Source organism: Notechis scutatus, chromosome 2 (assembly GCF_049901735.1).
Source record: "Notechis scutatus isolate UNSWTSFEM ecotype Mainland chromosome 2, rNotScu1.2, whole genome shotgun sequence".
Taxonomy (NCBI): domain Eukaryota; kingdom Metazoa; phylum Chordata; class Lepidosauria; order Squamata; family Elapidae; genus Notechis; species Notechis scutatus.
The window spans coordinates 82,571,968-82,833,715 of record NC_142010.1 but is presented as its reverse complement, the minus strand read 5'-3'; the positions used below and the strand labels follow the sequence as shown (position 1 = coordinate 82,833,715).

Sequence of the window (261,748 nt, the reverse complement as noted above, 5' to 3'; positions counted from 1 at the left end):
TCAAACATATAAACTCCTTTCATCTTTGAGTCTATAACATCAATACCAGGTTCTAATAAACTGCTGCTCCCAATTAGGAATATGATTTCTTTAAACAGAAGAAAATGAGGCCCACCCTCCCGAACCTTATCAGAGTACCAAAAGCAAAGGAGAATTTATGCTATAAACTTATAACTCAGACAACAGTGGAATCTTACAAAGTGCTCTAAAAACCCCTTGTGAAAAAAAAATATCTGTAAACCTTAAGCCATAAAATATATCTGGATTGTACAACAATGATTGGTTCAGTTAAATAAATAGAACAGCAACAGTCATCAAATGAACATTAAATGTTTTTCTTGAATGAATCAATACAGTTTTTCAAGAAGCACTATGAAATGTATTGTGTAAGTCATCATTCTGGTATCTGAATGTTCAAAGCACAGCATTATACTACAATGATAATTTAAAGCATAGAAATCTAAAGAACAACAGAGAGAAACAGGACATGTTGCCAAAGAATCTTTTGTTCTATAAACCTAGCCTATCTAATCAGTATAAAATTTGTCCTTGAAGAATAGACATTGCTCTTTCTATTTTACATTAAGCATTTTATTATCTCTAAGTATTGAGACATTATCAGGGTTATTTTGGTTTGGATTCTTTTGGAACAACTCCAGGAACAACTTCCTGGAGAAGGCAGAGACTTCTGACATTTTGTAGCATCAGAATTCACTTACCATTGTATAGTGTTGAATATTGGCATAAACAGTTGAATATTTCAACAACACTCAAAACTACTATCTACAGCAGTTCTCCAGCCCTTTCTCTTCTGGCCAAAACCAATTGTCTTCACTAGAACCATTTCAAAATGGCTGCCAGTCATTTGTTTCTTTAGCAATCAATTAAGCTGCATCATATTTAGGAGTTGTGGGAAGACCTGTTTCTTAGCCACTTCAAAATGCAAAATAACTCTATGCAAATGTTTTTGGAAAAACATGTGGGGAAGTATTTAAATTTTATCAAAAATCCCTTTCCAGATCTATACATCTTTACAGTATATGATATTGCACAGATCTGAAGATGGAGATGTATGTTTATTAACCAAGCTGTCCTACAAATCTCCACTCCTCCAGATGGAGACTTAAGACTACTAGCCTAAATCAGTGGGTAAGGAAGTTAGCTGTAGGCAATCCCCTAAGAAGATATCTGATGACTCTGACATTCACCATTTTTATCATAGACATTTTTCCAGTTCTTCTATCTAAACATTGAAAATATGATAACATTGATTGAATTTCTGTAGCTACCCACGTCATTTGAATGAAACCTGATCCATACACATTTAAACAGTAAGGTGGACAGGAATAGGTAGGAAATGACAAGGCAACTTCTTTGAAAATTAAGGAAATCCATTTCAAGTTCCATGTCCACATATGTATAGCTGCAATATATCAGTAATAAAAAGTAATATTTTGATTATCAAAACAGATGTCCACCAGTTGTTTCCTCATAGACAGGGGATTAAGAGGTGCAGTGGCTCAGTGCAGAGGTGGTATTCAGCAGGTTCTGACCAGTTCTGGAGAATGGGTAGCGGAAATTTTGAGTAGTTCAGAGAACCAGCAAATACCACCTCTGACTGGAGATTTTATAGTATCCTTCCCCTGCCACACCCACCAAGCCACGCCCACATAACTGGTAGTAAAAAAAAAATTGAATACCACCACTGGTTCAATGGATTAATAACATTGGAGATAGTCTATGCTCCAGCAGTTCAAGTCCTAGCACACTGTGTGGCAGGGTGAGTTCCCATCACTCACCTCAGTTTCTTTCCACTTAACAGTTTGAAAGCATGTTCTATGCAAGTAGATAAATAAGTACTTCTTCACTGGGGTAGTGCTCCATGAATGCAGTGAGATTCCTGCCAGTTCTGAACCTTCCTGGTTGTAATGCCCATTTGTGAGTTGGCTCTGGGGAAGGGAGAGGACCTTGGATGATGATTCAGGAAGAGCCACTTGTCTTTCTTTCTGATGCAAAGACATCTCGCCCTCCTGTGATGCATCTTGGGAAGCATGTGATTGTGTCCTGTTTATTGGAAGTGAAAGCTACGGACTGGTCAACATCAAAAGAGGGATTTTCCAGGATGATTCTTTGTCACCTCTGCTGTTCATCATCGCCATAACCCTCCATCAACAATTTTACAGAAAACTAACCTGGGTTATCAAACTAAAAATTCACAGAAAATCTCTCACCTGCTGTACATGGATGATCTGAAGTTATACGGAAAATCAGAAATTGAAATCCAGTTGCTGACCAATACAGTTCGAATTTTCAGCACTGACATCAGCATGGAGTTTGGCCTGGACAAATGTGCCATAGTGGCACTGAAGAAAGGGAAGATCGTAAAAAGTGATGGAATTGAAATGCCTAATGGACAAACCATCAAGTGCCACCAACCCGAAGCCTACAAATACCTGGACATACTGCAGCTGGACAATATCAAGCACGGGCAAGTGAAAAATGTGGTCAGCAAAGAATACACACAAAGGGTCAGAAAACTTCTTAAAAAAAACTGAATAGTGGTAACACCATCAAGGCTATAAATACCTGGGCCATACCCGTCATCAGAAATACTGCTGGGATCATAAACTGGACACAGGCAGAGCTGGACAGCCTGGATAGGAAAACAAGAAAACTGATGACCATACACTATGCGTTGCACCCGCGTAGTGACGTCAACAGGCTATATTTGCCCAGAAAAGCAAGCGGCAGAGGACTTTTGCAAGTGAAGACAGACAGGCAGACAGTCGAAGAAGAGAAGCATGCTTTGGCAGATTATGTGAAAGACAGTGTTGAACCAGCTTTGACGGAGGTCAACAAGAGGAAGCTGCTCAAAGTGCAGCAAACCAAGAATCAATATAGGAAAACACTGATGCAAACTCGGGCTGACAGCTGGTGTAAAAAGCACTGGACAGTTCCTTGAAAAGATTCAAGGAAAAGTAGGTAAGGAAAAGACCTGGTTATGGAACCAATGGAACACCGAAGAAAGAAACAGAAGGCCTGATTCTTGCAGCCCAAGAACAAGCCATCAGAACGAATGTAATCAAAGCCAGAATAGAAAAATCTGCTGATGACCCCAAATGCAGACTCTGCAAAGAAGTGGATGAAACCATTGATCACATACTGAGCTGTTGCAAGACAATAGCTCAGACTGACTACAAACAATGTCACAACACAGTCGCTCAGATGGTCCACTGGAATTTCTGTCACTACCATCTGCCTGTAGCAAAGAACTGGTGGGATCATAAGCCTGAAAAAGTGGTCGAAAATGAGCATGCAAAACTGTTGTGGGACTTCCGAATACAGACTGACAAAGTTTTGGAACACAACACCCCGGATAACACGATTGTGGAGAAGAAAAAAGTGTGGATCCTTGACATTGCCATATCTGGTGACAGCAGAATCGATGAGAAACAACTTGATAAAGTCACCAGATATCAGGACTTGAGAATCAAACTGCAGAGACTCTACCATAAACCAGTGCAGGTGGTTCCAGTGGTATTTGGCACACTAAGTACTGTGCCTAAAGACCTAGGCAAGCACTTAAAAACAATTGGCACTGACAAGATCACCATTGGTCAGCTGCAGAAGGCCACCTTACTGGGATCTATCATTGACACCCTCCCTAAGGAGGGAAAGACTCAAAAGGTAATTGCAAAAGAAGTTGGATGTTCCCAAAGTGCTGTATCAAAGCACATTAATAGAAAGTTATGTGGAAGGGAAAAGTATGGAAGAAAAAGGTGCACAAGCAGCAGGGATGACCACAGCCTGGAGAGGATTGTCAGGAAAAGGCCATTCAAAAGTGTTGGGGACTTTCACAAGGAGTGGACTGAGGCTGGAGCCAGTGCATCAAGAGCCACCACACACAGACAGATCCTGGACATAGGCTTCAAATGTCGTATTCCTCGTGTCAAGCCACTCCTGAACAACAAACAACGTCAGCAGCGTCTTACCTGGATGAAAGAAAAACAGAACTGGTCTGTTGCTCAGTGGTCCAAAGTCCTCTTTTCTGATGAGAGCAACTTTTGCATCTCATTTGGAAACCAAGGACCCAGAGTCTGGTGGAAGAATAGAGAGGCACACACTGCAAGATGCTTGAAGTCCAGTGTGAAGTTTCCACAGTCTGTGTTGATTTGGGGAGCCATGTCATCTGCTGGTGTTGGTCCACTGTGCTTCATTAAGTCCAAGGTCAATGCAGCCGTCTACCAGGAGATTTTGGAGCACTTCATGCTTCCTTCTGCAGATGAGCTTTATGGGGATGCTGATTTTCATTTTCCATTAGGACTTGGCACCTGCCCACACTGCCAAAAGCACCAAACCCTGGTTCAATGACCATGGGATTACTGTGCTTGATTGGCCAGCAAACTCACCTGACCTGAACCGCATAGAGAATCTATGGGGCATTGCCAAGAGAAAGATGAGAGACATGAGACCGAACAATGCAGAAGAGCTGAAGACCGCGATTGAAGCATCCTGGTCTTCCATAACACCTCAGCAGTGCCACAGGCTGATAGCTTCCATGCCATGCCTCATTGAGGCAGTAATTGCTGCAAAAGGGGCCCAAACCAAGTACCGAGTACATATGCATGCTTATACTTTTCAGAGGTCCAATATTGTTCTATGTACAATCCTTGTTTTATTGCTTGCATGTAATATTCTAATTTTCTGAGATTGTGGATTTGAGGTTTTCATGAGCTGTAAGCCATAATCATCTCAATTATGACAAATCACGGCTTGAACTATCTTGCTTTGCATGTAATGAGTCTCTCTCATATATTAGTTTCACCTTTGAAGTTGCATTACTGAAATAAATGAACTTTTGCATGATATTTTAATTTTTTGAGTTTCACCTGTACATCAACTAGTTATTTACATTAACAATAAAAGAACAAGAAAAGTAAAAATGAACGAAGCAAAAAAAAAACTTTGCATTTGCAAACAATCCAAGGAAATGGTTGGCACATGAATTAAGAAAAGAAAGTGATACTAAAACAGATGACTATCTATAGAAACAAAATTTGCCAGATACAGAGGAACAGAAATAGATTATGAATGGATCTACAACAATAAGGAAAGTTTTGGAAGCTATAAAGAAAATTAAACCAAGAAAAGTGCCTGAACCTGATGGATTAAGTGGCTCTCATTATAAATGTTTTGAGGATGAACTTTTATAACCTTTACAAAATGTTTTGAGGATGAACTTTTATAACCTTTACAAAATATGATGGATTCTATTTTACAGGGAAGAACATTGCCAGAAAGTTGGAAGGAGACCAACATAGCATTAATACTTAAAGAGGGACAAGATTTGAGTTTAGGAAGAAACTTATTGGCTGATACCATTATTGAGTAATGAATACAAGTTATTTACAGTGATTTTTGCTGATAGGCTAAAAGTAATTTTGAAGAAATTATTCATGAAGAAAAATGTGGATTTTTTAACAAAAGACAATTAAAGCAAAATTTTATAAATGTGATTGACATTTTGCAATATTTGAACCAACATATTCAAAAAAAACCAAGCCATATTGATTTTCTTAGAAGCAGAGAAGGCCTTTGACAATTTGAACTGGGCTTTCTTGTTCAACATTTTGGAACTTTGGGGAAAACTTTACGAAATGGGTAATATTAATTTATACGACACAAAAAGTACAAATAATTATTAATGGACATTTAGCAAAGCCTTGTTAGATACAAAAAGAAACAAGACAAATATACCCCTATTTTCCCTCTTGTTTATTTAGTTCTTGAAATAACTGGTAGAGATATAAACAAGATGAGAAGATTGTGAGAGTAAGCCTTTAAAAAAGAATCTCTAGGTTAAGGGCTTTTGCAGATGAGTTGGTGTTGATTTTGGAAGAACCTGAAAAATTTGTGTGGCAGGAGGAAAAAACATGAGTTGAAGATGTTACAAGATGCAAAAGGAGGATTGGGTTTACCCAATTTGAAACTGTATTTTGCAGCTTCCTGTTTGATTTGGATTAAAGAATGAGTGCTTCTGACAAATAGAAGACTTTTGGAGTTAGAAAGATATAACCTGAAAGTAAAAAAAAACAAACCTCATTATGTTATACATAGTGAGCATATGGAACAAACATAAATTCAGGTTGTGTTTGAACACTCATTGGTGACTCTCAGTACAAGAAGCCAGTGGTGGGATTCCATTTTTTTTACTACCGGTTCTGTGGGTGTGGCTTGGTGGGCGTGGCAGGGAAAGGATACTGTGAAATCTCCAGTCAGAGGTGGTATTTGCTGGTTCTCTGAACTATTCAAAATTTCCGCTATCAATTCTCCAGAATTGGTCAGAATCTGCTGAATACTACCTCTGCAAGAAGCATTTTATAGATAAGAAAGAACAGGCAAACACAAATAGCTAATTTATTGTGAAGTTTTAGCATTTATCAAGGGGAATACTAGATAAAATCAAGAGAACAATCGGTGGCAGAGGTATATATGTAATATACAAATGGGAAAATACTTGGTTAAAAGAATTTGCACTATTGTTATAACTAGGCTTTGTTCTGAAATGTAAAATCTTTGAGGCTTTTAAAATAAAAACTATAGGGTGATCATAAAAGATGAAAGATCTATGGCATTTCATGAAATCTTTACCTGGGGATATTTTCCATTTATTTATTTATTTTTCAGTGTTTTTTGTTTACCCAGAGAGTCCATCTCCCTCTGCTCCCTGACTTGACTTCAGTCTTTTTTTTCCCTCACTTTTATTTTGGGCTTAGAACTGCCTCCCCTATCGCAGGGCTGCCACTTCTCTGATTCAAGTCTTTCCACAAAGTTCAGTTTTCAGGGGACATCTCCAACTCCTTACATGTTATTGTATTTCCATCATTGGGATTGCTTTCAGTGAAAAAATGGGCTAAAATGTACTGTAAAATGAATGAACAGGTGAATATGTACATGATGAGATAAATGAATTATTCATTTTTTCCTGTTCACACTTCTATTTGTCCCATCTTCTAGTTTCATTCTCTATATCTATTTTAAATTGTAAAACCCTTGAGGTTTGTCATAGTCATTCCCGGTAAAATGCCAGGAAGAATGTGTCTGAACCCCATGATTTTCAGAAAATGATCAGACACTCCTATGTAAATACCTACCTATGCTTTTCTTTTTTCTATTTTATTTGTGACATCAGAGATAACCAAACTTCTTAGTTTCATTGGGAGCTACATAAGGCTAATTATGCAGTTATGACAGTGAAACAAACATTTCTTCCCTCATACGCATGGGCCATAAAAGAACAGGGATTCAGCAGTGATTACTTGCACATATACTGGTATTTCTAACTATGTCTTTGCCATAGTTTAAGGGTGGGTGGGTGGGTGTTATTTCTATATTCCCTTACCTCTTAAGAGCTAAGCAAGAAACATGAATTGCACTCAGAGGTGGTATTCAATAGGTTCTTGCCAGTTCTGGAGAACCAGTAGTGGAAATTCTGAGTAGTTCAGAGAACCAGCAAACACCCTTCTGACTGGCCCCACCCCCATCTAATCTCTGCCTCCTGAGTCCCAACTGATTGGCTGGGTCTTCTTTTGTTGCCCTGCACAGGATAACGGAGCTGGAAAGCAGGTTAGTGGGTTGGGGAGGGAATGGGATTTTGCAGTAACCTTCCCCTGCCCACCAAGCCATGCCCACTAAGCCACACCCACAGAACCGGTAGTAAAAAAATTTGAATCCCACCACTGATTACACTTAGTTGGTAATTTCTCAATCTGGAAGAATGGTATGTTCTTTAACAGAGCTGTCAAACTCCTGGTCTGTGGATCAGGTGCATCACATGCCCAGTTTAGCGAGGGGGGGGGGAGTCCCAATACATCATGTGACACCACCATGACGACATGAGTTTGACACTCCTGTCCTTGAATGAGGAAACCATGGCAGATGACTTTCCTTCTCTGGATAGGATCCCATGGTGTCATGATTCCACAGCTTTTTTCAGTGGTCTTCTGTCCACTCTGGAATGAACAACTTTCTTCCAGCTCATTATGGAGCAGACAAGCCTTCAGCCGCCAAAGCTGTCTATTTCTTTATGGTTCACCAATCATCATTTCATTTTTTCCCTGAAATTCCAAGCCTAGCCAGATTTTCTTTCTGCCAACAGCTCAGCTCTTCTTTACTTTTTGTTCTATGTTTATCATGGCAGGAGTGTTCAGCTGCTCCATTCAATCACACTGATTGATCAATTTGTTTCTTTGGGACTCTGTTTGAACTGACTAGCATGTTGGCTTTGAATTCAAGATTCCTTTCTGAAGTGTTCAATCTAAAAGGAAATTATTCCAGAAAGAATACACTGGAACTCCTGGAAGAGGTGCTTGAAGGTGGCTACACCTATTATAGGTTAGCAATGCTAACTACAATGCTACTCTTTTAAGATAAGTTAATTGGGAAAATAAGTCCTTCTCTCCTTGCATCCTGTCAGACTGCATTTATCTTGTTGAATAACTATGAAACATCAAAATAATTAGCAATTATTAAAGCAATATTTTTAACAACAAAATATTGATATGTGCTTCGTATATGACTTCACCCTGATGCATAAAAATTTATGGAGATCCTAAGCTATATTAAATTATAAAACATTCAATTGGATCAGTGTTTCTCAACCTCAGCAAATGGCTGGGGAATTCTGGGAGTTGAGAGCCATACATTTTAAAAGTTGCTGAGGTTGAGAAAGATTGAATTAGATGAAGAAAGACAATTCAAATCATTGTCTACGGCAATTCAGCACTGCAACCTAAACTGCTTGCCTTTCATGTTATCTTCACTTGTTTCTCAAATCAATTTCAGAAATTTCAATCTAAATTCCTGTGAGCGGTTGCTACACAATTCAGACTACATCTACTGAAAAACCTGGTTATTTCCCTGTTTCCTGTTTTTCCCATCAATGAGGGAGAGCAAGTCTCATTTGTGCTGACTGGTGTATCAATATTTGCCTTTTTTTTCTTCAGGAGCAAATATTTGCTTCTTCAGGAGAGTCTTTCCTCACTATCCTACTTGTCTTTATTTATTTATTTATTTATTGTTTTCCCAGATGGTGCCTTCCTATCTCCTTCCCACCTACTTTTTCTGTCACTAACGTAGATCCGTTTTTTTAAAAAAAGAAATCCTTTATGGTACCATCATTGCTCTATTGCAGTAATAATAAATTCTGGACCAATGAAGAATTAATTGTTCAAAAATGAAGTAGTGATGTTCCTACATTGCACGTTTAAAAATTGCTTGCTTAAAAAAGAAGGGAAATTTTGCAGTTGGCAGTTTTGTGGTAATCAAGCATGCTTTAACCAGCCTAGATAGAAACCAAAATGGCACCCCTGGGGAGATGTAAAGGTTGGTTAGTGTATATACTTAAAGGATTGAGGATGGTTTATTGAATTAACACATCATTGTTGAGTCAATGACAAGGTTATAAAAAAAGTAGCACCTGCTGATCACACAAGAACACAGCAGCTTAGAACCCCCTGGAGGGAAAGAAGGTCATGTCAAACACTGCAGCCAACCAGAGATGGTGCTGCTATTGGAATGGAACAAAGTGCAAGAGACAATCCGCTTAGGATTGGAGGGCTCAGATCAGAAAGCAATCATTTTTAATCAAAACTGGAAAACACAGGTGTTCTGTCCATTTGTAATGAATGGGCTTGGAGTGGGAAGACAATAAGCTCATCTATTCCTACACCCAGGAAGGAGTGAATCATCTATACTGGTGATGGCCCAATCCGAAAGTACAGATCTGCCATTACTTTGGTAGATATGGCAATTATATAAAGCCCTTCAGAAAAAAATAGCAGTTGCCTTTCCTTCTTTCCTTTCCTCTGATGCTGAATGAAACATATTTAAGCAAGATAACTCTTTAAAAAAAAACACATAATAACAAATGCTGAACCATTTTCTGTGCTGCACATAAAGTGAGTAGCCCTATGAAATGGTTCAGATTCTTAACCTTTCGATAAATGGAGTACATTTTGAGTTGAAGGAGATGAAAACCAAAAGATAACTCAGCACAATTTGTTCAAATAAACAATTGAAAACTGTGAGTATAATACATCCCTGCAGTTCACACACACACACCCTCAAAAAAAAACCCACCATTCCTTATTCATAATTAGTAAAGAAACCAAACAAACAGCCACAACGGCTGAACTTAACATTCTGGCTCAAAGGCCTGAGGGAACAACTCAACTCAACTCAACTTTAATGCATTTTGAAAAACCAAAAGGTTGGACTCACCCAGATCCCTGCTGGGATGCTGCCCTACAGGGCAGGTGCTGACAAGAGAAGGCATGATCTTGAGTATCACAAGATGGATATTGGTTAATAGAAGGGATCCAGACCAGAGGTGGTATTCAGCAGGTTCTGACCAGTTCTTGCAGAACCGGTAGCACAAATTTTGAATGGTTCGGAGAACTGGTAGCAGAAATTTTGAGTAGTTCAGAGAACCTGCAAATACCACCTCTGACTGACCCCACCCCCATCTATTCTCTGACTCCTGAGTCCCAGCTGATCGGCTGGGTCTTCTTTTGTTGCCCTGCACAGGAGAACGGAGCTGGAAAGCAGATTAGTGGGGTGGGAAGACAATGGGGATTTTACAGTATTATTCCCCTGGAGCAGGACGGAATGGAGATTTTGCAGTATCCTTCCCTAGAGTGATGTGGGAATGGAGATTTTACAGTATCCTTCCCCTGCCACGCCCACCAAGCCACGCCCACAGAACCGGTAGTAAACTTTTGAATCTGATCACTGATCCAGAGTGTACCATCTTTGCTGGGTCTGGCAGGGCAAATTGAAACAGCTGGGAACAGACAGTCCTACAAATACAATAGCCCTATCATGTAGGGTTTTATCAGGGATAATCAGCACTTTGAATTGCTTGCTGCAGTTCAATCAACAATGGTGGTTGAGCTGCAATGCACTGGATGCATTGTGAGACACACATAACTGCTTGCACCACTGCATTCTGAACAAATAGCACTTTCCAGTGCTTATCAAAGGCAGACCCATGTACACTTCAATATGCACTATAGTAAAACAGTAGTACAGCAGGTGAGTAGGGGGCGAATTACTGTGAATAGGGCCTCCTGATGCAGAAAAAGTGTGCACTTGGTACACAGAATACATACTTGAGAAAGAAATAGCAAGTACAATTAATATTTAATATGGATTGATTCTTGTTTTCATTAAATGGCATTTGGGGAAATGCTATCAAAATTCACAGTGGAAGAAATTCTCTTCCGAGGATACATTTTGTCTACTTATGATTATAAATGTGTGCATTTGTATGTGTTTATATACAGTCTTTTTACGCCCCTTGACATTTGCAGAACATTTATAGATATTCTTCGACAGGTAAATAATGACTCTAAAGCTTTTATATGTAGTAGGGTATTAGACTATGCCTCTTGCAAGAATGACAGGGAAAGTTACAAAAGGAGATAAAAGAAGCTTTGAATGTCTATGCCAAAAACTACACTTTGAAGTTATTATGGTTTTAAAACTCATATTGAAACTTGAGCACCTATATGATTTGAAAAGAATATTAAATTGTATAAAGCAGTTGTTTTGGGAGGATAAACCTGATAAATTATTGTAATACTTTGAAGTAATTGAAACATAGTGATAAAACTATTACAATAAGAAGTTATTTGGGGGTATAAATGGATATTCATTTGGGAGGGAAGCCAAATGACAAAACATGCATTAAGAGACAGCCTTTCCTACCCATCCTGTTCCCTCCCTACCCATCTTTTAACTATAGATTTATTGGGATTTCTATTTTTATTCTTTTAAAGATAGTTATTTGTTAGATTTTCATGCTGGAAGCCACCCAGAATCGTTTGTGACAAGATGGCCAGTTAAATTATATTGGTAATGTCATGATGAAAATTCTCCTCTTTATGTACTTATGTGCAATGTTGTGACACAAGTATGAAAGGGTAAAACATACATCATCACAGCTAGTAGTCTGTAGAGGTTGTTAATCATCCAGGTCATGGTTGCCTAAAGGTGCTTTTTAAGGAGGCAAGTGGACTTTCTTGTTTTTTCTTTGAAGACGTTTTGATTCTCATACACTTTTAGCTGTACAGTTTGGGATGAACACCCTTTGAATGGTGTGGGAATAGGAATGGATTTCCAGAGAAAAAAAAAATTGCAGACTACAGGAACCAAGAGCACTACTCAGATGACTCTGAGGACACAGATAAACCTCCAAGTGCTTCACTGACCCTCTAAAAAGATGCAAATGACCAGCTGTCTGCAAAGAATATAAATCCTTCCATTCCCCACTATCCTGTCTGAGCTGAGACAGGTGAGAAGTGAAGTGTCTTTAAAGAAAAACCAGAAAAGTCCAGTTGCCTCCTGAAAAAAGCACCTTTGGGAATCACAGCTAGTGCTTGACAACTCAGAGGATATTTCACAGTAATTGCAATGAAATTAGTTCTCCATTTGTGGAGTTCTATGTGGACTAAATCTTCCATAGATATTGGATGCCCATTCAAGAAATTGAGCCATACATTTAACATTACTAGAATGTTTGAAATTAGTTAAAGTTTGACATACAGAAAGGCTTTGGGGCCACATGGGATACCATACAATAAGACAAATGTTAAAGATAGATAGATAATAAGTAGATAGAATGATAGAATGATAGATAGATAGATAGATAGATAGATAGATAGATAGATAGATAGATAGATAGATAGATAGATAGATAGATGATAAAGACAGCTTGGCTTCTATATAGAAATATAAGGGACCTTTTGGGGGGGGAAAACATACTTTGAAGATCATATTATACAAATATTTTTAAAATAAGATAGAATAAATCATCATCATTATCCTTCTGCTCAGATAATTACCAACAGGATAATCTTCCCCACAATCAAGATGACATGTGAAATATATCAATGATGCCTACACTCTCCTTTAATATTTAATTTTATGTTGGAAACTTTTGTCTGTTTAATAAGACAATTTGGTGATATTCAAGCTGTTTGTAGATCAGAAAGTGAATATAAATTGCTGCTTATTGTTATATGCAGATTGTATTTGGGTCTGTTTAATGATAATCACCAATCTTTACCTTAGTTTGTAGAAATGGCATAGCAATATAATAAATACCCTGGATACACAATAAAATGGAATAAATGGAACACCATGCCAATTGGTAATAAGGGTCCTCATGTAAGTAAGAAAAAAACCCAAAGATTTGCTTATTGCCATGTTTACATTAAATACCTAGGGATAATTATTCTTAGCAAGATATGGTGCTTAATAGATGCGAAGTTTTTGAATTGTATCACTCTGATAAAATAAGATATTACATGATGGATAAGAATATTGATATATTTGATGGACATGAACAAGACTTCAATAACCTTATTTAAAACTTGTGTCTTGATTTAATTTTTGCCAAATAATGATATTCTCTCTCTCTTTTAAGGAGTATGTGCTCCATTTACATTCCATGTTAAGCATTTGCAACCCATAATCAAGCCAAAAATTTAGAAAAATCATGTGTTGGAATGTGGTCTGGATTCCTGGAGGGAAGAGTTGGATTCCAGAGGACCAAGAGGTAGCAAAGCATGGAAAGTTTAATTGAAAAGAAGAGAGTTAAAAAGATTCTTCTCTAGTGATTCTCAGAGTATATCTATAGCAATACAAATAGCTTGGCAAGATTTCTGCGTATAAGTGAGGAACAATAAAGGAAACTATTCAAAAGTAACTCTGTGTGTCTTTCTTGGTTGCTGGGTGTCCTGATGAGTCAATACATTGCTTAACCAGGAAATAAGGAGAAACTTTCTGACAGTGAGAACAATCAACCAATGAAATAGCTTGCCCTTGGAAGTTGTGGGAGTGCCATCACTTGAAACTTTCAAGGAGAGATTGGACTCCCATCTGTCAGAAATGGTGTAGAGTCTCCTGCTTGGGCATGGAGTTGGACAAGATGACCTACAAGGTCCCTTCCAACTCTGATTATCTGTTATCTGTTACTTTTATTCAACTAGTTTATTTATTATTTGATTTGCCAGTATCTGTTTACAACCTAATAAGTATAAGTTTTGGGCAGTCTCATCTGACATCTCCATCACCAATTCTTTCATTTTTTTCTAGAAATTCTCTCTCCTTCTGGACAGTTGAAAGCCCTGCTATTTAAAAGTAAAAAAAAATGGACATAGACCTCTTAGGAAAGGGGTGAGGTCAATAGTAGACAGTCTAAGGTTAAAGTTTTTGGGGTTTGGGGAAGAAACTACAGAGTCGGGAAAAAGTACTTTTTTCTCTTACACAAAATTCTAATTGAAATTTATTTAAGAACAATTAAATTTATACTATCAATTTTGAGTTTGTATCTATTGTGTGCTCTTGTGTTGTTATGGTTGAAGCTGAAGTATTCACTGACAGGTAGGACATTGCAATGTATGATTTTATATACCATGCTTAAGTCAGACCGAAGACTTGATTAAACTAGTTCAGTATTATTCTTTCAGTATCTGGTTGTACCTGTCCAGGTTTTTGGGCAGTCTCATCTGACATCTCCATCACCAATTCTTTCATTTATTTCTAGAAATTCTTCTCTCCTGGACAGTTGAAAGCCCTGCTATTTAAAAGTAAAAAAATCATAGCTTCCAATTTATCCCACTAAAGTGGAATCATTTTCTGTTTTAATCTACAAATAAAAGTACTTTTTTCTCTCTTACACAAAATTCTAATTGAAATTTATTTAAGAACAATTAAATTTATACTATCAATTTTCCGTCTTGTATTAAAATGCTAAATGAAAAGGGAAATTATGGACTTATGCTATTAGCTATTTCAAGACATCTTTTTACTTTTTCCACATTAATAAGGAATGAAGATTTAAAGGTGAGCTAATAGAAGAAGGAATACATTAAGATTGGTATATTGGAGATATATTTAACTGAATTTCTAATAGGAGTAATAGCTGTTAATCTTGACTGACACTGGCTGGGGGTGAAAATGGTTCCTTTTGTGCTATGATTATTTTGAGGGATTTTTTTTCTATACCTTTTAATTGTTTTTCTCTCTCTATTGTATTTTTAAAGATAAAGATAAAGATAAATTTATTGTCATTGTACTCAGAACCTGAGAACAACGAAATAAGGTGCTCTTTCACAACATACAACTGAACAACACCAAAAGACATATACAAATAACAATGTAAAACAAATTAAAACAATTAACAGTTAAAAACTATACAACCAGGATATATATATGTTAAGACAACCAGATTCATAACTCTGCATTTAACCTGATCATAGCACTTGGGTAAAAGCTATGTTTAAATCTACTTGTCCTAGCTTTCAGCACTCTATATCGTCTTCCTGATGGCAGGATCTCAAACAACGAGTGGCCAGGGTGTGAAGGGTCTCTCAAGATCTTTTGTATCTTCCTTCTACATCCCATGTTATACAAATCCTCCAATGAGGGGGAAGAGAACATCCGCTATTGTATTTTTATATTAAGTTCTTGTTTTCATTTTATCTTTTTTAATATAATTTTTAATAAAAGTATTGAATAAAAGGACAGGAGACAGATTTGTTTTTTTTCTTTTTCAAAATAATATTTTCCCTCCTTTCTGATTTCAAAGCAAAGGAAAATGGTTCCACCAGATCCTATTACATATTGCCCCCGAAAACTGGTTTCAATATTTTTTGTTATCTATTATGCTGACATGAGCTTTCTGTATAGATTTGTTTGGAACATAATAAACAACTATTTAGTATTGTGCAAAATTAATTAAAACCAAACCATTCAATAACGATCCAACAATAAATCTTTAAAGTTCAGTGAATTACATACTCAAATTGTCATACAATAAAAATTACATTTGCTAAGAAGAGCCAGCCAATACAGGAGACAAAAACATGATCAGGGCCACAGCAATTCCAACAAGGATATCTTAATTAAACTTTATAATTCTGGAAGGAGACGAATTATATGTGCAGCTGTGAACAGCATTTGGTGTCAGCACAGAAGGCATTCCTTTTATCAGCACATGTGGATATGCTTGCATGTTTGTGGATCTTGTTTGTTTGTTAGGGCCTTTGAATCAGTGTTGACATGAACATTTAACAGAATTTTCTTTCTACCCTACACACACACACACACACACACACACACACACACACAGGGAGGGAGGGAGAGAGAGAGAGAGAGAGACAGACAGAGACAGAGACAGGAACAGAGAGACAGAGAAAGAGTTCTCTACCAATGAGAATCAAGGTGTGGGAAGAAATATCCATCTGGTTCAGTTCCAAGCCTGGAGAAAGACACTGGAAACATGGAAGTTGATTGGAAAGATGGTTTTAAAGAAGAAGCACATGGTTCTGGTGCAGCTGACCATATGGAGTTGGAGGGTGGGGCAGTGTTATACATTCTCTTGGGCTTTGCACTTGAACTTCCTGTCCCTGGGCAAGAACATGTATTATATTGGCTGTTGTAGGGGTTATGTAGGGGTCATAGCTGGCCTTATAGGTTGTCTGACCTCCCAGGTTTGGTTGAAGTTTGCTGAGGGTGATGCAATGAAGAAAATACCCTTAGAAGATTGTGCAATGTAGTGAGCTCTGTGTCTTTTGCTAAATGGTAGTGGGTTAATCCTATTATCTCCTGAAAGATAATGCCATCATCCTGGAGCTGAAGGTCTTTTGTTTTGTAGATACGCTGGCCCAGTCTTTCTTTCTTTTTTTTTAATAAACTTTATTGAATTTTTATTACATTAAAAACATAAAAAATATATCACTCAATAACAGCTATTTGTAGTGCTTATCATATAACAATCATTTGTGCAATATTTACAGGTATTAATTTGTGCATAATTATATTTTTATTCTATCTATATTCTATATTTAATAATTACCTATCCTTAATCTGTCTCCGATCTATCCAGCTATACCATTGTTCCCATGCCTTATAAAATATTGAAGTTTCCTTATCTTTCAAACTCAGCGTTAATTTATCCATTTCAGCACAATTCATAACTTTTTGTATAACCAGTTCCTCTATGGGTGTATATGGCTGTTTCCAACATTGGGCAAAGGCGATCCTGGCAGCAGTCAATATGTATAATAATAAGTATTTTGTACTCTTTATGTATTTTTTTTGAAGATCCCCAATAGGAAGAGTTCTGGCTCTAGGTCTAATTGTTCACTGGTGATTTCCTGTAGCCAATTTTTGATTTTGAGCCAATATTTTCGAGCCTCTTGGCCCAGTCTTAATGGGCACAAAATATCTGTTGGGGGCAGGGAGCTGGGGCTCTGAGTTTCTGTCTCCCTTAAACAATTTTATTTCTCCTTTAGGGAAAATATTTTATCCTGCCTTTTCAATATTCCTCGAAATATATCATTCTTCCAGGAAGGAGGGGGTGGCTTCCCACAAAGGTGAAACAATCTTAAGTTTCTTCCTCATTCCCTCCTCCCTTTCAAGATAGAGTTGGAGTTTACCTCATGGCTGTTAAATAACTTCTTCAAGGGCATTTCTGCATTCCTCTACAGAAACAGAACTTCTGTTCCTGCATTTATACTTATGAAAGAACACAGGGCACTACCCTGAGGAGATTACAAGTTCCCCATTCCTATATTAAATACATGAGCCTCCCAAATAGTAACATTAACATTTTATGGAGTAAAATGGCAAAACCTAGAAAACTTGTAATAAAAAAATAAAACAAAAGCAGGGCTGTCTCAGGTAGCATTTAGAATTAAAACTACTGGAAAATTTCAACATGTAAGGGGAAATGGGGAAAAAAACATTCCAGATGAAAGCAATGAGAAAAGCAAACCATTTCTATATTCTTGCCAAGAAAATTATGAGAAGGTATTAATGAAGTCATATAGAGTACAGGCAAAGTTTAATTACCTTTTAAAATTTTTAGAGAAACTTCTGTCTTCTAATGATGTCCCAAGCACATCTTCTGCATTTTTAAAACAGTTCTGATTCAGTCTGATGGAAAAGTAATGGCCTTTGTTTGCTTGTATTTCCAGAGGAGAAGAATATTTCAATAAATTCACATGGATGTTATCCAGGGTTCATGTACTGACTAGTTACATGGTTGACAAGGATGATATGTACATACCTTGTCTTTCACTGTCAGTTCCCAGCCCTCATTAAATCCCATATATCCTCTGTGAGGGTTTTTCAGATGGAAAAGCAGTGGGAAAAAGAGTGATGGAGAAATATATATATTGCATATTGTATTTTGCAAAGAGCAGAAAACAGCTAGAAAGTCAGGCAACAGAAACAGGATTAATTTCTTCTACTTAAATGGAACCTCTTCTGAATGCAGCCCTCTCGAATTTCCATTTGAAAACAGTCCATCTAAACAAACTTTCCTTATCTACATCTTTTGCATTAAAGAATAGAAAAATCACCAGAGGGATTAAGCTAATTTCCATTTTATTCATATATTTCAAAACAAGGACATGTATCAAAAATCCATCAACAGGAAAATGTTTTTTTAAAGACTCATGAATTATGTTAATTTGGATTGGCCATAAATGAACAACCCTAAAAGTTCCCACAGCACCAACTAGCTATTCACTTTTATTTGTTTATAAACGTAAGTGGGAAAAGGATTAAGAAAAAACAAAAAGTCAGCTGAGAGCAAAGGTATTATTAAATGTTTTTATTTTAAAATTGCTTTCAAAAATAACTGTCACTCCCATGCCTTATTCAATATTGCTCTGGAACTATACATTGCTTTTATTCACTGTTTCAAGCAAGTTAAATAAAATTACAGATTCCTTAGTAGTGATTAAAAAGTGTGGTTCCAAGTCTTGCAAAATTAAAACAAAATAAGAAAATCTCTAGCATAAAATTCCCAAAGATCTTCTGATGAGTAGCTAACAACATACTATAGAAGTGAAAAAAGGACAGAAATGCCTGTGTTATTAAAGTTGTTCTATTTATATGTGTTGCATAAACAGATTTTTGTGACCAGAATCATTAGTAGAATGAAGATGTTAACTTGCACCTATTCTATTCTTTCCAGTACATGTTTCCATCTTACCTGGAGGAAGATTGTTACCTTCCAAGTTATTTTTCCCTATTTCAAAAAAAAAACAAAAAAACCCTTCTAGAGTTTTCTTGCTTCCTTGTTTAATCATGAGCTGCATTTTGGCTCTTTGTTTTCATTTTTCTTCAAAAGTGAGAAAGGTTAATGAGAGACAAACAGAAACCTTTTCCAGCAGCCTTGTGTTTTGATCTGTATGGGTAGGGATGTAACAATACTGTTTATCAAATGGTTGGATTCTTGCCCACGTATGGATACTTTTAACAAACAATAAAAAAACTGCTCTTGCAGAAAAAGATGCTCTTTATTAGTTGCAGACAGCAGCATCAGTTGGTCTCAGAAAATGTGCCACCATTTTTCTTGTTCAAAATCTAAAAAAGAAAACAATAGTTAATATTATTTTTTGAAAAAGAAAAAAAAAAGATTATACAACTTTAATTAAAAAAGGTTATTATTGTTATGTACTGCCCCACTGACAGATATATACAAGTGATGGAACTGTACAGTCTCCATAAATTGGAGATAGATAATCTTCTTCTCCCATGATATATCCAGGGTGCGTGCATTTAGGGAAGTAAGATAATCAGAATTGACCTTATCTTAATCTAAGTCCATTCTGCTAATGCACTAGTTTATATGTAGATGAGCCAAATGTAATTCTGTAAGATTTTCTATTTTGCCCCAGACATCTTCAAAAATATTTCAAAATATACAAGACTTTAATTCTAGAATTCCTTCTTTCCTGTATTGATTGAGTTCTGGAAAAGCAGGATTTCTGATCATAATAAGAAAGCCCTAAGGGATCTCTTCAAGGGTCGCGAGAAAGCAAGGCCAAAGAAGTAATAACAATGGCTAAGGCTAGGTGATTGAAGCCTCACCCTATTTATAATGCTTTTTTTTTTTCATACCTCCATTTGGACACTTCTAAATACCATGGATAATTACATTCTATACAAGCATATGTAAATTTTTCCCTTCAAGAATGATTGATCCCACATATGCACAAATATTTTATTTGCCTGATTCCTATTGTTAGGGATAACATTGTTTACCCTAACTGTTTTGGGTAAAAATAATAAATATGGTATCATGGTTTGTTAGTTAAAGTGTGTGTAACTTTAACTGCAAGAATGTAATTAAGGGTGTGATTGTAAAAGCACAATATAAGAAGCGAGGCAATTGCAGCTCTCTCTCTCTGGCTTACTGATCCCTAATTACTGAATGGATTGATGACTGCGTTCTTGCTGGAACGGGGAGAGATAAAGGAGTGTTTATTTTCTCAACGGAGAGAAGATAAAGATTGGACTGATTTATTGTAAGTGAACTGACATTGGCTACTCAACACGGATTTTGCAAATAGAGTATCCCCGACAAGACTTGACTGAAATTGATATATGACTAATGGACCGTTTATTTGACTAAGCTATCATTCTTAAATGGAATAAACTTTATTTTTGATAGCACAAGCGTATCTGTATTTTTACTGCGTGTTAATTAGAAAACTTATCTCACACATTTACCTGTCTTCCTATCTGATTTAGCTGCACGTTCTGTTTAGTTTGTTTTCCTTAACACCCGTTGGGGAATCCAGGCTTAACACCTATTCTGTTGATTTACCCTGGGAATAAACACATGAGGTTGGGTTGGGAAGAAGCAAAAATAAGAGAATAAATAGTGATGTGACCCCCATTTATGGTGAGTGCACTCTTCACAGATCTCAATATTTACATGTTGGAAGGGAGGAGCAGGTAAGAAATTGTGTGAACTGTAATCTAAAGTCTCTTTATATTAGATATGAGAAGGGAAACTGCAAACATAAGGATCTGCAATATTAAAGGTATGAAAGGTGGAAAACTCATATAGCAAAGCAGCAATAACATAGACTCACCTGTACAACATAATTCCTTTGGTTACAATAGTGGATTCTGCTTTTCCTACTTTAGAATATAAAAATGCCTTTGTCAGTTTAGCCCAAGGATAGACAGATTCAAAGTTGCTAAAGCTATTAAAATTAATTTCTACGGTTTAAGGTTGCTTTCAGTAAAATAACAAAAAAATGAATAAATTATTTGTCAATCCCATTCACAATGGCATTACTAGTTTAAATAGGAATCTATGAACACGACAACCCCATGCATGCTGTATCAGGTAGAGTAAACAACAGCCAATGCAATGAAGCATAGATTCACACACTATGGTAAATCTTTTTTAAAAAAATAATTATTTGTCATACAAGCCACAATTGTCCCAATAAAGCAAATGCTAATCCATAAATTATGGTTTTCAACCCATAATGGCAGGTTTAACAAAACATGTTAAGTCAATACTAAAGAAATGAAATTGTAGTTTAATAAAAGCTATGAACTCAGCTAGAGTGGTAAGTCATGCAATTGGCTTTTCATCACTGACAAATGCAACCATCCCAAGTCAGATGAAAAGAAGCATTTCTTCAAAATAATGCAAATTAATTTCTGGAATTCACTGCCACAGATTATGATTCATTCTATTAACTTCTATCACAAACCCAATATGTAACTCATATGTCATTGTGTTTATATTAAAAATGGTCTTTCAACATCTTTCAGTGATTCATTGACTACTAAGAGCTGTGGTGGTGCAGTGGTTAGAATGAAGTATTGCAGACTAATTCTGCTGACTGCCAATTGCCAGCAGTTGGGCAATTTGAGTCTCACTAGGTCAAGGTTGACTCAGCCTTCCACCATTCTGAGGTCAGTAAAATGAGGACCCAGATTGTTGGGGGCAATATGCTGACTCTGTAAACCACTTAGAGAAGGCTATAAAGCACTGTGAAGTGGTATATAAGTCTAAGTGCTATAATTAAGCTTGCAATTTAGTGTTACTCCCTTAATGTTTTTTTTTTCAGAAGGCTGAAACATATACAGTCAAAGATTACAAGAATTTATGCATCACCCAACCACTATGACCTATAGGTGCATAGCAGGATATGTGTAATATAATAAAATGGCTTTGGCAGTCTAGCGGTTTTACATAATTCAATAAAACACATTAAATCCAATTTTAAACGTGAAAGGAAAAAGGGGATGCAAGGACTACACAGAAAATAGACCTTGCAAAAGACTAGAAAATAAAAAGGTCTTCCAGCACTTTGTCAAATATAGGAAAGGTGGGATAAAGAAAAATATTTGCAAACTCGAAATTCCAGTTTGCTGGACTTCTTAGAGGAAAGACCAGTAAGGTCAGAAATCAAACAGTGGATGATGACAAACTGCAGAATAATATCTCCAAAAGTTTCAGAAAGAAAGTCTATGCAGTAGATGATGTGTCGTCTTCATCATTATCATCATTTTAGCCATTGTCTATCCACTGCAAGATGAAGGCCTCTTCCATATGTTTCCCACCAATAACATCCTGAGCTTTCTTTTGCCAATTGGATCCACAATGCTTGTTGATCTATCTTGTTTTAGGTTTCTTTTGTGGATGCTTTGTATCAAGTGGGATCCATTCTATGACTACGTTAGTTGACCTGCCATCAGTTTTTCTTGCTATATGACGCAGCCCATTTCCATTTCAATTCTTTTACTCTCTTGATATTGTACACTGTCATTTGTTCTCTAATCCAAGTGCAAGTCTTTTTATCTTGTCTTGAAATACCGAGCATGTATCTTTCCATAATTTTTTGTATCGATAGTGAGGTTAGTGTCCATGTTTCACTGGCATATGTTAGAGCAGGTAGCACACACTAATTGAAAACTTTTTTCGTCAGGCATAGGGGGAGGTTGTTCTTGAAAATTGTACCCTGTTTCTCCAACAATATGGCCTCCCCCAATAGGAAGTCCCAGCATGTTTTATAGGCATGAAATGAAATTAAGCCCCTCCCCCCAAATTAAGGCCTATATTAAAACATGCGAAATGGGGGGAATGGTGGGGGGGCTTGCCGTTAGGAAGTACTTTTGTTGCACACCCGGATATGGTGCTGCCTGCGTTGACCCCAATATGAAGTGCCCCACCAACGCCGAGGTCAACATTCAAGCCATCGCCACCCGCCTGCCCGAAGATGCAAGGGGGGGGGGGGAAATTAAGTCACCCCTGAAAAGATGGCCTAGCCATTTTTTCGGGACTCAAAAAAAAATAAGACCCGGCCTTATTATATGAGAAACACGGTACTTAGCTTGCCAAATGCCTGCCAACCACATTTAACATGCTGTTCAATTTTCTTTATCTTATCACCTTCCATTGAGATCCATTAGCCAAGGTATATGTAGTGGTCTACTATGTCTAGTTCTTCTCGAGATATAAAAAAAAATTCTTTCTTTGGTGAATTTATTAAACATAACCTGGCTCTTTTCCAGGTTTCTTTTTAAGCCAGATATGTCATACAAACTGCTGAATGAATCCTCTTCCTAACATTTTATAATTGGCCATATCCACCATGAAACAGACTGAATATGTTGGTAGACTTGAAGAGTGTGTGTGTGTGTGTGTGTGTGTGTGTGTGTGTGTGTGTAAAACCAATCAAGAGGCTCATGCTCAGATTCATATAAGCTTTGGCACCAAATTAAACTTGTAATGTGAGAATTTACTGATCTTGTAATCATCCGTCCTGCTGGTACAATGCATTTGGTACACATTTTATATAGAGTGTATTTAGCTGAAATGTATACACAACCTGTCTACAGGTCTACAATTCCTCCCACGTCAACACTGCTGGAAAAACAATTTCCCTTCTGCTATGTGGAAAACATAGCTTTGTAGGCAAGGAAAGCTTTGAGAAAGCCCTGTAAAATAATGTGATTGAAGGGAGAATGAATCAATACTGTAATTTTAAACATTTGCTGAATTTTAAAAGCTGAGCACTTCAGGCATATGCAGTAATGAAATACTCATTCAAAGGCCTATATGTCTAAATCTGGTCCACTCTAGAACCTAAATACTTTAAGCCACATTTCATACAAAATCATTTGTTTAACTCTGTAATGATAGATCCCTTTAGATAAAAATACTAAAGAATTTTCCCCCCTTAAAATATAGTAGTAAAGAGCCACTGTGGATATAAAATTACATGGTGCCAATACCTTTTATTATACATTGTCTGCTTTTGATTTGGTCCTTCTGCTCTATTTGCTAATTTTGTTCTTGACAGATGTTGGAATTTGCCACTTATTGTAGTATGCCCCTTTTAAAGTAATAGGAACAAAATGTCAATAAAAACTTCTTGGCTAGGAATTCAATATAGCTGGTGATTATTATTAAATGGGCACTCCTTACACTTGTGGTGCACCTGACCCCTGTATAGTAAATTTAGTTTTGCTTCCAAATTTAAATAGGCTCAGAAAAGCACAAAGCACTCTTGTGGTACTAAATGTCTGATTACGATGTCCCATCAAATTATTCCGATCTTAGTTGCAATTTCTTAAAAGGAAAAACAGAAATCTATGACAGAAAGCAGGCTATACAGGTAGTCCTGACTTAACGACCACAGTTGAGCCCAAAATATATGTTGCTAAATGAGAAATTTGTTAAGTGAATTTAGCCCCATTTTACAAGTTTTCTTTTCACAGTTGTTAAGTGAATTGCTGTAGTTAAGTTAGTAACCTGGTTGTTAAATGAATCTGGCATCGCTTGTTAGAAGGTTGCAAAAGGGGATCGTGTAGAATAGAATAACAGAGTTGAAAGGGACCTTGGAAGTCTTCTAGTCCAACCTTCTGCTTAGGCAGGAAACCCTACACCACATGACCCTGGGACACGGCAACCGTCATAAATATGAAATAGTTGTCAAGCATCCAAATGTAAAGCATGTGAACATGAGGATGCAACAGTGGTCATAAGTGTGAAAAATGGTCTTGTTCAGTGGTGGGATTCAAAAAAAATTACTACCGGTTCTGTGGACATGGCTTGGTGGGTGTGTCCGGGGAAGGATACTGTAAAGTCTCCATTCTCTCCCCACTTCTGGGGGAAGGTTACTGCAATATCCCCATTCTCTCCCCACCTCACTAATCTACTTTCCAGCTCCGTTCTCTTGTGCAGGGCAACAAAAGAAGACCCAGCCAATCAGCTGGGACTCGGGAGGCAGAGAATAGATGGGGGCGGGCGCAATCAGAGGTGGTATTTTTCAGTTCTCTGAACTACTCAAAATTTCTGCTACCGGTTCTCCAGAAGTGTTCAGAACCTGCTGAATACCACCTCTGGTCTTGTTGCTTTTTTAAATGCCATTGTAACCTCAAAACGGTCACTAAACAAACTGAGGACTACCTGTATGCCTCAAATTATTTTTTCAGCTTTTGCCAACAGTAAATTTCTAGCACACTGCAGGTTGCCTTGTCACTTTGGAGGCTTGTGAAAAGTCCTCCAAGGTTTTGCTGCTTAGGTCTGGCTGGGGTAGAACTCTCGATCTTCATTCATAGATCACATCCCTTCTTCTCGTGGGATCCAGGCATGAGAGGCAGACACTGTGAAAGGCTGGACCCCAAATCAAGCCTGTTAGAGAAACTGTCTGAGATAGTTGGCTATAGAAATTGGATAAATAAATAATCTCAGAAGGTTACAGCAAGCATAACAGCCAACAAATGTCATTTACTACCCAACTCCTTAGAAGTGGCTGCATTAACTGGCTAATGCCAACTGAAAAGATAATTCAACTGAAGGGCTATAATGATGTGAGCTGTCATATATGTTTTCTGGCTTAGACAATAAAGATTGTCATAGGCAAGCAGAGTGGGGGGAATGGGAATGTTTGGTGAGCTTGCTCCTTTCCCCATTAGTGATATTTACTGTCTTCATAGCCATAGAGTGACTGTGAAGCCTGTCCTTATTACTGTAATTTTGGTTCAGCAATGGATGTCTTCAGAAGTTGCTAGTGGGAAAATACACCTTAAAAAGCTGTTCCATGCTTTAAATGTCTTGTTTTTCAATCACTGCTGTAAGAATTATTATCCTAGTAAACAGCAGTGAACTGAAGCCTGAAAGAGCCTTGCTATGTTTCAGTAACATCAGTAGCAGTTACTAACATTGCTACATTAGGGTCTGAGACACAGGATAAAATATATGTATCAATATCAACTAAATGCACTATATGCATTCCATTATGCCATAGTGAGAGTTTTATAACAGCAGAGTCACTTCTGCCATTTAAGACTACAGTCTCCATTTATATCATAAAACATACACGCTTGCTTAAGGCTACAGCATCATTTTAAGTTAAAACCTTTCATGTATTGCTACAAAGTGCCAGAGAAATGGGCTTTGAAAATAACAGAGAAGACAAAGAACAGGTGTTTTACCAACTTGCGTATCTGCTAACTGATTTTCCAACCAGTTTCTGCCCTCGGTAGTTTCCAGTAACTTCTTTCCGGTAACTTCTTTGAGGCTGTGTTACTTTGAACTTGTGCTGAAGGGCTTTATGTTTTCTTTTATTCCCTAATTTGATGCCCTTCAGATATTTGGGGATGATTATTTGTAGCCAGAAATGGTATCTAAATACCCAAATGGATGCAATTCCATTTGCTAATCAGTAATACAAGTGAAAATTAAGAACAAAACAAACCCTACATTGGAATTAATAATAATGTCAAGAGGCGCAGAAGCTGAGAAAAAAGGAGCTGTATAGATTAAAGAGTAACTCACTTTTGATGACTCTAGTCCTTCAGACCTTCAGCTATAATACTGCTCTGACTTTTAAGTGCCACAAGGCCCTTCTCTTTCTTTTCCTATCAACAGTAATTCTCTTCTAATACCAGGGGGGGGAAGCTAATTCAATAATTCATGTTATCCTTGGAGGATGGAGAAGACTTTTAATGTCTCTTAGAAAAGATCTTACAAAACTGTCTTCCAAGAAGAAAGTTACCCTGTCATTAATTTCTTTTTCCTGGTAAAAGTACCAGTGCAACATTTAAAGCAAATTCACTTCCTGGAAATCCTTGGGATTTCATTGTTCAGCTATGTGATATATTGTAATATATTATCTGTTGTGAGACTTTAAAAACAAAGTTCAGGCTTTCTGTAACTGAAAGTTGTGGATTAGTTTTAATTGTGGATACTACCTTAGGGTTAAAGGGCAACAAATACAGCAGTACCTCAATACTTATTGTTAATTGGTTCCAGGAGGCACAATGAGTACAAAAAATGATGAATACCAAATAAACTCATTTCCCATTTCCCAGGAATAATGCAGCAAATTACAAGGCAGCCAGCACCAACAAATTCAAGTACCAAACAAACTTGAGTACTGGGACAAAATGTTTGCATCAAAATGCTCTGAGTACCTAATTTTAAAGCAGCTAAGCACCACTGTAGAACAAAATCCATTAGCCTTGTGTAAGATTTAATAATGACAAGAGACAAGTGACTGAAATAAGAGTTTTATTTTAGAATAAAAATATTCAACAGATATTTAGATATTTATTTAGATATTTATATTTAGATATTTATAATATTCAACAGATACAGAGCAGTAGGAGGAAGACAATTGTATCCAGAGGAAGAAAGTAGCAGATAGATATAGTTTTTGGTGCATTGAAGGGAGGGGGGAGATAGAGGAGAGTGGGAGAGAGAGGGAGAGGGAGAGAGCACAAAATATAGTAATTTATAAGCTCAGTGAAAATAATATTTACAATAATTATAGTGGCCAAGTGTTTATGTATATAGTGAGCAAGCATTAATATGAGCATATATACTAACAGAATTATATTCTATTCTATTCTTAGCATCAACATTATTTTGGTTTCTGTTTTAGTATGACAACTAATCTTTTATTTTTAAAATCATTAAGACTTTTTTTAAAATCAGGAGGGACCACTTGATCTGTCAGCAGAAGGACTTTAAATTCAACAAAATGCCCTAACATTCTTCTCAAAGCCACAGTATGGCTTACAACATTTAAATTGGATGAAAACATTAAAATTAGATGAAATTCTAATTTCAGACACGTTATAAACATTGAAGCCTCACACTGGCAACAAACTTGGATTCAGTTAAAGTTTTTCATCTTCAAATACAAGCATGCTTCTTTGTCATGGTCTGTGTTTTCAAAATCCAAAATTTCAGTAGATGATAAATACACACACACACACACACACACACACACACACACACACATAAAGTGGGAGGGAGGGAGGGAGGGAGGGAGGAGAGAGAGAGAGAGAGAGAGAGAGAGAATTTTATAAGACACAAAGAAATTGGATTTAGAAAATGTTCATTATACAAGATGGGGAAATGCTCTGAGTACCAAATTTTAAAGCAGCTGAGCACCACTGTAGAACAAAATCCATTAGCCTTGTGTAAGATTTAATAATGACAAGAGACAAGTGACTGAAATAAGAGTTTTATGATAGCTATTACAAGATATTTGACTCACATTCTCTAAGAAAAAAATCAAGCACTACAGACATTTAGAATTCTGCATTCATACTTAAGTCAAAGACAAAACAACCAACATGTGTGTCTTTCTCTTTCTCAAACATACATATATGGCTGTTGTAACAGTTTTATTGTTTTGCTGAGAGTCGTGCTAACTTTCATGAGCTTTTTTCTGTTTCTTTGTAGAAAAGACTTGTGTCTTCAACATCCTTCAGCATTCATTGTTATATTAAATAACCATATAATCCTGAGAAAACAAATAATTTTCTACATAAAAGTTTTTATATCAAAAAAGCTCAGTGTTTTAGGTCCAGTTCAAAGTTCCCTGTATTATTAGAACTTATCCAGCTGGTATTTTCCAGCTGGAAGGCACAACCAGAAATGTATTGGAGAGACAATACATGACCCCGAAGGGCTTTGGAGTTTAATAAAGACTGTTGTGTTCTAGATATCATTGGCAACTAATTACAAATTCAGCAAATGCCAGCTTTTCTAGGGAAGAAACAGAGGGATATACATTTATAAACTGCAATGTTCAGCATGGATGAAAAAGCAGTTTACCTGCTGTGAATTTTGCAATTAGAAGAGTATGTTTCATGGTTATTGAAACAACAGGAATAATGGTAGGCATGGGGCAAAAAAAAAAAAAAAAAACCCACAAGGCAAGGCTACTTACTAGGAGAAGGAACAGATTTATGCAAAGGCAGAATAAAAGAGGGAGAGAAATCTCTTCTATCTCAGTTATTCCATTTAATCACTTCTGACTTGGTGAAATTGCTATCTTGTTAATAGAATGAATGACCGCAATACAGTCACTTCAGCACTTTTTGTACTGTTTGCAAATAACAGCATAATTTCTCAATATCTCCCCAGTTCTTCGGTGCCAAGTAGCTGAGCTGGGAAGGAGGAAGTGACATCTGGCAGGACTCTTCTTCCATTTATTGTCAGCACAATAGTTTTGGTTTGTTTGTTTGTTTGATATGTTTAGGATTTCATGTAAAAGGTAAATTAAGAACTTATATATGAAAAAGAATCCTGTAATTCATCACTCCCTTCCTAGAGCCAAAATAGAATAACTGGCCCATCTAGCTAACATCAGGACTAGAAGTCAGTGTTTCCTGCTGTCTAGTCTGGTGCCTTAACAAAAGCACCAAACTGTCTCCCCATTTTCCTGAATACTTTCTCATAACAGAAAAGGAAAAGTATTGTGAACATGAATTTGGGATACTTCCATACCATTCTTGTTTTAGTCCCTAATCCCTCTAAAGTAACATGAATTTGTTCTGAAGCTGATTTTGTTGCTTCTGGTAGAAGTAAGAATACAGAAAGTGTTTTTTCTAGCTGTCCTACGTGAGCTTCTGTAGGAGGTCTGACTTTTATATCAGATTTTCACTTGATTGCCCTTTATTCAAACAAGTTGCTTCTCATGAGGTTTCCTGTTTATATTGACCTTTAACACTTTTCCTCTCACCTCTATAGTGTCTTTTTTTTCTAATATGTTTTCCTCTTTCATTGATCCTTCCTTACTGAAGCTTGTGGACTATAATAAAATAGTAATAAAGTCTGTCCACAAAGCACAGCATTTGCATCCATGAAATTAATTACCTACTCTTAGGCTTTTTATTTTTACAGATGCATCCTCAGAGTCCATTTGTTAAATTAATTGCTGTCTGGGCTGGCAAAACTTTTCATAATATGATTTTTTTCCAGGTGGGCAGATTTGCTAGAAAGCATTTGGTATGTTGGAAGTTACCATTCCCCCCTCTTCTAGGGAAACAGCCCCCACTCTTTGTCAAGTAGGGCTATTAAAATAGCTGGAGCCAGCTTACTTTTCACAACAAAGGAAGGAGAAAATTACAGGCATGAGATACAGAGAAAAAACCCTACAAACTAGCTAAGATCCTTTCCCATAGAAATCAAATAGATAGCAAGTTATAAAAACTTGTGAAAAGCAAACCAAAAGGCATGGCAGGAAGGAAACACGATAGCAAACAAGCAACTACAAAGGATCAGGACCATAAAACCAAGTTCCCAGGAAAAGAATTCAACACACACACACAAATCAAAGTCTTCAAAGATTCACACCTACAAATCAAAGAACCTGAAGTGTATAAAAGAGAGGTTTTCCTACTCACTTATTAGATTAATCATAGGAACACTGTGAGATTTCTTACCTGCCTTCCTATTAATAAACTGATTCTGACTTTCAACACAGCTGACCAAATCATTTTGCATTTCTCCCAGCCGGGAAATTTGAATCCACAAAAGGAAAGAACTTTGCCTATTCCTTAAAGGGAAAGGCTTTTGTTTCCCTTTCCTCAGGTATATCAAAGCAAGCAGAAGTCATATGAAGAAATTCTCAAGATGTCCACGTAAGAAAGAAAAGGTTAGAAAATATATTCTCTCTTATATAATAGCAAGTTTTTAAAACAATGATAGCAATTACCCATAACAATTAATATTCATAGGAATCTCTGAGAGAGATTGTGTATCTTTATATTTATATGACCATAATTGATATAACGTATAGTATGTTGTTTACATCCCTTCTATGAAAAAATTGCAAATTTTAATGAGTTCTTATCCAGAAATGAACCAAATGAAATTCTCACCCAGTGGCATTGGGCAAATTTAATTATACATAGACATTCCAAGCATGAAGAAGGCCATGTTACATTAATTACTATGTGGCATTAAGACAGCAATATGATGAGAAAAGGGATAAATACGGCTAATATACTATCTCTTTAAAGCAGGAGAGCTGTGCCTGCTGGTCCTCCTTGTAAGATGAACTTATAGAACATAGAATAACAGGGATCTTAGAGGTCATCTAGTCCAATTCCCTGCTCAAGCAAGAGTGTCTATACCATTTCCAACAACTGGCTGTCCAGTCTCTTCTTGAAAACTTCCAGTGATGGAGCATCCACAACTTCTGATAGTAAGGCATTCCACTGGTTTTTTGTTCTTACTATTAGGAAATTTCTTCTTAGTTCTAGGTTGCTTCTCTCCTTGATTGGTTTCCATCCATTGATTATTGTCTTGTAGGAATTGGGTGTGCTTTGGTAAATAGTTTGTCCCCTCACCTTGTGACAGCCTCTCAAATACTGGAGCAGTGCTATCATATCTCCCCTGTCCTTCTTTTCACTAGACTAGACATACCCAATTCCTGCAACCATTCTTTATGGTTCCTTTATCAATGGAACTTTAGCAGACTGAATTCATTGCCTAAAGTTTGAGAAGGACAATGCTAAAAATAAAAGCAAATAAAAATCTGGAAATCTTGGCTCTGCCTCCTCCAGTTACACTAATAAGGGGCTCATTGAGTCCATTCATAATAATAAAAAAGAGTTTCCCTGTTACCACAAAGGTCACTAGTTCTGTCTCAAACAGAAGCTCAGTCAGTCAGATTTCTACAATAAGGCAAACCTGCTTCAGTGGGCTGTCTGACCAATGGTGTTCCCCCCCCCCCCCATACTTCCTGGTTCTGGAGAAGAAAAAGAGGAAGCTCTAGATCAGTGGTGGTATTCAGTCAGTTCACACCAGATCGGGTGAACTGGTAGCAAGGATTTGGCATGGGTCGCCGAACCGGTAGTAAGTTCTGGCTGGCCGCATCCCTGACCCAGTCACCCAGTCACTGCTATCACTTGTCCTGCTCACCCAAGCCTCGCTCACCCCACCCTCCTGATGCTCGCCCCTTAAGGTATTTCTTTTTCCCCCTCCCGAAAATCAGCTGTTCATATGATCAGCTGTGCCGGGATTCCCCTTGCTGAGGCCCAGGAAGGCAAAAAATGGAGGGAGGGGCTCAGCCCCCCCTCCATTTTTTGCCTTCCTGAACCCCAGAGGAGCCTTCTGGGAGCAAAAACGCCCCCCCAGAGGCTCCTCTGAGGCCAGGAAGGTCCCAAAACGGAGCATGGAGGGGTGCTCCATGCACCTCCCATGCTCTGTTCTTTTTCTTCCTGAGCCCCAGAGGAGCCTTCTGGGAGCAAACACCCCCCCCAGAGACTCCTCTGAGGCCCAGAAGGCCCAAAAAATGGGGTGGGGGTGGATGCAAAAAAGAAAAAAAGTCATGCTCACCCAGTCACATGGCCATGCCCACCTAGCCACGGCCACCAAGCTACACCCACAGAACCAATAGTAAAAAAATTTGAATCCCACCACTGCTCTAGATGACACAGCTGTGTAATAGACTGTTAGTTCTGATCTGCACATACAGTTGTGTAAGTCAACTACTTAAAAGAGCCCTAGTGGTGCAGTGGTTAGAATGCAGTATTGCAGGCTAACTCTGCCCACAGCCTGGAGTTCAATCCTGATGGACTTGAGATTGACTCAGCCTTCCATTTTTCTGAGGACACTAAAACGAGGAACCAGATTGTTGGGGGCAAAATCTTGACAGTAAACTGCCTAGAGTGTGCTGTAAAGTGCTTTGAGGATATATAATATAAGTCAAAGTGCTATTGCTATTGCTGTTAAAATAACAGTTGTAAGAGGATGTTTCATTTGGCACACTATTCCAACAATTCATTCATTCATTAAATGTATATAATCTCCCATCTCACATACATGATTTTGAATGTCAAACAAAGTTAAAGAAACACAAAAAGCAATGCAACAAAATAACCAAACAAAAATAATTAAACATAAGTGGTGGGAAAATACACTTGGTTTTCTTAGTAATACTGCCACTTTACAGGCTCTATATCTATTTTCTAGGATCTAGAAGGCCAGCAAGGATGAGGCCAATCTGAACTTGGAGGAATATTTTAACCCTGACTGGAACTGCCTGTCAAGGAAAGAGAACCAGCATAATATAACTTTGGCCAATCCTACCCCATGTCTCTAGAACAGAGGTGTCAAACTCACTTCATCACGGCAGTGTCCCATGATGCATTGGGACTTTTTCCCCCTTTGCTAAACTGAGTGTGGGTGTGGCCAGCACATGAGGCATCCAGCCCACGGGCTGGGAGTTTGGCAACCCTGCTCTAGAATGATATAATGGCATTGAAGGCAACTTTGAGGACAAATAGAGCAAGAATGGATACACTATTCTCATCCCACTTCAGCCAGAAGTCATCTAGAATGCAACCAATGCTGTCCCATGCCTAACTGAAATTTTACTGAAAGGCAAAATCCATTTCATTCAGGATTCTCTGTTCTATGAATCATAAATCAGTATGTTATTCTGACCTTAAATGTGAAGGTGTAATTTCAGCTGAACCAGTGCTTTAGGGTTATCTGTGTCCAGACTCAGTAAGCCAGGATCCAATTGAGCCTAAATAGGCATCTTCTGTTCAGCTGGAGCAATCAGATAATGAGGCATAACCCCCAACCCCAAGTTTCAGGGCTAGATGCATACAAAGGTGGGCAGAGCAACAGTCCTCAATGAGTGATTATAGCCAGCTGTAGGCAGACAGATTTAGGTACCTGTTGTGTTGGCAGTCTTTATTGGAAACAATTGTCTGAAGTCCTTGTTTGTGATTCTTGTTCCTTTGACTCTTGGACTAGCTGGATACTTGATTTGGCTTTCTGTGACACTTGGAACATATTTGTAGTATGCTATTGCTCCTTGGACTGTATTGACATTTTTCAGGCAAGCACTCTCTGCTAGGCATTTGAATTACATTCCTGTCTACTGTTATCTGCTTCAACGTCTGAGTACTGTGTCTGCGTGTGTGTGCTCTCAACCTTGAAAAAGAACACTCTGAAGCTGCTGTGTGACCACCTTCTCAATAACTTCACTAAAAAGGAAAAGTTCTATACTAGATTAAAATTGTCCAATATGGTTGACCACTGTGAAAACTTTCTCCCAGGAAGCTTCACCAGCCAGGAGGGAAATGAGTCTAATAGGCAGTTACCAGACCCCAATTTGTTTCTGAGATTCAACAATTGCCAATTCCTCCCAGTTAGCATGGCATGGGCACCTCCACAAGGCTGACATATAACTGGAAACGAATGAGGAGTTTTTTCTGACAGTGTTCTGCAAAATCTTTCACTAAGTCCTATAGATGCACCCAAACAGGCTATAGTCACTCTAAACAGGGATACTAATAGACATAGTCAGGACAAACAATTATTGACACTTCCTTCCCCCTTACTGTCAAAAGGTAGGCTTTAATAGGCGGGCTTTAATTTACCTCTAAACTTGTTCAGTTGAGTTCATTGTTCTTTGACCTCCAACAGTGCTCCAGCTATCTCTCCATCTTTTTCATCACCCTTAACTTTTCCAGAAAATCACAGAGTGATGGGATCCATAAAAAGTGGTCACATGGATGTGTTTTAGATATTCAAGGGAACATATGTATTCATGGTCAGCCTGGCATGAGACTGAGATCAGGTATATTGGCACCATCATTTTTCTCCCTAACTTCCATATTTTCAGCTGGAAGTTTGAAAGAGAGCTCATAATTGTAGATGCAGTTATTCCATATGATCCAAGATTGTGATTTATTCCTGGATTGTGTGGAAAGTAACCAAGTTCAAATAAACAAAAGACCTTTTGGGAATGCATAAATATTGGAAATAGTACAGAATGAAGCTTCTTGAGTCAGCCCTGTACACGTTCAGCCAAATGTCTGAAAAGTTGATCCTCATATGGCTCTATTCATTTCTGCTGTATGGATAATTGAATACGTAGTGATCCAAACCAATTTTTCAAAATATCTAAGGTAAAGACAAATCCATCATGATCCTGGTCCTGGCAGACAATTCTAGTGCTAAGTATTTGTATGCACAAAAAAACCCTGACTATTGAGCTTAATGTTCCTTAAGTTCACCTTTCATTCCTCAAAGCCTCTGGTCTTCTATAACAGTAGGTGATAAATAAGTCACATGTGTAAGAACTGATTCCTTCCACTCCTGTTAACCTACAACCATTTTGTGAGGTAGTTTGGGCTGGAAAAGATTTTGGGACTACCCCAAATCATTTAATGAACTTTTGTGGTTGACGAAGAACCTGACCTTGGTTCTCCTAGTCTAAGTTCAACACAATCACCCCTACATCACACTACACCACACTCTCTATGAATTGATTTGGGAGGGAAAATATTTCTCCTCTGTGAAATATTTTATTTTATTTTATTAATTTCTTAGATTTATATCTGCTGTTCCTCCAGGAACTAAAGCAACTAGTTAACACTCAATTACATGTAATTATATAATCCTATTAAGGTTATAAGTCTACTTTTTTAATTTTACATTTCTTTCCAATTATCCTTTTTTTAAACAAAAATTCTCCAAAACTATTTTCCTTTTCCAGCTGCCAATGCTGAGTAAGATTATTGTGATGTTATAGCGCATCTATCAAGAATTCAAGTATAAAGCTTGTATCTGTCTGATTGCACTTGTTAGAAAAGTTTGTCTTTAATAGAAAAGTAATAAGTCTTTAATAGTGAATGATCAGATTATAATCACAATAGTCCCACTAACAATTATTATTGCCTTGGTCCCTCTGTCACATTTCAGTGCCTTAACATTTCAGTTATTGAACATGACATGTTTGATTCAAGTAGAACAGATTCAAGAACAAGTCAGGCTACATTCTGCTAACCGAGTGGCTAAAACATAATTAGCAACTAGGCAGCAACACAATACAAGGACACACAAAGGCAAATTATATGTTAACACATTGAATGTTAGGGAAGATAACTGCTACTGTGCTCTTCAAAGGGGAAATGCTAGCTCTAAGGAATTTGGATGCAATTCCTTTATTTTTAAAATGCATTGAACAAAATGAAGACAAACTATTTTTCCACCTTTTTTGTCTATGATTTGCCCTGATCATCAGAACAAATTAACAGGAAACAGGCTTGATTGCTATCATCCTGTCACAAAGACAATCCAGATTCAGTAGCACCAGTACAGGAGAGTGAGGAACAAAGTGGAGTTCATAGCTGGAGTCCCAGATGTTAAGACACTGGAATGGGAGCAGCCCTTGTTCTTAAAAAACATTATGGTTAATTAAACCTAGCAAGCTGAACCCTTCACGCTGACTTGACAGTGTGAGTGCAGAATAACTGTCATCCCATAATAACAAATGTGCAGTTTTCACAGTAGAAATGAACTGGTTTCTGGTTTATTGATTTACCACAGGTTTCTTTGGTGATTAGTGCTGCTTTTGAAAAAGATAGGCTCCCTTAAGTTGTGCATTACTCCTGCTGATCAAATGGATCTGTCTAGATAGTTTTCTTGACAACAATAAGTGAAAGTGATTGGCTCTTGCTTTTGGAGAGATGTCTATCCTAGAGACCTGACATTTCAAGTGCTCTCCCATGCAGGTGCTTTTCTAGATCCAAAGGTACCCACTATTTTTCTAAGATAGGTCAAGGTCAACAAGATTCTTCCAATTGTGACTATTTTGAAAAACTATTAAAGAAGAACATGGTTGAAGTGTTATATGCTTCTGTGTGAGGCTGAAATATATTTTTCTCTTGTTATATGAGGGTTGGGTTTATCCAATGATATTGGTTATAAATTCAAGAAAAATAGAAGAAGTAGTTGCACTGAGTGGAGCAGAATTACTATGCAAAATTCGCTATTATATATTTTGATGCAGTGCGACTAATGAAAAGGAAATTGTGGGTGCCTCTACTTGGATGTATCAAATAGACTCAATAAAATTGAGGTGGCCAACATCCAATTCAGCCTCTGGATCCTCTAGAGGACCACTGTAGGAACCCAATGAAGAGGTACATCATCAGGATGAGGTTGGTCAATGTTTTCCAGGTCTTTTAAGAGAATGATGTTATCTCTGGAGACAAGCTATTCCTGTTTCCACTCCTAGAATTTCTCAACCACCCCAAAGCATCAACACTGCCATTTTTTTTTCAGAGCAATAAGTCTTGTTGTGTGCTAAAGACAGGAATGGGAGAATTTGCCTCACAAAATCCTCTTGTCCCCCTTTCTATCCTCAAAATCCCCATTCCAAACAATTAAAAAACAATCTGCAATTATTTTGAAAAACAGAAGTTTTGGTGAGCTCCTGGTAGACTTTTTAAGGGGGTAATAAGAGCAGGTTTCTTTCTAAATACATCCTGCTCCTATGTGTCCCATTGATTCTGATGAGGATATGACTGCCCACAGCATGACTGAATCTCTGTTTTTTACATGTAAAGGTAAAGGTTCCCTTCACACATATGTGCTAGTTGCTCCTGACTCTAGGGGGTGATGCTCATCTCCGTTACAAAGCCAACATGCCAGTGCTGTTCAAAGACATCTCCATGGTCATGTGGCTGGCATGACTAAATACCACTAAATAAGGTGGTCCCGATTTTTCGACTTGCATTTTTTACATGTTTTCGAACTGCTAGGTTGGCAGAAGCTGGGACACATAATGGGATCTCATCCCATTATACAGCACTAGAGATTCAAACCGCTGAACTGCCGACCTTTCGATCAACAAGCCCAGAGTCTCTGCCACTGAGCCACCGTGTCCTTTTTTTTACATATAACATACTTTAAAAGAAACCAGGTGAAGCTTCAATTGCACTGTCACAGTTACCTTCTTAAGTTTTTTAACTGTATCCTCCAGGCCCACCTCATAGAGAGGATTACATCTGCCAAAACCTTGGCTATGTTGCCCCTGAATGTTGGCAGTGTGTTCTCAGGATAATTGGAAGTTGCATGTGGCCCAAATATAGCAGTAATGTATCTATGCCAAAATTTACAATTGGCAATTAGATACAATAACTATTTAGAGCCTACAGTTTCATAAACAGAGCCATAAAAATCCATTTGTTAGGGAACAGCAGCAATAGAGGGATGTTTTTCCCCCCTACATATCCTGGCATCCAAGTGGTCTCTGTGATATCAGGTTGCTGAATTTATGGAGCTTCTTTGTTCAACTTCTTTATTTTGTCCTCTATTCAGACATGAATTTTATGCTCTGTAAATTTGTCGTCTGAAAGCTCCAACTTGGAAAGTACATTGAAAAGTTTAAAATAGGTCACATTCTTTAAAATAAATAAAACAAACATCCGTACTTAAACTAGAATCCATAAATCAAAGAGATATATAATCCTGATAAAATTAAGTTGCTCTAATTTTAGTTGTCCTAATCTCATTAGTACCAAGACTAGATTTTTAACTCTGTGATAATGGAAAAAATCTGATGTAGGAATTTGGCAAGCAGCTTTATTTTAATAATAACAAAGTTATTAAAAACAAAATTATCATAGTTTCACTGATGTAGAAGCAAACAGATAAAGGTCAGTGCAAATCCAAAACATGTATATATTGATAGCCTTTGATATGGAACAAAAAAAATGGGGCAACTTTTGCAAGATTTGCATTTGCAGTCATGTTTATACCCCAAGTCCCAGCAGATGGTATGATCTGGATGACCTTGTCTGAACCTGCATAATGTGTCCATAAAGTAACCAAGATCTGATTATGATTCAGAGGAGACTTTTATCTTTTCATAGCTCAGATCTGGTGCTTATACTCTGAAAATAATGAACAGAAAGGGGGAAAGAGGGCCAGTGAAAGAAGGTCTAGCACCCCAAATTAATTGCAGAAATACACTGATCAATATGTCTATGGAGATTCTCAGTCATCCTGGTCATGGTTGTCCCAAAGGTGCTTTTTTCAAGAGGCAACTGGACTTTCTACTTTTTCTTTGAAGACTTTTTGCTTCTCATCCAAGAAGCTTCTTCAGCTCTGACTGGATGGCAGGGAAATGGAAGGATTTATACTCCTTGAAGACAGCTGGTCATTTGCATTCTTTCAGCAGGTTACCTGTGTAGTGCAAATGGGTGTGGAGGTGTCTTGCCTGCCCTGTGACCCTTCCCTGTTGAAGACAGGCATAGGCTGTTGGGGATGAGTCTGTGTTGTCTGCATCTCAAACTGAAGTGCAATTGGTTCCTGTAGTCTAGCAAAAAGAAGGACCAGATGATAGCAGTCTTCCAATACCTGAAGGGCTGCCACAAGGAAAAGGAGGCCAATTTATTTACCAAAGCATCTGTAGGCAGGACAAAAAACAATGGATGGAAACTAGCCAAGAAGAGAAGCAACCTAGAACTAAGGAGAAAATTCCTACCTGTGATAACAACTAACCAATGGAGCAAATTGTCTTCGGAAATTGTGGGTGCTCCATCTCTGGGGGCTTTTATCTATCAGGAACAGTATCGGTCTTCTGTGAGAGCAGGGGGTTGTACTAGATAACCTCCAAGATCCCTTCAAACTCTATTACTGTTACTGTTTAATGCCCCCATAACCTACCATTCATTCATTCATTTGATTGCCTTTTACATTTACAGAATAACTCTCTTCTGTGTACAGTCTATTCTGTCTAATAATCATAATCATCTGAGGGATTTTTGGGGGATGGATATGACAAACTGTCTTCTTTCCCTGCAATTCCTCACATCTACTGTAGAATACCCACATTAAGGATTGAGGTCTCTGTCGACTAGAAGAATTGGTAGTGGGGCAGAGATGGAGATTTAAAAGAAAGGAAGATTCAACAGATGTTACCTCCCAGCCTAACAGAAGCATTCTGAGCTGTCAGGACCATCCAGTTAACAGGATAAAAATTCTGTATCCAATCTTGATTTTGGAAAGATGCTGATGAGCTGACTATGCTGATGGAAAAGATTGGCATCAAAGAAAATATGGATTTTGTGCCAAGCTAATTACCTCTTTTTATATTGTACAAAGTTAATTATTTCCACTACAAACATTTTTCCTAATAATGATTCTTCACAGGACTGTGCACATGAATCATCTCACGCCCTACTATAATGCCTTGAGCATTATTTTTCTACTGCCATTAGAAACGATTAAATGCAACCTTAATGCAAGACCTACTAATAGTCCTCTTTTCCTAAGGGTAGGCTGTTAGTTGTTGACATTTTGGAAGCTTAATTTAAAATGGCATTTTCCCAAAAAGAGGCAAAACAAGGAATAATAACATTGCCCACAATTTCCTTTTAGTGTTGTATAAGAGTTTCTGTCAAGTGTCCTTAGATCAAAAAACAGCCAGCTACTTACTTCTATGGATAGCAAGGTTATCATTAACCTAGTGTAAGAAATTATTCTCTTCTGATTTTAGTAATGGCAAAATGGCCATTGCATGATATGGCAAAATGACCTAAGCATGATATTTATCTGGATAAACAGTTTTAGAAAAATGTGCTGCACCAATACATCTGATATATGAAATGAAGAAAATAATAGCATAATAGAAAAGTAGGTATCGACCATTTAGGGCATCCTCTTCCTACAATAAAATTCAAATAAAGTTTCTTTGCACTTATATTTCTCATGGGACTAATGGAAGGATCAGCAAAATATGCTTTTTTAAAATTTATCTTCCTTATGAAACCAAGCTGTTTTTAAAGGTATTATTTCAACACTTCATTCCAACACCAGGCTAAGTGTTCAACAGCAGTTCTTTAACTCAAATATATTTTGCAATATGACAGCTGCTTTGCAAGTTAAAGGAAGCATTACGAATGTATAAATTGTATGCATGTACAAATTGGAATGAGACAGGACACAGAAGTATAGATAGCCAAACAAATATAATAATAAGTCAGAATCAAGTTTGAAACTCTAGCAAATACTGGAATCAACAAATTCTGCAATCATTTATGTTGGATGGAGAAGTAATGTTCTTCTATTTCTTTCCAGTAGAGAAATTGTGCTGTGCTGTGAGTCCTTTATGGATCACAACACTGAAGACCTGGAGCTCCAGGCACCTTCAAAAAGAATCTTTAGACTTCCAGAGATACGAACATTGGAATTTTCCAATCATCTTAGAGTCTTATATTCACCTACCCAATTGTCAGCAGCCTGACAATATAATAAGAGCACACCTGGAATACTGCATCCAGTTTTGGACACCATATTACAAAAAAGATGTTGAGACTTTGGTAAAAATGTAGAGAAGAGCAACTAAGATGATCAAAGGCTTGGAGATTAAAACATATGAAGAACAGTTGCAGGAATTGGGTATGATAAGATAAGAAGGGGTATGATAAGAGTATTCCAGTATTTGTGGGGCTTCCACAAAGAAGAGGGAGCCAACTTATTTTCAAAGCACCAAAAGGTAAGACAAGAAACAATGGATAGAAACTAATCAAGGGGGAGAAGCAACCTGGAATTAAGGAGAAACAGTGAGGACAATTAACCAATGGAACAACTTGCCTTCATAAGTTGTGGTTGCTTCATCACTAGGGGGTGATAAGAAGAGACTAGACATCCACCTCTCTGAAATGGTACAGGTCTCCTGTTTGACTAGGGGTTGGAGTAGAAGACCTCCATGTTCCCTTCCAGCTCTATTCTGATTAATATTTAATAAAATGCCTTGTTTCCAGACAGTAGAACATGCATGTCTTTTCCTTACAAAACCAGCAGGAAAAAAATAAATTTAGAACTCTGTAGAGTTGCAAATTCTTATGTATATACAAACATCTTAAAGAAATGAGGAGGGAGGGAAAGAGAGAGAGAGAAAGAGACCAAGAGAGAGAGAGAGAGAGAGAGATGACACAGGTGATCCCATTACTTCTCTGGAATAATATTCAGATATGTGCTTGAATATCTATAGGCTCCATCTGCTTCTACAATTCAGGCAAAGGCAACTCTTCATATCACATTCTTCAGAGAAGGAACAGAAGGAACACACAGAGATTTCTCTAGATCATTGCCAAGTGGTTTTTAAATGCCACTTCTACTGCAACACCTCTTTCACTTAAGCCAGGTGAAGGTATCAAAATTTCCAGTTCCCACTAAATGTTAAATTATTTATTTTCTTATGTAATTCTGCTTAGTAGATCTTAAACCTCACATGGATTGTCAAATCTTATTATTTTATACGATATGTTAATATAGCTATTTAAACTCACTAATTGTAGAATGACAAAATTAATTATAATCAACTAATATTGCATATTTTCTGCCAGTTTTATTAAAAGTGCTTGGAAAGAAGTAAGAGCAGTTTGTGATCAGACTCATATCTTTTTTTTTCTAGACCAATTCTACAGAAAATAATGTTTGGGCATTGATTCATACAATTATCAAATTAATTACATATGAACTTAAATAGCAATATATTTCATACATTTTATTTCAATGCCTTTAGGTTGGATGCACATTTTCACATTTCACATTCTAAGGCATCCAACAGTTTATCTGTGCACTATTTTATTAGAAAGTGTTTCTATTATTAGTATTATGGATACTTAATAGAATATTTGTGCTACAGTATAACATCTTAACATGAAAGATTGAGATATTAACAAAGACAAGATTCTGACATCCAAAAATATTTTGCAACCTTCCACCTCCTTAAAACATTTTATACTTAAATTTGATTTTTTTTTTTTCATTTTATTGGCATACCAAAATCACTCGTATTCCTTTCATCTATCATTCATATAAAGCCTTATTCTTCTCAAGAGGCTCAGCTACTTGTTCCACAATTATATCATTTCAGATTGTAGGCTGATGTGACTAAATATTTCTCCATATAATGAGGAAATGCCAGGAAAAAAACTAGATCTAGAACTGTTCTCCCTGACATCTAGTGGTTGATTTTAAGATGGAGAAACATTTCATCAAATAAATCTGATCAAAGCTAAAATGGTACATTTCAAATGCAGCTTTATCATTATCAGTCAGAATCTGGTTTAAGGATGCTCTGCTTTTTTTTTCATTTCAAAAATTGGCATTTTAATGCTAAGTTTCTTTACACAACGATACAATGGAGTAGCAACTAACAGTTTGTACTATGGAAATAATAATTTATTAAATACATATCCCAACTGACTCCCAGAAACGCTCCATGTAGATCTCCTTGTGGTGGCTACACTTCAAAAACACTTTGAAGGAAACATGGTCGTGATAACAGATAACAGATAATCAGAGTTGGCAGGGACCTTGTAGGTCATCTATTCCAACCCCCCTGCCCAAGCGGGAGACCCTACACTATTTCTGACAGATGGCAGTGACTGTTCCCTAGTAAGATTTGATTGTTGACTGTACCCTATGACTATCATTAAGTGTTGTACATTATGATTCTTGATTCTTAACAAATGTACCTTTTCTTTATGTGTACTGAGAGTATTTACACCAAGACAAATTCCTTGTGTGTCCAATCACACTTGGCCAATAAAGTATTCTATTCTATGCTATTCTATGCTATTCTATGCTATGCTATTCTATTCTATTCTATTCTATTCTATTCTATTCTATTCTATTCTATTCTATTCTGTTCTGTTCTGTTCTGTTCTGTTCTGTTCTGTTCTATTCTATTCTATTCTATTCTATTCTATTCTTCTTGAATGTCTCAAGTGATGGCGCTCCCACAGCTTCTGAGGGCAAGCTGTTCCATTGGTTGATTGTTCTCACTGTCAGAAAGTTTCTCCTTATTTCCAGGTTAAATCTCACCTTGTTCAGTTTCCATCTATTATTCCTTGTCTGGCCTACAGGCCCTTTAGAAGATAGCTTGGCCCCTTCCTCCCTGTGGCAGCCCCTCAAATATTGGAAGTCCGCTATCATGTCTCCCCTGGTCCTTCCCTTTATGAGACTAGCCAAGCCCAGTTCCTGCAACCGTTCATTGTATGTTTTAGCCTCCAGTCCCCTAATCATCCTGGTTGCTCTTCTCTGTACTTTTTCTTGTCTCAACATCTTTTTTATAATGTGGTGAACAAAACTGGATGCAGTACTCCAGGTGTGGTCTTACTAAGGCTTTATAGAGTGGTATTAGTACTTCCCTTGATCTTGATTGTATCCCTCTGTTAATACAACTTAGGATTGCATTAGCCTTTTTGGCTGCTGCTGCATACTGCTGGCTCATATTTAGCTAGTTGTCCACTAAGACTCCAAGATCCCTCTCACAGTTACTGCTATTGAGCCTGGTTTCACCCAGTCCATATGTGTACTTTTGGTTTTTCTTGCCTAAGTGCAGGACTTTACTTTTCTCTACATTGAATTTCATTTTGTTAGATATGGCCCAGTGTTCTAGTCTGTCAAGATCCATCTGGATCTTGAGCCTATCTTCTTGGGTGTTAGCTATTCCTGCCAGCTTAGTATCATCTGCAAATTTGGTAAGTTCCCCTTCTATTCCCTCATCTAAGTTGTTAATGAAGATATTGAAGAGCACTGGGCCTAAAATGGAACCTTGTGTGGCACCCCACTGCTTACTTCCCTCCATGTAGACTTAGACCCATTAAGGACTACTCGTTGAATACGGTTTGCCAGCCAGTTGCGAGTCCATCTAGTGGTGGTGCTATCTATTCCACTTTTTTCTAGCTTACTAAGAAGTAGGTTGTGGTCTACTTTGTTGAATGTCTTGCTGAAATCTAAATATATTATGTCTACAGTATTTTGCTGGTCTACTAATTTAGTCACTGTGTTGAAGAATGAAATAAGATTGGTTTGGCATGATCTGTTCTTAACAAACCTGTGCTGACTGCTAGTTATTACTTTACTTGTTTCTAGATGTTGGCAGATCTGTTTTTTTAAAATTATATTTTCCAGTATCTTCCCAGGTATTGATATCAGGCTGATTGGTCTATATAGAAATTATGCATCCTACAAACCATGATGCTAATGCCCAAAAAGTGTTCTGCTCTTTGGAGAAAATGTAAAATGCTCACAATGGAATATGCCAACATAAATGTAATATCTGTACACAGATAGTCCTGATTGGAAGATACCAGCAAATATACTAAGTTCAGTATATATTTAAAAGAAGCTATGTAAAACATTTTATGCATATGCGTCTTAATACAAAAGTTTCCAAATTTGTAAAATATTATGCAAAACACAGCTTACCTTTGGTCAATCATACATCTTAGCATATTGTAATAAAATACTCAAAAAATAAGCTAGCAGGTGCAAAATAGCATATGCTGCAGAAAAGGGCATAGCTATATGTGTCTATCTATTTTTAAAAATACTAAAAATATGCCAAATAACTAAGCATACATATGAGAGGAAACTGTCACATTTGTATATTAGGAAAAGTTTTAATTCAGGCTTTTGGCTTCTTTAAATTACAAAATTATATTAAAATAAATCACAACAAGTGGAAAAGGGAAGAAAAACAGAAATGGGCAGACAACTCCATAACTTCTAACATTAAGCAACGACAAATTGTGCCACATGCAGTTTTTGATGGATGTCCTGTGAGACAGCAAAGCAAGAGAAAAGCTTCCTTGGAGGGAAAAAAAATACAATCATATTTCAGCTGGCGAGTTTTACCATTGTCACTTTTGACTGGGGGGAGCAACAACCAGGAAGCAGAAGCAGTGTATTTAATGGTAAATACAGAATCCAATCACAAGCATCACATTTTTCACTGCCTTACCTCAGGGGGTACCAGGTGTTTCAGAGCAAAGCCTGCACTTGGTTTCTGGGTGTTAACGATATGTCCTATGGCATTTTCAACTTCAGTATCAGTGTTTTAGAATAATGGGATTTTGAAAGTGGTTATTATATTGTGGATTAAGCCTTGGACTTAAGGCTGTTTCAATTTCCCTTCTTTCCTTGGTATTCCACCTCATGTTAAGGATGTGATGGGAAATGTGTGGCCTACAGATGCTATTGAATTCTAATTCCTATCATACCTAGCCAGTGGTCAGCAATGGAATTGTAAATCAGCAACCTACATTCGCCACTCTGAATTAAAGACTAGAGTAACCATGGTTACACAATATATTTGTGGCTATGGATACATACAGAAGGACTGGGATAGCCAATATTTTTCTGTTTTCCCCCCCAGAATGCCCAAATGGATACTGTCCCCTATATAAAGAGCAAATGTGATTTGGTGGCTAAAATGTTGAGACCCACATTAAAGTCTACTTTCAGTTATGCATAGAGTGGGTTTGTCCCAGTCATTTTCAGCCCAACCTACTTCAGAGAGTTGTTGTTATTACAGGAACAAAAATAGAAGAACAGAGTACAAGGTAACCTGCTCTAATTCAAGGAGAGAAGATAGGATATAAATAAAATTAATATTTCTGATTGCAGTTTTTTCTTCATCCTTTACTTCTAGATTAAATTAAATCTTTGTAACTCAAAATTATGACTCTGCATACTCCAATACAGTACAATGTGGAAGAGAGTAGCCCAATAAGACAATAATGCAGAACTATTTTAGTTTCAAGTCTTAATCTTTACATCCCTTAATCTTTATGTAGCTGAAGAATCTGACATTTGTAATTGCTTCAAGAATCTTGGAAAATTCTGTTAAAGTTAAAGTTAAGCATTTTGATCATTCAAAAGAATTTTCAACAAACTGGTTAGCTGAATCTTCCTGCATTGCATCAAGATTATTAATGCTTCGGTTTCTTATATTTATTAATTATATCAAGTTATTTGAACACCCAAATCCCACCTCTGACTCCAGGGGGCTAACATAGGATAAAAAAAACCCCTCCCAAACAATACATCAATTTAATCATAGAAAAGAATGTAAATATAAATCATGACTAAGACCCATAACCTACTCCAACACAAAGTGTTCTTAATATGTCACCAAAAGCCAGGTAAGCTTCCTCCCCATCAAAAAGGCTACATTTGTTTGGAGCATTTTTTTCCTAATGTCTGAAACATGCAGTTATTTCACAGCAACATACATGCAAAATGAATATAAGAGTCATTCTCTCTATCTCTTAAGAAATCACAGTATTTCAAACCTCACAAATCTAGTCTCACATTGAAAGGAACTCTTGTTTTGCAGATTGATTTACTAGCTCAGATGGGTTTGGATCTGATTCAAAATACCTTTTCTTTTAAGCAAGAGCCTGGTGGCACATTTACAGTGCTAAAAGCATGGTCTAAAACTTTGGTCCATTGGTCATAATGTCTTCATTCAATCTCCATTCTGTCTGGTTCACACCATTACATTGTGTTGTTCTACATCTGTAGTAAATACTGCTGGTCAGGATAGTCACATTTATGCCCTGATAATGGCATGAATGTAGGCAAGCTATAACAATTCTGATCATAGATTTTGCAAGCATTGTAGCAGTAAGAAAGCTTTAAAAATTGTTTGGTGGAAGATGCTGAAACACAACAGAAAAGAGTTTGTAGAACATGAGATAATTCTTTCTCTCTCTTATTACCTTCAACTCTGTTAAAAACTATCATCTATCTCTAGCCTTTGAAACAACTACAAAGAAATGTGTAAACGGAAATGCTGACAGCCTCTTTATACAAGCTGTATGAATAGTGCTGCAACGGTGATAGAAAACTATTGATTGTTGCCACTGTCCTCTCCAATTGACCAGTTCCTGAAAATCTCTGATAACACTCATCATTAGTTGTCAGTATTGGGTACTTTGGGAGAATATAAATGAGCACAGAACCACTATACCCGTTCCAATTGTCAGACAGAACAAATACTGGGAATCTTGCCTATTGATTTGTAGATAATATTTTCTGTATCTTGAAAACTGTCAAGAACTTGAAATTCTTGAGTACAGCAAAGAGTGCTTCTCTTATAAGGTTCTAAATGCAGAAAGCAAACAGGTTGGAAAAGTCTTCAGATTACTCTACCAACTTTTCTTTAATCAGAGACAGATAACAAACAGGATTTGATGCTTTGTTTAATAAGCTAAGAAATTATTCCTTGCCTGCAGCTATTTCTGACAAGTATGGTATTTCTTCTTGCCAACTACATCCCAGTACATTTTAATCATCTAACACGCTGGGGTGGGATTCTACCAGTTCTCTATCTGCTAGAACCGGTTATTAACATTCTAAGCAGTTTGGAGAACTGGTTGTTAGAAGGAATTACTGGCCTAATCCTGTAAGGAAGGCAGGAAGGAAACATTCTGGTGTTGCTTACAGAAACTGCCTCTCCATTAACCCTTATTACATTCTTGGCAGGACTAGAGTTCCTGTCTCAGGAACCTCTCTGGAGTTTTTTTCCCCTCCTTTGCTGGTACTTTGCTTGTGTGGAGTGATCATTCAGAGTTACAATGGCACTGAAAAAAGTGACTTATGACCATTTTTCACACTTGTTGCAGCCTCCCCACGGTCATGAGAGGCTAGGCGAGGAGATGCGTGCCTCAATGTGAGTGATATTGAGTTGGCCACACCCAGCCAATAACATGACCACCAAGCCACGTCCACCCAGTCACATGACCACCAAGCCACACCCCACAGAACTGGCTGTTAAAAAATTTGAATCCCACCCCTGTAACATGCCATGCATAGGAGGCAAAGAGCATCCCTTGACAATGTATCATGGAGACTGCTGGGACATAATTTTCAATTCACACACATTTTTGACATTTAAGAGATCCTAGAATAATAATTAGAATAATTAGAGGACGTATGGAGATGTCAAGCTGTTTAGGAGAAATTATAATGTAGTGGTTAAGAGGCTTAATGGTGTTGAATGTCTTGAAGAATCTCAGGTTCAAGTCCTTGTTCAATCAAAGCCAAAGCCCTCTGAGTGATTTTGACAAGATGGCAACTCTCTGACCAAGCTGCCTCATACAATTTTTGTTCTGAGGGTCAAGTTTGGGGAAACTGACAGAGAACCCATCTTGAGCTCTGAGGAGAAAGGCAGGATAGAAACAGAATACTAAACAAGCAAATAGTAGTATGAAGTCATGACTTACATAGTTCCAGACATACACGAGGCATTTGTAGTATCCCACTGATCAACCCAATCCACCAATGATTCTCTTCTGGCTACAGAAAAACATGGAGATTAAATTGGTAGTCATTAGGCTGCCAAGAACTAAATACAGGGGCAGGGTTCAGGGGAAAGGTCCTAGACAAGCATTAGTGATGTTGTCTAGCTATTTAGAGCTTATCTTCTGTCAGATAGGAGGAATATATTGTACTTTGCAAAGCAGGTATCATCCTCTGCTTCAAGGGCTGCTAGTTAATGATCCTCTAATTGAGGATATCCACTGTTTCAAAGACTGCCCAGTCCCAGTTCAATTTAAACATAAATGCATTAACCACTGGAAAGCAGTCAGATCAAATAATGCAGGTTACCTATTTACAATATTATAAAGCTGTTATTGAAACCTGCGGTCTTAATCATAGGGCTGGATCCAATGCTAGAAGTGTTTGTGATAAGATCTGCAGAGGTACCCTGTTGTTATCTGCACTGGTTTGCATCAGAATAGCCAGTTTTGTAAATTACTTGACTTTAACCTTGTAAGGATTTGTGTACTGAGTAAGTTTTGAATGGGATTCAGAAAGCAAACTTCAACAGAAGATAATATCTTCTGGGGAAACTACAATTCAGGGCTGTCATTCAGGAATACTCCACCAACAATTAATTATAATAATCCAAACTTGACGTTATCAAACATGCATAACCAATGCCAACTCTCTCTCATCCAAATAAAGATGCTCTGGTTTATGAGCCAAATCTGATAAATTCCCTATCACAGATGCTACCTAGTTTGTCTAATATCAAAGCTAGATATTGCAAGACCACCTAGGCCAGGGGTGTCAAACTCATGTTGTCATGGCAGCATCACATGGCGTATTGGGATTTTTTTCCCCTTTGCTAAACTGGACATGAGCTTGGCCAGCATGTGATGTATCCAGCTCACAGCCCACAAGTTTGACAGCCCTGACCTAGGCCATGAACATGCTCCTTAAAGGAAGATATAGCTCCATTCAGAAAAGTCTCACTTTTCCTGAATACTGAAGGCCATCTCTTAGAATCAAAAGCATCATCATCCAAATTTAGTTTGAATCATCCAAATTTAGTTTCAGTTTGTTCCAACATACACTTGGTTACTCTGGAGGCAGGCAAAGACTGAATGATTAATTATAATTAATGTAATATTTTTACCAAGTTTATCAAGTTTGGATCAAGTGATTGATTTAAAACAATTAATGACATGTTTTCAAACTCATGTTGGAATTTAGTTTAATCCCAGAAACTTTTCATACTTGGGAAAAACAAAATATGTTTGTGTCTAGCCAATCTGGCAGCTGACAAAGAAAATGAAACATCATTTTCTGTGATATTCCCAACAAGTGCTTTTATATGAAGCTCTTCATAACTTAACTTTACATGATCAATATTTCAGAAATCAGGATTCCGGTAGCACTTTTTCAAAATAATGAATTTTATTAAAGTACATAAGCTTTCCTAAATTGCAGCTCACTTCATTGAATGTTTAGTGTTAACCTGAATTTATCTCATACTTCATTATTTACTCTTGATCTAAGTTTCACAAGTAATACTGTTTCAAATTAACTCCTTAAGAAACATCAGAGTAATTTCCCAGGTCTATGGTATTTATAGACTTTATAGGGCTATAGTCATATTTTTGGCATGGGAATTACATTTCAGATTCCGTAGCTTATTTGACAATAATGGAGAAACTAAGGAGAATTTATGCGAGTATCAGTGAAATAAATATATGTTTACTTCAACGGACTGACATTTTGCTGACAGTAGCTGTGGGTGATAAAAGGATGATGTCACTAAATATTTTTCTTTATTGCTGCACTGACTATGTGTCATAACAGTTCTCTAATACTGTGATGTTCTTACAGTTAAATGGGGGCATTAATTAGGTTTAGGTGGCAACTCCTCCAGCTGGCAGCATGTAATCTTTATAGATCTATATCTGGAACTGTCTCAAGTCGGATGATCTGTTCCCTCTCTACAAAAGGTCCCATAATATGATGGACTTCATTCAGGACTATTGACTAGACAGTGATGGCTAACCTTTTCGGTACACATTGCCAAAATGCAATGCATGCATGCCCAATGCATGTGCATGTGACACCCTCATGACCCCCACGCCTGCACATGTGACCCATGCATGTGCGCCCCACCCCCCACAAATGTGCATAAAACCCCTGAGTAGTGTGCACCTCCCACACACACAAACCCCCCGTGCGCCTCGCACCTCCACGCATGCATGGCATAGACTTGAGGACCAGCTGGCCATGGGAAACATGTGCACACAAGCATGGCAGAGCTGAGCTGGGGTGATGTACCATGTGATTTAGATGATTTTCTGCTTTCTAGTTAACCTAAATCATGCAGCACAGCTGATCGTCACCCAGCTGATTGTCGGAAATACCAGTTTGGCCAAACCGGTAGCATTTTTTACTACCAGTTCAACTCAACCGGGCTGAACCGGTAGAATACCACCACTGAATACATGTATAAAAGGGGTAGGGATTGGATTGTGATGCCATGACTATTATATTGTCTGGTTTGACACACACACCCCAACAATGAATAAACAGCAGCCCTTCCACATCATCTCTGCAACTGGTTGTGCCATAATGGACCTTCAGAGGGTTACTGTCAGGCATAGCCCAAGAATAAAATGCAACAATTCAGCCAGAGTTTGGTTTTTCTATTTGCTTAGATGTGGCAGACAGAATCTTGCCAGACTAAAGCTTTACTATTCCTAGCCTAACAGATATACCCAGGGAGATTCTAAGGATTCTTATTTGCTTCCTCTGTTTCTTATCCAGCTCTGGGCTGGACTTCCTCTTGTCTCTTTCCTCTTTGTGGAATGTGCTCCCTCCTTCCTGGGAAACTGACACTTCATCCGGGTCCCCCTCCATGGGCACTATCTCTCACAGTTAGAGGTTGAAGGGGTCAATGTGTGCATATGAACATCACTCAGAATAGGAATCTAACCTGAGCAGTGTTTGATGGAACAAGTTTTATAAGGATTTCTTTTTTAAAGGGGGAGATTTATTTTCTGGAATTATGTTAACAGAGTGTTTAGGTCTGGGTGTACTACTTCAGTCAGGACACTTTCCTGTCAGGATGATTCTTCAAATATGGCTAATATTTTATTCTTTATTTACCAACATGAAGAAAGAGGATATGACATCATATCATAGAGACCTAAACACAGAATATATCTAAACACCATCGCCTACTAACAAAGCCAAACAACACACTATGGAATACAGTATTTTTGAAATGTTCTTCATTGCTTATATGATACACACTAATCTTACAAAATACTTTATGGGGTTAAGCAAAGTCTAACTCCTAACTAGAAACCTTCTATTAGGAGGAGGCTAAAAAAAGCATGCTTCCCATGTGGGCCTGGTAAAAAAAGGCAGAAACTGAAATCAGCAAACAACAGCAACAATAGACAATGAGAAGACACAGAGTAATTTCATAACTCTCCTTAGAGAGTTACAATCATAATTAAGCCTAGAATTATGGTTGAATATTGTTGTGGTTTTAAATTAAGGCATCACATGACCAGATCCAATTTTTCACCATTTTTGCAGCAGTGGTTAATTGAACACCATGGTCATAAAGCGAAACCATTTTACCTAAGTGGGTATTTGTTACCCCAAACCGAATATATCATAAACCAGAAATTGGCAAAAAAATGTCAAAAATAATGGTCATGTGACTGCAGGATGCTGCAAACAACTAAAAAAGTAATCCAGTTGCCAAGCATCTAAAATGTGATCATATGACTGCAGGGGAAGTGCAGCCATCAAAGCTTTAAAAATAGATTGTAAGTAGCTTTAGAGGGGCAGGGTCCATCATAACTTTGAACAATGGTAAAGCAACCAGTCATAAGTCAAGGACTGCCTGTATCTATCTACCTCCCATTGTCCCTTTGTGAAAACTAAGTAGTAATGTGCTGAAGATTCAATGCCATTGGGTTTGGGTCTGCAATGCAAAAAGGGTTTTAACTCACCTTACCTTGAGGCCAAGTTACTAAGGCTTTCAAATTCAAGGGTAACATTATTTATATGGCAAACTGGCAGTCTAATCTGTATTCCAGTTTTTAAATTATCATCAAATATTTTAAAACTTAATTCTACAACTGTGATACAAATTGAGTGTTAGATTTATTATAATCCTCAATACTGAAAAGTAGTGCTTCCTCTTTTTTTCCTCCAAAAAGTAAGCAGCATTCAGTATTAGTCATCCTTTCAAGTTCAGCAAGATCAAATGTTTCTTTAATGTAATGAGAATGTTTTTCTATAATGCGATGTTAACACTTTGCAGAATCTTCAAACTTCGGGCCTACGTTCTGCATGCTGTAGCTTTGACAAATATAGAAGAAATGGCAATAAATCCCTACATCTGATGGATATATTATGGACAGATATTTGGGGTTCAACTGATTTATGCAGTTGACAAAAGATGCTGGGATTCACTACCTCAGCCTTATCCTCATGAGATTAAAAAGAGCTGCTTGCCAGCAAGGCTGCTTAAATGGAAACGATTTGGATATGCATATTGGTTGGTTACATACTCTTCACCAAACATGAATTATTGACTTTGCTGACTGGTGAAAAGGCTGAGTTAGGTGGTACAGGAAAAGGGACCGAATTAGGATTAAGAAAACAAATGCAAATATCAGGACCAGAGGTGGTATTCAGCAGGTTCTGACCGGTTCTGGAGAACCAGTAACGGAAATTTTGAGTAATTTGGAGAACCAGCAAATATCACCTCTGACTGGAGATTTTACAGTATCCTTCCCCTGCCACGCCCACCAAGCCACACCCACAGAACCGGTAGTAAAAAATATTGAATCCTACCACTGATCAGGACGTATGAAACCTCAAGGAATCTGTTGAGAAGAAGCTGGTGTTGCCTCAATTAGGAGCGATAAACCAAGAGTTTACAGCTTCCTGTCTTTGCCAGGAGAGTAATCAAAGCTAATGGCTGAACCACATTATAAGCTTCAGCTTCTGGCAGGAAGGAAATCAAGGACAGGAAGGAATAATAGAGTTTTTTAAAAAAGGAATCCATTTATGGTCTGTGTTTACTATATTTATTAATATCTAGAAGCCTTAGAAATTGGTGAGGCTTTCATGAATCCTCTTAACTTTATGGAGTCAAAACTATGAACGATGTCTTTTTCAACATCTCATTGTAAAGGAGAACTTAACATTCAAAGTTTGTGTCTTCTACAAAAAACTACTTTTAACACTTTGGGGTAAAGTTGTAAGTAGAGTTAGCCAAGAAGATATTTGACATTCTTTTTCTACCTTTACCCCCATGGAAAGAAAGATAGGAATCATAGAAGTAAAAAAGGGGGAAACCTGTTTTAAATGCAAACACACAAATCATTTACAAACTGGGTCATATTCTTGCTTTTTAATCCCACTCAGTTCCTTAATCCAGGGGTGTCAATCTCATCACATGATGTATCACAACTTTTCCCCCTTCACTAAACCAGGGGTGGGCGTGGCAGCGTGTGACGCATCTGGCCTGCAGCCTGCGAGTGTGACACCCCTACCTTAATCTCTCCATCCCTTCCTTCTTCTCTTTAACAGTGTCACTGCTGTATGTTGTTCCTTAACATTTCTTTGGAAGGCATCTCTTCACCCTTCCCCTCATTTTTTTTTTAATTTTGTTATTCCCAGTTATAATATGACCATATGAATGCACATTCCAAGTTGACCTTATATGATTCAGTCTTATAGTGAAATCATCTGTTAAGACAGCTGATCAGATTGTCCAGGTCATGTGTTGTCAGTCTGAATATTTACATAAATGCACAACAGACATCTCCTAAAAAAGAAGCATAGCCAAGCTTTTAAATGTTCATACATCCAGATATCTGATAATTCTTTGTTTCATTTTGGTTTTAAAAGCAAATTATAATTGGGCAGCCACCAGGAGTTGTAATGAAATTGGCAACATGCACACTTGATAAATTAATAAATAAAGACTGGTCACTTTCTGCTTCATTAGAAATAGAATTGCCACAGATCTTGTTTGAAGTTCTGTAAAGAAACATAATGACTTCACATAATGTTAAGTGTTTCCCATGAAAACTCAGGTCAGCAGCTATATTAAGAATTGTGACAAATGGTGTTATGATTTTAGTTATGTATTCATTCCTCATATTTAGATAGCCATCGATCTCACAGACATGACAAAAAAACCTCACAGACCTCACTTCCCAGTTATTACGTGCATGCTGCAAGCCATTCATGCCTATATACAAATGGAAAAAGGAAAAAAAATGAAAGGAGCAAAAGAACTAGACAGAAGAAAGAGTGTAGAAAGACTGGAAGGGAGCAGTTGGATATGCACATAGGTCTATTCTATTGCCTCCTATTTAATTATATTATATTAATTATCAATTTTTTAATCAGAATCTATTAATCTCAAAATAAAAATACCAAAAATGCTGAATGCAAAAATGCTGCTGAATTGAAGAGGTGAACCCAGTGGTGGGATCAAAAAATTTGAATGGTCAAACATCTGGTAACTCCAAATCTCGACCACCAAATGTTTTGTTCTACACATTGGTAAAAAAAATCAGTACACAAAATACAAACTAGGCGGATATGACCTCATTGATGACCCTCGCACTGTCAAGGACCTAGGAGTACTCATATCTAATGACCTAAGCACCAGAGCTCTCTGTAACAGCATTGCCAAAAAGGCATTAACAGTTGTAAATCTAATCTTACAAAGCTTCTCCTCTGGAAATATTGAATTGCTAACTAGGGCATACAAAACCTTTGCTAGACCAATACTCGAATACAGCTCATCTGTCTGGAATCCGCACTGTATATCAGACATTAATACAATTGAGCAAGTCCAGAAGTATTTCACGAGAAGACTACTACACTCCTCTGCTCGCAACAGAATACCCTATATCACCAGACTTGAAATTTTGGGCTTGGACAATCTTGAACTATGCTGCCTACAGTTGGACTTAAGCGTAGGACACAAAATTATCTGCTACAATGTCCTACCAGTCAATGACTACTTCAGCTTCAACTGCAACAATACAAGAGCACACAACATACAAACTCAATGTTAACTGCTCCAAATTTGATTGGAGAAAGTACGACTTCAGCAACAGAGTGGTCAATGCCTGGAATGCACTACCTGGCTCTGTAGTTACATCCTCAAACCCCCACTCCTTTAACCTCAAACTATCCACTATTGACCTCACCCCATTCCTAAGAGGTCTGTAAGGGGCGTGCATAAGTGCACCATCATGCCTCCCATCCCTGTCCTATTGTCCCCATTTAATCATACCTATTTTCTGTATTCTTACTCATGTTTATACTTATACCTATTATGTTGTAAGTGATTGACAAATCAAATAAATAAATAATTTTTTACTACCAGTTCTGTGGGTGTGGCTTGGTGGGTATGGCAGGGAAAGGATACTGTAAAATCTCCAGTTAGAGGTGGTATTTGCCGGTTCTCTGAACTGCTCAAAATTTCCACTACTGGTTCTCCAGAACTGGTCAGAACCTGCTGAATACCACCTCTGTGAAAGATTTATCATGAATTCCTTTTCTGAAAGAAAAAGACTTGTGTCCTTTGCCCAAAAGAGCATTAACTCTCTCCCTGGCCTGCAAGCATGAAATCCAAAACATCCAGTCCCTTGGATTGCAGGCTTTGGAAAAATGTTGTCTAGTTTGGCCCAGAGTGAATGAACAAAATTGAGTGAATTTTAAATAAGAAGATCCCGAATAACCTGCAGGGATATTCTGCAAGATTATCAGAAGTGAAGTCTGTCACATCAATAGCTTCTGGGTGGATTGTAGTAAGGAATTTTGACTCAAAAGGATGGACCTGTGGTTTTAAAACTTGGAGGAGAACACGGAAAGAATACATACATGAAAAGAATTATCAACATAAACATATTAACATAAACATTTGCTAGACCAATACTCGAATACAGCTCATCAGTCTGGAACCCACATTACGTATCTGATATTAGCACAGTTGAGAAAGTCCAGAAATATTTCACAAGAAGAATTCTCCACTCCTCTACTTGTTGTAGAATACCTTATGCCACCAGACTTGAAATTCTAGAACTAGAAAACCTTGAATTACACCGTCTTCAGCCTGATCTAAGTATGGTATATAAAATCATACATTGCAATGTCCTACCTGTCAATTAATACTTCAGCTTCAACCATAACAACACAAGAGCACACAATAGATACAAACTCAAGGTTAACCACACCAAACTTGATTGCAGGAAATACGACTTCAGCAACAGAGTGGTTAATGTCTGGAATACTCTACCTGGCTCTGTGGTTTCTTCCCCAAACCCCAAAAACTTTAACCTTAGACTGTCTACTATTGACCTTACTCCTTTCCTAAGAGGTCTGTAGGGGGCGTGGATAAGTGCACCAACGTGCCTACCGTCCCTGTCCTATTGTTTCTTTTATTTTTTCTTATATGTACCCATTTCATGTATTCATAGCTATGTATATACTTATACCTATTATCTTGTAAGCAATTGACAAATCAAATCAAATAAATAAATAAATAAAATAAATATTATTTGCCATTTAAAAGCATGCACTAAAATTTCAGGTGCCCTGCTATGACTGTGTGTTTCCTAATGGATTACAGTTTTCACATTAGTTCGGCTGCAGAAGTAACAAAAACACTCAAGAGCTGTCAACTCATCATTGTGGAGGGAGCATTCTTATAATGGAGTTTGTGTGACAAGGGCCATTCAAAAGAATTGGAAAAGCTGGTCTCCACTCCAGGTGAATTATTTAATCTAAACCAGTTTTAAAATGGTGAGATCACCTAGTGAATTAGGTAGGAGAAATTAATAGGTTGAAGCACAATAAATTGGCCCAGCTATGTATCAACCCTGTGGCAAATCTTCTAATTTTACCTATATATTCATAGAACAATGCTTCCTGAAACTTAGCAATAGATTTTCTTTGAATATTGAGCTAAATCAGTACTGGTGCATGTATAGTATCCAGAAAACAAAGTATCAGATGCAGCATATAGTACTACACTGAGTTTTTCTTTTATTTTCAAACATTATCATGTGCGTACCTTAAAACAATCATTAAAATGTTAGTTCAGAAGAGACTTCCACTTGTTGGCATTAGATCATTTAGAAGAGTCACAAGTGTTTTGTAGGTCTCCTTGTCCCAAGCTGCCAGAGAGCTCAGAATTCTTTTTATTGAAGACATAACTCAAGCTATAAAAATGAAATACACACAGGCAAATAGGTAGGAAAATATAACAACTGCTTTAGTATTATTACCAGAGCACAAAAAATGACTTTGTGAACTGATGGACAGTTTCTTTCCTGCTTGTATCATTATAAAATGTGTTCAACCTTCAGTATGGCCAAAACTTAATCTGTAGCATGACACATCTAATCTTCTTACCAAGGCCATTTTCGAACCTCCTTAAACAGTGCTGCGTTTGGCATTTTCTGAAATAATCTTGTATGATTAGTCAGTCAACCATACAACATTATCATTTCATTATTACTGCCCACTGCAGAAAAGTAGCAGATGTTTGGCCACAATATGTTGATCTTGTTAGAAAGGAAGAAAGGAGGCCAAGTTAGCATTTTATTTTTTTTCTACATGAATATAACACATATATACACTAAAGGGAAACATTTTGAAGTGTAAAGGAGAAAAAAAGATGATGAGCCGCTGTGACTTGTTTTAATTGAGTTACCCTATGCTTATCTAGTCTCAGATGACTGTACACCATATAGAAATCACCCCACTACAATGTCAGTCTCCACATCTTTTGAAATCATGATCTAGAAGTTTATAGAGTCTCAAAAGTTTTGCACAGAGATATCTCTTCAGAGGTGGTGTTCAGCAGGTTCTGACCAGTTCTAGAGAACCGGTAGTGGAAATTTTGAGTAGTTCAGAGAACCGGCAAATTCCGCCTCTGACTGGAGATTTTACAGTATCCTTTCCCTGCCATGCCCACCAAGCCATGCCCACAGAACCGGTAGTAAAAAAAATTGAATCCTACCACTGCATCTCTTATATTATCATATATGATGTTCTCTCTCTCTCTCTCTCTCTCTCTCTCTGTGTGTGTGTGTGTGTGTGTGTATTATTGCAAGGATGGACACTCATAAGGTACTTTATACCAATTTGAAGTTTTTTCTCAAAGCACCCGCAGATCAAATTGCATTACAATATCACAGCTAAATATCTGAACAGTAATTCATAATCATTCCCATTCAACTTTAGATTTGGCATATAGTTTTAGGTTAACCATGTAAACGAATGTGACTTTTTTCACCTTGCTTTGAAAATTGTAAGCCATGTTTTCCATTACTTAGCATCCTTGTCAATTGGATCATTACAAAATCAAATAATAAACGTCATGAGGAATCACTCTGAAATATCCCCTTTTTATTTTTACTTCATGTAACCCATCATCCTTAAGCATTGTATTTGTCTGTCATGTTTTCATGGCCATTTCTACAAAACCTTGGATATTTTGATTGACCCCAAACATTTCTATACTTTTCATAATCCTATTAGTGGAAGGAAACCAAATACATTCTTGTACTCAATCCAAGCCATACTTAAATTCACTCAATCTTACTTTGATTTTATTACGATTGCTTCATCAATAAGTATTGATCTTTAACTCCTCATACATTTTTGTCATTACCCTTTTGCTCAACTGAAGATTTTTTTTTTCTTCAGACAGATGTATTATTCCAGTAAGAATTTTGAACAAACGAGGTATTTATCTTAAGTTTTGAGATGTGACTCCTTAAGTACAGATAGTTAGGACTGCAGAAAAAAAAAATTGCAACCAGCCTTCCTTCCATTGAGGACATGTATACTGCATGAGCCAAAAAGAGGGCTGAGAAAATATCTATAGACTCCTCACAACCTGGTCATAAACTGTTTCAACTCCTCCCCCCAGGACACTGTTATAGGGCATTGAATGCCAAAACAAGTAGACACAAAGACAGCTTTCCCCACCATGCCATCACTCTGCTAAACACATAATTCTCACAGCACTGCTTTATGCCTAAAAATAGCTAATCATGTAGTAGGACTGTATTTCTAATATCTTTCTCGCCTTTCCTATTACTTACTCCTATTGGTATCTTATGATTATCACTTGTTGGTTGTATCTTAGAATTTATGATCGTATCTTATGATTTATTATTGTATCTTATGATTTATGATTTATTACTTTATTGCTTGTATGTATACTGAGAGCTTATGCACCAGAGACAAATTCCTTGTGTGTCCAATCACACTTGGCCAAAAAAGAATATTCTATTCTATTCTATTCTATTCTATTCTAATTCCATTCCAATTCCATTCCACTCCACTTCACTCCACTTTATTCCATTCTTTTACTATTATCTTTCATTATTAAGAAGAATCTCTCTATTGTCATTCAGTTCTCATTTGTTCTTTTCTTTAGTGCAATCTTAAACTGACCAGCTAACCATGCAAGTAGGTGGTCATTTTTTCATCCAAATGCATGCAATTCATCAGTTTCAAGTTCACCTGATTTTTTTTACTACTGTATTTTTCCCCTTTTAATTTATTTTTGTTGTGTAAACCCACAGTACTCTCTTAGTTGTGTTTGATGGCCAATCTGCCAGTTCTCTCTGGAACGTAAAATTTCTTTATGTTTCTTTTTTTTTTTTTCATTTTGATGAGGCTTGGAGCCAATTGTAGAACTGATCCAGATTTGTTCTAAGTTGTCCATTTTGCCTCTATGGTCTTACATGAGCTTCATACTAATTGCTTTTTCCTGATAATGCTTCATTCCTCAGTTATTTCTTAAATATCAGATATGATTTTGGATTGAATGTTGTATATTTTATAATACACAACTTAAGTTTTTAAGCTTTCAGAGTTTTTTCATTTTATTAAAATTGTTCACATCTCCCCAAAGTTCTTTCACATTCAATTCTAAACTAATTTCCGATTTAGGTTTACCACTTTTCTTTACTTCTGCTTATTAATAACATGATTGTAAGTAGTGACACAATGTATCAGAAAATGTGCCTTTTTTTTTTAAACTACAGATTGATTTTAAATTATTTCCAGTGCTTGATTTATGTATCTCAGCCAAAAGCCTTGTTTTTGTTTGTTTTACAACGGTCTCATTCTTCTTGTTAATTTTGAAAATCTTTTAATGACTCTTTCAGCTAATTCTTCTTGACTATTGGTTAGGTTTAATTGCATGTTTTCTACAAATTGCTACATTTTCTTACCTAAGAAAACATTGTCTTGTGAATTTTGATTCTCCTTTCCTGTTTCCACTGATAGATTGAAAAATCCTCTGCCATGCATTTCCAAATGCTCACTTTTTTCAATTGTCCATTTGATTTGCCTTCCAATTCAACTCAATTTTTCTGAAGATGTTGGGTTTTGAGTCTTCATTGATCCACAAGACTTTGTACAGTAATGGCTGAATCCTGGATCATTTCAAATGAGATGCATTTTTAAATCTACTTGCTGAGAGATTGGATTCAAAATAGCATTTTAAGACATCCTACTACACATGACTGCATTTTGTCTGTCTTCCAGTTGCCTTGCAATTTCATACTGGATCACCCAGCAAAAGGGCTGCTGCATTGTCCATGGTTGCAGGGCTGGCTTGCCTTTACTCTCCTATGTTTTATAGTTGCCACTGACTAAGGAATTGTCACCTCCTTTTCATTTTTTTTTTAGATTTGAAGTTATAGATGGTAACTATGCCTAGTTTAATCAACTCTTGTCTTAACCAGGACAATTTAGCTATTTTGTTCCACAGGGGCAAAAGTTACCATTGCTTTTGCTGTCATATCATTGTAATACAATGTTCTACCTTTAAAATATCATCTTGAAGAATTCTAATGAGAGTGAAAATATGAAATAGATGCACCAGATGCTCATTTCATCTATGAAACCAAACTTCTAGATTTTTTTGGGGGGGGGGGAATAAATGCCAGCTTAGCTGATCCTTGTGTAATGACCATGTATCCTGTTCAAATTTTTGATGGCACTGAATGAGTGGATCCACAAACTTTTGGCCATTGTAGCATGTTCACAGTCACACCATCATAATTTAATATTTTACCTGATGGCTTCTCACAAGTCCTTGCCTTACAACAGCAAGTGCCAGAACTGCCATTGCTAAATGGCACAGTTACATGGTTTTTCAACTTACAACCATGTCGTTTAAAATAGAGTTTCTTATCTCTGTTAGCATTGTTAAGCAAGGACTAGCTGCACCCCCATCTGCATGGAACTCGTCTCTGAGCCAGCAGAAGAACAGAGTTTGTTGGACTATTTGCTAGATGGTTTTGCTTAATTATAAAGTCATCTGCAGTGGTTGGACATAGCTATATTAGAAGACCTATATTTCAACTTTATTATTGGTCTTACTTCTTTCATTTTGTTATTTGCTTCCAACTTCTTCCTAGGTGGCTTTTTAGTTAGTCTGTTGTTTCTTTGATCAATTGTTCCCCAAAATTTAAAAGGATTGTTATCAGTGGTAGGATTCATATTTTTTTACTACCAGTTCTGTGAGCGTGGCTTGATGGGCGTGGCAGGGGAAGGATACTGTAAAATCTCCAGTCAGAGGTGGTATTTGTTGGTTCTCCGAACTACTCAAAATTTCTGCTACTGGTTCTTCAGAATTTATTTTTATTTATTTTATTTATTTATTTGATTTGCCAATTGTTTACAAGATAATAAGTATAAGTGTATACATAGTTGTGAATACATGAAATGGGTACATATAAGAAAAATAAAAGAAGAATAAGAGAAACAATAGGACAGGGACGGTAGGCACGTTGGTGCGCTTATGCACGCCCCCTACAGACCTCTTAGGAAAGGGGTGAGGTCAATAGTAGACAGTCTAAGGTTAAAGTTTTTGGGGTTTGGGGAAGAAACTACAGAGTCGGGTAGAGTATTCCAGACATTGACCACTCTATTGCTGAAGTCGTATTTCCTGCAATCAAGTTTGGTGCGGTTAACTTTGAGTTTGTATCTATTGTGTGCTCTTGTGTTGTTATGGTTGAAGCTGAAGTATTCATTGACAGGTAGGACATTGCAATGTATGATTTTATATACCATGCTTAAATCAGACCGAAGACGGCGTAATTCAAGGTTTTCTAGTTCTAGAATTTCAAGTCTGGTGGCAGACTTGTATTCTACAACGAGTAGAGGAGTGGAGAACTCTTCTTGTGAGATATTTCTGGACTTTCTCAATTGTGCTAATATCAGATACGTAATGTGGGTTCCAGACTGATGAACTGTATTCGAGTATTGGTCTAGCAAATGTTTTGTATGCTCTGGGTAGTAAGGTGATATTACCAGAGAAAAAGCTATGTAGGATTAGGTTAACAACTCTTAATGCCTTTTTGGCTATGTAGTTGCAGTGGGCTCTAGCACTTAGATCATTAGAGGTGAGTATTCCAAGGTCCTTTACAGAGCTTGGGTCATCAACAAGATCTTGACTATTCAGCTTGTATTTTATTTTCTGATTTTTTTTGCCAATATGTAAGACAGAGCATTTATTTGTTGAGATTTGAAGTTGCCATTTGTTTGACCATTCTGATACATAGTCAAGATCTTTTTGTAGGGTAGCAGTATTGTCTGTGGTATTGAACAGCTTTACATCATCAGCGAAGAGAACGCAATTGCTCTTAATATGATCACAGAGGTCATTTATGTAGAGTATGAAGAGAGTTGGTCCTAGAACACTGCCTTGGGGGACACCACTATTGACAGGTACAGAATTTGATAGGACGCTCCCAATTTTGACCATTTGTTGTCTGTTTGCCAGGAATGCTTCTATCCAGTTATTCAGTTGTCCAGAGATACCATAGGATTTTATTTTTAGGAGTAGTTTGTCGTGTACCACTGAATCAAAGGCTTTACAGAAGTCTATGTAGATTGCGTCTATTGCTTTGCCCTGGTCGAGTTGTGTCGTCCATATGTTTTTGCAGTGTAAGAGTTGCAGATTACAGGATAGTTTTTTTCTGAAACCAAATTGTTTATTGGAGAGTAGGTTGTTTGTCTCTAAATGGAGGATGATGGATTGGTCAGAACCTGCTGAATACCACCTCTGATTGTTATAGTTTAGGTGCCTCTTTGGGAACAGAAGTGCTCTTCCAATTCTTACTTTTCCATAGTTGATTTTCCACCTCTGTCTTTTTTCTTCTTTTGGCTTTCACTTGGGGCTTTGTTTATCTTTTTCTCCTATTTACAAATGGATTTGGAAATGGCTGTCTGTAGTGTATTATCATCAAGTACTGCATCTTTCTGTAGTCTGATCTAATTTGAAAATAATTTGGTAAGGGGTATCAGTAGATCATTTAGATCAGTAGATCATTTAAAATAGATAGAAATTCTTTCAGTTGTAATATATCTGATGACCATTTCATGGAAAACTTGTTAAAAGCCTCATATTGTTCTCCCAAACTTGTATAATCTTTTGCAGACAGGAATCCCATGAACACCTCAAATCATTTGTCTCATTTGCTAGTAAGAAACCCTAAGCCATATAAGTGGAAGGGTTTGAAGTTGCCTTGTGGTATGGGGCTTTGTTGTTATAGATTGAATTCTGATGCTGTGTGGCTGTAACAGAAATATGCTATTATTATCCATATTATTATCTAGTTTTAGAGTTAGGTTTATTTGAAGGGATTTCAGCTTGCAATTTGTGAGGCTTTCTATTTCTATTACTCTGTTCTCCCCCTAAGCAACCCAAGATAAAGTTTCATAAATGTAGGCATACCTTGGAGATACCAAGGGTTTGGTTCCAGACTACTGCAATAAACTGAATATTGCGATACTTGTCACACAATATTACATGAATCACACAATTTTTTTTGTTTCCCAGTGCATATAAAAGTAATGTTTACATTATACTGTAGTCTATTAAGTGTGCAATAGCATTATGTCCAAAAAAAGTACATACCTTAATTAAAAATACTTTATTGCTAAAAAATGCTAATCATCTTCTCAGCTCTCAGCAAAGTATGCCTGTAATTAGCATTAGAGCTTACTCCATAAGAAGTTAAATGTAATTTAAGACTCAACAGCTCACATAAATTGTGGCTGTCTCTTCCTCCATCTCCCAACCTGGCAAAGGCAACCAAGCTGGATAATTCATTTGACATCTGATGCCCAGGACTCACAGTTTCAAATGTGATCCTTGTTGACCCAAGCAATAACTGATCTGATATGAAAATAGATTTTTTTTTAATATTCAACACTGCAATGGATTATGGAATGCACATATTCCAGGACATCTCTTAAAATCCTTTTGGTTCACATACCACTCAACACCATACAAGCTCAGTCACCAAAGAAAGCTTCCAAACCAAGGATGTTGATGATGATCATAATGATCATGATGATGGTGATAAACACAATGTTATTAGATTGTATGATCCTTATGATAGGCTTTTGTCAGCATATCACTCAACATCATTGGATCACACAAGCCCAGCCACCAAGGAAAACTGCCATTGGGAGGAGGAGGAGGAGGAGGAGGAGGAGGAGGAGGAGGAGGAGGAGGAGGAGGAGGAGGAGGAGGAGGAGGAGGAGGAGGAGGAGGAGGAGGAGGAGGAGGAGGAGGAGGAGGTCATCCAGTGGAACAGATAGCTCCAAGGTCATCTGTAGATATGTCTACAGACATAATGACAATTATTGGCACCACATTTCCCTAATCTTTCCCCTCTGCTGGAAGAGACAGCAATGTATACCTCAGTTATAGTAAAGATAGAGTTACTATTAAAGTAAGATGATGGAGAAGAAAAATGTTGTTGTTCTCCTCATACAATAAAATATCTTGAGCTGGTCCTCCTCATTCTCAGTGCTACCCAACTTCTGGAGGAACTTACAGGAAACTAAGGAAAGCCCCTATGGTTTATTCACACAAAGAAAACTTAGTATTCCGTCATTATTCTAGCACAGCAGTGATAGACATCTCTAGGACAAAAATGTTGTACTGATCAATTCTATTCTGTTTCAAAGAGTATGAAAGACTTCAAACCTAATGTCTCACTGGAGTTTTGATCTCTCGCAATTCTAAGTCAAATGGTTCTCCAAAGGTATTAGATAAAGGTTTTCAATAAATCTTTAAATTGCGTTTTCCTTCAAGTTTTTTAACAGGGGTTTTATATATATAGCAGGCTAATTATAATATGTTGCAAATTCTTTTTATATCTTCCAAGCTAGAAGTAAAAACTTTTTATTGCTCATTCATGCAGCTGTTTCCCCATTCCTTTCACTGTTGATACAATAACTCTCCATTGTAATGTTCACTAATCTTTCTTTTTTATTGTTCTTTGTTGCTAAAACAGGCTCTAGAAAGCATACGTAGACATATATTAGTTGTTGGTTTTCAAAAGCAGGTGAGGAAAGCTGTTGCTTTATACCTTCCACCCTCATATAGTATGCATTAAAAAGCAAGAAAATAGCTGAAGGTGAAAGGGAATGCTATAAGAAATCTTTGAACATAAAGCAGACAAAAAATGCACAACTGCAAGTCATTGAAATGGCTAGAAAACACAGAACAGATTCATCAGGGAAGCTTTACATAAAAATCCACTTTAATGGTGTCCATCCACCTTGCTGCTACTCATTGTCTTCTTCTCAAGCTTCTTAAAAGACCTGGGTCTTTGCATCATCTATCCAAAATATGATAATTTGAGTCTGGTTATTTCTGCCTTGAATGAAATATCTGAGTCGATTCACTCCATGTTTCATTTGTTCTTTTTCTTGGTTGTCCACAGTATTCTCAGAAAAGTTCAAAAATGTGAATATTGTTTTTCTATTCTGCTTCTTCTGAACTTCTTCTGAAAGTTCAACTTTTGCTTCCATAGAAAGTCACAAGGAAAAACAATTACCATGTAAAATTTTGTACATATACACACATCGCAACAGCTGAATCTCTTTTACAATTGCTATTCTTCCGATGTGTATTTCTGAACTGTTGGCTTCTTTATTGTTGGTGGTCAATCCTAAATGTCATAAGCTATCCACTATTTTAGTCTCTTAATTAACAATTTTAAGGTTAAGTTGCTGTACCTTTTGCCACATAGCCTTCTTCATATTTAATCTTCATCTATTTTTTCACTGTGCTCCTTGATTTTCATTACCAAAATTTGCAGCTCATTTTTTAGTTTCAGCTATCAGAGTAGTGTCATTGGCATTGCATGATTATTGATGTTTTGCTTCCAGTTTTAAAGCCATGCTGATCTTCTATCAATCTAACCTCCTTCATACTGTGGGTTATAATTAATAAATGGAGAGAGAGTATACAGCATTATCTCATTCCTTTGCAGAGCCGCAGCCAGTTTGTTTCACCATGCTGTGTTTGGACTATGGCTTCCTGACTTATGTATAGATTTTGCATCAAAACAATGAGAAATTCCTATTTTCCTAAGAAAAATCCCATAGTTTGGTGTGATCAACAGAATTGAATGTCTTTCTGTCATCAATGAAGCACATCATAACTTCTTGTTGGTATACTTTGGCTTTCTCAGTTATCCAACATGCATCTGCAATAAAGTTTCTTCTTCCATTTTTTCTAAAGCCACTTTGCATATCTGGCATTTTACTTCCCATGCATCAATGGTATGAACTATATAATTCTTGGATCAATTATGATTCATACTGTAAACAAAAGTCCTTGCAGAAGCCAACTTGGAAGGTGAATTAAATGGATAATTTAAAAAATGTGCAGTTGAAACAAATGCAGAATGTATTGTTATTATATGTTTTTATTTATCAAAGAGCAACACAGTACAAATCAAAATCCCTACTTTGATTGGAGTTCTTAGCTAAGAACCTAGAAATTATCCAAGTAATATCATAAAATACATCATGTGCCCAGCAAAGTGGGGGCTTTGTAAATCCATGGTTGACATAACACACACACACACACACACACACACACACACACACAAACAAAACATCGATGTCTAGTAAGACTCACCAAGACGAAGATTAAAATTTTCTTAATGGACTTAGAGTTAGGTTGACATGGGCACAACTATAAAAGATGGATGAACCCATGGGAGTTTGAGGGATTTATAAGCAACTTCGTTCTAATGAAAAGGTTTTTACTAAACAGACTTCATTAGTAGGATGCAAACAGTTGCAATGCTGTGAAATAGATATGCCACTATTAGACACATGTGCAAAGGTTTTAGGACTTTCCCATTTATTGAGAATTGTGTAAATGGCCAAATATGGATTACCCAGTGTTACTGTGCAATTTTAAAGGCCTTGTGTGAAACTAAATTTGCTTGTATATTTATGGGGTCCTTTATCTGGGAACATTACTGAACATTATCTTGCATGTCTGACAAAGACTGCAGACTCTTAGTAAAGTTTTGGAGATTTTAATCTAATCTTGATAGTGGTAGAGAAAAAAAGGGATGCTAGGTTTTTTCCTCCTGGTATTGATAAGTGTAGATTTGGCCTTGGTTTCCTCCTTTTTCTCTTCCTGATATTTCTTTTCCTTCTCTTTGTCCTATTTTCTCCTGCTAGCCCTTCTTTTCTTTTGGTGTCTTTCTTTTTCTCTTTCTGGGATTTTGAAAGTCAACTGAGGGCCATACAAAACCAGGCCAAAGGCCTCCTTCCTTCCTTCCTTCCTTCCTTCCTTATTATTACTTATTTACCTTACTTATAACTTCTTTCTGAAGACTAATTTCTGTCATGATGGCAAGATATACATACCATTATATAGCAGCAATGGTTGTTGCTTCGCCACATTGCTCCCACCTTGTTTCCTCCCATATTATGTTAAATTTCTCAATTTCTAGGAAACATTGCTTCAAAAAGCCATTGTACTGCACCCCAAAATAGCTGTAAATTAGCATGTTACCATTAGCAAATTACCATGTCAGGTTAGTATATTATTTAAAATATATGTTTTACCACTTGATGAACATCTCTCTTAATTGTTTTCAAGACTGTTAAGACTATTGTTCTTATATAAAATATTATTTGAGCAATAAAAATTAACTAATTATCATGCACAGCATTTTAGCAGCTACACATGTTCAAGTAACCTTTAGCTGAGTGGTAATTATAAATAGCCTACTGGGGGGAAATGGAACCAAATTAACCAGCTTTTTAGTGTCTATCAGGAATTGAAGCAGGCATAAACAATAGGAAAGAATAAAGACATATTTTGAATATTAAAAACTTTTTTGACAAGCAGTAAAGCTACAATAATAAAAACAAGCATGGACCAAATTCCATCCCATTTCTGTATAATCTAGTTTCACAGATTTATAGTAGAGCATAAAATTGTACAGAGCTAGTGTCCCTTCACAGTAAGGTCTCTCATCAACTGTCACAAACATCTGCATTGCAGATTACTGATCAAGATATCCTTGCAATGAACTCTCTCTCTCTCTCTCTCTCTCTCTCTCTCTCTCTCTCTCTCTCTTTCTTTCTTTCCATGAAAAGTACTGAAAATATTTAATTTTTAATTGAGAATACATACGGCTTCAAACATTCATTGCTCAACCATGCAGCATCACCAGTAGAATTTTTTTAAATTGGATCGTACTACAAGGAATATAATTAAAGCATAACATAATAATATGATCCATTGATATGTCTAATGGGCAATTAAATTTTATTTTATTTTATTACATTTAGAAAGCCACCCCACTCCCAATTGATTCAGAGTGGCTTACATGATAAAACGAAGGAAAATTTTAAAAGAAGAATAATACATAAAATGTATACGACATCATTAAAAAAAAATCAGCCATAGAATGAACAACCAACCTAACCATGGCCTGGGAAAATAGTCATGTTGTCTAAGACTTGCAGAAGTTGGAAAAATTATTTAAACTCTCAAAGCTACCTGGGAAACAGTATATAGTGGATGGCTAATGGTTTTTCTGCATTGTATTTTTCAGTCTATAGGTGTGTGAAGACAAAAAGAACCCTAAAAAATACCAGTTAATGCCGAACTTTATTATTAAAAAATGCATGCATTATAAAATCACTTTCTCGCTGACTTTATTGTTTTAAAAAAGTCTAGAGTTCAAATCTTACATAAATGGATATATTTTTTTAATTCCACAGGGTAAGTACCAAGACAAGATCAATTGATTATTGATTTATTGTATTGGTTTATTGATTCATAGTACTGTGTTTTGATTTTAATTGCACACAAGAAGTCCAACTTCCTCTAGAAGACCATGAAAGTACAATAAAGATGGACAGATGTCCTATGCATTTTATTCTGAGTATTTAGACCAGCAATAGCAGTTATGATGATGAATGCTTGATCAAGATGTTGTACAATTCAGAAAAAAAAACAGTAATTGCAAAATCAATCCAGCAAAATTAGGTCACAACTTAATAGGTAAAGCAGATATTAACATTAAGACAAATTACACAAAACCATGCTTACTTAAAGAAATGCCCAAGTTAAAATAAACCAAATACTGAGGAGGTAGAAAGGGGTGGATAATCAGACCCTACTTAAGCCAGCTAACAAATAAAGTCTTTAACCCATTTTAAAGTCCATTAAACTTTGACAGAAATGAAGAGGACAAGGGAGCTGATTCTAGAGTTAATTTTGATTCTGAGACAAGGTAGAGAAGGCAGGCCCTAGTCAGATAAATATTAGAGCCTATTTGGATTGTTGAAAGAAAAAAACATCAGAGAAATATCAGTGGAGGGGGACCCCAAACATAACCACCAGTATTTTAAACTGGATACTTGACTCTGCTTTGAATCTGTATCTTGTATCTGATTTGATGAGTAGAGTAGAGTAGAGTAGAATAGAATAGTAAAGCAGAAAGGTACCCCTATTATATTTTCCTATATACCAATTTATTGCTTGCAGAATGGATGGAAATAGATACTTAGGTATTTTAGCACCATAGCATGATGGAAAGAATAATTTGGGAGCCACATAGCTAAACAAATAGTCCAACACAAGTATAACATGACAAAGTATGCTTTCATAATCAAAAGCCTGGCTTCAAATGAATATGCATTTAGGTGGAATTGAAATTTTATGTATTGTTTCTATATTTTGTCAAACATATCAGACCCTGTTCTGTCAAATGAACTGGAATGTCACTTGCTTTAGTTAGTTAGCTCTCAATTATTCAATAATACTTATAAGTGATCCCGTAGGTGGGCTTCTAGACACTGGTATCCTCAAAGTTTATTACATAAGTTGAAGTATTCTTGCCAGTGTCCACTACCAGCAATACTCTCTTTGCACACAATGCCCAGGAGATTTTGGGGACTGACATAATTCCATTAAATTAACTTCAAAATTCATCATTATCACATATTTCAGTTCAGCATGATCAATACACATTTTAGACTATTTCTGCTGGGAGATCATAAAGTTATGTCAGAGATGCTTGAACATGAATGTCACTGGATTTCGATCTTCACACTTGAACTGTTCTTCAGGGCATGAGCTTGCTAGTTGGCCTCTAGTCCAAGTCCTCCGACACATGGAAGTTGGATTTTAATATCTTGTTTTGTTTGTTTTTAATTATAGAGGTTGTTTAATGAAAGTATAAACCAATGATGCATAGATTCACCTGATTGCCTTGGATAAGTTAAGTGCTGAATAATGCGTGTCCATAGCCAAGGTCAAACCTTCTTATCGAGAAGCTATAATTTATTTCAAAAAGTCAACAATATAAACTTGGAGGTCAAAAAACATTGAAAACATTTAACCAGCAATCATTTATTATCCATAGATCAGCATTTGATAATCCCAGATCAAGGTTCATGAATACTGTATATTTTGGCATTTATTAATAACAAGAACAGTAAGAGAACATTTGTGCATAATGCTACCATTTTAAGAGTGGGGGACTTGGTGTTCACCCATTTTCAGTAGAACATAAATAATATTTAGTTCCAGTATAGTCACAATCGGCAGTGCCTGACAGCATGGCTCTCCTTTATCTACTTAAAGTATAAACACTATATTTTTTCTGTTCCCCACCAACCTGTAAAGGAAATGTAAAGAAATGTAATTCTTAGAAAGCACAGCTTTAGTCGTCACATCTATCACTCTGAATGAGATCAATATTATCCAAATTACCTACTCATGATTTAATGAGACACAGACTTGATGGAAAAAGAAATGGGTATTATTGAAAACGCACTCTTTAGCATTAGCTGAAAATTAGTGATGCTTCTGTTTAATTGTATTATCCATATATGCATCCTCATAAGCCGTGCTAAGAAATTAAGTAATATCTAAATGAAAATACTGAAAGTGCTAATTTTGTCACTACGAACAGAATTTATAGCAGCCTGATAGACTTTTTCTTTTCCATAGCATCTAGCTTGAAAACCTAATGAACTATGAATTATGCATACTTTCCACTGAATGAAAGGTATTTTAAAAATGTGATATCAAGAGTAAATCAGAAGGTGCACATTTAAAAATTGGAGAGTATCATGTGAATATTTATTTGAAAGTTTTATTTTTCAGATACCTTGTCATTAAACTACCAGTATTTATTTATTTCTTTTTTACTTCAGGATTCAGGAAGACTTAAGACAGCTGCCTGAAAAGTAAGATGTAATTTTTTTTGCAGTAAGCAACAGAAGAATAAGGGTCAAAAATATGTTGAAAATTAAGAGCTTGTAACACACAATTTGAAATACAATAGTGTTCTGTCTTGCCTTTCCTCTTTCCCAAAATATGAAAGAGTACAAACTCACACCAACACAGGCAGGCAAGCTGGCTCAGACTTCACAGAGTTAATTCTTTGGAACTGATAATATTCTTGGCATTCCCACATGTCCTGCCTGCCAAGTCTGAACTGATAAAGTCTTACTCACAGAAAATCACAAGGCAGCCCACAAAAATAGTCATTCACGAAGAAAAGCTGAAGTCAGGTTAAACTTTGTCCCGTAGAAAGTTTCAGGAGAAAACACACCCACTTTTATCCCCTGTGGGGTGTGGCTCAATGACTCAGCTCACTCTCTGACCCTCCCACGCCTCCTACGTTGCTGCTCCCGTTTCTCCCTATGATGCTGCTTAGGATCGAGCCAACACTCTTCCTCTTTACTCCCTGTCAGGGGCTGCTCCGATATGCCTTCCTCCTGATTAATCTCAGGCTGTTCCTCTCGGTTGTCTGATGGAACCTGAGGCATTATCAGGGAGGAAGGTCCTGGGGAGGAAGGCATTGCCAGAGAGGAAGGTCCTGGAGAGGAAGGCATTCCCAGTTCCTCCTCCTCATCTTTCTAGGTCTTCTTCCTCTGACAGCATAGGCTCGGGAATCGGGGCCACAATGCAATAGTATCTACAGTACTCAATGGGCATTGATTTTCAAATCTCAACCTTCAATTTTATATTTATGACTGAATGTAACAATCCAATTCTGAGTCAAAAGCTTGAATAAGCATAATTCTATGCCTCAAAAAAAGCTTACAGAGGAAATAACCCGATAGCTGGGTTTTTCTACTCTAAATTTTAAGAAGTCTTAAAAGGGTCAAATAAATTTCCTTTTGTTTTTAGGATCCCTCTAACTCATCATTTTAAATTCCGCAGACCACTAATATGAATTTTGGCTTGCTGACGTTTTCCCAGGATCTCTGCAGAAAGCAGAGACCCTGGGAAAATCCCCAAAAAAGTCTGCAGGAAAATTCCCCACCCCATTTTCCTACCAATCAATCATTCTTTATTTGGGATCGCAGGATACCATCTCCAGGAGAGAGAGAGAGACTTTTGGCTTCATGCAAGGAAAGCAGCAGAAGCAGCAGAAATCTTTCTTTCTCTCCCCCAAACTCCACCAGAAATGAGTCTTTGTGAGACTTGTTGTGCCAGCACAGCTTCTTGCAATAGGATGCTTGCAGGGTCCCAAAGAATCATTTCTGGCAGAGTTTGGGGGAGAGAAAGAAAGATTTCTTCTGCTTTCCTTGCATGCAGCCAAAAGCAGAAGAAGAAAAAAGCAGAAAGAAGCAGCCCGGTGGCCAGGCCAGGTGCATGGGGTGAGTGGGGCAAGTTCCCCCGCTCCGCCGTTTCCCTCCTCCTCTCACTACCTCATGTTGTTCACAATGCAAGCAATGCAAGCCTTGCGTTCCCGTGGACCATGTGGGCGGTGCAAGTCTTGTGTTCCTACGCAGCCTGGATTAATTATTTGGGGGGGGGTGCTTTCTCTGCAGACCACCAAAATTTTCTCATGGACCACCAGTGGTCCTCGGCCCACTGGTTGATGACCACTATTCTGGATGGTGGGACTCATCCAGTTCGCACCAGTTCAGGAGAACCGGTTGTTAACTTTTTGAGCAGTTTGGTGAACTGGTTGTTGGAAGAAATCATTAGAGCAGCGAACCAGTTGTTAAATTATTTGAATCCCACCACTGCCTCTAAACCAGTGTTTCTCAACTGTAGCCACTTTAAGAGGTGTGGACTTCAACTAGAATTCCCCTGCCACTCTGGCTGGGGAATTCTGGAAGCTGAAGTTCACACATCTTGAAATAGCCAAGCTTCAGAAATACTGCTCTAAACCTTTAAGTTGGCTACATGCCTGAGAGGAAGAGGCCACCCAATAACACTCTGAACCCCTCTCTGACATAGTTATTCATTTTTCAGAGATAAAAAATCTAAAAAAATAGTAGAAAATGGTTTGCTCAGGCTTTCAGTGCCACAAAGTCAAGTAACCCAATTGGGCCAAACTATTATGTATTCTTTTCAACACTAATAGTGAGAAATCGTAGAAGGCCGGGACTTTGAAGAAGTCAGGGGACTGGATTAATTGTGAAGAACTGTTTGACCTGATCCTGGAAGTTATAGATTTTCTTGTATTATAGAATGAATTATTGTAACATTAATCATGGAAGTGATGTTGTATGCTTTTTACTGGTATTGAGCTGAAATATTCCTAAATATTTTGGAGGTTTACTGGAAAACAAAGTCACTTATAGCTGCTCTGATTTGGATTCCAGTCGGACAAAATCCATTATGGCAAGTCTCATATCAAGGATTCATTTGATTTAACAGAGTCAGAAGTTAAAGGTCTTCTGTAGTCTGAATTCTGGTTCAATTGTCATTGTTTACCTCCTATATCACCCATCCAATATGTTGTAAGATTTATTACATACTGATTTGAAGAGATGTTATTACAAACAAAGCATTCAAATTAGGATGTGGCTCTCAGGACTATTTTACATATGCTTATCACAAATGTACCTTGCATTTTTTGGTGTGATAATGCTTTTTTCCTCTTAATTCTAATTTATGTTAAATAAGTTTTAAATTAACACTCATTTCTACTGCATATTAATAGTAACTGTAAAAATGGTAGGTGTATTATGGCAGTCTGCTAAATACATACATTATTTCTAGTACTTGGGTTAGAACGTTCCTTCAAAATTATTCAAAAGCAATTATCTAATGTAATATAATCTAATATAATGTATAATAATTATGCTGTGTGTGATATATCATCATTCATCATCATTATCATTTTAGCCATTGTCTCTCCAATGCAGGATGAAGGCTTCTTCTGCATGTCTCCAACCAATATGGTCCTGAGCTTTCTTTTGCCAATTGGGCCCACAATACTTGGGGATGTCATCAATTAATCTTGTCTTAGGTCTTTTTTGCGGATACTTGTTATTAAATGGGATTCATTCTATGACCACCTTGATCCACCTGCCATCAGTTCTTCTTGCTCTGTGACCAGACCATTTCCATTACAATTCTTTTACTCTCTTGATGATATTGTATTGTTGCAGCAGATCCTGTTTCCAAATCAGGACACAAGACCACGAAAGGTTGGAGAATACAGGTTTTTATTTGTGCACAGAGCATTAGCATGGCAAATTCTGAACTCCTGGCTCTTCCTGAGGCGTCACTTTTATACATTTCATAACCTCAGCCTAGCCCGGGGCGTTTCTTATGTTAAACTATACCAAAAAGGAGAAGTACATTTCTGCTATTTTCCAGACCCATCCTTATTCACTGAAACATGCTTACTTCCAGTTCCTTAGTTCAGCAATTTCATGGTTTTGCACAATATTTCTATAAGAAGCAAGGTAAGGGGTCAGAGGATTTCTGGTAAATGCATATTTTGTTCTTGACCTTCCAGGTTGCTTCAGTATACTTTTGTTTGTTCTCTATCCACGTGCAAGTCTTTCTATCTTGTCTTGTAATGCCAAGCATGTATCTTTCCACGGCTCTTTGTGGCACTCATAGATTTTGTATCAATTGTAAGGTTAATATCCATGTTGAGCTCTATGTTAGAGCAGGTAGCACAAAATTATTGAAAATTACACTTAGCTTACCCAATGCCTGCAATCAAATTTAACACAGTGGTCTAGTTCTTCAGATTTATTTTTAAGCAAATGGTTTTCCTACTTTGTGCAGGTCTTGTATGTGTCTTTGTAGCTCTTCTGGGTCTTATGAGAAGAGAACAACATCATCTGCAAATCTTAAGTGATTTGAATAGGTGCCATTGATTTTTATTCCATCTTTTGCCCAGTCTAGTTTGTGAAATATTTCTTCAAGGAGAAAAAGACTGAGAAAAGGATATGTGATATTGTGTCACCTTGTCGTACACCTCACTCTATGATGATTTCTACTTTAGATCATTAAGGCAAAACCATTGTTTTTTCATACATTGATTGTAGTAAGTTTATGTAAGCAGTGTTTATGCATTGGTTGAGCAATGCATTAATTACTGCTTGCTGGGATATTGAGACAAATGCCTTTTCATAGTCAATGAAGGCTATGCCCAGAGGCATGGTGTATTTGTTGTGCACTTCAATGACTTGCTGAACAACCTGGATGTGATCCATTGTTTATTTTATTTATTTATTTATTTTATTTTATTTATTTATTTATTTGATTTGCCAATTGTTTACAAGATAATAAGTATAAGTGTATACATAGTTGTGAATACATGAAATGGGTACATATAAGAAAAATAGAAGAAGAATAAGAGAAACAATAGGACAGGGATGGTAGGCACGTTGGTGCGCTTATGCACGCCCCTACAGACCTCTTAGGAAAGGGGTGAGGTCAATAGTAGACAGTCTAAGGTTAAAGTTTTTGGGGTTTGGGGAAGAGACTACAGAGTCGGGTAGAGTATTCCAGACATTGACCACTCTATTGCTGAAGTCGTATTTCCTGCAATCAAGTTTGGTGCGGTTAACTTTGAGTTTGTATCTATTGTGTGCTCTTGTGTTGTTATGGTTGAAGCTGAAGTATTCATTGACAGGTAGGACATTGCAATGTATGATTTTATATACCATGCTTAAATCAGACCGAAGACGGCGTAATTCAAGGTTTTCTAGTTCTAGAATTTCAAGTCTGGTGGCATAAGGTATTCTACAACGAGTAGAGGAGTGGAGAACTCTTCTTGTGAAATATTTCTGGACTTTCTCAATTGTGCTAATATCAGATATGTAATGTGGGTTCCAGACTGATGAACTGTATTCGAGTATTGGTCTAGCAATGTTTTGTATGCTCTGGTTAGTAGTGTGATATTACCAGAGAAAAAGCTACGAGGATTAGGTTAACAACTCTTAATGCCTTTTTGGCTATGTAGTTGCAGTGGGCTCTAGCACTTAGATCATTAGAGGTGAGTATTCCAAGGTCCTTTACAGAGCTTGGGTCATCAACAAGATCTTGACTATTCAGCTTGTATTTTATTTTCTGATTTTTTTTGCCAATATGTAAGATTGATTTATTGATTTATTTAAAGATTTATTTGTTGAGATTTGAAGTTGCCATTTGTTTGACCATTCTGATACATAGTCAAGATCTTTTTGTAGGGTAGCAGTATTGTCTGTGGTATTGAACAGCTTTACATCATCAGCGAAAAGAACGCAATTGCTCTTAATATGATCACAGAGGTCATTTATGTAGAGTATGAAGAGAGTTGGTCCTAGAACACTGCCTTGGGGACACCACTATTGACAGGTACAGAATTTGATAGGACGCTCCCAATTTTGACCATTTGTTGTCTGTTTGCCAGGAATGCTTCTATCCAGTTATTCAGTTGTCCAGAGATACCATAGGATTTTATTTTTAGGAGTAGTTTGTCGTGTACCACTGAATCAAAGGCTTTACAGAAGTCTATGTAGATTGCGTCTATTGCTTTGCCCTGGTCAAGTTGTGTCGTCCATATGTTTTTGCAGTGTAAGAGTTGCAGATTACAGGATAGTTTTTTTCTGAAACCAAATTGTTTATTGGAGAGTAGGTTGTTTGTCTCTAAGTGGAGGATGATGGATTGGTTAATAATTGATTCCATGACTTTACAGGTGACGCAGCATAAGGATATTGGTCTGTAATTTTCAACTAGGCTTGGGTCTCCCTTTTTGAAGATGGGGATGACTGTGGCTTGTGACTATAGGTTAGGCAAGGAGCTGGTCCTGAAAGATTTTTCAAAGATTATGCTTAGAGGTTTGGCTATGGCAGTGGATAGCTTTTTAAGAAGTAGGCACATATTCCATCCGGTCCAATAGATAAAGATGGTTTTAGATTGCGTAGTGCTTTTTCAACATTGTCTTCTGTGAAATCGATATGTATTAATCTGTGGTACGGCTAGGAAATATTGGGCATGATCCATTGCTGTTTACAAATACTGAGCCGAAGAATGTGTTAAAGAGGTTGGCTTTAATGGTGTCGTCGTTGCAGTCTTTACCATCAGGTCCTATCAAGGGTGGGATGGACCTTGAGTCTTTTAGTTTGTTGTTTACAAAATTGTAAAAAAGCACGGGTGGAATTGGTGTGCTATAGCCACTTCTGAACCCTGCCTGCTCCTTTGGCTGTGCATCATTAATGTTATCAATATTCTTTTTGCTATTTTCTTGGTGAAAAACTTATAGATGAGTGAAAGTAGGCTTATTGGACATTGGTTCTTTCAATCATCTTGAGCCCCCCCCCCCTTTCTTGTGTATAAGAATCACTTCAGCATTTTCCCATGCATTGGTTATTCTTTTCTTCTCTGAGGCATCTTCCAAATATTGCAATAGAGCAAAGCAATTTGATAGATTAAGCTTAAAATCACTGTTTTCCTTTAACAGCTTATCACACTTTATTTTTGTTTTTCGTGATGTCTTTATTATTTTTATATGCTCTTTTTGGCAGTTTATCTACAATTTAGCTTGTACCATTCTATGGTCACTTCCAATGTTAAAACAATTGATGACAGTACAATTGGCAGAATATGGTTTTATCATTGACATGATGTAGTCAGTTTCGCTTGTTTACCCAGATGGAGTATTCTGTGTCCTTTTCCTGCTAGCCTTTTTCTTGTAAAATGAGTTGATGATGTAAAGTTCCTCTCCTTCAGCAAATCTATTACTCTGTCATCTCTATTATCTCATTCTCCACTTCCATAGGGCCAGTCCTTTTTCTCCAGGTATTGTTCTTCCTATTCATGCATTAAAGTCACCCATTGGCATTTTTTGTTGTCTTGAAGGCAAGCCACATCACTGTAAAACTCTTCAACTTCATCATCGCTATACCTTATTTTGGGCACATAAGCTTGGATGATTTGAAGTTTGTATTGTTTGTTCAATTGAATGATGCATTGAGTTACTCTGTCTGATATAGTTTCAAACTTTACTACAAAGTCTTTCAGCTTTTGGTTGATGAGAAAACCAACTTCGCCACATCATCCATCTTTGGTACCTCCAGGGTAGAGCCCAGTCATATCAAGTTTTACCTTTTCATCATGTTTCACATAATCCAATGATATCCCAATGTATATTTTTGAGTTCAATCAGCAGTTTTTCTAATTGAGCATCTGTTTTCATTGTTCAAATGTTGATCATTCCTATGTGCAAAGTCCAAAGGCAATCTGATTTAACCCAGTGATTCTTAGCATCCTCTGCCTTTGGGCAAGTCTTCCCACTGCCATGGATAGTTGCCCTAGGGCCTTCTGGGAATGAGGGCCATTTTTGAGGTTATATTGGCATGTGGAAGGAATAGACCATAATCTGCTATGCTGGTCCAATGCGGATTGGTAGATGTGATCATTGTTAGTTTGGGGTATCCTTCATGGCCTGTTCACCATGGGAGTCCCTTCTGGACACATAAATGTCCAATAACATAGTCCATGATTTCATTTACTCACACAAACCTCTTTGCCTCATCAAGGCTCCAAACATAGAAAGAAATATATAATGTTATCTAATGTGAATGAGGGCAAGAACAGTTTAGAAAGAGTTGTCAGAATTGGTTGCCTAGGTGATTTGCAATAACTGTCAGCCACAAATCTTTTTAAACTCAGAAACCAAATTATTAAGTAGTTTTGTGGTTCTTGAGCTCCATTTTATTATTGAGCCTTTACACTATAATTCAATCAGAAGTAGCAGGGGAAAAAATCCCACTTTTGAGAACACATACTTTATTCCATCTCTGCTAAAATATCTTAAAGAGTTTTTGCCAAGTGCTTTCCAAAATAATCAACCCTTACAGTTTAAACTACTACTGCAACTACTTTTTCTTTTTCAAGAAATATATTAAAAAGCTTATAATTCTCTGAAGATTTATTTGATTTCATGAAGTGGTGGAGATTTATTTTTATTTTTCTTTAACCAGCAGTTTGTTTTCATTTGTTTCACCTTCTATCAATGGAAGGTTGAATCCAAACATATTCAGTATTCAGTGAATTCTTCTTTTGTATCTAAATATATTGACATCTTGTGATCATTTTGTTCTGTTGCCAAACATAGGCAACGCCCAAACTTGACTGGTGGTTCAATACTTGTAATTGCCTTCTTTTGTTTTATTTATTTATTTTATTTTATTTGGTTTGTCAATTGCTTACAAGATAATAGGTATAAGTAAAAACATAGTTATGAATACATGGATACATATAAGAAAAATAAAAGAAACAATAGGACAGGGACGGTAGGCACGTTGGTGCACTTATGCACACCCCCTACAGACCTCTTAGGAAAGGAGTGAGGTCAATAGTAGAAAGTCTAAGGGGTTTGGGGAAGAAACCACAGAGTCAGATAGAGTATTCCAGACATTGATCACTCTGTTGCTGAAGTCGTATTTCCTGCAATCAAGTTTGGTGCGATTAACCTTGAGTTTGTATCTATTGTGTGCTCTTGTATTGTTATGGTTGAAGCTGAAGTATTCATTGACAGGTAGGACATTGCAATGTATGATTTTATATACTATACTTAGATCGGACCAAAGGTGGCGTAGTTCTAGGTTTTCTAGGTCTAGAATTTCAAGTCTGCTGGCATAAGGTATTCTGCAACGAGTAGAGGAGTAGAGAACTCTTCTTGTGAAATATTTCTAGACTTTCTCAACTGTGTTAATATCAGATACATAATGTGGGTTCCAGACTGATGAGCTGTATTCAAGTATTGGTCTAGCAAATGTTTTTATGCTCCAGTTAGTAGTATGATATTACCAGAGAAGAAGCTACGTAAGATTAGGTTAATAACTCTTAATGCCTTTTTGGCTATGTAGTTACAGTGGGCTCTAGTACTTAGATCATTAGAGATGAGTACTCCAAGATCCTTGACAGAGTTTGAATCATCAACAAGGTCTTGACTATTCAGCCTGTATTTTATTTTCTGATATATATATTTTTTGCCAATATGTAAGACAGAGCATTTATTTGTTGAGATTTGAAGTTGCCATTTGTTTGACCATAGTCGAGGTCTTTTTGAAGGGCAGCAGTATTGTCTGTGGTGTTGAATAGCTTTATATTACAGTACAGTACACAGCCTGCCTGTGTACTGAAATTGCTTAAAGGCTATCACATCAGCCATATTTACAAATACCAGCAAAATAACTATCATATAGTGTGATTTATTTGAAATTTAGAAATAGACCTCTTCTATTTGGTCCAAAATTACAGACTGCTATTATGCCTTCTGTGCATGAGTCCATAGCAGGCATTAAACATAGCCTTTTCCTGCAGAAGTATACAAAAACACAATGCATTATTCTTTGTAGCTTGCTTTGTAGATTTTTAACAGTGTAGACAACTATTCCCTAACAAACCCTTCCCAAAGGCAGATAACAATATCCTTTCATTAGATGGCAATTTGCTGTCACACTTCATGCTTTTCCTAAAATATACTTTAACCATCATAAGGTCTCTGGTCAAATAGAATTAAAAGAGGCAGAAGATAACTCTCATTTCACTTTCCTCCAAAAAATGCAGAATTATATAACCCAGGAATGAAAAGAACACCTTCTCCAGTGTTAAAATAGCTATGAAGAAGTACTCAAATGTCATTTGAGTAGCAGAGTGGCAATTGGAAGGGACTAGACAAGTGTGAACTTTTAACAACGAGCATATATATTAGCAACTGAGGTTCTCCACCAAAAGAATCCTCTGCAGCTGGGAAGTTCTAACATGGATTCTGTATGGTGTATGATTCATATGTGTAATGAATGCATAGAGATCATAAAGGCAAAGAAAATAAAATGGGAGAAAACTGGGTCTTATTTTAGCATAATTTTCAGCTGAAGATGAATATCCAGACTGTATTAACAAATGTTTAGCAGCTCCTCTTCCCACTAAAATGTCCAGAAATCTGAAATACTCATAAAATGTATTCAGGAAAAATGGAAAGGCAGTTATCCTTGTTTATTTAGCAGAATATGTGTGATTATAATACACATATTTCAAGGAACGTATTCCCTCACTCTGATTTAATGCTAAATATATGCAAAAATAGAGCTTCAAACATCAAGTGAATCATCTTCTCCCTTTAAAAACTTGAAATTGTGCCCTGAGGCTCAGATTAAAATAGCCCCTGGGGAGCTTTCAGGGTTTTTTTTTGTATTTGGGTAAGTCTCTGTGTGTGTTTACATGCCATTGCTTAGCCTAGCAGCAGTTTTATTAACTACAGTACAAAAACCTTGCCTCTACTAGCACTTGTATAAAGAACAGATACTCATAAACCATAAATTAGCCAATAGCAATTTAAAAGGATAATGCATCTCAATGTGAGATGAACTAGACAATTAGATATATTTAAGGATCACAAGGACATCTTAAAGCCCTTATCTGCTCCTTTCATGACTGTTCTGCTCTTTGTCAAAAAAAATTGTCCTTGCAAGTTTTGTTTCAACCAATTATCCAAGATTAAACAAAGAGATAAGATGTAAAATCATATCCCCTGTTAAAACCAAGTTCTTCACTAATAAAATATGATTTTGCACAAGGGATAAGTAAACTGTTTTATTTTCAGGCACTCACCCACTTTCCATCATTCATGCTTATTCATAATTGTTGTCAATATACCATTCCCTGACAGCTGTTAAAACTGATCAATGGCATTTCTAATAAAAATGTGACCTTATGTGCAAAAAGTACTTTTAAAGCTATATGACTTGCAGAATAGATATAATGTAAATCACCATCTCCCACCTATGTCTTCCAGTGTTTTAGACTATAATTCCCATCATCTCCTCCTAGTACATACAGATCAGCTGAGTTAGACTATAATTCCAGGTCTTGACAACATAAAGGTATCAAATTATCCTAACACTGTCATACGGAAAATATATAAATATCCATCCTTTGGGGATAGAAAGCCCTTGAAACTATACTTTGCATGCATAAAAGACTGTGGAGTTCTAAGATAACTTTTTTCTCATTATCTTAGAATATGGGACTGCAGAACACTTTGTTCTTTGTTGGTTGGGGATTTTGACATGTGAAAATCCTGGTGGGTAATCCTAGTCTAACCTCCCTTGATATTCAGAGTGGACTCTCCAACAATGTTCACATCAAAGAAGTAGAAGCAGACTTGGCAAGGAGTTTCCAGTTATAGCCATATCATAAATACCAGCACTCTGAATTAAGCCATAACACTACTTTTCAAAGAAAGTCCTGACATTAGTGGACATTCCTTTAAAATATATCTTTGAGACTGCAGTCTCTCACTTTATTTTATAATTTGATAGTATTTGCATTTAAATAAAGAAATAAATATGCTATGCCCATATCATACAATTCCCTAACACTGGTGGAATATTTATTTTCCTTGACCAAAACAAGATGAACAATTACCAGAACATATTATCTATTGGAGATGAATTAAACTAATTATGAAAAAAAATTAAGATCTCTCTATGAGAGCCTGACAGGAAGAACTATAGGATTTTCTCTGTAATTAATGATTGCATGAACTCATGAACTCATCTTCATTTAGAAGACTTTCACTGACATAAGATGAGGGATGATAATCGCCTCATTATCTAATAATTTCACAGTTCTTTAAACTCACATTTGACCATATATTTTAGAAAGCCTTTATTTATATATTTAAATAAAAGGATCTTGCAAAGGAAACAGACAACCAGAACAAAACATTTTAATTTACTGGGCAATCTGAACCAGGCGAAGATGTAAACCAGTTCTTATAATACATTGGGGGACTAGGACCCAATTAACTGAAGCTGGGGCAATCAGAGGGAGGTGCTGAGTGAGTGAACCCTGCATTCAAGAACATGAAAGGGAAAATGTTCCAGTAGGAATAGTTCTTCTAGTTTCCTCAAAGGCAGATGGGTGAATTTCTGCGACTCACAGACGAACACAATACAGAAGCCTGATGATGGCAGATGAGATTCTGCCGAAACGTTGCTACAACTTTAAAAGCACAACTATAATGACGTGGGAAAATACCCGAACAAAGCTGAATACCGTGTGTGTGTGTGTGTGTGTGTGTGTGTGTGTCACGTATTATCACAAACTCTCCAGAACCATAAAGCCTACAAACTTGAAATTTGGCACGTACATTCCTCTTGGCTTCTAGGTGCTAAGAAAGGATTTTTTTTTTAATGACCATCAGAGCATTAGTATTTCCTACATTATTATTAACATGCTCTGATGCTAAGGAGTTCTATTCCCCTTCCCCACCTGAAAATAAATCTGTTCCAAATGTAAAACACAAGCAGAGGAGAGGAGTTTCCATTTCAGTTTTAGTTTCACAGCAGCAACCAGTTTTAGTACAGAACAGTTGAGCTAAACCACACCCAGGCTCCTTGCTGTCTCCTTCTTGCTCACACAGCAAATACTGTTTCAGTTTCCATGTTTCAGTTTCCAAACAGCCGTCAACTCTCTCACACTCTGACAGGATGCTAGCCAGATGAATACCAATGGATGCTAGTAGGCAGAGGCACACATTTTTCCCCTTCTTTTCCTCTCCCAAAACTAAGCCCGATCACACAGTTTCATAGTGAAGCACATGTATAGAAGTAGTATAATTATGTTGTATCTTGAAAGAATTTGGTTGGTTCAAGTGAGGTATGTTTTGGCCATTGCAGGGGCTGTGTTACAGCCTACATCATATGAAAAATTGCAATAAGTTTTCTTTAACAAGAGAGTGACTCCCAATGAATTTGGCACAACTTCTAAATAAAAAATTTAGGGGCACATGGTTAATATTTCAGAGCCATAATATGCTCATGTTGGACATCAGTCTTTACTTTTACTGTATTTAGCTAATTAAGAGAAAGGAAAATAAATGAGAATGCTTTATTCATTTGTTATTGAGCTGTTCTTTAAAAAAAAAAACCAGCATGTGCCTGTATCGGAGGCAAGGAGAACAAATTTAGCCATTTAAAATGCCATTTAGTTCACTTATCCCCTATTTTTAGGCATCATTTCTCATATAAATGAGAACCTAAAAGACTCAGAGAATGTTAATGACCCTCAGCACCATAGTAATGGAACACGGTTTCCCATTTCTCTGTGCAAAAGAATATGCCAGCCTTATGGGAGGCTGAAAGAGCTGAACAAATAAAAAGTAATGAAGAAAGGGTCCTGATCTAGGAGCAATGTGCCACTATGGAAGAATAAAAAGAATTAATTAACCCTCAGTTGCCAGAACTATGAACCCCCTTTAGGTGTTCTATCAAATAAAGTGAATCAAGAAGATAGTGTACAAGGAAAAAAATGTCTTGATCTGAGATCCTGTGAAAAGTAAATCTCTTTGGAGACTGACATATGTTCCTCTTCCCAGATTTTTGTATAGTTCTAAACCCCTCTTGCTTTGCACCAGTTTCTGTTCAATAAGAAAGAAAGAAAGAAAGAAAGAAAGAAAGAAAGAAAGAAAGAAAGAAAGAAAGAAAGAAAGAAAGAAAGAAAGAAAGAAAGAAAGAAAGAAAGAAAGAATAGATATAGGGTTTTCTACCAGGAAGCCTGTATAATTAGACATCCAAAATAAGAGAGAGATCTTTGCTGAATATTATTAAAATAGGGAGAAGGCTGCATGCACAATTCTCTTCCTTGCATTAATTTTACCATGCAGAATATATAATAGAGTTTTGAAACTTTTTTACTTGATTAGATAATATCATAAAAGTTTAGATGATGCCCCTCTGGGAAAAGAGAAATTATTATTCAGCTAAATTATTACAAAATGCATTACTTCAAATGACCTTTCATTATATCTTTATATAGAGATTTTGCTTAGGAGCACAAATATTTAACCGGGGAAAAAAACCTTTTCCCCAAAAAAAACACCAACCCAAAGAGGGGTATCCCCAAACCCGGCCCCCCCCCCAAAAAAAAAAAAAAAAAAAAAACGCAAAGCTGGCTGAGGAACTCTGGGAGTTGAAGTCCACAAGTCTTAAAGTTGCCAAGGTTGGAGACCCCTGTTAGAGGACATAGAAATTTCTCTTCCAATGACAAATACAACATAGAACATAGAATAATAGAGTTGGAAGGGACCTCTAAGGTCTTCTAGTCCAACTCCCTGCTTGAGCAGGAGTCCCTATATAATTTCAGACAAATAGTTTTCCAGTCTCTTTTTGAAAGCCTTCAGTGATAGAACACCCACAACTTCTGAAGGCAAGTCATACCATTGGTTACTTGCTCTGACCATTAGGAAATTTCTCCTTAGTTGTAGATTGCTTCTCTCCTTGGTTAGTTTCCAGCCATTGTTTCTTGTCTTGCCTATTGGTGCTTTGGAAAATAGTTTGACATGATTTGAATGTGGGTGTAATAATTTATAGGATTTGGTTTGTGGGGGTTTCTTCCAAGTGATCATGTTAGAATTGTTTCAAACACTTCGTTAGACGTTATCTTTTCACTTATTCATTATGCTTTGTTACAAACTTTTTTTCATAATAGTCATAAACTTAGAATTAGGGTTTCCAGAATCTACAAACGGCACTTAGATTAACCTTTGAAACATGGAGCAATATACTTGACCAGAAATGGAAAATGCAACCCTTTTGAACGACAAGTTAAATGTGAAAGTCTTAAGTACAACGTTCAAAAAATAGGAAATTAACTTTGTAATTTCAACTTTGCTTGTCTTAATGACTGTCATTCCATGAAAAATATTAAATTTAAAAATGTTAATTGAACATTGGAGAGTAAGAAAAGGAGGATTAAAAGAAAAACAAGCTTTCCCCAACTTTTTAAAACAATCAAGCACTAAGCTATTTCCAGGTGGTGGTGGTGGATTTTAGTCTGAACCACGTTATCTGGGGAATCATTGGCTTTTCATTTTGGTCTGGATGTCCAGCTGGTGGTGTTAATTTGGTCACAGTGCAGAAGGCAGCATTCTTATTAGTACAACTCATCTTGTGGACAAAAAATTTCCAGTGGTAATTAGGTGGGCTTCTACTGTGGTGTATTTCCCTATAAATTTACATCTTATCTTTTCTTGATTTTCCTATCTTCTTTTTCCTGCCTACTGTTCCAATGATTGTTATTTATTACTTATTTGAACAGCAGTGTTTTAAATGTTTCTACCTATTTTAACATCTTCCTATTTTTACTGCATTCATTGTAATTTTTATATAAAAGGCTTTGGATATGGAGGGAGGATTACTGTAAAAACAGCACTGAAATATTTGGAATAAATGTCTTTTTCACCCATCTATTAATATGGCACAAAGTTGCATGCCTTCTAGCTCTTTTGCTTTCACGGGATTTCTATTTTCAGACCACTATCTCAGTAAATAATTTTCTGGTGTGCTGCTTTTTTTTTTAACGTGATAGAATCCATTCTTTTGGAAAGAGAATAAATATATTCTGGGCTGTACATGTGAATATAGAAAAATAATTACTTATTCATGTTTGTTTGTTTATTCAATTCCTAAGGCTGCCCATGTCAGACAATGACTCTGGGTGGCTTACAATGAAAAAAAACAACATATTACAATTAAACATGTTACACTAAAACATCCAGATTAAATATACATAGCAGCAAGGTATCAATATTTGGCCAGTTAACAATACAGCTATACAATGAAGCCTTAATACATTCTGCATCCCAGGCCCATAAATATAGCCAGATTTTTAGGGCCTCATGAAAGATTAACGGAATTGGGGCCATTCTAATCACTGAGGGAAAGATGTCATATAGAGCAGGAGCCATTGCAGAAAAAGTTTGTCTTCTGGTGCCCGCCCAGCAACATTCTGTGGTTGACGGGATCTGTAGCATGACCATTCTGCTTGATCTGGAAAGCCAAGTGGAGACTCTTGGGAAAAGGTGATCCTTTGGCTATGTTAAGGTCAGCTGCCAAAATAATAATGCTGTTGAAACTGCTTATGTTTTTGTAGGATCTAACACAGAGGTGGTATTCAGCAGATTTTGACCAGTTCTGGAGAACCAGTAGCGGAAATTTTGAGCACTTCAGACAACTGGCAAATACCACCTCTGACTGGAGATTTTACAGTATCCTTCCCCTGCCACACCCACCAAGCCACGCTCACAGAACTGGTCGTAAAAAAATTTGAATCCCACCACTGATCTAACAAGAGGAAATTTTTATCAAGTGAAACCAGATGCAAAAGCTTCATGTTTTTCTTCTCAATGTGAGATGAACAGAATCAGAGGGGACACACATTGCATGAACTGGAAATCTACAAAGTACTTTAAGCTGTTTGCAGCACAAGATTCTCCAGTGGGTCAAATTATCTTGGAAAGATAAGTTAGAGAAAAGAAACTCTAGGGATGACATGATAGCAGTATTCCAGTAACTGAGATGTTTCCATAAAGAGAAGGGGGGTCAACTTATGTTCCCAAGCATCTTTAGGCAAGACAAGAAACAATCGATGGAAACTAATCAAGGAGAGAAGCATCCTGGAACTAAGGAGAAACTTCCTGATAGTGAGGACAATTACTGTAAACAGCTTGCCTTCAGAAGTTGTGGGTGCTTCATCACTGGAGGTTTTTAAGAAGAGACTGGACAGTCACTTATCTGAAATGGTATAGGGCCAGGAGGGCGAACCTATGGCACGTGTGCCACAGGTGGCACACAGAGCCATTTATGCCAGCACACGAGCTGCAGGAAAACTTATCTCACTGCGCATGTACGGGCCTCACAGCTGATTTTTGGCAGGTTTGAGGCCTTTTTCGGCCTCCCAAAGGCTTGAGGAAGGCTTCTGCAGGCTTTGCAGGCCAAAAACTAGCCCTGTTTGTCACTTCCTGTTTTTCCGAAAATACTGGAAGTGACAAAACAGGGTTAGTTTTCGGCCTGCTAAGCCTGCAGAAGCCTTCCTCAAGCCTTTGGGAGGCTGAAAAAGGCCTCAAACCAGCCAAAAATCAGCTGTGAGGTGCAGTGCAAGTAAGGGGGCAGCAGCAACAAGTGGGTGGGCATTGCGCGCACATGCATAGGGGACGTGGGGGGGCACGCATTGCCTTCTGGGTGCTGGCATGCAAGCGTGCAAGCGTGCAAGCGCATGCACAATTTTTGGCACAGGAGTCCAAAAAGGTTAGCCACCACTGGTATAGGGTCTCCTGCTTGAGCAGGGGGTTGGACTAGAAGACCTCCAAGGTCCCTTCCAGCTGTATTCTGATTGATATTGATTGAGTTCAAAACAATGGGATCACTGACATTAATTGGTTGCACATATCATAGGAGGGAGATATGAGAGAGACAGAGATTCTAAGTTCATGGTGGATGAAATTGATTTCATTTTGTCAGTCAGGAATGTTTAACTTCATGGGTTTTTTTCCTCTCCCACTTCTTTTTAGTGGGTCTTTATCTCAACTACTTTCTCACTGTGCAGCACAATGGTACTTCTTTATTTATTTTGCAAAGGAGCTAAAATGTATATAAAGCACAATTGTACTTAACCACATGGAAGGTCAAGTTACATTCATTAAATATTCAGGGATGTCAGGAAACCTGCAAAACTCCGCGTTTCAGCTAAAAACTTAAACGATTTTTGTTATACAACACAGAAATTTAATATATAGACTAAGTGAAGGTTATTTCTTCTTTCACAATTTTACAGGGGGGGGGGATAACTTCCAGTGCAAGATAGAAGTGTGTTTGTTATCGGAATTACATAGAACATCTGCCTCTGTGCCCCAGCCAATTTTGGGATTTTGAAAAACCAAGTCAATGCACAGAAAATGCATGTATTCATTTTCTTTTTCACAATTTTACAGTCTTATCTGAAATAGTTTCTACTATTTAAACCAACAAAATTGGATTGTATTTCAGAATGTATCACTAGATCTCTTTAGATATTTCAAAGCAGCCTAACTTACATTATTGTTTATAGGGCAATGTTATCCTATAATAATTAAGATTTTTGGTGAAGCTATTTTTCCAATCTTAATGCCCTTATTATTTCTCCACCATTATTCTAGCTGCCAATAGCTATCATAGCCATATTTAAGATGACTAAGTCTCTCCTGGGGAAGAAAAAGCCAGAGGAACATTTCTCGTACCATTGCAAGGACTATTCTTCTATCTTCCAGATGAAGTCTCATGAATTCATTCAGTGTTGGACAGATCCAATGGAGGTGCCTGGGGCTGAGTTTTTTAGAGCAAATTTGCAGCTGTGACTCCTGAGGAAGTAGACAGGAACTTCCAGACTGTGATCTCAGTGATCTGTTGGATTCAAATTACTCCAAATAGAATAGAATAGAATAGAATAGAATAGAATAGAATAGAATAGAATAGAATAGAATAGAATAGAATAGAATAGAATAGAATAGAATAGAATAGAATAGAATAGAATAGAATACTTTATTGGCCAAGTGTGATTGGACACACAAGGAATTTGTCTTGGTGTAAATACTCTCAGTATACATAAAGAAAAGGTACATTCAAGAATCATAACAATCAAGAATCATCACGTACAACACTTAATGATAGTCATAGGGTACAATCAACAATCAAATCATACTAGGAAACAGACAAGTGGGAGGGGATGGGTGATAAGGAGTGGTGAGAAGATTAACAGTAACAGTAGTGTATACTTTGTAAATAGTTGAACAATGTTGAGGGAATTATTTGTTTAGCAGAGTGATGGCTTTCAGGAAAAAAACTGCTCTATAGCGTTGTTTTGAGGGAAGGAGTTGAAACAGTTTATGTCCGGGATGTGAGGGGTAAATAAATAAATAAATAGATGATAGATAGATAGATAGATAGATAGATAGATAGATAGATAGATAGATAGATAGATAGATAGATAGATAGATAGATGGCCCGAGATTGGATCCCCAAATCTGTTTCTTTGAGCAAGAAGTTTGTCTCATCAGGCTTGAAGCTATTGCTGAACCCAACAATTCTGAACAATTTCCATTTATTATTTAACCTTCCCTTTTAAGGGAACACTGTGGAGAAGGTGGCTGAGCTTCACTTTGGAGGAGATGGATTATTTGGATTTGTTTCAGTTGGGTTTCAGACCAGGTTACAATAAAGAGACAGCCATGGTCATGCTACAGCTGGTCTAGGATGAAATGGTGCAGACAATGATGGATGTGTCTTATTATGCCCATGTGACCCTGCATTGATTACCATTATGGGTTCTATTCATACTGCCTGATTTTTGAGAGAACATTTATCTCCAGTTGTTTCTGTCTGTGTAGTATGACTGGGCAGAATGGGTGGGCTTTGGGTCAATCAATCAAGCAATGTTATCAAGTGTGATGCAAGAAACACATCTTCTCTGTTGGGGCATCTGCCCTTTGGAACTACAACTTTCTCCCTGATGATGTTCAGGAAGCTATTAAGGAACTGGCTATTGTCCCAGGCATTAGTGCAGATGATGTTAAATAATGATGAGTTGTGATATTAGGTATTAAAATAATGAAAGCAGGAGTGGGATTCATATTTTTTAACAACCAGTTATGTGGGCATGGCTAAATGAGTGTGGCCATGTGACTGGGTGAGAGTGGCTTCTTCTTCTTCTTCTTCTTCTTCTTCTTCTTCTTCTTCTTCTTCTTCTTCTTCTTCTTCTTCTTCTTCTTCTTCTTCTTCTTCTCCTTCTCCTTCTCCTTCTCCTTCTCCTTCTCCTTCTCCTTCTCCTTCTCCTTCTCCTTCTCCTTCTCCTTCTCCTTCTTCTTTGCAGCAACACCCCCCCCAATTTTTTGCCTCCTGGGCCTCAAGGAAGCCTCCTGGGGGAGGCATTTTTGGCTCCCTGGAGCCCAGGAAGGCAAAAAATGGAGCCGGGTGGGGCCACACAACACCCCCCATGCTCCATTTTTGGGCCTCCTGGGCCTCAGGGAAGCCTCTTGGGGGGGGGGCATTTTTACTCACAGAAGGCTTCCCTGGGGCACAGGAAGGCAAAAAATGGAATGTGAGGGGGCGCATCTCCCCCCCCCTCCCTACACCCCTTTTTGCCTCCTGGGCCTCAGGGAAGCCTCCTGGGTGAAGCAGTAAGACAGTGAGGGGGATCTCGGCACAGCTGATCATTGGAACAGCTGATCATTGGGAGGGGAAAAAAAGAAATACCTTGAGACTGGGTGGGGGAGAATGCAGTCAATGTAAACCGCTTCAAACTTGATTGCAGAAAGTTCGACTTCAGCAGCAGAGTGGTCAATGCCTGGAATGCACTACCGGACTCTGTTGTTACATCCTCTAACCCTCCCACTCCTTTAACCTTAAACTATCCACTATTGACCTCACCCCATTCCTAAAAGGTCTATAAAGGGCGTGCATAAGTGCACCATCGTGCCTACTGTCCCTGTCCTATTGTCCCCGTTTATTCTTACCTATTTCCTGTATTCTTACTCATGTTTATACTTATATCTATTAACTTGCAAGCGATTAACAAATCAAAGAAAAAAATAAATAAAATGTGTGTGATGTTGCACATGCACAATAAGAACTGACTAGGTGGGGAGGGGAGGGCGGAGAGGGGTGGGGCCAACCAGGGGCACAATTTGCCAGTTCTCTGAACTGCACAGAATCATAACAACCGGTTCTATAGAACTGGTCCGAACCGGTAGAATCCCACCCTGAATGAAAGAACTATAGACTCAAGTGAGCCCTCAAAATGAAGTCTAGTCAAGTCATTTTGCAGGAGAACCACTTCAATCTTCATATCAAAAAGCAAAGGCATATGTGTATATAATACCTGCTCAGATATCATTTTTTCTGTACTGTTCTCTTCCTTTTCTATATTTGATATACTGTATAATATTTGTTTTGTAATGGAAAGATGCACATATGAAAATATCAAACAAGTGTAGAATCAGGACAGACACAGAAAAGAGAAAAACAGAAAAACGTTGATTTCACAGATTTAGCCAGATTGCCAAAGTAGTTTTAGGACTGTGATCAAGTCTTACATAAATTTCTGTCCCAACTTCAAATTAGCATTTGCCTTCCATTCTATATTGCAGAAAAGAAAACATAAATTATATTAATAGAAATATTAGCAAAGTACAATCTATTATACTATCTCACTGTAACTGCATTACATTGTCTGAATACTCTCTGTTCTATCCCTGAGCTCAAAAAGAAAGAAATATCTTGCTGAACTCTAAATTATAAAATTCCATTTTATGCAATACTGCAGAAAAAAGTGGACATTGAAAAATTATCTGACTGGGAGCTTAGCAAGATAAAGCTATAAATCTTCCTGGCAGTTATTCACTTTTATTGTGAGGTGGTGCTTATGGGAGCTGCTGTTAACTAACAGATGTTGGAGTTTGGCATGGTAGCTCTGAGATTCCTAAGTCCATAGATGTGCTGTGATTCTGCAGCATTCAGACTCTGGTGTAGCAAAAAGTATGAGATTTAAAAACATTGCCAAAGTCAATTGAGGACTCAGTCAAGAATTTAAGAGATGGGTCCCAGTCGCTCAAGAAGAGGCATTGGCAAGAATTACTAGTAGGATTTATAGTGGACTGAAACAGCAGGGATTGCACTGCTGTAGAAATCAGAGGCCAGATGGTGAATTCTGTCCAGCGTGATCATTCCAGATAAAGAAGAGATTGCAAGATCACCCACTTGCACTCCAGACAGCTGTTTCTCATGAGTCGACTGCACAAGCTGAGGTTTTCATGGTCAGCTCATAGACGAGTTAGATTATAGAAAGAAGGGCTATGTTGTAACTTTAGAGCTAGAGGTAACTTTATAATTGAACTCATAACTTCTGTACAGAAGATCAGATGCCACTTCTTTGTATCTTTTTGCATTGTTTAACATTTTTCTTTTCTTTTCTCTCCATTCTTGCATTTCTAGCTTTTAGCTTTCTGTCTCCCTTCTTTCTTTTTCTTCTTTGTATTAGTTTGCATCAGTTTTTATCTTCCTTTTCTAAACTTTTAATACATTAAAAGAAAAATAAAAGAAATTAATTAATTCAAAGACCTTCACTTCACCGAAATCTAACAGGTGATTTTTTTCCCCACCTAAAATTTTATGAAGCAGGAAATGAGAACATCTTCCATGTTCCTCCATTAAGCTGAACATTTTTTTAATGTTAAAAGAAAACAGTTTTGGTCATGCTGTACCTTTGGTTTGCTTATCCAGGCCCCATGAAAAATCTGTATTTTTCAAAGAAGATGCTGTTCATATGTACTTCTGAACACATCCATCATAACAAATGAGCACAGTTCCAAACAATAATATTTAAATTCACTAAAGGAATTAAATATAGGGTTCCAACCTAAAAAGTCTAAAATAACCTATCTTAAAACTAAATCTTTTACAGAATTCAATTTAAACTGGGAACCTAAACTACAATTTAGTATGCGGATCTGTACCAATAAAACAAATCAAAACCCAAAATGGGTGTTTTTATGGGAGAATTAGTTTGGCGCAGGGATGGGATTCTACCAGTTCAGACTGGTTCTATAGAACCAGTTGTTATGATTCTGCACAGTTCGGAGAACTGACAAATCGTGCCCTTGGCTGGCCCTGCCCCTCTCCACCCACCCCTCCCCTCCCACCCAGTCAGTCCTTATTGCGCATGCACGACATCACGTGCATGCCCGACATTGCTGACTGCATTCTCCCCTGCCCAGTTTCAAGGTATTTCTTTTTTTCCCCTTCCAACGATCAGCTGTTCCAATGATCATCTGTGCCAGGATCCCCCTCGCTGTCTTACTGCTTCGCCCAGGAGGCTTCCCTGAGGCCCTCCCATGCTCCATTTGTTTTGCCTTCCTGGGCCCCATGGAAGACTTGTGGGAGCAAGCTCCCCCAAAATGGAGGCCCAAATAGAGCCAGGTACGCCCCCCCGGCTCTGTTTTTTGTCTTCCTTGGCCCCAGGGAAGCCTCCTAGGAGAAAAAATGTCCTCCAGGAGGCTTCCCTGAGGCCCAGGAGGCCCAAAAACTGAGGGGAAGGATAGGACATTGGGCGCACACGGGGGAAGCATAGGGGAAGGGATAATCATGGGGCACTTATTGCGGGAGGAGAAAACACAATATATGTACCAAATGACTTACGTGCAACTGTATTAACATGCTGCCATGACATTAAACAAGCAGGTCATTATGGATTCTTAAAAATGTTACACTTAGCAAAAATTTTGGTGGCCATCCATGGGGACCGATATTGAAGTATATGTAAAATCATGTCCTATATGTAGGGTGAATAAAATGAAAATCAGGAAACCAACGGGATTGCTACAAAAGGTATCGGAGACAACAAAACCATGGCAAGACATTGGAATTTATTTTATAGTTGAACTACCTGATAACCATGGATACAATGTCATATAGACAGTAATTGACTTGTTCTCCAAAGAGGCTCATTTTATTCCTTGTAAAGGATTACCATCAGCCAGAATGTTAGCAACTCTATTTGTGAAGCACATTTATTGACTACATGGAGTTCCTCATCGAATCATATCAGATAGAGGAGTACAGTTCACTGCCAAATTCTGGTGCGAGTTTATACATCTAATTGGATCTGATCAAGGGCTAAGTATGGCTTACCACCCATCTACAAAGGGAGCAGCTGAAAGAACTAATGCAGCCATTGAACAGTATTTAAGATGTTATACCACATACCAACAAAGCGATTGGGTAGACCTGTTACCTTATGCAGAAGTAGCATATAACAACACGGTGCACAGCAGTATTGGGTACTCACCATTCCACATCATACATGGAACCGACTTTGTCCCAATAACTGAATGGCCACACGAAATCGAAGAATCTACTACTTTTAGCACATGGATGAATAATATACAGAATAAATGGAAAGCAGTACAAACAGCATTAATAAAAGCACAAGAAGCATATAAGAAGCAAGCAGATAAAAAGAGGTCCCAGCCCGTTCCTTTCGAAGCTGGAGACTGGGTGTATCTGTCAACTAAGTTAATAAACTTAGGGTTAGCTAGTAAGAAACTAGGCCCAAAATACATTGGTCTTTTTCAAGTAGTTCGAGTAATAAATCCTATAACCATTGGTCTTAAACTACCCTCTCGTTTTCAACAAATCCACCCCATTTTTCATATTAATTTATTGAAACATGCTGACTTGATGAGATTGGAACCTAGACTAACAACCCTGGGACCAATACAGGACGATCATTATAAAATCGATGAGATTCTCAACTCTAGATGGAGACATGGAGTATTACAATATCTAGTTCGTTGGAAGGGGTATCCTATGACCGATGCTGCATGGGTACCACATACCGATGTGTCTGCTCCTCGATTGAGAAGACTCTTTCACCAGACACATCCCACAAAGGCGGGTGGGAGAGACAAATAATAATAATGCTCTGTAACTAACCCTGTGATCTATGTTTCAGGTGGAGCCATGGTAGAGGGGGGCCACCTGTCGGGCTTCAATGTTCCAGTTGTCATCCAGGAAGTCCAACACAAAACTGCCACAGGAGAACTGCAGCAGACGCCTCAGAGCTGTAGCGGCGGACAGCTTGAACGTTCTAACTTATCTAACCGATCAATTAACATTTATTAATTACCAACATTTATTAAGTAACTGTCTACCTATAACATTAATTACCTATCACATTAATTACCTATTGTAATTGTTTAGTGTACTATTGTCATTGACCATGCCAGCCAGAAACTCCAGAAACTCCAAATCCTCCACTACTAAACAACAACAACAACAAAAATATCTCTACCAATGACCTCCCAGACTCCTGTACATGCTTCAGATGTCTTAAAACCATCAATGAAAGCGAAAATAACATCAAATGCTACCTATGTGACAATCAAGCCCACCTTGCCTGCTTAAACTTAAACAAAGACCTAGCTGATCTCCTAAAAGCATCAGGTACTTTCTCTTGTCTATGTCCATCATGTTTTCCTAAGCTAAACAAACCAAGTACCCTGCCTGACAGTGTTGATAGCATAGAATCACTCATGCACTCAATAGAAAAATGCTTAGCAACATGTTTTGAAACAATTATACAAGAAAGCCTAATTTATCTTGAAAAAAAAACTGATAAGCAACTACCTATCAGCTCAAAATCAAAATCAAATCCCAACCCAACAACCACTACCACAACTACTACCTCAACTACAATCACAACCACAACCAAAAATAAACACCAAACCACAACCACAAATAATTACTATCCCATCAAATAATTCCACAAATGATATCTCCTTACTCATCAGAGACACCATTGAATGTGATTAGAAATGTCCAAATGCCATCTTATTTGGTCTTGAAGACACCAACGAATCAGATGACATTGCCAAAGTTTGTAATATCATAAGCAACTCAAATACAACAAACATCTCTCCTGAAGATATCATTGAAGTAACCAGAGATAGCCCTGAGTCCAAATACAATGATGGCTCGGTGGCCCCAAAATTTTGTAGAGTTGTTTGCAAAAATGAGTCCAGCAAGCGCATATTCATTCATACAATAAACGCCATTGCAAAAACCAATCCCAACCACAAAAAACTTCACTCAAGACCAGATTATCCATACTGCAAAGAATCTGCTCCCATGAACTCCGCAAGGACAATGCTCTGCTAGACAATGGAGAGAAGGATCTCTACATTGACTACTGCGCTGATTGTATCAAAAGTCACACAACCCACACTCCACATCCAACTCTACCTCATCCAACCCACCATCACTCAAAACTAGGCATGCATGCCCCTAACTACCTCAATTCCCAACTACAACTGGCCTTAGATGGAAGCTACTCAATGCAAGAAGCGTTGTGAATAAAATACCTGAATTTCTTCTCTTACTAAATATGGCTAAATTTGACATTATATTTGCCTGTGAAACATGGCTCAACACATCTCTCCCTGACTCCATTACCACACTAAGAGACTATCATGTTTACTGATCAGATCGTGAAATCCATAGAGGAGGTGGTGTTGCTATCTTCTATAAAAAGTCCTTTCATCTAAAGAACATCCAAGTTACCCAAGAGCTTACTCTTCCTGAGACCATCATCTGTGAACTGTCCTTAAATATCACATTTCGATTCTTACTACGTTACAGAGCCCCTGATTATGACATTGAACATGTAAACAAGCTAAATTCACTACTAACATGGGCAACATGGGCCACACACTTTTATCTTTCTTGGTGACTTCAATCTACCTCACATTAACTGGACCCTAAACGAATGGAGAGCTGAACCCATACATGCAACTTTCTACAATGCTGTAACAAACCTGGGACTGGAACAACTAGTAACCAACGATACTAGACTTAACAACTGCCTCGCTCTCATCTTCTGCAATAGTTTGAATTCAATTTATGGAATACAAATTAAAGAACCCTTTTCCAACAGTGACCACAGCATGATTGACTTTTGTCTCAACATACGACCACACAAAAATCAACACAATGATGTGATCCCCAATTATAACTTCAAAAAAGGCAACTATGATCTTATAGACAACAATCTCTCATCCCTTGATTGGCAATTTCTATTCACTGGATGCAGTACTGTTCAAGACCATTGCAACATATTTTTACTTGAAGCCAAAAGAGTCATCAAACTATATGTACCAATAAAAACTCCAAAAACCAGAAGAAAAAAAAAACAGATTACCCATAACAATAAGGAAGCTTCAATCCAAAAAGAGATCACTTTGGCGGAAAAACAAATCTGGTCACGTTGCCAACTTCAAAAGCCGATACAAAAATTTATGCCACCAGATAAAGACTGAATGCACAAATTATCACATTAAACAAGAGGAAAACCTTCTATGCACCAATTCCACCCGCGCTTTCTACAATTTTTTAAACAACAAACTAAAAAGCTCAAGTTCCATCCCACCCCTGAAAGGACCTAATGGTAAAGACTGCAATGATGACACTATAAAAGCCAACCTCTTTAACACATTCTTTGGCTCAGTATTTGTAAACAGCAATGGATCATGCCCAGTATTTCCTAGTCGAACCACAGACAACTACAATGATCTAATACATATCGATTTTACAGTAGAGAATGTTGAAAAAGCACTACGCAATCTAAAACCATCTCTATCTATTGGACCAGATGGAATATGTGCCTACTTCTTAAAAAAGCTATCCACTGCCATAGCTGAACCTCTAAGCATAATATTCGAAAAATCTTTCAGGACCAGCTCCTTGCCAAAACTATGGTCACAAGCCACGGTCATCCCCATCTTCAAAAAGGGAGACCCCAGCCTATTTGAAAATTACAGACCAATCTCTTTATGCTGCATCACCTGTAAAGTCATGGAATCAATTATTAACCAATCCATTATCCTCCACTTAGAGACAAACAACCTACTCTGTAATAAACAATTTGGTTTCAGAAAAAAACTATCCTGCAATCTGCAACTCTTACACTGCAAAAATATATGGACTACACAACTCAATCAGAGCAAAGCAATAGACACAATCTACATAGACTTCTGTAAAGCCTTTGATTCAATGGTACATGACAAACTACTCCTAAAACTAAAATCTTATGGTATCTCTGGATACCTGCATAACTGGATAGAAGCATTCCTGTCAAACAGATAACAAATGGTCAAAATTGGGAGTGCCTTATCAAATTCTGTACCTGTCAACAGTGGTGTCCCCAAGGCAGTGGTCTAGGACCAAGTCTCTTCATACTCTACATAAATGACCTCTGTGATCATATTAAGGGCAACTGCATTCTCTTTGCTGACGATATAAAGCTATTCAACACCACAGACAATACTGCTACCCTTCAAAAAGACCTTGACTATGTATCAGAATGGTCAAACAAATGGCAACTTCAAATCTCAAAAAATAAATGCTCTGTCTTACATATTGGCAAAAAAAATCAGAAAATAAAATACAGGCTGAATAGTCAAGACCTTGTTGATGATCCAAACTCTGTCAAGGATCTTGGAGTGCTCATCTCTAATGATCTAAGTGCTAGAGCCCACTGCAACTACATAGCCAAAAAGGCATTAAGAGTTGTTAACCTAATCTTATGTAGCTTTTTCTCTGGTAATATTACACTAATAACTAGAGCATACAAAACATTTGCTAGACCAATACTCGAATACAGCTCATCAGTCTGGAACCCACATTACCTATCTGATATTAACACAGTTAAGAAAGTCCAGAAATATTTCACAAGAAGAGTTCTCCACTCCTCTACTCGTTGCAGAATACCTTATGCCAGCAGACTTGAAATTCTAGACCTAGAAAACCTAGAACCATGCCACCTTTGGTCTGATCTAAGTATAGTATATAAAATCATACATTGCAATGTCCTACTTGTCAATGAATACTTCAGCTTCAACCATAACAACACAAGAGCACACAATAGATACAAACTCAAGGTTAACCTCGCCAAACTTGATTGCAGGAAATATGACTTCAGCAACAGAGTGGTCAATGTCTGGAATACTCTACCTGACTCTGTGGTTTCTTCCCCAAACCCCAAAAACTTTAACCTTAGACTTTCTACTATTGACCTCACCCCTTTCCTAAGAGGTCTGTAGGGGGCGTGCATAAGCGCACCAACATGCCTACCGTCCCTGTCCTATTGTTTCTTTTATTTTTCTTATATGTATCCATGTATTCATAACTATGTTTTTACTTATACCTATTATCTTGTAAGCAATTGACAAACCAAATAAAATAAATAAAGTATGGATTTGCGGCACCGGAGAACGTTTTGCTATCGGCTGCTGATGTGGTTTCCCAGCCAACCACCTTTGTTATTTTTGCTGCTTTGTTACTGTTGCCGTTTAAACCAGACTGGGAGGGGATTGCTGGCACAGCCTTCCAGGTGACTGAGGTTTGGCTCGGACTCCAAGGGGAGGGCCCGGGGAAGGATAGGGCTTCGGGCGCACGCGGGGGAAGCGTAGGGGAAGGAATAATCATGGGACACTTATTGCAGGGAGGAGGAGAGAGACTTTAATTGCCTGAACGGATGGTGGCTTGTTATAAGGATGGGATTAAAGACACAAAAAGCACTGAGAGGCAGCTGCTCTCAGTGTTGGCTTTAACCCGAATCACTGTTTGTTGCCTATCTGGAAGGAACATGCTATAATAAACAAGTTTACTGCTTCTGAGTTATGTGAGTAGTGTTGTTTGTCAGACAAGAGTTCCAATCACTTCAAGTGAGGCTAACAGAGCTGCAAATGAAAAGAAGCCATGCCCACCCAGCCATGCCCACCTAGCCACGCCCACAGAATCAGTTGTTTAAAAATTTTAATCCCACCCCTGGTTTGGTGTAGTGGTTAGATGGACTTTAAAGAAGTGGATAGAAAGATTCTTTTGAATTTGGGGATTGAGAAAGATTCTAAAATGGATAATTAAGAAAACAAACAAATGGATCATTGAAGAAAATGTGCTAACCCAGAATTGTCCTTTGAGGCAGAAAAGAAAAGGATCAAAATATCAAATATCAAAATATCCTACTTTGGACACATGATGCAAAGATCTAGCTCTCTGGAGAAGTCTATAATGCTGGGAATAGTGGAAGGAAAGAGGAAGAGGATGATCAACATCTGGCCAACTGCATTGTAAGATCTGAAGGATCAGTTTGGGAACAGATAGCGACAGAGAAAATCTATCTATATGGCCAACAAGTCTCAACATTGATTTGATGGCAAATTATTATTATTATTATGTTATACTGCAAAATTATAACCTCTGTGACATTTCTAAATCCTTTGTTCATTCATTTGTATTTTATTTTTTATCCCCCTTTCTTATCTTCTTTTTATATTTGATGATATAGTTCTCATATGTCGTCATTTTGGCATCATGACAGTTGTAATGAATGCCTCTAGACCAAGGCTGTTAAATTTGCAGCCCACAGGCTGGATGCGTCACATGCTGCCCAGACCTATACCCAGTTTAGTGCAGGGGGAAAAAGTTGTGATACATCATGTGACATCGCTGTGACGACACAAGTTTGACACCCCTGTTCTAGACCTACTGCATAGCTCATTAGTAGAATAAGTGTATGAGCTCAAGCCAAATAGATAGAGAATGAAAGTATATGCACTTTGTTAATAAAATGTAGAGTTTAAAATGAGCCACTGCTGCAACCACTTGCTCAAATGAATTTGCATTACTTGAGTTAAAGTGCTTTTCACTCACATACAAACCAAACTGCTAATCCACACACCAGAGAAAGCCTTGAGGATTCTGTTCTCTGGATAGGCTTCTAAAAGAAAGTATGGCTCTTTCTTATTTTGCAGAATTCTTAGATGTTGATTTCTGCCACATGTCTGACATGACTCACACCCATTACCAGCTTTGGTTGTAGGTGAAGACATCAAATTACAGACCATTCAACACAACGTTGACAAAAGTGCAGTGCATTTTTTAAGATAAATACAATGCTTTCAGGCTGTCATTGACCTCTCAAAGAATGTGACTAGAATGATAGCTTATGTAATGTTTCAACAGACATGTTTATTCTAAAGCAGGTGATTTAACTTTTCATTTTATTTACTCAAGGTTATATATTCATGCATGATCCTCCATTTTTATTAGCTTCTGTGTGCACTGCATATAAATATTTGTTGGTTTTCAAACATATTTGCCAAATGCCGCATGTACACTTAGGAAAAAAGTTTGGTAAGGAATACATTCTTGCTAGTATTTCCATGCAAAATATTCTTAAGTTTGCCCTTACTCAGAGCTAAAAGTCTATTGTAGAATATTTTCCTATGATTCTAACATTCAGATCTTACTGTTTTAGACTAGTGCATAACCATAGGAAAGCTAGTCAATACTTTCCCAAAATATTCTCAAATATGATATCTGCATGCTCTGATCATACAACATCTCATTTCTGCATGTAACTCTGCATTGTGATAACCGAAATGATAATAATAGCTTAATAATAAATAATAAAAGGAAAGGAAAAGGAAAGGAAACAAAGAAAAGAGAGGAGAGAGGAGAGGAGGAGACCTCTAATTTCTGAAAAAAGAACTTTTTCCTCATCTTGGTCATCATCCTTGACCATCACTGCAGGATAAGGGAGAATATTATTCCAGCACATTTTTCCTGTTTGTTTGATCATTGTTCAGTTGGTCAAAGCTCTGATGAATGGTAGGCAGTAGTGTCCTGGAGCCAGCATAAACTGACTTATAAGGGCCAATTGTTAAATTTTCCAGAATTTTGCAAGCCATTTGACAGCAGAGCTCAGCCACAATGCCTATCATGCCAATCAGCTGTTTGGCAGCTCCTGGCTTAGCAATGACAAAGGAGATGGCAGAGCTGGTTATTATACATTTTATTAGCGTATCTTGCAAATAGAGTTCATTATTTATGGGCCTTTCCAGTAACAACAATGGGCAACTCGGTTACAAGTTGTAAATTGCAATTTGAAATGTTAGAAGGGTAAAAAGCATGAATTTAATAAGTAAAAGAAAACATAACTTGTGTGACAAAAAATAAAAGAGAAATCTGTAAGAAATTGGAATGAAGTTGGTCTTATCTTGTGGAATGGAAGGTATAAATACATGTAGGGATGTAGAGTTAAGATATACTGAAAGAGCTAAATCTTTCTCAGAACACATGAAATGGTATAATCTAGTACAGGTGTCTCCTATCTTGGCAACTCTAAGACAAGTAGACTTCAACTCCCGGAGTTCCTTAGCTAGCATGGGAAATTATGGGATTTGAAGTCCATGCACCTTAAAGTTGTCAAGATTGAGAACCCACTTAGAATGTTGCAGGTGTAAATAAGAGCAGGAATTCCTACATTAGTGGATGGTGACAATGTAAGGATGGATTTGGGAGAAATTGAGCAATTCTCTAAAGACTTTGATTTGGGTGTGTGGAGTTGTTATACAAAGTTATACAAGTACATCAATGGTGAAAAACTAAAGCAAGTAGATAAATGGAATAGAATAACAGTTGGAAAGGATCTTGGCGGTCTTCTAGTCCAACCCCCTGCCTAAGGCAGGAAACCCTACACTACTTCAGACTGGTTATCCAACATCTTTTGCAAGTTGTTCCACTGATTAATTGTTCTGTCAAGAAATTTCTTCTTAGTTCTAAGTTGCTTCTCTCCTTGATTAGTTTCAGCTCATTGCTTCTTGTCCTGCCCTTATATACTTTAGAGAATAGCTTGAATCCCTCTTCTTTGTGGCAATCCCTGAGATATTGGAACACTGCTATTATGTCTCCCCTAGTCCTTCTTTTCATTAGACTAGACATACCCAGTTCCTGCAACTGTTCTTCATATGTTTTAGCTTCCAGTCCCCTAATCATCTTTGTTGCTCTTCTCTGTACTCTTTCTAGAGTCTCAACATCTTTTTTACATCGTGAATTTGGTGCCATCTTGGTAGCATAGCATAAACATTCATACATTCCCCAAAATTACAAGTAAAAAATGAGCATTTAAAAATTACTTCATCAACTCTCTTGTGTAAATGTGTGGCTGAAGTTTATTTTTATCTTATTGTTCTGTGGTAGACCTGAGAGAAGCAATGGTCTCCCTTCTTTGTGCATTTCTTCTTTAAAATAAATAAATCTATCAAATCTTCTCTCTCAGGATGAAGAGGGGGAAATGCAAGCATTAATCATTTCTTTCAGTGGTTTTTTTTTCCTGGTTACCTGTTTCTGTCAAATTATAAGACCTCACCTTCAGGTGTTCCACATTTATAGCCAGGAGGTCCACTTGAGCAAGTTCAAAGTACGCTGGCCAAGTGTTTCCTATTCATCATGCTTTGACATGAAATCTCCTGATAGTATCTGCTCATTTGTCTGTGGGCTTTGAAGACGTTATGAGTCTGAAAGGCAGAGGGAAAAAGGTTAATTGGTTTTGCTGACCATCTGTTTGTCTTGGGAATGAATGCCGAGCTTAATATGTAAGAAGTGGCATCTGCAAGAATTAAGTAAAACATTTCCACAGAGTTTAACTTATGGAGCGTGTGCTCAGAGGAAGAGTTGTGTAACAGGAAAAAAAATCATTTTTACTTAGTTTTAAAGGTTTTGACCCTAGGGAGAGATAGCCAGTAAGACTTTTTCCTAGGAGAATCAAGAAGAAATGCAAACTTTTCCAGTCAATTAAAAAAAATACTTTATGCCTATCATTTTATACTTCTTTTAATGAGAAAGAGGGCATCACCCAACTCTACAACTAATAGCAACATCCAGGAATTGAAGCACTCAATCTCCATGAAAAAAAGCTTTTTCTGTATAAAGCAACTACAGCATTCTTTGCCTTCATTGTTGCAAATCATTTTCACAATACTAGGAAGTTTCAAAACCAGTTTGCAGTTTGTTACATTAGGGGAAAAGTCCACTTCATATAACGTCTGGGGGTAGGAGGGCATACAAGATGTGTGAAATATTTAATATATTCAAGGAGTGCTATCTGTGTCTACCTAATTATGGAAGAGGAACAGGGAGGATTGAATGGTACCTATTCCCAAACAATAATATGATTGTCTCAGGGAAGGCCATATAAGTTTACAATTATGTACCTGCAGAACAGCAATTGGCAATATTGTCTGTGTGTCAAATTAGCTTCACACAGATATCTGTACCTTGCAGATATAACAATACAGAAAATCCATTTTCTCTCAAGAACTTGCAACCATGCGAAGTTTAAAAGGTTACAGCTTTGAGCCCAGGATGTCCATAAAAGGACAGGATGAAACTTCATGGTGTCTAGAAAGAGACACCATTTCAACTATTGCACCACTGACCTTTTTTAAGTGTCAGCAATAGGTCAACACTCCAGTCAGGCTAGAACATCTTCAGAGGTTTTCTCAGTGATTGTGCTTAATGGTAATTAACATATAAGAAGAAAACAACAAAGTTGACAGTTGTTATATAGTTCACAATTATTAGTTGTTTATACACTTTCAGTTAAAGAACAAAAATTCAGACAAACCCTCTTAACCTCTCCTTTAAAATCCAGAAATGCTATTTTTTTGTTATATTGTCAAAGATGAATTGTGAGGACCTGAAAACAAATCTAATAATAGTAATTCTACATTCTAGCAAAAACATATATTAATAATATATAAATTTTAAAATCCTAACATATAATCCTAAAATTACACAGTGGTAGTATTAAAAGGGAATCCATCTTCATAAGCAAAATTACAAACTTTGGTACAAGAATACAGCTTAAATAAAATTGTTAGTACTGCAAACACAGCTGTCAAGTATTGTCATACATCAGTGTTTGAGGAACAATGAAATCCAAATTCATCAACTGCCAAGTATCTTAATATTAAACATTCAGGTATTCAAAAATATAATGTAAATGTGAAATATCAACAAACTGAAAGTAATTTGTTAAGATTATTAATAAGTAAAATTTATTATTTTACCTGCTCTACTTTATAGAAAGTTAATATATTAATATTGACACCTTATTGCTTTGTTTCAGGAAAAAGATCAGCTGTTAATTTGCTAAGTGCCAGTACTTTATTACTCTTTTTTGGTACCTTCAAGTCAGTTTTATCTCCAGCAGACTAGTCTCTGCAGCAAGAGTTTCAAAAGTGGTTTGCTATTGCTCCTTCCTAGGAAGGAGAATGATTGAATGAAGAGAATGACTGGGCCAAAGTCATCCAGTTGGCCTCATGCCTAAGGTGGCACTAGCACTCATGGTCTCTAACCTGGTACCTTGATCACTTCACCAAACAGGGTCTCACCCAGATGTGATATTCAGCAGATTCTGACCAGTTCTGGAGAACCGGTAGCAGAAATTTTGAGTAGTTCGGAGAACCGGCAAATATCACCTCTGACTGGTCCCGCCCCATCTATTCTCTGCCTCCCGAGTCCCAGCTGATCGGCTGAGTCTTCTTTTGTTGCCCTACACAGGAGAATGGATCTGGAAAGCAGGTTAGTGGAGTGGGGAGGAAATGGGATTTTGCAATAACCTTCCCCCAGGAGTGGGGAGGGAATGGAGATTTTGCAGTATCCTTCCCCTGCTACACCCACAAAGCCATGCCCACAAAGCCATGCCACGCCCACAGAACCGGTAGTAAATAATTTGAATCCCACCACTGGTCTCACCTGTTTACTGCTCATACAGTCATTTCACTGAGTATGTTGGTATCATAATCAAACCACTGCTTGGTAAATATAGATGACCATCAAGATGAAAGTACCACCAGTCTGCCTTCCATGACCCCAAGTCTGCATCATTCAAAGTAGAAAATATAGGTCCCTTGAGGAGTATTGGCAGTTCTTATTATTGTTTGCATTATATTTCTAATGTATTACCAGTTCCTACAGGGAAAGTACAATCACTCAGTGGTTAACTCACCAGGTGAGTTTGTCACCTGGAAAAGCCGGCAGCTCAGGTTCAAGACCCAGGTGCCATGTGATGGGTGAGCTTCCATCCTTACTCCAGCTGCTGCCAACTTAGCACTTCAAAAGCATGTTAATGTGAGATAGGTACCACTTTGATGGGAAGGTAACAGTGATCTGTGATGTCATTCAGGCAACATGACCATGGAAATGTGTTCAGAAAATGCTGGCTCAATGTTCTTGAAACAGAGATGAGCACTGCCCCTTATAGTTGACAGTGACTAGCGGAGTAAATCCACAGGGACTCCTACCTTACCAACAAGTCTTAGAAAAAGTTTTTATTACTTTCATGATTAACCACACTTTACCATTTAATTTACTATGGATAATAGCATGTAGCCATGGTAGATGAATTGTCTCCACTATATATTTCACTGCTCCTGAAAAACTAAACAGCTGTTCATGAATTTCATATTACATATGATAAAAGAGTTTTTGAAAAAAAATCATTTTTGAGCCCTGTTCAGTTAATTGAATTGCTAGCCATACTTGTAAACATGTTAATGTACATGACATTGTAGGCAGGTCTATTGAAAATGGCTGTCAGGTTAAATCCTGGCTCAGTGAAAAAAGGAAAGGAAAGAATATAATCAGATTTGAAAAGATTTTCCTAGAGACTTGACAAACATAAAGAATTATTGGAAATATCAACTATCTGTAAATGCAGAACTCATGTTGCAAATTAATGTGATTAATTTTCAGATAAAAGTATATTTTGATTAAAGAGATAGCTGCACCACTCATTTGAAAATCACTAGGTTTTTCACCCCCTGAATTATTCTTAGTCACATTCTAATCAAATTCTGTGATTCAATGTGAAATACATATTGAACATATTTTGAACCTCTACACATTATTTTCATAATTGTAGACTTCTGAAGTTCCAGACATTTTGCACTTAGTTTTTAACTGCAATATAAATAAATATTATTACTCAAATCTCTTCCGATTTAACCGTATTTGTGTGTAGACAAACATCTGAATAGTGGTGTTTTTTGGTGAGGTTTTTTGTTGTTGTTGTTAAATTCTAGAACATTTAAATTTAGCAAAGATGTGGATCAAAAGCTGTCAACTATTTTACTCCTCAACTTAGTCATTTATTTAGGGACTGTTCCAAGTTACAATGGCACTGAAAAAGGGGACTTACCACCAGTCCTTGCACTTACGACCATTGTGGCATCCCTTTGGTCACATGATCAAAATCTTGTATTTATGATGGTTGCAGCATCTCAGAGTCTGTAATCACCATTTGTGACTTTCCCAGCCAATTTCTGACAAGCAAAGTCAATGGAGGAAGTCAGATTTGCATAATGACCACACAATCATTTAACAACAGCAATAATTTCATTTTATAGCCATGGCAAAACTGGTTGTACAATCAGGCATGACTCACTTAACATTGGCTTAGCAGTGGACATTCTGGTACCTGGTTGTAGTCATAAGTCAAGGAACTACTTGTATGTACTTTCCCATTCGTATGCATACAGCATATTTTCATTTCATGGTGCTAATGAACCTTTTGTTAAGATTGCTTCTTAACAGATTATTGGGAGGAAAGTGAAAGAAAAAATAGTAATAATCTACCAACCACCATCATAAAACTTCCTTGGCAAAAAACTGTGAAAAACTACTGATTTGTAACTAGTTCAGGGAAAAGAAGAACCCTTATTTCTCCTTCTAACTAATCTTGCTTGAGATCACTTGCCCCTGATGCAATTAATAAAGGGAAAATGGCAATCTTCTCTCCATAAGCTAGTTGACTTAATGATGTAATGGCCAGTGAGAAAAATAGGGCAAAATTCCCCTACGGGCCATAATTTTTTGTGGACAAGGACAGTGCACATCTCCTGGCTTTCATGTTTCCTAATCCACTGCAGTACTCACACACTAAAGTGTGACAAAATACTTCACAGGATAGAGCTGTGAAAAGGTTGGTTTCTTTGAAGGCAGAAATTTTTTACAGACCCAAGCAAGGGGTACCATTTTCTATTATAGTTACAGCACATACATACATTCAGGAAGTGCTGTTGTGTTTTTACGTGACATGGTGACAGGAACTATATGTACTTACAATATCTTTAGCTTCACAATATTTTAACTGAGTACACCAATTTATTTCATGTTTCGTCATGGTGCTAATGAAGCATTCACAAAGAACCACATCACAAAATCTCAGATGCTGTACTGTTGCCATGAATGGCATATTGCACATGAGACTTCTCAAGAGCTTCAGGTGGGTGATCTTCAACAAGTACCCTTTCCTATTGTTTTTTTTAACAAAGTTATAATTTTAGCTTCCTGAATTGACCAATACAGAGCCAGACAGTAACACTTCGGTTTGGTGTATTTGTGAATCTTTAGTCTTCTCTGATTATCCAGAAGACATTTTCAAACCAATTTTAGATTGGGAAGAGCATACCAGGAGCCACCATCCAAAAGTTCAGCCAGTTAAAGAAACCAATGAGTTAGTCAGGGAAAAGCTTAACTCGTCTTGATTTGAAAGTATAATTAAAATGAATCCATCATATATAAAGTTCAATATAGCTAAAGTGGCTATTTTCCATAGATGTAATCACTTTTACCTTATGTTACCTAAAAATTGAAGTCGTAATTATTCCAGTATTTGAGAGGCTACCACAAAGAGGAGGGGAGTCAACTTATTTTCTAAAGCACCTAAGGGCAGGACAAGAAACAATGAATGGAAACTAAGGAGAGAAGCAACGTGGAACTAAGGAGAAGCTGCCTGACAATGAGGACAATTAATCAATGGAACAGCTTGCCTTCAGAAGTTGTAGGTGCTTCATCACTGGAGGCTTTTAAAAAGAGACTGGACAGCTGCTTGTCTGAAATGATATAGAGTCTCCTGCTTCAGAGGGGTGGGTGAACTAGAAGATCTTGAAGGTGCCTTCCAGCTCTATTCTGATTGATTAATTAGCAGTTAACTTTTCAAAGGATCTGAATCTGAAAACACACTTTATGGCAGGGATCTTCAAACTTGACAGCTTGAAAACTTGTGGACTTCAACCCCCCGAATTCCTCCTCTGGTCATGTTAGCTCAGGAATTCTGGGAGTTGAAGTCCACAAGTCGAACTTGCCAAGTTTGAAGACCCTTGCTTTAAGGATTAGAGAGGTAACATGCTGCCCCGAGTCTGTAAGTCATTCAGTCTGTTTATATTTTCAAAAATATAGCTGTACTTTTATTGTAAGCCCTTGTTGGGGGATTCCATTCAAAATTGTATTAATTCTGGGTAAACATTAAATACAAAGGCTTCGAATAAATGCTGGAAAATACCTGTGACTTATACAAGAATCTAGGTTTAGTGCTAAGTAGATAAAACTGTTGTAGTACTTTTTGAGGCATGTTTCCTGTGTCTTCAGAGCAGAATCCATTTTGTTTAGGAAGCTGGTTAAACTAAGAAAATAATTATTTATGTTTACTGGCCTCTATGCTAATTGAATCATCCAATGAATAATCAAGCATGGGGACTCTGAAATCTGCAAATGACAGCCTGATTACTAAATTACAACTCTCGGTCAAGATAAATTTTGTATAGGCAAATCCAGAGCTCTGGTTGAGCAAAGGCTTCCTTTGCCAAACAGCCGAGAAACACATTAACAGTAATTTCCAGGTATTAAAGTCAGATTTCTCACATCAATGTGTTTCAATAGTGCCAATTATGATTTAGAAGTCCTATAATATTTAGCACACATAACTATCTGTGTTTCCGCAATAATGGGCTAAAGTTGCTTAGCTTGCTATTTTGTAAGGCATGCTGCACAATGAGAAAAATCACCCATACATTCTTTTTGTTCTCTTGCTGTTAAGTTAAAATTCATCCACCACAACCAAGAATTTTAAACAATTGTTAAACAGGGATTGAAGAGATTTGCCTGACTTCTTTCAAGGCAGTTACAGAATTCAGCCAGGTAGCATCACTTGAATAACACTGTGAGTAGAAAGTAGCAAATAGGAAATACTTTTATCCAGCAACTTAGAAATGTGAAATTCTCTGCTGTTCCTTTTTCTCTTTGAGAATTACAATGGTCTCTTATATTTTGCTGACTTAAGATTCTGGCAATCAAATTACCCATCACAGTGGCTGAACTTTCTCTTCTGGTTGGTTGTCTCCTCTTGTTAATCCCTGTTCAGAGGCACACAAATTCTGCCATTTTGTGAGAAAAGATGTGCCGCTTGAACTCTTTTACATTTGATATATCTGAGTTAATCAAATCACTGCCAGCCTTTTCTGCTTCTTCTGAAAGTGTCTGCCTTTGCTATTCATCACAAAGTCCAGCTAATTTAGGCAATCATCCTGATCCGTGGTCTTGAACACCCAACTGTGACATATTTCAATAATTAGAGGCACCCTCATTCCATCAAAATTCTTTCCGTTCCAGAAATGAATTGTAGTGATTTTTGTGATGCCTCTCTTCCAACTTGTACTTCATGAAACAGCTGGATTCTTAACTATAAAAGCTTTATCATCTTTCAATGAAGATAAAATTACAAGCAGCATATTTCCTCTACTTTTACTGGATCAGTAAAAATAGGATCAGTATTACTCTTATGTTTACAAAATATCAATAACCCTTTAGGATCCCCTGTACTAGGATGATATTCTTTATCCTTTATTCTTGTTGCCTGTTCTTGCCCATTTCAAGTTTGTGATTTCTATGCACTATATTCTATTATAAAATGAAAATGATGGTTCATACTTTCATTCTGATCCTCATTCCTGACACTTTTTTCCTTCTATTATCTGCTCACTTTCTTTCTTTGGTTTTCTATTCATCAATTTACTTTCTCTACAGAAAATTAATGGAATTGGGTGGCTTATTTATTATAATGATTATGACTATACCTTTCTTTTGACCTTTTATTTTTTGTAAAACATTGCTCTAACTTCTTTTTCTGTCTTAATGTATTTGTATATTTTTGTCTTTGCTTATGCAAAATGTTACTTTCATCATGTCACATTCCCATATCTGCTTGGATCTACTCACATTTTGTAATTTTGTCAATCTAAAGTTTCTTCATCCCACCTTCATTCCTTTTCTCATTCAATTAGTTCAATTATTTTTCTTTGGAATGCTTGTTCTTCTAATATGTGACTTCCAAATCATAGTATTTAAAAAGCCCTTTATGTATATTTTCTCCCTTATTTGTTTAAGATTATGAGACTGTGGGAAGGCTTTTAGTCTCATTTTTCCTTCTGCCCAATGCTTGAAAAAATTGTGAGGTACTAGGTGCCATTATAATTGTTCATTTTAATCGCTTTAAAATTAAACAGTAAAAAAGAGATCTTTGTGAAAGTGATTACACAAGACAGATGTTTGTATGCTTATACACAACTTCCAAAGCGATGTTAAGTATTCATTTGAATAAATAAGTAAGATGCAAATTGGTTAACTAAGAATGCCGTATGCTTTTCAATTTTGCTATAGTGTGGAAGAAGAGCTCTTCTACTGAATAAACTGACAGTGATATCAAGCAACATTCATTCCTCTCCCTTCATACTCCAAGGCTTTAAGATTTTTTAACTCTACCAGCTCAGTTCTGTCCTAAGGCAAACTGAAGAAAATAGTCATGAAGTACTGAAAGTTTGGGAATTAAGGCAGGAGAGTGAAGAATATAGTTGTGCTTCATCTTTTTGGGCCAGAGGGCAGCAGAGATCCTGGGAGGGCACCAGACAGAGAGAACTTCCATGTTGTGGAAAGAGAAGGAGGCAGAGATAATTGACCAGAGATGGCAAGAATTTTGGTGGCATGTTGTACAAAGTATACTTGGTAGGTGTTCGTCTGAAAACATACTCAGTATTTAAGGAACACAAACGACCTGTTTCTGAGATTTAAAAGATTTGTTTGGCTGCCTTCTTAGAAAAACAATTCTGGGTGGCTCACAACAACAATAAAAGCAAGAAACAATAAAAAACACAAAACACAAGATTGATACCTCAGCTTACATTCCTTACAAATATTACATTAATTACAAATTACAAATATTATATTTACATATTAAATTACAAATATTACAAATATTACATTCCTTACATTCCTTACAAATACAATCATGGGCTCCCATCTCACCATTTCCCAGAACTTGGATGAAGAGCCAGCCAAGGCAAAAGGGTTGGGGACTATGAAGTCCAACAGTCAGGGGCCATTATGGAAAAAGCCCCATTTTCTAGATTCCACTAGGTCATTTAAGGGAAAGGGGCATGATGAAGTCCACCCATTTTATCCAAGTTCAGATAACAGTGGTCATTACTGACAGATTGCCACATCCTGGACCAGTGATACCTTCTGGGTGGTCTTCAAGGACAACTCCATGTGGAGAGCACATTATAATTGCCCAATTTAGGAGAAAGTCACTTGGAAGTGACTAAGCTTTGAATGACTATGAACAAGACTTCCATATCAGGAATGGGCAGAGTAAATCTATGCAACAGTTCCTCTGGCCATAACTGCCATCTGTTTCTTGAGCTGCAAGTCCAGGAAGATTCCCAGATTACATACTGACTCTACCTAGAGAAGTGCAATCCTGTTGATGCATCACAGAAACCAAAACCATTCCTTCCTAGGGATGAGTCAGAGCAGATTCCTTTCCATCCAGATTCACCCAGCCTCCAGCCTCCTTTAGCACCTTAGCATCATCACCTGATCAGCTACAGTGGAGTTGTATAATTTGATATCATCAGCATATTGATGGTACCACAACCCTGTCCTATCCAATGACTCCAATCTTCCATAAAACCCCTTATTGAAATAATATTGGCACTGTATATTTTTGTTTTGCTAGTCCAGTTAGGTTACTTTTTCTAAGAGGACATCTTACCTTAAAATCACATTCCCTCTCTCAAGCCAAGCATTAGCACGTGGTATTTTCAAGCAGCTGCTATGGTAGCATCCTGTCCAGGTCTATCATCACCTGCCCCAACCCTATCATTGCTAAGGAATGGAATTATATTGCTTCCATCTCATTCATAAACTCAAAGTACTTATTGTTGTATGAAGAATATAAACCTAACAGTACTGATATACATATTTTTCAAGTTACAATAAATTATACACAATGGGAACAATCACTAAACTGTTTTCAGTACATGTTCTGATGCTTCTTTTAAGATTTTTTTTTCTCTTGCAAAGGCTGAAAAACACTGATTGTGTTATAGTATTTCCATGGTGACCATGACAACATTGATTTCTACCCTTATATGCTTGGGAGTAGGGGGATTATGACCCACATCTCCTTTATGATTACCTCTTGGCAGATTCTACATCCTGATGAACTGTGGCTTCATCTGGAGGATCCGGTTGCTGTATAGACTTCTTAAAAGTCTCTCAAAAGCCATGAATTAAATTAAAAAAAAAATTTCTCTCTTTAGTCTACAAATGGACTAAATCCCAATCCCTTCCTAATGACATTGTTGTGGGTTGTTGTTTTCTGGTGGTGGTTTTGAATTATAAACACAAATATCTTTTCAAATCCCCATTAAAGGTTTATCTGACTGTTTTGCACCTGTGTTCTGATGTTATAATTAAGTGGTCATATCTGTCTCCACAATTTATTTCTGCTTCCCCTGAATATGCTTCCCTATTGGAGTCACTAAATTATCCTTACACAGTAACTGCTCATTATTTCAAATCTATGGTCTTCTGCTTTGCATTTCTCCACCCTGACAATATGCATTCCTGGGAGCCATAACTTCTGCTCATAGGACTATGAGCTTGTCCTTGGAAGTTGTGGGAGCACCATCACTTGAGACCTTCAAGAAGAGGTTGGATTGCCATTTGTCAGAAATGGTGTAGGGTCTCCTGCTTGGGCGGGGAGTTGGACTAGATGACCTATAAGGTCCCTTCCAACTCTGATTATCTGTTATCTGTTATCTGACTAGTGAATTTTGCAGCTTTGCAGATAGATCATCCTTACCTTATCTGACCTATGGACAAAGTTGTCATCTATCCTGATTTTACATTTCTATCTAAGGTCATTGTTGCTTTTTCCAAGGTTTCTGCCCAATGAAACTAACCCCTAGCATTCTCTCAACATTCATCTTCTATAAGACTTGTGGACTCAAGCCACTTTGGCCAGCATCCTGCAATCCTTCCAATGTTTTGCTACTGGGTTTTATCTCATTCATCTCACTTAGTGGCTTGCAGACCTGAGTGAGGGTCCTCTCTTCAATCCTTGCAGATGCTTTAGGACATCAGTAAAGCTACATCACAGTCTATTGCTTGCATGTCTATGAAACAAAATGTCTCCTCTAGGTTAGAGAGTGAGCTCATAGATCATTCAGCAGATTGTGTAATTTCATCCATCTTATCTTAAGGCTGATCTATCTACCACTGTCAGATAAATTTACCTTGTGAGGAAGAACCACAAAGAATGACAAGTTGCTTACCTGTAATTGTGAGAGAGATCATCTTTGCGTTCGCACAACCTTCTACCATTCTCTCTCCAGACATTTTTTCTGCATCACAGGTAACATATTGTGATGAAGAAGTGAGACTTCTTGGTTGCTTATAGGCATGTGGAAAAGGGACACTTTCTCCTTTTCAGCTCAGCTAAAGAAATATTGAAAAACATGAATCTGTATGGCATTATGTCTATCAGTCCAAACATACAGATGATCACTTGAGCAGCTATAATTACAGTTAAACAATCTGTCATAATATGCTACACTGCTATTTTATGGTTTTACACTTTATTTTCATATCTTGATGAAATAATAATGTGAGAGTCCCTTTGGGGATGCTTATCCTAGAGCAAGCAAATGTTTTACAATATGTAAACAGATTCAGAAAGAAATGAAATGCTGAATTTTTCTATTTACCTTAAGTAAAATTGCCTGCCCAAGCTCCACCCCAAAACTCAATAGTTGCCAACTGATTGTCTTTGAAGGGTTACAAATAATTTAGGTAATTATAAAATAGCCAAAGGAAGGATTGCTTTAAGATATCAATGGAGTATTATGTCCATCTAAGATATTACTTATTGCTAAGAAATTACTATGTTACTATGTTATTGATCATGATATTGAACGTATAAACAAGCTAAATTCACTACTAACACGGGCAATATCCTGCCCACACACTTTTATCTTTCTTGGTGACTTCAATCTACCTCATATTAACTGGACCCTAAACGAATGTACAACTGAACCCATACATGCAACCTTTTACAATGCTGTAACAAACCTGGGAACTGCAATGATGACACATTAAAGCCAACATATCTAAACAGCAAACCATCTTTATGCAATCTAAAGATTATGCAATCTAAAACCATCTCTATCTATTGGACCGGGTGGAATATGTGCCTACTTCTTAAAAAATGCTTTCCACTGCCATAGCTGAACCTCTAAGCATAATCTTTGAAAAATCTTTCAGGACCAGCTCCATGCCAAAACTATGGTCACAAGCCACAGTGATCCCCATCTTCAGAAAGGGAGACCCCAGCCTAGTTGAAAATTACAGACCAATCTCCTTATGCTGCATCACCTGTAAAGTCATGGAATCAATTATTAACCAGTCCATTATCCTCCACTTAGAGACAAACAACCTACTCTCTAATAAACAATTTGGTTTCAGAAAAAACTATCCTGTAATCTGCAACTCTTACACTGCAAAAACATGAGGACTACAAAACTCGATCAGGACAAAGCAATAGACGCAATCTACATAGACTTCTGTTGAGCCTTTGATTCAGTGGTACATGACAAACTACTCCTAAAACTAAAGTCTTATGGTATCCCTGGACACCTGCATAACTGGATAGAAGCATTCCTGTCAAACAGACAACAAATGGTCAAAATTGGGAGTGTCCTATCAAATTCTGTACCTGTCAACAGTGGTGTCCCCCAAGGCAGTGTTCTAGGACCAAGTCTCTTCATACTCTACATAAATGACCTCTGTGATCATATTAAGAGCAACTGCATTCTCTTCGCTGACGATGTAAAGCTATTCAACACCATAGAGAATACTGCTACCCTTCAAAAAGACCTCGACTATGTATCAGAATGGTCAAACAAATGGCAACTTCAAATCTCAACAAATAAATGCTCTGTCTTACATATTGGCAAAAAAAATCAGAAAGTAAAATACAGGCTGAATGGTCAAGACCTTGTTGATGATCCAAACTCTGTCAAGGATCTTGGAGTACTCATCTCTAATGATCTAAGTGCTAGTGCTCACTGTAACTACATAGCCAAAAAGGCATTAACAGTTGTTAACCTAATCTTACGTAGCTTTTTCTCTGGTAATATTACACTATTAACTAGAGCATACAAAACATTTGCTAGACCAATACTCGAATACAGCTCATCAGTCTGGAACCCACATTATGTATCTGATATTAACACAATTGAGAAAGTCCAGAAATATTTCACAAGAAGAGTTCTCCACTCCTCTACTCGTTGCAGAATACCTTATGCCACCAGACTTGAAATTCTAGACCTAGAAAACCTAGAACTATGCCCCCTTCAGTCCAATCTAAGTATAGTATATAAAATCATACATTGCAATGTCCTACCTGTCAATGAATACTTCAGCTTCAACCATAACAATACAAGAGCAAACAATAGATACAAACTCAAGGTTAATCGCACCAAACTTGATTGCAGGAAATACGACTTCAGCAACAGAGTGGTCAATGTCTGGAATACTCTGCCTGACTCTGTGGTTTCTTCCCCAAACCCCAAAAACTTTAACCTTAGACTTTCTACTATTGACCTCACCCCTTTCCTAAGAAGTCTGTAGGGGGTGTGCATAAGCGCACCAACGTGCCTACCATCCCTGTCCTATTGTTTGTTTTATTTTTCTTATATGTATCCATGTATTCATAACTATGTTTTTACTTATACCTATTATCTTGTAAGCAATTGACAAACAAAATAAAATAAAAATAAAATAATCACCAAATACAACGTATAAATATGATACAAATATATTTCCCAAAATGTTAGTGTGTATAGAAACTTTCCATTTATTTGTTGGGAAAAAGGGAGGAGAAGGAGGGTATCAAATAGAGTAATAACATAAAATGCTAGCAGTGCGTATTCTTTCATATATTAATGTATTTAGTGTTGCTTGTCAAATTGTTTACATCAGAGTAGGAAAATGGGAAAAACATTCCATCTTTTTATGGTAATGTAAATCACAATATTTGGTGTGGAATGTTAGGTTGGAAATTTTCGCCATGCCAATGAATCATAGCCCTTCATTTTAATTTATTTCAAATCAAATTGAGATGATAAATGAGCTAGTAGGAATAATAAATGAGTTGTAAATAATGGTCTTCCTCTTCTTTTTCTTTTTTGCTACACTCTGTCTTTAATTTATGTTATTTATACATTTTGATTTTAATATGAAATTAAGGTCCATTCAGCCTAGCAGTCCTCCGTAATTGTTGCCTATTTATATTTGCACGCATTTGGGGCTCCCTTTATTTACCATTTCCATTTAAACTCAGAACGTATCTTTCTATTAGATATTTACTTAGGCCATTCAGGAAATTGATTTCTTTTGTTCCTTTCCACAATTCACCAAATAAACAAATTAATTAGATTGAATCTTTCTATCTCCATTCATGTTATTTCACATCAGATGTGTGAAACTCTCTGTGTATTATCAAACAATTTTAAATTCAATTCATTAAATAGTGGGTAGCTTTGGATCTAGAATAACTACTGTTCCGTTTTGATCCACTTTTATTAAATATTGATTAGCTGTTCATTTGACCAAAAAACAATATGAGTTTTTTTTATGAAGATTATATTTGATGAAGAAATTCTACCTGATGGGGAAGCAATGTTTGTTTTTTTCATCTCATGCTTCTGAAAATCAGATATGAGAATTATTTCCCTCTCTCTCACAAAAAATGGAATATCTGTTCAGTCCTTAAATCTGTTGCATTACAACTGTCAATATTTTTTCTGGTTGACTCAGTTTAAAAACAATCTGAAAAACTATCTGAAGTTGCATAGCACTGCATGATAAGACAGAAGTAGCAGGAAACTCATCATTCAGAAAACATTATTATAGTTGTAGTTGTAGTTTCTAAATTAAACATGAATAGAGAAGGAAGGAAGGAAGGAAGGAAGGAAGGAAGGAAGGAAGGAAGGAAGGAAGGAAGGAAGGAAGGAAGGAAGGAAGGAAGGAAGATTGGAGAATAGAAAATCTATATCTATATACCCTCATTTCAAATGAAGGTCTGCTTTTTTATGTTTCTGTACAATTCCTTCATTTTACCAAGTTTACCCTCATACACGCATACATAACTTGCTGAACTGTATGAATTTAAACCTTCAATTTTCCCAGCTTGACCTAGATAGGAGGATATTAAGGTTTTATGTCTAGAAATGAAAAGGCTTAACATTTTCAGAAACCTGGTAAGTTGCCTGAACTGACAAAGAAAACATCAAGGTTTTAGATGAACATTTGCTGAAGCTGTCTTTCTGATTCTTAAAGGCTACTGTTGAGGTAATTCCCCGTTAGGAGAATGAGAGCACACAGGAAGACGTAGTGAGAGTGGTAAAGAATAACATACACACAGCACACAGCTACACTGAATAGTAAAATGTAGGTTTTTACTTCCAGTAAATGGTTAAGCAAACTCCAACAAGCAGTCCAAGTCATTCATGGTTAAAGCAGTCAGTTTTCAGTCCAATAACAAAGTCCGGTATCATAAACAGTTTAATAACAGACTTACATCAAATCCAAGAATAACAATGATCAGTAAACAGTCAATGCAGGAACTGCAACACTCTCCAGAAAAGGACAGAACAACCCAGGTTTCTAGCTCCATCTTATGGCCATTTGAGGAACCACACCCAATTACCATTTTAGCATTCCCTTAAAGAGACAGTATTAAAATGTCTATCCTGGTTTATATATTGTCCAACCCAATTGTTAGGTGACTTACATTCCTAAGAGCTACCAATAAATTTGCAGATGTTTCAGCCTGTTTTTGAGCAGAGACTCATTCTCCTCAGTGGGGGTGTGGGTGGGTGTCAGGACTTGTCTATGGAACTGAGGCGAGAAAGGCAAGGAGAGGCATTCTTAAACGGTGATATAAAATAACACTGAAATGAGGCAAATGCATTTTAGATGTAAAACATTTTCACATGGTTTGCTGTGTGCTGCATCACAGCGGTTTAACCAGCTTCAGCCAGGTGCTATATTTGTGCTCCTGCATGCTCTGAGGATGTTATTTTGAATCAAATCCAACCTGCTACCCAGCCTTATTTTATTTTAAACACAGGCAGTGCAATGAGTACTGTAGCATGCACAGTCACCCTATTAGTAACATTATTTTTATCTGTTATTTATCATTGTGGAACTACTGTGTGGCACTAGCAAATTGAGGGGGAAACTGCCTGTGGAGAAGACGGAGAAAGGATAAGCTGCATTGTTGAATATCTCTGCGCCAAATGAATCCTTACTCCAAAAGGGAAACGAAAAGTCAAACAAACACCATTTCTAGGCAACAGTATGATCTGGAGCAACTGTATCCTGGTTATAAAGCTGCTATGAAGAAATTGATTATTTTATTGTTATCATTGTTTTCTTTTTATAGGAAAAGCAACAAGACTGCCTTCTTGATAATGATGAAGGCAAGAGAAGGCATTTAGATTTTCAGGGAGCTCTGTTTGCTTATCTCACTGATGAGGGATGTGGATCTTGGGTTGCCCATTTCAAGGGGAGGCTGGGCTTGGAGTTATTTTTGATTTATAAACCAGAGAGAGATAAAAATTGTCTCACGAGTGACATAATATGCCATTTTTTTCCTGTAGGAAAAATCCAGTACAACTTTAAGGAGATATGAAATTGAAAGCTCCCTTTTCTCATTATTACTATTTTAACCTTAAATATGTGTTCAATTATGTGAAGTAGTCTCCATTAAATTTCAACAGTATCTTCTCACTAAAAAGAATGATTCTAAAATATAATCAGGTAATCACTGAAAGGAAGGAATAAATGAGAAATAACGTCCAGTAACCTTCTTTCTGATTTTTTCTTTATTTTTTTAACAGCATTTGGTTTTTTTAAAACCTCTGCTTCTTTTCAAGGGGAGTTTAAAAAGAAACACCTTGAAAGTGCAGGATTTAAATTTGATTCAGAATTAATCTACAGTCTTCCCATGTTCAACTAAATCCTAAGGGAAAATAAGGTTGGGAGACTTCTTCATAAGACTTTTTCCAATTAGGAAACATGAAAGTGAAGAGATGTACAACTCGAGAAGCAAACAGCTCTCCCCGTCATATCACAACAATGAAGGTAAGCTCAAGACAACAGCACAATGTCAACAGTACTTCATGAATGAGGGAGAGAAATATCAACTTCTTTTATAGGAGAAGAAAATTTTCAGGAAATTGAAAAACAGAATTTGGCACCGAGTTCATCGCAATTTTGCCCCTGGGAATTGAAGCTCAGAGGGCATAATAATTAAATATTTTATTAATTATTAACTAATTCAATTTCCCCCCTCCCTTAAAAATATTTGAGTTCTCTTATTATTCAGAGATTTATGTAGCTTACCCTCTGGCACATGAGCCAAAATGGTGTAAGTGAAAGTCACTCGGGTGTAATTCAGCCAGTTTTTAAATGGGCTGACTTTCGAGATGAGCTTGGAGGACCAATATCCAAAGCTCATTAAATAAATGTACCAGAAGATATGATATATTTCCCACAGCCATCACTCATCAAACAAACTCTACATCAGTAGAGTAGCCTCCCACTAGATTTGTGAAGGTCAATAAAAGATGACCTTCAACAAAATAGATGAAACAAATATCAGAGTCGTACAGTCTTACACAAGAAACTTATTTTGCTGTCTGGCCTACCTCAAAGAAGAAGCAAACTTCTGATTTTAATTAGTGCAAAAGGTAGCAGTGGCAAAGGGAAACCATAGTTTAATTCCCATGGCTTAACTAGTCTAAAAATTGTAGGGAAGTAGACCAGTGGTGGGATTCAAATATTTTTATTATCGGTTCTGTGGGCATGGCTTGGTGGGCATGGCAGGGGAAGGATGCTGTAAAATCTCCAGTCAGAGACAGTATTTGCTGGTTCTCAAACTGTTCAAAATTTCTGCTACCAGTTCTCCGGAACTGGTAAGATCCTACTGAATACCACCTCTGCAGTAGACATCTTGACATGTTTTGTTTCAAAAGAAGCATCTCCAGATCTCACCCAAACACACACTCCACTCTGCTATTCATTAATAAAACTTGGCTTTGCAGGTTTCTGTCTCATCCCAAAAGAAAAGAGCTGTTGCTTTCATCTATTTCCTTTAAGCTCTATTATACTGAAACTGGCTTGTAAAGTGATTTGAGCAATAGGGATTTCCCTAAACATTTTCAGGGCTTTCCTCAAAGAACCTGAAAATCTAGGATCATAAAACTGTTGTATATTTTAGCTAGAGGACTAAAAGCCTTAAGGCAGGGGTCCCCAACCGCCGGTCACGGACGGTACCGAACCACGGAACAAGCCTTACCGGGCCGCTGGTTGCTGGCGCCGCCATCTTTTTGGTAAAAAAGCAATTTTTAAATCAAAAGATGGCGGCGCCAGTGCTCGTGAGCTTTTCCGGGTAGAAAGCCATTTCTACCCGAAAAAGCTCACCAGAAGCGCTGGCGCCGCCATTTTTTGAAAAAATCACTCGTGACGTCACCGGAAGTGATTTTTCATCCAAAAAGATGGCGGCGCCCAGCTGACGCCGGAACTGGGCCGCGGCGCCAGCTGACGCCCGGAACCGGGCCAGCGGCGTCGAAAAGGTTGGGGATCCCTGCCTTAAGGAACAAATTGCCAGTAAATTTTGAAAACAATCTTTATTAAGAGTTCTTTTTTTCCTATAAACATTCATTTTGTTAACATTATATAGCAATACAATATAATACAATACAATAAGGACTGGAAAATTAAGATGTGTGGTCATCAAGCAAGGCATCACATGACTACACTTGTTTTTGACCATTTTTGATATGACCATTAAGCAAATCTCCCACAGTCATTAAGTGAAACCTACATAACCATGCCCGATGGCCTCCTGATAGTATCCCCATTGACTTTGCTTGTTGGAAGCTGGCTAGGAAGGTCACAAATGATGATTACATGACTGAAGGATGTTGTAAATGTGTGCGGGTTGCCAAAAACCCAAACTACAATCCCAAAACTGCAATGATGCTACAACAGTCATAAGTGTGAGGACCAGTTGGAAGTCACTTTTTTCAAAGCTGTCATAACTTTGAATGGTCACTAAACAATTGGGCATTAAGTATGGACTATTTGTATAACAATCAAAAATATACTTAGAAGACCATAATTGCACAAGAACGTATAATCTACATATTTATAATGAAACCTAGTAATAAAATTAATAAGGAAAAAAAGATGAAATCATAGCCATGAAGCCTATTACAAGAATAAGGTTTAAAGTCTGATTTTTTAATAGCAGATAAACAAAGAAGAAGGATAACAGTCAATATCAAGGCTGGTTTATATCTTATAGTAATATCTAATTTGTTTTAACACTGGTAGAATGAATAAAACCTCGCTTTCGCATTCATTATTCTAAACCAGGTGTCAAACTCAAGGCCCAGGGGCCGGATCTGGCCCACGGGGTGCTTAGATCTGGTCCACGGGGCCGCCCTGAAAACAGCAAAGGATTGGCCCATGGTGCCTCTGCAAGCAAAAACAGAGCCCTCCTAGGCCCTGTTTTTTGCTGCAACAGCCTCCTGCAGCCCTCTACCAGCGAAAACAGAACTCTGTTTTCGCTGGCAGAGGGCTGCAGGAGATCATTGCAGCCAAAAATGGAGATCGAGAGCCCATTTTCACTGGAGAGTGCTCAGACCACCAAGGCAACCCCAACACGAGATGTCAAGCTGGCCATGCCCACCCTGGCCATATCCACCCCAGCCCCCAAAATATAGCACCCAAGTACCACCCAAAATATATTTTTTCTTTGTAGTTTGCATTTTGTGCTCAATTACAGCACCATTAAGATCTGAAAGACAAATGGAGGAATAGATCATTGTGAAGAAAATCTATGCAATCATTAAGAGTTAACATCCACCTAATGGCATTTAGTCAATCAATTGCTTACATTAGTATTGGTACAGAATCAATATATTGTAATACTTTTGCTGATATTTGAAAGGGACAACATTAAATTGAAGCCTTTTAATCCAGTGGTCCCCAACCTTTTTTGTACCAGGGACCAGTTTCACAATTATTCATTCTTTGCGGCCCGGTACAAAATGATCCATGGACCGGTACCGGCATCAGCACGCACGACCAAGGCAAGGCGAGCCAAGCGACTGGCCAGCCAGCCATCCCCTGCTTCTCCCCGCCACCTTCAACTCCTCCTTTGTACCTTCTCGCAGTCTATGGGCTTTTCGGGCTCTTTCTTAATCTCCTCCTGTGTAACGCGAGACTCCACCGCCATTGGGACGGCTCTTCGTTCAAAGCCGCCCCCCCTCTTCGACGAAACTAAGGTTCGTCGCGAGGATTCCTTCAGCACCCAAACGCCGCTTTCCAACCGACGACAGACAAGCTCACCCACAAGCACTTTCTCAAGCGCCATCGAAACAAGATGGTGGCGCCCAAGCAAAGTAGGCCCTACTTGCATTCTTTGCAGCCCGGTACAAAATGATCCACGGACCAGTACCGGTCCAGGGCCCGGTGGTTGGGGACCCCTGTTTTAATCCATGCCACTATTGTGTCCTATGATCGTAGGAAAAGCAGATGAGGTATTAGTGTAAATAATACTAATTGGTGGCATAGAGGTTGGAATGCAGCATTGAAGACTAACTCTTCCCACAGCCTGGAGTTCGATCCAAGAGTGACTCAATCTTCCATCCTTAAAAAGTTGGTAAAATGAGGACCCAGATTGTTGAGGGCAAAATTTTGACATTGTAAACTGCCTCCAAGCACTATGGGGCACTATATCAGTCTAAGTGCTATTGCTATTGCTAATAAAAATGGAAAAAAGCACCACTGTAAAAAAAAAGTAATAAATTTAATTAAATTAATTGTGTATATTTTATTAGTAGTACATAATCACTTTTAAATGTACATAATATGTGACTTTTTAAAACCATGGATTCTTTGACTATAAGAGAGATGCCAAAGTGTTGGAAGAATCCTGCTGAACCAACATATGCATTTTAATTCCAGCAGCAGAACATAAAAATCATCATTAAAAGACTATGTTGAAATCTTGTGCCACAAAAAGACCTAACATGAAAAATTACATTAGAATAGCATAAATCAAGCAGAGAGAGGACTATATACAATAAGAATAATCAATAATTCAACTTTAGATTCCAGTCTGCAGATCTTGGGAAAGCCAACTATGTACCTTTCACATAATGTACCCTGGATTGTAGGGTAGTTGTCAAACTTAGCTAAAGGATAAACAGAGTCCATTAAGGATGATAATACCTTCTACAGCAGGGGTCACTAACCTTTTGGACCTCAGGGACCACCAAACTCATAATTTTAAATCCCAGGGACTGCTAACCGGTTCTGTGGGCGTGGCCTAATTTGTGGGTGTCATGTGACTTGCTGGGCATGGCTTGTATGTAAATGTTATAAATATTTATATAAATATTGAATTCTTTTATTTAAAAAAGAGCAACTTTTACCCAAAATCAGGCAAAGCATGCAGGCAGATTGAGTTGCTCACAGAATAATTCAGTGATCTATCTATCTGCCATCGGCTAGCTCAGTCTGTCACATCAAATTTGCTTGCCGTGAGTCTGCACTGAATAATAGAACCTTCAGTCCTAAGGGAGGTTCGGCTGTGCTTAAAATCAGAGCCGAAGCTCTAAAGACTAGCTAGAAAGCAAGAAATCCAACCATTTCCTGCTTCCTAGCTAATCTAAATCTCCCACAGCTGATAGTCAGAAAAAGGAAAAATAGTAATTTAGCAGACAAGTTTGCCGGGTAAGGAGTGAGTGGGTGGAGAGGGTTCCCGCGGGCCATGTGGGCAGCAAAGCCTTGTGTTTCTGCACAGCCTGGATTAATTGCTTTAGGGGGGTGCTCTGGGTGTGAGATTTCTCTGCAGCCCACCAAAATATTCTCACGACCCACCAGTGGGCTGTGGCCCACTGGTTGGCGACCGCTGTTCTACAGGTATAGCATAGAAGAGTTGAGCATTCTAGAAAAGAATCCATTAAATTGTCTGCTTACAAGGGCAAGGAAAGCTATTAGCCAAATATTCAAGAGTTCTTTGATGAAAAAAAAACACCCATGGTTTTTCTTAAATTCTCAAAGGGGAAATAAAAATAGATTATTATTATTTATTTGTATCTCTATCTCTTATGTCTAAAATACATGGTTATATTAGTTGTATATATAACTGTATGTATGTATGCATGTGTAGTGATATTCCTCATGTAAATGTGATATCCCTTTGAGCTGTAAGGTCTTCTCAAAATTTTACTTTGGCTTACTTGATAAATTCTTGTCATATTCCCATCAGTTTAAAAGGCAAAAATTTGATATTACTTCTATCAAAAAGAAATTAGTTTTTCCAAATTATTTCCTTTATAATTTTGATACTAATTTGATTGTCAGATTAGCCCATTTTTCATAAAAGCTATGAAAAGGTTAGCTATGCTGTCCCCATATTTGTATAGCAGAAGGAAGAGAAAGATGCAGGAAAACAGCCTGCTCAGATTTAGAACAGAACCCATATATGGCATTTTCCCCATTTTTATCTGTTTATCATATGAATACAAGACACTAAAAAACTAAATGAGCATTCAGAGCTTAAAACCTCAAACAGAGCAAGCAATCATGAACTACAATTTGCTTAACAAATGGGACCATCTGGAATTTACTTTTTAAATTACACAAGCAAGTTACACGAAGGCAGAGCTGGTTAGTTGCATTTTCAGAAGAGTAATTTTTTCTTACCTGCATTCTGCAATGTAGATATAATAGCTATGCTACATTACTTAAGATTGCTGCATTGGTTGTTAATTCCATCTGGATTATATTCTTTAAATTTACACTAATGGATCCTATTTGCTTTCCATAGGTGATAAAAGAATCTTAACATTTACATATTCTTCTGACAAGCATTTTAAAACTCTATTGTTTGCCTTCATCTTAAAGCCTATTTTGACAGTTCAGTCTCTTTAATTCTACGTAGTAAATCACAGCAATGTATAATAAATTCTAGGAAATGAAAGCAGAAGATTTCAGGCCTAATTACAGATATGCAGCATTCAGAGTTTGGTTAAGGAATCTATTTTTCAAGCTTCAGTCAATCTGAAGTTGGGCTTTTCTTAATATACATAAGTTGATAGAGACTTTATATTTCTTAACTTTTATCTGTATCATTGGACAAATGTTTGACTTTAATTGTTCTATGAGACACACATGACCAAATAAAAATATGAAAATCAACCTCCTTGCTCTATGAATTTAATAGGAAGATTTTTCCTCTTTTACACTGTCCCCATGCAATATAGAGCCCTATAAGACAAAAAATTAATTTTTGCATAGAATTTTCTTGAGTAGTGAAGAAGCAGAGCTAATATATTTATCCTCATCTATTTCATGCTTTGCTGACTTTGCATTACCAACATCTGTCAGCTAAATACCAATTTCTGTTAACACATGTGAGGGTTGTTAATTCACTCTATTAAAATGGGTCAATCATTTTGTCTGTCTCCATCAATTGGTGTCATGACATCAGTAGACTACATCCCTATTTCTCTTGTAAGCTAAAATATTTTTCTCTGAGAATTAGTTTGTGCAAAAGACATATGCAGGTGAGTTAAGTGTGCCATGTTATACAGAAAACACTGTATATGTTCCCAGAGTTTGTATTATAGTTGTTAGGGATACAACACCCTAGCAGAACGTGCAACGGCAGTCTGGCAGACAGAGAGTGTGTGTGAGATAAAGCGTTGTTGTAGCTTTACAATCAGTAAGACAGATACACTGTGCAATTAAATAGTTTTTATTCCAGCAAGAGTTATAGCATAGTCAAAGCAGTCCATATGTCATACACTAAGTTCAGACAGTCCAAGGGTTTATTCAGTTTGCAAAGTCCAGTGTAGAAAATAGGTCGTTCAACTCACAAACAATCAGTCCAATGATGTATCTCTTTTTCAGTCAGAGATATGAAGCAAAATCAAACCTTCTTTTCTTCTCTCAGCAAACGCACGCAGTAATCACCATCAATCCTTCTCTGTCAGCATTCCAGTAAAAGCCGGAGAACAGTGAGCTCTCTTGCTCCCTCTTATGGCGATTTACAACCGCACCCAAAATACTTGGCTTACAGTTTAAAGTGACACACACATTTAAACTAACTAACATATATTATATTTAACCAAACTAAGTTAGGTAACCAATGTTATCCCTAACAATAGTTCTTACTTTAATCTCATGGATATATTATTACCAGGCTAGATAATGCATCACCTTTTGTAAGGAAATATATTTCATCTTTTTAATAGGTACATTGAATTCCTAGAAAACAGAAAATGATGTATATGTGATACCTGGCACAAAGATAGTAGTAACAATAAGAAGGATCTTGGAGCTAGTGGACAATCATTTATATATGAGCCAGAAATGCATTGCAACCACCAAAAAAGCCAATGCATTAACAGAAGGAAAGAATCAAGAACACATAGAATGCTAATACCATTTTATAATGCCTTGGTAAAAATCAAATTCCTTGTGTGTCCAATCACACTTGGCCAATAATTTCTATTCTATTCTATTCTATTCTATTCTATTCTATTCTATTCTATTCTATTCTATTCTATTCTATTCTATTCTATTCTATTCTATTCTACTTGGAATACCACATCCAGTTTTGATTGCCACAATATAAAAAAGATGTTGAGACTCTAGAAAGAGTGCAGGGAAGAGCAACAGAAAAGATTAGGAGACTGGAAGCTAAAACATATGTAGAATGGTTGCGGGAATGTCTAGTTCAGGGGTGTCAAACTCGATTTCATTGAGAGCCACATCAGGGTTGTATTTGACCTTGGAAGGCCAGGGTGGGCGTCGCCAGGGTAGACACGGTTAACTCAATGTGTTGGGGATGCCTATGGTAACCTAGGTGCTCAGCCAGCAAAAACGGGCTCTTGAGCTCTGTTTTCTACTCTGCCAGTGAAAACAGAGCACTGGAGGGCTGCATGTGGCCTTCCCTCACGCCGAGCATTTTAACCAAGTGCGTGCTGCCACTGTGCAAATTCCATGAACTGGAAGATCTTCTCTCGTGAGGCTTGACTCGCATCATTCTCACAGCGGTGGCCCGCATTCAGCCTAAGTGTGCAGGCCTGTGGGCAGCAGAGGGATGGGGCGGCAGGCAAGAGGTGATGCGGGTGGCATAGCATTGTGCTTCCTGGTTGCTTTCCCATTCCTGCCCCTAGCAGGCAAGGCCCAGCAGCTGCGAAGAATCCAGGTGTCACCCAAGCGGCAACAGGTCAGCCCTGGCTTGCCTTTCTCTCGGCCACCAGAAATCCAGGCAAGTGGGGTGGGGGGAAAGCTTGCTAGGCTGCAAGTGTGAGGACAGTGATGGCATGGCGGTGGCAGCCTAGGCTGGCCCGGGAGTCAGGACTCAACCGGGGGTTGTGGCAGCAGTGGTGGCAAAAGCAAGGGCAGTGGTGGTGGCAGTGGTACGGCAATGGTGGCCTAGGCTGGTCCAGGAGTCAGGACTTAACTGGGGCTAGTGGCAGCAGCAACATGTAGGTGACCAGGGCTTGCAGAGCCTCACTCACCTAGGGAGATCAGATGGTGGAAGGCAGGCAGTGATGGCTGGCTGGCTGGCTGGCTGCTGCTGCTGGAAGCAATGGCGGCAGGCGGCAAAATGTAGCACACATGCGCTATAAGGAGTGACTGGGCGGGGTGGGTGGGGAGAGAATGCCATCAGAGATTGTCACACATGCGCACAATGTTGTGCATGCACAATAAGGACTGACTGGGCAGGGAACAGAGGAGTTGGCAGAGAGGAGTGGGGCCAGCCAGAGGCCCATTTTACAGGTTCTCCAAACTACCGGGAATCGTAACAACCAGTTCTACCAAACCGGTGCGAACCAGTAGAATCCTTCCCCTGTATAGGGTCTCTTGCTTGAGCAGGGGATTGGACTAGAAGACCTCCAAGTTCCCTTCCAAATCTGTTCTGTATTTATTCTTTGCCATCTTTTAAGATAGTAACCATTACTATCAATAATGCTAAAGCAACCAAGCTGTTCATTAAAAAGAAGTTGTTCTTTTCATTGTAGTGATCAAATTAAGCCTTGTTGCATTTTTTCATTTTATTTTATTATTCATAAAAACACTTTCTTAAATTGTTGTATATTTTAGCAACATCTACATAACCTTCTGTAAAATATGGAAATAACATGATTAATATTTTCTATAATCTTACTGCAGCCATTTTTCTTCAAGAATATATTTTCAACTAACATAGTTTACACCAAAAGCACATTTACTTTTTATTATCCCTAAATGCTTAACTACCATAACTAATGCTTGATTAATAAATAGCTATATCAGGCTTCTACTTTAAAATTCACAATTTATATGCAATTCTTTCTTGATGCTGACCACAGCCACTTTAAAATAGTTGCATGGAATAACAAAAGGTCAAAATAAGTAAAATGGATTTAATTCACGTTGTCCCATAAGCTACAATTTACTGTTCTCCCAAACTTAATTAAATCCTGAATAAAGTCAAGCAGTTTATAGACCCTATTAAAAACTAGAATTGGAATACAAGATCTTAATGTGTTGTGGACAATCATCTCACTTGCAAATCTCTGCTGGACATGCCTTATTTTGTAGGTGTCTAACAAAAATGAATAAATTGTTCATTTACACATTGCATGCTGTAATCCATTCTAAATTTAGCCAACTTTATGCCAGACTTGAAATACTGCCTTTTATTATTTTTATTAATCTTTTGTTTTCACAAGCTCTTCACTTGTTACTACAAGTTATACAATGTTTTGAATTAAAGAGAAAGATGGATAGCAGACCTGCTACCAGAGAATCAAAATACTGGAAGACTAAAATCGACCTTCAGAGTATTAAAGAACAAATTGCTCATTCAATTGGGAACTCTTAATATTTTTAAAGCTAGAATATTGTTTCCAAATACTACTTGCAGTAGATTCCAGCAGTGGTTATACTTGCAAAAACTTAAACATCAAAGCTCATAGAAAACATCCCCAAAACTGTTTAAATCAAGAAGCAAAACTGCCCATTTTTGCACCCTAAGTATAAGGCTTATTCATTTGTTATGTTGTGCACCCCCCCATCCCCCCCAGCAAAGAAAGAAAAGAGGCTCAATTATTCTGGCACAATAATGTAAATTGTTATCTTTCAGTGAGTATACAAAGTTGCAAAAAGTTAGCCAGTCCTGAGTTTTAGTTTGAAATATCTACACGATGGGAGCAAGTGTTTATGATTTCGGTTTGTTTGTTTATTAATCTCAATTTAAAGTATTTTTTCACCAAGTAATAATTTTTGGTGTTTATTTACTTAGGATGGGCATTTGATCTTACTGAATAATTACCTGTTCTTATTGAATAGACTCTATAGAAGTGTCTCCCAGAGCAACACTGAAATTAGAAAACTCTCAGGACAGAAATTTAAGGACACAACTCCTAAGAAAAAAAGATTTGTTACAGATACTTGAACTGCACTGAAAATGTAGCAGACAAGCCACATACAGGTGAAACTTGAAAAATTAGAATATCGTGCAAAAGTTCATTTATTTCAGTAATGCAACTTAAAAGGTGAAACTAATATATGAGATAGACTCATTACATGCAAAGCAAGATAGTTCAAGCTGTGATGTGTCATAATTGAGATGACTATAGCTTACAGCTCATGAAAACCCCAAATCCACAATCTCAGAAAATTAGAATATTGTGAAAAGGTTCAATATGCTAGGCTCAAAGTGTCCCACTCTAATCAGCTAATTAAGCCATAACATCTGCAAAGGGTTCCTGAGCCTTTAAATGGTCTCTCAGTCTGGTTCAGTAGGAATTACAATCATGGGAAAGACTGCTGACCTGACAGTTGTGCAGAAAACCATCATTGACACCCTTCCATAAGGAGGGAAAGCCTCAAAAGGAAATTGCAAAAGAAGTTGGATGTTCCCAAAGTGCTGTATCAAAGCACATTAATAGAAAGTTATGTGGAAGGGAAAAGTGTGAAAGAAAAAGGTGCACAAGCAGCAGGGATGACTGCAGCCTGGAGAGGATTGTCAGGAAAAGGCCATTCAAAAGTGTTGGGGACTTTCACAAGGAGTGGGCTGAGGCTGGAGTCAGTGCATCAAGAGCCACCACACACAGACGGATCCTGGACATGGGCTTCAAATGTCGTATTCCTCTTGTCAAGCCACTCCTGAACAACAAACAACATCAGAAGCATCTTACCTGGGCTAAAGAACAGAACTGGTCTGTTGCTCAGTGGTCCAAAGTCCTCTTTTCTGATGAGAGCAACTTTTGCATCTCATTTGGAAACCAAGGACCCAGAGTCTGGAGGAAGAATGGAGAGGCACACACTGCAAGATGCTTGAAGTCCAGTGTGAAGTTTCCACAGTCTGTGTTGATTTGGGGAGCCATGTCATCTGCTGGTGTTGGTCCACTGTGCTTCATTAAGTCCAGGGTCAATGCAGCCATCTACCAGGAGATTTTGGAGCACTTCATGCTTCCTTCTGCAGACGAGCTTTATGGGGATGCTGATTTTCATTTTCCAGCAGGACTTGGCACCTGCCCACACTGCCAAAAGCACCAAAACCTGGTTCAATGACCGTGGGATTACTGTGCTTCATTGGCCAGCAAACTCACCTGATCTGAACCCCATAGAGAATCTATGGGGCATTGCCAAGGGGAAGATGAGAGACATGAGACCGAATAATGCAGATGAGCTGAAGGTTGCTATTGAAGCATCCTGGTCTTCCATAACACCTCAGCAGTGCCACAGGCTGATAGCTTCCATGCCACGCCGCATTGAGGCAGTACTTGCTGCAAAAGGAACCCAAACCAAGTACTGAGTACACATGCATGCTTCTACTTTTCAGAGGTCCGATATTGTTCTATGTACAATCCTTGTTTTATTGATTGCATGTAATATTCTAATTTTCCGAGATTGTGGATTTGAGGTTTTCATGAGCTGTAAGCCATAATCATCTCAACTATGACAAATCACAGCTTGAACTATCTTGCTTTGCATGCAATGAGTCTATCTCGTATATTAGTTTCACCTTTTAAGTTGCATTACTGTAATAAATGAACTTTTGCATGATATTCTAATTTTTTGAGTTTCACCGGTACAGAGCAGACCCAAGGTTCAAACTTCATACAACTCTTTATGCTGTTCGTGGTTTCCAATGGACTGAAAGAAGCTCACTTTTCTGCAGAAGGAGTTAATGGACCCTGTATATCACCCAACAGCAGTGCTCTTTTCCCTTTGCCTGATCTAGTTTTATAAATATTCCTAAGTAGAGGACAAACAGTATTCTCAGAGCATTAGCTGCTATTTATGCATAAATAATAGATGACTATTTAAAGGTTAACTGCTGAGTTTAGTAAAGTAATTGATAAAAGGCACCTTCCAAGGTTCAAAGGGCACCTTGTCCCACCATGTGCATCCTGCATAATTTCAATAATCATTGTAGTAATAATAATATAGATCATCCATTTGCCATTAGACAGGTGTCCAAAGCCAAGGTGTCTAGCCATGTAATTGAAATTAAACTAGAAATTAATTATACAATTAACAGCCCCCTAAAGTGACATGATGCATCAGTATATACCACTGCAACAGAAGTTCAACAATAGGACTTAAAGGTCATAAAGATGGATGGGGATATAAGTGTGAATCCAAAAAGTATAAGAGGAGTTTCTTTAATTCAAAAAGATTAAATTCATGGTGTGCACATGTCGAGGACTGAGTTGATTGAGCTTTCTGGGAAATGCTAGGAAACGCTACTGAAAAATCGCTAACCCGTTTCATTGAAAGTGATATGATAGTTGTATTATTTTTTCTTCAGAACAATTGAAATGTTTAGGAAGAATTTGGAGATGAATAAATAAAATAATAAAGATTCATAGACTATTGTTAAGGTCACATATGCAATACCTTTGTGTATCAATTTAAGGAGAAATATATTATAAAAGATAAACCTATTAAATAATTTGCCATACTGGTATCATAAATAATTTCTATAATTATGATCTGAATGTGTAAAATTTCTTTAGTGTTTTTTTCAAAATAAAATTCAGGAATAAGGATTACTACCTGAGTATATAATATGTCTCAGTCTGATGATAGCCATGTAAGCAATGCATGTATATTTAATCAAAATAATGCTTTAGTTATATACTAAATTATTAGTGGATAAGATACCCTCTACAAAGAATTAATTTAAATAAAATTTCTTTAAGAAAGGAATTTTGGAGTTTCGGTTTGTCGGTTCCAGGCGGTAGGGATTCGCGAAGCTGCGCGATCCTGCCGCGCTAGCCGTTTTGGGGCTCCGACCCGGACGGGTGCGGAGCAAGGCTGCCCTGCAGGGGTAGCTGAAGGTAAGGGGGATCCGGAGGAAGGGTTGGGGGTGTTGCAGACCCCTCCCTGGCCGGCAGAACCCCCTTTACCAGGACGGTGCAGCGGCGGTCCGTAATGGCCGCCACAAAGAAGTTGACAGCCGGGCAAGTATGCGCAGGAGGAAGAAGAGAAAGTTATTGAAAGTGAAAGTTCTTCTTGGTTGACCCAGGGCTTTGAGATTTATTTAATTTAATTTAATTCCTGGAAAAGAGGGTTTTTTGATGATTTTTCCACAAGAGAAAAAAAAAAGCGGCTATTTTGAGGTGCTGAAGGGAAAGTTTACTCTCCCTCCCGACGGAATTAAGCCGGAAGGGAGAGGATAAAGAAAATATATAAATTTGGATCTTGTTGGAGGAGATGCCTTGAAGACTTGAGGACAGAAATATAATCTTAATAAGGCTTTAAAATATAGATTTGGACTCTTTTTTTTTTATTTGTTTGATACCACCCTGGAAGAGGAAGGGGGAATTTTGGCTTGCTTGGATTTATTGAGGATTGTGGATTTTGGGATTGTTTTGCCTTTCTCTCGGAATATTTGGTTGGTGTAAGAAGGAAGAGGAACAAAGAAAAGAAAAGATTTATTTATAATGGCTTTCCTTTTTGAAGACCTGAGGGATGAATATGAGCAAACAAAAGCAGCCTGCAAAGATGGCATGGAAAAAGCTTTTCTATTTCTAGAAATGGCGCTGGTCAATTACCAACAGACAATGGAACAGATGGAAACGGAAGAAGAACAACAAGGAAGAGCGAAGACGCCATCTTCATTGAATCCCAAAACTTATCTAAGGAAGAAGGAAGGAAGAGAGCAAGGAAAATGAAGGACTTAAGATCTAAAAAACATTTGAGAAAGAGAAAATATGATGCAAAATAAATATAATGATAACAAACAAGAGAAAAAGGGAACACAACAGAGAAGGGATCCCAGCAAGGCAGAGGTTAGAAGAAGAAGGGGGGTAGGAAGATTTGGTGGGGGAAGAAAGAAAGGGGAAAGGCGGAAAAAAGCCTCAAAGCTTTAAAACTGGATGGGAGAAGAGGGATTTTTTTTAGAGACAAAGGATGAAATATAAATTTCTGTAAGAAAGATTCTGCTAAGGTACAGAAGATGGTATTGTAACATTTATATTTGAAATAGTAAATTAGAATGGTTTAAGATTTAATAAGAAATTAAAATGTTGAAGTTTTTAATAATGATTGATTTTTGAAATGTAATAAAATATCGAAGGAAAGGAGGATACAATGTATTTAAACATTTTTGGTGGATAGAATGTACCAAGCAGAACCAAATTGGGTATTTGTTATGTTGAATGTTAATTTTACTAACTTAGGGGGAGGATAGAAAGGCATCATACTCTGATTAGTGATTTCAGGAGAAATTCTTTTTATTATAAGAAGAGATAGAGGGATAATGAATGGGCAAAAGATACAAATTTAATGATTTAATTAAGATGGATTAAATAAGATAGAATTGTGAAGAGTGATATGCGCTATTATTTTAGCCCATGCAAAGAGAGGTAACTGGGCCAAGGTACTTTACTAAAAGATTTTTTTATGTTTGTTTGTGTTTGTTTGTGTTTTATGAGAATATTGGGGAAATTATTGTAGAAAGACAGGGAAAGATTTAATATGTAATGATTTGTTTGTTGTTGAAACTTTTAATAAAACTTGTTTTAAAAAAAAAAAAAAAGGAATTTTGAAGAGCTATCAAAGACCATCAAGCTTACATTATAAGTCTGTTGCATCAACCAATGTGAAACTGGGCAAGAAAGCTTGAGAAATACATGATAGAGGTCTCAGCAATTTATCTCAAATACAGGGTGAGAGAGTGTTCTGGTCTCCTTTTCCTATTTAACTGTATTAGAAAAATCTATATATAATCTATGCATTAGAAAAACCTATGTATTTAAAAAAAATCTATATTTTTTGAATATATATATATGTGTGTGTGTGTGTGTGTGTGTTTTCTTAAGTTTTCGCGGGTACTTACATGTATGGTATTCAGCTTTGTTAGGGTATTTTCCCACGTCATTATAGTTGTGCTTTTAAAGTTGTAGCAACGTTTCGGCAGAATCTCATCTGCCATCATCAGGCTTCTGTATTGTGTTCGTCTGTGAGTCAGACTTTTACAGTTGTTTTAGTTTTAAATTTGGGGCTAGTCTACTGCTGTGCCAGAATGGTTTTTTCTGATATAACATGTTTTACAAATGGTATACAACTTAGTCAATGATTTCCAAGACAGAAAAAATAACACAGGAACAAATGTTGGGAATGCCATGAAACAGAAGGAACATATGACCTCTGGTGGACTTGTAAAAACCTTCTAAGGTAATGGAAAGACACACAGAACATAGCACCCTGCAGAGAATTTTAAAATGAAATCATATTGTTTTATATATAAGCCTAGAATACATTAACAAGAACCACCATAATTTCCAGATATAATGTGCTATACTATACCACATCTCCAGAAGCAGCTGCATAAAGGACACCTTGCCTTTAGCTAAGCAATGGGACAACTACAATGAAGAGTTGCCAGATTTTCATATTTGCTTCAGTGAAAGTGATCTTCAAGCCATCGCCTTGTAATGTAAGCCTAAGAACACAATTAAATTGCTAATGATTTTCAAGCTGTTAAGACAAACAAACCAACACATATGGAAAATCCTTACAGCCAACAGAAATGTAAAAGTTTCTCAAAACAAAACAAAAAACCCAGGGGTGGGATTCTACCAGTTTTGTCTGGCTCTACAGAACTGGTAGCTCTTAAGAGCAGCAAACACAGAATCGGTACTGTGTCTGCTGATGTTTTGGCCCACCCGCCTGCCCGGGCTGTTACTTGTTCTTTATTTCCTGCTTTTTCAACTGCAGCTGCTTTGCGCGGCACAGTGGAAGTTGAAAAGGCAGGAAAAAGGGGCTTTTCCAACCGCTGCGCACCTGCACGTAGCACTGCTCAGCTGTCCAGGCAGCTCAGCAGGTCGTAAATTGCACTCGCGCGACTCACGCATGCGCGCGTGACACAGAGCAACAGAACCAGTGGTTATGCCGGTCGGATCCCATCCCTGAAAAAACCCCTCTTATAAAGCACTTAAATACATAAAATAGCATCCTGAAATGTGAGCTGGATAATCTCCCATAAATTCATTCAATCGTTAATATAGATACATAAGTAATTTCATATCTGAAGCACTGAGCTCTACTATCCTTCCCCTCTTTCTCCATTAAAGCTATTAAATTCTGAAATGCCCCCGTCTTTAGTTGTTAGGTCACCTGAGCTTACATTAGCATAATTTCTATTAAATCAGCATTAGCTGGTTGAAATATGATTCATTGTTAAGACTATAACGATGTTTTATTTCTGGTTAGTCTAAAATAGACAGGCATTTTAGAGATGGGATTCATAGGAAATTTTGTTTAACTCCAATAAGCAGACAAATAAGCATATCTCTTGAACTTTACCCATATTTAGCTAACTTGAATGAAATAGGCATCATTTCATTGGGGTGGGAGAAATATATTTGACATAATCTTTTGCAACCTATGCATCATAATATAAATAGAAATGCGTTTGAAAAACCTTCAAAATGTCTACTCCTCCATGAAATAAGATTAACTGATTAATTGATATTGTGTTTATTTGAAGCATTGGTCTCCCTTCTACATTCTACAATTCTAGATGGCTTAAAAATAATAAAACCAGCCTCCTAAAATGCACAAACATAAACTAGGAAGCAGCAACTGAAAAGCAGAAGAGCAGTAATATTGAAATCACGAGGGATAATCACAGCAAGCTAAATACCCTAAAGCTTCAATGTTTTTTTTTAAAGAAAAGGAACTCATTTTTTTTAAAAAAAGGAAAATTTTCATCAACTGTTGTGAGTGACAAAACATGAGAAGATCTTCCCTGAAAATGCCAATCCCAAGTGTGCTCACCCAGACAGGGACTCTCTAATCTTAACCAAAGGAATCTTAGTGATTTGGGACAATGGCAGGGGCTCCAAAGTTTATCTCAGCAAATTATCGGATTTATCCAGGAGAAAATCTTCCATCAAATATTCGGGTTGTAAACTTTCCACAGTTGCCAAGGTCATTCCCCAACATATTAAATTATGCACAGAAATAAAAGTGAAACTCGGACACTTCTTTAAAAAAAATAGAAGCATGTGTTTCTCCGCGTAGCTTCTGGGGGCTTTTTAAGCTCCCTTCCTATGTATGAATATCTAGTCAGGCTATAAACTTGCTATAATCCAATTTGAAATAACTTGCTATAAGCAGAACTTTAGTCACATCAGTTACAGCTTCACTGAATGTTGACAAGTTGTTCACAGTGAGCTTCAGTCGCAAGGAAAATATCTCTTAGCAGAAGGTAACTTTTTTTCCCTTTTTCCCTTTCACAGTTTACAATCTTAATAATATTCTGTGTTGCACAATATACCCTATTTGTAACTGTACACATTTTAATAACTATCTAAAAATCCTCTTTCAGTAATAGGGTAGGAAAAAATGAGTGGTGTAGAATTGTGCATGCTTTAAAAAATAATTTTAAAGTTCTACTGATCTTGCAAATGAAGGCATCTATGCATGTCCCAGGATAATGCTGTAGAATCCTATCTGAGTGAATCACCGAGACCAAAGGTTTATTCTTCCAAGCTTTCAGGCTCATGCTGGAGCCCATCACTGGGGAACTTGTCTTTCTCCCAAAAATGCACACTGGGTGTTGTATTTATATGGTCCTTGATTGTGTGTAGTTTTTAGTTTTTGAGTGGGATTTTTATGACTGCCAATTAATTGATTGTTGCTTCTTTGCCCTTGACTCCTAAGAATCTGATAAGCTGGTAGTAAATCGGGCACTCCTGTTGACTGACAGGGGTCCCATTTCCCAGGCTTCAATCATTTTTCTGGCTGTTTTTGTTGCTGCTCAGCAACAATCATAGTAGCTTTGAAATTGAATGCATATCCTTTTTCATTGCAATGTGAGACTATCAATGACTTTGGGTCTCTTCATTTAACTGCTCCCTTGTGCTCTTGCAACCTGGTGGTTAGCTTCCTCTCCATCTGTCCTACATGGTCACAGGAGCAATCCATGCAGAGAATCCAGGAGATTACATCAGAAGTTTCTCCCATTTCCAAACAATCTTTGTATTGCATGATTTGTCCTTTGTCCTATTATGGCAGGGTGATCCATATAGCAGATCTTGTATTTTCTTTGTTCCTTTCTCTCCTCTGCATGTTGCACAGGCATCTTGAGATGAACACTTGTGGGTATTTCTGATCTTGCACAAGTACTATTCCTACCCCCCATTTATTGAAGCAACTACAACTTTTTTCAGTATTAGCCAACTCGACAAAAGATGCATTTTTAAAGAGGGGCATTAGCAATGCTTTGAAACAATAGTAATAATAAAATGCTAATAATAATATTGGAAGGAAAAAGTGAAGCAAATGAGATACATTGAAGCTAGTACACCATGAAGGCTTACTGAACATTGGAGAAACCAAACTGGTGTATATGAAAGACCAAAGAAAGAATGTGTTAGATCGGGTAGATCGGGTTCATTGAGACGCGAGACCAAAGTGAACAGTCAGCTCTTTATTCGATATACAGTTCTGTCCAGGACCTGCGAGCCGCTTGGCTTTATTCAGCCGGCCGGCGGCTCGGCGGCCAATGACAACGCTTTGAATTTCGCGCGATCGGCTCGGCCAATCGCGGTAGATTCTTAGCGCGCCAATCACAGTAGTTTAGTTAACCAATCGGGTTGCGGTCCGCGTGGACCAATCAGAACTTAGGATTTGGAGAATGTTAATATAGAACAGAATGGAAAGGCAAAGTATCACATGTCCGGTACATTAAAAAACAACAGGTAAAGCAGATAATAACAAGACCTGGCAATGACTAAGAGCAAGAAAGTTGAAGAAAGAAACAGAGAAGCCAGTTCTGGCTGCACAAGACCAAGCTTTAAGGACAAATGAATACAAAGTCAGAATTGAGAAGTCAGTAACAGATAGCAAATATTACCTCTACAAAGAATCTAAAGTTTGCACAGACTGACTGCAAACAACAGCATGACAAAGTCGTAACAGTGGGTGCATTGGAATATCTGCAAGAAACAACAGTTGCAAACAAGAATGGGTAGGACCATAAAATAAATAAAGTAATAGAAAACAAAGAAGCTAAAATGCCCTGGGACTTTAGAATTCAAACAGACAAGCACCTGCCACATAACACCTCAGACTTAACAAATTGTCAGATGGAAAAACAAAAAAGTCCAGATAGTGAATGTGGCAGCACCTGGAGACAGAAGAATAGAAGAAAAAGAACTGGAGAAAATCACAAAACACAAAGACCTACAAATTGAAATAAAATAATTGTTGCAAAAGAAAACAAAGATAATACCAATTGTAACAGGCGCCTTGGGTGCAATTCCGAAACATCTAATACACCACTTGAATACCATTAGCATTGATAAAATCACTATGATTCAATTACAAAAGACAGCTTTACTCAAAACAGTTGACATCCTGCAATGATACCTTTAAAACCAGCAAACAACATCTGTCTATCCCAGTTCCTTGGGAAGGATTTGAACTCTCCTCACAGGGCTATTAGTATGGGAAAAATAACAGAAGGAAGACATATTAATATGTTCATTGCCTTGAGTTGTTGATAAAAATTAATAAAGGTGGGATAAAATCAAATAAATAAAGCAGCCACATGTTTTTCAGGCTCTTGCAGAAGTCTAGAAAAAATGGATTAACTAATGATTAATCTTAGCTACTGAGCACATGATCAAACTTGATTTTAAGCATTGTTTCCAAATTATTTTCAAAGCATGAACATTGCTATGGTGTGGTACATATTTTGATATTATTTTCACTAAATTATTATTTGTTATTTATTATTATTTTATTTTCACTAAAACTTAGGTCTCTTTCCTCAATGTGTGAATGAACTAGACCGGTGAAAAAAGTCTTCTGGGGATTAATGTTTATTCCAAATGTTTGGCTTCCTTGTTATTACTGAATTCATAATACTAAATCAGTTTATTTGGGAACATGCTAAATTCAGTGTCTACTCCTTGGGATAAAAATGCTTGCTGAGTAATAGAAATAGATACAATGTATTTAATTTAGCAATGTGCATATGCACACAATGTGTCTTATTAAGGAGTAGGTGGAAAATAGCTAGGTTCAGTTTGTTTCTTCTGTATTGTTTCTCCTTCTAACAGACTCCCTAAATAATACCACTTTGTTTATGAATCTTCCCCATTTCCAAAAACATATCTCCAATCAGTCTGCTTTTGACAAGTAAGCAAAAAAGCTCCAGCCATTTTGTCCAGAGGATTTTGTGACATTTGCAAAGATCCATGTTTCTTTCAGAATTAATGCACGGAATACAAACAATGAATACATTCCTTAGAAAAAAAAATCCAAGCAGTCCAATTTGTTTATCATCACCTACCAACATATTCGTTATGCTTAGGATAATGAGGTTGGTTTTTTTTCCAAAGCCAAACAGAAAACCGTTAATGTAATTCCATGAACAAAACCTAAGAACACTGTAAATTACTCTGCTTAATGGACTTTGGAATTTATTTAGCTATCCATTTGAAAGCTTCATTGCTTCAAGAGGATAGTGACTCAGAGGGTTTATTTCTGAAGATGCAAATACCCAAATGCACAGTTTAAAATGTTTACAATTTTTAATGGGCATGAAATATATTTAAAAAAATGTCCTCCAGAAAAAAGGCATCCATTTACAGTAATGTGGACTTATTCTGAAAAATTGCCACTATACACAACTTAGCCAGCTTCCATAACACTAGTCCACCATCCCAAAAATAATTATTGGAAATCTCTATAGGAGTATGATTGTAGAGGGTATTAAAATTTAATTAATTAAACTAAATTAAAAATTCAAAAGTGCTTTGCTGATGTTATTGGCTATTCTGCAGTTCCAGAAACTAGTAACAAAGGTGAAACACACACCAGAACTCCTATGTTCTTACTGGTTCTTCTAAACCTTGTTGGGAAGGTAAAAGTTGTTTGTCTTCTGTACAGATTCTAAACAGGATTGTATTCAAGCACAAATGAGAAAAACTCAAATTATTAGTAGCAGTAGTATAAACAAAAAGAATATAAATAAATAAATACAGTATATAAAACATGTAAGAAAGAATACAAATACAAATGCAAGTGGAGAAGTCACAGACCTAAAGTACATAAAATACTATTATGTTCAAGTACTTCATTAAGGGTGTAGAATATTATAGAATATTTCATATTCTTTCTCTAAACAAAATAGAAACATACTTACTGAATTTTAAGCTAAATGCACTTGTTTAACACAGTATAAATCACTGATAAAACTGTAAGCAATAACCAACAAGCAACATATTAAATCAATATTAGAATTTATAGATTAAATTAAGACAATTCAATGGATAAGAAAACTCATTTATGTATGTGAAATAACCCATACATAACATTATAGTGCAAGGATGGTTTTTCAGTTAGAATTAAATTCTTCAATATTTTTATTTTTGAAGTAGGAAATTATTCTGGAATTCAAAACCTACCCACCCACCCCCAATTTAGTTAGCCATTCTTTTGAAAAAAGAGTAAAATATATTTTCCAGTAAAGCTCATATACAATTCTTGTGTTCATTAACACATGCAATCCTAATTCTTTATAATTTGAGTACATAGTTTAGTGAAATGTAAGAAGAAAATTTCAGATTGAACTAGAATTACAATTTTTAAAATTTCTTTCATTTTATTATGAATTATTTTTTTATGACAGTATTGTTGAATTTTACAGTATTACCACCACATCTGAAAGAATGATATGACCTGTTTGTTGCATATGCAGAATTTGGGGAAAGGAATATTTATTTTAGCAATAAGGCTGGAATAATACCAAATCTCCTTAAATATAACATTCAGAGGAAATTTGATATTTTTCTCCCATGACATCCCAGACTTGCATCTTTAATGACAATATTCAAATTTGTTATCCATTTATTCATATATTCTCAACATACATCATTCAGTTTCTCAATCATATAAATATTTAGTATTACTATACTTAATATAATATTTTCAAATTCAGATAATCCCCCAGCATTTCTGTAGTTCTTTTGTTATTTATTATTCTTTATTTACTTATTAAATTTGTTTGCCATCCATCTTATCAGAAGGTGACTTATTTGAATTACTGAAACCAGTCCAAACTGGAATGTAAATTATTGACAAGCATGGATTGGGAAGAATTGTAAATACAATTAAAAAGTAAATGATTGGTGCTATAAATGATGAATAGCCATCCAGTTGTTGGAAGAAATGTGGGTTCAGTTCCAAGTGGGGGAAAGACATTGGAAACATGGAAGCTATTTGGAAAGATGGTTTAATGGTGGACAGGGTCACAGGGTTTGAGGCAATTGAGCACATGGGAGAGAGAGAGAGAGAGAGAGATCCTCTCTTGGGCTTTGAATTTGCTTCCTGTTCCTGTGAAAGAAATGTATTCTGATTGGTTGTTAGACTCCCATGGGGCCATGCAGGGGTAACTTTGTAGGTTGTCTTGAGTCCCAGGCTTGGTTGAATCTTGCTGGGTATGTAATTTTCCCAGGGGCCATGTGGTGAGATAGATAGAGGGCTAATCCTATTATGTCCTGAGGGTGAAGGTGTTTTGTGTTATAGATAAGCTGCCCCAGCCTTTTGTCTTGTAGATAGGATGGCCCAGTCTTTCTGGGGCTATTAACAAAGGTAGGGGCTGCTTTCCAAGAGCATGTTTCTCCTTTTCTCATCCAAGGAGGTATAATATTCTGCCTTTTTAATATTTCCTAGAATATGTCATTCTTCTAGGAGAAGGGTGGGTGATAACTTTCTACACAGTCGTGTGTGATCTGTAACTACATTCTGTAACTACAACATGTTCCCTGTATAAAAATTGCATCTTTCAAATAATCAAGAATTTAACTAAAAGATAGGAAGTCATGACTATCCTGTAGAGGATAAATTCCTTGAGGGAGAACATCTGAATAGTACCAATATCCAAAAGTAACAACCATTTATTCAAAATGATGAACTGAAAAGATTCTGATAATTGGCAATTTTAAATGTCAGATTCCTGGGCATAATATATATTGTCAGTTTTTTCAATATACTTATTTTTAAATTAAAATTAACTGAAGCATAACTAAACACTGTAGTTTAACAAATTATGATCTAATTGTTAAAACATAGTACAAATACTACTTGTTGGTTTTTTCCTGTCAACAATAACAATTATGAAATCGTAATGAAAATTCATAGAAACAGAATTACACTGAAATAACCATACTGGAATCTGCTGACAATTTTGGACTGAGATCTTGCATTTTTTTTAAGGACAGTGAATGTTCAGAAGTTATGGGGTGAAAAGGGTCTTCTCACATGTACTCCCATATATCCTGTCTTGAAGTCCATAATGCCACTTTATGGGGAAGCTGAAATGGCACATTTTAGAGAGAGTGGTTTTGACATATGGCTTGTTTAATGCAGTTTTGCTTAAAGCCTAAAAGCCTTCATTGCTATCATCTTTGTGTTCTTACATTTAGTCATGTTTAAAGCAATTAGGAGAGAGAGGGGGAGACAGAGAGAAAGAAAGCACATTCTAGTGCCATAGAGATGTAGATGAGATAATGGCCAAACAGATAATACCATGGGGAGAAATTGTCCCTATCTCTGAAACAGAAGCAACTTAGTGATTTTTTTTCTTATTGCCAGCAGTAATTTTAAAAAATTGCTCAGGTGAGCAATTTTTCAGGTGAGACTCTTCTGAGTAATTTTTCAGCTTGCAATCTTCATGCCTGCCCAGACATTCTGTCTTTATAGGAGCATTACAAGCTTAATTGAACAATAGCTAAACTCTAACAGCAAGTCAAAAAGCAAGATAGTCAATTGGCCATATATGTTGCTGTGGACTTGCTCCAAGGGATTTTATTCTCTTGTTTGAAGAGTGACATTTCTGGACTGGGCTGGGATTTTCGCTATTAATTTTCCCTGTGCTTTGTTCTCCCTGGAGTATTTATTTATTTGCACCTTGTTATCCTCTATTGGATTTCCTACAACTCAGCATCAATGTTTGTCCTGCATTACTAAGCCACAAATCATCTGTGTGTTTCATTGTTCAATCCTCAGAGACACAAGCATCTTCACACTCATTGATGCATCATTACTGGCAAAGCAGAACAAAAGCATGTTGGAATTGACTACATTCATATCAGATCTCCCAGGAGGGTGTAGTATTGGGGATCAAGCTGAATTAACACAAATTGAATAGGAATGCCCTTTGTACTGTGTTACTTTGGCACACACTGCTGTCCTATTTATCAAGGTAAACACATTCAAGAGACCAGCATTCCAAAATATATAACAATCAAGAAACCATCTAATTTGCAATTCCCTAGTTCATTACCAGGATAATCTGATCTTTTTTCTGTCACACCATCAGTGCACTTCATAATGTAAATATTTCAATTCCTACTTTTCCCATTATGACAAGCAAGCACAAGCCAAGGGTGGGCAATCTCATTTCTATGAGGCAAGCTCTGTACCACTTTTGCTAAGCCTTTTTGACATTCTCCCAAGTTGCTTTCAGCATTGACATCCAATCGGTCAGGCTGACTGAGGAGGGAGATCCTTTAGATACTCAGGTATTGGGATGAAGTCCATGCCCCTCACTACTGGGGGGTTAGTCCCGTGCTACTATGAACAACATTATTGTATGCAACCTCTGCAATTTAACTTGAGGTTAAGGCTCCCTAGTAAGATGTTGGGGCCAAAGTTCATGGGACCTTTCCCCATAGTAAAGGTCATCAACCCAGTCACGGTGCAACTGAAGTTACCCTGACTGTTAGGGAAAATACACCCAGTATTCCATAGTAGCCTCTTAAAACCCATGGTGGGATCGACCTTGAGGCCACCACTTCGTGAACCCCCAGACCCCGTGGTCATAGGGGGCCAAACCCATTATGAGGTGCAGTGAATCTTCAATTCAAGGTAGTACAGGAGACAATATTTAATCAAGTGGAAGGGCTACCCTTTATCAGAGGCATCTTGGGTAAAGAGTAGGAACGTCCAAGCTGATTAAAGGAATAAATATGTGCTGTGAAGTAGATCTATAGGCATCAAGGTTGACTCAGCCTTCCATCTGTCAGGGCTCCAATAAATCCACCCCCTCAAAAGTCTCTAGCCACATCTCAGAGAAAAGAAAATTGGCCATGCTGGTGTTAGCTGGGTGCAGCCGATACTAAATTACATAATACATTTCCCCCTTGACCCTGGTTTCCCCCCCCCCCCTGGATGTGACTTCTCCAATGGGACACATCCATCTCCAAGAGTCATCCATCATGCTCTCCAATAACCTTCTTACGCTCCGACAACTTTGGGCTGCTGGATGATTATCTAGGCATTTAAGGAACGCCTTGTTTTCCCCCACTCCCTTTTTCTGGCAGCTAAAAAGACTAAAGGAGTGTCTTTTTAGTTGACACCATCAGGGGTGGGATTCAAATTTTTTAACAACTGGTTCTGTGGACATGGCTAAATTGGTGGGCATGGCTTGGTGGTCATGTTATTGGCTGGGTGTGGCCAACTCAATATCACTCACATCGAGGCACGCATCTCCTCGCCTGGCCCCTCATGACTATGGGGATGCTGCAACAGTCGTAAGTGTGAAAAATGGTCATAAGTCACTATTTCAGTGCCATTCTAACTTTGAATGGTCACTCCACACAAGCAAAGTACCAGCAAAGGAGGGGAAAAAAAACTCCAGAGAAGTTCCTGAGACAGGAAGTCTGGTCCTGCCAAGAATTTAATAAGGGTTAACGGAGAGGCAGTTTCTGTAAGCAACACCAGAATGTTTCCTTCCTGCCTTCCTTACAGGATTAGGCCAGTAATTTCTTCTAACAACCGGTTCTCTGAACTGCTTAGAATGTTAACAACCGGTTCTAGCAAATAGCTGCGAACTGGTAGAATCCCACCCCTGGACACCATCCTTCCAAGGTGGGTAAAATGAGAACCCAAATTGTTGGGAGCAATATGCTGACTCTGTAAACTGCTTAGAAAAGGCTGTAAAGCACTGTAAAGTGGCATATAAGTCTAAGTGCTATTGCTATTAATAAAAAATAAAATAAAATAGTTGTTACTTAATGCTTAACCCAAAACTTTTGTTAAATATGAGCCAGCAGTGTGTGGAAGTAGCCAAAAAAGCTAATACAATCCTTAGTTGTATAAATAGAGGCTCAGAATCAAAATCACATCAAGTACTACCGGTAATACCACTTTATAAAGACTTAGTAAGCCCAAACTTGAAATACTACATCCTGTGATGACCCGGAGCATGGCACAAGGCAACACAGTCAGATAAGCAATAAAATCCCTTTATTATCTCCAACTTTGTCCCCAATGTCCAGGTTATCTTCAGGCTGAAGAAAAACTCCCCCAGGAACAGCCTTTGTAGAAAATTCAGTCCAAAACAAGGTACATACAAACTGTAACTTAAAATCCAAACAAACCAAACTGAAGTAATTAGTGTGCTAGGGCAGGAGCAGGAATTTCAAACTTGAAAGCATGGCAAAACTCACACAGTTGGGAAGACACCAGGAACACAGATAAGCCACAACGATACAAGATAAAGTCTTGTTTGCTCCCAACAGTGTGTTCCCAGCTGCAGCTAATGAAGAGAATCAGGGCCCTTTCCTCCCCTATAAGCCATGCAACCCAAGTTGCTCTCTTCTCTGTTGCTCCCTGCATGCCCTAGGATGAAGAGGAGTGGGCCTGGGTCTTCCTCTGAATTCCCTCTCCCTTGTTCTACCTCCCCCTGCTCTGCCCAGCTGGACTTTGTCCATCCCCAGTTTTTTCCACAGCCAATGGAACCACACTCCCACTCCCTGTCAGCTGTTCAGCTTCCTCCTCCAAGTCAGATTCTGATAGGGGCATGACACATTCAGTTTTGGTCACCACATTACAAAAAGAATGTTGAGACATTGGGGAAAAATGCAAAGAAGAGCAACTAAGATTATTAAAGATCTGGAGCCTAAAACATATGAAGAACTGTTGCAGGATTTAGGTTTGACTAGTCTAGAGAAAAGAAGAATGGGGGGGAGGACATGATAGCAGTATTCCAGTATTTCAGAGGCTGACACAAAGAGGAGGAGGTCAACATATTTTCCAAAGCACCAGAGGGCAGGACAAGAAACAGTGAATGGAAACTAATAAAGGAGAGAAGCAACCTAGAATGAAGGAGAAACTTTCTAGCAGTGAGGATAATTAACCAATGGAACAGCTTGCCTTCAGATGTTGCGGGTGCTTCATCACTGGAGACTTTTAAGAAGAGACTGAACATCCACTTGTCTGAAATGGTATAGAGCCTCCTGCTTGAGCAAGGGGTTGGATTAGAAGACCTCCATGGTCACTTCCAGTTCTATTCTGATTGATTGATTGATTGATTGATTGAAAACTGTAGAGACTGATCCAGCAATCACCAAGAGTCAACAAAGAGTTGAAGGGACCCATTTTTTTAAGAAAAGTTCCTTAAACTGAAGGATTATGTAACCAGTGTTCTATGGGTAAATAAATCTGTTGTCTGCATTTTCCACAGACATCAATATCCAAGAACATCCCAATTTCATCCTGAAAAAATGGCAGCACAATGGGCCTACAAAATGAGAGAATCACATTCTTATGTTCCCATCCATTCCTGTTTCTTAGGCTGCCTAGAAAGAGCCAAATTAACACCAATAAGAATCATGATGTGCTGAGACAAACTTGGAGGACATACGTCATATTAAAAAAAAATGAGAAGGATACAATTAAGACTTCAAAACAAGGTTTTTGTCTCAAATATGATCAGTGCTTCTTCATTTAATTTAAATCCCTACAAATGATTTATCTCATTTTTAAACTACATGTTTATTTTGAAAATGCATCTTTTTATGCCCTGAAGCCATTTTATTCATTAATTCTTCAGAATACATGTCCCTTGTCATTTTGTTTTAATTCTCAGAGCTGTTGATTTGCATTTCATTTCCTGCAACAGTACAAACTTAAGTTGAAAAATGTTATTGTAAATATTAATAGAAAAATTATAATAATGCAAAGAAGAAGGTTTTTAAAGTAATGATTATATTTACCCATAATGGAAGATAGATAATTATAAATAGGAAGTAGACTAAAGTTAGAAATCATATTCCTTTAGGAATATAGTATCTGTAGGGAATATAATTCAAAGGTATAAACTGTATCTATTGTTTAACCTGAATTATATGAAAAACCTACTAAACTATTAGAACTATGAACAATCAGCAATGCTACCCTTTAGTTCCGGTATCTGAGAAATGCCATAGAGATATAGTTGTGAAAGTAGTATGCTGCATGACAAAATGATATAGAATGTGTATGCCATCCAAGTCTTCCAATATTTATTATTGCCAGATGGCACATAATAAAACAGGAAAGCTCTTACTGCCTCTCTGGAAGGACTGATAGCAATACATAATCACATGCTTCAGCTAAGGGAAGATAAACAAAACTATACAGTTAAGTAGAGTTTCTCAATATAGTACAAATGTGACATGATTCTCCATGAGGAAGGGAGGGAGGGAGGGAAAGGAAGGTTACTGATGGACAGGAGACAACTTGGTAATTTCTACAAATAGATTTCATAGACAATCAGTAACATTAACTACCTCTCCCTTTCCTTCCATTTTTTTTCTAAAAGCAATATCATCCATTGATTCTACTTCTAGAACACCTATATAAGCATTTTAATCAATAGGAATACTATCATTCCTCCACTAGAGTCAAGGATAACACTTTGAACTACAGTACATATATAAAAAGTTAAATAATAGCAATAGCACGTAGATTTATATACTACTTCACAGTGCTTTACAGGCCTCTCTAAGCAGTTTATAGAGTCAGCATATTTTCCCCAACAATCTGGGTCCTCATTTTACTGACGTTGCAAGGATGGAAGGCCAAGTCAATCTTGAGCCTGGTGAGATTCGAACTGCCAAATTGCAGTCAGCCAGCAACAACTCACCATAATTCTGGGCCTTCTGCATGGTTTCCAAAGCTGGCCTGGCTTTAGGGAAGTAAAAGTTCCTGCAAACCCACACTTCTTCTCCAAGAGATTCCTTGCCTAGCTTACTAGAGCCCCCCTCCGCCTGGGTTCAGTTAAGGGTTAAGCAGCAGTCATTGTTGGATGCGCGCGCACACTGACACACAAACAGAAAGAGAGGGAGAGAGAGACAGTGACAGAGAGAGAGAGACAGAGACAGAGAAAGAGAAAGAGAAAGAGAAAGATACCATTCCATGCTTGGGGACTTTTATTCGCATCTTAGCTGGCAAGCTACCAGTTGCACCCAGGCTTGGAGAGAAGGACCTCTCCTCCAGCATACTGTGCTGCACCCTGCACTCCTGGGTTGGGAGAGGTGCAAGCACGCATGGTGACAGGGCAACTTGCTCCCAAGGCTCTTTCTGCTGAAGCCTCCAGCCCAGAACAATGACTCTCATTACCCCATTTTTTGCCATCGGGAGCGAGTCACCCAGTCACTTTTCCTACTTTCCCCTCTCCCTGCCCAGGAGCTGTCAGGGACCAGTGCAGCATGCTGAAGGAGAGGTCCTTCTTCCCAAGCCTGGCATGATTGGCAGCTCACATGCAGATAAAAATCCCCAGGCTCAGAATTGTGTCTCTCTCTCTTTCTCTCTGTGTATGTGTGCATGCTTATGTGTGCATGGAACAATGCCTCCTGCTTAGCCCTTAACTAGTAGGGTAAGCAAGGCAAGGAACCTTCAGGAACTTTTGCCTCCTTTAAACCGGGCCTGGCTTTGAAAACCAGAGTGGAAAGCCAGGCCCAGTTTAGAGTGGTCAAGCTCCTGGTGATTTGTCGCCATGGTAAGTGACTGGGGCAAGGTGGTCACAGTGAGTTGTCCCTTTCTGCTGCTATCTGCCTCTTCCCACCACCACAAAATATTTGGTTTGCTTTTGCTGCAACTTTCTTCTGCTTCGTTCAAAAAATCGGTCTTGAAGATCCCAAAGTTCATTTAAAATTATAAAATAAATACTGTCAAAAACATCCATCAGGAGAGTAGGGGAGAAACACACAACAATCATTGCTGTAAAAGGAGAACCTTTATTTGATGCAGTACAGACAGTGGAAGACAGAAGGAACAACAAAGCATGATAAATCTGCACCCGTGGTATCATTGGAGCTATATCAAAAGAAAATTTTTTAAAGTAATTTTTTTCCTAGGATTCCCTGATTATTTACTCTCCCTTATATTAATCGTACTGAACATACGAATATGTTCTGCTTGTGAGTTTTTATTTACCTAACTGGTTCACCAAAAGTCGATTAGGGATTAAGATACTTCAGGAATGCAGATCTTGCTTATAATGTACTCTGTAATAACACAACTTTAATTCTAAATAAACAAGGAATGTAATGCATAAATGTATAAATGCAGATCCCTATAATCTTTCACAGTATTCTACAATCATAATGATTTTAAAATGACTGAGCTGAAATTTGAGTATTTGAACTTACTTCTTTTGCAGTTGACATCTGAGATTTTTTGGGAGGATGTGGGGGAGGAGAGTACAGTATATGATGTTGTGAGTTCCTTAGTTCCTTCCATCAGTTCTCTAGTCAGCCTTCCCCTCCTGGTAGCTTGGTCTACAATGAGTTAGTTATGAAACCACTCTTCCCAGTTTTCTCTGCCCATCCTAGTTGATCCAGTGGGTGTAGGTGCCATCAGCCAAGCCTGTTGGCTGGCAGGGCCCCATAGGGTAACTTCTTCTGCTATGGCATCCACTTTCTGGATCATCATCCCTGCAGAGCTTAGGATGGCCCCATCCCAGCTGGCTTTCTGCAGAGCACTGGTTCTGTGCCTAAGGTTGGAACTCTGGTTGTGTGATGGAACTAGTTTCCAAGCGGTCTTGAGGCAGAAATGGTATTTTTTTTATTTATTTATTTGATTTGCCAATTGTTTACAAGATAATAAGTATAAATGTATACATAGTTGTGAATACATGAAATGGGTACATATAAGAAAAATAAAAGAATAAGAGAAACAATAGGACAGGGACGGTAGGCACGTTGGTGCGCTTATGCACGCCCCCTACAGGCCTCTTAGGAAAGGGGTGAGGTCAATAGTAGACAGTCTAAGGTTAAAGTTTTTGGGGTTTGGGGAAGAAACTACAGAGTCGGGTAGAGTATTCCAGACATTGACCACTCTATTGCTGAAGTCGTATTTCCTGCAATCAAGTTTGGTGCGGTTTACTTTGAGTTTGTATCTATTGTGTGCTCTTGTGTTGTTATGGTTGAAGCTGAAGTATTCATTGACAGGTAGGACATTGCAATGTATGATTTTATATACCATGCTTAAGTCAGACCGAAGGCAGGCGTAATTCAAGGTTTTCAAGTTCTAGAATTTCAAGTCTGGTGGCATAAGGTATTCTACAACGAGTAGAGGAGTGGAGAACTCTTCTTGTGAAATATTTCTGGACTTTCTCAATTGTGCTAATATCAGATACGTAGTGTGGGTTCCAGACTGATGAACTGTATTCGAGTATTGGTCTAGCAAATGTTTTGTATGCTCTGGTTAGTAGTGTGATATTACCAGAGAAAAAGCTACGTAGGATTAGGTTAACAACTCTTAATGCCTTTTTGGCTATGTAGTTGCAGTGGGCTCTAGCACTTAGATCATTAGAGGTGAGTATTCCAAGGTCCTTTACAGAGCTTGAGTCATCAACAAGATCTTGACTATTCAGCTTGTATTTTATTTTCTGATTTTTTTTGCCAATATGTAAGACAGAGCATTTATTTGTTGAGATTTGAAGTTGCCATTTGTTTGACCACTCTGATACATAGTCAAGATCTTTTTGTAGGGTAGCAGTATTGTCTGTGGTATTGAACAGCTTTACATCATCAGCGAAAGAGAACGCAATTGCTCTTAATATGATCACAGAGGTGGTTTATGTAGAGTATGAAGAGAGTTGGTCCTAGAACACTGCCTTGGGAACACCACTATTGACAGGTACTGGATTTGATAGTACGCTCCCGATTTTGACCATTTGTTGTCTGTTTGACAGGAATGCTTCTATCCAGTTATTCAGTTGTCCAGAGATACCATAGGATTTTATTTTTAGGAGTAGTTTGTCGTGTACCACTGAATCAAAGGCTTTACAGAAGTCTATGTAGATTGCGTCTATTGCTTTGCCCTGGTCGAGTTGTGTCGTCCATATGTTTTTGCAGTGTAAGAGTTGCAGATTACAGGATAGTTTTTCTGAAACCAAATTGTTTATTGGAGAGTAGGTTATTTGTCTCTAAGTGAAGGATGATGGATTGGTTAATAATTGATTCCATGACTTTACAGGTGACGCAGCATAAGGAGATTGGCCTGTAATTTTCAACTAGGCTTGGGTCTCCCTTTTGAAGATGGGGATGACTGTGGCTTGTGACCATAGGTTAGGCAAGGAGCTGGTTCTGAAAGATTTTTCAAAGATTATGCTTAGAGGTTTGGCTATGGCAGTGGATAGCTTTCTTAGAAGTAGGCACATATTCCATCCGGTCCAATAGATAGAGATGGTTTTAGGTTGCGTAGTGCTTTTTCAACATTGTCTTCTGTGAAATCGATATGTATTAGATCATTGTTGTTATCTGTGGTACGGCTAGGAAATACTGGGCATGATTCATTGCTGTTTACAAATACTGAGCCGAAGAATGTGTTAAAGATGTTGGCTTTAATGGTGTCATCGTTGCAGTCTTTACCATCAGGTCCTATCAGGGAGGGATGGACCTTGAGTCTTTTAGTTTGTTGTTTACAAAATTGTAAAAAGCACGGGTGGAATTGGTGCTTAGAAGATTTTCCTCTTGTTTAATGTGATAATTGGTGCATTCGGTCTTTATCTGGTGGCATAAATTTTTGTATCGGTTTTTGAAATTGGCAACGTGACCAGATTTGTTTTTCCGCCAGAGTGATCTCTTTTTGGATTGAAGTTTCCTTATTGATATGGGTAATCTGCTTTTTGTTTTGTTTTGGGAGTTGTTGTTGGTACATATAGTTTGATGACTCTTTTGACTTCAAGTAAAAATATGTTGTAATGGTCTTCAACAGTATTGCATCCAGTGAATAGAGATTGCCAATCAAGGGATGAGAGATCGTTGTGTATAAGATCATAGTTGCCTTTTTGAAGTTACAATTGGGAATTACATCATTGTGGTGATTTTTGTGTGGACGTATGTTGAGACAAAAGTCAATCATATTGTGGTCACTACTGGAAAAGGGTTCTTTAGTTTGTATTCGTAAATTAAATTCAAACTATTGCAGAAGATGAGATCGAGGCAGTTGTTTAGTCTAGTGTTGTTGGTTACTAGTTGTTCCAGTCCCAGATTTGTAATAGCATTGTAGAAGGTTGTGTGTATGATTTCAGTTGTACAATCATTTAGGGTCCAGTCAATATGAGGTAGATTGAAATCACCAAGAAAGATAAAAGGGTATGGGCAGGATGCAGCCCATGTTAGTAATGTATTTAGCTTGTTTGCATGTTCGATGTCATAATCAGGTGCTCTGTAACATAGTAAGAATCGAATTGTGATATTTAAGGATAGTTCACAGATGATGGTCTCAGGAAGAGCAAGCTCCTGGGTAACTTGGATATTTTTTAGATGTAAGGATTTTTTATAGAAGATAGCAACACCACCTCCTCGACGATTTTCACGATCTGATCGGTAAACATGATAGTCTCTTACTGTGGTAATGGAGTCGGGAGAGATGCATTGAGCCATGTTTCACAGACAAATATAATGTCAAAGTTAGCCATATTTAGGAGGATGAGAAATTCAGGTATTTTATTCACGAGGCTTCTTGCATTGAGTAGTTTGCATTTAAGGCCGGCAGTAGTTGGAATTGAGGTAGTTGGGGCGTGCGTGCCTAGTCTTGGGTGATGGTGGATCGGTTGAGGTAGGGTTGTGGTTGAGGGTAAAAGCTGAGTATTGGGTTGCGTGGCTTACTTTTGATACAGTCAGCATGGTAGTCAATGTACAGGTCCTTCTCTCCATTGTCTAGACGGTTTTTGAGTTCAATGCGGAGTACACGGGAGCGGGCACGTTGCTGTATGGTTAGGTCAGGGCGGCAACGGAGGTTCTTATGGTTGGTGTTGGTTTTGGCGAGTGAGTTTATAGTATAAATTAATTTACGTTTGCTTGTTTCATTTTTGCAAATGACTCTGCACAGGCGTGGGGCTACAGAGCCGTCACTGTTATTGAGCTCTCGGCCAATGCGTGAAATGTCAAGTATTTCATCAGCGGAGATGGTTGATGCTTGATAATCCCTGATGATGTTTTGGACAGTTGTGATGTCATCATTGTTATTGGTGACCTCTAGACCAAATAAGATGGCGTTTGGACGTTTCCGTTCACGCTCAACAGCTTCTCTGATGAGGATTGGGATATCAATATTTGTCTGGGTTGTGTTTATTTGTGGATTGGGTTTTGGATTGGGTTGTGGTTGTTGGGTAGAGATGTGGTTTGTAGCTATTGGAAGTTCAGGTTTTTGCGTTGTTTCTTTTTTTTCAAGGTTGGATATTCTTTCTTTTACGGCGTCCAGGGATGCTACTATGGTTTCAATGGTATCAATTCTTTCCAACAGATCCAGTTTGGGTTTGCATGCGTCCAGGGATGCTACTATGGTTTCAATGGTATCAATTCTTTCCAACAGATCCAGTTTGGGTTTGCATGAATTGCAGTAATATGGAAACTCATTGGATGATTCCAGGTATTGAATAAATTGCTCGGTTAATCCCAAGCAGTCATGATGAGTGTATTTCTTACACAGAGAACATTTGATGGAGTTTTCATTATCCTTTAGATTTTTGTAGCATTTAAGGCATGTGCAGGAGTTAATCAGTGTTTGATTAAAGTAATGAGGTAGTATTAAGAGTCTGCAAGGAAAGGGTTAATGCTGTTGTTGACTGAGAGGAAATTGTTGCTCAGGTTCTGACCAGTTCTGACCAGTTCTGGAGAACCAGGAGTGGGAATCTTGAGTAGTTTGGAGAACCAGCAAATACCACTTCTGACTGGAGATTTTACAGTATCTTTCCCCTGCCACACCCACCAAGCCACGCCCACAGAATTTGAATCCCACCACTGTCTTAATGGCTATTTTGTAATTCACTGCCTGCTGGATGTTTGACTTCTTGTTCATGTTATATGTGTATTTGTAGATCTTTTTTGTGAGCTGCCCTGAGTCATGTATAGATATGGGCACTCACTGTCAGCTATATAAATCAAGTGAATAAATAAACTCTTTTCATATCCTATTCAGCAGAATCTTCGGTGATTGATATGGTGGCAATGTACAGCTCAAAATATCCAGAAGCTACCAGGCTCTAGTAACTGTTAATATCAAGTGTTAATATATTATTAAATGAAGTGCATTGGAAACTAATCCAATTATCTGAATGTTTTGCCTCCATTTGTGGAGTTTGATTAAGAATAGAATAGTAAGTGGTATGCAAATTTACTCACCACTTACCACTCATCAGTCAGTTCTGTTTCAGTTTAATCTGCTGCAATATTTTATACCAAGCCTAAGCCTTTCATAAACCAAATAAATAGAACCCTGTGACTTTGGTCATCTCTTTCTGCAAAATATTTGCCCACAATAGCAATAAAATTGTGCCGTAGATTGATTCTGATATTTCCATGTTTCTTTACAATTCTTTTTCCACTGCTGTTTTATGACATAATATAATCAGGTTCCAATTTAATCAATTTTGTGTATATAGGCCTTGAAAAAAGCAATAATACCTTATTCTCTTTCAGCTACATTAGGATCTCTAGGGAATACAACCTAAACATCTATGTGAAGGATTTTCTTCCTTGGTGTTGTGGTTTTCCCGTCTCTCATAACACGACAATAACTCAATCCTTTGGTGTCAGAATAAACTAGGCAGTTTAGAAGGCTAACAACAATAAAAAAGAGATGGAGAATAAAATTTTTGTCTTTTCTAGTTTTCCCTTGTAGTTCATAACCTATACATTCCCACCTGAGTTTAGTCCTTGCTGTCTATTGTGTATATTGTCTTTCTTGGTCTTGCTTCATTGCCACCTGTATCATAAATGGAGGACAGGACAATAACATTTTGGAATGATTTAAAACATTTTATTATTATTTTCTAACCCTGAGGGCATCTTGGAAGAAATATGCACTAAGCAAATTAAAACACTTCCTGTTATATTCTGGCATGGGTGCAAGTAATTGAGACGAGTCAGTGACTTAGTGAACTTCAACTCTTTATTAAGAATCAGAACAAGAGAGAGAGCAAACTCTTGGACAGCAGTAGCCCTTTTATAGAGCTAGCTACTGACCTGTTAACCAATGACCTGTGTCCACATGCTTAACTTTTGCCCAATGAAAAGATGTTAACTAATAGCCAATCAGGTTGCTCCGTGATGACCAATCCCAGTTCGCTATTCGTGGGCCAATCCAAAGTGCAGGATTTCAAGCCTGCTTAACATAATGTTAATAAGTTTTATTAAATGGTTTTTGTTAGTTCATAACACCCCTCCCCTAGGTTCCGTTTGAAGGGTGCGGTAACATATTCGTGTAGATATGCAGGTCGTTTCACCTGCCTGTTTGATTTTCGCAGTTCCACCGGTTTTTGTCTGCAGTCCGATTCCGGTGGAACGCTATTAAGGGTTTCTGGTGCGGCTAGTTCCGTTTCTGCATGGGGGACTCGCACGGCTCTCGTTGTTGTTATCCCAGTCTCCTAGGCTTGCTTCCAGGTCCCGTGGGCTTGCCTCCCTCATGCTATTTCTGGGCAGAGATAACACCCCGTTCCCTGATTCTTCTTCAGGTTGCGCGTTTCGTTTGTTAGGTTGCTGGGTCCCGTGATTATGTCGTCATCTAGCCCTTTTCGGCCTCCCGATATCTCCTCCCCTTAGTTTGTGAATTATGGAAGTCACGGGAGGTGGGTGCCATTCTGGATCGGAGTTGATCTATGTGGCGTTTCCAAAATCTCCGTCATTAGTCTGTAGGCGGTAGGATCTGGGGCCGGTGGGTTGGGTAATAGTTGCAGGGACCCATAACGGGTCGCCGGAAAAGTTTTTAGCAAACACCAAGTCGCCTACCTTGAATTCGCGGCACTTCCCACTGGATCCACAGAGTTTTTCTGGTGAATAAGAGGGATGGAGGCGGTCGAGGTGAGAGCGAAGTCTCCGCCCCATTAGCAGTTCGGCAGGCATCTTATTCATGATGCTGTGGGGTGATGTGTTGGAGCAGGAGTATTCGGTTGAGCTTGTCGTCGATGTCCCCATAGTCCATTTTATGTAGGGTTTTCTTGACGAACTGTACCATTCGCTCCGCCCTTCCGTTAGCCGCAGGGTGCTCTGGCGAGGTGAGCGCGTGGCGGATGCCCTGGTCCGCTAGATACTGTTCAAAAGCTAGGGCCGTGAACTGGGGCCCGTTATCAGAAACTAAAACGTCTGGTAACCCATGCGTTGCGAATAATTTATTCAGTTTATTAATGACTGAGTCTGTAGTGGTTGTCTTCATCTTTTGGATTTCCAGCCAGTTTGAATAGGCGTCAACTGTTAATAAAAATGTGTGTCCTTTGGTGGGTCCCGCAAAATCAACGTGGATACGGGACCACGGACCTCGAGGGTTTCCATTCGGTTGGCGTCGCTTTAGGTGGGGCGTTGCTAACGTCCTGGCACTTCTGGCACGTGGTTACCCAGGCTGCAATCTGTTTATCAATGCCCGGCCACCATGCGTAGCTTCGTGCGAGCACCTTCATGCGCACGATGCCCGGATGTCCCTCATGTAATTCTTTCAAAACAGTCTGTTGTAGCCTCTCTGGGACGACTACTCTATCCCCCAGAGAACGCAACCTCTCTGGGAGAAAAGCTCTGTCTGCCGATTCTTGAATGGTGCGAAATCGTCGTGGATTTGGTGGCTGGCCATCCTCGTTCGACCCAGCTGAGGACTCGTGCTAGGACAGGATCCCGTTTTGTCTCGATCGCGATGTCTCTCGCTGTTAGCGGTGGCGCAGTGCAGCATCTCGATTTGTAGTGTCGTGAGGGTTGGAGCTGGGTCGTCGACGGCTTCCGGAAGTGGAGAACGACTCAATGCATCAGTGTGGGGAATGGCTTTCCTCGGGGCGATGTTGCAACATGTAATTGTAGGCAGCTAGGAACTCAGACCATCGAGTCATTCTTGGTGATAATATATAGGGGTTGGCTTGTCTCCCGCTATAATACCAAGCAATGGTTTGTGATCTGTAACTATCAAATGTCGCCCATACACTACCGGAAAACGCTACAGCAGACACAACAGCAAGGGCCCCTTAGAGTGGCTAAGTCCTTCGCCTTAAAGTTCGTGAGAAAACGCAATGGTGCCTGCTCCGCTTGGGAGTACATGGCAAGATTGCCCCACCCAAAAGGCCAAGAAAGTAAAGGTAAAGTCGTTGTACGCATCAAAACAGCCGGAGGTTGAGTTCACGTTGAAGCACCACGCCCCAGACCCAGGTAGCCTTTTATCAAGAAGTGTGAGGGCCCACAGTCGCCGGGGCAGAAACGGAAGAAGAGCCCAGAGGCTTGGAGGCGTCATTCTTTGGGCTTTAACCTTTAGCTGTTACAGGGGTGGTCTGACACAGGGTACCCAGGACCCCCCGGCACAGTTGACATTTTTTTAACCTTCACCGTCTTTAATCTTAGACCATTCTGAGCCTTTTCTAATGTCTCTAGAAACCACAAAAAGGTCCCCTTAGCCTTTGTAAGCTCCAAACTTTGAATGAGCAGCCACATGGTCTGCAAAACCCTCTACGCGATGTTTGGCCCGCATCACGGGCCTGTTGGCCTGCCAACCAATTTACACCCCACCACCCAGGACTGGAAAGGTGTGACCACGGGGCCTTTGCTGGCGGGTTCAGTCGAAACAAACCATCTGGTTTGAGGGGTTGGGGTTTCGGGGTCGGTTGGCCTGGCTAGTCGAGTGCCCCTTTGGTTTTAGAGGCACAGGGGCAGGGGGACGGGCCCGCGCGAGACCCGATGAGCGACCCAGCAGCCGAGACGGGGGACAGGCCGCGGCGCCGTCGTGGGAGCTTGAAGGCTTGGCCGCCCGGCCTTGGTAGACCTGGGGCCGCGACGAGGCTCTAGTAACTGTTAATATCAAGTGTTAATATATTATTAAATGAAGTGCATTGGAAACTAATCCAATTATCTGAATGTTTTGCCTCCATTTGTGGAGTTTGATTAAGAATAGAATAGTAAGTGGTATGCAAATTTACTCACCACTTACCACTCATCAGTCAGTTCTGTTTCAGTTTAATCTGCTGCAATATTTTATACCAAGCCTAAGCTTTTCATAAACCAAATAAATAGAACCCTGTGACTTTAGCCATCTCTTTCTGCAAAACATTTGCCCACAATAGCAATAAAATTGTACCATAGATTGATTCTGATATTTCCATGTTTCTTTACAATTCTTTTTCCACTGCTGTTTTATGACATAATATAATCAGGTTCCAATTTAATCAATTTTGTGTATATAGGCCTTGAAAAAGCAATAATACCTTATTCTCTTTCAGCTACATTAGGATCTCTAGGGAATACAACCTAAACATCTATGTGAAGGATTTTCTTCCTTGGTGTTGTGGTTTTCCGTCTCTCATAACACGACAATAACTCAATCCTTTGGTGTCAGAATAAACTAGGCAGTTTAGAAGGCTAACAACAATAAAAAAGAGATGGAGAATAAAATTTTTGTCTTTTCTAGTTTTCCCTTGTAGTTCATAACCTATACATTCCCACCTGAGTTTAGTCCTTGCTGTCTATTGTGTCTATTGTCTTTCTTGGTCTTGCTTCATTGCCACCTGTATCATAAATGGAGGACAGGACAATAACATTTTGGAATGATTTAAAACATTTTATTATTATTTTCTAACCCTGAGGGCATCTTGGAAGAAATATGCACTAAGCAAATTAAAACACTTCCTGTTATATTCTGGGCATGGGTGCAAGTAATTGAGACGAGTCAGTGACTTAGTGAACTTCAACTCTTTATTAAGAATCAGAACAAGAGAGAGAGCAAACTCTTGGACAGCAGTAGCCCTTTTATAGAGCTAGCTACTGACCTGTTAACCAATGACCTGTGTCCACATGCTTAACTTTTGCCCAATGAAAAGATGTTAACTAATAGCCAATCAGGTTGCTCCGTGATGACCAATCCCAGTTCGCTATTCGTGGGCCAATCCAAAGTGCAGGATTTCAAGCCTGCTTAACATAATGTTAATAAGTTTTATTAAATGGTTTTTTGTTAGTTCATAACACCCCTCCCCCCTAGGTTCCGTTTGAAGGGTGCGGTAACATATTCGTGTAGATATGCAGGTCGTTTCACCTGCCTGTTTGATTTTCGCAGTTCCACCGGTTTTTGTCTGCAGTCCGATTCCGGTGGAACGCTATTAAGGGTTTCTGGTGCGGCTAGTTCCGTTTCTGCGCGGGGGGACTCGGCACGGCTCTCGTTGTTGTTATCCCAGTCTCCTAGGCTTGCTTCCGGGTCCCATGGGCTTGCCTCCCTCATGCTATTTCTGGGCAGAGATAACACCCGTTCCCTGATTCTTCTTCAGGTTGCGCGTTTCGTTTGTTAGGTTGCTGGGTCCCCATGATTATGTCGTCATCTAGCCCATTTTCGGCCTCCTCGATATCTCCTCCCCCCTTAGTTTGTGAATTATGGAAGTCACGGGAGGTGGGTGCCATTCTGGATCGGAGTTGATCTATGTGGCGTTTCCAAAATCTCCCGTCATTAGTCTGTAGGCAGTAGGATCTGGGGCCGGTGGGTTGGGTAATAGTTGCAGGGACCCATAACGGGTCACCGGAAAAGTTTTTAGCAAACACCAAGTCGCCTACCTTGAATTCGCGGCACTTCCTGCTGGATCCACAGGGTTTTTCTGGTGAATAAGAGGGATGGAGGCGGTCGAGGTGAGAGCGAAGTCTCCGCCCCATTAGCAGTTCGGCAGGCGTCTTATTCATGATGCTGTGTGGGGTGATGTGTTGGAGCAGGAGTATTCGGTTGAGCTTGTCGTCGATGTCCCCATAGTCCATTTTATGTAGGGTTTTCTTGACGAACTGTACCATTCGCTCCGCCCTTCCGTTAGCCGCAGGGTGCTCTGGCGAGGTGAGCGCGTGGCGGATGCCCCAGTCCGCTAGATACTGTTCAAAAGCTAGGGCCGTGAACTGGCGCCCATTATCAGAAACTAAAACGTCTGGTAACCCATGCGTTGCGAATAATTTATTCAGTTTATTAATGACTGAGTCTGTAGTGGTTGTCTTCATCTTTTGGATTTCCAGCCAGTTTGAATAGGCGTCAACTGTTAATAAAAACGTGTGTCCTTTGGTGGGTCCCGCAAAATCAACGTGGATACGGGACCACGGACCTCGAGGGGTTTCCCATTCGGTTGGCGTCGCTTTAGGTGGGGCGTTGCTAACGTCCTGGCACTTCTGGCACGTGGTTACCCAGGCTGCAATCTGTTTATCAATGCCCGGCCACCATGCGTAGCTTCGTGCGAGCACCTTCATGCGCATGATGCCCGGATGTCCCTCATGTAATACTTTCAAAACAGTCTGTTGTAGCCTCTCTGGGACGACTACTCTATCCCCCCAGAGAACGCAACCTCTCTGGGAGAAAAGCTCTGTCTGCCGATTCTTGAATGGTGCGAAATCGTCGTGGATTTGGTCGGCTGGCCATCCTCGTTCGACCCAGCTGAGGACTCGTGCTAGGACAGGATCCCATTTTGTCTCGATCGCGATGTCTCTCGCTGTTAGCGGTGGCGAGTGCAGCATCTCGATTTGTAGTGTCGTGAGGGTTGGAGCTGGGTCGTCGACGGCTTCCGGAAGTGGAGAACGACTCAATGCATCAGCGTGGGGAATGGCTTTCCCCGGGCGATGTTTCAACACGTAATTGTAGGCAGCTAGGAACTCAGACCATCGAGTCATTCTTGGTGATAATATATAGGGGGTTGGCTTGTCTCCCGCTATAATATCAAGCAATGGTTTGTGATCTGTAACTATCGTAAATGCTCGTCCATACACATACTCATGAAAACGTTTCACAGCAGACACAACAGCAAGGGCCTCCTTATCGAGTTGGCTATAGTTCCTTTCGGCCTTCAATAATGTTCGTGAGAAAAACGCAATAGGTGCCTCGTTTCCGTTTGGGAGTACATGGCTTAAGATTGCTCCCACTCCAAATGGTGAAGCGTCACAAGTAATAGTTAAAAGTAAAGTCTCGTTGTACTGCATCAAAACAGCGTCAGAGGTTAGCAAGTCTTTCACTTGTTGGAAGGCACGTTCCTCTCGACGTCCCCAGACCCAGGTAGCTCTTTTATCAAGAAGTCTGTGTAAGGGCTCCGCTACAGTCGCCTTCTGGGGCAAGAAAACGTTGTAGAAGTTAATGAGCCCCAGAAAGGCTTGGAGGTCTGTTCTATTCTTGGGCGTTGGGGCGTTTTTAATCGCTTTTAGCTTGTTATCAGTGGGGTGGATTCCTTGACTATCGAGAAGGTATCCCAGGAACTCTACCCTCTCGGTACACAGTTGACATTTATTTTTTTTAACCTTTAGGCCGGCGTCTTTAAATTTCTTTAGAACCATTCTGAGACACTTTTCTAAGATGTCTCTACTTGGGGCGGCGACTAATACATCATCAAAATATGGTACGACCCCTTTTATGCCTTGTAAGAGTCTCTCCATTAAACTTTGAAAAATTCCCGGAGCTACGCTCACTCCGAACTGGAGTCTATTGCATTTAAAAGCGCCTCTATGCGTAACGATAGTTTGTGCTTCCGCAGTTTCCGCATCAACGGGCAACTGTTGGTACGCTTGTGCCAAATCCAATTTAGCAAATATCTTCCCACCACCCAGGGACTGGAGAAGGTGTTGAACCACCGGTACCGGGTAAGCACTTTGCTGAAGTCCGTGGTTCAAAGTGGCCCGATAATCCCCACAAATTCTTAACAATCCATCTGGTTTGATGGGGGTTACAATTGGGGTTTCCCGACGGGCGTGGTCGGTTGGTTCTAAAACGCCCTGGGCTATTAGTTTATCGAGTTGCTCGTCGATCTTTGGTTTTAGTGCAAAAGGCACCCGACGAGGCTTAAGGTGGATGGAAGCTACTTCAGGGTTGAGGTTAAACGATATTGGGGTCCCCTTGTACTTGCCTAGTCTGTCTGAGAAAACGTCCTGGAATTCTTGGATGAGCGACTCCTCCCAGTCGTTGCTCTCAGCTCGGTGGACGCCGGCTACCATGATCCCGGCGGGGTGAACCATTGTAGGCCTAATAAGCTAGGCCGATCACGATCGACGACAGTCTGTGGTAATGATGCGATACGGTTCTTGAATGAGACTTGGACTTGGCTGGAACCGACGACCGGGATTCTGTTGCCCTGGTAGTCCTTGAGTATGATCTTCTGGGGGCTGAGGTCCTGTCGACGGATGGCCGGGATTAGTTGCTTGAAAGTTTTCCAGGAAACCATTGAGAGGGACGACCCCGAGTCGACTTCCATCACGCAAGGTTGGTTCTCGATGGCGACCTTCACTCGGATCTTCCTTGCGTCTAAGGATGTAGCGTGGCCGATGGTAATGGTTTGGTGTGCTTCTTCCCGTCTCGAGGAAGAGGCAGGTGCTTTATTTCTGTAGGAGTGGTTGTTCCATTGGTGGTTCAGGTGGTTCCGATTCGTGGTTTCGAATCCTGAAGACTGGCTGCAGTTATTCTCCCTGCGCTTGGGACTGGACCCTCGCTTGCTTCTGCAGACCTTTGCAATGTGGCCTCTTTTTCCACAGGAACGGCAGAGTGCGTCGAGGAATTTGCACTCGGATCGTGGGTGGTTTGCCTCACAACCCACACATTGTCGCGGGAATCGTTGGGTTTGTTGGTCTCGTTCAGACCAGAGTCGGTTGACCTCTTCCTCATCACTTTCTGATGGGGATTCCAGGTCTTCATGATGCGCCGTTGTTGAGTGCCTCTCGGGGCGAGGCGAGGTGTCATTCGCGAGTTGACGGAGCGGTGCGTTGTTGCGGCGCATTCGAGCGGCCGACTTCCTGGTTGCTTCTGCTGCAGTAGCGTCTGCGATGGCATCGGCAAGATCGATGTCCCCTTTTGCCATGATCTTGCTTTGCACCGTCTGGTCATCTAATCCCAGAACTATGCGGTCTCGCAAAGCTTCTTCGAGGTTGGAAAACCCACAGAGGCCTCCCAAATTCCGGAGATCAGCGATGTAGTCTGCGAGACTTTCGCTTTTCCGTTGGTCCCTCTGGTAAAATTCATGTCTTCGAACAAGTGTGGGCACCGCGGGTGCATAGTGGGCCTTTAGGAGGGGAGCGAGGGCGTCCCAGTCCATTGATTTTACTTCAGCCGGTTTTGCGAGTGATTTTGCCATTTTAAATACGGCCAGCCTGCAATGGGTCAGGAATATTGCTCGTTTCTTGCCGGTTGTCGCGTCCTTTAAGTTATTGGTCTCCAAAAACATTTGGAACCAATCCATATATGAGTCCCAGTCTTCGTTTGCCGGGTCGAATGGAGCGGGTGGTATAGCACCGCTGGCCATGTTGCTGTCGTTGGTGCATGTTCAGCCACGTGCTCTGCTTGGCGCTCTTTAGTGTTCAGTCAGCTCTATCGTCTCTTGCATCCCATCCTCGTTGCCAGTGTTATATTCTGGGCATAGGTGCAAGTAATTGAGACGAGTCAGTGACTTAGTGAACTTCAACTCTTTATTAAGAATCAGAACAAGAGAGAGAGCAAACTCTTGGACAGCAGTAGCCCTTTTATAGAGCTAGCTACTGACCTGTTAACCAATGACCTGTGTCCACATGCTTAACTTTTGCCCAATGAAAAGATGTTAACTAATAGCCAATCAGGTTGCTCCGTGATGACCAATCCCAGTTCGCTATTCGTGGGCCAATCCAAAGTGCAGGATTTCAAGCCTGCTTAACATAATGTTAATAAGTTTTATTAAATGGTTTTTTGTTAGTTCATAACACTTCCAATCATTGTTTAGCACTTGAAAATATTAACAATTCCCACCACTAGTCAAATTTTGGAAGTCAAAACTCCTGAACTGAATTCAGATTTTCTGGTCTTTAACTTCATCATCTCTATGTGTAGACAGATTAGACAGATTAGATCTATTCCTGTACTAGCTATTTGTGTGATGCCTTTACACATTGTAAGGTGCTTTGTAGTCTACTGTACAGTTTTACCCAGTGATCTCCATCAAGCCATAGAGAAGGATGTTACTCACTTCATGTGGAACTCCTAATTTTCCCAGTTTTCAGTTCTCCTGAGACTAGCCAAACTTAGGCAAGTTGCAAATGAGGACTTTTGACTCTGCCACAGATAGATAATCAAAAGACAATTACATTCTTCTTAAAGGCATCACACAGATAGGCTAGTATTTATACATCTTAAATTAATCAGAGGTTAGAACTTCCTTAAACCTGGTGGGTCATAACTAATTCCTTAAGTTTACTTACAATATTTAGAATAGCACTGAAATGTGCAGAAAGTAAGAGAACAGACAAGGTAAAGGAAGTAAAGCACCAACCAGTTCTTGTTGTTGTGAGCTCCTCTAGTTGAAAATACATATATTTATATGACTTACCTAAAGCATGACCGCTACTCATGTCTTTTAAATGTATTTGTAAACTTGAAAGGTCTTCTGATGACCTTGCCTTCATTAAAGAAACCTTGCACTTCTTGGACTTATTGCCATGGCAATTGATATTATGGCCTGCTACCTATTTCGCTAAAACTCAGATCGACAATCGAACATCATCTAGGCCACTGTCAGTCTCACAACTATAAAACATGTAGCCCTTTCTAAAGATTTATATTACAGTTTATAATTATTAGTCCATAAGCTGATGCTCAAAAGAATATTCCTTATTAAATAATATGCAGAAAGTAGATCTACTTATACAAAAAGTAAAGAATTGTGAAATACAACTTATCTTGAAAAATGTGTAAATGCTATTGCACCAACTGATCATATTAATGCCTATAAAGAACAGTAGTCCTATTACTAGGCAGATTAGTAACTACATAGAATAGTTGGTTTTATAAGCTGTGTTTTATTTAAAAAAATTACTTGCTGATTTCCATAGAATAAGGTTGAAAGAAATCAGCATATGCTCTTACTGCAACTTATCATCATGTTTAATTTGCAAAGTTCTTTATGTTCTTGTTTATACTTTTCTCTGAATAACCAACTTATAAACATCACTTGAACCCAGGTCTCTTTGAACTACATTGACATCTAAAGCATTGGGTTTTTTGGCTGCTGCAGTACACTGGTGACTTATACGTGTTAAACTTCAGTCTGAAACAAAGCCATAGAATGGCACCCATCCTTGAGGCAAAGCATCTGTTTCATAAACTTCTTTGAATTTGTTCCCCATCTTACAGTTGCAGCTGGATAGATTCCTATTCACATTTACTTTATATTGCAGTCCTTTATCTAAAATGGCCATCCTATTCTGTTGTAATTGAAAAAAGGTTGTATATAGCTTCCATGGAATATTTTGATTTGACAAATAAGATATCATCCAGTAATTCCACGATTTCACAGATTAACCCAAGCTGCCTCTCTTGTGGGATAGGATCACAGAATAGAGCTGGAATAAACCTTAGAGGTCTTCTAGACCAACCCCTTGCTCAAGCAGGAGACCCTGTACCATTCCAGACAAATTGCTGTCCAGTCTCTTCTTAAAAACCTCCAATGATGAAGCACCCACAACTTCTGAAGTCAAGCTGCTCCACTGGTTAATAGTTTTCACTGTTAGCAAGTTTTCTCCTTAATTCTAGGTAGCTTCTCTCCTTGGTTAGTTTCCATCCATTGTTTCTTGTCTTACCTTCTTGCACTTTGGAAAATAAATTGACCCTGTCTTCTTTGTGGAAACCCCTCAAATACTGGAATACTGGTTATCATGTCATCCCTAGTCCTTTTTTCTCTAGATTAGTCGTACCCACTTCCTGAAATCATTCTTCATATGTTTTAGTCTCCATGCCCCTAATCCTCTTAGTTGCTTTTCTCTGCACTTTTCCCAAAGTCTCAATATCTATTTTGTAATGTGGTGACCAAAACTTGTATTATTCCAAGTTGGCCTTACTAAGGCTTTATAAAGCAGTACTAATACTTCACATGGTATTGATTGCATTAGGATTGCATTAGCTTTAATTCATTAATTCATTATCTAATGCATTAATTTGTGGTTTGGTACCATTACAGTGCTGATGATACTCAGCTTTACATCACTTTCTCAGACTGTTGATTCTGCTGAGGTCTGATTCCAGTGTCTGAAAACTGTAAATGTCTAGATAGACAGAAAAGGTTTAATTTGAACCTAGCAATATGGAATTACTACTTGTCAATTCGGATTCCATGGTACTACCAGCAGTACCTCTATTTCAGGAAGCATAGCCCTGAGATAGAGGATCTATGACCTGGATTCACAATTCCTGACTGAATATGGTTTGAAACGATGATTAAGAAAGCCTTTATACTGTTTTTATTTAATTTTTTTAAAGTTTTCTAAAATAGTCTTTAAATCATTGTTCGCAGTCAGATCCAAGAAGGAGCATCCATGATGTATCTCAAATAATTTATTCTTCATTTGTATTTCTGTTATAATATTATGAAATTGTAGTCAATCATAATTGTAAGGATCATTTTATTAATGTTTCATATGTTTAAGGATGGAGTTCATTTTTAAAAAAACAGAACTTCCTATTTTCAAATATTCTAGAAAAGTTCTCTTTGTTAGAAAGAGAACTATGTATCCCATTCATTTGGAACTTTGTTATTTCAATAGGTGAAAGAAACTTTTCCAGCGAGAGGAAGATTACATTTGAACTACACTGAAGAATTTTTTTAAAGATGGGCACTGCTTGAATCTCAATGAATCTAAACTATTCCACTTGCGTATTATTAAACTAACAGCTGGAAGAAAGCTCCCAAAAGTTTGTAACCATCTAGTCCAATGGGATTCATAGTTTGGAGACAATGGTCTGTTTCAGGCTATTAAAGTAAGGATAGAGTAGGCCAGAACATGGCAAATGGGGGTCCCTTAATACTTGAATACATGGTCTATTTTATTTTTTTTAATAGCTTTTTCAAGTCCAAGCTGATAACTTCCTGAATAGATTCTTGCTGTTTTCTTGGCAACAACATGGAAATGGTTTGCTACTGACTTCATCCATGATGGTTCTTGACTTCCTAGTTTAGCCTCAGATCCTGAAGCCTTCCAGCACAAACAAGATCCAATATGGTGAAATAGATGCTGCTAGTTTATGAATAAAGAATGAATAGAGGAAAGAATATATTGCAATGCACACAAAGTATTTATTTATATATTCAAGTTGCATGCTGCCAAATCCTTCAAGGTCCTGAAAGCTTATATGAAGCATACACTGAAAAATACTAAAACATCTGCAGTGAACCTCCCAAATCCCTCCTACTGCAAAAGAATGAGCAAACAAAAATCCACTTGAATAATAACCACAGCGACAATCATTTTCCAAAGAGCATCTAGAAAACCTCTGTTTACACCAGTTTCTAGAAGGCTATGATATGAACAGCCTATCTCAATTTTGGAAGAACTGTTCCATAGGGTTGGTACCATTACTGAAAAGGCCAGTAGATGAAGAATACCTGAAAAACTAGCCCTATGTTTCAAAAACCATGGGAATACTTGACCTGAATAGGAATGCACTACCAAAAAATATTCTCATATAAGCACCTGACCAAAATTCTGTTACAGATCTTGAAAGATAAAGGAATTTGACACCATGAGAGATAGCTATGAACCCGGATATAGTATCTAATCTAAAATTTGGATGAATGCATGAAAATAGGTTTAGAAAAAGTTTGGAAGTATAGATACTCTTCAGTAACTGTTGTATGTCCGGGGGATCCCATGAAGGAATACACAAAAAAGCTTTCTATAAGTTAAATAGAGATAGTTGATATTGGAATGCCATTTGTGATAGTGCTTCTCAGATTATAAATATATTAACTTGGTGAAGGTCGTAAACTTTGCTGAGGTAAATTGCATCAACAGCTTATCTGCTGACACAAATATTCGACTTACCATTTAGTGGTCAGAAAAACCTGGTAAGCAAGAATGAAGCCATCTTTGCCAGTGGCTAGCATCAGCGTTTCCATCATCAATGCTGAGACTCCTCTTGGGAGAGTTTCAGGGGTTTTATATAATATAGTGTTTTTCAAAGTTGTCAACTTTAAGATGTGTGGACTCCAACTCTCACAATTCCCCAGCCAGTTTTGGGAGTCAGAGATCTTAAGGTTGGCAAGTTTGAAAAACACCGAACTAAAGCTTCCTGCTACATGTGGTATTAATGATATGCAAACCTCTGTTAGGCTGTTTATATATTCTTTCAATGCCAGGAGATAAATTCTGGCAAATAACTAGTGCCCGGTACTGATAAGTGAATGCCCATCCCCACACTGTACTGTGTTAGAAAGAGATAAGCCTGTTGTGTGTTTGGAGGTGACACAGCAGGTGGGAGATTTAAAGAGCAAATTCCAAATAATGAAACTGGCATAAAATTGAAGCACAAAGAGATATAACAGTGTCATGCCGTTGTCATCCTCTGCAAAATACACAGATCAACTGACATTTCCAATATACAAACACTCCAACTTACCATAACATAAAATAACATATTTACATAATAAAAAGAGGTTTCACCATCACCACCACTACGATGTAGAAATCAATACTCATAAATCAAGAGCATCTTCCTATATTTGCGAACAAAACTAGAAGAAGCTGAAAGCAAAGGAACAGTTATGAGAGACAAATGACTAGAAACTTCAATGCTGGAAAATCTGAATACCTTTAAAAATTAACCTTGCCTGACAGGAACTGTTAAATTGTAATTTCTCTGTTGTCTTTTTCCCCCACTTCCCTGACTTTCTTCTTCCCCTTGCCTTATTGCCATCCTGTTTTATCCTCCTCCCCACTTCAGTGCAGAGATCCACTATAGAGTAGTGTATCCCTGGTTTCTATCTTATCTATTTTTCTATTTGCTGTTTCTAGCAGAAAAAGAGAAGGCATGTGCTTCTGCATATCAAAAACGTCATCAAAAAAGCACAACAAAGAATGTTCTTTGTGCACCAACTCAGAAAGCTCAAATTGCCCAAGGAGCTGCTGATCCAGTTCTACAGAGGAATTATTGAGTTTGTCATCTGCACCTCTATAACTGTCTGTTGGGTCTGGTTCTGCAACCCAACAGGACAGACACAGACTTCAGAGGATAATTAGGACTGCAGAAAAAACAATTACTACCCACCTGCCTTCAATTGAGGACCTGTATACTGCACGAGTCAAAAAAAAGGCTGTGAAAATATTTACAGACCCCTCACATCCCGAACACAAACTGTTTCAACTCCTTCCCTCAAAACAATGCTATAGAGCACTGCACACCAGAACAACTAGATACAAGAACAGTTTTTTCCCCGAAAGCCATCACTCTGCTAAACAAATAATTCCCTCAACACTGTCCAACTATTACAAAGTCTGCACTACTATTACTGTTAATCTTCTCATCACTCCTTATCACCCATCCCCTCCCACTTGTGACTGTATGACTGTAAGTTTGTCGCTTGTATCTTTACGATTTATATTGACTGTTTCCTAGTATGATTTGATTGCTTATTTGCTTATTTGATTGCTTATACCCTATGACTATTATTAAGTGTTGTACCTTATGATTCTTGACTCTTGACGAATGTATGTACACTGAGAGCATTTGCACCAAGACAAATTCCTTGTGTATCCAATCACACTTGGCCAATAAATTATTCTATTCTATTCTATTCTATTCTATTCTATTCTATTCTATTCTATTCTATTCTATTCTATTCTATTCTATTCTATTCTATTCTATTCTATTCTATTCTATTCTACTGTACGTATGCAAAAGAGAGAACAGCTGCCATAAGCAAATGAAAGAGCACTTGCGTTTATAAATAGTGTGTTTCTTATTGTACAGGCAATTGATCTAAATAAGTAGTTTGCTTGTTTTTTAAATCTGGTCATGCCTTGCTTTTGAGCATGACTTCTGGCAGACATATATAAAGATAGAAAGTCAGAAAGTCACAACAAAAAAGGATTACGTGACCCCAGAATAGTGCATCCGTCATAAATATAAGTCAGTTGCCAAGTGTCTGGATTTTGATCATGTGACCCTCAGGATTCTGCAATGGTCGTTAGTGTGAAAAATAGTCCTAAGTCACTTTTTTCAGTGCCATTGTAACTTTGAATGGTCACTAATGAACGGCTGTAAGTCGAGGAGTACCTGTACTTATCTACCACTTATGTAAGCCCTATGCTTAAAGCTCTGCTGGATGTTTGAAACTGGAAGCACTGAAACAGTGCTTTCCTGGCTAAGTGGAAGAGACTATAGCTCAGCAGCTCTTTTATGATGAAATTCTTCATTCAGCATTCAGTTCAGGTCAGCATTTTAAAGAGTAGTTCATCCCTGATCAGAAGCCTGAGACAGTTGGGTTTAATCATGCCTTTATAAAAGCTTTCCAGCTCATCCTTTAAAAGCAAGAACAGGTGCAATTATCAAATGCAAAGGGCTTATCATACCAGAGGATTTCCAACTCAATCCTTCTGTTGATGGCAACCTTTTTCGTGAACTCTCTCAGCATTGCCTCTTCCAAAGTAGAATTGTGAAGGAAAAGGAAAGTCTGGAGAAGTGTAGGTTGCTCTTGAGTCTCAGTCAATCTCAGTGGCTGTGATTTTTTTAAAAAAGACCCACAACAATGTTATAGAGAAACATTTTAAATATATCAGTTGGCTTTAAATAAAAGCCTATTTTTCAACTTGACAGGGAATTGTTTGCTATTCTTTTCCAAGTATTGTGATTTTAAAAGAACATAAGCAATTGGCTTTTATGTTCTCTTTGCTGAACAGTTCTGAAAAGTATTTACATAGAATGTTAAAACCACAGAGGGTGGAATTTTTTTCTGAGCAAATTCCCCACCCTACCCCCCAAAAATGGAATCTATCACATTCTAATTCTTGGTTCAAAGGAGGAGGAGGAGGAGGAACAGACCAAAGATACAACAATTGCAGATAGTTGGATGATGCATGCAATTCACTTGGAAAGACTGCATACAAATGTATGTATATTTTGGAGATTGGGAAAGAAAATCAAACTTTATCAACACTACACACAAAAATGGCATAGATTAGTAATCATTGCATAACAATAAAAGTTTGTGTAAATATGCATTTATTAGAAAAATCTGTTAAAAAGGCATATTTTACCATTGGGGGGGGGATGTGCCCTCAGTTTTTTCTGAAATGTTTTTATGTAACTGATTTAATAGTTTTTGCCATATTGAGAGCTAAAATGAATGTTTGATTTTGTTAAGTTTCCATAACACTGGAGAACCATAACTCAGGAGATGGATGGTTGAATGAAAAATGAAATGCTGACATAAATAGGACTGAGACCTGATCCACATTAATGCTAGACAATGAGAGTACTCATAAAAATAAATAAATAAACGGAATCCTTGACATTGGCAGCAGAAACAGAAAGAGATTAGTGTGGCTGCTGAAGTACTATAATAGGAAGTCCTAAATTTGCAGGGATACATTATTAACAGTAAAGGTCAACAATAGAAAATAAAAATAAAGATGCCTATTATGTATGAGCTTGAAGCTGCAGATTCATCTAATCCTAAATGAAATGCCATGTATGTGTTCTTCTCAAAGCCTATTCACAAGAAATACTTAGAAAAGCAGAAATAAAAATAATAGATGTGTTTCTCTCTGCTTTGGTGTTGCAGTATATACTCCTCTTGGGACTCTTTCCACCTCTGTCTCAAACTTGTTTTCAGAACTCATTCTCTCTATAAACCTTTGATACTACTTCCATAAAAACTACTAAGCTAGATACGTATAAGTAGTGTAACACATGATCTGCTCACCACCGTCTTCTCATATCTCAGTTCCTTATATCTTCTCTCATAGTTGGTTCACCATCAGAAGGTGCTTATGATGTATTGAAGAATGTGTTGAAGGAGTTTTCTTCAGCCAAATCTTGCTAAATTTAAATATCCTCCCTTGAGCTTTTAAACCTCCTCAATCCTTTTCTCCCCAGACATATTTATTGGATACTGAAGCCTAAGGACAATTCTCTCCCGATAACAATGGGCATAAAATTTTCATTAATGCCACTCTACAGTTAGAGCAACTCATTACTCACCTACCATTTCCAAACAGTCTATACGTCCTGTTGGGACTGGTCCCTGCTTCTTGTGGCTCTTCTCAGCAGTTAATCTAGATTTTGTCTGACCAGGCTAAACTTGGTTTAAGACCAGAAACCTTGAAGTCTTATCTATCTGCCTCGCTCAATTACAGACAATTGAAGTCCTCTCAAGAACACAGAAGTCTGATTATATCAAACAAGAGGGGTTAATTTTTCCCAAATGTACCCTTACTACTTAACAGATAACAGATAATCAGAGTTGGAAGGGATCTTGTAGGTCATCTAGTCCAGGGATCCCCAACCTTTTCGACGCCGCGGCCTGGTTCCGACATCAGCTGGGCGCCGCGCCCGGTGATCCGGCGTCACTGGGCGCCGCCATCTTTTATGACGAAAAGGCGCTTCCGGTGACGCCACGGAAGCGCTCTTTGTCATAAAAGATGGTGGCGCCAGCGCTTCTGGTGAGCTTTTTGGGTAGAAATGGCTTTCTACCCGGAAAAGCTCACCGAGCGCTGGCGCCGCCATCTTTTATGACGAAACAGCGCCCGGTGAGCTTTCTACCCGAAAAGCTCACCAGAAGCTTTTACCAAAAAAGATGGCGGCGCCCAGCAACCAGCGGCCCGGTAAGGCTTGTTCCGTCGGCCCGCCGGTCCGCGGACCGCGGTTGGGGACCCCTGATCTAGTCCAACCCCCCACCCAAGTGGGAGACCCTACATGATTTCTGACAAATGGCAGTCCAATCTCTTCTTGAAGGTCTCAAGTGATGGTGCTCCCACAACTTCCAAGGGCAAGCTTTTCCATTGGTTGATTGTTCTCACTGTCAGAAGGTTTCTCCTTATTTTCTCTTTAAATCTCTCCTTGTTCAGTTTCCATCTATTATTCGTTGTCTGGCCTTTGGATACTGTTACGAACTAAGCAAACTCATTCATCAATAACCATACTAGCTTTACTTCAGCAGCAGGCTCGTAATCCTGCACTTCTGATTGGCCCGCGGATAAGCAAATCGTGATTGGCCGCCTCTGGCTGACCTGATTGGCTGACAGCGGGCCGTCTCTGATTGGACGCTTTTAGAGCGATTAATTCAATTTCATTGGTTGTTGTGACAGCAGCCAGCTCTATAAAAGAGCTGCTGCTGCCCTAGTTGTTGTTCTGTTCTGAAGTCACTATTAAAGAGTTGAGTTGAGTCACTATAGATGTCTCGTCTCCGTTATTGCGCCCACTCCTCCAGATCTAACAGATACTTTAGAAAATAGCTAGACCCCTTCCTCTCTGTGGCAGCCCCTCAAATATTGGAAGACTGCTATCATGTCTCCCCTGGTCCTTCTCTTCACTAGACCAGCCATGCCCAGTTCCTGTAACCAATCTTCATATGTTTTAGTCTTCAGTCCCCTAATCATCCTGGTTGCTCTTCTCTGTACTTTTTCTAGAGTCTCAACATCTTTTTTGTAATGTGGTGACCAAAACTGGATGCAGTATTTTAGGTGTGGTCTTACTAAGGCTTTATAGAGTGATGTTAGTACCTCATTTGACTTCGATTGTATCCCTCTGTTAATACAATTTAGGATTGCATTAGCTTTTTTGGCTGCTGATGCACACTGCTGGCTCATATTTAGCTGATTGTCCACTAAGACTCCAAGATCCCTCTCACAGTTACTGCTATAAAGCTTGGTTTCGCCCAGTCTATATGTGTATTTTTGGTTTTTCTTGCCTAAGTGTAGGACTTTACTTTTCTCTACTTGATTCCATATCATTGGTCAAACAAGAGACAGCCAGAGGTGCATATCTGTATCAGGCATTGGAAACCTGACATGGGATTAGTTTGGGAGTTATCCATCTTATACCCTAGCAATCTTCTTATTGTGCTGACAGAGATAATCTAAATTGATAGATGCTATCAGTTTAAATTAAATTCTTGGTAGATATCCAAATATACTATTGAAGAATTGGATAAATGTTTGTGGCTACACCAAAAATATATTGAGCCTACAGAAGAAACATCTCAGAAAACTAAAGGTCAGAAATAGCCTACATGAGAAATCTCTTTTCAATTTTTTTTTAAAAAGGAGGATGAGCAAGGTTGAAAATTTGCAACCCAATAATTGAATTCAGGTGGGAAAAAGTAGAAGTGAATCTCTAAATTCAAGTGCAGTTATTATCTTTATCTACTGATATATACTTAGTTTCCTTCTTTTGATTGCCCTTTTAATTTCTCTCCAGTTTTCCAGGCTAGATGTTTGGTGATGGACGATTACATGACACAGCAGAAACAAAAACTTGCAAAACAGTTTTTCCATTATTTCCAAAGGCTGACAAGCTTGCAACTTATAAAAATACAAAGCAACATTCCAGGTTCTCAGTTATACTAAGTAGTAATCCAATAGTGGCTCATCTCACTTTTATTGTTCCTGGTCTGGCCAAATGTTGCTAGAAAATTATGTTGCTGGTATTTATTTGTTGCTTTGTTATTTTGGTTTGATTTTATTTGTTTTGTTGGTTTGCATTCCAGGCACTGAGAATTTTCCACCATCTGCCTTCAAAAGAAATGCTGTTGATCAAATTTTTACACTCAGTTTCATAACCTTTTGTAAGCCGTTGGTCTCCAACATCAGAATACTAAAATGTGATCCGAATAATACCTTGTAGGATGTGCAGTTTGCAAACAAAAACTGTAATTATTTGTCCTTGCCTGTAAAAATCTAAAAAATGCTACAGAGAAGAAATGGAAATAGATTATCCTTTCAAATCCAAAATCTTTATAAAGCCCACACAAAGAGACTGTGTTTCAAAGTAGAATTAATGCTTAGCAACGGCTTATTTTCTGAGGTCATGTTACTTTGCTACACAGATGACTATGAATCAGTCTCATTATATACTGCCAGATATTAAAAGGACAAAGCAAACTGATAACCTTAATTAGTCATAAAGCCTGAAAAAGAGCTAAAGGGATTTCTTTGCTAGTTTGAAGAGAAAACATATTCTTCTCAGCTCTGAGATAGTTCTTGAACAATCACTATTTTTTAAAACAAAGACCTCTAACATTTATAAAGCCATTTTAAAGAGAAGCAAATATAATGTGGAAGAATAGCACAACTCCAGACATACTAATCATAGTACCTTCTGAGAACATGTCTATGTTTCTTATTTTGGCCAACAAGAAAGTAATTTAACTCTTGCAACCATCCCATGGATGAGGGTAACCTTGGTTGGCAGAGACAACCAGCAGAGAAGGGCTCCAGGGCTCCATCAGAGATGTTCTACCTGCCCCTTTCCATCTAAGAAAAGCTTCCTAGTGTTCAGAGAGGGGGCACTTCAGGACTTCCAGTGGGGATTCATGGTGAACCAAATGCCTAAAAGACCAGGGACGGCACTGCAGCAGAAATTGGCAACCAGCAAAATCTCTCCAGAAAAAGGAGAGATCATGAGATCACTCACAGATACTTTGGACAGCTGCTTCTCATGAACAGACTGCAGGAATGTTTTTGTGGTTGACCTGTAAGTCAAAAAGTTGAAAGTTCAAGGATTTCAATCAAACTCACAGCCATAATGTTGCCTATATGGACACAAGGTTTGCCAAGCCTCATTTCTTAATCACTTTTGGAACTACTTTTTAATAGGTTTTCAACTATTAGAAACCTTTGGATCTGTTAGGAATATAAGTCACCGGACAGGTATTTGGGTTAGAAATATATAAACCAGGATAAACATTTTAGTACCATATCTTTAAGAGATTGCAAAAACTGCAATTGGGTGTGGTTTTTCAAACGGCCATAAGATGGAGCCAGAAGCCTGGATTGTCTTAGTCTGAGTCTCAGAAGAGAGCGTGAGTGTATCTCTGTTTCCTTCTGTTGGAAAGTATTGTCGTTCCTCCATTTCTTCTAATTGACTGATATTACTGGATTTAATGTAAGTCTGTTACTGAACTGTTTTTTGACACTGGACTTTGATATTGGATTATCCCTGGATTGGAAACTGACTGATTTAACTTGTGAATGATTTTGGATTGCTTGTTTGGACTTTGCTTAACGTTTCTGGAAGTAAAAACCTACATTTACTGTACAGTGTATCTGTGTGTTGTATGTGTATTATTCAAACACTACTCTCAAATACGTCTCCCTGTATGCGCTCATTCTCCTAACAGGGAATTACCTCAACAGGATCCACACATTTTATACCATTCACTGAGTGAGTTTCCCTTATTCCTTAAAATAAGTTTTAAATATCAATTTGAGGATTAAAAAAAAATCCTTTGGGGCGGGGGATAAATACCAAAAGGATGATTAGAATGTTGATTACAAGTGAACTAAAAGCCCATATGGATTTGAATAATATTTTGAAATTAATTATAAGATTCTGTCCCTTGAAAAAAATGTTGTTGTTCTGAATTCCTTTTTAAAAACAGGATAGGGTGAGACTTTGAAGATTTGACACTAGAAGAACTAAAAGGAACTAAAGATTACAATTAAAGGATAAGGATATTTACATTTACTTACTAATACAGTACAAAATATTTTAACATTGAAGGATATATGGACTCAGAAGTTCATTTTAAGAATATCTATTATTAGATATAGATTTTGTTTAAATGATAATTATGGAAGAGAAATAGGTTTTACCAGACAAAACTAAGACTGCTCTGAAAGTGAATCTAAAAATAATAGGCTTCTATAATAATATGGGGGGAAATACTTCAAAGAACATACAAATGGATCCAGTTGATGTTTTAACAAATAAAATAAAATTAATAGTAATTAAAAGAACAAACCAGAAATAACCTGGATAATTTTCCTATAGTGGATTTACAAAAGATATCTCTTAGTGTTTTGAAAGGTTTTATGAAAAGGAACAAAGAAAAAATGAAAATCAATCAAGTTCTAAGAAACTATTTGAAGAGATTAAAGATTAAGATTGTTAAAAGTAAAAGGAAGAACTATATAGTTGGTTTATCTGATCAAGATGACAATAGATATGTGGTTGTCTGTGGTAACACTTAATGTACATTTGCTGACCAGTACTGAATGACGAGGCTTTAAAAATTTGTTTATAGATAAGAGATGAGATATGAGAAAAATATATGCTTTGTTTTATTTTAAGAAAAGATTATTACTTACTAAAAAATGTATACTTGTTGTGAAATCATTTATATTTTTCTGTTCTTTTTAATTTACTATATCCTTATTTTTTATTACTTTTCTAGTTTGCTTCCTATTGTTTTCTTTTCTGTGCTATTTTTTTATTCTTTTCTTTTTTAGTTTTTATCTTTAAAATTGTTATGTTTAATAACACTATTGTTAAAAAAATATATTAAAAGGCTACGTAAAAATGGAATTCATCAGTTTAGGATTTCCTGGGTCCAAAGCATGACGTATCCCTTCAAGTGCCCCAAAATCTAGACTAAGTAAATGAAACTAATATTATTCCTCCCCCCTGCCCCCCCCCAAAATTAAATGCTTCTCAACACTATCCCATCACCCCACCTATTTATGTGTAGAATCTGGAATACAGAAGGAGATCTATCATGCCAATTCCCATTTGGATTGCTCTCAAAGTTATACACAAAGTGAATTGTGTTCTCCCCCACCTCCTCCAATTAACTTGCTTTAATTACCCATTCATTAGCTGCATAGTATCAATGTATTTGGGCTATAAATGATAGTTAGTAACGAGGCATCCGAAGACTTTTGATGAGTGAACCTTAAAAATAATCATGGCACAATAATAATTAGGATTTATTTATCATGATGATAAAACACTAGTCTTGTCATATTTACAAAGTGACTTTGAGGGAACTTTTAAAGAGGATATAGAGAACATTTTCCTTTTGCTTGCAATAATCGTAACCATTATTGATAGTGCTCTTAAAATGGCAGGTACACAGAAGCAGAGGCTCTTGTTTCATGCCAGATTTGTTTTATGGTGTCATCTATTTCTGATATTTAAGAGGGCGCTGCTCATTTGCAACATTAACCAATGTGATTTATGTACATTTTAAAAGATTACTACATTTAAATGTTTTCAGCAGTTCATTTTAACTATGTACTTTGTTCCAGTGTAATCAATGTAGTCCCTTTTCTGCAGCCTCAGGCTGCAGCACAAACACAGTTTGCTTTTTATAGCAAAATCAATATCAGAATTAATGGATGTCAAAGAAAGCAAACTGTTCGGAATACAGAAAGGTCAAAAGCTCCCCCCCCACACACTGTATTGATTTCACAAGCATTAGTTTGCCTACCTGCATATACTGTTTTTATCTGATAAGTGAGAGACAAACACGTTTTGCTCAATGGATCTTAAGTGATTATCATCCTAATCCCAGTACACTGTAGTGCATCCCAAAAATATCCAGAAGAAAGGAGTTGGAGGCCACAAAACCAAGTCGTTGGCCTTCCCCATTAAAAGCCTGGACAGTAATATCATCAATTGCAGCCTGTACTGCAATTTGCAGATTGAAGGCTTTCTCTGTGTTGGCACCGCTTTGCTGAAATGCTGTAACTCCTTTCAAGAATTTATTGACAAAGACTGTAGAAAATAAAGGCAGCCAGCCAGCCAACCAATCACCAGGCCACCATAAGATTTTCCACGAGCTTAAATAGCTATATTCCAAGTGCATACCACATATGCACATTAATCTCGTACAGGTCATTGGGCTATGGGCATTAGCATGTTACTATTGAAGGATAGCATGTGAAGGTAATCTCTAGATTAGCTAGCTAAACTAGCTAGCATGCAATAGGGTAATAAGGTAATGTGACATATTGACCAAAATGTCTAAAATCTAGCTGCATTTTCCTTACCGCTGGCAGGGAATCAGACATACTTAGCCAGTTCTGACAGGTTCTGAAGCGGTAATGGAAATTTTGAGTAGTTTGGACAACCAGCAAATACCACCTCTGACTGGCACTGCCCCCATCTATTCTCTGCCTCCTGAGTCCCAGCTGATCGGCTGGGTCTTCTTTTGTTGCCCTGCACAGGAGAATGGAGCTGGAAAGCAGGTGGGGAGGGAATGGGATTTTGCAGTAACCTTCCCCTGGAGTGGGGAAGGAAAGGGATTTGCAGTATCCTTCCCTTGGAGTGGGGTGGGAATGGAGATTTTGCAGTAACCTTCCCCTGCCACACCCACCAAGCCATGCCCACCTAGCCATGCCCACAGAATCAGTAGTAAAAAAAAATATTGAATCCCACCACTGCAAGGATTGCTGATATGACTAAGAATGATAACTTTCCCTTCCTTTTAGCTGCATTCGTGTACATTCCTTCATTCTTGAATTGGCAAAAAAAATATGCCAACATAAATCTAGTCACTGTGCTGTAATCAGCCTCAAAATATCCTCCATTCCGATAGCCTATCACTTATCTATGGAGATTCTCAGGTCATGGTTGTCCCAAAGGTGCTTTTTTTTCAAGTTTTTTCAACTGGACTTTCTGGTTTTTCTTTGAAGAGGTTTCGCTTCTCATCCAAGAAGCTTCTTCAGCTCTGACTGGATTGTGGGGAATGGAAGGATTTATACTCCTTGTAGATAGCTGAACATTTGCATTCTTTTAGCGAGTCGTTAAGGTCACCTGGCGGTTTATCTATGTCATCACCTGAGTGGCGCAAATGGGTGTGGAGCCTCCTTGGAACTTTTGAAAGGACCGGAGATAGAAAATGCCGTATTCTTCCCCCTCTGTTGAGAGAGGGCTGGTCAATGTTGACATAGATGGATTCTTTGACTCCTCTTTCAAACCAGTGATCCTCTCTGTCCAAAAAGTCCATATTTTGGACATAGAGGATCACTGGTTTGAAAGAGGGGGAGGGATATGAAATCATCTATCTCCACTCAACAACACAGTCCATTCAACAGTTCCAAGAAGGCTCCACACTCATTTGCACCACTCAGGTGACTCTGATGACACAGATAAACCTCCAGGTGACCTTAACGACCTGCTAAAAGGATGCAAATGTCCAGCTGTCTGCAAGTTGTATAAATCCTTCCATTCCCCACTATCCAGGCAAGCTAAAGAAGCTTCTTGAATGAGAAGTGAAATGTATTCAATGAAACGCCAGAAAGTCCACTTGTTTTGGAAGACCAATAGACCCCTACAAAAATGGACCAGCTGATACATTGGTGGGCAGAGAAGGGGTGCCAGGTTAAATATGAATGAGTTCCTCTGGCATAATGAGAGTGCTGACTTGCGTCATTTCAGGAATATCTTCTATCCCAACAATTTGTCAGATAAGCTTTTTTTTTTTTTTACATAGATTTACTAGTCTTCCTGTCACTCAAGCTAGAAAAGGAAATTGACAGGAATTTTAGCTCCCAAATCAGAAAGCCTTTCAGGAGGACAGTAGTGCTGGAAATTGGTGGTAGTACAACATGCAATATGCAAAATGTATTCAAAATTGCATGACAGCACACTTTTGATACCATAAGTACATAGTAAAACAAAAAGAGAAAGTCATGATTCAATAGTTCTGAATGAACATGGATTGAATACAAAAGTTAGTGACCAACACACACAAACACATCCATTGGTTTAGTAGAGATAACAAATTGGATTGAATAGCAAAACAAACATAAGAAAAAATGAACAGCTTGGCAGGAGGTGGAAGGCAGGAAATGTTTGGCTAAATGAAGTTGATGTGATCCTGGGAATGAGAGAATTTTAAAATTGTAAAGATCACAAGGCAAAGTATAAAGCAATGTGTAGATCTGATGAAAGCAAGGGCAGTTTGCAAGAAAATATAGGAGTGGTGAACAACATTGCTACAAAGCTGTTTCAGTTACATCTGTTTTATTTATCTGGTTTATTGAATTTCATTGTTTATTTATTGCTTTATTTCTGCAGTTTAAATAAACCTGTTTAAGGAATAGTATGATTTGGCAAGTAATATAGTTTTAACTATCACAACTAGTTATTGGTTTGCTTTGAGTATATCTTTAGAATATTGTAAATCCAAACAAACAGGAAGTTAAAAAAGGGAAAAGCAGAATAATGGTATATGGAAAATGAGAAAGATGGCTTTTTAATTCCTTACCTTGGTTCCAAAGAAAATGCCCTCTAAGTGATTGAAACAAGAAATGGTAATGATAATCATGAAATCATTAAAAAACATTAAAAAATTTCTAGAGATATCCCTGATTTTTTCTGCCACTTGGGCACAGCCAACATAAACTATTTTTGCTGAGAACGGTGATAAGAAGCAATTTTACAAGTGGGCCTTGATATCATTTTGAATAAATTATATTAACATCTTGCCCTTTCTCCTGTGGCAAAATACATTAATGATGTTATTCAACACAAGATTGATATGGAGTCTGAGTACCCATAATTAGATAATAATTTCACAGCATACATTCTATTATTGTTATATTGCTTAATGGTTGCTTATTTCAAGAGCTTTTCTAGCTCATTATTTGCTTCAACTGTAAATAATGGTGACAGAATATGATTGGTATGGCTGACTGTATGTATAGAGGTTTGACCTTATATTTGAAAGTTTTACTTTAAAATAGAAGGTGGCAAATTTCAGTATAAGGCACGAATCAGTCAAAATTAAGCAGACTGGCCAATTTCATTTTCCAGAAGGGTAGCCATGCTAGCCTTTTGCAACAGAATCAACAAAATGTCTTTTGAAGCACATTCTTAAATTTTTCTTATAAATGGAATTCAAAAGTAATCAGTGCCAAATAGATTAAATTCTAAATGTTTAATAAATCAGTGTTCTGTTTTTCTGCATCGCTTATAATGTTAAGCACCCTAGAAGCTTTTCCCTCTGTTACCCTCCTTCCTTCCAGACCTAAAGAATGGCTCACAGACACATTTCAGACAGCAGGATGGTTTTTAAATAGCCTCAGGATTGGAGGCCAAAAAAGAAATGTCCAACTTCCCTGAAGGCATAAATAGGCAGTACAAGCAGTCCTCACTTATTGATGATAGTTAGAACCAAAAAGCCCATCACTAAGCAGCACAGTCTTAAAGAGTGACATTATGTGACCATGTTGACTTTTGATGGCAATTGTGGCAATCCCAATCATTAAGTGAATCCTGCATGGGCATTTATCAGGTACAGATAGTCTTCATTCAGTGACTGTTTGAAGTTCTGATGGTAATGAACAAGAGGACTATTTCTCATAGTTGCGGGGATCACATTATCTCCAGTTATATTATTGTAATTTGAGCGCTTGGCACTTGGCTCACAATTATGATGTTATGATATCCCCCAGTCACAAGATTGCCATTTACAACCTCCAGATGTCTTCCCCGTTGACTTTGCTATGTGGAAATCCAGCAGTGAAAATCACAAATGGCAATCACATGACGGTGGGATATCATGACATCATAATTGTAAGCCGAGTGCCAAACACTTTGTTCATTATCATCATAATTTCAAACAGTCGCTGAATGAAGACTACCTGTTTCTGATAAATGCTCATGGTCATTGCCAAGTAAAATTACAATGTGGGTAGAATGAGGGAAAAATTTTGTCTGTTTGTTGTTTGTTTGCTTTCTATAGAAATACAGTCCTAAGGAAAGGTGACAAGGATAGGATCATTACCTTTAAAATTAGGACTCCATCATGAGATGGTGACTTTCTGTCAACATTTCTGCTACTTCCATTTCCTCAGTTTAGTTTTCTGTAGTAATAATGGGATAACAAATTTTATTTAGTACTCTTTTTCCTGAACTGTACATGAATAGATATGCAATAAGATAATGAGGTCCTATTACCACTCTAAGCCTGGGCATCTTACCAAATGTTGAACCAGATACAGAAAGTTTCCATTTTTACTTGTTATGACATGCTAAGCAAAATATTGTGCTGCTTTGAAGGTTAAGACTACCTAATTGCTCCTCTCCATTGTTATCTGAATTTTTCCCTAAAACACTAGTAGATTCTGTTCAGATATTCAAATGCCACCCACTTTGTTGAAAGGTTACCAATGACGAAAAAAGGAGACTCGGCCCTTTGAACTAACTTGGGTTAATCTTCCCATTGATAAAATCAATGCAACTTCTAATTCAGTTGGTTTTTGTACTCAGAATGAGAGGGAAAATTTCAGCAGCAACAAGATTGCTGTGAAATCAAGGCAACTAAAAAGACTTACTTTCTCAATCTTTCCTAAAACCCAGTCTTGTATAAGTACATCCTCAGAGAACAGGATTAGAAAATAAAAGAAGATTGCAATGACAGCAGTTTAGTGTCAGGGGCCAAGTCTGAACTACAATAATACCTCTTCCCCAAAAAGGTACCTAAACCAAGTATTTTATATCTTTTTATCCTATAGAAATCTTTACAATAAATTGGCTGGGTTCATATTCTGAATACATGATAAGAATATATAGTCCTATGCCTAAGTCTAAATTAGCCTGATCTTATTTCAGATATTACACTCTTAAAGTACAGGCAGTCTACATATGCTTTACATTAAGGGCAACTGGACTGGAACTGACGGAGGCAAGAACAAAAAATGCTTACCCAGAGGAAAATTTATGCAGATACAGCAAGCCATGTGGATTATGGAGGCCTTTTCACTGTGAACAATAAAAGCAGTTCAAAAGTAATTATTAAGTGCATATATATTCCTATTTACCATATTATTTGTTTTTGGGAATATGCAATGTTATCTGAAGCTCAGAAAAAGAGTAGGAAGCTGTAAATAAAATATCATTAGGCAGACAAAATAAGAAGAGGAAAGGGAAACTGACTTAAATGAGGTAATACTCAAACGATTCACCCTATTCCTTTCTATCTTTACATACCATCCTTGTTTCTACTGCATCTATACATAGTTGTCCAGCTTTGGGTAGTTCACCAACTGAAGCCTTAGCTAGACTTAGAGAACTGAGGATGACCCCACAAACCCTTGCCATCTCACATAACATGAGGCTGCCCTCGAAGATGGCCTAGAAACAAGGACAGCTGATTGCATGCTCACTTTTTTACTGCCTAGGTAAACTCACAAAAGCAGCCAATAAAACATAAAGATTGTTTGATCTGGTGGGTAAGACATCAAGCTGGAAAGTGAAAGCCCATGAGTTATACAGTCCCATCTTAGTCATGAAAGCCAGCTGGGTAACCTTGGACCAGTCATTCTCTTTCAACCCAAGCCCCACCTCACAGGGTTGCTATTGTGGGGAAAATAGGAAGAAGAAGGCATATCAGATATGTTTGCCGTCTTGAGTTATTTACAGAAATAATAAAGATGGGGTACAAATACAATTAAAAATAAAGATAAAACAGTCCCATCCTTTGACAATAACTACAACCATCATTCATCCAATATGACATCACCATAGCAGCAGCACATTTTCAGAGCTCACTTCCATCCTAGCCCAAAACATGCAGGAAAAGCTTTCACTGCCTTCTGGAATGCTAAGAGGGTAGTAGGCCACTGGATCTCTGGAGGGAGGCTACGCAGTTCAGTATGCCAATTATCCTTTATAAAACCCTATATGTCTCAAGAGTTGCTTATCTCAAGACCATTGTCCCCTTAGAGATCCTGAAACACATTCCAAGAACATGCTGAAGGTAAATTATAGCTAGACTTTACACAAATATCCAGTAATCCTAGATGATATTTGACAGAGCTAAGACTGGTTCCATTTGGATCTTCAAGGCAATAAAAGTATTTGTGGAAACCTAAAACTATTACCTATAAATTTTCTATTGACAAGAGTATCAACATTTTTATATTTGGTTTCATACTATTATTCCTTTTGCTGCTCTTCCCTCAGTGTCATTTTCCCTGTTTGTATATTTTTCTTGGTTGAGTCATATATGGAGCCATCATAATGCCATATGGAATGACATATGTAAGGCATAACAATGTACATGAGTGAATATTTCTACAGGCATTCCTTTCATACAAATGCCATATTGGCGAATAAGACGCACCCCCACCACCACGCGCCCTCCAGAAATCCCGGGGCATCAGCGCAATGGACAGGCTGCAGCCTCGGGGGGCGGCGCGGGATGAAGGGGAGGGTTCCGAAGCCAGGCTCGGCCCAACAAGCATCCGGGGTTTCAAATTATGTTTGGGGCAAAAGTCGCCTTTCGCATGGAAATTAGTTTTTTTTAAATGCCAGGAGCATTTTCGGCTCATCCAGACTTTAAGAAACTCATTGGGATGCAGACTTACAAATATTTACATGTTGTCCTAACAATCTTTTTTGTAAAAAAAAAAAACTACAACTATTTCCAATTTGTTAACAAAATTAGTCACAGTACAATCTAATTGGTTTAGCAATCAAATAGCCTATTATGCACCTTGGAGAAATTATATTCCTTGTATGCCCATACAAAAAACTGATTTCTCCTCTAATTGCTGAACATCAGGCTTTCTGTGTTCCTGGGTACGTCTTCAAAATGCTTCTTTTATAAGACGTGACACCACTATGATCTCTGAATTATAAAAGAAAGAGTTTTTAATTGACCAAGAACAAACATGGGCTGGACTACACATCATCTCATTTTAGAATCATTTTGTTTCCTACCCCTGCCCGACCCTTCCTTAGGAATACCTGCTCAAACTTGCATGTAAAATCCAAAGAGACATTAAATGGAATAAATCAAGGTTAAGATGCAGTTACACCTTCTGAAAATTAATAATTGAGAATGAATTCTATTCCATGGTTCCTCTTGGACTATTTTTGCTGAGTCATACACATGATCTTAGAGTATTGCCAATCTTCAAAAAGCTACATCGTAGAACTGGATTACACTGAATATTATTAACCCAACAAGTGGACCAAATAAAGTAAAAATTACATAAAATTTCACCAATGAAAACCCTTATTCCATTTATTGACTAAAGTAGCAGAAATGAAACAGAAGAAAGCATCATGAAAAGTCTTTAGTCCCTACAGGTAATTCAACATAAAATGACACTTTTCTTTCCATAAATCTAAAGACCTGCTATAAAGAAGCTATACTTTAAAGCAGACTTAAAGATGCTTTTAGATAAAAAGTATATTTTTCCTACAAAGAGAACTTGCATTTTCTATGCTAAACAAATTATCTCTGAGGAGTACAACAATCATCCTTACCTTCAAGATCTGTTCTTTAGAAACTGTATCACAAAATGACAGTTTATGTGCGATATATTGTCCCATAAATATAGAAATTTTTCTAGCGTTCATCCATTTTGGCTAAAAGTCATATAGTATAGTGCCGAAATCCTGACAAAATGTACATTTAAAATTATCTTTAGAAAGAAATGAAAACTGTATATATATCAATATATATGTGTGTATTGGTGCAGTAAATCAAATTGTTAGTAAATACTGGAGAAATTAAATATTTTGGCTAAACTATAATAATCTAAAATCTATAATGGCTAATTATAGTTTGCCCAACATTAAATTTCAGCAAAAGAAAGAATTTGCACAATGTAGGATGCAAGACAAAAATATCCACATCCGTTCATTCTAGGAATAACTTAAAGTAAAAAAAATGTCTTTTAATCTCTGCAAAACAAACTATTTTACAATGTTCTCTTTCCTAACTTGCAGAATTAAATTTGTAACTTTTTCCAGAGTACTTCCACCTTGAACTTTGTTCCTTTCATTCTTTTGTCAAGACTACCAGCAGCACTTCCTTTTCAGCAGAAGCCACATAAGCAGCAACTGAAGGCAAAGTTCAACCCTGGGATGAGAAGGACTGGGGAAAGAAAATGAATTACACCACTTGCAAGCAAAGCATAAGAGAACAAAAAAAAAAAAGGAAATGGAGAAACAAATTAACTTGAGATAAAAGCATTAGTAAATGATGTGTAAAAACTAAATCAGCCCAAGTCTGAAAATTAGCAGCACTTACTAATCCAACAAGCCATTGACTCATAAATGGCATGGCTATTAATGCCTTTGATGACAATAATAAATCTGTTCCACTACTATTTTTCTGTCGTTAATTAGATTGTAAGACCATACAAGTAGCTCCTCAACCTCATCCAGCCAAGAGGAAATATTTCATTTAGCTTAGGAGAGAAAAATCACCTTTCTAATTGTGCATCAAGGTCGCAACATGTGGGCAGCTTCCTCTCCATTAAGTCATTTTAATTCATTGCACTGAAACTTCTGTTTTCCCTCTGCATATAAACAAGAAAAAATATCCTTAACAAGAATATACTCGAAAGAAACTGAAGATTAAGAATTTTTGCTTTATCACCAAGGTACTTTAGAAGTCCAGCTCTAGATAGTATGAGCATTAATTTGGCTGATAGCCTATCCCCAACATTTTAATTGTATAATTTGCTGGAATATCATCACATCTAGAGAAATGGCCTAGCATAGCACAGCACAATATGTCTTAAACATTAATTTGCCATGCAACAATTCTCATTACTGTTCTGTAAGTTGGAGAAATCAAGATTCCTTCATGCATGTTATCTTGCACATTACCTCTTGAGTTTATTTAAGATATCACATAGAAAGGGCATAAATCACAAGTCATAACAGTTAAAATGCTACTTTTTAGTAGAACTAACTTGCACATTCTTTCCTAGTGGGTATAAATCAAATTAGATAGATGAATATGAAATAGGTCTTGTGTTCAAGCCATAATCCTGCATTATACAATATACAGCTTGTGCTAAAGATTTTCTGTTGGAGTTGCTTCACAAGCATTGCTCCTATGCATTATTAATGTCAGTAACTGAACTGATGAGCAAGTTCTCATATAGCAATATATCTAGGTTTATTGTCAGTTTTATAATCGGCACAGAGGACATCCCATGACATGATATGTTTTCACATTTATTTTATATAGTTTATCATATTCATAATGAAATTCCAGAATGAATACTAAGACAGACCCGCTCCCCTTATCCAATGTCATTCTGTCGTTTACATTTTGTTTTTCAGTAGGTTTTTTGTTTTTTTGCTTTCCAAATTCTAACTATAAGAGCTTTACCATATTAGCTGTGTCTTTCTCTGGCAATTATTCTTTTAGATTCAAGTGCTTGGTACTGTTGATTTAATCCCAAAGGTGTTTTTTTCAAGAGGAAACTGGAGTTTCTGTTTTTTCTTTGAAGATGTTTCACTTCTCATTTCTTCTGATGTTTCTTCAGCTCTGAAGCTCTGTTGATTTAATGTTTCTTCTTTCTTAATATTGTAAGTCCCTTAAAATATTTTATGAAAAGTGTGGTAAATATTTGGATCAAAGACGTCAGCAAGTATTGCAGTGCAATTGGCAAAAGAAAGCTCAGGACCATATTGGTTGGAAACATGCAGAAGAGGCCTTCATCCTGCAGTGGATAGACAATGGCTAAAATGATGGTGATAATATTGTGTATTATATTTGTTTGTTTGTTTATATCCCACAATTATTTTTACAAAAATAACTCAAGGTGGTGAACACATTCAGTACATCTTCCTCCTCCTATTTTCCCTAAAACAACAACCCTGTGAGATGAGTTGGGCTGAGAGAGAGAGTGACTGACTCAGTCACTCAACTGGCTTTCATGGCTTTCAAGCCTAGTGCCTTAACTACTAGACCAGACTGGCTCTGTGTGTGTGTATGTGTATGTGTGTGTGTTGTGTATACTGGTGAAGTGAATTCTCATGACCAGAGTATATCATCAAAACTTGATTCTGATTTTATAAAGAAACTAGGAATACATTTAGAACATCAAAACTATAGCTAACAAGTACAAAATGTTTGTGTGTTTGTGACTTTTGTGTGTATGTGTGCGTGTATGTGTATCTTAATAAAAGTCTCTTTCCAAAATATTATAGGAAATATAAGAGTAATCTTAACATTCATTTTTGAGTCATACACAAATGTACATGAATTCCATTAGTCAGTCAATGAAGGCAGAGGTGGGCATTGAAGGGATCTGGATATGATTAGCATTCAAGTAGCCATCACTGTCAAGGTTCAATCCCTTCAGAACAGTGACTTGGGGAATTCTTGTTCTCCTTTTCTATTTTGTTATTGCTTCATTTGGCCACAACACATTGTCTGTATGGAAGCAGTAAAAAAAAAAAGATGACTTTTTGTCACATACTTTCCTTGGGTAGCTGAATCTAATATAGTCCAGTTGAAAGTGAATTATGAATGGAAAGAATTGAAAAAGGTCCATCATAGACATTTTGCTTAAGAATTAACTCTATTAAACTGATGAATATGTTCTCTTTCTAGCACAATAATTGTTCCCTTCCATTATGCAATTAGCTGAAAATTAAATTACCTGAAAGAAAAGGACTGATGACAACACAGAATAACAAATAAATCCATAACTAATGAAAATAATTGTGACAAGTAAGCTCTTGAATATATTAAAAACTCTGGTGTATTTACATACAATTTCCTATCCTTATTTTACAATAGTATTTTTATTGCCTAGTTATGATGCATTTACTTGAAAAATACATAAGAAGACATATCATTCACATCATCTGCCTTTTGAAAAAGAGCTAATTTCACACTAAAATGCATAAATAGAAGGGATGATTTGTGTTTGTATTGGTGAACAGAGAGTTCCAAGAAATCAACATTCTTGTTATAGTTAATTGAAAGCTGAAGTATTTTCTAGTTGTTCTTAAAATACAACAAAAATCAAATAAAAGGCCTGTGAGAATCAATGCTGACCTGATTTGAATTAGAGAATGATGTTTGAAGAAAATGTCTTACTTGATTCAAGGTTGCCATTTGAGATCTGAAACAAAACTGATTCCATTTAAATCAATTTGAAAGGAGGTGTATTTATATATATATAAAGGTATAATGGGTGAGCACCAAAATGTCTTCAAAATTGCTTTATGTTTTTGCCAAAATGAACTGAAACCAGCAGCAATAATTAAGTCTAAGTGATTCTTCTAAACTCTGTGCTGGATATCTGCAAGGGTTCAATGGCAATAACTTTTGAATCATTCTATCTATACCATTTTTTTAAGCAGAAATGCAGAAAGAACAGCAAAGCAGAAGCCACATTTTTTCAGCAATGACCCAATAGAGAAGTCTTGCTGAACCATGACAGAAAATGTCCTTCTCTAACTTAAACATAGAATTTCAAAGATTTTTAAATAATTCAGCTCTGTGTTATTTTCTTTCATTCTGGAGCATGATACCACGGAGCAATGAAAAGGTCCACTGACTTGCCCTTGTGTAAATTTTATGCCCCCATCGCTGATTTTTTATGAAGTGCAGAGAAAGTTGGAATAAGCTTGGTCTTCCCAATAAAAATAAAACACTTATTCCAGTAATTGAGATAGAGTGTAAAGGTGGCAGGGCAGGGCAAGTTAAATGCATCTCTTCTGATCAGATCATCATTCTGTCACGGTTATGATCCTTTAGCAACACTCCTGCATCTATTCACACATTGCTGAGAGATGTAAACTATCTACAATATGCAGAATGTAAATATGAATATTAGAGTTGTTCAGTATTTCTCAATCTTAGCAGTGTTAAACTGTGCAGACTTCAACTCCCACAATTCCTCTGCCAGCATTAAGAACTGTAGGAGCAGAAGTCCAAATAGCGTAAAGTTGCTCAAGTTGAGAAAAACTTGGCTAATTGATGATGAGTGCATTATGAAATATTGTGAACTAATTTGAAGCCCCAGAATCAGCACAGCAGTGTAGCATCCCATTAGCACAAAGGGAAAGTGAATTTAAGGCATATGGTGGGTCACATGAAACAAGCTGAGAGCTGAGAAAGTAGAAAAACCCTAAAGCAACGTTAAGCTAAATGGGTTCTGATTATCAGAGAGTATATTAAGGTGGTAAAATTCATATTTATATTGCTCATGTCAGAATCAGGGTGGTGCAGTGGCTCAGCAGTTAAGACACTGAGCTTGCTGACTGGAAAGCCATCAGCCAAAGTTCGAGAGCTGAGCTCTATGCAACAGGGTGAGCTCCCATCCTTGCCTCAGATCCTGCCAACCTAGCAGTTCGAAAGCATGCAAACATGAGCAGATAAATAGGTAACATTTCAGTGGGAAAGTAACAGCACTCCATGACATCATGCTGGCCATATGAACACTGATATATCTTTCGACTAGTGCTGGCTCAATGGCCTTGAAACAGAGATGAGCACTGCCCCCTATAGTCAGCAACAACTAGTGGAGTAAAGTCCATAGGACTCCATGTCAGTATCAAGGACTCTATCACAATATTCATCCCCATAGCACAGCACAGGATTCTTATATGAAGAAATATTTTTTTAGTATTTGCATATTCTCTGTGGCTATCCAAAAGATAACAGGAAAAAAAAATCAACTCTGCCAAATGTTCTGCAAAATTGTAAAGCATTTTACAGGTAGAATTCATTGAACTTTTCTGAAGCAGGTTTGCAGTTGGGTTTGGAAATCTGCTTTGAGGGGGTCATTCTATCAAAGCTTTGTTGAATCAAAGCACCCTTCAAAGCTTTGCACAGCCCTGTTCATAATTGAATGCACAAGGTGAGGATGCTCTTTTTTTCAAATCAATAATTGATTATGACAAGTCCCCAAATACAGTCTGTCCTTGACAGCCAGCTGATTGCAGCTAAAACGATGAAAAGTAAGGTAAAATGAAAATGTGAGAACAAATTGGAGGTGAGCTGATATTGCTTAGCATGAAAAGCATTAAAGCGTCTACCCAGAACCCCAATACTCAAACATCTGCCTTTTCTTTTCTTCTTCTGGTATAATAGATCCTACCATCAGTGGTGGGATTCAAATTTTTTTACTACCGGTTCTGTGGGCGTGGCTTGGTGGGCGTGGCTTGGTGGGCATGGCAGGGGAAGGATACTATAAAATCTCCAGTCAGAGGTAGGATTTGCCGGTTCTCCGAACTACCCAATTTTTCTGCTACCAGTTCTCCAAAACTAGTCAGAACCTGTTGAATACCACCTCTCCCTACCATGATATTCTAGGGTCACAACCAGGGATGGACAGTAGATCTATCTGTTATCTAGAGTACTTCAGACTAAGTGCAATGTTGGGCTCATGGTTTTTTTATAGGACATTAAATTTAAAATGGTTTTTCCATTATTCTGTTGAGTATATGCATTTAAATATAAATAATCCCTGAAACAAAACACAACTAAGAGAACAGAACTGCTTAAAAGTTATTATTTCTTCCTGATGCATTTATCAGACACAAAATTGGGTCTGATTCAAAAACCTACTTACACTTCTTTTCTTTTCTTTTTTTTTTATATTTTTTATTTTAAGACAAACAAACACAGACAATACATAAAAAAAAACATAAAACCATCTTCCATTTTGTACATACAGTGTGTCAGTTGGTTTAGAATCTTTTGTGCAATCCTTTCATAATCATTGTTCACAATTTGTATCAATCTCACATTGTCAAACTAACATGCTTATCTATTTATCAATTATTAATTATCCTGCTATTTATTCCATCAATATTATATTATGCTGTCATCATCATATATTATATATATATATATATTATATATTTCTACATTACATTTTGTATCAGTCTATTAAACTTCTATAACAAAATTATCTATTCTGTTACCTTACCATGTCTTTTTATCCAACCACTGATAAAACAAATCCTATATCATATAAAATTGCTTGTCTTCTTGTTCTCTAATTTCAAATGTCAATTTACTCATTTCGGCACAGTCCATAATTTTTTAATAACTTCCTCCTGCATAGGTATTTTGTCATTTTTCCAGTTCTTCGCAAACACAATTCTAGCCGCTGTTAAAACATTTACAATCAAATATTTCAATTATTTATTGTGTATGTCCAGTATGACTCCCAATAAAAAGATCTCTGGTTTAAAGTCTATATGTTGTTTTATCATTTTTTCCAACCATGTGTGGATATTAGTCCAATATTTCTTTGCGTTCGAACATATCCACCACATATGGTAATATGAACCAGGTATCTGATGACATTTCCAGCATTTATCCGATTTATTCTTAAACATTCTCGCAAGTCTCGTCAAGGGTAGATGCCACCTGTAAAACATCTTATACAAATTTTCTTTATAAGCAGTTGACATTGTCATTTTATAATTTTGAGACCACAATTTTTGCCATTTTTCTAAATCAATCCCATATCCAAAAATTTTCCCCCAAGCAATCATCGTTTCTTTAACTTGTTCCTCCTCCAATTTAAATTCTAATAAATGTCCATAAAGTATTTTAATTACCTTGTCATCAGTACCCACCAAAATTTATCTAAATCAGTCAACTTATCATAAATACCTTCTGTTTAGGGTCTTTATCAAACCTAGATTGTATTTGCAAGTATGAAAACCAATTCATTTTTACACCTTGTTCTTCCAACGCTTGCATAGATTTAAGTTCACCCTTTTCATTCAATATCTCACCATATCTAACTGTTTGTTCCTTTTTATATATTATTGGATAAGAAAAAGCTTCAATAGTTGATATCCATATTGGAATTTTTAAGTAATATTGTCTTTTTATCTTCTCCCAGTTCAAAAACAATGCCTCTCAAATATAATGTCTTCTAAAATATCCCTGTGTTTTAGTTCCCTTATACCAGAGAAAGGCATGCCATCCAAACAACAAGTCATGGCCTTCTAAAGTCAATAATCTACTGTTCCTTAGTGTTATCCATTCCTTTGCCCACATCAAACTTGACACCTGGTAATATAGCTCCCAATTGGGCAAGGCAAACCTTCCTCTTATTCTTGCATCTTGTAACAGTTTTAATTTTATTCTTGCTTTTTTACCCTGCCAAATATATTTCAACACATTTAAATCTTCAAAAAACTCTTTCCCTAATCGAATAGGAATTGTCTGGAATAAATATAAAACTCTAGGCAATATATTCATCTTAATTATAGATATTCTCCCAATCAATGATAGTTGCAGTTTTTCCCATTTTATCAAATCTGTCGCAATCTGCTGTTTGAGTTTAACATAGTTATCTTCCTTCAGTGTACTACATCTTGGTGTAATATGTATCCCTAAATATTTAACCTTGTTCGTGACCTGTATTTTTAAATTTTCTTCCAACTCTTTCATCTTGCTAACATATTCTTTGTTAATATCTTTGTTGTGTCTTTATTTATTCTCAAACCTGCTACTTTTCCATATTCTTCTATTTTTTTTTTTATTAATTTGGGTGGTGTTTCCAATGGGTCTTCTAATACAGGGGTCCCCAACCGCCGGTCCGCGGACCAGTGCCGGTCCGCGGAACAAGTCTTACCGGGCCACTGGTTGCTGGGCGCCGCCATCTTTTTTTGGTAAAAGTGCTTCCGGTGAGCTTTTCCGGGTAGAAAGCTCACCGGAAGCACTTTTTCATCAAAAAGATGGTGGCACAGCGCTCCGTGAGCTTTACAGGTAGAAAGCCATTTCTACCCGAAAAAGCTCACCGGATATGCCGCCATCTTTTTGACGAAAAAGTGCTTCCGGTGAGGTCACCAGAAGCACTTTTTCGTCAAAAAAAGATGGCGGCGCCCAGTTGATGCCGGTGCCGGGCCGCGGCACCCAGCTGATGCCGGTACCGGGCCGCAGCGTCAAAAAGGTTGGGGATCACTGGTATATTGTATCAATGGCTTGGATAAATTTTTTACCAAAGCCCATTTGTATCAATTGCAGTAAAATAAATCGCCAACTCACATTGTCAAAGGCTTTTTGTGCATCTAGAAACATCAAGGCCATTTGCTTCCCAGGGTGTGCTTCATAATATTCCAGAGAATTCAAAATAATTCTCACATTGTCTTTGATTTGTCTCCTTGGCAGAAATCCATTTTGATCAGTATGAATAAAATTATTTAAGTATCTTTTTAGTCTTTCTGCCAAAATTGAAGCAAATATTTTATAGTCTGAGTTCAATAGAGATAGGGGTCTATAATTTTTAACTTGCTGCAAGTCTGCACCTTCCTTCAGTATAAGTGTAATGTATGCTTCTGACCATGTTTTTGATATTCTTTTCTTCAACATAACTTCATTCATAACTTCTAAAAGATGAAGATTCAATATTTCCTGAAAAGTCTTATAAAATTCAAACCATCTGGACCTGGTGCTTTCCCAACATTCTGTTTTTTTAAGGCTTCTGTTAATTCCATCATTGTTATATTTCCTTCTAACATTGTTTCAATATTTTTAGGTATCTGAGGTAGCTTCGCTTTCTGTAGATATTGCTTAATTTTTTCTTCTTGAATATTCTCTTGAAAGTACAGTTTTCCATAGTAGTCCTGTATAATTTTTTTCTTCTCCTCATTTCCATAGCAAACCTGTCCTTCTTTATTTATTAATTGACTAATCTTCTTGCTTCTCTTTCCTTTCTCAGTTTATAAGATAGCCATCTGCCTGGTTTGTTTGCAGATGCAAAGTAATCCTGATCAAAGTAATCCTGTTTGGCATTTTTAATTTTTTGTGCTAATTCTTCTTTTTCCATTAGTCCCATTTTATGCTTAATTATATCCATTTTATTTTTAATATCTTTTTTTTTGTGGGGACTTCTGTAAGTCTTTTTCCAATCTTTTATAGTCATTCTCTAATGTCTCAAATGTCTTTTTCTGTTTTCTGTTTCTTCTCCTAGCATAATCTATTATCAAGCCTCTTGTGTAGGCCTTCATCGTGTCGCAGAGATTCTGTAAAGATGTATCCTCTTTTCTATTTTCTTTGAAGAAGAAAACAAGTCCTTTCTCTATTTTCTGTTTAAAGTCTTTTTCTTTCAGTATCATATTATTTAGAGTCCATCTAGATCTCCTCTTGTATCATTTCCAAATAACTGACACTGGATTATGATCTGCCCAAGTGCTTGTTTCTATTTCAATCTGTCGTAGTTAGTCAATAATTCTGCTGACATCCATATCATATCTATTCTAGACCAGGATGTATGCTTGTTTGAATAAAAAGTATATTGCTTACTTTCTGCATTTCTCTCTCTCCATGCATCTTTTAAATTAAATTCTTCTATTATTCGAAGGAAGGATTTTGGTAGTATCTTTCTAACTTTCTTTGTTGTTTTCTGTGTTTTATAATCCAACCGGTCATTAATTATTCCATTAAAATCTCCCATCATACAAATATTAACACAGTCCAATTCAATTATTTTCGTATGTAATTTTCTGTAAAATTTTTCTTGTTTATCATTCGGGGCATAAATTGCAATTAGAAGTGTTTTAACACTGTTATCCATTATTTCCACCATCAGAATCCTTCCATCATCATCTGTGTAGATTAGTTCTGCCAAAATTGTTTCTTTAATATATAATACCACACCTCATTTTTTTCCTTGTTTTAGTTCATGTTGTTTTTTAATATGTACCTCTTGCAAGCAGATTATGTCAAATTTTAATTTTTCTAATTTGTGAAATACTTTCCTTCTTTTTGTAGCCAAATTAAGTCCATTTATGTTAATTGAAATCAATTTTCTTTCATCCATATTGAGCTTTATAAGAGGGTTTTATTGCTCTAATAGATCTCAATTCTCATTCTCTGGGTTCACCGCCTACTGCATCTTCTTCTTATACACCCCTCTTGAAATTCAATTAGTGACTCTTCCTTTCTTTTTTCTACCTCCTTTCCTCTAAAGTATTCTAAGTAGAATAGCTCAGCTTTTTCAACTGTGTCAATTCTATGTCTTTGTTCCTGCCAAGTGAACAAGAGGCCTTCTGGCATCAACCATCTGTAGTTTACTCCTCTTTTAAGTAACTCTTTAGTCAAGAATAAATATTCTCTTCTCATCTCTCTTACTCTTCTTGGTATCTGTTTCAGCACCACAATTTCTTTGTCTTTATATTTTAGTGTTTTCTCTCTCACCACCTGGAGTATCTGTGTCTTAATAATCTTCTTAGTAAATCTAATGTAAACTTCTCTTGATAGTCTATTCCTTGTTGCATATCTTGTATAGACATGAAACACTTCATCCATTCCATCCATCATCTTTTCTTTGATTATTTCCAGTGCTTCTGCCAATATTTCTGCCATTATTTCAGCAAGGTTTTCATCTTTTCCTTCTTTTATATTTTGAAATCTTAGATAAAATTCTGATTTACCTATTTCCCATCCTAATGGTTCACATCTGTCCTTCTCGACATCGCTCAATCGAATATCAATGTCTCCCATTTTCTTATCTCTTGGTATATCTTCTTCTTCAATTTTTTTAAATTCATATTTCAAAATCAGCTGTTGAATATTTTCTACTTTCTCATTTGTCTTTTCTATTTTTTGCTCAGACTTCTGGATTCCTTGCATAATCATCTGTAATGTCACTTCCTTCTCTTTCTCTTTTTCCTGTTGTAATATTGTCTGTATAGATCATTGTCCTCCAGATGGTGAGGGGGTTGGTATCGAAGGAGCTGGAGCTGTTGTCTTTCTACTCATCTTATAATGCTTATCTGTAAAGAAAGAGAGAGATAAAAAAGGAAAAAAGAGGAAAAAAGGAAAAAAGAGGAAAAAAGGAAAAAAAGGGGGGAAAGGACGAAGGCAAACAGTTGCCACACCAAAGGAAAAAAGGAAAAAGAAAGTCTTCAGGCACTTGTACACCTTAATCCAATTAGTTACAATGGTAAAAGTAAAAAAATCAACGATAAAAAAGGGAAAAAAGAGAAAGAGAAATATTCTATATGTTACTCTTAATAAACAAAAAGAAAACAAAAATAAAAGATTTACATTCTGGTTCCTGGTTTAAAAAGTCAAAATCCAATTAAAGAGAAAAAAAGCCCAACTAGTGGGGGGCGGAGGCAAAAAGTAAGAAGCAATTCTAATATAAAACAAGCCTCTGCCACCAAATATCCAAGGCTCTTTGATAAATCAAGCTCAGGGTTTTTCAAGGTCACTGTTAGGAATATAAGTCACCTAACAGTTATTTGGGTTGGAAATATATAAACCAGGATAGACATTTTAATACTGTATCTTTAAGAGAATCCTAAAAATGTAATTGGGTGTGGTTCCACAAATGGCCATAAGATGGAGCCAGAAACCTGGGTTGTTTAATCTCAGAAGAAGTCTCAGTGAGTCTCTGTTTCTTCTGTTGGAGAGAGTTGCCTTTCCCTCCTAATGTTTGTTACTGATTGTTGATGTAAGTCTGTTACTAAACTGTTTTTTGATACTGGACTTTGATATTTGGATTATCCCTGAACTGAAAACTGACTGCTTTACCTGTGAATGACTTGGACTGCTTATCTTGGACTGTGCTTAAACGTTTATTGAAAAGTAAAAACCTACATTTACTGTATAGTGTATCTGTGTGCTGTGTGTGTGTTATTCTTCACTTCTCTCACTACATCTCCCTGTATGTGCTCATTCTCCTAATGGGGAATTACCTCAACAGTCACTTCAATCTTCTTTCTTTCAACTTCAACTCCAGACTCCAGCTATCTGTTCACAAATGAGCCCCTGAATAAACAAACTGCCATGCTCATCTCTATCTTTTCCAATACACAGCTCGGAGTCCTTGATTGTAACACAAACTAGTGAAAGAAAAAAGAAACAATGTATCCAAGACTCTGGGTGGCAGTGCTACTTACTTTCTTTCACTTTCACTTCCCCCTCCTCAATCTACAGCCAGAAACTAAAAGAAAAAAAAGTAAAATATTTTCCCTCTTTTTTTTTAAAGGGAGAAAACTAAATCTTAAATTAAGCAGAAGAGTCTTAATCAAAAAAGAATTTTCAAAAGGATTGTTAAAAAAGTAGAAAGAAATACAAACAGAAATAGAAAAGATTAAAAAGTACCAGTCCAGCTTAAAGTTAAACAGCTTTGCCAAGTTCAAAATTCCAATAAAAAGGGAAAAAAAGAAAAAAAAATTCACTTTGACAATTAATCATGCCGCTTAAACTCTTTCCTCTTCACTTTTAGTCCATTTTAATTTTTTCAGGATGTTGTCTCCAATAAATAATAAGTAAAAGTTCAACTCACCAAACTGACATACTTTCTTCCAATTTTTTCCGTTCCAGAGCTGTCCCAGCTTCAGCATCTTGGGAGGTGCTGGCCAAAAGGACTTTCCCTGGCTGCTGGCAAAAAGGGCTTTCCCTGGATCAACCAGGGACTTTGCAATGTCCCTGGGATCAACAGGACGTGCCCTTGTCAATCACCGTCTCTACAGGACAGTTTAGGTCCGTGGGGACCGACCAGCAGCTGAGATATCGATGGTGATCGATATCGAGGATCAAGATCACCCGTCCAACCGCCGCGATGCCAGCTCCGGCCCCCTCCACACTTCTTTTCTTATCTGCCTCAAGAAGTATCTTCTTTTCATACACCAACAAGCTTCCTCAAATTAGATCAGGAAAAGAAATTCACATATCAGTTATATAAAATGCTTCTACTAATATTTTAATTAAAGCAATCATGTCATTTTAATAGTACCCAATCCATAGCTTTAATGGAGTGATACACATTACACATGTGAATATGAATATGATGATCCATATTAGATGGCATATCAAACAATCAGAGTGTTTGATAGACAATCGCTACTTTCTATAATGTTGTTAGGTATTAAATTGACCAAATATATTTTTTTATCAGAATGTACAGGGTCTCCTGCTTGAGTAGGGGGTTGGAGTGGAAGACCTCCAAGGTATTTTCCAAACTTATTATTCTTTGTTTTAACTCCTGGCTGTATGTATTTACATCAGTTACTATCTTGGTCTACCCTCCGATACTTCTCATCAACTGGTTTAATGGGAAACTAAAGATGAGGGAGACCATATCCTGACAGCCCAGGAAAGAATGTTAGTCAACATAATTACCTCTTAACTCTAAGTAGGAATCTAGAGATAGTAGTGCACCCATGTAGTCTCTTCGATGCACCCATATCCAGTAAAGAGATAGTTAACTTTAAGATGCATGGCCAGCTGCATACAAATAAGGGCTGTGGTTTATGGCTTTGCTCATCCTTTCCTCAGAGAGGAAAGAGAGAAGTAAAATTGCTATAATAAAATGTATGCATCAAAGCAGAACTAGACACTTCCCTCGATTTGTTGAATACTGAACTCAAAAGCCATTACTAGAACTTTGCTTTCAAAAGAATTGTATTTATTTTATCATCATCCTTCTTCTCCCAAAAAATCCCCAGCATAATTTTCTGACTAAATAAATGGAAACTAAATACATATCAGCCTTATAACTGTAATTCCCTTTCTGTCAAATATAATTTATCCAGCAGCATCATAACACAAAAAACTACATTTTATTGATTGTGCTTACAATTCTACTTTGTAATGGAACTGGGGATAAAGCTAGATTCTTGGGGACTGTCTTCCAGTCAAGATATTGACTAAACTGGACTTGCTTAGCTCCAGCCAAGTTCCTACATCACATTCCCTCTGCCCTTGTCTGCATCAGCCATTTATGTCAATTCAAAGCAAAGAAACTAGTCAATCAGGATATGTCATCTAGATATAGAATATCTGATTCAGTTTCATGTGTATGAGTTCGGCCTTTACATCAATATTAAGATGAAGGCTGATTGACAGGTATCTGGGTTAAGCTGCTTTGAAATCTAACAGCAAGTTTAGCCAACTTCGTTATATTTTATCTGTTAAACAAGAGGAAGATATTGTTGGATTTCTTTAATGGCAAAAAAATTGCAGAAGTTATATATGCAAAAAAAAAACTAGATGTCAAATTCTATGATGGATTGGTTATGTTTTTTCTAATTTTGCCTAGATGTTAAAGCACCAGGCTAGCAACCAGGAGACTTCAGTGAGTTCTAGTCATGCTTTTGGCATGAAAGCCAACCGGGTGACTTTGAACCAGTTGTTCTCTCTCAGGCCAACCTACTTCACAGGGTTGTTGTTGTGAAGAAACTAGCAACAGAAAGGAGTATTGGGTATATTTACTGCCTTGGGTTATTTATAAAATCAAAAAAAACAGGGTAAAAGATTAAATAAAGAAATAAAGCTAATTTTCTTGCCAGACCAGGACATTTTACAGAGTTTATCAGATTGCAACAGCAAAAATAATCATTCTAATTTCTTATATGGGTTACTTATAGGCCAAACCATCATGTTGCTGTAGAGTAAAACTGAAACTTACTTGGTTTTTATTGTAATAGCCATATTTTTATTTATTTATTAAATTTGTCTGCTACCAATCTGACTGCAAGGCAACTCTGGGGGGCTTTTACCTTACATATATTCTATCTCTCCCTGCCAAGCAGAAATGGCTTTGTTGTATACTTAACTCATCCATTAACAATAGAAAACAAAGTCTAATTTTATCACGAGGGTAAGTTACTGCAGGAAAAATATCCCAAAGGTCTTCAGCTCTGACAGGATAGTGGAGAAGGGAAGGATTTGAAGCTAAAGAAGCTTCTTGGAAGAGAAGCAAAACATCTTCAGAAGAAAAAAAACAAAAAAAGTCCAGTTGCCTCCTGAAAAAGCACCTTTGGGACAACCAAGACCTGGATGATTGAGAATCTCTACAGACTTTCAGGAAAAATAGTTATTTTCCGTCAAATAAAGACTGAATTGTTCCTCTCATTAGGAACCTTACAAAATATTCGTGCTGCTTCAGATGAAGGATGAAATGGTGATCTTTTGTGCATCCCACATGGAGAAGCCAGCTGAAAAGTTAGTTTATTTCAACACTGTTGGTCAGATTACCATATATAGGAAGAGCAAGGTGGTTTAGGAAAGGCAGGGCAGATTGCATTGCTGCTGCCCAGTACCTATCACTTGACATACAATCAACTTTGCTTAATAGTAGAACAGCCTTATCCCTACACATAGCCTAAAAACAAGGTCGGATTAACCACTAAATTGATCCATGGGTATGCATGAAAGCAATTCATACAGAAGACAGAAAATGACTCTGAATGGCAGAGCCAGAGACAACTATAGCACACAAGTTGATTTGATTATAATAATGCCATTACAATTTCCCAAAGGCCATTTTCTTCCAGAAATTGTGGATAGCATTTTCTTTTCTCAAATGCAATGGGTGTCATTGGACGAATATTTATCAGATAGAAAATTTTGCATTTGTATGCCTTGAACTAAGCCACCTGCTCTCCCAGCACCCTTCCCAAATCTATGCATTATTAATGAGGAACATTAATTTCCAGTTTTCAGTTAGCTAATTTGTTCTCACAATCATAATTTCAAATATCACATGAATAATTCAGTAAGTTATTTTAACTGCAGATAGATAAGTCTGTTAACCCTCATATATTTCAATAAATTATTGCTCAGTTCCATGTAAAGATGCCAAAGCTAAACACCTTGACAGGAGGTATTTTATGCTAAGTGTTATATGTGGCACTCACATAACAAAATCAGCTGGAAATCCTTTAGAAGGGAAATTACTTGCTTTAAAAGGTAGAGAGGAAATGTAAAGTTCTTTCCAGTTGCATGTAACATGTTTTTATTTGTTTGACTGCAATCAAACATTATTGTTGCCCTATATGCATTCTTTTCTCTGTAAAGCAGCAAAAAATATATGTTTAAATGTAGAAAGGCAGGTCAAATGAAAAGACTACAGTGGGAGTTGAAACATGCCTTCAAAGAGCTAAAGAATGTTTGTATCAACCTGGCATGAATGCTTAGATTAAAACTATTTGGAACAACATGAGACCTGGAACTCATGCAGAGAAAGATGACGAAAGAAAGAGCTACACTAAAATGCAATAGCAAGTATTATGGCTGAGTAGACAATCAGATCAAAGGGCAAACATGTTTTTTCCTGAAATCATGAGGTATCTGTGGAGAGGACCTACTCAATCAAGGAGAAAAGAATGGCTGTTCTAAGATATTCCCAACAAATGTGACAAGTTTTTTTTCTCAGATTCACAGACTGGATCCTGTAAGATTCATGTCTAAAATATTGTATTCTGTGTTTAAAGTAATTTAATCCATACTCATCTCTGCTTCTTTCTGAAAAATGAAACAGGTCCATATAGGCAGGTGTGTGTGTGTGTGTGTGTGTGTGTAGAGAGAGAGAGAGAGAGAGAGAGAGAGAGAGAGAGAGAGAGAGAGAGAGAGAGCAGGGAGGGAGGAAAAGAGGGAGGGAGGAAAAAGAGAGGGAGGGAGGGAGGGAGAGAGAGAGGGGGGGAATTGATGAAGGGATGGATTCTCCAAAGTAGCTTATATGTATTTGTCAGGCACAAGTAAACAAATAAATTTGCTGAGTACAAAGCACAGAAAAGTTTATCACTGCTACCTCTGTATATAAATCTGGTCAGCTAATGGTCAAAGCTAAATTGGTGCTAGAAAGGGGTCAACAGAATTCATGGGGAGCTGGACTTGGATCTATTGTGGCAACACAATGGTTCCAAACTGATGACACGTTTAACTCCACCGTCCAGCTCAGTTTGTTCTTCTACATCATTCTGCAAATTCATCCATATTATTTCAGTTGCCATTTTTTGATTTCCCAGCTATTGTTGGCTAGTTGCAGCAGTGTTAATTGATTGCTTCATGTCTTATGCAGTCCAGTAATGTGATGCCAAGATTCCTAAATAGACAAAATATTTGGAAGCTTTTGCAGTTTTTGGATCTCATAGTTAGAGCCATGATTCAGCCCTATATAGCAGCACTAACAACATCAGTGACTGAATGTTAGCTTTCTGTCATAAACATCAGATGAATGAACCAAGATCAGTGCTGTGGCACCAATTCATGTTTTCCCACTTTTTTGAGATAACCTACTTTTCCTGTATTGTAGCAAAGAGGCATCTGAATTCTTGTACTCATTCTAAATGTATTCCATATAGCTATATCACTACTGATAAACCAACAGTGGTTTCCACATTGATCATTAGTCCAGATGGCCATGCTTCATCCCTGATATCATAGAGCCTGGTTGTGGCTTCTAGTTTGTCATCAGCAAATACTTATCATTTACATAAAGTTGTGATGAACTATGGCCTGTCCAAATTCAAATCTGCTCTAATATGTAAAATCTTTTCTCACGATGGTGTCTGTTGCTGCATTGAACAGTAGCTGGGAAAGGACACATCCCTGGCATATAACAGTGAAGTCTGGAAATTCTCTCATAGTTCACCTTCAGTGTGAACCTGCTGCTTAAGCTACCATAAACCATATGATCTTACTTGGAATTCCCTTAGCAGCAATTGCTTTCTAAATCAATGGGTCAATGAACACTGTCAAAGGCAGCCACAAAGTCAGTGAATACTATGATGAGTCACTTGCTGCATCAAATTCATTCTTCCATGAATTGCAATGGTGTAAATATCTGGTCACAGCAATCCCAGTTTGGATGATAAGCAGCATGTTCTTCACAGGCCACTTGTTCCCTTTTTTTATATTTGGAGTTGAATTATCTCCATCAGCATTTTAACAACTATGGAAAGTAGAGTGATTTCAGGGTACTTTTTGCCTTTGTACTGGTCTCCTTTAAAAAAAAGAAAAAAGATGGGAGCTATGATGGCTTGCGTCCAAGTGCTTGACACTTGCTTTGATGTCCAGATTGAATTAAGCAGCAGGGTTATTGTAGCAAAAGAACACCTCCTGGTTTCAGTGTTTCTGCTGTGACCTTATTGCATTCAGCTGCTTTGCCTTGTTTTAGTTGCTTCATGTTGTTTTAGTTGCTTCATGTTGTTTTAGTTGCTTTAGTTGTTTTAGTTGCTCTTTGATGTCTCCAGTGCTTGACATCTCATCAGGTATTGGTTCATCAGAAAGGCCCAAGATGTTAGATGCTGCATTTTTATTGCACAATCCAAAACAAAAAGAAACAAGATGTAATTTAAAAAAGCAAATGGTAAGACTACAATTGGGGTAGCAGGACTGTGTGGGGTGCTTTAAAGAAGCACATTTTTTCTCAGAGCCGTTTCACAAAATAACATGGGCCTGTGCTGTACACACACACACACACACACACACACACACACACACACACCACAGGTGTTAGGAATCTTTATTAAGGCTTCTAAGCCTGAATTATTATTCCCCAGTTAACACGAGGGCACCCTCAATGAATTCAACAGGTTACTCAAGAGAAGCCAGTTCTAGTCCATAGTGCAAAAGCCAGGCAAGTCTACTAGGTAAAGGCAAGTCCATGAGGCAAAGGCAAATCCAGAATTCAAGAAGCATGGTCTGACTTCTGGTTTGAAGGGCTTCGGCGACAGACAGAAATCCGCGATCGTGAGCGATTTCTGTCTGGGCTCGCCGCTGGAGCGCCCCGAGTCAGCTGGTTTTGGGGCTAAGCCACCCCGTAGAGGTGGTGAAGAGGGGGGAGACCGCCAGCAGGGTCAAGGAGAGACGCATCTCTCCTCCTCAGCTTGCCATTACTCCCTTTCCTGAAGGCGTTTGCAGCGGTGGTCAGAAATGGCCACCACAAAGAAGAACTCGACCGGAAAAGAATGTGCAGGAGGAAGATAAGAAGTGAAAGTTTTGGCTGACCGGGTTAAATTGTAAAAGCAACAACGAAGGTACCCTGGAATTTAAACTTACAAAAAATAACATCGTTCCCAAAGAAGAGTTGGAAGCAGCGAAGGAAAGTGAAAAGGGAAAGGTTTGGCTTTTTTTTTCTTCTCTCTCCTTCCCTACACTGACAACTAAGAGGCTTAAATAAGAAATCAGAAAAATCCTCTTTGACATCAATAGGCAATTAAGCTGAAAAAAAACAAAATGCCAAAGGGATAATAAAAATTTCTGAACATTAAAAACTTTCTTTGTCATAAGCAGGAAGGGAGAGAAAAAGAATAAGGGCAGGATCTGGAAGAGGGAGGAGACTGCCTGGAATTAAAAAGAATCTAAAGTAAAACTTCAACAAGACTTCTAAAAGATACATTTTAACTGAAACTTTGCAACTAAATAGTAACCCCAGGAAGAGAAAGTGAAAAAAAGAGCAAAAAACAAACAGCTTGCGTGTATTTGGATTATTTGGTGATCTTTGGATTTTTGGTTATTATATTTGAATGACTAAAATCAATCGGGTGATTGTTTAAAAATTAATACAATGGCACCACTTCTGGATGAATTGAAAATGGAACTTAAAAAGTACAAAGAAGATGCACAAGAAGGGAAGGGTTCTTTTGGCTTTGTTTTTCAATTCTTAGAAATGGAGATTTGGAACTATGAGAAACAACAAGAAAAGACTGCAAAACAAGAAGACTGGGACAAAGAAGAAGCCATCTTTAATGAACAAGTAATTCTATGTGGGGAAGAAAAAAGGAAAGGGGGGAAAGAGAATGGAGAATTTAAGACTTAAAAAAACAACCAAAGAAAAGAAAAATAATTCGAAAAATAAGTATAATACTGGAAAGCAACAGAAAAGGGGAATACAGAAGAGAGAAATAGAGGTAGAGAGACAAGGGGGTAAAAAGGGGAGAGAGAAGAAGAGAGGGAAGAAGGAAAGGAAAAGAAGTTACAAAGGACTGGAGCAAGATATAGAGAAACAGGACTATTTAGAGATAATGGGTGAAAATCTAACTGAAAAAGGGATTCTGTAAAGGTACATAAGATTGTATTGTTATATTAGTAATAGAAATAACTTTAGAAAATTGGAAACAACGTATGATTAAAATGAGGGATAAAATAGTTAGTGTAATTTAGTGAAATGTTTCTGAATAAAATAAGTGAAATAAAATAAATGAGAAAATTGAATTAGGAAGGAACGGGAACATTTTAATTAGTTAATGTTTTATAAAATATAAGTGAAGGGGGGGGATTAACTATGGAAAGCTTATAATTGTTCCCATAGAAGTATGATATTTAATTGAAAAGTAATGTTAAAGATGTTAAGACTTTAATGAATATTAATATTAATGATAGAATTGAATTGGAATGGAATGTTGTTTTAATTATATACATTTATATTTTTTTTCTTTTTAAGAATATAGTGTGTATTTTAAGAATGTACCAAGCAGAATCCGAATGGAAGTTATGTATTATATTGAATGTTATAACTTTAGGGAAAAGATATAAAGGCGTCATACTCCAATCAGTAACTACAGGAGAAATTTTGTTAATGAGAAAAGATAATATATAATTGAAACAGGACAGACAAAAAATATAAATACAATGATTTGAATTGAGATGAGATAATTAAAATAAAATTTAGAAAATTAAAAGAGGGGAGAAGCTATGCAGAAAATGTAAAATAGTAATAAGATATGGAATAGAATATAAAAATGAGCATGAACCTGAATTTGTGTCTGTACGAAGAAATGTAACCCGGGATTATGCTGCTTTCAAAAAAGATGTTTTATTTGTAGTTTTTTTTCTCTTTGTGAAAACTCAAATAAAATTTACAAAAAAAAAAGAAGAAGCATGGTCTAATGTTCAAGGTTCAGATTCCAGTGTGAAAATCAAGGCAAGAATCACATCAGCTGAAGAACACATTACAAGGAAATGGACATGTTCCCAGCATCATGTCACTCCATTTACTGAGCTAAATAACTTCTTCCTTGTGTGCCCCATCAAGAGGGGCGAGGCTACTGCCTCACAAATAGCCTGGCTGACCTTTGCTATGCCTGCCTCCTATCAGCCCTACAGGCTCTCGCATGTGGAGGAGGAAGCAATTCTTCCACACCTCCACTGACCACCTGCAGCTATGTGCCCTCTCCTATCCCTAGCTCAGTTGTCTGCTTCTCCAGTTGCTCTATTATGCTCAGCCCCTCTGCTCCTGGACTCTGGCAAACTCTGGATATTCATCCATATCTCCCCCACTCCTACCTTTGACATCCCCGAGTCCAGCCCTTCTTCATCCAAACTCAAGTCCAGGGAAGTATCCAGGGAAGTCATCACAGAGGCCTTTGCTTTTATGACCTAAAAGAAGTCCTCTTTAGTTTTGTATTCTTTGCAACCTCTTCTCAGCATCTTCTGGCAATTGCAAAAACCAGATGCAGCTTCCACACACATATGCTACTTCTGCTTTTCTGGATGCTGGAGGCTTTGGCTGCTGCTGGAGAATGTTTAAAGAGGAATCCTCTGGCACTTCACAAGACTCTTTTGGAGGCGTGAAACATCTGTACACTCATCCCTTTCAGCTTTTGCTGGTAATGGAGGTAAACTTTGAGGCAAAGTCAAGTGCATTATCAAGGGAAACCCCACAGCCTTTTTGGCCCACAAAGAGAATCATATTGCCTCCACAGCATGAAGGACTTTATCAAAGCAACTCTAAGTTATTTTGTGTAAAATTTGCAAGAAAACAAATGTTCTAACGAGGAGAAAATACTATTTGCACTTTCCAAAAATGGAAGTTATTTTTTATATTTGCTATTTTGGGAATTCTTTTATAATACTGTCATTAAGCAAAGCTTGATTGGGATGAGGTTTCTTACAATAAGCCTCAAAGGGATTTTTAACTAGTATCCTTCTCACTTTCTTCCTATGTTTCATAAGCAAAAAAAAGACAACTATATTACACAGGAATGCACTCCTGAAAGACCAAAACTGAGGAATATGTGGCAATTAATTTTTTTTATTAAATTTATATGCCACCCCAATCATTTTAACTGTATATATTCACAACAGAATTTTAACCAAATTCAATCAGGAATAACTCCTTTAACATATAGCATATTACACAGCAAGGCAAGTTAAGACACTTAGAAAACAACTTTTGAAGAAAAGATTTTAAAAACTACTGAAACGAATGACTCAAATAGACATAAGCAATATCTTAAAGCAAAGATAAATATCTAAGTAGTTGTTAGCAGTTGGAGAAGAAAGGAAGGAAAAGAGTGTATTATTGAACATTTCTTTTTATAATGTATTTTCACTGCATTACATTTTACTTCTTGCATTTCTATTTGAGATCTCCTGTTTTGTACAATGGTTATAGACTAAGAAAACTAAACAAAGCTTTTTTTAAAAAAATGAAGGCACCTCTGGAGAACCTAAACTTTTTGGCTAGATTGTAGCAGTTGCTAGCTGACAATTAGCTATTGGTTCTTTCTTAAACTAGATTGGTCATCTGTAAACAACTCTAACTTTTTGTTCTACCTTCCAGCAGCTATATTAATACAGAATGGAACCAGAAAAAGGTAATGGGATCAGCCATCTTGCTTGCAACCATGGTGGAGCTGTTTGGAGGCTGGTGGAGTTTGAAAAGTTCAACTTCTAATCACTTCCAGAAATTGTCTATTAACCATCTTACAGCTATAGGAGACTTTCCTAATGACATGTTTGAAAAGACTTCATTGGGTACCTTTATCTTCAACTCTCAACAAAAACAAAAATAATTATAAGTTTAAGAACTTAAAGAATCTGGAATAAACAGCAAAAAGCTAAACAAAATTAAATGGGTTAAAGGTCCAAATAAATTTGGAATATTGACTTTTACTATAAGGTTTTTGAATTAATTATAAAAAATAAGCAGCTTCTCAAGGAAAAAAAAACCTTGTTATTGCAAGACATAACAAAGATAAGTAATTGTATTATTTTAAAAACTGGACACTAGAAGGAACTAAAGTTCCCAAGGAGGGGGGGGAGTACAAGCTTGCTTTTGTTTACTTTGGCTTACAAATTGATGCAAAGTGTCATCCTCATTCACAGACTCTGAGAAGTCCTGTTGAATCTGTTGAAGAATGTCTATGTAACCCATAGTATTTACACAATGGATTCTACAGGGTTCTAGCTTATCCCTTGTGATATTTAACAATCAACATGTAGCCTCTGAGTGAGGTCATTCAGAGATTTAGAATTCAATTCAATCATTTTGCTGATGACACAAATCATATCTGCCTTTTTCATCAGCTCCAAGTAAGATAGTGTAAGTGCTTAATCAATGCCTGGTTATTGCAATAGATTGGAGAAAGGCCAATAAATTGAAGGTCAATCCAGACAAAACATTACCTATCTGATTTAACTGTGTTCAACTTATTGTGGCAAGGATTACAGTCCTCCAATAGATCAAGTTTATACTGGAAATACTGATAAACCTATGTCAGTCAGTAGAGGAACAAGTAATTGTCATTTCTGACATTAAGCGCCTTTTGCCAGGTTCATATGGTGCACAAGTTACATTGCTGCCCCAATATGTGCCCAGACAACTTTTCAGTTAGATTCTAGTATTGAGTGCTAGGATGAACCTGATCTTGTAAATGATCTAGAGATTTCAGTTCTTATGAATAAAGCATTAGAAAACTGATAAGAATATAGTGTTCCAGATTTTATTACCTCAATATTGTATCAACTTTGTTGTTTGTAAGGAAATTTCTAGGCGCAGTTCAAACAGTGGTGGGATTCAAAAAAATTTACTACCGGTTCTGTGGGTGTGACTTGATGGGTGTGGCAGGGAAGGATACTGTAAAATCTGCAGTCAGAGGTGGGATTTGCTGGTTGTCCGAACTACTCAAAATTTCCACTACCGGTTCTCCATAACTGGTTAGAACCTGCTGAATACCACCTCTAAGTTCAAAGCACTAATATTAACCAACAAATCTCTGCATGATTGGATATTAGAAGCTAAAAGAATGTTTCCCCTTGTGTATTTTTATCTAAGTCCTATAACTATATTTGGAAACTCTGACCTGGATGCCCTCACACTCAAAGTAGAATGGGCAGACTCCATGGAGATACATGGGGGCAGCCAGCTGGTTGCCTTTAGTCATATTACTTAATTTTAATTTTAAAAATGGCTTAGCAATCAATTTTATATCTGGTATTTAGCAGCTGTCAATTTATTTTTTTAATAGATAGATAAATGAGAGATAGAGATAGAAGAGAAAAATATAGGGGAAGAGGGAGGAAGGGGGGAGGGGGAGGAAGGGGGGAGGGGGAGGAATGGGGAGGGAAAGAGAGAGATATATTTTCAAGTTAGACTTGATTCTTATCGATTACCTGCAATTTTCTTGGCAACATTTCAAAAGAGGCTTGCCATTGTCTTCTTCCTAGGCTGAAATAGTGTGATGGGTCCAAGTTGTCTAGCTGGTTTCATCATTAAGGCTGAAGTAGAGGTCACAATTTCTTAGCTTCTCGTTCTGTACCTTTAACAACTATACCAGTGTTGCGGAAAGCTAGCAAATTTTATATAGTTCTCACAATTGTGCAAAAATAATTGTGGGGGGAGGGGGAGGGTGCCTCCTGATCACCAGGACATGTAGCCACCAGATTTTAGTGCAGCAGTCCCTACCTTCAGATTACAGATTCTTTCTTGTAGTCTACTAGATTTCTCCTCATGGCTTACTAAATTGATACACAAGTCACAGCAAGAGAGATGGTTCATGTAATACTTGTAGATCCATCAGTTGCCACTGCCTATTTATCATATATTCATTGCGCTTTCTGTGTTGCTTTTCATCTTGTCCTATTCTGGTCAACTATGCGGGTTTTAGAGGGGCATAAAGGGTATAATATATTTGGGTATTAGTTGATTTTTTCATCTCACAATATTCCCATTATTTTTTACCATTATATATGAATTTTCGTGAATGACTTGTATACTACCTTGTCCCAAAGAAAGTTATTTAAGTTGTCCCTTATTTTTAGCTTTGCTTAATATCCTGCAGAATCAAAATAACATGCTATCAGAACTTGTTAACAAATTCCATGGTGAATTTGGTTTCATTAAATGGAAATGTTACGATGCAAACACACTAATAGCATATGCATGAAGGATAAAATTCTATTCCACATTTGCTGTTTATTTTACAAATCAAAAATCTGAAAGATTGACTTGCTTTTTCAAAGACTGTTATATATAAAAACGAAACTGTTATTTTATTCCATATTTTTAAAGAAGCAAGCAAATTTTGTGATTTCTTTAGTCATTATTAAAATGTAGAACCATCCTAGAAACAGAAAACTTATGCAATTACCAACATTTTTGTTAATAACTCACATGATTGTCACATTAATAAACTAAGTTCAAATACTTACTTTTTCAGTCTACAGTTTTGAACTACTGGCTTGCAACATTTTAAAGAAAGATTACATTTGTGAGAGGAACTCTCTTCAGATTTTCTGAATCCAGCTCAAGGATATTAGGATCACCTCTTACTCTCTGCTTTGTTTTCATTTTGTAAAACTCCAAAAGCTTGAAGCCTTATGCATTTGTAGATTGTTGGATCTTCAGAACTTTGTAAAGGTATTGTGGGTATCAAGGTTGCTGTTCCACCTTGTTAACAGAGAGTTTTCTTAAGGGAATACTGGGGAAGATTGTCAAGTACTTTGTATGATATCATATGTTGTCATACAATAGCATGCAAGACTGACATGCAAGAAAAACCCTGAAGACTTATTTGTGGTTTTTTCCCTGCACGCCATTTTGAGTACAATTTTGGACAACGGACCACAGAAATAAAATGAGTTAAACCATTGCACTCTTTGTACAGGCTGACTGATGGAGACAGGATGGAATTTTTTTCCCCAGCTCTATCTGATGTATGAAAATATTTCACTTGATTATTGAGCCACAATATACCTTTCCCCAAATGTTAGGAATTTCATACTTTCTGAAACTTCTGAAAAATGTCCACTTTTGACCTGAACTAGAACCCACAAATGTTTGGGTTGAATCAAAAGGTAGTAAGGGATCTGAAATTGTTGGTATTCACATTTATAAATGTTGTCGATCACAAATTCAGCTCTGATAATTTATTATTATTGAAATGCTGAATAGCCAGTGATCTCTTGAGACTTACAGGACATCGTTCTTGGTTTTGCTGTTGGTACTTTTGAAATTACTATTTGCTGCCTCACTTGCTCACTCTTTGGTCCCAAATGAACAAATAAGTAGTTGAGTTGCAGGAAATATTAAAAGGATTTTCTTATTGACTTATGTCAGTCAATGCTGGGGTTGTAACAATGAAGTTGATCTGTAAGAATATTTGGTTCCTTTACAAAAGAGAAAACTTACATGATCTGAAAATTCTAGAAAATATAGGATGAGTTGTTAAGGCAGCAATGAAAAACAACTTAGAAAACAACCTCAAGCTGCCTGGCTGCAAGGATGAGCACCATATATCTGCACTAAGAAGACATTTTCTTCTTACAGTATTTTCTTGTATGCACTTTTAATATGGTTTGATTTAGAGTCTTTCTGTCCTAGGGGAAAACATAATGTAAAGCTCCTCTAATGTTATTAGGAAGCAAGAATTATCAGAAAGGTCAAAACATCTATAAATCTAGCTATAAAAAGTCAAGCAAAAAACCAAGGTAGAGCTGAGCTAAGACCCTTGGTTACCTGTCCTTGGCCAGATTATCCACTGCTATGAGATTTGATAACTATCCAAATGAAGAATTGGAGATTTAAGGAGACTGATAATACCATGAATGTATCTTTGAAACAAGTCAGTAAATCAAATATAGTTTTAAAAGGATTTTGAAATTGCCTCATCAGAACTAAGCTAGTCCAAAATAAATGATATTTGAAGATGCTCAATTTACCCTTTAACTCTCTGTTGGCCACTTCTTTCAAAAAAAAGGAGAGAAGAAAATCACACTTTATTTTCTGCAAAGGAAAGTTTCCTAATCTTTTATGCTCAAATCTAGAGCATCCAACAGAAGATGACATATGTTCCTACTTGAATCCATCTTGCACAATAAAAATTATAATAAAATCTAACATTTCATGAATATAATGTAGAATATTCAAGATGATGCTTCTAAGTGACTCTGAGTTGTTTTTAATTTGCTTAAAAGCATGCAGCCGAAGGGTGGGGGAAATTACATATATTCTGCTTAGCTCAACAGCTGAAACTTCACAAAGAAGATGCTATTTTCACCATGATTAAGCTGTGAAAGGTATCTGAAATGAGGCATTGTAATTATAGCTGGCACTTTTCATCAGTTTATCAATAGAGTGGCCCAAAGTAACTCATGTCTTTGAAACAAATATGACGAGACTGAGAAATATGGTTTGTCAGAAATCCAAAGATACTTTTTTCTGCAGTCTACAATGCTTAGTTTACAACATTATAAAGCTATAAGTCACTTCTCAGAATGAGAAGAGTGACATATAAATTTAATGAATAAAATACATAAATGAATACATTTAACATTTTAAGACCAGAAATACAAGCAGCCAAATGATATTTTACATATTCTATAAGACATTTCAATATTTGATATGTAAAATTAAAGTATACTTCTTGAATCAATGTGAACACTTTCTCTATTCTAATTTGCTTAATGGCTTTGGTATGCCATAGCATTAGTTGTTACTGATAGTTAAAATAAGAATGTTTTGCTTTTAGGAAAACCAAAGCAGCATTAAAACATATGTCATGGTTCCTTGCCTACATTGCTAAACTTTCCAAATGACAATAGCAATACGGCTAAAACTCAGCTGAAAACTCTGAAGTGTCACTGTAGTTTAAGCATTCTTACAGAACTTGTTTGTTTTATTGCATTTTCTCTATTGCCTAAGATCGCCTTGACAACCACACCATTTACATATAACGCTGAACAAATCCATTTACAAATGGTCTGAACATTACACAAAGGTTTGGCTCCAGGTGTCATCCACAGCAGTTTACTAAGAAACAAGGATTCCACACTAAGTCCCTTTTTTTGAAGTATCTAGAACTCTACTGTCTAGAATCATTTAGCGGTGACCCAATAACCTCATTTTTCCACGTTTATCACAGCAAAATAGCATGACTGTAACAGCATTTTAACACCGCTTTATTCTGTTAATTGAATAATCCTCTAGGCAAAAATGGGTTCATGCTAATTAAACAAATCAATAAAATAATAGTGTTAGTCACATTATGAACTCTAAATAGAAAACCTATAAATACATCTATGAGAGCATTACAGAACATAAGATTTGGACACTAATTTTCTTTTAACTCAGCACTGAAATCTGGCAAGATATCTCCTATATTAATAAGTGAGAGTTTAAATATGCAAAAGATTTTAAAACATAAAAAACATGACTATGCTTTTAGTACCTTTAGTACCTTAGCTGATCCATTGGGAATAGGAAACAATCAAAAATGTTGATCTGTTCCACTTGAAATAGAATTAACCGCAATCTATAAAATGAATTGGGGATTCCTAATATCCAACAGGCATGTCCATGTCTGGGAAACTGCAATTGATAGTTTGCTAAACAATGCTTACAACAAGAACATGGAGAACTGATTTAGGCCCTTTAAAATGCAAACTATTTTGAAATGTGTTTGGAATAGGCTTTTGAGTTATTCTTTTAGAAAACCTTTAAAAATAACTGAATTATTTAGAATACACTGTCTACAAACTCTTTTGTTTCACAGTGACCCTTCTCACATGCCAGAGGAGAAGGCAACTTTACTCTCTCTCAGATTTATCTATACTTCTGGAATCTCCATAGAAGACCATCATTTAAACTATTTTAAACTCACAGCCCGCAGGCCGGATGCATCATGTGCTGGCCACGCCAACACCCGATTTAGCAAAGGGGGGAAAGTCTTGATACGTCATGTGACGCGAGTTTGACGCCCCTGTTCTAGAAGCCTGAAAAATGGCTTTCTCAGAGGTGACAACCTGCCTCCCAGTTTTAAGATGTGTGTGGATTTTCTAGAATTGCAAAGAGCCAAGATTTTAACATCACTTGTGGCAAGAGAGAAAAACACATCTTTGATGGGAACAAGAGATTACTTTAATTCTTGTTTCTTTTTAATGTGCAGCTTTTGTATCTCTTTCATAATGACTCTTGTTCACTTTAGTGGAAGCTTTTAAGAGATTCCTAGTTCCAATTTCACACACAAAAAGCATTGTAGTTTTCATTGTGAAAGAAAGGTCACCTCCAACAAAAAAGACATTTCTTTCTATGAGTTTCCTAATTAATTTAACACTTTCTTTGGAAGCTTGAAGAACACATCTACTACCCCAATTCTTTTCTGAAACACCAGAGTTGACCCTAATATTAAAGAAGAAGGATGCTGGTTGAAGGGATAGATCAAAAGCCCTCTATTTCTGAATGCCACATTCATTTCCCATCATTTGAAAGCTAGCTGTATATTGCATATAACTCCCCCTTAAACAATCTTGCTCTCCTGAGATCTGCTTGAAGCTTGAAAGAAGCTTGAAAGAGAAAAGAGAGAAACCAACTTGTTTACTTGGCCATTATGAGACCATAGATCTGGGAAAATGGTATTATCTCTCAAGACATATATACATTTCTGGCATGTATGAATTAAGGAAAGTGTGATCCACCTGCTAACTTCCCCAAATTTTAGCCAAACTTTCTTTCCTAGTACACTTCTAAAAACAACAGTAGACGAGTTATCATGGCTAGTAACAAGCTATTCTTGGGAGTCTTGTAGCAGTGGCACTGATTCCAAGCCTTCCAAGTTATATTCCATGTAATTCCCCCTTAAACTATCTTGCTCTTCTGAGATCTATATGGAAGTTCTATTGGAAGATCTACTTTGTTTTATATTTGACAGTTTACTGAGCAACATAATGAATACATTTCAGTGGGAACATCCCCTTTTACAAAATATATTTACATCCCAAAAAATCAGCAGATTTATTCTCATTAATGAGGGAAGAATGTCAGAGTATTAGCTAATTCTGTTTTAGAAATCACTTCAAAAAAAAAAAAATCAAAACCCTTTGACATATTTTGGGCAAGCTTTTTCTCCTCAGAATTATCTACAGTATCTTTTACACTGAAAGGAGAATAACCCAGAATTTAAACATTTTCACCACCCCACCTTTCACATATACATAAAAGAAAGATAAGGAAAAACCTGTTTGTTTGGTTTTTTAATCACAGTCATACTAAATCTATTTTAAAAATAAATTGATTGGAAAAAGTGATCTGTATTTACAATACTGTCAATCTACAGCATTTGAATTAGTAAATTAAATAGTCATCAGTTTGCAAACAATCACAATAGGTTATCTTTATGGATACCAGTTTGTCACATTATGTTTATTGCAAGTAGATAGTTGTTTTTCATTTGGCTATCAGAAAAGTTTGTCTCTTGCCTGCTTGACAGTTCTGGCCCCATTTCCTTCCTGCAAGGAGACAGCTACAAGAGACTACAAAAGAATGCTAGATATATTTAGGTGATGTGTGAGGTTATAAAAGTTATTAATACTCGGTCAAATGGGTTTCCGGTTTGCAACGCTTTGCGGCGGTAGGAATCCGCGATCATGTGTGGTCCCTGCTGCGCTCGCCACCGAAGTGCCTCCCGATCCAGCTGGATCTGGAGGATATGGTTGCCCCATAGAGGCAACCGAAGAGAGAGGAGATCCGGGCAGGGGCTTGGGGGTATTGCAAACCCCTCCTCAGCCAGCTAAACTCCTTTTTCCCAAGGCGGTGGAGTGGCGGTCAGTAATGGCCGCCACAAAGAAGCCTGCAGCCGGGTAAGATTGTGCAGGAGGAAATCGGAGAAAGTGAAAGTTTTTTGGCTGAACCGGGACAATAAGGAACCTTTAAACACCCTGGAAATTTAATCGTTTGAAAGATACATTGTTTCCCAAGGAGACTGTGAAAGCGGCGGAAGAAGATTCAAAGGGAAAGTTATTTTCTCTCACTCTCCCTCCCCATGGAAAGAGCTGATGGAAATTGGAAAAACCTGCTTGGGCACAGAAGGTAACTAAACCTGAAATTTAAAGCCAAGGGGATAAAAGATTTCTGAACATTGGAATTAAAAACTAAAATCTTTTTGCTATAAGTGGGAGGGAAGAGGTAAAGAACTTATTTTAAGATTGTATTGAAGGAGACTGCTTGGAGTTTATAAGACCAGAAATAAGTGGCAATTAGACTTCTAAAAAATTACTTTGGAACTGTGTAACTGAATTCTACCCCAAGAAGAAAAAATATAAAAAGAAGAAAGTGCTAAATGAAACAATTTGTTCTGATTTGGATTGCTTTGTGACTTTGGGATTTTGGGGAACTATTTCTTGAAAGACTAAAAACATTTGGGTTGTTCTTAAGAAAAAAAATGGCATTATCAGTTGAAGAATTACAAATGGAATTTCAAAAGCTAAAAGAAGAGGAACAAGAAGGCAAGGGCTCTTCTGGATCTATTTTTCATTTTTTAGAAATGGCGATTTCTACCTACAACAACGAGAAGGCTGGGATGAAGAAGAAGAAGCCATCTTTAATGGACAGACAATCTTAGTTGAGGAAGAAAAGAGAAAGAGGGGAAATAAAATGGAGAATTCAGAACCTAAAAAAGCAACCAAGAAAGGGAAAAATAAGATGAAAAATCGATACAATGTCGGAAAGCAACAGAAAAGAGAAATACAACAGAGAGGGAAGATCAAGAGAGTGGAGTTTGAGAGATGGGGGGGGCAAAAAGGCTAGAATTGATAAGAAAGGAAGGGAAAAAGGAAAGAGAAGTCATAAAGGTTTAAAACAAGATGTTAAAAAACTGGTTTTTTTCAGAGACAAAGGGTAAAATATAACTTAAAATATGATTCTGCAAAAGTAAATAAGATTGTATTGTAGTTATTAGTATTTGAAATTGAGTTAGAAAACTGAAATATTATATGAGTTAATAATGCATTAAAGGGAATGTATAAAATGTTTAAGATTTAACAATAGAGTTTAGCTTCCTATGGAATATTGTTTTTATTATATTATAAACTTAATTCTCTTTTTTTTTTTTTTTTTATTATTCTAAAACGTAGTACTTAGAATGTACTAAGCAGAATCAGTATGGAAAGTATGTATTATTTTAAGTGTTAAATTTAGGGGAAAGATAAAAAGTTGTCATACTTCAACCAGTGATTACAGGAGAAATATTGTATTAGAAAGAAAAGATAAATAGATAATTGAAAGAGAACGGACAAAAGATGCAAGTATAATTATTTAAACTGAGATGAAATAAATAAAATAGAATTAAGAGAGTGAATGAAGAGAGAAAATATATAGAAAATATAGAATGTTAAATAAGATATGAAATAGTATATCAAGTGAGCATGAATTTGATTTATGTCTGTATAAAAAGATGTAACCGGGTAAGCCGCTTTCCAAAAAGAAGTTTTATGTATTTATGTTTTGTGTTTTGTTTGTCTATGTTTGAATTAATAAAACGCTAGAAGAATGCTGGAAGAGAATAACGAAATTGTAAATAAGACAGATGGATATAATGAATATATACAATCCAAGGCAAAAGAAATATAATTGAATAGAAGGAAAGGGAAAAATAAAGAGAAGGTGGGAAAAGATATGAAATTGAACAGATAAGATAAATATACATATGGAAATGTGATAATTTGGAATTATCCTGTCTTTAAATAAGATGTTTTATTTGTTTTTTCAGAAAAGATGCCTTATGTTATTATATTCTACGTTTTGTTTGTTTGTGTATTGTTTTTAAAAATTAATAAAATTTGTTCAAAAAAAAAGTTATTAATACTATTGCACTATAAACACCACCTTGGAAATGGCTAAGAGTAGGCTCTCTCAATTGGAAGATCATGTAGAATCTATTGCTACAACTATCGCTGATATATTGAAGGTCATCACGATAAGTAATGGATACATAATGTGCTTAGAATCAACCTTGCTAATTTACAAGTGGCCAAATTTGCAGAACAAATGAAGACAAGCTATTCTATTATCTTTAAGGAAATTTTAGTATGTATTGTATTCATTACAAGATATTAATAGAGATCCAGAGGACTTATTTTTCTATCTCTTATTCATAGTGCTGATAAATCTCAACCATTTACCATGAGATTGCTCAGATTTGCCACAGAAAATGATTTGCTGAAAAGATTGCATTTCATTCAAATGAAGGGTAGGTGGGTAGAGAAATAAATCCTCAAAAAAAAATGCTAGGTGTTGCAAGAATCATGTCCTTATTAGTTTTACCATATTTTGGTATCATTTTTGATCAGGTTTCCAGATCATTATATACTGTCCAGAAGTCCTTTTACAGCTACGTGAAGGCTGAAAATTTCCTTTGTGCTTTATCTTTTAGCTAAACTTCTTGGGGATAATTGAAATGGAATGGATGACTGTTATGCCTATTTGCTGCCAATTTTTTGAATTTTAAGTTTGAATCTCAATATTTTCCTGTTTCATGAATCACTCTAGGAACTATCTGAAAAAAATTATAAATTGCAGTGTTTAAAGTAGCTAAGATTTGTCTTTTTTTCTGCACTCCCTTCTTTCTATCCTTTTCACTGCTAGTTTTATCTGTGTGTTTAGGGTGAGTGAGTAAATGGATGACTGGGTGGGTGAGCATGCCACTTCTTTCTGTGAATCCTATCCCCCATTTTTTTTTGGCTCAGGAAGTAACAACTACCAGTTTGTGAATAGGGTAAATATTAGTGATTTATGCAATAATTACCACAAATGTGAAAGTACATGTTTTATTTCAGTTGTTATCACTTGCTATACTTCTCTTCCACATTTTTAAATTTTTCACATTCGGAAACTTGGGGTATCTGTCTATCTATCTATCTAATTAAAATAGGAATTGATTATATGTCATATATATGATTATATGTCATCAAATCAGTATCAAGAGTGACATGCTTTTCTCCTTGTTCTCTGTTGCAAATATTTATTCATTCCCATAGCAGTTTCTTTTGTAACAAGGAATGTTAAGGAACTGGGATCTTCTTTCATGTGTAAGCAAGTGTTATTTAACTTTTAAAATGGAAAATTAAATTGCTTTTAGGAAGACAAGGTACGTGAGTTGTATATTATTGGTACTGTGATTTTAAACATGCAGGAGGATTTGCAGTTTTAGTCTGCAGGTTTAAAATCTCCTTTTAAATTGAAGCTGCTGGTCCTTGTCTTGATTTCAATTTTAGTACAGACCTGCTCCATTTCCTTTTCCATATGATAGCCTTCTAGATTTTTGCTATTGTATTTCCCTCTCAATTTCTCCCTTACAAGCTAGCATGCTGACTTCCTTTTAACAGGTCTTGGTTTTCACACCTTTAGGGTCCTGGGTGTTCTTCTCTGAACTCATTCCAGTTTTAGCATATACCTTTTAAAGGGTGATAACTCAAAATTGGGTACAATATTCCTGATCAATGGTGAGGAAAATAGAACCATTACTTCCTGTGGCTGTGATTGAATGCTTCTATTAATGCCGCCCCAAATCACACTGAATCCCACTACTTTCTTATGTTTAACTTGTAGTCCACCATAGCCTAAATCTTTCTCATATGCACTGACACCCAACAAAATCTGACTGCCATATCCATGCATTTGATTTTTCTTACCCAGATGCAATTTATATTTGTCAGAGCACAACATGATCCTGTTGGATTTGGCTCCATGTTCAAGCCTGCCAAGGTCATTTCAAATGTACATTTATATTTTCTAAGATATTAACCAGCTCCTGGGCTTGGTGTCATCTGCACACTTGATAAGCATCTCATTCATTCCATTTTCTAAGGTATTTGCAGTATAAGATGTTGATTAGACTGAAACAGAGGCTTAGAGCAGCTCAGTCAATGCTTCTTTCCTGGACAATGGGAAACAATTTGTAAACACCTTTTGGTTGGATGCAGTTGTTCCACCCTTTGCAAATCCACTACAGTGCAATCCAATGCACATATATGCAAAAGTATGAGATGAAGTCTGGTATTTTAATACTTATTGTTAGATTGGCAGATTAACAGAAAGAAAGAAAGAAAGAAAGAAAGAAAGAAAGAAAGAAAGAAAGAAAGAAAGAAAGAAAGAAAGAAAGAAAGAAAGAAAGAAAGAGAGAGAAAGAGAGATTGTAGGTGCAAATTTAATTTAGTGTTTATCTGATGCTCTACCATTCCTTCCCAAAATGAACAGAGGTTTTGTTATTTCTGTCCACAGCTGTCATTTTGTCTGAATTATTTCATGGTACTTCAGTCTAAAGATCACATTCACATGCACACAGATATATGATGTATGTAAGTGTGATATAGATGCAAGAACACTGTCCTATAAAGCCAGACTTTAACCAAGCACAATAATAAACTTCATTTCTCCATATTCAGGAACTTGCTTACAGCAAAATTGGCATGGCTATCTGGCACAAAATACAACAATCATATGGGTTGGCCAGACAAAAGATCTGTCCCCTGCAGAGCCGGGAAATTTAGCCGTGGTACAGAACAGAACAGAATAACAGAGTTGGAAGGGACCATGCAGGTCTTCTAGTCCACCCCCTGCACAAACAGGAGATCCTATATAGACAGTGGCTGTCTAATCTCTTTTTAAAAGCCTTCAATGATGGAGCACTCACAACTTTTGAAAGCAAGCCATTCCACTGGTTTATAGTAGATGGCTGGCTGGCTGGCTGGCAGGACAGACAAGCAGTCAAGACAGACAGACAAATAGATTGTATTCCCCTTCATTTTTTGAGTAAGTGAAAATTTGACTATTTTATTTGTGGTCTTCTCTTGGGACACATCAGTGTTTTCATAATTATTCTACCTAGCCCAAGAAGTGCTGGTTTCTACTTCACCAGCTTTAGCCCTTACACTGTGAAGTTTATACAATACAGACCAAAAAAAAAGTTAAATGCATATTTTAAATGGTCTCTGAATTACCTTTGTTGAGTAATAAAGATTTTATTAAGATAGAACACCAAGTAATTGAATTTTCTCATGTGAACAGGAAATTGATTGCATCACCACTTTTGATTCAGAACACCGAGGAAGCATTTATCCAAGGCCATATTATTATATATACTCCATACAAAAAGAAGCAGCAGTTAATTAAAATAAAATCTCTTAGAAGAAGCTTACATATCCCATTCATCTCTTGAGTAATACAGATTTCTGGCTTCAACTAAATATGGATTCAAACAAGTTTTAGGCTTCTAAAAAGGTTTTTTATTATTATTATTATATTATATCAGACCAAGATATTGGCAGGGGAGAGTGAAGTCTATTAAACTATTAGTTTTTAGACTTAAACAAATTAAGTGACGATTCCTTTTTACAGTGGCTATCCATAAGATCAGGTTACTATCCTTATTTTACCTCTTTTTCTTTTTATTACTACTACAATAAATTTTGACCTTAGGGAAAGTTTCTGTCCTGGGGTTCCAATTTATTAGTACCAAAAGTATTCGGGGGGAGTTTTATTTCCTGCTTATTTTAGGTTAAAAAAACTGATTAATATATTAACTAATTAAATTTTAAGATAATCCAGAAACTGTTGCAGCTTTTTGCTTTGTTTGGGAGCTTTTATTATGCTAAAAGAGCTTTCATATGTGTTGTTTGTAAACATTTGAATTAGTTTTTCAGTGAAGGAATGAGGAAATGGTTCTTAGAGGACACTGGTCAACTCTTTGGAATTGTTTTTTCTGTTTTGAGTGTGTGTCAGTACTATGCATACATCTCCTAATTAAGGGGACTTAACTACAATTGCAAGATAGTCTAAGGTACAGATCACACAGAGACCCATCAGTATAGTTGGTGTTTAGATTTTACTTGTGCTTTTGTTGTATTTGTTTAGATGTGCTATCCTTATCGTTAGCAGGGGATGCTGCTTGTGGGATGGGGAGACTAAATCTGGTAACTTAATTCTCTATATTACTAAAATATAAAACATAACTAGGACTTGGTTATCTGAGGGACCACCTATCTTCAATTATTTCTGCCCACCCAGGTCATTCACAAATAGTCTGCTCCAGGTTCCCTCAATTAAATATTGCCATCTGGTGGCAGATCTTCTCTGTTGGTGCCCCCACCCCTAGCTGCTCCCCAGAGATATAAATGGTGCCCACTTTCCTGGGATTTCAAAAAGCCCTTAAAATCTTCACAATTTTGTGAAGCGTCTGTTATACCTGTATGGTTTACTGTTTGGTTGTTTTTGATCAGGCTGACTATATGTGTGTGCTTAGGTGTATTTAATTATTTTATTGTTTCTGGATTTTGTAAGCTGCCCAGAGTCTATTAGAATGGGTAGCTATAGCAAATACTAAATTAAATTTAAAAATTAAATTATGATTTATGCTTGCATTTTATTATGATCATGATGTATCACTTGTTGCTTGTGTGTACACTGAGAGCTTATGCATTGAAGACAAATCTCTTGTGTGTCCAATCACACTTGGCCAATAAAGAATTCTATTCTACTCTACTTACTCTACTCTTACGTTCTACCCAACTGTACCATTTCTCCCAAACCAGGTAATATTCTGATTCTTCCTTCTCATTTAATTTAAGTGTGAGACCTAAACATAAATCTATTAGTGCAGTGGCCCCAAACTTTTGGGGACCAGGAACCAGTTCCATGGAGAGAGTTTTTTCCGCAGACTGGAGGCGGCGTGATTTCATATGCTGCCTTGATTCCATGTATGGGGCTTCGCTTGTTTGTGCAGCCCTGTTTCTTGCTGTAGACCAGTTCCATCCACAGACCAGGGGATTGTGGACCCCTGTGCATACATTATAGCAAAGAAATGGATATAAAGTTGAAAGTATAATTGATTTGGCAACCTGGTTGGAAAAATACCATAAGTATTCCACTAATGCAAGAAGGAGTTGTTTGTTGTGTGTACCTGGTTTGTTGCGTGTACCTATCTAAGAATTCTCATCAAAAAGGTAGAACAAATGATAATAAGCAAAGAGGGAAGAACAGTTTGCCCTTAATCAGAGTAGGGGGATCAACCCAGATTACATTTCTCCAGTAGGTTTAATGAGAAATGTACCAATGTGACAATGTTTATTGTATATTTATTGATGTACAGACAGTATATGGTAAAGTGAATATACTTCAAATGTTTGACATACAGTATGAAGCTGGTAACTGAAGTAAGTATGATGTGTGAAAAAATATGGGAAAAATTGTGGTTCAATACTGAATAGGGAATAAGACAAACATAAAATGATGCTCCCTTGTATTGATATATAAGGAAAGATTGTGGTGACCTTAGAGACCTTATTGATTGGGAATGTATATATATATATGTATATTTTTGTATGTAGATTATGTGCTGCTATTGTCTGAAAACCAAATTATTTGCATCAAATGTTATACAGATTGTATGATTTAATCAAGAGTTTGATTGGTCTGTGATAGGAGTGAACCATTGAAAATTATACATAAGTAGTGAAAAACTAGTGCAGGTAGAAGAATTTGTATATCTTAGTATAGAAGTGAATGATGTTACTGCAAACTAATTTCAACTGTTTCATTTTTTTTTATTTCTACCTGCATTTTCTTTGGTGTATTATTTCTAACTCCTTTCTCATAGAATCATAGGTCTAGAAGGGCCTTAAAGGTCTTCTAGTCCAATCCCCTGCCCAAGGCAGAAGTCATTACACCATCCTGGTCAAATGGTTGTCCTTTTTTTCATGGAAACCTCTAGCAATAGAGCATCCACAACTCCAGTAGGCAAGCTGTTCCACTCATTAATTGTCCTCATTGTCAGGAAATTCATTCTTATTTCCAGATTGAATCTCTTTCTGATGAGCTTCCACCCATTGCTTCTTGTCCTGCCCTTGGGTGCAATGGAGAATACTACATTGTCTCTTTTATCAGCTATAGCACACACATACTTAAGTGGTGGTCCACAAAGACTCCTAGATCCCTCTCACAGATATGGTTGAGTCAGGTACCGCCTATTCTGTACCTGTGTGTTTGGTTTTCCTAAGTGCAGGACTTTGCTTTTCTCACCATCAAACTGCACCTTGTTGTTTTGCATAAACTAGTTTACTGTGAAAAGGAAAAAAAACATAAAGAGTGTGTATGTATATGTATATGCATGCTTGTACTCATTTCTCCCTTCTCATTTAATTTTAAAGTTATAGCTTATTGTTAATTCATGCGTGTGAATCCTTTCTTTTCTTTTCTTTTCCTAATATTCTTTGAAATAACAAAGAATTAATTTATAAGGACTGTAAATGTCATGCAAAGATATTTTAAAGTGTTGTCTGGTTGGTTTGTTCCTTAAGTAAAACTAACGTTGAATTTCCTATAGATTAGATTAAACTACGGATTTTTAAATTCTGCCATAGATTTGTCCTAGCTTGTCAAAGTCAGATTTTGAAACCCAAACATTGTAGTCAGTGCACAGCTGTAAATAGTGGACAGAGTGAATAGAGTGGAAAAGTACATTTTACAGCTCTAAAAATTAATATATATATAGGGTGGATGAGGAAGTTTACAGATCTACTTTGAAGAAATCCTTTGTATCAGCTAAAGAACCAATGTATGTCCAGCATCCACTGCAATGGATTCTGGGTGCATTAGAGAAGTATTTTTCAACCTTAACAACTTTAAAAAGTTTAAACTTTCAACTACCAGAATTCCCCAGCCAGTTTACTGGCTGGGGAATTCTGCAAGTTGAAGTTCACATCTTAAAGTTGCCAAGGTTGAGAAATGCTGCATTAAAGCTGTTAATTCAAACAAGCAAGATTGAATATCCCACAGTCAATTGTTCCCTAAGGTCAATATTCCCTTAAAGCTGCACTCTGAGTAGAAGAAAGGTTTTCCTTAAAGCTGTCTTTCAATATTTGCACTGACAAACCTTTAAGAGGCTCTCAACAATTCAGAAGAAATATTGGAAAGCCCTGGCTATATTATGTTATCTATAATATGACATGGTATTTAAATTATGTAATGGCTGCTGGACAATGAAATCCTACAGTCTAGATAGTGCTTTTAAAAGCCCCATTTGTCCCCAATGATGGAACTGCATCTCTGCATTGCTCTACCAGTGCCATTTGCTCTCAAAGTGCCATTGGTGCTTGTAATGGTGCAAATATCAATCAATCAAATTATGAAATATATATTATGAGTGAGATTTTTCCTCACCCTTCTAAAATGCACTTGGATATTAGCACAGATTCTAAGTAGATGCTACACTTAAAATCCAGTAATGTCTAATTGACAATTAACAATAATAACAATAATTAGCATTATTATATTATAATGTAGTACAAGAATACCTTAGGAACCAGATATATAAAGTGCCAGAGGCACCTGTCAGAATGAACAAAAGAGGTATGGAAAATTAATGGAACTATGTTCATCATTAGTGATAATATGACCTTAAATTGCCTGAGGCTCCTTGGGCAGGAAAGTTGCAAGCTTATTACAGCTGAGACTGTAACAACCAATACATGCAAGGACATCCGTTGGGTATTTCTATCCCCAAGCAGAGATGTGAGCTTCTCTATGGAAGTGAAAAGTAGACATTTCATATCCATTTTAAGAGCAATGCTTAAGAGTTGTAATTCCCCTTCCTTTTACTAAATACATGATTTGCAAATGATCTGATTGATCTATAGGTGTGTGTTATACATCTATACACAGAGATATATTTCCAAAGATGTATTGTTTTGCAATGTTCCTTTCTGCTCAGCCTAGAATGCAATTTAAAGTTTATTTGCAATCTGAACCATTCCTCCCAGAAGAAATCCATTTCTCATTATGATTTCATCGTATTTTCTATATTAATATCAACAATAGGTAGTTCTTTTTCTTTACTACAGAGATGGATGGACGCTTTTTTTTACAACTCTTTGCTATCATTTCCATTTCCTATTCAGCTATTAGAAGAAAACCTCATTTATCAAAACTATGGCTTATGCTTTGAAAACCTTTATTGTTTAAGACTTCTGACTGGAAAATAACATATTAATAGGAGCAACGATTGCAAAGACCTCTCCTGACCTTTCCTAGGAAAAAATGCTTATTTTGCTAATTTTATAAGCTAGTCAAAAAAATCTAAAGTAGCTCTAAAGGTTATAAACCAAAAAGTATAATATGATGCTGAGAATATGGAAATCATCAAGTCACAATGTTATTCCTTGGGGTGACTTGGCAGATGATTTTTGGGTGAGACCTAGAAACTTGATTAATATTCTGTCCATTTTGGGACCCAGTGAACATCAGACAGATCCTTTGTTGACTAGCCAAGGTGAACTATAGGTAGCACCAAGTTTCAACAAAAAGCATTGCACTTTATTGATTACCAGTCCACATGTCCAATGAGCAGTTGGAATTATGCCATCAGCATTACAATTAGTTGTTCTTTGGGGCTTTTATTACAAAACAATAGCCTACACAAAGGCAGGGCTCTTTCAATACGCATGTCTCCAATTACTTTCCATTGCAGGACCAAAACCTAGTTGATAGTCCTTGATCTATTTTATACCTTTCTTGTTTCTGGAAAGTCTTAAAATCTCACAAAAGTTCAGAGTTAAAGATAATGCTGAGACAGACATGCATGTGACTTTCAATTGTTCCAAATATAAGGGTTTTTATTATTGGCCGGCAGTGTTTTTCTAACTGCTTCCTAACTCAGGAAGTTAAGTATTTGGAATTGGTCTTTGAAATACATGAAGCCTATTAAAGACATCAAGCAATGTAACTTCTGATTTGCTGTTGAATAGCAGGGTGACCATGACTGATTGGTTCCTTCTACCAGATAGGTCAACATAGTTCTGCCTGGTTTACTGGATAAATAAAGTGGATGAGGCAATGGAGACATTATTTAAATCTGGAAGTTGACCACAAGTGACAATATGGGTTGGGAAATGGAGTAGTAAAAACAGATCTTCTTGAAACATTAAACCAATGTTGCCATTGTCTTTTCAGATAAAATTTTTAAAAGATCCTATTGTTTGTCCTATATCGTTTAATCTTATTGACTTGTAATAGATTACAGTTATTTAAGATGCTAAAATTATATAAGGCGAATAGATAGCTAATATTATAATTTTTTTTTATTTCCAAAACCTATTTTGGAAAGTTCTTACTTACTCCTGCTCTATCATTAATGCAAATAGATATAAATACATACTGACTTTTAGAAATAACAATGACTTTTTAAGGCAATTGTTCAGCTATGTTCCTTTCTCCTTTTTTTAAAGTCCATCTTTGCTCTCTGCTCCTCTTTACTACAAGAAATATAGGAAACTTTATAGGTTGCTTAAATATATCAGTATGACTGGGATCTGCTCTGAATCATCATCAAGAGCTCATCAAAGGACTGGCATTTACAGAATGAGATGTTGCTAAACATACAAGATTCTCTCTTTAAAGCATATGTATGTATTTGGATTATACTAGTAAGCAACTTGATATATATTTGGATCCCATTTGCATCTATCCCAACCACCTCATTAAAGATTTTGTATAAACTTTGGAGAATCAGTTTTATTGCCATGCTAAAGCTAATTGCCTGCCTCTTCAGATGCACAACATCTCTCACTCAAGTATAGTTTCCCATTAGTGCAATCTGGGGATAGTCTAATTAGTAAGAAAAATAAGACTTTCCTGAAAGACTATTGCCTATCTGGAATTAAAAGGAAAGTCTCATTTATAATCAGTCTCTGTGTATTGCTTATTGAAAGAATCACATATTTTATTTTCTTCATTTTGACCCAGACATAAAACCTGGGAGCCATCCCTTTCAGTATGGGAAACAGACTATTAAAGATCTAGCATTCAGGTAGCTCAGCAAAGAAGCAAACGTTTAGTTGATTTATTATTGAATTTATATCTTGCTTTTCATTTCAATGCTCCAAACATAAAATTTACAATGGTGAAGCAAAAATACAGTTAAATTCAACATTAGTCATTAATTCATTAACCATTAAAGATTTGACAAAAGAAATGCATTTTTGCCATCTTCCTTATGAACCTATTTAAATAATGTATTCCATAGCTCTGGAACTACAAAAGAGAAAGTTCTCTCCTGTAACTTGATAGCAGAACACCTGGCATCGGAGCTAAGTAATTAGGCAGGGTCATAATGGGAGAATCCCACAGACCATCATACCCTAACCATTTAAAGTGGTTTGATATACAATAAATTGGGCCAAGTATCAACTGGCAGTCAATACCAATTCTCCTGCCACTTGTACTGTTCAACAGCTAGGCTGTCATATTTTGAACCAATTACAGATAAATAACAAGTCAAGATAGGTTGTAAATACATGGTTTGTATTAAGTCCAGCTGGAAATGTAGTGATTGCTTAACTAGCTAGACCATGCACACATGCTCCTCTCTGCAGTTGCCATTTGCAGATCAAGTAATAGCTAGAGTTCAATAAGTATTCCACAAACTGCTCTTTCTTAGGTATTGCAACTCTGTGAAAACGCACAGTCATAACTTCACTACAATCATAGAGGCCAGGTCACTGGGATTTAATTTTAGTTTCCTTTCCCTCACAGAACCTATTATTAACTTCAAGCAATGCTCAAAGATCAACTTAGGTACTGTAGGAAACAGTTGGGCTATACATCAACATCATACTGTTGGTATTTCATTCCACAGCTCCCCAGAAGTTTAACCCCATAGAAGCTAAAACAGATATTTGAGGAACATTCAATGAACTATGCATTACTGTATTTTTTGGTGTATAAGACACACTTTTTCACCCACAAAAGTGGGTGGAAATGTCTGTGTGTCTTATATAGTGAATGTTGCCGAAGCCTCACTCACCCGTCAGCCCCCACCCTTCAGCTTTGCCTCCCAGCAATTTTCCTCCTTGCAGCAGTGAACAGCCTGGTCAGCTTCAGCACAGCCTGATTAGCACAAGCAGCTGATTGTCGGTTGGATTGTCTCCCAACAATCAGCTGTTTCAGGCTGCAGGGATCACCATCACCTATTGCCACCTCCACACACCCCATTTTTGGCCTCCACATGCCCCATTTTTTGCCTGTTCTGATCCCCGCTGCCTGGATTGAGCCAAAAATGGGGCGCGTGGAAGCCAAAAATGGGATGCGGAGACTGAAAATGGGATGCACAGAAGTGGCAATAGATGATGGCGATCCCTACAACCTGAAACAGTTGGTTGTCAGGAGGCCAATCCAACCAACAATCAGCTGCTTGTGCTAATCAGGCTGTGCCCAAGCTGACTAGGCTGTTTGCTGCAAGGAGGAAAATTGCTGGGAGGCAGAGGCAGATTTTTTTTTTCTTATTCTCCTCCCCAATAATCCTACCTTCTAAATCAGGCCAGATGTATCACACACTAGCCACCCCCACCCCTGTTTTAGTGAAGGGAAAAAGGTCATGATATGTCAGGTGACAACGATATCAGGTTTCCAAGTGATGAAATCCATTTAAAAAGAAAAGAGCAAAGTTCATCTTCCAAAACACCTTCTTTTATTTAGGAAATCATCAAATTGGCAAAGTCTGTTGTAATTCTGGATCTGACACAACCCGGAATTACACCACATAATATTGGAAGTTAGAAACAGCCCCCAAAAGTCAATAGAAGTAAATCAACTTTTCCTGGTGTCATCAATCTCCACCTCCAGATCTCAGCATGGTCAGCTTTTGTTCCCATGGGAAGAAGAACCACCTAGCCTAAACAACTGTCTCTATCTCCACTCCTCCCGCATTAGGAATGTGGCAAACCCAAAACCCTTCTCCCCATAACCAGCAAAGAGAAAGAAAGAAAAGGAATATATAATAAGGCTAAATAAAATGGCTAACCCCTATCTATTTCTGGTATAGTTCATTTACCCAGGCAATCAAACCAGTTTCAGTGCACTATCCCAAGCAAAATCCCTTTGTAATGTACCTAATATAAAACGTCATCCAGTTAAATCTGGAGGTGCAATGCTACTATTTTCTCCATTGTTTTGAGACTGACCCTCAGTTGGATCTTTCAGAATGGAAGCTCTTTCAATAAAGCTCTTGTAATTGCTCCTTTTAGACACGAAAACCATTTTGTGGTGCATATAATTCAAGCCTGCCCTATCTACATTTCCTGGCAAAATACATGGGAAAATCCCATTCATGGAAAATCCTCTTAAGGTGAGCATTAGGTCTCCATGAATTCAGAGACCAAAATTGGATTCAGAGCTCACTAGAACAGTTAGGTGGGTGCATGTTTTTCAAGCCTGCCTTATCTATGCCTTTACCACTAGACTTAACTTCAGCTTTAATATTTTGTCTAGATCTCAAGTTTTCTTTATTTCATAGCTAGAATCACCAGGCCATATCACCCATTTTTTTTATTCCTAATTTCTTTTTCAATTTACCTGAGATTAACAGAAGTAACATAAACATGAGGCTTCGTCATATTAAGCCATGAGAAGCTTTTGTACTTTCTTCTAACACCTTCAACTAAATATTCCTTAAATCTACCTTAATTACAGCCATCAGCATATTTGAGGCTCTTGATGCTTCTCCTAGCAATTCTAATTTCCATTTATTCTAACCCAGTATTTCTCATGATATCTTCTGCATAAAATTTAAATTTATGAGACAGTCCACAACCTTGGTGCACTCTTCCTTGACTTTGAGCCATTAAATTGCTCCCTATTTTAAATGTTGCTCCTGATCATAATATAAATTCTTCATTAGGCAGATGAGGTAGCCTATATTTTTAAGGACAATACCCAAATTTGCTGTAGTCTATAGCTGTAGTCAAAAGCTTTAATCTAATCAATTAAGCAAAAAATAGCCTCTCTGGTTTTTCCATTATCCATTAGTAATGACCAGTGTGATCTCAGATGCCTCTGCATCTTCTAAGTCCAGTTTGTACATCTGGCAGGTTTTGTTCAATATATTGTTGAAATCTGCACTGGAAAACTGTGGGCATTTTCCTGATGAGATAAATACAATTATTTGGTAGTTTGAGCATTCTTTGCACTGTCTTTTTTTATCGGAATATGATTTGATTTTCAGATCCTTGATTTGATTTCCAGATCCTTGGTCATTGTATTCTGTTTATATCTGCTTACAAATCATCTGTATGGTTACATGTATGTGTTATGTCTCACCTGTATCCACAGGTGAGCAATCAAAATACTAAAGTTCCAAAAATATAAGCAACCAAAAACAAACCCCAACAAAGATAACTGCTGAGGTTTTTCCAGTCCTCAGCAGTAATTCTGAAATCTGTTTGGCAATCCTGAAGTGCCTATAAATCACAATGCCTCAGATAATCTTCACAGTACTTTCGCTCTAACAAGACACTTTGCTTCTGGCAAATTTCTCAAGCCAATCTGTTTCCTTTTATCCCCTAAGGGGGCGTGTTAGTCTCATTAATTAATCACTGGCTTGACGCTTCTTTCCCAATTGAGATTGACGTCTCAATCTCCGTCTATTTCTCACGTCAAGCCAGGATCCCTCAAAGTCCTCCTCCTCACTTGAAACCTCTCACACGTTTTCCTGATTATCTGTTACCGGCTACTGCGTAATCAGAGAGGGAGATTCGGGGGAGGGAGAGGACTCCGACACTTCCAATAAATTAGGTTCGTCTCTCATAGCTAAGTCCACTTCCTCATCCTGGCTACCTTCAAAATCACTTAATAATGCAGGTTCGAATCTCAGTACCAGATCCTCTTCACTCAAGCTCACATCTGGTAACGGACCAGATTTAAATCCCGGAGTCACAACATGTATGTATGTATGTATGTAAAGGAGTCCCTGCATATTTTACTCCGCTAGTCTTTGCCAAGTATAGAGGGCGGTGCTCATCTCTGTTGCAAGGCCATTGAGCCAGAGCATCCGAAGGTATTTCTGTTGTCATGTGGCCAGCATGACACCACAAAGTGCTATTATCTACCACTCAAAGTGGTACCTATTTATCTGCTCAAATTGCATGCTTTCAAACTGCTAGGTTGCAGGAGCTGGGGCAAGAATGGGAGCTTATCCCGTCACGCAGCGCTCAGGTCTCAAACCTGCATTTTAACCTGCTGGGCCACCATGCTGCTCTATCTATCTATTTATCTATCTATCTATCTATCATCTATAGATTAACTGAAGCATTTTGCTAAATAATTTGCTGGAATTTCATAGTTTCTGAAATTTTGTTGTTAGCAATATTTACTAGGAGGCATTTAATTTCACTTCACAAAATCACTCATCAAGCCTTAATTTGTATCAATCATTCTGAGACAAATTTTTCTACATTTTGCCCAGAGATTTCTGCCACTCCATCTTTATATATTCCCCTCCAGTTCAAGTTTGCTTTTTTTGCACAAATGTTCCTTTTAAATATATCCTCATCTTTTCTATTGAATTGTTATTCACAGTTACTTTTCAATGCTTGTTTAGAGATTAGTGTTTCTTTCTTTCTGTTCTTCTCTGGAACTCAGTGTTTAGTTGGGCAGATTTTCCTTTCTGTGCTGCCTTTTGCTTTCTGACTTTTTCAGCTATTTTCAATATATCAGAGACCTCCATTTCACCTTCTTTTACTTTTGCATTTCAATATATTTTTGCTTGCTCCTATCTTTAATGATGTCACAAATTTCAATCTAGAATTCTTCAGGCAGTTACTTATCAAATCTATGCCAATAAATCTTTTCTATCATCATCACATAATCATATGGATTTTGTTGAAATTGTAAGTTGTTAGCTGACATTTTTATTGTTTTCTGTGAGTTGTAATTTTGCAAAACAATGAGTTAGTGAATTGAGGTCCAGTAAGCATCAGGACTTTTTCTTGTTGTCTGAATATAGAATTTCTTCTTTGCTTGCAGATTTTATAGTCAATTTGATTCTAATGTCCACCCCTGGTTATATTTTAGGTTGTATATTTTAGGTTATTTGCTATAAATATTGAATTTTCATAATGTAACTCTTGTCTGTCTCCTTCTTAAGGGAGCAAATTTTCCCTTTCTTCCAAACAGTACATTATTTCCAGTTTTCATATTCAACTCTCCTATAATTAGTACATGGGGAGGTGGGAATTTTGTCAAACAAGGCATTTCAAGTTACTATGACCAGTGTTTCTCAAAGGTGTGGATTTCAAATCCCAGAATTCCTCAGCCGGCCTTGTATATGTCCACACCTCTGAAAGTTACCATGGTTGAGAAACACTGTTATAGACAGTGGATGGAAACTAATCAAGGAGAGAAGCAACCTAGAACTAAAAAGAAATTTTCTGACAGTGAGAACAACTGACTTTGTTGTGCCTAAGGCAGGACTAGAACTCAAGGCCTCCCAGTTTCCAGCTTGATGCTACACCACCAGCAGGAGTTCATATGCTTCCTTCCCCACAACCATTTTGCACAAACTCTATTCTGTAGCTGTTTAAGAATAGTTGGAATGGTGTGTTGTAGAAGATAAGGAGAAGAAATGCCTTCTAATCAGTATCTAATTCAAACACTATATTTTTATCCAAAAGTTTGGATGAATTGTGTAAAACAAGTAAGGAAAATAAAGAGTAAAGACGCATCAAAGGACAAAAATTATGAACTTCTCACATATAGCAAAGAAGTGCCCATAAAATAGCGGATAAGGGAGGGGGGGAAATAATGATGCATGAAATAAAACAACAAAAATAGACAATTCTTTTTTTTTAAAGCAGTACAAAAGCCATCCTCTGAGGCAACCATTTTCAAACCCCTGAATTTTCCATGGCTGTTAGGTGTTTGGTTAATAGATATTTCTATAGCAACTAACTACACTTCCCTTTAGTGAAAAACTGTTCTTTGTCTGCATTACAGTAACCCTCTTGCAATTCTACTTTTAACAGAATCTGTACAATGGGGTAGAGATTCTTTGAAAGGAAACTGGTCCAACCACAATCTGAAGTGTATTCTTTTTTTCTTTTTTTTTATAGTACACTTAAGTAGTGAAAAAGGATAAGCAGTGATGAGCCTTGGGAATGCAAAATTCTAAGGCCAGGAAAAGAGGGGAAATAATCTGAAAAGGTAATAAAAGACATAAAGAACATATTGCATTGTATGACATGCTTTAAAAGTCCCCTACACATATATTGCTCTGCCTTGCATATATTCCAGGATCCTGTCTCTCTTCTCACTGGATCAATCACTCAAATCACTGAACCCAAATCACTGAATATTTCAGGAAGAGAGAGTCATATAGTGGTATTTATATATACTGAGAAAGCATAGCAATCTGAAAAGGATATCTGCATTATAGAGATTCTCAGTCATCCAGGTCATGGTTGTTCCAAAGGTGCTTTTTCAAAAGGCAACTTGGCTTTGTTTTTTCTTTAAAGAAGTTTCACTTCTCATCCAAGAAGGAATGGAATGGAATGGAAGAATCCTTCCATTCTTCACCATCCAGTCAGAGCTGAAGGAGCAAAAAATCTTCAAAGAAAAACAGAGAGTCCAGCTGCCTGTTGAAAAAGCACCTTTGGGATATCTGCATTATTTACATGACCATTCCAGTAACCAATTAAAAATGGTAATCAAATAATTATATTGCCACTAGTTTCATAGACTATTTAATCCATAACTATATAAAAATCAACTGATGGCAATGGATTATTATACTGAAATTTTAACAATCTCCTAGTTTCTAGGCTGGTGCCTTAACCCCTGCACCATACTGGCTCTCCCATAATTTTAGTTTCCTTTGAAATTAGGACTCCATCATGGAATGGTTGTTTTTTCAACATTTCTGTTAGTTCTACATTACCTCAATTTTTCTCAATTGGTTAATATCAGATCAAATACCTTTCTCTTTCTTCTGAAGAAAGTTTTCAATAAGTGGGAAGAAAAATTCTTTTGGAAGAAAATGTTTTAGTAGAGCCAGAAGTTGGGATATATAAAATCTGCCATCATTATTACCTCATGTGTTTTTGAAATATTTGTATTTGAAAAAATCACTCACATTTTAACTTTGGTTGGACAGATGACAGTAATCAACATTATTGCACTAACAATTAATTACATAATGTTGATTGTTTTAACTAAAAAAGCAACATAGGGAATGTTAGAAAAGGAATTGAAAATTCACACAGAATAAACAGTTATTTCTTGGAATAGCTCCAGTTATTGGATGAGATAGATAATAAATAAATAGAAATGTGATCTACTTTGACTTGTGTCCCATTGTATTCAGTGATTCATGCTCACTCACTCAGAGAGACAATGCTTCAACCCTACAATAAGGTCAACTCTTAAGTTATTTCTTTTAAATCTTTGGTTTATGTACATTTGGCATGGGAATCAAGTATATACAGTATATAATAGAAACAGAACACTATATTTTGCTGCATGCTGTTTAGTTTGGATGAAAGAGCAGGTATAATTAAGAAGTAAGGTTACTGGATTCAGAAGGTCATGATTTGAGACTTGACTTCCATAGATATATGTGGTATGATAAAGAGGAATGTAGGTTAGATAAGCTACTTTAAGAGTACAGGAATAAATATATGCCCCAAAACAAGAAGCATTCTATGGATAAGAAATGATAAGTAAATATAAATGGTTAACATATTGAGATGTACTAGATGTACTTGAATTTTCTCAAGAGAACTTAAAATGAAGCTTTTATAACAGTTATGTTCTTGCAAATGATTTTCTTATATATAAACGGTAGAAAGATTTAAAGTGGATAGAAGAGTTTGTGGTTTTGAACAAACCAAGACTGAATTTGAAACAGAACTATGTACTAATGATATTCAGCAATGATGTACTGTTCAGCGCTAGCAATGATGTGCTATTGCTAAAATGTATAGGCTTTTGTTGAAATATGCGACGGAAGTGAAAGAATGTATGATAAAATAGACTAAAATTTTAGCTAAAATGTACAATAGACCAATGGGAAAATATGTGGTTGGAAGGACTGAAATTTACAGTATGTTCTAGGCTTAAAGAAAATGTTTATAAAAAGATGTACCATTTGGTATTTGTCATTGGAGAAATTGTCTACAACTATAAAAGTGCTTTGAATCTTTGCTGGAAATGTGAACATGAAGTGACATTTTCTCAAGTTTGGTGGCTATGTAAAGAAGCCAAAGAAAATGTATACATTTATTCAGATATTAAAAATTATTGTTCAACTAAAACCAGAGATTTTACTTTTGGAACAAATAGACAGGCAAGTAGAAAAAAGTAATGGAACTTTTTTATATAGGGCAACTGCAGGGAAGCTATTATACACATAGAAGAGACTAGAGGTCATTCAAGATATTGTAGAATTGTTGGTGCTATTTAACTTTGCAGAGTGTTTGTTACCTGACTAATGCACTAATTTACTTTCACCTAATCAGATAACAAAACATGTGCAAGTAAACAACCAAGTACCAAGGACTCCAGAGCAGTGGTGGTATTCAGCCGGTTTGCACCTCATCGGGTGAACCGGTAGAAAGGATTTGGAATGGGTCGCTGAACTGGTAGTAAGTTCCTGGCTAGCCATGCCCGACCTGGTCACCCAGTCGCCGCTGGCTCACTTTCCCCACCTGCCCGATGCTCACTCACCCCTTAAGGTATTTCTTTCTTTTTTTCCCTCCCAACAATCAGCTGTTCATACCATCAGCTGTGCCGGGATCCCCCTTGCTGAGGCCAAGGAAGGCAAAAAATAGAGGTAGGGGCTCAGCCCCCCTCCATTTTCTGCCTTCCTGAGCCCCACAGGAGCCTTCTTGTTCCTGGCCACCAGGGAGCAAAAACACCCTCCTAGAGGCTCTTCTGAGGCCAGTAAGGTTCCAAAATGGAGCTCCATCTTTTTTTCTTCCTGAGCCCCAGAGGAGCCTTCTGGGAGCAAAAATGCCCCCCTAGAGGCTCCTCTGAGGCTGCAAAAAAAGCCACGCCCACCCAGTCACATGGCCATGCCCACCAAGCCACACCCACCATGCCATGCCCACAGAACTGGTAGTAAAAAATTTGAATCCCACCACTGCTCCAGAGGCTATTATATGCTTAAAAATGGAAAGGTTCAACACCACCCACAATGGAGAAATAATTGGTGAAGATGACAGAGCTGGCACAGTTGGCTAAATTAACCTCTTTCATTTGAGAGGAGAAAGAAACAGTATCTACATTTATGGTTGACTGGAAATCCCTTATAGAGTTTTAACATGAACAAGAAAAAAATTTGCAATCGCAATTTTGATAATTACAAAAAAAAGGATAATAGAGCTTTTTTTATAACCATACAGTAAAAAATGCTTACAGTTGGTTCAAATGAGAATCATGTTCAGTGTCTTGCTTGTCCTACTTCCTAACAGTTATGTTAACCCTCAAATCTCATTAGCCCTGGTTGCCAGGAACAATGTGAATCATAGTCCAACACAACAAAAGAGCAGCAGGTTGAAGAGGACTAGAAACCTCCCTGTAAATTTTCAGTAATGTTCTTTTGTTGTTCCAGAAAAGTAGTAATTATGCAGAGCTTTACAAAATCCTGTGTTCAGTCTACATTATTTAACTCTGCAAAAAATACCAGGTTTTCGTTAAATTCTCTCAGTTACTAACAAAAAAGAAGATTAATACATCATTCTGTTGGTGGTGTTTTTAAACACTACCATTATCATTTTTGTCTACACAAATTTCCTACAATATTCTTCATCGTGTTTAATATCTTAAACAAGTAACAGTGTCACTTGCCAGTAGATGTGAACCAAGCTATAATCAGTGGTTCAAGTTCTCTGTATTTTTTTTTCTGTTAGTTCAGTGGAACATTCATTACTTTGGTGTTTGATTCAGAATCTCATTGAAGATTACTTTAGAACTTGCTGGCCAACCAAAACTATCATAAGCTAAAAGCTGTATCCTGTTCTTTGGAGAACTTTAGGAAAATCTACCTTTTTGCCACAGTAACTACACTGAATCCTATTGAGTTAATTAATGAAAAAGGTGCCTCAGCAGCAATAACTGCCTGCATATCTTTTGAATAGTCCTTATGACTTCATCTGTGCATAATATGAAAGGATCTCTCTGCACTCCACATTTCACCTTGTTGAGTGCTCTATTTTGTTGTTGTTGTTTTTGCTGCTGCTGCTGCTGCTTTTTCTTACCTATGAAATTCACAAAATTGTTCCTCTGGAGAGCTTTGGAATCATTCAGGTCATGGATTCTGAATATTCTGCTCAATGAAATAAGCTTTCCCAAACAGAATTTAGCATCAGCATCCCCTAATATATTCACACATTGTTTGCCTAAAATCTAACTGGCCACAGCATGCCTAGAATAGTAATGGCATTAATGCCCCCCCAAAATACTTTTTCTATGTTTTAAAAGTCAAGTGTAGCTGGCCTTCTTCTCCTTAAGCACACTGGGCACTTAATGTGTTCTTTTGGAAACAAGCAGCTGCCCTGAAGAATTACTGGCATTGTCACCTTGGTTACTTTTCTAACATAAGGAAGATGGACTTTAGGAAAATCAAACCAGTCCCCTAAAATCTTCATGTACTGTATATTATCTACAAAACAATTGTTAAAGCTTTACTTCTTGTTTTTCAATCACTAAGTCATGTCCTATTCTTCACAATCCCTTGGACCATAGTATGACAAGCCCCCTTGCCCACCACTATCTCCCAGAATTTGCCCAAATTCATGTTCAATCTGTCAGTGACACTAACCTCTGCCGTACCCTTCTCTTTTGCCTTCAAACTTTCCCAACATCTGTTCCAATGAGTCCTCTCTTCTCATTAGGTGGCCAAAGTATTTGAGCTTCAGCTTCAGTCTCTGTCCTACCAAAGAAGACTTGGGGTTGATTTCCTTTTGGATTGATAAAGTTTTAGAGTTAATCCTATGCCCCCATTTCAGATTAGCCTCTTTTTGCATCAATTCTGTCACATATTGATGCTTACTTAGAAGTAAAACACATAGGCTGAACTGGGGCTCTACCAGTTTAGTATCTCTAGGGCTCCATTTTTAGTGTTTCAGTAGCTCTCATCTCATCAGTGCTAAGTCTTCGATCTTCACATTGCCATGAAAGAAACTGTAAAATAAGAGTCAACAACCAAAAGATTGGTATTTGCGAAAGGGAATTATCCTATTCCATAATTGCCCGGTGTTATATTTGTATCTTTATCATCTATAACAGGGGTGGGCAAACTTTTTGGCTCGGGGGCCGCATTGACTTTTAAAATTTGACAGACGGGCCGGGTCAGCACAAGATTTTTGGGAATCGCCCCCTTCTCCTCCTTCCCCCCTCGGAGGCCCCTGAGTCAGGAGTTGCTACCGCAGGTGCAGCTCCGCACGGCTCCAGTCCCCGCGTTGCCTCAGGAAGGAAAGGCAAAAGGAAGAGCCGTGGCAGTGCTTTGCAACGGCAGCAGCGGCACCGGAGGCTCAGGCTCAGCGGCTCCTGGTTTTGCCTTTTCCTTCCCAAGGCAACGCGGACTGGAGCCGCGGAGCTGCTCCTGACAGCCCCAGCCGGACACCTGAGCAGAGCCCGGGCGGAACTGCCTGTTGCTGCTGCCGGAGCACCGCCGGTCGCCTCCTCCAAGCAGCCCGCCCACCCGCCCGCCGGGCTTCCCTCCGCCGTGTGGCTCGGGGCCAGGCGCGAGCGCCGCGAGTTAAAAGGAAGCCGAAAGTTGCTGGGAAGTTGCTCGGGTTTCCGGGGCTTCAGGCTTAAACTTTGCACAGGCAAAGTTTGCAGGCGGGAGCGTCTTCGCCGAGGAGCGGAAGGTTCCGCCCGGCGGGCGGGCGGGTGAGCTGCTTGGAGGAGGTGACCCGGCAGTGCTCTGGGTTTTCTCCGCCGCGCGCTCGGGCCAGGCGCGAGTGCCCGCGAGGAAAAAGGAAGCCGCAAGTTGCTGGGAAGTTGCTCGGGTGCTGGGAGCAGGCTTTTAAAGTGCCGCCCGAGGCGGGACCGCCGAGCCGGGAAATGGGGCACCAAGGCAGGGCAAGGCTCCACCAGCAGCGGCCTAGCTTTAGGTGGCTCCAAGCAGCCCGCTCCAAGCAGCCTGCCTGCCCGCCGGGCAGAACCCTTCCGCTCCTCGGCCGGAAGACGCTCCCGCCTGCAAACTTTGCCTTTGCAAAGTTTAAGCCTGGAAGCCCGGGGAAAACGGGGATCAGCGGGACTCACCTTCAGAGAGGTCGCACTCGAAGGCGATTTCAAACTCCCAGCCGAGGCCTTTGCAAAGTTCTTCTTTTCTTTCCTACCCGAGAGTGCTCCGCACTGTTTTGCAGCTTTGGGGGCCACGCGGCGCAGGGCACACGCCACGCCCAGCGATTTTTTTCAGGGCGGGCCGGATTGGACAGACCAACGGGCTGGATGTGGCCTGCGGGCCGTAGTTGCCCACCCCTGATCTATAAGGTTTGTAAAATAACTCAAGGAGAAGCATTGTAAAAAGAGATTCTCTTATTGGTCTGCCAGTGTTTTGATTATCCAAATCTTCTGATTTCTTATCTATAAATAAAGCAGAGTTTGAGCAAGACACTTGTGTATTTCAAGTTACTTGGATACTTACAATAAGAGGATCTTTGCTTCATAGGAATCATCAATGCTCATAAAATAGTAATAGCCAATCAGAACCTGCCCTTTCAGATAACAGACAAGCACAAAAATGTCTCAGCCAGCAAGGTTTGAAGCCACTTCAAACTAATCTTCTCCTCCTCATCTATAAAAGGGGGTGGGGAATACTTTGCAGGTATATGATAGTAGGAAATTTTCCATGTAATGAAAATCAGAAGGGCCAGCAGAGGAGCATCTGCAGAACAAACCTTTCTGATCCAAATTGGCACCAGTTATCATAATTATTACAGTACTGAAGCAAGGCAGGCACTATTGAAATGCCCTCCTTGGAATTTGAAAATCCTTCGTCTATCTAGGACAGCATTGCCCACATTTTTTTCAAGTCAAGACCCACTTTTGGCATTGAAATGGTACACTGAGCTGACATTGTTAAATTAATTGGGGAAGCCAAGACCACCCCTGTGTTTGATTTAATCACTGTTAATTTAATTAAATGCGATTAAAAATTACAACTAGCAGATTTTAAAGGCTCTTGGGAGACCTGCATGTGGGCTTTAAACCTGAGGCCTAATCTGACTGGATGCTCAACTGGGTTTCAAATCAGAATCGTACCCAGCTCTCCCCATAAATGCCCAGGATTGAAATTTGTACCTTTGTACAGTTATTGCAGGAGTAAAGTTACCTCTCTGATGACACAGGTACATATGTGGAACAGTCCAGATTCAGGCTCTTTTTTCCCCTTCCACAGGACAGGCAGACTTAATAATCCCCGAGAGAAGAATTGAAATATGAATTGTCATTACTTAAAAGTCGATTTAGCCTCGGTTCTTTCCTTTTTAGATAAGAAAAAAAACTCAGGCCTATATTGACACAAAGCCCTATACTGACATCTAGTGGGCATCCATCAGAAGATATATCTATACATTATTAAATTAAAATACCGTGAGTCCACCCATGTGCATATGAATATTTTTTCTACAGTTTGATGGGGGTAAATTAATAATGCTTCTGAGAGTGCTTGTTTTTTAATCCAAGCAGTTTAAAGAATCTTAAAGTGGCACCTTATCCAGAAGAAGGCCAAATATACCCTAAATAAACAGCACTCAGCTAAAGACCTAGCTCTGGAGTTCTTAGTAATCTCCAACCTTGGTGTTCAGAGGGCACAAAGGATTCCACAGTTCAATCCTGATCTACAAAGCTCTTGTATTGCAACCTAGCTTTCTCATGGAATAAATCCATACAGCAGGACGATCGTTTGCTGCACACTTGAAACAGATTCAGTATAGCATCGTAATGCCTTAAGGAAATTCGTGCATTCAGAAAGCATTTGACATCAGGGAGAACAGACATGCAAGCCTTGAAATCAGTAACATTAATATAGTACTTAAACTTTTGCCTTCTGGGAGAAGAATAAAGAATGTGCATTCCAAGGGCACGTTACAAAAGATGTATTCTATGGACAGCTACATATTTACATAATAATACAGGAAAGAAATGGAAAGACTCCATGGAAGTACAAGTATCTGAACTAACAAACTTTGCATACAGGAATTCAACTTTTTCTTATTTGCCATTTTTACACAAATCACTGTTCATAAATTTTGACATTGCACAAGTTAAGCCAGCGTAATGTGCCAGCAGTAAATCCTGCCGGAGCAATACTCATAGTCGGATGCAGCATTGTCATGCCCCCATCAGAGCCTGAATCTGGCTTTGGAGGAAAATGGGGGGAAGCAGGCCCAGTCAGGCCAGGGCCTTTCAGAATTGGGACAGCTTGTACGCAGGGAGGAAGGGGGCAGGATGACCAAAAGAGGCCAAGCAGTGAGCAGGAGAGAAAGATCTCAGGCAATGATCAAGGACAACCCCCTCCTGATCTTTGAGCACAGAGAGTGAAGAGAAGGCAAGAACAACGCAGACTGACCCAACTACTCGGAAGGAGAGTGCCCCGCCCCTCTTCGCAAGGCACACCTGAGGACTGAGACTTAAGGAGATGCTGTGGAGAGGGGCAATTGTTGCAAACAAATGCTGAATTCCTGGAGTGTTGAGTGCTGACGTTTGAACTTTCCTGGATTCCTTGCATTCTTTCTGGATTTCTTGCTTTGCAGCTGTGGTGCTCACAGGGTTGTGCTGGACTATTTGCAGCCAGAGGCTCCTTGAGGTGTGGGAGGGTGTGTGTGCATGTGTGTGTGTGTGTGTTTGTGTGTGTGTGATCACTTTGCTCTGGGACTTGCCAGAAATGTGGAAGTGTTTGGGGAATTTGGAGCAATAAAGGGGCAGTTTGAACTGCCAGTTGCCTGTGTTACCTTTGTGCTGTGCCCCCGGTCATCACATAGCATCAAGCAAAACTTCAAAGAGGACGGACTGGGATATGGGCAACACATCTACAGTCATATACTGCAAATGACCTGCTGAAAAGCCTATAAGAACAGAAGCTGACATAACATCTAACTTTCATATAGAAGTCACTGACACATATAATGCAATCACTCTTTCCTAATCATTTTAGAAATGCATACAGTATAGCATACCATTTGTCACAATAGCTGGATTATGACTTATTACATTAAGCCATAACATGCTCTGTTCAGTTTTGGCTTGGCATATTCCATGCTTTCAGCTATTTTGATTTATTAGAGCTGCCAGATCCAGGTTGCAATTCAGAAAACTCTCACTCTTAGCTGCCATTCTGAGTTTTAGTCAGGGGTGGGTTTCTACCGGTTCTGTCCACCTCTGTAGAACCATAGCTCTGAAGAGCAGCAGACATAGAACCGGTTCTATGTCTGCTGATGTTTTCGCCCACCTGGGCTCTTACCTGATCTTTATTTCCTGATTTTTCAACTTCAGCTGCCGAACAAGGCACAGCTGCAGTTAAAAATGCAGGAAAAGAGGGTTGTTTCAAAAGCACACAGCATGCTGATGATGATTTACAGGCGCACGGCTTACAGCGTGCAAGGAAGCTCATAAATCCCGAACCGGTAGTTAACCCTGTTGTATCCCACCCCTGGTTTTAGTATCCAGATCTGATAGATCTAGATTTATTAATCATGATTTATGATTTAGTATGAACCCAAATAATAGAGGTTCACACAAGCCATTGGTAAGAAATCCATGCCTTAATGTGTGAATCCATCCGATTAATATCTTGGATGGTTCATTATCAGCAATCAACTGCTAAAACACAAAACTAGAATAATCACTAGATCAGGGGTAGAAACTATGCCCCTTTTATAACCTGTGGACTGCAACTCCCAAAATTCTAAGCCAGCATGACTGGCTCAGGAATTCTGGAGTTGAAGTGCACAAGTCATAAAGGGGCCATAAATGCTCATCTCTGTACTAGATGATGCATCACTATGACTTCATCCTCAGAATAATGTAATGCTTCTTTTTTTGGGGAGGGGGCTTGGAGTACCTTACCTTTCTAATTATATCTAATTATATAAATTTTGTCCTTGTTTACAGACTAACCTGTGCTCTAGGAAAATAAGTTATTGCAAAATATTGTTAAGAGTCCTTTTTAACTGCACAATATATTTCATTTTTTTTAAAATTGTCATGGTTTTTAATGCTTTTCTATGTTCCATTGTCCGTTTTAATATTTTCTATTTGATCTACTTGATGACAGAGATAAAATATCTTTAAAATACTTTACTTCCTAAGAATAGCAAGGAGCAGGCCAACAGTTCCTGACAAGGTAGCTCCCAGCAGAGGTCAGAAGTTCCTGGCTACCCTCTGTTATATAAAGGAGGAGGGGAAATGTATATTTCCATGCATCAACTATAGAATTATATAGCAATTTATGCTGCAACTGAAGAGTAGTAATTCTCAGTTTACCACATTGAAAATATTAAAACAAACAACCATTTTGATTCTACATTTTAGAGTGTATTCCCTCACAGCTCTTCTCAGTATGATTTTATATGAACCAAAAGTAAAATGATTAATTCCAACGAAGTAAACTAAGTAAATTAATGATTAATTCCAACTAAGCAAAATGATTAATTTTGTAAGACAGCCTGTGCATTTTTTACCCCCTCAACAATCTAGATTACAGTGAATAATCTCTTTAGACTCCAGCAGGTGATTTTGGTTTCACACAGAGACCAAAGTTGGAAGTATACATGGCCTGAATTTGGTTGCTTTGATTTCAATGTCGATCAATATAAATGTGCAGAAACTGCATACTGCTTCATAAATTCTACAGATCTCTTCTTAACGAACAACCACTTGTCAAACATAGAATTGGTTCAATAAGGTTATTCAAATTAATTGATCAGAATTATTTAGCCAGTCATTTTAGCAGTCTTCCTAAACCTGTATTTGTTACAGGATCCAGTGATTACCCATACACTGTATACTATTTATTGAAAAGAAAGTTAAGTAAATATTATAAAATAATATTTAAGATGAACATAGGCAAAAAGGTGCTCATAGCTTCTTTATTCGGTTAATTTACAGTAACAGGTTTAATCTAAATCCTTTTCAAGAGATTCCCCTCTCTTACCCATAAATTTGTGTTTGAAATACAAATTTGTATGATGTACATTTATGTATGTGTGCCTATTCGTTTATAATTACATTTACAATTACAATACATTTGCCTGCCTCCTGGAAGCTACAATCAAAAGTAAAGATAGAGCGAGGATTAAAAAAAAGAAATTGAATTGATAATTTGTGATGGTAAATAAAGTACCCCATTTTAAAATTAATACTCATCTGCATATCATAACCAGTTACTGTTCTATATATGAACTATTTCCATGCAAAGTTTATAGGGACCCAGTGTCATACATTCCCCTGCCTCCTTTAAACAGAAACTACAAGAGGAAGAAAACAAGGTGGAGATGAGTCAGATGACAAGATATCTCCATGAAAAAGAGGAGGTGAAGAGACAATGAATGGGAAAATTGTGTGGAAAGAAGCAAAGGGAAGGGTAGTCATGTTGAGGCATCACAAAAAGGGTTAAAATTCACAGGGAAGCAGCCTTCCAGTAAGGGCTAAGGGGTGTCCAGCCTTGGCAATTTTAAGATTTGTGGACTTCAAATTCCAGAATTATGGGACTTGAAGTCCACAAGTCTTAAAGATACCAAAGTTGGACATCTTGGACTAAGATTATTCCACAGAGTGGTGACAATCAGAGTCATCACACTTTTCAGTAACATGTTTTATCTTCCATCTATTTGTCTTCAAGGAAGTCTTCTATTCATATTGCGATCAAAACAAGACCATCCCCTTACCATAACAATCAGAACTTCTGGATAATTACCCCAAGGAAAAAATCCTCAGCCGTTTATCAGATGAATAAGGTTTTGCTTCAGAATATCTTATGTTATTGCACAAGATTCATTTTACCTTAATCTCATTTCATACAACATTCAATCTTCAATTGATTTTATATCTGTCATATGAGATAATAGAGAATTTGACAGATTGACTGAAGTAATGTTACCTCACTAGTGAATACAAATACGGACAGCTAAAATTGGCTTGGAGAACAGCTGGCTTTCTACAAAAATGAAGCTGGCAAACAAAAATAGAAAGGGAAGAGGATCAGCTTAATTCTCTAAATAGTACTGAATCATCTTTCAAAATTCAAATATGTTATTGTAAGAAGGTTATGCAGCCTTCACAGTGTTTGTTCTCCGTTTCTCCTAATTCAGGTGACCTTCTTTCCATGCTTAGATCAGCAAAAGGAGACAACCATACCATCAGGCAGCAAAGAATTTATTACTGGTGGCAGAAGCTGAGGCACAGTAATGGCAGATTCTTGAGGTCCCCAACTTTTCCCCTCAATATGCTCATCTATCTATGGCTCTTTATTCCAGCTTTCTTCCCTGAGTTTAATGAAAGATGGCAGCCCAGTCAGCTTCTGTAGACAGAATAGGAAAGGTACTGACAGCAGAATGCCTTCGGCCAGCCTAGAAGAAATCTTACAAGGAATCAAATATAAAACAATGATGTTTGCATTTTAAGACATGGAATAAATTTTAAAAAGGACACCCAACATTCATTATGAAAGACATAGCAAAAGTTTTCACTGTCAGCTAAAACTATGAAAAGTAGGTAAAGGTCAGTCATAGACCATTCCTTTGTCTACTGATATATGGATTGCTCTGATATCATTGTCTCTACCACAATTGACAGTCTGGTACCTTACAGATGTTTTAGACTATCAACTTGTCTCTTACCCTCTCTTCCTGCCAAACCTTAATCCTTCAGCAACTCTAATGTAAATTCTAAAGCGAGGCTGGTGATCTTTCATTTTGTAGCATTGTAGTTAATCAGAGATGAGATGAAAATCATGCAAAACAGGAAAGTACAGTGGGGAAAGTGATCAATGCCAATGAGGAGAGACATTCAAAACTTCTTATGTTGCTTGCCAGAATTGTTCCACCTTACCTAGACAAACAACGTAAAACAAAAGGATGTGTGTTGTTATCACACAGACTTATGGTCTGAACACCTTTCAGTTTCTGTTTGGAAACTTAATTCCTCTTTTCAGGTTTAACGTTTTTTTTCCAGGTTTTAAAAGTTGTAATATATAGTTACACTGCCCCCTGCTGCATAGTCAGCAGATCTCTTTTGATGTAAGGAAACAAGTGGGTGTTTTCTTTAACACAGACACATGCACAAATGAAGTTTTACCTAAAGACAAAAAAGTGCATGCTAAGTAAGATTAAACACTATTCACTGATGAAGGCAAATATGTTCTGCACTATTCACTGACTCACCCACAACTAGAGATCAGAGGGCCTGGGTGGGTGGACCAGAAAAATTGAGGAAAAAGCAGGCTTTTTCCATTTTTTCCAAAGTTGTTTTTTTTCTGGAAAATTTGAAAAAAAAAGTGTGTGGAATATGGTTTTTTTTTTCCAATGATAAATAATATATCTATGACATGGTATTCAGACTATATAACATTAAGACCTTAATGAAAGATTTCTGAGACTTTTTGTAGTCTTAAATTATTGCAACTGAAGAAAGGTAAAAGCTTGAATACAATTCAAATAACACTATATTTCTCAATGCAGTTCAGGCCTCAACTGACAGGTAAGAGGGTAAATTTGTCTGACAAATTAATTTCTCTTTTGTAACCCTTAAATGATTCCTATCAATGTTCACAATCACAGCGTGTTTACCTATAGTCTGGTTAGTAAATTGTTTTTTCTTTTCTTCCTCTCAGTAAAATGTGAGACCAACATCTAAGAGCAGGGGGTGTAAAACTCAAGGCCATCTGGCTTGTGGGGCCGGCTTGGAAATAGGAAAGGACAGGCCCACTGTGCCTCTAGCAGCCAAAACGGGGCACAGGAGGGCTGTGTATGGCCCCACCTTGCCCAGTTTTTGGCCTGGATGGCCTCTTGCAGCACTTTGCCAGCCAAAATGGGGTGAGGGGGCCATGTGAGCCTCCTGTACAAAGTGCTGCAGGAGGCTGTCCAGGCTGAAAACAGGGCACGGGGTCATGGTCCCCACACACCCTGTTTTGGCCAGCAGTGCTGCAAGAGGCTGTCCAGGCTGAAAATGGAGTACCCCGTTTTTGCCAGCAGGGTGCTGCAGGAGGCATCTGTCCCATCTCCCCCCCTCCAGCCAGCCGACAGAGAACTACAATGCTGATCCGGTCCTAGAAGAAATGTAGTTTGACACCCCTGATCTAGAGTTTGGAAACATTTCCACAGTGCAATTTCTGCTGAGAGCAAAGCTGCAATTTGCAAATATTGTGAGAAGAAATATTCTTTTCTAAATGCTATAAGGATGACAAAACACATGCTTGCACTCCAGAGGTCCACTAAAGACATTTAAAAATACTTTATGGAATTAAATGATGAGGACCAGAATGAAAGTGCAAGTAACTTTTCCTTCCAGAGTTCTAATTCCAGAAACACTCTTTCTGCGGATTCTGGATTATCACACAGTTTCTTCCTCTGTATCATCTTCAAGTAAGGAAGTGTTGCAAATCACTGCCTCACAAAAATACACTACACCTTCATTTATAAATTAAATGACACTTGAAAATCAGGAGAAATTGATCACACTCTTGCAAGAGCAATATATGCTATTGGATCAGTATTGTCAATAATTGAAAATGCATATTGGCAGGAAGCTTTTAAATTATTACGACCATCATACCATTTGCCAAGCAGACATTCCTTCAACAAGCCTCTTTTGGAGTCAGAATATGAGCATGTGATGGAATCTGTACAAGGAAAAATCAGCGAAGCACTATGTCTTGCAGTACTTACAGATGGATGGACAAATATTCGGGAGGGAAGGAATCATCAACTTTGTGATAACACCTCAACCAGTCTTTTATAAAAGCATTGAAACTGGAGAGAACAGCAGGGGTGGGACTCTACCGGTTTGGACCAGTTCTACAGAACCGGTTATGATTCTGCACAGTTTGGAGAACCATAAAATCATGCCCCTGGCTGACCCCGCCCCTCTCTGCCTGCCCCTCCCCTCCCTGCCCAGTCAGTTCTTATTGTGTATGTGCGATATCGCGTGCATGTCCAACATTGCTGACTGCGTTCTCCCCCACTGTCACTCCTTAGGGTATTTTTTTCCTCCTGACAATTCGCTGTTCCGATGATCATCTGTGCCAGGATCCCCCTTGATGTCTTACTGCTTCACCCAGGAGGCTTCCCTGAGGCCATGAGGCCCAAAAATGGAGTGCAGAGAGATGCTGCATGCTCTCCCTGCGCTCCATTTTTTACCTTTCTGGGCCCCAGGGAACCTTCCTGGGAGCAAAAACGCCCTCCCAGGAGGCTTCCCTGAGGCCAAGAGGCCAAAAAACAGAGTTCAGGGGGGTGCTGTGAACCCCACCCCATGCTCCATTTTTTGCCTTTTGGGGCCTCAGGGAAGCTTCCTGGGAGCAAATATGCCCCCGGAAGGCTTCCTGAGGCCCAGAGGCCAAAAACAGAGTTCAGGGGGTGCTGTGAACCCTACCCCATGCTCCATTTTTTGCCTTTTGGGGCCTCAGGAAGCTTCCTGGGAGCAAATATCCCCCCCACAAAGGCTTCCCTGAGGCCCAGGAGGCAAAAAAAAAACCAGGGGGGGTGCTGCAAAAAAAATAAAGCCACGTCCACCCAGCCACATGGCCATGCCCACCTAGCCATGCCCACAGAACCAGTTGTTAAAAAATTTGAATCCCACCCCTGGAGAACAGACATACTGCTGAGTATATCAGCAGTGAAATATGTGCAGTTTTAGAGAAAATTGTATTTGCTTTGCTCACTGACAATGCAAGTAATACAAAAGCTGCATGGGAAATCACAATGGACAAGTATCCACATATTACTGCAATAGGATGTGCATCTCATGGACTAAACTTACTTCTTAGTGGCTTCATGAAACTGGACACCCTTCAAAGGATTTGTAGAGCTAAAGAAGTTATCAAATATGTAAAAGCTACTCATGTTGTCACCAAGTCTTTAAGAAGCAAGAAGATGCACATATAAAATAGTGATACTGAAGCTATGTAGTAAAACATGTTGAGGTGGAGTGGTGATCTTTGAAAGTTTACTTTAAAAACACAAAGCAGCTCTTCAAGCAACAGAAATAATTGAGGACCTTAACATTCCCAAATTATAAGGATGTCCTTGATGACGTGTCTTGGGTTCAGCTGCAGAACTCCCTACAGATTTTAACATCAGTTTTTTCAGCAATCCATGCATCTGAATCAGACAATGCACTTTTGTCAAAAATTCCTAACCACATGGCTATGATAAAACATGCTTTTAAAAACCTATGTGCATCTTCACTTACAACTAATGAAAAAAAGTAAAGTGAAAGATTTTATTAAGAAACTGGGAAAAAAAATGCCATCCAATACATGCTGCTGCAAATCTAATGGATCCAAGATTCAAAGGCAGTTCTATGAAAGACGAGAATACAGCTGCTGCACTTGACTGGATTACAAAATATGCTGCATTTAGGAATTGATGTTGGAAAAGTACTTTCAAATGTTGCAGAATATAAGACTTCTTAAGGGATTTGGGCCAGGAATGCATTCTGGGATTTTGCAAAACATATCCCTTCTGCAACAGGGTGGCAAGGTCTCTGCAGCACACAACCTCCGACAACTTTTGCATCTCACTAATTGCAGATTCCTGCATCTTCTGCTGCATGTGAAAGAATCTGGTCTGTTTGGTAATAATCAAACCAAATCAAGAAACAAACTGACCTGTGAAATGGTAAAGCTTGTTTCAATCCATGCAAATCTAAAGTTTTTGTAAGTCCATGAGAAAAATGACAAAGAAACGGAAAATGACAGATCAGAAAATGAGATAAAATAAACTGCATATATATGTTGTGTCTTGTTTTTCATTTTAAAAACCACTCAAAAGGTAAACTTTCTATGGAGCTTAAATATTGGGGTGGACCTTAACTTTATTTGCTATTGGTGCTAAGGGGCAAATCTGATTATTTATGTTCGTTTCATTTTTTTATTGCTTTTGAGGGGAAAGAGGGAATGTTTATTGCAAACATAATACTTTTGTATACACTGTATTTCACGCAGCCTGTAAAACTATTCCACACAACTTTTTTTTTCTATTTTACCGGAAAAAAACAGAGGAGAAAAAAAGTTTTTTTTCTCATGGCTTCAAAATTTCCAGAAATTTTACATCTCTACCCACAACAGAATAGCATTGTTAGTGTAGCCATAGTTTGCTGACTAAACTAACACTTCATGTTATACCATAAACCTTGGGTTTACAAAACATTGGGAAAATGTGGACTTCTTTTATAAGGAACCAAACCAAATGCAGATCTGCAACGTCTCTTTATTGAATATGTGAAGATTGCATTGATCACAGGGCTCCCAGCCAAGAGTGCACAAGCCCTAAACAGTATACATTAGGTAGGTATGGGAGGATACTTAAGATACCATGAGTAATTACTATCAAAGGGCATCTTCTCAGAAGGCAGGGCAGCAAAGCTTTGATGGTGCACCATGAAGTCATCCCAAATTGCCTCAAATTTATGTAAATGTAAATCAGGTTACATTTACAACAACATTATCTTAATAGTATTTTCTCAAAGCTTGGCATAACTACTCTTAAGGCCTTTTCTGGCCTTCATGAGCAGGCAAAAGAACCATTTCTACCAGGATTCCCACCAATGTAAAGGTTCTACCGACACTGTGCTTTTCAGAGCTGCAACTCCCCTGAAGCTTCAAGCAACACATCTAATGTGCATGTCCATACTTTTGGAAAGCACCCTCTAAAATACTTGTCAAAGGTTTGGCTTTTGAAAGTGAAGATATGGATATCAATTGATTTTCCTAGTCAACATTTCTCCTTTTGAAACTTACAAGCGAAAATATTGTTTATCATCACTAACGGTCACAATTATGTTTATCTCATTACCAATTAACTTCTTCACATTACAGAAGAGCCATTTTAAAAATTCATTTAGTTCTACTTGGAAACTGCTTCTGGACTTTGTATTTGAGGTGGAATGAACTGATTTTGGGCTTTACCAATTATATTTGTTGTTATAGAAATGGCTAGTTTATACAGTTATAAGTAAAAATTTGAGATTTGATGTTATCTTATTCTACTGCACCAAAGCCTTTTCTTTTTCCCTTCCCTATTTTTCCTATTTGTTTTTGTATATTATAAATTATGCACACACACATAACAATGTCAATTGTCATAACAGTGTCAATTAATGGGATGAAAATTTTTGCAATTTTTTTCAGTGAGGGATTCTAAAAATATGTGTTTTAACACCAAAAATTCAAATCTGCTGTTATTTGTGCATTTGCACAACCATTTAGCTTGGTATGGTAAATCTATATCTGATCATATACTCCACAAAAGTCTTTTGTAACCCAAATACTGTGAATTTTATCTTCTCAAAATCACACCGTGCGCTTTAAAAATTAAAGTTTCTGCATGAATCTTATCTAGCTAAGTACAAAATAATCAATGTAACTATAAACATCAGAAAGCAATTATCTGAGTTACAAAAATGTTTTAAGTGAGTTTCAAGTCATTCTGATTCACTCTTTGACATCAGTCACCAACTTGCTTCTTTCCCGTTTCTCATGTTTATATGCTCTACTTGCTGCCTCTGTGATCTGTTTCACACATCTATTGATTGGGCATGACAGGGTAACTGTGGTACTTGCATTGGTTCATCAAAGAACTTTATTTTTGCTATAGTCCATTTGCATATCAAAGGTGGCTCATATACACCTTCAGAACAGTCAATCAGCTCAGCAGAGTGGATGCTTTGGTGTTGATTAAAGGCATTTTTCTTGCACGTACAGAAAATCTCCCAGCTCATAATCATCTACACCAGGGGTCCCCAACCACCGGGCCGCGGAACGGTACCGGGCCACGGAACAACTCCTACCGGGCCGCTGGCTTGCTGGGCGCCGCCATCTTTTTTTCATGAAAAAGTGCTTCCGGTGAGCTTTTCCGGGTAGAAAGCTCACCGGAAGCACGTTTTCATCAAAAAAAGATGGCGCCGCCCAGCTGATGCCGGTACCGGGCCGCGGCGTCAAAAAGGTTGGGGATCACTGATCTACACCCCTCAAGTCAATGATCTTTTGCATATCAGTTCTCCTCTCTTGAATGCCATCTGAACACAAGAATATCTGGATTATCATTTCATTGAAAGCATACCATGCTGAGTGCTGAATGATTGGCAAAACAGCATCAACTACAGCCTTCTTTTGCAGTCTGACTTGCTGCAGCTGGAACACGTGGTGCAGGCCTTCAATCCAGTAATGTTTTACTTTGATGTTGAACCAGAAAGGTTCAATGTTTCAAGTCACACACAAGTCCACTATCATTCTTAAGTTTTGGGGAGTTTTGCCTTTAAAGCCATATTTGACAAAGCCTCTTTGCAGCTGTCAACCAGTGTGGATGGCTTACAGCAGTGGCCCCCAACCTTTTTTGTGCCGCGGCCCGGTACTGGCATCACAAAATCATCCACGGCCCGATACCGGCATCAGCACGCATGGCAGGGTGAGCCGAGCGACCGGCCAGCCAGCCGTCCCCCGCTTCTCCCCGCCACCTTCAACTCCTCCTTTGTACCTGTGTCGATGGGCTTCGCGACAGCTTCGGGACGGTCGCTCGGCTCGCCTTGCCATGCATGCTGAAAGAATCCTCGTGCCTTAGTTTTGTTCGAAGCCGCCCCCCCCCTCAATGAAACTAAGGCGCGAGGATTCTTTCAGCACCTAAACGCCACTTTCTACCCGGAAAAGCTCACCGGAAAGTTTTTCATCAAAACAAGATGGCGGCGCCCAGCAAGCCGGTGGCCCGGTAGAAATTGTTCCACGGACCGGTACCGGTCCGTGGACCGGTGGTCGGGGACCCCTGGCTTATAGGGCCAATTTTCAGAAGAGCTAGATTTGTGGGAAGTTATGTCCTTATTACCTGTGTGGTCCTATGTCCATGCACTTGATCGAGTGTTCCTTTAGAAACTGTCGTTCAGTGAAATGAGAGGCTCACCAACTGAAATTCTAGTGAATGAAGGATCGATGTCAAGTTCTGTTGCAGTGTCTAGCATATTTCCAATTTTACCTGCCCATTTGTTGTTAGACAAGATCTTCCCAACCAATTTGTGATTATGTGTCATAGGGGTAACTCATTCATGTGGAATGCACACACCAACCAGTTCAACTTACAGTCAATCTCAACCTCTACCCAGTGCATGGCATCACCTTCACAACCAGTATTAACATTTGTAGAATTTCCTCCAATGGCCTTCAAGCTTTTGTCAATGCCTTTCTTCTTCATGACATACACCAGATTATCTGCAATCACTTGATTGCAATCACTTGAGCAGGTTTTCCTGTTTTACAGCCTTTATCTGGAGTGAAATGATAAAGATGTCTTCCACTTTAGTTGCATCTATATGACCATCAAAGAAGATACATTCTATTTTGCCCTTCTTACAGAGCTCATCAAATTCTTGATCTAGGGACTTCATATTCCTGGACTCCCTTGACTTTGTTGTGGTCAATACAAGTCTCTTGTCTTCTTCAGTTATCAAGCCAGCATCTATGAAGGCTTGTGGTAATGGCAGCACCAATACTATATCTTATGCTCTGCATAGTGACATTTGTTGTTTCTAATATATTGTATTCTGTCTTTTCTTTGAAGTAGAGGGCACATGTGTTTGTCTAAGACCTCTTCATAACTTCCATCACATCTTCATCATGTCGTCTATTCTTCAGTTTTCAGCATAACAGATAATTACTTCATTTGTCAGTATCAAAATGTCTGGAATACTTCTCTGCTTATATTTAGTGAGCCTTTCTCTCTCATTGTCTTGCCGCTTTTGCCTTTAGACAAAGGTATTTCTGCTTGGCCCATCTGGCAAACCAATCTGACGTGATCCAAAAGAACCAATCTTGTCCCTATAACCTTTAACAAAAGCAAGTTCCTTCAATAGTATCTTTGTATCCTTAGGGCAAGTACAGTTAATGTGGGTTTCTTTTCTGCAGCCAGCAGGGCATCCGAATTCAGCACATAGAACAATTTGACCCTTGCAGATGTGGATGTTAAACAGTTTGCCAAGTTTCACAGTGAAAGTCTCTTTGACATCTAGATTTCCTCTACCAAGATATGTTTTTGGCTTGATCCCAGCTCTCTTGGAACTTGTTCAAGATTGCCACACATGAATTTACAACAGAGGTCACAAAAGAACTGTTTGCTGGTTCCCACTTTCAAGCACTTTTGGATATGTCTCTTGCAAGGCTGGCTGCTGGGTAATTTTTAGCATCATCACTACCTTGTTCTTTTAACAGTAGGCCATATCTGACAATGTCTCACAGTGTTGGGAGTTCAGACAGCAACAAGTTTCTGCCAGTCCCAATTAGGTTCCTCATATAAGTGAATATTCCCAGTCTTGTTCCTTTTTTTAGAAGCCATCACAGATCAGTTATCACACTCACAGGAAACAAAGCAGGAAGTATTAGCACTCAAGACAAAACAACATTTAACAAAAAGAGAAAGACAGCTGAACTTGTGAAATGAAACAAACAAAATGTTAAAAAGTTATGATATTTATGTAGTTACTTACCAAGCATATCTAAATTATATTAAAGTAACAAACATATCTTTACAATCCCCAAGGCATGTCACAACTTTTGAGCACCCCTAACGGTATTTCAGTCTAGAAGCCTAGTTTTAACTATTCCGTAATTTTTATACACTATTTGCTCAGACAAGAACTTTAGAAAGTCGTGAGATAGAAAGATGTATATCCATTCATTATTAATAGATATCTGCTAATCAATGTGATTCTGGTGATATACAAAGACAGGCATCTTTAATTAGAGAATATGCAAATCTTGGAGTAATTATACGAAAGTTTATAGATCTTGATCTAAAGCAGATGTAGAAAGCTGACCGAAAATGGGAAACTGCTCATAATTCCATTTCTTGTAAGAGAAAAATCTCTCATGACTGTATTTTTAAAGACAGTATCTATATGATAACCCAAATAAAGATCACTATTGGTATATAAAAACTAGGGACAAAATAAAGACTTATCTAAAAATATAAGCAAGGATTTTGTTGCCATCAGATCCATATCTAAGGAATAATTAATGCCAAATAATACATTAATCCATGTCATTTACACAGAGCTACGGTTTCCTCACTAGTAAAAAAAAAAATGATATAACTTTGTATGATCTTGAAATTGACTCATGTCTCTACATGGTAGCTATTTATGTATACACACAAACTTATTTCTCCTAAAAATTATCAAACCTTTTAAAGTATTCCTTCAAATTGAAGTGGCTTTCACATAAAAGTCTTCCAAATGTTATTCTGTAATTTGCCAGTTTTATCCTCCAGAAATGGTACTACGCTTGAAAATTTCACCAAATTCCATTGAAGAAGGAATAATTTTTTAATCTCCAGTGAACTCTGGGACAAAATAAGCCTCATATTTCAAAAATAAAAATGTAACATGAACAGCTGGCCTTCACCTGTTTGAAACTGTACTGTTAAATGTTCTGTGCATGTAATAATCAAAAAAGTATTTTTGCAAAGGTATACAAATCAAGCTAGTTACATTATAGGGTTTATCTGAAAGATTATATTAAAAATCAGCTCGTAAGAATTCTGAAAGAAAACAGTCCTATATGTATTTCACTTATTCACATTTAAAAATACTAATTAAAAAGCTTTGTTGCTTAATTTACTAACAGAAAGAATACCATGCTCACTGCAAATTTTCTCAGTCCAGAGTTTAAAAGTTTTCATA

At 37.7% G+C, this 261,748-nt stretch overlaps 1 protein-coding gene and 1 long non-coding RNA gene across 3 annotated transcripts in view; both read right to left on the bottom strand.

The window, feature by feature from the left end:
* Positions 1-19,280: 19,280 nt before the first annotated feature.
* Positions 19,281-171,913, bottom strand: LOC148132105 (uncharacterized). 2 transcript variants are annotated; one of them, XR_015747590.1, is made up of 5 exons: positions 171,668-171,913; positions 116,312-116,474; positions 105,223-105,370; positions 53,885-54,037; positions 49,004-49,054 (listed from the first exon to the last, which is right to left on the bottom strand). It is a non-coding gene; the product is annotated as an uncharacterized LOC148132105 (long non-coding RNA). The 2 variants fall into 2 exon arrangements; XR_015747589.1 differs by lacking the exons at positions 49,004-49,054; positions 53,885-54,037; positions 105,223-105,370 and adding exons at positions 19,281-19,446; positions 20,964-21,012.
* Positions 171,914-260,519: 88,606 nt separating this feature from the next.
* C2H5orf15 (chromosome 2 C5orf15 homolog) overlaps positions 260,520-261,748 on the bottom strand; it is a 13,221-nt gene continuing 11,992 nt past the window's right edge. The window contains exon 3 of the mRNA XM_026687347.2: positions 260,520-261,748. This exon is cut by the window's right edge and continues 1,386 nt beyond it. The gene's annotated coding sequence lies outside the window, so the exon portion shown is untranslated.